Source organism: Equus asinus, chromosome 5, assembly GCF_041296235.1.
Source record: "Equus asinus isolate D_3611 breed Donkey chromosome 5, EquAss-T2T_v2, whole genome shotgun sequence".
Lineage (NCBI taxonomy): Eukaryota > Metazoa > Chordata > Mammalia > Perissodactyla > Equidae > Equus > Equus asinus.
In genome coordinates this window covers 15,909,719-16,159,510 of record NC_091794.1, presented here as the reverse complement: position 1 = coordinate 16,159,510, position 249,792 = coordinate 15,909,719, and the positions used below count along the sequence as shown (strand labels likewise).

The following is a 249,792-nucleotide window of genomic DNA, read 5'->3' as shown; positions in this document are numbered from 1 at the left end:
AATGTTTTTGTTGTAACTCGGTGTGAAAATTCTGTGTTCCCACTAGTTCTTGGACCTTATGCCATCTACCTCAGTAGGTTTGTGATGCAAGCAGAACTGGGGACTGAGACAATTAAATATTTGAGAATTCAAAGTACACAATTCCTAGGTTTTCCAAACAAACAGCAAACAGGAGTGACAATGGGGTAAAAGATCATAGAATTCCATATCAAAATCAGAGTTCTAAAGACAGAATGGTAAACAGCATCAGTATTAATATGTGTGTGAGAAATGTTAGCAAATAGTTTGTATCCTTTCTTTACATCAAGTCATTAAATCCTTATGATAACCTCAGGAAGATAAATTCCATTTTGTAGATAAGGAAACTAAGGCAGAGGGACATTAAGAAATTTGCCCCAGGTCACACCCTGTCAGAAAGTGGCAGAGCTGGGATTCAAATGTACCTCTATCTGATTCCCAAGCCCATGCAGTTAACCATGGCACTCTGCCTCCCACCAGAGAGGTAAAGGGGTAGGGAGAAAAAATGGGGAGAACAAGATGGAACAAAGATCCCTGGCAGGGCCTCACCCTACCCCACCCACCACCCCTAGACTTTCCTAAGAACCCAATCCAAGGCATTACTCACTCTCCTGCCACGTTCAGTTTCTGAAACAGTCGCATGAGAAATCCATAATCTATTTCTATAGAATCGTGGAACAGTCCTTAGAGAGTATTTGGTTCTACCCTCTCCTTTATTTATAGAAACTGAGGCCCAGAACTGTTGTCACATAGTTGGTCAATGACAGGCAAACACTCAAGTGTGCTGAATCCTAGTTCAGTGCTCTTTCTATTCTACTGCATACCCCAAGAGCCCTATAAAACTATAGACTCTACACAGACACAAGGAGAAAGCCCTATCGTCACCTCCACCATTAAACTGAGAGGTGCTTTTTTCCCTAGGCAATGCCTATTAGGGGACAATGTCTCCTTCCCAGAATTTTCTCATGATCCAGGAAGCGCCTCCTAGGGGAATCCCAATCACATCTCCCAAGGACTCGCTTTAGCTTCTTCATCCTGGGCTTCGTCATCCTAACTCCTCCACCTCGACACTGCCCACCATGAACCAGCACAGTTAACCTCAGGGCTCCCACTTTCAGAGCCAGCATGGCCGAAACTCCCAGGAGACATTTTGGCCTGAATGAAGCAGAGCAGAGTTCTTGCAGCAAACCAGTTATAGAGCCCAAAGAAGCCTCATAGCTGCCCATAGTAATTGGGTGGAATGCAAATAGTATGGAAATCCAAATAGACTACAACCAATGTTCAACTCTAGACTTTAAGTAAGTATTTCCTTCTTCCAGGACACCATCCTTCAAAAATCCACTGATTACTCACTTACTAAATCAACCACTTATTCAGTAAATGTTGATTGTTCACCTTGTATGAGCCAGGCACTGTGCTTGGTGCTGGGAAACATGATCAAAGAAGACTTGGTCCTTGCCCCCAGAAGCTTGTAGTCCAGTAGGGAGGTAGAATTTATGTGTATGGCGATGATCTGCTTGTTGTCTATAGTAAAGGGAATTCATGGTGTTTGGAAGTCCCATATTCAGCCTTTAGAAGGCTTCCCAGAAAGTATTGTCAGGGTGGAAACATAATTAAAAAGGAGGACGGATGTTCCAGGCAGAGAAAACTTCTGAAGAGCTAAAGATAAGAACAAGCAAGGAATCTCAAATAATTACATCTGGCTGTAGAGAAGAGACCCTAGGGATAGGACTGGAAAGGGAAGGGCCTCATTGCAGAGCTCCTCCAGCTCTGCTCAGGTGAGCTCTGCTCACCTTTCACAGAAGACCTCTAGATCTTGCCTCCGCTTCCCTCCATGTGGGCAACACACATCACAGAACATCCATCGCTGACTTACATAATTACTTCTCTCTGAGCTACAGTGAATTTCGACAAATGCAGAATTCTATTTGAATTCTTTGCTCTTTTCTTTACAAGAGGGGGAATGGCCAGTTGAATGGATGTAGAGTCAGAGATGGTTAAAATTAAGGCAGTTCAGAGGGTTTGGATCAGAAATTGAGGGAAGTTGGGCAAATAGATTTGTTTTCCTGAATGCTTGGGTCAGAGGTAAACAGAGAGGCAGAAAGGTTAAGGGATTTGCTCAGAACTGGCTGTTTCCTGGAGGTCCTGACTCCCAGGCCTGTGCTCCGATCATTTGGTATCTGCTAACATCAGAAAACTGAAAAAGCTTAATCTGAATCAACACACAGAGAGCCGAGAGGGGATGACAGGCAATTAACTTGATTCCACCTTTCTACCTAATTCTCTCACCAGCTCAGGAAGGGAGTGAGTTTCCATGACTACCTTCTGACACAGAGACTCCGCTGAGGGTGATGCAGTGACAGCTCGGCTCCATGGCACACACTGGCAGAGGCGGAGCCCGGGCGTTCGTGCCAAGCACAAGACCTGAAGCCTCTTGCTCCACACACTCTCTCCTCAATGAATCACCAGTCTCCATCATTGTACATTGAGTCTCTGCTTTCTGCAGTCTGCTGGGTACTGGGAGGAGAGGCAAGGTGGCCATAGGCCTTTGAGAATGGATGTGCCCCAGAGGGGGAGCTGGGCTGAACACAAGGTGGCTCTGACCACCTTATGGGAAAAACAATGCACAGAAATGAGTCACGGGAGTGCCAGCATGGACAAGTGTTTTACCTCTGTGAGCCTTGACTTCCTCATTAATAAAATGGGGGACCTGAAAGCCTGGCCTTCCTCACTAAACCATTGAAAGGTTAGATAACATCATGTGTTAAAAGTGCTTTGTCAACTATAAAGCTCTGACAAATGTAAGAGATGATGATTATCATTGATTTTATTATTATTTTCCCCGTAAACAGCTGTTTCTATCACACCTATCTGGTTCACAGCCCCCTTTTCTTTCTCTTTGCTGATTCTCTAATTGTCTGAAGTGTTTAGGCATAGACTGTCCGCCTCCCACGTGAAATCTGAGTTTTCTCCTGTCTTTTATTCCTTAAATGTGCCCAGGATACTTGACTGAATTTGTGGTCAAACTTTTAGGCAAATGGATAGCCTCTAACAGGATGCCTTTTCCCTGTTCACACAGCCAAGTGCCCCAGTATGGCTGACCTAACACCAGGCTAATGGCAGATACTTGCTTGCTAAAGATTATCTTGGGTCCTCTATTGCTCTCCTGGCCAGGGAAGGAGGAGCAGAACACATCTATTCCTCAAGGCTTTCCACCTTTGCTCTCATGATGTCTGAGCCTAACACTTTCCTCTCTTCCTTCCTGAGAGAAGAGTGTTGGATATAGTGCATTAGTTTCTGAGGATTGCTGTAACAAATTAGCACAAATTGGGTGGATTAAAACAGCAGAAGCTTATTCTTTCACAGTTCTGGAAGCTAGAAGTCCAAGATCAAGGTGTTAGCAGGGCCGCACTCTCTCTGACTGCTGTAGGGGAAGATTGTTCTTTGCCTTTCCCTAGTTTCTGGTGGTTGCCCGCAATCCTCAGCGTTTCTTAGCTTGTGGCAACATCATTCCAACTCCTGCCTCTATCTTCGTATGCTGTTCTCCCCTGTGTGTCTGTGTCCAAATTTCCCTCCTCTTATAAATCATTGGATTAGTTCCCACACTAATTAATATGACCCCATCTTAACTTGATACATCTACAAAGACTGTATTTCAAAATAAGGTCTCATTTACAGGTGCTGGGGGTTAGGACTTGAACAGATCTTTTGAGGGGACGTAAATCAATCCATAAAAATGGTGAAAGTGATCTGAAAGGCAAGAGGACTTGGAACTTGGATGACTTGGGGAAATGCACAAAATCTATGTCTTTCAGAATATAAGAGGTCAGATTCCAGCCTTGGCATGGAGTCCCTTTAGTGGCCTGAGGCAAGTCTGCAAACTTCCTGGAGCTCAACTTTCTTATCAGTGTAACTGATAAGTATGGATTCCTAAGCTATGATAAGACAAGCTAAAAATAATTCTAGAAAGATATAAATTATCTTCTAAGCCCTAAAAACCTACAAACATGCTGACTAATTAAAGTCAAAATTGCTCAAATATAATCCTTAGTTGCTTCTCTGCATTTAAAAAATAAAAATAAAAAAGGAATTCAACAGCAAAATCATTGGGCTGAGGAAAGCTTAGGGACTGTCATGGAGCTCTACCACTCCAGGCTGACTAAGGCGGAGGAGGGTGTTTGTGCCTTTGAGAAAAGCTGATATAATTGAGTCTTGCATTATGGTTTGAGCAGATCCCATAAGACTCCATATTAAAGACTCTTTAAAAGCTTGTAATTCATCACAACCTATAATTATGGGATTTGAGAGTTGGAGGGGACTTTAGCCCAGTTCCCTAGTTATTACAGAAATTTTCTCTAACGTCTCTGACCCACGATCAACCAGCTGTATTAAGGAGCTGGCTCACTTCTTCCCAAGACATGTGACAAGTTGTCCTTAAGAAAATTCTTCCTTCCTTTAAGGCAAAATCTGCCTTCTTATAAAATCCACCTTTTGGTCCTTATTCTCTCCTCTAGCACAGAAACCTCGATTCCATCTTCCCAATGACAGCCTTTGAGGGATTAAGACAGTTCTCCAAAGTTTCAATCCCTCTGTCTCTACATCTTCAAGTTACATTTTCTCACACTCTCCATCTTGGTTGCTTTCCTCTGGATGTAGTCATGTTTTTAGCATTTCTCTTAAAATACGAGGCCCCAAATAGAATACAACCTTCTAAATGTTTAACCAGTTCAGAGTGCCGTGGACTCATTATTCTACGTGACTGAATATTCAATTTTTAATGACCCAGCTCAAATTGCATAGACTTTTAAGGCTCATATTGAAACTCTAAGAAGGAATTTGCATCCCGATTGGATAAGTTTACTGGGATATGCCTTAGGGATCAACACTTATATGTGTAGGAAGTAGGATTCAGCAGAGGGAGTTGCTGAGCTGTACTGCAGTCACACGAAGAACTCAAAGACCCTACAGGGAGTTCTGGAGGGGGCTAGGCCTTTATGGCCCCAACCAGTAACTGGATGCTCTGGGAGGATGCATGACTTAGGCAAAGAAGCTTTGTTCAGCTGAAAACTTTCAACTCTCAACACTCCTGCCAACTGAGAGGTCAAATTCCTCAATCCTAAAGGGTGGATCTGGGTGGCACACCACAGTATCCACTATAGTCCACCCTTTATGCCATCTGGCTCCACTTTCTTCATATAGTAAATTCTAGAAGCAGCCTCATCAGGAATCTACTTGGTCCCTCTTCCTGTGGAAGGTTAGTGGGATGGACTATAATCTCTGCCACAGCAATCGGTCTCAAGGCCAAAGTAATTCTTATTGCCCTCTTCTATTTCTATTCTAGATTTCCCTCACTACTGATTAGGACTCTACTGATCTAAGTGGCTTACCTGGTTGACTGACCCTGAGGAACATGGTGACTTTCTCAGGCCGCAGCTGCTGCGCTTGTCCATGTATCACCAAAATTAAACAAGGGAATCATCCAGGCACCAAAGGTACTCTTCCCTGTCCCCATGTGTAACAAATTCCTAATTTCTCCTAGTGCAGGATTCAATTATCCTTGTCAGGATGCTCCATCCCTTGCCTGTTGATCTCCTAGCACAAAGAGCTCCAAATGACGAGGTGGAAGCCATAACTCAAAGCTTAATAGGAATCTTACCCTCTAGTGGACATATTCCTCCTTTAAGAACAAGGACCCTTACCTCAAAAAGTTAAACATAGCATTACTATACAATCCAGCAATTCCACTCCTAGGTATATACCCCAAAGAATTGAAAACACATAATCAAATCCTTGCACAGAAATGTTCACAGCAGCACTATTTATACTAGGAAAAAGTTTGAAAAGAATCCAAATGTCCATCAACAGATGAATGGATAGACAAATTGTGGTATATATATGCAATGTAATATTATTCAGCCATAAAAGGGAATGAAGTACTGATAGATGCTATAAAGTGGATGAATATCAAAAAACATTATGTTAAATGGAAAAAGCCAGACACAAAAGGTCACATATTGTATGATTTCATTTATATGAAATATCCAGAATAAGTAAAGCCATAGAATCAGGAAGAATCTTGGTGGTTTCCAAGAGTGAGAGGAAAGGGAATGAGAGTAACTGCTTAACGGGTACACGATTTTCTTTGGAGGTGATGAAAATGTTTTGGAATTAGACAGAGGTAGTGGTTGCAGAATATTGTGAATGTGCTAAATGCCACTGAATTGTTCACTTTAAAATGGTTAATTTTATACTATGTGAATCTCACCTCAATAAACTTTATTTTAATTTTAAAAAGAAATAAAAAAGAATGAGGACATGGAGGGTCCATGTTCTTGGATTGGAGGACTCAATATTGTTAAGATGGTAATCCTCCCAAAATTGATCTATATATTTAATATAATCCCTCTCAAAAGTCCAGCAGACCTTTTCTTTTTCCAGAAACTTACAAGCAGATTGTGAAATTAGTATGGAAATGCAAAAGATCCAGAATAGCCAAATTAATTTTTTAAAAGAAGAACAAAGTTGGAGAATGTTTACTTCCCAATTTCAAAACTTACAATAAAGCTATAGCTATCAAGACAGTGTGGTATTGGCATAAGGATAGATATTTAGAACAATGGAATGGAATTAAAAGTCTAGAAAAAAACTTTATAGTTATAGTCAATTGATTTTCAGCAAAGGTCATCTGTTAGGGGAAAGAAGAGCCTTTTAAATAAATGGTGTTAGGACAACTGGATATTCATATACAAAAACATGAATTTAAGCCCATACCTCATGCCATATGCTAAAATTAACTCAAAATGGGTCATAGAATTAAATTTAAGAGCCAAATAATAAAATTTTTAAAAGAAAATATAGATTAAAATCTTTGAGATCTTGGGATAGACAAAGATTTCTTACATATGACACTGCAAGCACTGTAAAAAAGAAAAAATATAAGTTGGGCCTTATGAAAATGCAAAACTTTGCATGTCAAAAGACACCGTTTAGAAACAGACTGGCTTGCAAAACATTTGCAAACACATATCTGACAAAGGACTTGTATCCACGATGTAAAAAAGAATGCTTACAACTCAGTAATAATAAGACCCAACAACCCAATCTAAAAAATGGCAAAATATTTTAATAGACATTTTACTAAAAATTACCTAGAAACAAATAAAAAGATGCTCAACATCATTAGTCATTAGAGAATGGTTTAAAAATTTTAAAAGACAGACATTAAGAAACATTAGAGAGGAGGAAGAGAAATAGGAATCTTCACACGTTGCTGATGGAAATGTAAGATGATGCAGTCTCTTTGGAAGACGGTTTGGCAGTCTCTTGAAAAGTAAAACAGAAATTTACCATATCATCCAGTGATTCTGCTCCTGGGCATCTGCTCAAGAGGAATGAAAACAAACATGCTAGCAAAGACTTGCACACTAATATTCTTTGCCGTGTTATTTACAATAGTCAAAAGTTGGAAACAATCTAAATTTCCATGAATTGGTGAATGGATAGATAAAAGGTGGTGTATCTACACAACAAAATACTATTCAACAATGAAAAGTCACAAACTACTGATGCATGGTATGACATGGACAAATCCCAGAAACATTGTACTGAGTGAAAGAAGCAAGCCACAAGAGACTATATATTGTATGATTCCATTTATGTGAAATGTCCAGAAAAGGCTAATTTATACAGACAGAGAATAGATTAGGGGTTGCCTGGGGCAGGGGATGTGAATGAAGATTAACAGTAAATGGACATGTGGATTTTATTGGGATGATAGAAATGTTTTAAAACTGACTTGTTGTGATGGTTGTACAACTAGGTAAGTTTACTAAAAATCATTAAATTATACACTTGAAGTAGGTGAATTATATGCTATGTAAAGTATGCTTTAGTAACGTTATTTAAAAAAAAAAAAAAAGAACAACGACCTCAAATCTGCAGAGTCCAGAATTCCAGGGACAAGAAGTACAAACCTCCTCAAACGGGTCAGGGAGAATAATGTTAAGCAGGAGCACTTCTACTTCCACTGTTTGTTTCCCAGATCCCTGTATTCTATGATTGGGTCAGCATCATATATTGGTCTTTGATTTAGAGTGTATACTGTGTCTGGAGGCTGGTGCCCCATCATCAGAAGGTATTATCTCTAAGCTGATGCCTCAATGGTGCATCCAATAAGCTGTTGCACATTCCATTATGCTGGCAGCTGCTGGGAGGAGTGATATGCCATAGAAGCAGTGGATCTCACGGTCATGTGCATGCAGCCATATCTCCATTGATATGAGCAATTACCTTGATCTGATGCAATGTTTGACGGGATACTATTCCAGTGGATCAAATGCTGCACTGTCTGGCTGAACTTGTATGAGTAGGAAAGATAACTCCACACTGGAATATGTGTCAATTCCAGTGAATCCCTATCACAATGAATCACAAGATGGAGGGGCCCGTTGAAATAAATTTGCCATTAGGAAGCTGGTTGGTCTCTTCAAGAGTTGGAGCCACATTGAGAGCTCAATGCTGGTATCTGTTGATGGCAGACCGGATATTCAACAGAGGCAGTAATTGGATCAGCCTTAGCAAGTGGTAGCCCATATTTTTGGACCATGCATACCCTCCATCCTTGCCACCATTTCTCAGGTCATGGTTTTTGTAAGGTCCATTACCATCCAAATTGGGCAAGGAAGTATTTTTTTCTGTCTCTATTATGTAAGAGCGGAACTACCTCCTCCTGATGATCAAGGTCAATTAGCCTTACTAGGATGGAGACTCCATTTCTTACCTGTGAGACTATTAATGTGCCTATTGTGTCAACACTGATAGAAGTTGGCTGACATCAACATACTAAGACACTCTGTTTCCTAAGTCATGTAGAGTCAATTGGCCAAGTCATTCACTACTGCCCACGAGTGATAGATGTTATTACCTCAAAGTACTTTTCTTGACAGGCATACTTCCTGAGGCTTTGTCCCTTAGGAACAATTCCCCTCATCCCTATCTTTCAGAGACACCCCTGAGTCAGGCTGCAGCCATGAAGTACAGCAATAGTTTATTTTTGGCTTGCAACCACATGCTGATCTTACCTATTCATAAACCAGACTCAGCTTTTTCCCTCACCTCATGCAGCCCTAAGTGTGAGCTAAGCGTGAGGCATCAGTGCAAGAGCGGTGAATGACATAGAAGTCCAGGCCACCCATTATGCAGCTTATTTGTGTTCTCTGGCTCTGCTCCTGCCTGATCCCAGATATACAACTTATTTCCTTACGATTGTTGTTGGGGGTCTGACAGGACTTATGATGGGAAGTTCTGGCTGCATGGACACCCGCAGCCCATGATCAGGTGCTCTGTTTCTACCAAGAGCCCCTAGCACACTGGGAGCTAGTTCTCAAAATGAATCTAATCATCTACTGCAGATAGCTTGTCTTGTTTCTGAATCCTAGGGGTCTATCTGAGTTTTCCTATTAAGGCTTGCCATAAAACCCACCCCACATTTTTCCTATCAATAATATTTCTTATTCCATAGGCTCCACCAGGTCATGTGACCAAAGTCACTCTGATTCAGTTGTAACAAGGGCTTCAATGAATCTCATAGGGTTCTCTGGGTCTGGGATAGCCTTTCAGACTTGTCTTGCCCTCAGGCCCATGAAGCAGGTCTTTATATACCCATATTTATCATTATTAAAAGCAGCTATATCCAAGGAAGAGACCCATCCTGGGGGACGGGAATGGCTCTCTTCAGCTAAGGACTATGCCTGCAGAGGGACTCAGCTTAGAGCCATTGGCCATTAGCCACCAATACACCCCACAGCTGGAGGAATTATTGCCTTAATTCTGAAGGGGGAATCTAGATAGCAGATAATAGCATCCACTACATGTGTTCAACTAAAATTTAAAAGTGTTTTCCATTAAAATTCTACTAAACCAAATCTGACTCATCTTGAACTTCTGAAGTAGATTTTTGGAGCCAGGACTAGATCTTGTATTTGTCATCTATTCAACTTGTTGGTTTCATCCCAGCATTGCAGCCTGAGAAGACACTTTGAATTTTAATTCTATTCTCTTCTCAGATTTCCTTTGAGATTTTAATTATCTTCAAATGGAAGAAGACATCAAAGGGAATGTTGTCATGTTATTGATAAAACATCAAGGTTTGAATCCTCAGAGTCAGACAATATCTGTAGGACTTGCACAGATTATCACCACTTTTTCAGCCATTGACAAATATAGTTATTAATTATCTGGCCAACAAGTTATTTTCATATCAAGAACACTATGGAAATATCTGTGAAAATGTTTTGTTGAATTCAATATATACCATTGTGTCAGTTAGCATGTCTTTGCCCCAAATATCAGAAAACTCTGACTTGAATTGCCTTAAATAATGAGAAAGTTTATCATCACTTATGAAGAAGTCTACAGGCAGTATGAACTTCACACTGCAGACTCAGTGGTTCAGCAATGTCATCATGGTTTCAGGCTCTTTCCAGCTCACCTCTCTGCTAACCTCAGAGTATTGGCTTTGTTCTCAAGTTGTTTCCTCAGCTCCATGAGTACAGGTAATGATGGAGTAGTTCCAGGAGTCCTAGCGCACACAATGTCCAGCAGCGGCAGCAGAACCACTCTTCTCCTCATGTCATTTCTTTGCCTGTTACACCCAGAAGACTTCCCCTTGTGTCTTATTAACCAGGATTAAGTCACTGTAGGGCTCTAAATTCCATCCTAGCAAGGAGAAAGGAATACCATGGTCGGCTTAGACTTCGACTAATCATTTACAGTGGAATGGATATCAGGGCTTACCGATCCACAGTTGGTAGAATCTAACCTGTTCCCCTTTGTGGAAGGCCATCAGCCTCAGGCACCTCTCTGATTTGCTGTAATCCCCAAAGGATTATTGATAGAGGCTCTGAGAACCCCTCTACACTGCACATTATTTCAATTTCCTGGCATTTAATTCCTCTAGCTCTAGAGACTTAAATCCACATAGAGAGGTTCCATGTTTTCTTACTTCCTCACATATGTAGTACTTCAATTCTCACTGCACCTTCTTTCCAAATTGAAGGTGGTATATGCTGGTGTCCCTTTCCTCTGGCTCCTGTATCTGAAAGTTCGTTTTCATTTTCCCCATGTCCCTAGGGAACTAAGCTGAGTTCCATCTCCTATTTCCATAAGAAATTCACTCACTCTAAGCAATTAATAAGTTTTCATGGAATTTATCCAAGATCTCAGCAGGATGGGGAAGGGAGGCGGGGCAGATCACCATCTTCCTGGCTTATTCTCCCTCTGATATCTTCTCCTACCCACCTTTCTCCCAAGTTTGGCCTGGGCGCTCCCAAGTCTTCTTCTGTCTTTGATGCCCAGGCCCTGCTTGCTCAAGTGGGCTAATACCAATATACACCTTCCACACCCTCTCTCTAAGAGAAATACAATTTTCCTGTCTTTTTACACCTTGGAGAAGAGAGAAGCAAAATAAATGATGGCAAAAAGTAAGAACTACCTACCTTCTGTTAACATTACACCACCTTACCTACTCACGGAGCAAGTTGCTCCATGTTTGTTCTTCTCCTTGCTCAAAGCAAAGCTTTTAGGCCCTTATAGCAGTCTTCAGCACATTTTGTAAAGCTAGATTTATTCCTGACATTAGCCTTCTTTATTCTGTTTTTGAAGGTTCATGACAGTCTTTTGTGTTCAAGCTTATCTATAATCCCTTCTCTGTCTTTTGTTCATGTCCTTTTAAAAACCTGAGCTCTGCAGAGAGCTCCCTGTACAACCACCTCCTTCTTTAGATTTCTCATTCCTATAAGCGGATTATTTCCTATTATATTATAATCAGGATTTTATTGTTTAAATCTCACACCTCCCCCAAGTCTTATTCCTTTCTAAAGTCTCACATCAGAGAATCACACCTGTGGCAAATACTCTTTTGAAGTGAATTGTTAATTTGTAATGCAAATAATTACCTCTTTATTTATTTCATCTTCAAGTAGGAATTTTCATATATCAGATTTTCATAAAGACAAATTAGGGGCTAATTATTTCACACCTTTTCCTTCTCTGTCACTTACTCTTCTTCCCCCTCCCGCTTTCCTCCTGTCCTTTTCCCCTCTGGTTGCTTTCCTGCCTCCTTCCAGGATCCACGTAAGCCCCCTGGGCTTCTCTCCCAGACTGCATTTGTTGAACTGAAATACTTTCTGTTCATGTATCAGAGCAAGCCTTTGTTGTACTCACCTACCAGGCAGACTCACCTACCACCTGCCTCCAAAGAAGTTCATGAGTGGAGCCAAATGAAGAAATTACTGCTACAGGGAACTGGCTGTGTCTGTCTGTAGCTCCTGACAGCTGGGGACTTCCATTTCCTAACAGTCCTGCTTCTATCAACCTCAATTAAAGCCCACCTTCTTCGGTTGACAAACTCTACGGAGTAAATCTCTCTATGCCTCAGCTTCCTCAGGAGTAAAATGTGGGCAATCACCTCTGTTATGCCTACTTTATAGTGACAAATTGAAATGGCAAGCAATAGGATATATTGGAGTATATGAGAAAGCCATTTGGTGTAAACCTAATTTGGCCTGACTTTGTTTTTCCAAAAGGGCTTGACTGTGGCTATTGAGCACATGTTGTATATCTGCTTTAAAACATTTCCTATGGCAAGAACAAAGGCCCTTGAGATAAAGGTGCAACTTCCCCCCCAATTGGCATTTCCTTAGGGATAAGCATCTTTCCTCAGGCTAGGAACTGATTGCTGTGCTCACCTTTGACCACCCAGCTCACCTGTGACCACCCAGCTCCAGACAACAGAACTGCCACCCTGCTGTGTTCACCAAGACAGCAGACCTACCTGCTGTTTCCATCAATCACTGTGTCAACAGAGCAGTCTCGTGACTATTGTAAAAGGGACATTTCAATGATATGTGAAACATCCTGTTTGGGGGTATATAACCACTCTGTGCACCCCACTTCTTTGGTGCCCTTTCTTCCTTTGGGAAGAAAGACCCTGGGCCATGGTCCTCAGATTTCAGCTCAGATAAACTCTCCCAAATTTTCATTTATAGATTGGTTATGGATTATTTTCATCGACAACAGAATTGTTGAAAAAAACATAAATTAAAAAGTATGATCTATCAATAAAAGAATGTCTATCGCTTGTGCTTAATCATAGGGATGTCGCCTGAAAATATCAAAGATGAGATTTTTAAATATGAAACTAGGTAGAAATGAACAATCTTTAGGGAGAATTTTGAGGCAGGAATATGGAGCACTTACTTTTTTTAATCAAGAATTGCCCTATCCCCACACACATGGAGAGAAAGGAAAGGCTGAAGAAGTAGGAGTGCTCCAAGAGATAAAAATGCTGCTGTCCCCTTAGATGATTTATTTAACTTTTGAAAATATTATAAAGACAAAGTCATCTAGAAGACCCAGATAAAGGGAGGAGAGTGGAGATAAGGGCAGGGCTTGTTCAGGATTTACAAAGGAAGGTAAAGTGAGGGAGCAAAGCTTCTGTGAGATAAGGGAAGTTGTTCTATGTAGAGTTGAAATAGAAAAGAAGTAAAACAACAGCTTTATCAAGTGAAAATAAATTAAATTATGGTTTATAAAAAAGAGAGGAAAGCTGTGAGATATGTTAGTTAGAAACAAAGAATTCAGTGAGAATCTGGAAGAAACTAGAAAGCTAGGAGGAGTAAATCCTTTCAATGAAGAAGAAAACAAAACCTGTCTGGTAACTGCATCCCATCCATCTTTCCACTTGCACCCACCACCATCATCTTCAAACCTTTATGAGGTTTTATTCTGAGGAAATGTAGGAGAAACTTCAATGTTCTTAAATTATTCATTTAATTATGTTGATCAATGAGCAACATCATGTGGGTGGAAATCAGAACGTGAGTTTTCATTCCCATCAGGAAAAAAATCATAGAGAGAACAAATAAATAGTTGGTTCTTATTGGGCTGCCCTTGTGGTTACACAAACATAACCTCATACTAATTCCTAAAGAGGAGACAGAGAACTAAGAGAGGGGAGTTGGAATATCCAACTGGGAGAAACACTAAATTCTGCAACCTTGGGAGTGGCCCATGAAATTAAAAATGTTGTTTCCTTAGACGATTTATTTCACTTTTGAAAATATTATAAAATGGATCTCTCAGAAAACTTTAGAGAATAATATTGCACTTAAGTGCTTTATTAGATGTTAACATTTTGTCATATTTATTTCAGATCTTTTAAAAGAAAGGATGCATTACAAATATAAGTAGTAATCATCCTTATATTATTTTCCTCCTCCATGCCCAGAAGGAATCACTATTTGGCATTAAATGTTTATCATTTTCATCATGTTTTATGCTTTGCTACATATGCATATATCCATATGGTATTGAATTTTGTGCTTTCAAAGTATACATAAGTACTTCTCTGAAAAACCCTTTTTTACATAAGTTGATACATGTAGGTTCAGCTCATTCACTCATTTTAACTGCTGTATAAACATACTATTCTCTTCTGATAATTATTTAATTTGCTCTCAAATCTTTATTGTTTTGCAAAGCTATAATGAATATTTTTACACATACATCCTTAAGCATATGAACTGACTTTTCTCTAGGATATAAACTCACAAAAGAAACTATTGGTATAAAGATTTGTACATCTTCTACTTTATTACATATTATAAACTTTTTCTCCAAAGTAGTTGTATTAATTTACTTCCCCATCCTTAGTGTATGAGAGTTCCCATTTATTCACATTCTTTCCAATCTTTTGAGTTCTTAACTATTTAATTTGCTAATCTAATGGGTATTATTTGTTCCTAGACACTTTATATCTTTATTGCTATTGTTGATGAGATCTCATTCACTATTGCAATTGCAATTTGCTTATTACTGGAATTTAAAAATATAATAGCTCTTTTTATATTAATCTTGTATCCAGCAACCTTCAATGATTCTCTGATTAACTCTTATGGTTTATAGATTTTCTTAGATTTCCTATGTTATCAAATGTGTTGACTAAAAATAAAATCTATTTTGGAACTTCTTTGTAATTTTTGTACCTCTTATTCTTTTTCTCATTTTATTGCATTGTCTACAATGTCCAGAAGAATGTGAAATAAAAGTGGCAGCATAGTTTACTAAATTTTCCTCATTAACTTTCTGCATGATTTTGAGAGAGATGTTTTGACCAATTAAGGGTATTTCCTTCCATCCACAGGTGCTAAGAGTTTAGTTGTTTGTGTCTTTATGACTTAAAAAGCACTACACATGTTTCCGTCTCAGTCTATATCCCTAACATTCTAACCCTAGATATCAACATGGCTCACTCCCTCACTTCCTTCAGGTCTCTACTCAAACATCGCCTATGAAAGGCACATTTTATATAAAATAGCAACTCTCCACTCCCCAACCTTATCCTGCTACCTTTTTTCCTTTAAATGTATGAATAAGAGAATGCATGAATGTTTACCATTACCAAATGTGCTCTCTTTTTTCTACATCTATTAATTTGATCTTATGGGTTTTTTCCTTTTTATTGTTTGTGTGATATATTATATTAATTGATTTTCTGATGTGAAATCATTTTCCATTCTTGAGGTCAATTCATCTTGGTCAGGTATATATATACATTTGGTTTATTTTTATTAGGATGTTTATATCTATTTTCATAAGTGAGATTGACTTTTTTTCTTAAATGTCTTTGTTCTCAAGGATATAATAACCCTATAAAATGAGGGAAGTAGCTTTCCCTTACCATTTTTCAAAATGTAGGGATAACCTGTTTGTTGAAAGTTTGTTAAAATTATTCTGTAAAAATCGACAGGGACTTTTGTCCATTGTTAAAGCATAGTGGGAGAAAGACGACAGGAGGAAGAGCTTTCTCCTAATGGAGCTTTGACTTAGTATTAAGGAAAGAATGGCTTACCTAGGGATTTCTGCTGATATCTCATGGTCCAGAACTGGTCACATGACTACCTTCAAGGGAGATCTGGAAATCAAGTATTTTTGGGTAGGCGCATTTCCTCCCTGAAAAACGTTAAGGTTTTCCTATTGAGGATGGAGAAACGGCAGTGGTGATTGTGTAGACTGCTACCAATGCCTTCTACAATAAAACTCCTATTAGATATACCAGAATGTTGGAACCTTTGAATCTATCCTTCATGTCTCTTAACTGAAATAAATAAATAAACACACGTATCACAAATATGTGTTCTGAATAAATACACACACACACACACACACACACACACATACACATTGTCTTGTTCAGGCTGCTGTAACAAAAATACCACAGATCGGCTGGCTAATGACCAGCAGAAATTTATTTCTAACAGTTCTGGAGGCTGGAAGCCCCAGATCAGGGTGCCAGCATGGTTGAGTTCTGGTGCGAACCCCCCTCTGGGTTGCAGATTGCTGAGTTCTCACTGTGTCCTCACACAGCAGAGAGCAGAGAAGAGAAGCAAGCTCCTTTGTGAATCTTAGAAGAGCACTAATCCTATTCATGAGGGCTCTACCCTTACCACTTCATCTAATCTTAATTACCTCCTAAAGGCCCCATCTCCTATTACCATCACATTGGGGTTAGGGTTCCAACATGAATTGGGGGAGGCACAAACTTTCAGTCCACAGCATCCCCTGATGAAGTAGTGGATCTGGGAAATGATCATTAATGGCTGCTAGAATCATTAGGTGAAAAGCTGATGATGTACTGGATATAGATGGATCAGGCTGCAACGCCGGGACCACTGATCAATCTTAACAGCAGGAAAAGTGTGCTAACCATTATGGGCCTCCACATGGAAGGACACACCACCACATATGAAATAGTCTTGTCAAAAAAATTAAACCCGAACCTGATCAAGCCTCTAGGTCGGCATTATTCAAAAGAAATATAATGTAAACCACACATATAATTTAAAATTTTCGACTAGCCACATTAAAAAAGTAAAAATAAATAGATGAAAATAATTTTTTTAAAGATTTTTTTTTCTATTTTTTATTTCTCCTTCTTCTCCCCAAAGCCCCCCAGTACATAACTGTGCATTTTAGTTGTGGGTCCTTCTAGCTGTGGCATGTGGGACACCGCCTCAGCATGGCCTGATGAGTGGTGCCATGTCCGTGCCCAGGATCCGAACTGGTGAAACCCTGGGCTGTCAAAGCAGAGCACGTGAACTTAACACTTGGCCACAGGCTGGGCCCCATGAAATTAATTTTAATAGTGTATTTTACTTATCCCAATATATAAAAAATATTATTATTGAAGCGTATTATCAATATAAAAATTATTGTTTTACATCTTTTTTATGTGCTAAGTTTCTGAGGTCTGTTGTATATTTTACATTTTAAGTATATCACAATTCAGACTGGCCATATGTCAAGTATTCAATAGCTACATGGATGCTGATTCAAACAAACCAACTGTAAAAACTTCGGAGGTGATGGAGGAAATTTGAATACTGCCTAGGTATTTGGTTATAGCGAGGTATTATTCATTTTTAAGTGGAATAATAGTACTGTGTTTAAGGTTTTTTCAAAAGTCCTTATCTTTTAAAGATACATATTGAAATATTTACAAATTAAATTATAAAATGTCTGGCATTTGCTTCAAAATAATCCAGGTGGGAGTAAGAGAAGTGGATAAGAACTTAGAAAAAACAAGATTGGCCGTGAGCCAATTGGTTGACACTAAGAAAATAGCACCAGCTTGCTGTTTCGTGTTACTGTCAAAGAATGGAGAGGGTCTTATTTCCTGAAGCCACTGCAAAGGAGAGAATGGATTTAGGATTAGCAGTTATCACATCAATCACTTCGAACTGCAGGAGAGGTTGTAACAGTGGTCAGAACACCTCCCCTGGCTTTGAAGCAGACACTCAACTGTGGGCAATATCTCCCCATGTTCCTTCTGCCATCCTACATTACCCCAATGCTGGAGAAGAAAAAAGATTGTGGGTCTAAATCTGCTCCACTACGTGAAAAAAAAACTAAGAAATTTCAGTTGCACTCCAAGACAGAAACTAGTTTCAAAAATACAGCTTGAGTCAGAGTGATCCTCCGGGAGACGCTCACATGATGGAGACAGCGCTAACCTGAATGTGAAGCTGCCAAAGAGAAGTTAAATCTCAGAGGGAGAACACTGGAGCCACTAGAGTCAGTTAAGCACCCCTTCCAGGAACATGTCCTTCCTTCCAGTGCTCAACTTTGGAGGATCTGGGTTTTGTTTGATCAAAGGAGGCAATGTTCCTTCCTTTTGTGTCACTTGCATTGCCTGCCTGGCCAGTCAGCAAATTGTGGTTGAGTGAGTGAGTGGTGGCTCATCAGAGGCAACATGGCATTGTGAAAAGGCAAATCTGGGAGGGATTCTCAGACCACTTCATTAGTGGCCTGGAATATTCTTCCCTTGGTAAGACTACATATACTTTTCAAAATTACCAAGTCAACTATTTCCCTTATTGCCCCCATAAGTAGATTCACATTCATTAAACCACGTTCTCATTTTGCTTCAGAAAACATGGTCAGAAAAACTTTCACACTTTCCTACCACAGCATTTTGTAGATCCCACTAGCAAAGAGATTACTGTGCTCTTTTGCAATCAAGTGTTTATTTTCTCCACTAAGCTGTGATTTCAAGAGCAAAAACTCTGATATCTTCGCCATTGAATCTTCACCATCCAGCAAAGGTGGGACACACAGGCAAGCGACAGACGGAATAGATCATCCATCGATAAATATGACTGAGCATCCGAACAGGTTAATAGTATGAAATGGCAATTTCTTTCATTTTTTAATCGCCAAATGAACACTCCAACTGTGGCTTTGTAGCTAGGATCTTGTTACTGACTTTAAAATCACACAAGAAAACCGGTAGTAGCCACTCTAACCCACAGACCCACACCCTTTTAAAAAATCATAACCGGAATTAGTGAGCTTGACCTTCTCATGAGACATAGATTTAAATGACCTTTTGTTATTTTCCAAAATTTGAAGCACATGTACAATGCTATCATGAATACTCAACCAGATGCGCTTTCCACTCTGAACTCCTTTCCCAAACTCTATTTCCAAATATGGTTCCAAAAAGGCTTTGAGTAATTGCAGAGTCATTAGAAAAGGTCTCTACAATTATCATCTTCTTAGACATCAAGATTAAATGACTTTTTTCAAAATTCTGTTTAAAAAAATCAGTGACACGGCTCTGTAGAAACATGTTTATCGAGAGTGGGCAGTTATATTGTCTTTACGCCCATTGCCGTGTCTTCCCCTGGGCCTCGGTGCCCATAAGTGAGAAGGGAGTGAGGACAGAAACAAGAACCAGATATTCCTGAAATCAAAGTAATCCTAAGCAGTTATTTGATTGCTCCAGCCCTGTTTCCTCAAATATAAAATGGGAATAATTATATTTTCTTCAAGGATTACAGATTCCTTGGGAGCCTTAAAATGAAGACCAGTCAAAGTGAACCAGTACGAGCTGCTCCAGGCTGCCAGCTAAGAGGCGAACTCAGCTCCTTGATCTGGCCTGCAGTTCTATTCCTTCGATAATGAATAGTAAAAACTCTAACAGTTTGGTTTTCCTTACCTATAGATATAGTCATCTAGGGATTTCCACATTCTTTCATCGCTTAGGACAGTTTAATAGTCTTCTTTTGTGGCTAGGATATGATTTAATTGATTATATGAGCAAAGCAAAGCTTTCTAACTCTGTGGAATGTATATGTAATTTTGGAGTTTGCTCCTGGTCTGTAAGTTCCAAGAAGGCAGGTGCTCTCTGTGGCCTGTTTGTCATTGAATCCCAAATGTCAAGAGCACCTGATACTTGGAAGTGGTTAAATTTTTCCTGACTGGATGAATGAATGAATACTAAGCATTGGAGAGAATTAGGATGAAGAGGATGTATGTGAGTGAGCGACATCTCTGGTGCCAAAATATGAGAAGTCCCTGCTCAAGATGTTGGTTTTTATGTACTGATTGGCTGGACTGAATTCCATAGACCATCAAGGACCCAAGAGCCAAAGACAGGATCACCCGATGGAGCCCTGGAAGATGAACACCCTCGCTCATTCTTTCCCCTCTCCTGACACAAACCAGCAACCCACAAAAAGCAGTGGGGCCCTTCATATTATGGGAGGGGCATAAGCCAGAGAAGGGATTATAAACGACATAATACGTTGGAAAGAGATTGGTCTATGTGATCTTTCTGAACTGGGCTTGAGACATCTTTGCCAACTCCTATGATGCCCACAGTCGTAACGAGGTCAATGAAGCCTTCTAAAAACGTGTCTGCAAACAGAATGACCTCTGTGGTCAAGAATAACTATTATCCCAGCAGCTGGGGAGGCTACAGCCACTGCCAGAGTGTAAAATAATGTCTGTCAGGATTCTCCAGAGAAACAGAACCAATAGGATATAGAGAGAGAGAGAGAGAGATGATGGATAGATAGATAGGAGAGATCCATTATAGGAATTGACTCACAGGATTATGGAGGCTGAGCAGTCCCACCATCTGATCTGCCATCTGCAAGCTGGAGGCCCAGAGAAACTGGTGGTGTGGTTCTAGTCCAAATCCAATGTCCTGAGAACCTGGGAGCCAGTGGTGTACATTCCAATCCAAGTCCGAAGGCCCAAGAACCAGGAGCATGGATGTCCAGGGGACAGGAGAAGATGGATGTCCCAGCTCAAGCAAGAGAGCAAATTCTTCCTTCCTCCATCTTTTTGTTCTATTCAGGCCCTGAAGGGATTGTATGATCCCACTTCATTGATGAGGGCATCTTCTTTATTCAGTCGGCTGATTCAAATGCTGATCTCTTTCCAAAACACCCTCACAGACATGCCCAGAAATAATGTTTTACCAGCTATCTGGGCATTGCTTACCCAGTCAAGTTGACAAATAAAATTAACCGTCACATGTACCTAGTATATAACATAGGAGCTGCTTTAGAATACTGAGGCTGCGTAGAGGCAGAACACGAGATGGGGACGCGGAGAAGGGCTGGGGCTGAGAAAGGAAACCTAGACTACTGTTCCAGCCTCGCGTCTCATTTCCTGTTGGACCTTGGGTTAGTCACACTCTCTGGGCCTTGGTTCCGTCTGTCTCTATAAAATGAGGGGGTTGGATAAATGATCTGTGACATTCCTTCTGGCTCTAAAATTATATTCTCTGTGTTACCAAAGAATCCTCTTCTGATGAAGAGAAAGGCTAAGCGAATTTCTTTTCCCCTTTCTACACTTTAAGTGTCCTTTTGCTTTCCATTTATATGTAAATGTATGAGCCTTTGACCAAAACAAAATCAGTATCTCTGGGTCACTCCTCAGCCCTCTCATCGTTAAAATGCAGCTGCAGATTTCTGGGACCAAAAAGGGAAAAGAAAACAGTTAATAAGTCATCCTGATTTACCAGTCCTAGAGTACCAGGGAGTAATTATAGGGGTGGTCAGAGGAGAGGTGCTCCCACAGGAAATTTTATTTGGCACAGGCCCCCACCTATCTCTAGCCTTTGTTCTTGAAGGAGAGCAGATGTTCTGTATAAGAGAAACACAATTTAGGGAGGTCAGGGATTGACATGGGAAAATCCTGGGCTTCAGAGTGGTAGTACCCAGTTCAACCCTGGATCTCCTACTTTGTATCCTTGAGCAAGTCACTTAACCTCTCTGAGCCTCAGTTTCTTTTCTATAAATGGGAGAATACCAACTTCAGAGGTTTGCCATGAGCAGTAAAAGGTAATGTGCTAAAGCATAGATAATGTTGAACAAATTATAATAAAAAGAGGTATGGGACAAGTGATATGTTAAAGATAGAGGAGCAGAGGGCATACTATAGGCCTGATGGGAAGAAAACTAGTCACATACTCCCCCTTTAATTATTTCAGTGGACACATATGTTGCAAGCTGGGGCTGGAGTTGGGGCACAGACAAAGAAAACACTGAGGAATCATCCTTCCTTCACAGAGCTGATAGTCTGGTTGGGAGATGAGGCTAACAGAATTGAAGGACTGACCAAACCAAATGCCTAGAGCACTGGTTGTTGGTGCCTTTATGAACAAGAGAAGTCAGAATGGAAACCCCGCTTCTTCCAACCGTGAGGGTCTAGGATTCTAGAAAAGCAAGTTTCGATGGAAGCTTTTGTTCTTGGGCTGAACCTTGAAGAATGGTAGAATTAGGATATGATCATTGGGAAAAAGTGGGAAAGCCCATGGTAATTGGAAGGGGTCAGATTATGACAGGCCTAGAAATTCATCAGCCAATTTAGCCTTGCTCTGGATGGCATTGGGGAGCCATTGAAGGGTTTTAGTTGGGAAGTATCCCAATGAAGATAATATTTATGATGGCTTAGCCTAATAGCAGTGAATGGGAAAACTAAAGAAGGAAGAGAGGAGTGGGAGAGGACAAGAAGGAGCTGAGGGCAGGACGGGTGGTAATGTTCCTTGAATCATGCCTCAACTGCATCCTTTGAGCCAGTCATCAAGTCTTGGTGATGTCTCCCTTGAAATATCTTATACCCATCTCTTCTAGGAATTACTTCATTCATCCAAGGAATAGGTTTTCCAGCTGGATTGACTGGAAGACAGGTGCCACTGACAAAGGCAGGGAAGTTGAAGTGGAGAACTAGTTTGATTGAAAAGAGATAATAAATCTGGTTTTTGTTATGTTGGATTTGTGGTAATAACTGAAGGTTCAAATGGAAAAGTACAGTTGAACTGACTTCTTCAACATGACTGGAAGTGACTTTTCTACTCAAACAACATGAAATTGGAGAGTCTAACCAAAATCAGATACAGGGTCAAAAAAGAAAAAAGTGGAACATACTCTGTCACTCTCTTCTCCTCTGACGTGTGATTACTATGTGGGGAATGAGTGCATTTGCATTGTTTGTATTTTCTTCAGCTGGCATTATGTGGAATGACAAATGTAATTGTGATGGAAATATTGCATAAGTTTATTAACCCAAAATAAATAAACGAGTAGGAAATGGAAAATGTGGGTCAATATTTTAGGTTTTTTGGAGGTATGATTTGAAGAACTCTTATACCTATTATGTAACTGGATTCTATGAAGGAATTTGTGACCAACATAAATGATACTAGGATGGTTCTAAGTAATATTTTAATTATTTAGAAGGAAAACAAATTCTCACAGGGGAGACCATCTTCCCATTCCATCCATAATAATTAGAGGAAAGCTTCACCAGACCCCTGGGCTTGTAACGTTCAGTCTTGAGGGCTAATCTTGCCTAATTTCTTAGTAAGAGTCCTGAAGATGCTCGCCCTGTTTCTTAATTATCAGAGCATCCCTCACCCCCTCACCTTTTGGTTTCTGTCTCCTGACTTTTATCTCCGTCCTCTTGTGCCTTATTGATAGCAACTACAGAGCAGTAGTTATGAAGTGGTTGTGACACTTGTATTTGAAGCAGAGATGATTATGTGGTTTGGAAAGGAAGGGGAAACAGACCAAATAAAAGGAAGTGACTCTAAGCTGTTAAGAAAGAGAAGACCATTAATAGCAACACCTTGATTTTGTTAAGAGGCAAGCTGAAGCCATCTGAACCAGGCAGGGAACAAGGTGCTAATAAGAGAAAATGTGTTTCTCAGACAAAGGAGCAGACTGCAGGGGACAGCAGTTCAGGGAAAGAGGCGGCCATTAGGGAGAGTGTGCAGAGAGGACGTGCTAATCCCTCTGAATCATACTGGCGGAAGCACGGGCGTTTGAACTCCTTGGCAACTTCAGCCTGGTCTAAAAGTGGATTGTGAAGAATGAGAAAAAAGAAAAGTTCACTCTGAGTTCCTCTCATCAGAGCAGGAGAAATTGCTTTGAGGCCAGCACTAGAAGATGCTAATGGTAGAAAGCAGAACCAAGTAAAAGAAGAAAAAAAGAATGTGTCAGGTCACTGGGAGTTTGCCCAGCATCAAGCAAGATAAAAACACCACTGACAAGACATTCAGCCGGGGTCCTACCACGGACTGCTGTGTGACTCACTTCTACCCAGAGCTCGGCTGGCTAAAATCTGGAGATAATGCCTCAACTGCTCTAACAATATTCGTTCACTTGACAAACAGTAATTGAGCCCTCACGGTGTCAGCCAGGACGATTGCTGTTAATGCTGGAAAGTGCAATAGGAGCCCTTACGTCCTTGTACCAACTGTTTTTGTGAGTCAGAAAGGCTCATTGGAAAGTAAGTAGTGGGAAATCACTGCTGACCCTGGAAGGGCACAGCCCAGCAGACAGTAGGGTAGGATGTAGGAGAGCCAAAGTGGTAACTGCAAAGACATGTATCTGTTTAAACTCCTTAAGAGGAAAGACACTGCTAGTCTTTGCTGGTCCTAGCAGCTCTCATCCATAAGAGAGCTTGAGTAAGATGAGTCACTTTCCCTTCGGGTAGATGAAGAATGGTTCTGGGCGTTATCTGGTCAAGCCATGGAGTTGGGATACCATGGGGATCTCTTAATGTGGGCACCTGGAATCAGCTGCAGGAGCTAGAAACTAGAGGGGCTTTTTCTGTATATTCTGATGAGTCATTGAGAAATTTTTAAATGCTGGAAATGCCAAAGCCTTCCCTCCAGATTCTAAACCAAAGGCTGCAAAAACAAGGCACACCTAGATTTGGTTTGGCTGGCAGAATATTTTAAAAATATTGGTCCAGCATTTAAAAATTGTGAGATTTCACCTGAAAATCCAGATTGTTGGCTTCTCTGAGAGACTGGAAGATTTGACAGCACTGGACCCACAGTGGAAATTAGCAAGAAGTGAGTAGCAGCTGTCCCATGTAGCTGGGGCACCTGCTCTCTAGGGTGCCCATCTCTACTGCTCACATTAGGGTGACCACATAACTTGTCATCCAAACTAGGGCACCTTTGAGAGTAAGAGGGGGTGCTGTTAGTAATTATGCCTGGACCACAGACATGAACCAGGTTCACTGTGGGCAACGAGGACGTATGGTTACCCTAATTCACATGGCTTACCCTGGGCTTGCTTTTTTCTTCTTTGCCCACTGTTATTTGGGTTACGGGTCATAAGTTAGGGACTCTCATGAGGAAAAAGGGAGAGAAAAGGTGTAAAATGAGGAAGAGACCTTAAAGTTAAAAAAAAGGAAAGAAATGAAAAAGAATATTCAAATGAATGCCAATTACACCAAACCTTCAGGTAAAGGCAGCCTTGCTGGTGGCTGGCTCAGCATGTAAGCTTGACCTTCCTGGCTCCCTGCCCTACACAGCACTGTCAGTTTTAATAAGCTGTAATCCCGTAGCTACCAGCGAGACTAATCAAACTGCAGAGAGCAGCCTGTTCCTAATCAGGAAGGCACAGAATAATCATTTAACTCTGTGATTTCTCAGAGAGCTCCAAGCTGCCTCAACAGAAAAAAACATCCTGGATGAGACAGTTGCTTAAACACTCTGGTCTTGACCTTTTGATGGTCTTTGTTTGAAATTTTTATTAAAATGCTTTAATTGCAGAAGGTATTTGGTTTAAAAATGTTTTAGATGAATCTTTTCCCTTATTCCCAGAGAACAATAAAGTATCCCCCCCCAAGGCATATAGGAAACCTTGGACTCCTATTGATTACCCCCGTCCACTCTAACTGATCACAGACCCACACCCTTTCAACACTATTCAGAGCGATTACAGTCCTCACACTGGGAGGGGAGGGATTCGGGGACATGGAATGGCAACTCACAGAGTACCTACAGACCTACAGGTGCCGGCAGGGTTCCATGGGCTGCACGTTCCAGTGCCACTATTCCCCATTGGAGGAGTGGGAGCCAGGACCCAGCTACAGCAAAACTCCAGGGGCACCCTATGCCTCAGGGCCACAAGGCCCCTCTGTTCAGTCCTTGCTTCCCTTACCCCCTTCAACCCAGGAGCAAGTCACAAGAGGATGTTTAGTGCAATGGTTAACTGCTGAGTTTCAGCCAGATGGAGCTAAGGTCTAACCTGGGAACTGACTAGCGGTAGGCCCTTGGGCAAACTACTCAACCTTCAGACATTCCAGGTAGGTCCTCAGGTGAGCCACTCAACCTTCCTGAAGCTCAGTTCTTAACATAGAGATAATAGTAACACCTCCCAGCCATGCTGGAAAGGTCAATGAGATATGTATGGAAAGCATTTACTGAGGTGCCTGGCACATTAAACATGCTCCATAGATTGTGGCTATTATTATTTTTATTGTGTGCTAACATGGGCTTCAGGCCCCTAATTATATGACGTAAAGAGACAGGTGCATCACTGAATCTCCTTCTTGGATGTCACATGTAGTGCGAGTGCACTTAAAACAATGACTACAGACGGAAGAAATCAAGAAAAATTTTTTTTCCAATGGAGAACATTCCTGGTACTATGGAAATTTAATATTTGTTTTAATAGACTCACTACTATTTATAGGAAACAAGACAGTCTTTCTTTAATTAAAACTGTTTATTGGCTATTGACTTTAATTGATTTACATTAAAGACACATTTTTTCAAATGTGCTAATAAGAAAAAGACCCAGAAAAATGGACAATGTTGGGCAGAATTTTCAGTGTTTTGAACATAAATAAAACTCACAAATTTTATATGGACTCTGGGCTACTTATTAACACTCCTCCAACAATGGATTTGGCATTGACTGGGAACATAAACCTATGAAAAAGACCAATCCAATAGATTTTATTTTAAAACAGTCAGATCCTTGAGAACAGAAACTCTGCATTTCATAAGTACCCTTGGCAGTCACGAAGGAGAGGTTATAAGAATGTCCATGAATTCCAGAATTCATGAATTTTGGAACTCATGGACATTCCTAAACCATTAATTTAAAAAAACCATGTAAATGGGCACCCAACACATAAAAATACAGTAACCACATAATTAAAAACAATGTTCAGTAATGCCCACTAAAATGAACAAACAGCAAAATACGGCACAAGAATGTAAAATAAATACATTTCATACACCTACAAACAAAACAAAGGCATCTTTTTGGTTCTGTTGCTTTCACAAAAACTATGTGTGTATGTGTGCATGTATGTGTATTCTCACAGAAAACTTCACAATTACAGAAAAGTACAAATAAAAATCACCTGTCACACCATCAAGAAAAATGTCACTGCTTTAGTGAGAGCAGAAAAATCTCAGAGAATCAGAGATGATCTGGAGGGTCTTCTCAGCCTTAAGATCTGCTGATGCCAATTCACCAACCACTTCAAAGTCCACAGGCCAACTCTCTTTTTAGACTCTCAAATATCTGTACTGTTGCCTGACTCCTGGCACCACTGCATTTTTTTATCTGGCCAAGAACGATTAATAAACAAGGACACAGGGAAGGCTATGATTCTAATCTAAAACTTTTTGTTCCCAATATTAGAGCCAGACGGAATCTTAGAAGTCCATTCAGTCCTGTCCACTGTGCCTGTCCCCACTTATTCAGGAGGAAACAGCTATGGAGAGGTTAAGTGAGTTGCCCAGGTGTCACAGCTGAGTAGAACTGAAACCTGATCCTCTAATTGCCAGGCCAGGGCTCTGGCCAAGAGAACACGTGGAATGTGTAGCCCCAGTGATGGGACTAGTTAGTATGTGGGTTCAACTATTAATGAGCCTGAAGGGCAGACCACAGTGGATCTGTACAACCAGAGGAAAGCAGCTCAGCAAACTTTCGGCTCCTAACAGGTAACTGCACTGGCTCTAGGGAGACAAGCCACAAATAGACCATGTGGTCAAATGAAGGAGTGTGCCCTGGGCCAAGTGATCACAGGAGCAATGTGAGAGCCCCACATTCCATGGAGATGCGAGCCTGGTTAAGTCACAAGAGCCATTTCTGATTGAATTGCACTGCCAGGGCAGCTTGGAAGGCAGAAATGTCCAAAAGAGGTCCCTGAGAATATAAGGATTAAAATAAAGAAAACTCTTGAATTAGCCAGATTCCTTCTCCAGTCAACAGGCACGTGTCCACAGAGGTCTTGCTGCTCATGGCCAATCCTCTCCCTTGAAGCTCCAATCCAACTCAGCAAACCCTCAGAATCTCATCACCCCCACTTCGAGGCTGTCCCTTCACATCTAAAGCTTTTGTCTTTGACTAAACAAAGCTCTATTAGAATTAGCATAGAAATATTAAAGGTTCAATTCTTTCTGATCAACCTAGGTCATTGAAGTCTTTAGAAGAAACCTCTAGAGCCTCACACGGGCAGAGTTTGGTACAGAAGTTCCTTATTTGAGCAGACCTTATTCTCAAACGTAAATGATTAAAGCTAAGATCATTTCATGTTTTCTGCTTCCCACATTACAACAGTGTACAGGGTCAAGGTGAAGAGTCAAACTGTGTATGCCAGGTCTCAAGATGCCTGCCTGCGGATGAGCTCTTTCAACTGTGCCAGTCTGTCATTTTTTAGCGCTTCCCGGATGGAATGGAAAAATCCAAAGTAGTGTTCAAAGTTGTGCATCATAAGCAGGACCCCAGCCAACAGCTCGTTGGTCACCAGCAGATGGTGGATGTACGCACGAGTATGATTCTGACAGCAGTAACAGGAACACCCTCTCACGAGCGGCTCAAAGTCCCCCTGGTACCTGAGAAAGGAAGTTACAACGATGTTTCAGAAAGTGAAGGCAAGGAATCCACAACCTAGGCCATCTATTCTGCTGCTGCATAACCAATAGTTAATAACATCGCTGGTAAACATAATGCCGGACACCTGCTTAAGATGGCAATGTGGTCCCAAGTCAACAGAGCACAATGAGTCAGGAGACTGAGGGGTCTTCCCCTGACGGACAGAACCTCCTGGACTGAGGCTTACAAAGGAGCATCGAGAGAGTCATGTGGTCCCTCCCTCATGCTGGGTCTTATGAGTCACACTGTCCGTCCGTAAAGGCACACAACGTTAGGAAACACCCTTCTGATGAATGACACTTTTCTCCCACTTGCCACCAGCACTAGTATCAAAAGACACGGTACGACCTTTTACTCGCACAGCTTTTTGCAGTTTACAAAGCACTTTCTTTTTTTTTTTTTTGAGGAAGATTAGCCCTGGGCTAACTGCTGCCAGTCCTCCTCTTTTTGCTGAGGAAGACTGGCCCTGAGCTAACACGCGTGCCTATCTTCCTCTACTTTATACGTGGGACGCCTACCACAGCACGGTGTGCCAAGTGGTACCCGGGATCTGAACCAGTGAATCCTGCACCACCGAGAAGCGGAACATGCGCACTTAACCGCTGCACCACCGGGCCAACCCCTACAAAGCACTTTTATATACACCATTTCATTTAATCTCTGCAAGCCCCTGGAGATGGGCATTTTTATTGTCATCTTACCAATGAAGACTACCAAGAGGGTTAAGAGGGAGGGCTCTGGAGCCCCAATGCCTGGCTTTGATTCCTGGCTCACAACTCACTGGGGCAGGTCACTTACCCTCCCTCTTTGTCTTCTCATCTGTAATGGGAATAAAGGTCATAACGTGCCTACCATATACAACTGTTGCAAGGAGCAAATGAGTGAATATAGTAAAGGGCTTGGACATGACTGGGCACATACTAAGCACTAATATATGTGTTACCTCTGATCAGCTATTAAACAGAAGTTAAATGACTTGACCAAGGTCACAAAGTCTTGAGCAGTGCCAGGATCCAAATTCCAAATCTCCAAGACCTCAAGTCTAGCACTGATAATAAGAATACTACAATTTCCAATTCAATCTATAATGTAAAGGGAACTACAGTAGGAACCATTTATTTACCCTAGAATTTTAAAAACAGAAATGAATCTCCCTGGCTATTTTTCAAGAAAGTAAATGTGGTAAACATCATGACTTCAAACCTTCAATCAAGAAGCCCCTAGAAAATATAGATGAGAACTAGGAATTTCATATCTTTCACAACTTTTCAAGTCTATCCTATTCCTAGATAGACATAAAAAAGTCTGAATCCCTAGAACATCCCTTTACATAAGAGCAAACACACCCCAGCACTAAAGTGAGTGCACCGCACTCAGAAAAACCGCTCTCTGGCTCACTGCTTATTACCACTTTTGGCCAAATACAGAGTTACAAGATATCTTACTTCATTCTTCATAGAGGCAAATATTTTATTAAAGATTTATAATCTGTATACAACCAAGATGACTTAAGTTCCTTAAAATTTAAAAATTTTGTTGTGTTTTATCTCGAAATCTTTATTTTGCTCTGTCATTATTTAAGTTAAGTAATTGGAAGGAGTAAATGACACCCAACGATGAATTTGGTCTAATCTTTCTGACAGCTCTTCTAAAACAATAGTTAGCCAGCCTCAGTTTTCTGATAAGACAAAGTACACAAATTTATTTGTAGAAAAAAAGGAGTTTTTCTAGAACTGAATTTGAGAAGGTCTAAATAATACCCAACTATAAATATGATATGAAGTCATAAACGGAAAAGAGAAGAGTTGCATAAACTTTTAAAAGAGACTGAAATTAAAAAGTCAGAAAATCAAAATCCAAACTTAAGAAAATTCCTTACTTCTTTTCCTTCAGATTAATTTCAAAAGATGTCATTTCCTGGTTGCAACCAGTTGTTTTAATTTTCTTTGTTTGATGCACATATTTTATTTCTTCCTGTGTCCCATTTTGTTGTAACACTGAAGGAGAAACCAATAAAAAGTCTTGAATGAAGATCAGATAAAGAGCGGCCTTTGGGAGAATTTTATTTTAGTTACTACTTCATGCCCTTTGACCTTGTAATTCCACTCCTGAGAATTTATCCTAAGGAAATGACACACGTAAAGAGAAATAGCAATATGTACCAAGAGCATCACTGACTTACTATCTATAATATCAAAACTTGGAGATTCAACATCTAAGCAAATTATGGTTACAAGTATCTAACATATAATCTTACTGTCAAGGGATGATTTTTAAAAAGCTGGTTGGGGGGTGTGTATGTTCTGAGAAAGAGGGAGAGAATAAATGTGTGTGTGTGTGTGTGTGTGTGTGTGTTGGAGTTATGTCTCATCATAATGTACACGCAAATTAATTGGGTTTTGTAACTGCCTATGTTCCAACTAGATTAAAAGTAGAATTGATGTATTCTGTACGGAGACTCTGGCCCTCCAGGGAACTCAGATTATCTAGAATTAAATGTTCCCTTGAACGCTTTGCTTTAAGAAAGAGCATTCCTGGAACTGCAAGAGAAACGCCAGTTACTACGCAAAGAACCAGCTGCCTTGAACAGGGCCAATAACAGAAGTATCGCCGGGAATGAGTACTGACAATCTCAGGGCTGGCCCAGGGAGAAAGGGCAGGCGGTCCTAGGAAGGTAATTTTGTCCAGGTCAAGGGAAAAAGAGAAGTGACCTGAGCATTGAGCACAGGGCTGTTATAATTTTGCTGCCATTATTTTGCATGCTGATGTGAGAAACCAGAACAAAGCCCTGGCTTTCTGGAAAGTCCTTGTCACTAGGGGAATTGCTGCCTGTATTAGGCAACTTATTCCTTTGGAATTTTCACTTTGTAATTGGCAAATTTACTATATACACACACACAGTTTTCCTAATCACGAAGAAACCTGGCTTTCTCTGGCCAAAAAAGGAACTTGTTTATTCCAGAGAACGCAATAGCAGGTTCTTTGTAGAGTTCTGTATCTTCATGGTATGAAATGACTAACAGTGACCTGTGCCTTGGTAGAAACAATTTAGCCTATAAATGAAGTCATGAACATTTATCAAGTGTTTATGGTACACCTATCGACACACATTATGTTCTGGTCTGTCTAAAGGACAGTAAAATGGACCTCCTATAAATAAGAATTTGATCCACCCGATTTGTTTTCAGAGGTAATTCGATTTAGATTAATGGTTAAGTTGCTTTATAAAAGTGTAACATCTTCTGAATGAAATTTTAATCACTTGTGGGGAATAAAATAAACCTTTAAAGAAGTCTCTGGCCCTACTCAAATTTAAGGTTGGCGGCGACAGAGGAAGCGTTCATAGGACAGCAGGACAAGGGAGGGAAAGCCCACGTCTGAAGGTTCCTTTTCTGCTGCCAGTTAAATGTCAGAATCTGAAACTGATTTTCTTGACTTCTGAATAACTAAACAATCAAAGAAAATGGCAGGGCTTCAAGGCAATACTAGCAGAGGAAAACAGGTCTCACATCTCAGTGTGTTAAAAAAAAACACCAAAAAAGTAAAAGTAACGCTGGGATCAGAGCAGGTGAGACTCCCTGTATTTTAATAGCATGGGGTTTGCAAAAAGCAGACAAGAACCCTTTGTGAAAAAACGAATTAACTTTTACCATGCAGTTCAAAAGTAGTCTTTTCTTAGATTTTCATCACTATTCACTCGGAATAGTTTTTTTCAGGTTGTTAATAGAAGAGGTTTTGTTTTTCTTGGTTCTGCTCATTACAAAATCACTTCCTAATATTGATGAGCTCCGTGTACAGTATTAGGTACCTGGTTTTGTGTGCCAACATGCCAGGGCGGACAGGTAAGAACAAAGATGTCGCTTTATAAAAGGCTGGCTTTATAGTCTGCACATATTTCTGGCTTGTGACTCAAGCCAAAAATTAATAGGAAATAGAAGAAATGAAAGGATAACACAGAGATTAACTTCAAAAGACCTACATGTCTCCTCAGGATTCGGCTGGTAATCAAAGCTGAAGGTCAGGGCACAGCCCCGCTCTGTGACTTGATAAGGGAAAAAACTCTCAAATAAGTCCACTCCTCTCTCAATACACTCGAGCACCTCATCTGGCCGGCTAACACTGCAGATGAGCCTGCAAAAATAACAGTAAGAACAGGGACATGAGGTCAACGCCAGGAATGAACTCAGAGTCTTTCCAGAGGGCAATAAAAGTACTAATAATGACAACCACCAATCATGTCAGCAGGTCAGGCAGCAGATAACAAGGTGTGGTGGAAAGAACACAGGGCTCTGGAGGCAGAGAGACCTGGGCTAGAATCCCAGCTCTGTCGTTTATTTACTTGCTGTGTTGCTTCGGGAAAGTTTCTTAACCTCTCTTGGGTTTTAGTTTTCTCATGTTAAAAACAAGAGCAATAAAACACACCTCACAGAATTGTTCTGAGGATTAATGAGATACTTGAAAAAGCACATAGTGTAGTTTCTGGCCCCAAAGAGAAGTTCAATAAAGGTTAGTTTCCTTTCCCCCCTCATGCCTTCTGACCAACTTCCCTGGTCTTAGATTGAACTTTATAGCCTATCTACCTAATACATAGATTTTTTAAGACTACAAAGCTGTGTGTTTTATTTCCCCCTCAAATACTTTCCATGTTTTAACTGTACTTTGCCCATAATTATTTTTTTATTTTTTATTTTTTATTTTTTTGGTGAGGAAGATTGGCCCTGAGCTAACATCTACTGCCAATCGTCCTCTTTTTGCTTGAGGAACACTGGCCTTGAGCTAACATCTGTGGCAATCTTCCTCTACTTTGTATGTGGGACACTGCCACAGCATGGCTTGATGAGCAGTGCATAGGTCCGTGCCTGGGATCTGAAGCTATGAACCCCAGGCCAGCCCCTATAACTCTTTTGTATAATTGGCTCAAGAAAGACATTTTTATCTACTGTATTCTTCATAGGTTCGTTTACAAAGTAACTCTTGCTCTCAGAATTTCAACTCTGCCCAGAGAATCTAAAGAATCTAGTTGGCTTTCTTTGTGCTTCTTTCAATTTTCTCCATTAATAAAAAGTCTGCATGGTGGAATGAGCTGGTATTTTCAGAGGTAACAGGTAAGGCATTCCGAGAGTGTTAATAATACTCAACCAGGTTCTGCCGCTAAAACGAGCTGGGGAGATGCACTAGATCAGGGCTGGCTGCTATTTTTCATGTTTGTTTTTCTACCCAGTCCTTTTTATGAACTAGCAGAGAAAAGGTTACCGACTCTCGATTTCTAAAAGAAGTCCAAAAACAGGCTTACGCAATATTAAACAACCAGAACCCTTAAATAATTACTGGTTTTTCTGACTACAGTTTCCTTCAAGTAACATAATGTTTTAGAGCTCCTCTTCCACTGAAGCTGGCATTTCTACACACTTACAGAAAGAAAAACAATCCCAGCTTTCAAATCCCGTAACAGACATCTGTGAGCACTTAACTCAGAGAAGTCCAGAAAACGACGAGAAATACGAGTGCGGAATTGTCATCTGCACCAGAGAAATAAGCATGGGAGGGGCAACAACGAACACAGAGAACTGGGTTAAAATTTAGGGGCAAATGATGGCTGGGGTGATGAAAATACCGTGTTCTGGCTGGTGTTTACACAAGCGTATACACTCACCGAGCTGTAGACTCACACACTTTAAGTTATACCTGGATTTTTTTTAAAGTGGTAAAATTACATATACTATATACTATCCAACAGCCCAAGGGGTATAAAGCAGCACCTTATAATCAAGCCTGATATCACATATCTGCAGGGAAAAAAGCATGAATAGTTACACCAAGTGGGATAAAAAAATAGTCTTTTCCTTAAATAAAGAAAAAAGAAAAAATGGGGTAGTCTAATAAGACACTAGCCGTACTCAGAAACGTGGGATTTTTAGTGTTGAATCTTACTGGTCATCTCTTCTCACTAGCACATAGTGAGAATCCTGTGATTTAGGGAAAGAACCAACCCCACTCTAGTGTTGCTAGTCCTGTCAATTTAAAAAAAAAAAAAAAAGTGACACCACTTGCTCCCCACCTCAAATCTAAGAACTTCTTAAAGGTCTTTATTAGTAGGGCCCATCTTCATTCCACTACGCAGCCCAGCTCTGTCCTCAACTCCCCTTGATTAAGGCCAGAGGCCAACCTGATTAAAATCAAATATACCTTTCCCCATGCACCACGTTCTAACGAATAAAGAACAAAGTTTGTATTTGACACAAGAATGAGGGGAAATAGTATAACACTTGTCCTCACTTATAATCAGAATCAAATAAACTAATTCACATGGCAACCGTCCTCTGGCCTACATTCTGAAATCAAGGGCAGGACAGCCTTGATGGAAACTCCCCCTACATCTGCCTCAGCAGACTCAGCCCAGAAAGGACATAATCGAAACGTCAAAAGACATGCACACGTGTAGACTGCATGACACACAATCCCCAGCACTCCTGCTCTGCCACCCACAAGGCTTGGCCTGCACCCAAGTGAACACTAGCCTCGGTTTGTCCTCCGGCAGCTCTGCAGTGACTGATGACAGCAAGTGCAGTCTAGTCTCCAGGGTCATGGGATCCCCTTGAAAGCCATCCAGAAGGAAGCCTCCTACGGGCCGCTTGGCTGTCTCTCGTGCTGACCGCAGCCTCTCCTCCATTACGTCTCCACCTTCAATCACTCCAATGATCGTACTTCTCTGAAGGGCCTAAGGCGAGAAAGGATCGAACGCTTTTAACTGTTTCCAGTAGCGGAGACCTATGTTTAAAGGAACCTTACACAGAAGCCCGACGGACGGACGAGACCTCAGCCGAGCTGCTGCCGCTGAAGCCTACCAGGAGGGTGGTGCCCCTCCTCCCTGAGAACCTTAGGGCTCCAAAGAACACAATCTGAAAGCCACCCAAACAGGCCAGAAAAGACTGAGGAGAAACTGAGGCAATCCCCACATGTGGTCATGCTTTAGGTTAGATTAAATTAAACCCACACTGAGCAGGTACAAGAGGGAAAGGACGAAAGGAACAGTTTTAATTTGTTTAAGTGACTACCTACGTCTCTTAGTTAGAGACAACTTTAGGAACTTTGAAACTGGTTGTTTGGGGCAACTGACTATCCATTTGGAAAAAAATAAAATAAAAACTACATTGCACACCATCCTCAAAAATACTTTCCACATGGCCCTAAGATCTAAACATAAAAAATACAGTTATGCTAGTATCAGAAGAATATATAGAATATTTTTATAATCTTGGGATAACGAAGGCATTTCTAAGCAACTGAGAGCTTACAGGAAAAGGCCGACATATCTGAGCACAAAAGTATTAAAACTTCTCCAGTGAAATATACCATCAACAAAGGCAAAGGAGAACTTAATCGTTGGAGGAATAGGTAAATATACCACAGAAAGAGCTCCAACATATCCTCTAAGGAAATGAAAACTCCATAAAAATCTAGGCAGATATGTGAATATGAACTTCAGAAAAACAAATGTGAATGTCCTCTGGACATATGGAGAGCTAACTAAACCTCACTAGTAAGGAAATGCAAATTGGAAACAATTAGATACCATTTTTGCCCATCACATCGACAAAAAAAGACAGCAACACAGTGGAGGTGAAAGTATCGGTGAAATGACAACTAGAGACTGAAAATTAGATCAGCCGCATGGCAGGGCAAGTAGAGAAGACTTAAAATGCCAATGCTTTTATCTTTATATCCTAAAATTCTACTTCTAAGAAATCTCCCGCAAATATATTCACTCATATGCACCAAGGTATGTTTACAAAGATGTTTAGATTACTGAAAAACTAGAAACAACCCAAATATCCATCAGGAGTAAAGGCTTAAACAAAATATGATATATTCATAGTATGGTTTCCTCTGCAGCTATTTTAAAAAGAATGCAGCAGATAAGAGTTATATATCATTGACAGGGAAAGAGTTTGAAGATACTGTTAAAAAAACCCAAGAAATTTCTCACCATATGATCACATTCATGTAATAAAAACCACATATAGAGATGCATATATATGTAATAATTATGTGTATGTGACTGTAAAAAACAAGGTTTGCAAGGAAATACACAAATCCACAGTGGCTCTCTAGTAGAAGAGAGGAATGGGGAGGGAGCCTGGCAGGCTGTGAAGAAGGAATTCCTCTTCTTAGGTAAAGCAGGAGGGACACAGACTATTCTCCAGAAAGAACACCTGGGATGCTGCGTGGAGAATGAATTAAGGGTGAAGATGTCTAAAGGATGGGGTAGGAGACAACTTTACCAACCCAGGGAAAAGATGAAGAGGATGTGGACTAAGGCACGGGCAGTGGGGTGGAGAGGAGGCATAGGATTGGAAAGCTCATCAGGAGGGACAAGCAACACACCTTGACTGATTAGTCATCCGAGGAGAGGATGCAGACAGTCTAGGATGCCTCCTGGCTCCTGTTTGGGAAGTCCAGGGAGAAGGTGAGAAAAGACAGAGAATCCTAGAAAAACAGTGGAGGTTGAGGCAAGATGATTATTCTGTTTTGTGTATTCTGTGTTTGAGGTATCAGAGGACGTAGAAATTCAGCCACTGAATCTATGGGCTTAAAATTGTGGACAAGTGTGATACAAATGCTGGTGCCCAGGCTAGAATGGCAGATGTCTGGCACAATGCTCCCCAATCCTCCTTCCAAGGCTGACATGGCTAATAGACTACTCTCTTCCTGCTGCACCCAGGCACTGCTCCACGCACCCTGGGATGAAACCCATTTGCCATCTCTGGCCTAGGGAATATACGGAAAAGCAAAGAAAGCCAACAACAGAACCTTGGGGAGCGTCAATATTTAAGGACATTCAGAATAAGAGGATTCAGTGAATAGGAGGGGAAGGAATCATAGGAAAAGGAAAAGATGGATACAGCCATACCAAGCAGACAGATGTACAGGCCTGCCCCTTTATATGACTGGCACAAACAGCCCTGTCTGGGAAACTCCTTTTCATGGGTGTAAGAAGTACAATCATATAATTGTCTAAAATGGAACACATTTAACACTAAAAGGGGGCACTGTTAGTAATCATATCATGACAATAGCATAAGCTTACAGATTACAGAGAGAGACCCCAGCATTTGACCAACAGATACAGTGTGAAATGGTGAGGCTGACTATAACACAGAAAAGGGACTTGAGGCTCATCTGGCCTTTCTAATAATCATGCTCTGTCATAGTCCTTGTCCTCCTTTCTACTCATCCAGACACTACTTGTCCTACAAGGATAATTACCAGCTCAAAACAATTGCTAGTGAGCAACGCTAACAATTCAGACCCACAGCAATGTCCCCCCCAGACACCCATTGCAGATACTGAGAGTTCTATTCAGAATGACAACTAAGTTTCCTCTATTTCATGTACATTAACTTTATTAGCCAAATTATATTTTTATTAGTAAATGCAAAATAACAATGTTCCTCAAACTGAATGCACTTTGCCATAGTGGGACCAGATCACTGCTTGGGATTACTCCATGGGAATTCTCCCAACATGGAAATTTTGCCCTTTGATCACTATCTTCTGTTCTCCTACCTCCTCCCTCTCTGTTAGCGAATGCATCCTTTTCCAACTTCATCAACTCTGCTATCAGGATCCCTTGTTTGCTGCTACAACTTCATCTTCCCCACCCTATCATCAAGATTCACCATCCGCAAGCATTTACTGAGGGCTTACTATGTGTCAGGCATTCTGCTACATGATGAAGATACAAAAAGGACACAGAAATTGAGCTTAAGGAGGTCACAATCTAATAAAGATGAACACCTAAGGAAATCATTGCAGTACCATATGATTGGGGCTATAATACAGCTACATACAAATTAAAGAGGTGGCAAAGGATGAACAGAACTTCCTGGAAGGGTCAGGGACAGTTTCCTAGAATGATGAATGGAATGAAATGAGCCAGATTTGGAAGCAAGAGAAGGAATATGGCTGGAGATAAGAAAAGAAAAACCAGGGTCCGGCCCCGTGGCTGAGTGGTTAAGTTCAGGCGCTCTACTTCGGCAGCCCAGGGCTTCACTGGTTCGGATCCTGGGTGCAGACATGGCACCGCTTGTCAGGCCACGCTAAGGCGGCATCCCACGTGCCACAACTAGAAGGACCCACAACTGAAATATACAACTATGTACTGGGGGGATTTGGGGAGAAAAAGCAGAAAGAAAAAAAAAGATTGGTAACAGTTGTTAGCTCAGGTGCCAATCTTAAAAAAATAAAAAAGAAAAATAGAAAACAAAAGAAAAACCAATCCAGGAGGAAGTCTGTGGACAGGAACAGCAGACTGAAACAGGATGACGCCTCAGGGAACTCAGATAACTCCAAAGAGCCAGAGTGCCAACCACAGGAGAAAGCAGCTGGCACTGGGCTGGGCGCAGAAGAGGCCGGGTCACGGCAGGCTGTCCATGCCACGTAAGAGCTGAAGTGGAGAGTCATGAAATTCTTTAAGGGAAGTGAGCAACAGGTTCATATGTGCACTTCACAAAGATCTCTCAGAGAACCGGCTGAAGATGGATTGGTTAGAAATGAGAACAGAGAAGGAGAGGATAATTAAAAGGTAATTGTCTGTATAAGAGGTGATGAGGTTATTATGCCTTAAGGGGGTGATAAGAAGGGGGGGCAGATTCTAGGGAGATGGAATCAAGGGGGAGTACACAAGAGTGAACAATGAGATATTAAACTGGATAGCAAAGGGAGTCTTGAAGGACTCGAATTTCTAGACTGAAGAACTTAGTGGCTGCCATGAACTGAGACAAGAATACTGAGGGAGAACAAAAGGAAGAACAGGTCTGAGGTAATAAGATACTGAGTTCAGTTACCTCTGAGTTTGAGTACACGGGAAGGATACTCTAGCGACAAAACCTAGCTAAAACCCTATAGTTATGTAATTCTGAAGTTAAGCAGGATGATCTTGATTATACATATAATTTTAGAATTATTCAGCAATTAAAACTAAGAGGAGGCTGCCCAGGGAGAACATATAGAGTGGGATGAAAAGAGAGACTAAGACAGAATCCCAGAGAGCAATAAGACTTAAGGCTCAGGAGAAAAAAAACCAGGAGAGTGTGAAAGAGCCCAAGAAGTGAGGAGCAAAGAAGTAGGAGGAGGACAGGAAAGGAGGTATCATGGAATGTAAATCAGCGAGAGCTTTAAAAAGAAAGGAGTGGTGAGCAAGTGAGCGGTACAGCCTTACCTCAGACTCTTCCTGTAGCCGCAGACAATTATCCAGGAAGAGAAGCGATCGGTCAACAGACTTCCTGGCTCTTTTTATGGAAGTTGCTTCCGCACAAGATGCCTCTCCATCTGAGAGGCACTGGAACCAGTCGGGCTGAAGGGCCTGCTGAATTGCCATGAACTTGGAAACAGTCATTTCTACTCGTCCTCCAACACCCCACACAGACACAGACTGCCATGGAACAAGACGATGAGGAATTAGTGAGAGCAAAGTGAAAATAAAAAGAAAACAAAATGATAAAGCAATTCTGAATTTAATTCTTCTCTACAACTGGAGAGAGAGTGGCAATTCAATATCCTAGACGTGGTGGACAAAAGAGGTGTCCTATAGTATATTCCAAATTCTCTAAGGACCTTATAGGTCATGGAGAATCCTTTGGGCCATACAAGCCAACTTCTGAGCTAGCCCCCAAGAATTCCTTGTTATATTTTTCCAGAAGCCCAGTCTTCCATTGTCCCCCATCCAAGCTGTTCCTGAATACATCACAGGCTGATTCTCCCGCCTTTGTCCGCATCGTTCTTTTTGACTGAAATGCTCTTCCCCTCCTTCTTTGCCTGGTAAAATACTATACATCCTCTAAGACAGAGAGTTCAAATATCATCTTCTCTATGTTCCCCAAACTTTCCTAGGCATAATCATTCACTCACTCTGCTAAGCTCTTTCAGCAATTTGTACTTTTTCTTTTATAGAAAAGACAGCCCTTATCACACCATTGTATATTTGTCTGACTAGGGTACTCCAGTTCATGTTTGTGTCCCAAAAGCAGTCTAGGGCCTCACACATTATTCCTGTTTAATAAGCATTTACTAGGTTGAGTTAGATACAGAATTATGTGCAAAGACATAAACTCCACAGTACACAAGAATCTCTATATGTTCCTTTGGTTACTCCTTCCCCAACAGCATCTCTCTTCTTAGAAGAGATTGACAAGGAGATAGACGGGGAGGCCACATGCAGTCCTTTTATTCTGGCATAAGAACACTGTTTAAATGAATCCTCTCTCCCTCATAAAAGGGGTAGATAACTGAGGTCAAATATTTCCTTTTGAATTCAAATTACAAAATAAAAAGAAACTTAAAGCAGAAGAATAATTTAGAACAGTTACCTTAAGTAAGATTAATAGATATTGTTGACAACAATAAAGTGAGCGCAGGAAAAATAATTGCATTTGTAAGGAGCGGTATACACTGAAGTCTTGCCAGAAAGCTGTCCTCAGGGACAATGCAATGGGCCACATCCCAGGTGACAATTTTAATGAAGTTCTTTTGCTACTGTTCTCCACTAGCTAAAATTTCTGGCTGTGAACCCAACCATTTCAAATTCTGTTCTAAAAGCAAGCAGTATGATCCCGAGGTTCTACTATATATAGTTATCCATGTGATAACTCTCATCAGCAACTTTCCCCCTCTTCCTGAGGTTGTTAAAACTGCAAATAAAGCACGGCATCAGAAGATGAGTGTTTTCTACCATCATAGCAACTTCTTTTTTGAGCATGTACTTGACCCTTCTCCACCCCCAAAATTTTTGCAACAATGAAAAAGCTGAGGACGTATTCCTTACCTTAACCCCATCCTCAGGCAGCCCTGCCCTAACTCCTGTAACCACCCCATCCCACCATATTCATGGAAATAAAGAGAAGCATAAAGGGGTCAGGAATGGGCCAGCATCCCAGGCAGTGGGATCCTAGCAGCTGAGGGATACAACAGGCTGACTCCCTGGGACAAAGCTGCGGCCTGGAGGCCCTTCTGAGAACACACCTTGTTTGTTACATAACCAGCTGGGCAGGGGCTGACTGGATCGTGCAGGGAGCAGTATAAAAGCGATTCCGGCATGCCTGTGTAAACATAAAAAAGAACCCCTGGAAACACTGACATCAACAATGACACTGTGTTGTAACAGAGAGCAGCTTCCTAATTGGTACTGCTGGATAAACCAACGCTGAAAACAATAAATTGCTCGTACCTGATCTTAGAATCACAGGACACCTGTCAACATGAATGAAAAGATTACTTTGAAGCTTACTAATCTAAAAGAAGAATTAAACGCAAAGGTTCATGTCTAACGACACAGAGGGTTGCTACAAAGGAAAGGTGTATCTTAAAGTATGAGATACAAGGAAAGTGTTTAATGACATGCTGGCTACTTGATCTGCTTTGAAGAAGAATTTAATATCAAGTAGGTTCGTTCTAGGTACCACTCAAGGAGAACTAGGTACTGGAAAGATGAAATGATGTGGTCAAAAGGTAATCTCATTAATAATAAAGCCATCCCACATCATGGTCCCCAGGGGCAGAATTTCGGGGAAGCTGTAGGATACTGCAAATGGACCACATCTTCAGTAATTTCACTGATTCAAGATGACAGTTTCTTAGGTTCTTTAGTCAAAAAGACAGTTATTTTAAAAGAAAAAAATCCAAAAAAAAAGCTTAGTAAACCATATGTGCTTAAATTTCATATGCTACCCTGCATTTTCATAAGAAAAAAAAATAGGATTTCACTGAAAAAAAGACCAAAAAAAAAGCAAATTAAAAAAAGACAAAGACCTCTGCAGTTCTCCACCTTACTTTCCACAATTTCAATTATTACAATTATCTCCAGAAAGCTTATATTACTTTCACTTAATTATATGCTTGTATACTTTAAAGCTGGTTATTAAAATTGGTCTCAGATCAAGGAAAAAGATATTACATAAATCCCTCTACTGAAACACAGGGCCTTGTGACAATAAAGTCATCATGCAATTTCCTTCAGAAGCAGAGCACTAAACAGCCAAGGGAAACAGAATTTCATTCACTTAAGTGAGTCCTGGATATGGGGAAAAGCTTCAGGAGAAAGTGGCTGACAGAAGAACAGGCTGTCGAGCTGTCGCTGCTCAGCTTTTCCTATAAGTAAACAGACATGTACATCTGCATTTAAAATCCTATTTCTGGAAAAAAGATAACATTAACATATCAGATTGTGGGTGTATATAAACTCTCATCCTCTGTCTTATGTTTTGGGCTCAAACATGACAAGACTGCCTTGGATCTTAGCTATGTCCCATGCAGTTGCTCACTGCTGGGTCTCTGCTCCAAGCCCAGAGTGTGTGCCCAGACCTGTCTACCACCACAGTGTGCCCACCTCCTGACCTGGCTAACTCCCATTCTTCCTTGAGCCAACTAAGGGGCCCCCTCATCTTCTCTCTCAAGCATCCTTTCTTGGGGGCCAGCCCAGTGGCATAATGGGTAAGTTCGTGTGCTGTGCTTCAGCAGCCTGGCGTTCACAGGTCTGGATCCCGGGTGCAGACCCAGCTCCACTCGTCAAGCCACACTGTGGTGGCACCCCACGTAAATAGAGGAAGACTGGCACAGATGTTTGCTCAGTGACAATCTTCCTCAGGAAAAAAAAAAAAAGAATCCTTTCTTGCTTCTGACCTCCTTCCACATGTGCCCTACAGCAGGGTGCATGCTCCTCCCTCTGGCTCTCATGATACAGGTACCTATCCCTAATCCTGCAAATGCAGTCACCACACTCCACTAGAATCACCTGTTTCTCTTTATCCCAACCAGGCTCTGAGTTCCATGAGGGCAGCAACTGTTTCTATTCATCTTAGATGCTCAGTAAATGCTTATTAAATTAATAAATAAGTAAACATATGAATGAAAGATCAAAGAATGAACAGAACCTCCAAACTCCAAATTAACACATCACAAGGCACACACAAATAACTTCATTTTTACCTATAAACTTTCCAACTCCTTCCTTATATTCTGCCAAGACTTCATGATGTTCTGCCCTGTAAGCAAAACAGAAAAATGCGTAACATAACAACGAATCATCCTACAGATACTCTATACAACAACTGAAGCCCTCTCCTCCCCCGCCAAACAAGCCACACGACAATGAACAGAGTCTTGAACACAAAGTACACCACTATTCAAGAGTCCCAACTCACTAGGCTGAGTTCATTAGCCAGAGGAGACCTCTTCAGTTTGCAAGTGGTTCTGTGAGAAGACAAACTGGCCAAGATCAACTGCTTCCGAATACTCGGATTTTCTTCTTTCCCCTGCCCCTTTAAAAACCACTGTTATTTACAAAACACTGCAGAATTATTTGATCATAGAGCACATTCTTGAATTAATGATAAAGCGGTATATACACTACACAAAATGATCTAACTCCATTAGCTGTTTCCATAAAGCCATACTAGCAAGTACATCTGCAGAGACAGAGAAAACTTTGAGGTTAGTGCATGAAGACAGCCCTGAGGCTCCAAGTTTAGCTCACACGGAGCACTCCCTACCCTGTCACCCTGGGAGCAGTGGAATGAGGGCAGTACGGAACTGTGGGTTCAGAGGAAAAGTGAAGCAGCTCTAACACCTAGGTCTGGCCAGCGGTTTACAGATTAGGCCCAGAGGATGTGTAATATGTGATCTCTCTCTTCTGATTTCATCCTAAAAATCTACAAATTTTGTACATATAAGCAAAAAAGTCTTTCTCTTTACTGCACCTTATTAAGGTAATTAAGCTGCTGCCAGAGTTGACACTTGAATGATCGGGTCTAATACTTACAGCGATGACAGTGTAAGCTGAGCCATGGCAGGAACCTTATGGATATTATGCAGTGTGTGAGGGGTCAGGTGGGGAGCAGAGCCAGTCTTGGTGTACAGAAGGCAGCCTGGAACATCCATGGTGCGGTCCCCCGTTTTGCCTAGGTTTTTTATTTTTCCTAGGCGACAGCCATTAACTACCTTGGTCAGACTCAGCTTCATCCTATGGGATTCCTCTAGGTCCTGATAAGAAAAGAGCATTAAATTCAGGAGTTCCATGACATCTAAAGGCTAAACATTTTGCAAAGAAAGCAACCTACCAAAAAATTAATGATAGCATGTTTATTACTACCTCCAGTCTAGGATTTTTTTAGAAATCAGGAATAGGAAATGGGAAAAGACACAGAGAGAATAAGACACCTTCGCCAAAGTCCCAGAGCAATAAGATGACATCAACCACATTTAAATTCAGGCATGGAAGTTTTGTGAGAGCTGATGAAAACCAAACCAACAGAAGGACGAAAGTAAAGACCTAGCATGCACAGAGTGCTATGGAGCCAAGGTTCGCTCTCAGCCTTGAAAACGTCTATAGAGAAAGGTGACACTGCTCAGGAAATATTGATTACTGATTTGATCCATTTTTTCTTTCTCTAATTCAAGAGATTACTAGACAACACAGCAATTTTTCCTAATATGTAGTTAAATGAAGAAAACAGGTTCCAAAACAGCATTCTGGTGTTTATTAATATACATGAAAGAATACACATCAAAAGATAAATAGGTTATTTCTGAGAGGTGGGATTATTTTCCAATTTTTCTTTTAGGGTGTCCAAATAAAGGTGAGAAACTGTGTGGAGCATACATTTAATTCATAAGCAATTTAGCATTATTTTTATAATAGGGAAGGAAAAATATTTGCTAAAAGAAAAAAATAAAGGTATCGTTTCTAACTTCCATAGACACCCAGGGGAAAAAATCAGAAAACATTATCAATTTCTTTGTTGGATGCTGTTAATTATTATTCAGTGAAGCAAATCCTGGGCTCCACTTCTTAAAATGCACTACAAACTTGGTAACCAGGCATGATAGATAATTTGCAAAATGTCCTGGCTTACCAGCATTTTACAGATACCAGTATCTCTACGGCGAGCATCACACCCTCTGGAATTCTTGCCAATGAGCTAGGCCCAGTTTTACTAGTAGACAAGTTATTACAGCTATGAGAGTCTCCAACCTCAGATCCTGTCCTCTTAAGCATTACACTCTACCACACTGAAAGTCAACCATTATTTAAGATAACAAATAAGCATTATCTATCATTAGCTTAAAAATATTTAGAAAGGCGAATGTTACTTTCTGGGGAGTCATAAATTCTTATACTGAAATAAAACTGTCAATACATCTGTAGAATTTTAGAATAAGAATAACTACTTTCTGTATAGTCAATAGGAGATTTCATGTTAAACGTGAATTATAAAAAATAGTATAAATATTTGAGGAAAGCCTCGTCAATTTTATCTGACTCTAACTTTGCTATTTCAAGTTATCACAAAGATCGACATAAGAATAAATATCACTGTAACTCACAGAAATGCAGATTATTAAGGGAAAAAAGTTACGTTTTAACAAAGAGTAATATAACAGCTATTTTTTTTAAAAGCTCTAGTACACATTAAAACTGTTAAAATAGGGGCCGGCCCCATGGCCAAGTGGCTAAAGTTCCATGTGCTCTGCTTTGGCAGCCCCTGGGTTTGCAGGTTTGGATCCTAGGCACAGACCTACTCCACTCATCAGCCATGCCATGGAGGCATCCCACATATGAAATAGAGGAAGACTGGCACAGATGTTAGCTCAGAGCCAATCTTCCTCACCAAAGAAAAACAAAAAAACCAAAAAACTGTTAAAAGAAAGTTTATACCAAAAAATTATACTAACATAGTTACAGGCTAATAAGGATGTACTTGAGAAAATATGAGTCATTACTTTACACAATCATATTCCTCATTGATTTATCAGATAATACACATAACTTTCTGATTTTTTTATTCCCCCATGTCCTGGCGCTTGAGGACAGAAGCGGCACACTGGAAGCCACCAGCACTGAAGACACAACGCCGAGACGGCTGGAGCCCTTTCCCTCTGCCTCCATACATTATGGGGACCGGGATGCATGCCTGATCCCCGCCAAGAAAAGGAGCATATAACCTTCTGATTTTAAGTGATAAAAATCTATTTTAAACTAACAGAGCTCTGAAGCCATTTGTAGGAAAGTTAAAGCCTGCATTTTGCCATGTAAGTTCCGGGTAACTGGAGCGGGGGAGGCACAAAGATGAGAAATGCTCTTTAAAGTTAACGAATCAACACCTGTTAGTCTGACTCAATACTGAAATCAAACAAATACAGAATAACAGGTTTTTGAAACATAAATAGGAACTAATGAAAACGTAACAGACCAGGACTATTACACACTGCAGTAACTTACGCAGTTCCTACCCTCACACACATCTGAGAATGGAAGGACCTGTATTGGCTGGAGCTTTCTCAGAAAGGGCTAGAGACAAGAATTTGCTGGTTCTTCCCTTTACTGAGGAAATACTGTCTCATCTGAGCTAGTTAAGTTTTGTAAAGAGCTTAAATGTACACACAAGTTGTACTTTTTAAATTAAATTCATATAAAGGTAGAAAGAGGCTTCATAGGATAAAACTAGTATGTTTGAAAAATGAAGTTTAGGATTCTAGGATGCTACCAATTTTTATTATTATCTCTCCCCATCAAACCTATGCTTTCATTTTTCCCGTTTATTAATAAATAACATAAAAGACTGACAATCAAAGCTTCTGATGAGCAGGTGATAACCTGCTTTTCCATGCCAACTTAACACAATTCCAAGTAAAAACAGCAAACCCCAATGCTGCAGTAAACCTCCGTTTAACTCCCAGGTAATGTATGATTGCCATGAGACCTCAGAAATGCTGAAAACCAGAGTCTGACCATGGCTACCAGAGATTTCAGCCTGAGAACTTTTCATGAACATCGTCGTCCCCTCTGCCATTTTACAATAATGAATCTGAGGCTAAGCAAGATTAATCATAGACAGTCTAGAACCCGGATCTCCTGCCAAGACGCCAGTGCTTTGAGTAACACAACGTTTGTATATGCATATGGCCCCTTCCCACTTTCTCCTTAATTGAAGAAATAGAATTCTTCATTTTTAACCCAAGGTCTGTCATCGTAGGTCCTTGGTAGCTCTAGAGGACATCAGCCACTATGTTCTTAGATGCAGAGGTGGGTTCTCTCATGACACAATGCACAAAAGTTTCATCTCCATACCTTTAAAGATGAAATTCAAAATCCTTAGCTTAGCATGGGTATACTGAAGCCACTAGATCAGCTGAAGAGAACGACCCAGCCAGCTCTGTCCACAGTGTAGGACTCTGATGCTATATACTCACATTCTGCTGTTGGGGCCTTGTTAAGAGTCCCACCCTAATCACAGTAAATCAACATGTCACCAAAGGAAAAAGTAAGCAAGGAAAAGTAGATGACTGTGTTTAAGAAAAAGTAATGTAACAGATAAACTGCTGCTATCAGTGATTCTCTGTATTGCAAGGATAAGTATATTAAGCAATCTAAAGAATGCATCAGAGAACGCACTTCAGCTGGAAACCAACATTTAAAAAAATAACATGCACAATCTTAATAAAGAGTTAAAAAAATAAAATAAAATAAAATAACATGCAGGGGGCCAGCCCTGTGGTGCAGTGGTTAAGCTGGCGTGCTCTGCTTCGGCAGCCCAGGGTTCGCAGGTTCGGATCCTGGACGTGACTCACCATCGCTTGTCAAGCCACGCTGGGAAGCATCCCACATAAAATAGACGAAGACTGCCACAGATGTTAGCTCAGTGACAATCTTCCTCAAACAAAAAGAGGAAGATTGGCAACAGATGTTAGCTCAGGGCCCATCTTCCTCACAAAAACAAAAAACAGGGGCCGGCCCAGTGGTGCAGCGGTTAAATGCGCACAAACCGGGGTTCACCGGTTTGGATCCCGGGTGAGGACATGGCACCCCTTGGCACACCATGCTGTGGTAGGCGTCCCACGTATAAAGTAGAGGAAGATAGGCACGCGTGTTAGCTCAGGGCCAGACTTCCTCAGGAAAAAAAGGAGGACTGGCAGTAGTTAGCTCAGGGCTGATCTTCCTCAAAAAGAAAAAAAGAAACAAAAAACAAACTACATGCAACTTTGTCCAGAGCTAAAGGAACCAAGTTTTCCTTCCCCATTCACTGTTCAGTTTATGGTTAATGTTTTTATAATTTCACCTTTTTTCTAGGGGCTTAAATACAAAAGTTTTTATTATGGAGTAATGTAAATATAATACACACATACACATATTCATGTACATATTTTTTAAAACATGCTTTGGGAGTGACATAATGTACTAATCCAAGCAAAGTTCTCAAGAAACAAACCAACAGTCTCTAAAATATCAACTGGCTTTTATCTGCCTTCATCACCACCTGCTCCCCTTTCACTCGCTGTGAGTTTCTTTTAAGGTTTCTAGTGTTGTGTTTTTCCAAATATACATTCACACTTCACTTCTACAAACAGGGTTCCTGGGAAAGACTTAAGGAAAAATCATTAGGAAAGCCATTTGGAAATGAATGGTTAATAGAAAAACCCTTATCACTTTAAGGACAAGTGACAGGCCACCAGTGGATCTGTGCCTTTACAAGGGCTAACAAAGATGCCGCGCACCTCTGGCAGCACTGTACCTGTCCTGACACCTCCAGTGCTACACACTTCTCCCCCCACTGCTCCCTCCAGAGAGAAGGGATTGTTAGATGCTTCTTTGATGTATTCTTTACAAACTGTCATGGAAAGATGACCACAGTATGCTAAGGGAAAAGAGCAAGCTTAGGTGAACATATTTTTTGTGAAAGAAAAACTGTATATGTATATTTATAAAGACACACACACACTCTCCAATGTTTGTATATGCATAGAAAAAAGTCCGAGGGACTTCTAAACAATATGGTGCACTGAGCTGACTCAGAAAGACACAGAGAAATGATGGACTCTAAAATTCTAGAAAACAGGGGCCAGCCCTGTGGCCGAGCAGTTAAGTTCACGAGCTCTGCTTCAGCGGCTCGGGGTTTCGCTGGTTTGGATCCTGGACATGGACACGGCACCGCTCATCAGGCCATGCTGAGGCGGCATCCCACATGCCACAACTAGAAGGACCCACAGCTAAAAATACACAACTATGTACTGGGGGGCTTTGGGGAGAAAAAGGAAAAATAAAAAATCTTTAAAAAACAATAAATAAAATTCTAGAAAACAGTAACAGAAGATGAGAAGGAGACTATTCGAAGGCAGAGTGCTCTAAAATGCTTACACTATTTGGCAGGAGGAGAGAGATAATAATGTTAAACTTTGTTAAGCATGTGTGCTAAAAATTTTAAAGTAACCATTAAAAGATTAATGACAGAATGCATAATTTCCAAACTTGTTGGCGAGCGGTGGGGAAGGATAAAGAAAAATTGTTTAATACAATAAAAGGCAAGAGAGAGGAAAAGAGACCAAAAACCACATCGAAAATAGAAAATACAAAATAAGATGGCAGAATTAAGTCCAAATATGTCAGTAATCACAATAAAAGTTAATTTCACCTATTTAAAGACATAACGACAACTGTAGGAACTAACATTCGTTGGGCATTTACTATGAATCAAGTACCGTTCTTTACATATTAACTCTGCTAATATGTATCATAATATCAACCCCATAAGACAGATGCTATGATTATGTGCATTTTACAGATGAGAAAACTGAGGCTAATAAAGTCACCAGTTGAGAAGTGGCAGAGCCAGGACTAAAATCATAGAAGTGGGGCTTTAGAGGCTGTATTCCAGTAGGCTGGTAGCCTATTAGAAGTCCCATCTTGTCCATAAGCATACTTAACGTTTACATATTAACTGTAATGTTAAGATATAATTTTATAGTCAGATTTTCCATTTTGTTATAGTGTTATTATTGTTCTTGTTTTCCCTTATCTCCCTCTCTGCCTCTATCCATCCTCCCAGCCTCTACAACAACCTTTCTCCATACTCATAGAAACATTTAAACACACCTGTACATGGGAAGGGATTTTTTTTTTTTAATGAAAAATGTAAATATACTATGCTGCATGCACATCTCTGCAATTTGCTTTTTTCCCAAGAATACACAAGAGATATCTTTCCTGAAGAGGAGACACAGAGCTAACTTACCCTTTTAAAATAAGTGCGTCACGATATTGCATAGTTTGGATGTAACCCAATTTACTCAACCATCACCCTTCTGATGGACATTCAGGTTATGGAGCGGGTCCCACGATCTCTAGAATAGTCTGAGGGTACGGCTTCCCTATCTCATTTTCACCAATCTCAAGTCCACTTTAATTTACGTTTCCGGGGAGAGCGCTATACATACACTGATTTTTCATCGTTACCACAACTCCAATGATTTAGGTACTATCATCCCAATTCTGCCGATGAGTAAATCAAGGGTCTGAGAATTACTTAAATGAGTTGCCTAAGGTCATACAAGCACAAAAGTAGCTGGGTCCGAAGCTCCTGCTCTAAATCTTCACTCTGACTTTTGAACGCATGTATTCAGAATGGACTGTCCTCGGGAATAACCAGCCTCAATCAATAAGGATGCATTTATCTTCACTCCATGACCACCTCCAGGGGCCCCAGACCTCGCGAAGCGCTTAGCTTAGTGATTGGAGATCGTTCCATCCCTCCCTAACATTCCGGGCAGTCTAAAAAAAACTTCCAGCTGAGAACTTCTTCCTTGAGCAGAGGCCAGTCGAAAGGAAGCCCTCTTCTCTCAGAGACGCAGAGCTCACACGATTTGGGAGAACCTGGACTTAGGGAAGCCAAGATCCACCACGACACCCAGAAAAGGGAAGGAGAGACACAGCAGGCGTACAATTAGTTACTGCAACACAATCAGGAAGCGTGTGGGCGCGACGCGATTCTTCCCCCTCAGCAGCCCCCACACCATCAGGGAAAGGGGGGACTTACCTGCAAACCTCTCAACCTTTTTGCCTTGAGACCCCTTAAACTCCTCGCCGTTCGCTACCACATGTCCGGCTAGCGGAAAATCTCGGCCCCTAAAACACCGCCTCGGATTCAGAGCCAATCAGGGAGCAGTACGTCATCACTGGGCGCCAGTAAAAAGCAAAGATAATGTCAAAGCGAGCGCCGGTGATTGCGAGGTCGAAGGACCACTGCCGTTGCCATGGGTAACTGAGCAACTCGTTCCGCATGCGCAAAGCCTCCTGGGAGTGGTGGTTCGGTCGCGCCCCACACCTGCCTTCCTTTCGGGCGGAGGAACTACAACTCCCAGGGAGACCCGGAAGCAACCTAGGCAAAGGAGCGGTTATTCCAGCTTTGGCAGAGGTCTGGGCCTGAACGTGGAAAATGCTGCTGGCGCCCCAGGAAAGGTCCTCCTCGAGGAAGAGGACTGGGCTGAACCGCTGGAAACGGTTTACAAGGAAGCCAAGTCCTAAGGTGATCCATCCCAATCGCGAGCTCCGGGGGACTGAGACCAGCCCCGAGGCCAGCCGCGGCGCCGCCTGCGCTTCCTGCCTCTTACCCCAGGGGCATCCGTACCTGGCCCGCCCCTACCTTGACCGCCCCAGAGCCAGCATCGCCCTGAGTGAAGGGAGGCCTAGGAACCTTAGAGTCTGGGTACCTTACGGCTTTGGTGGGCAGCATCGTGGAAGAACTGTTTCCACGTAACATTTTTCTCAAACCGGAGAGATCTAGTAGTTCCCATCCCGGTGAAGAAAATTCGCGAACTACCCTCCTTCCCCTCCCCAGCCCCTGTTTTAGGAAAGGTCCAGCACATTTCTTTTTTTTTTATGTTTTGCAAATCATAGGGAACTGACCTTCATTGGAGGAGGAAGATCTTCACGTTAAGCCCTTTGCCTCATATCCCTCCCCTTCTAGTTTTACATAAAGTATCTAAAATGAATTCAGGAATGCAAGTGGGTATCGACTCTATCAATATTTGATTCACTTGAAAAATTCCACCAACATTCCAAAAATAGATCCTCTTCGTATTGCTACTTCCTTTGATGCATTAGCATCCAAAGACATGGAAAACTGGTAACCCCAATTTAAACTTGAGACATGTGTAAATGACATGTGCAAAGTCACAGTCACACGGTGTGTGCTTTCCACAGACTACCTTTTTAACAGTCCCAAAAATAAATGCTTTAAATGTAAATGAGTACAAAAATGGAGCGGCTTCTCGGCTTTCAGCTCTGGAGCAGTTTCACCAGCTGTTTTTACCCTTAAGTTACAGTTTCTTAAAAAAATGTTCTACAGACATACGGCCTTTCTGAGGCCCCTAGGCGGTTGTGCTTGCAGTTTATTCTAAGTATACCATTTAGGTAATGCACTGCACATGTTCCACTTGGTGCATATCTTTCCCCAGGTACTGGAGGGTGCAGACTGGAGCATGAGACCTGGAAACAGAGTCTGATCCTATTGTAATGTACCAGTTCTATAATGGATTGGATCCAAAATAGGCTATGAGTATAGACTTGGCGATGAAAGGTAAAAATTTGGGACAATTTCTTAGGACTCCAAAAGGAACGATTTTTGCCGCTGGTGCTCACTGTTACTGCCTAGAGGATAAAAAGGTGAAAATACAAGAGCTCCTTGAAGCTCAGTTGCATTTAATGGGATCAGCTCTTTCTTTGTTACAGTGACAAAACTGTTGAGCAGTACAGCTGCATTAATTAGTTGTCTGTAAGGTGCTTTGAAGGGGAAGTGTTATGTAAGTGAAAGAGTACTATATCTTCCTCTCCTCCGTGAAAGTGTAGAAAGGAGCTGTCCTACTGGTCTGATTTCTAATTTCAGATTAATATCTGGCTGACCTGGGTGGAAATTTATGTGATTTCTACCTCATTTTCTGCTTTGTAAAACAGTGGAAGATTGATTATCCCTTGCACCACTCTCCAGTTCTTATTAGACCAAACAACATCCCTGCTCTGGGTGTGATAGGAAAGCCTCTTGCTACAGGTTACTACTGAAAAGAGGGCACACCCTTCTCCAAGCAGATTTGCTTCTGTGACACTTGAATGATCTGGCTAATTAATCAGTGCTTGTTTGGGTTTTTATAAGGAGTATCATATCTGGCATTCCTCTATCTTGGCTCTTAACCCTGGGGAGCTTTAAAAAAATACTGATGCCTAGGCCCTACCCCAGACCAATTAAATCACAATCTCCAGGTGGGCCTGGGTAAGAGAGAAAACCGGTCAGAGGATGTCCCAGAGGAGGCTTCGGGTTTCCTCTTACTACCATCATTCTTTGTTCTTTTCTTGCTGAACTTTCTAAGGAAATGCTTCAGGGAAAGAATAAAGGACACTTTTCCATATGCTTTAGTCAGAAGGACCGATTAAAATGGCAAAGTTGACAAAGACATTGCTGTGTATTAATATCTGTATATATTATTTACAGCCTTCTTTTGACCCTGACAATGTGGAGCACTGGATTAAGGTAAGGATACTTCACAATTAAGATGGAAAGAGAATTAAGAGTGAGACATATCGGATGGAAAAGGAACACTAACAGGTCTCCGTTTTGCATGTATTTTGCTATTTTTATTCCCATGTGACTATATATGTTGCCTTAGTTTTATACTCTATTATTTTTTTCATGATTCTGTTCTCATGAAAGTATGAATGACAAGAAAACAGGTATAGGCATGCCCTTTCGATTGATATGAGGATCACATGAAGAGGAGTAAAGGAGAAGAGAGGGAGAAGCCTTAGGAGAAGACCTTGTGGCCTTTCTCAGATTATTACTGGAAAGACAGTACTGTAGTTGCATTGACCTGTGGGACCAATACAATAGGTAAAAACTATGCATGCATCATGAGTAAGAACTTTCTGTTGACTACAGCAATCCAGAAATGGAGTGGGCATTCTCATAAAGAGGTGTGTTTTCTGTCACTAGAGGTATTGAAGTGAGTTCTAAATGGTCACTTAATGTTAGGGATAATGAGGAGTACATTTGAGCATTCAGTGAGGGTGGGATTGGGTTAGATAACCTCTGAGATCTCTTCCAGGCCTGAGATGTATATTTTTGAGTCCAAGTACCATTTAAGTTGAAAGTGCCATTAAACCACCTAAAGTGCATGCCTCTGAGTGTCAATTTGGCAACTTGCCATACACATTTCATTTGTGCACCACATGCTTCAAAATTATGCAGCATTTTCCTAGGAAAATATCCTTTTGCCCAGTAGTATTTTGAAGGGCTGTTACTTACCTAAATTGACAGCACCAGGCCAAGTGAAACCTAGGCCAGATGTAATAATTGTTAACCATTTATTTAGCCAGCTTGCATTTATTAAGTGCCTACTAAGTACTAGCCCACTCTGTTGGGCACTGGAGATAAAACAGTGTGTGGGGCAGGTGCAATCCATGCCTTCCCAGAGTTCATAGTCCAGTGGGAGACAAGGGACTCACTTAAAGCTGATGGGAGAAGTAAGGATGTAATGGAAGCATGTGCTGGAGACGTTGATATGGGTGGTACCAGGGAAGGCTTTCTGGCTTCTGCAGGAGGCCTGACTTAGAAGACAGCTAGAGTGGATCCACTGGCTTGGAGGCTAGCCTCTGGGAAGCCCACTCCTCAGCCTCTGGTAAGTCTAGCTCATCCGTGAGTTGAGAGTCTCTGTGCTGAGCCCTTGCAGGCCTTCGGTGCACATTTACTTACCATCTCCTCCAGAGGGGAAGATTGCAGTGAAGCAGAAGGATGAAATTCTGCTCTGACTTGTCTGCACCATTTTCCTCTTTCATGCAGTTGTCAATAGCTTGACTCGGTTAGATTTTTATCATTTCTCTAGAACTTCTATGGTAGCTCTTTCTCCATTATGCCTTCAAGCCTCCCCTGTTGTGAAAAAAATCAGTAAGTCCTCATTTGTCCCTGCAGTCCATTCTGATTGCCATACAGTTTCTTTTTCTTATCCAGCATCTTTGGGTGTTCAATCTTGACTCCTTGCCTTTATATTTTTATTATCCTCTTGTGTCCACACTTTCCTCCAGTTTCTATTTCTTACTACTCCACAGAAACCATTGTTATAAATGACTTCCTGACCAAATCCAGTGGTCTCTTCTTCATCTTCAAACTTTCTAAACTTGGTTTGATATAATTATCAGTTTTTTATTCTAGAAATCCTCTCCCCTATTATCTTTTTATGACTGCTTTTCCTTGCTTCTCCTACCACCTCTCTCTTCTCTTCCCTGTCTTCTTTTTTGATTCTTGCTCCCTAATATATCCCAACTCTGGGTACCCTAAATAGTTAAAACCTCTGGAGCTAAGACTTCCAAATCCACTTGCGTGGACCACCCTCTCACAATCAGCTAAGACCTTGTTAAGGTAGGAGGGGGAGCATATGGAAAGGGTGTGGAGCGTGGTGAAGGTGGAGAAAGGCCGTTCTTCAGAACAGAAAAGGAACATCATTCAGCAGCCCTCGGGACTTGGCTGGAGCTGGTAACCATAACTTCTTAAGGTACCAAAATTGCTAGATCAGATTGATCCAGGCTTGAAGGTTTTCATTGGAAAGGCAGAGGAACAAGAGGTTTGAGGCTTATGTAAGATAGTAGTTGAATATCCATGCAGAGTAGGAAAGGAAGGGGACCCTCTCAAGGACTGATAGGTTGGGAGAGGAGGAGGCACTTGGTGACTGGAGGGCTTGGTTAGGTGGAACACCAGTGTAGCGGAGTAGGGGGAGTTAAAGAGGGGGAGGAGTAGGAGGCTAATGTTGCAGAAGGGGCTGTCAGCATTTGGTTTGAACAATGGAAAATTCTGTGTGACGTGGTTTGGGATGACCATGTCATGGGTTGCTGAAGTGCAATCGAGGGAAAGGCTGTTGGCATACAGGAGATCAGGCAACTCTTGAGCTGAAATGTTAGTGAGTCACCCTCAGGGATGCTGAAGTCACTTAGAATCAAGCAGATTCTTAATAGAACTATGAGTCCTGGGGCAACTCACCCGAAATACAACAACAGTCCACAAGTTACAGTTCATCTTCATCTTGACTCGATAGACGGCCTTACCTTCTTACTCCAGTGGATTCTGCTACTTTGAGCTTTCTAAACATTTTTATCATGTCAGTTCTCTACTCTTGAACCTTCAGTGGTTCTGCGTGCCATCAGATGAAACTCTGTAAATTCCAGATGGGCATTTAAGGCCCTCTATTAATCTACGTGTAATATCAGTCCACCTGTAACAGCCCTTTACTGATGCTCTTTGTGACTCCTGTCAGGCCAGTGTCCTTCCCCTCTTCCAGATCAGTCTTCCTTTCGCTTTGGCTCATGTTGCTCCCCCAGCCTGGAATACCCTTCCTCTCTGAGTGGCCAATCCAGACCCTTCCCTTAAAGTTCAGGCTGCGATGCCCCTTGCAGTGAACAGCTCCCCCTCACCCACCTCAGCCGCTAACCCCATCTTCTAATACTCTTTTCCTTGGAATTATTCTGGCATTCATACACAAAAGATACAGCATCAAGCATTTGCTTATACACAGAGTGATTTAAAAAGAACACTTTCAAAAATATATTATTCACAAAACTGTTATATATGAGCATGCATTTTGCACCTGAGGGTATGTCCGTCAAGAAACTCATGTTTGTACCTCTCAACCTTGAGGAAATGCAGGAGTGCATTGTAGCTGCTGTTTCTGCCATCAAGTGGACAATGGGATTGGTGTGTGCCATGGGACGTGAGGAGCACGTAGTGAGCATTTATCAGATCATGGAGATAACAGATAGTTCCTTTACAAATTATATACTTGTATATAACATAGTTACTGAGTAATAAACTTTTGAAGGTATTCAGGTGTTTTTAACCACCCAGTGTTGCTTTAAGACTATTCTTGAGTTGTTTATTACACACATGGCATATCAAACAAAAAATATGTGAACTCTTTGAGAACAGAAGCTTTTATACTTTTGTTTTCTCCTTAATGTTCACTGCAGTGCTGGGAACAGGGCTAGCCTTCAATCAGTTTGCTTAAAGAATAAGTTGTTAAATCGACACAATGTTTCTTTTATTGAAATGTAATTTAAGGTAGCCCTCTCCTATCTCTTACGTATTTATTTTGGAAAAATATGGTAAGGATGTAATATTTTAAAACAAGGAAATACAGAGATTATTTCTAATCCTTAGTATCATCTAGTATTTTTTTTTCCAAAATCTTTATTTCCAGTGATATCCCAAACACTTGCTTTGCTAGAGGCACGCAGACATTTCTCTGTACTCCCTTGTCAGTACCAGACTGTCCTTCTGTTTTACCCAAATCAGTCTTCCTCCTGTAAAATACTGCAAATAATTGCATGTTGTATATGAAACCAAAAAGTTAATTGAAGTGGATGTTTAAATATCAGAATTCCTTCAAAAATGGAAAAATGAAAGTATCTTAGTAGTTGGTAGAAAATCAGATTCTTGAACTAGAGAGAAATTCTCTAACCCTGAACAAAGTTGTTGTCATCTTAATGGATTCTTTTTCTTCTGTTATATTGAAGAGAGTGGAGAAAGCCTCAGAATTTGCAGTTTCTGCTGGAAATTCACACTTATCCGGAAAGCTTTGGGACCAAATCATAGATTTGGAAGCATCTGAGCAAATAGAGGATCATGATGAAGTCTATGCGGAAGGTGAGAGAATACATTTTTTGCTGCAATGAACAATTCTTTGCAGTACAGCCTATTAAAGCATAACTCATAATGCATTTCAAAGTACAGAATCGAAGCTCTTCTTTCTCTAGTTCTTAATTTTCATTTCCTTCTACTGCCTGGAAGCTAATTTACTCTGGAGTTAACCGCAATATTACAAGTAAGGCTGTATTTAAGGCCCATTTTGTCTCCTGAAATAGAACCACATCCAGATGCAGTTTGACATGACACAGTTAACTGGGAGTATTGCAGGTGTTGGTCCTGTAGCGCCAAGGACAGCTTGCTAATTTGATCTAGTAATCATACAGGTAATTTGACCACTAGTTTCTAAATCAACTTTGTTCCTTATGAAGAGAGTCTAAAACTGATCTAACCTCCCCACCTCCCAAAAGCACTTCCTCCTCTGGAGCTTAGTATTTTAGTTACTGATGCCCTGAGGAACTCCGCTGTTAAGGGATGAAGCAATCAGGAGGGACTAGCAAAGAACACCGGGCAGGAGAGGCCACTGAGGTAGGAAGAAAGTCAGAGTTCCGTGTCCTGAAAGCCATTTGAGTTATTTGGGTCCATTTGGGTTATTTACGTCTCTAGTTATTCAGTTTATTTTTTCATCCATTCTATAAATATGATTATTACTCTGCGTGAGGTACTGTTTTAGGCACTGGAAGAACTGGTTATGAAAAAGAGAGGCAAAGCCCTTGCTTTCATGGAGTATACATTCTCGTGCGGGAATAAAGAACGTTAAAAACAAACGATCAGATAATGATAAGTCATTTGGGTTTGGATATGAGTAATAAGAAGGAGCCAGCTGAGCAGAGATAGAGGAAGAGCATTCCAGGCAGAGGGAAGGGTGGCACCGGAATTAAAGTACAGACAAGCTCGGTGTGCTTGTGGAACTGAAGGAAGCCCAGTATGGCTGGAGCTTTTTGAGGGGGATGAACTTGCAGGAGTGACAGAAGACGTCACCTAGGGCCATATAAGCCTGGGAAAAGAATTTAGATATTATTCTGTGTATGATGAGACATCATTGAAGGGTTTTAAGCAGAGTTGTAATAGGACAATTTTTTTAAATATATGAAGAATGGATTTTAGGGGAGGAAAAAAAGGGAAAAGGGAGATCGGTTGGAGAGCATTGCCATGATGTGGGTGAGCAGTAACGGCTCTTGGTCTGGGGTGGTTGGAGATGGCAAAAGGGGATTGATTCTGAATTGACAAGGCTTATGTCTTGCCCATCCCATCAATAGGAATTTATAGTATACTTTAGCCTTTTAAAGTTCCAAGAAGTCCTGCAATTAAACAAAACAAAGTTTACGTATCCCATTTCCCAAGTTTCTTAGACCATGAAACCCTTTTTATCCTGAAATACATGTTAATGTCTTAAGAAACTAGTGATCCACATTAGAAAGTACCAGTGTATGGTTAGAACATGATTTTCAAAGGTTTATTTCCTTTTTTTTCCTCTCATGAAGCATCTATTAATGTTCTGTAAGAACTAGTGTTCTGAAGAACATACTTTGAGAAATTCTACTTCAAGGTAGCTTCGTGTACCCCTCCTCTGATCCTGAGGTGCTCCTCCAGTTGAACGCTCCAGGGGAAGTTTCCTTTCTTTGTTCTTTTGGGGCACTTCATAGTAAACCTCTGTTTACCAGTGAGTGGCATTTAGTAGATCTGAATTATTCTCCATGTAAGTTATTACACACATAAATGTCTGAATTATCTTACACAGGGTTACTCAGTGAATATCTGCTCCCTTTCTCTACCTTCCTCTCAAAGCTGATAGTATCTCTTTCTGGTATGCTTTTTACACTTAGCATGTCAAACCTAACTTGTCTAAAACTGAACTCCTGGTCTTCCCTCCACACCTGCTGCTCCCTTGGCCTTCCCTGGCTCAGGAAATGGCATCTGCTTTCTTGCGGTTGCTTAGGCCAAAAACCTTGTAGGTTTCTTTCTCTCACATCCCATGTTCAGTTCATCAGCAAATCATGTCAACTCTACCTCAAAACATTATTTTCTAGAATCTGACCATTTTTAAGACCTGCACTCCAGGTCCAGGCAACTATCACTTCTCTCCTGATTGCATTTGTCTCCCAGATGGTGTCCCCTGCTTCAGAACTTGTCCCCCATAGTCTATTTAACATGGTAGTCAGAGTGATCCTCTTAAAGTATGTCCCTTCTTTGCCCACAACCCTCCTGTAGCTTCCCATTGCATTCAGAGTAAAAGCCAAAGTACCTAGAATGGTGTCAAGACTCTAAACAAGGATTTTTCAACCTCAGCACTACTGACTTTTGGGCCAGATAATTTTTTGCAGCGGGAAAGGGAGACTGTCCTGTGCATTGTAGGATGTTTAGCAGCATCCCTGGCCTGAAACCACTAGACGCTAGTATCATTTCCCCCAGTTGTGACAACCAAAAACGGCTCCAGACATTGCCAGATGTCCACTGGGGGACAAAATCACCCCCAATCTAGAACTACTGCTCTAAACCTGATCCCCACGTTACCTCTTCCACCTCATCTCCTCCTGTCCCCCCTTCACTCACTCCTCTCTAGCCACCCTGCCTCCTTGCTATTTCTCCAGCACACCAGACACTCTCCTGTCTTAGGGCCTTTGCACCTGCTTTCCCTCTGCATGGAATAATATTCCCTTACATAACCGTCCGTAGGGCTCACTCTCTCACTTCCTTCACTTTGCTTAAATATCGTCCTCTCAGTGAGGCCTCCTCTGACCACCCAGTTTAAAGCTGTCAACGCCTGTCTTCCATATCTTGTACACTGCTTCTCCTTCCCCTGCTCTGTTCTTCTGACTTGCTTGTTTATTGTCTCTCTTCCCCAGTTAGATTGTAAACTTCATAGTGTTAGGTTTAATTTTTCTTGTTTGTTCATTACTATCTTCCCAGCGTCTATAACAGTACTTGACACATGATAGGTGCTCAATTAATATTTAGTGAATGAGTGAAAAGAGTGAATGAAGAAATTCTCTGAAGTAATTGAAATGTTTAAAAAGATGTCTTTATTTTATTAATAGCTCAGGAGCTGGTCAATGACTGGCTAGACACCAAACTTAAGCAAGAACTAGCAAGTGATGGGGAAGGTGATGCTGAAGACACTGTGTCGAGAATCCCTCCTGTGCCAGCAGCCAGTGGTCATTTGAAATATGCCAAGTTTGATGGTGAGAACTTATCTGATTGTTCTGAGTTTTAACATCTGATGAATGTGTCTAAGAGGTCTTTTTAATTTATTTGAGTAATAAGTGATATATTATTTGACTTTTCTGTGTTTTGCTTAGTTTTATAATTGGCTTTAATTTTTGTTGATTCAATTTAAGTTACTTATCTGTATCCTCCGTAAATTCATGGTGTTTTTTAAATTAAAATATTGTAATATTTGTAAATCTTCTTGTGACTATAATAGCAATTAATGCTTTTGAATGCCTCTTCCCATATATATTGGCTATTTACTTTAGTGAAGACTACATTTAAACACTTATGTATCATTTTATATTTATAAAATGCTTCATATATCTTTATAAGGGAGGTTATTACTGTACACAGAGCTAGTGTCAGGCAAGTTAAATAGCTAACTTGTGAGGGTTCCTCAAATGTACTCAGACTCTGGGGTTTTTTCCCTGAGTATAGGGGTAGGTATGGTGATGGAGGTGGCAGCTCCTCCTGCATGACTCAGACACCCTCGGTGAACACACCTGGCGGCATTCCCCTTCTGTAGGGCTACGAAATCCCCAGCTCGGGAATCACAAGGTCATGAGCTCTTAAAGTTAGAGGGATACTTCAGGATCCCCTAGTCCAATCTATCCTCTTCTCCTTCTCAGATAGAGATCCTTCTGTGGTATCCCTAACATGGGGTGCCATAATCTCTGCCTGAACACCTCCTGGAGAGGAGCCTGCACTTTGGGAAAAGCCCATTGAGCTGTCATGAGGCTCACATCTTATGGCATTCTCTCTTAGGAGAATTAAGGTTTTATCCTCAGGAACTTTTACCCTTTAATGCAACAGAAAATAATATCATGTTGTCTCTGTCAAGAAGAGTCGTTTTATTTTTTGTGGAGTTGTTATTATACCTGATCCCGCAGTGTTCCTAGATTAAGTAGTACTAGTACTCTTAACAGTTCTTCATATTACATTGTTTTCAGATCTTATCATCCTGGTTCCCACCTTCTGGATATTTTCTAATTTACTACGTTATTATTAAAGTGAGGCATTTCAGTACTTCACATTTATTCTGAAGCATATATGGAATATAGTGAAACTGTTACTTCCTTTCATATGGTGCTAACAGGTCTAGTTATATCTCTTTAGTTTGATTGGGTATTACCATCTAGTATCATACCAGGCCTCATTTATTCATCTTATACTTGTAGAATTGGGTTTTTTTTTTTATCAAAACATTGAACAAAAATATTAAGTAGCCATTAAAAGCATGTTAACCAAAGATATTAATTAATGTGATTATCTCAATAGACATAGAAAAAGTACTTGAAAAAAAATCTAACATCTATTCTTGATAAAAACTCTCAGCAAACTAGTAATAGAAGTAAATTTCTCAACTTGACAAAGGGCATTTACATAAGACATATAGAAGACATATATGAAAATCATAAACGTAAATCCTGCCTCATCAGGAATTAAATGTAAATGGATTGAACACTCCAATCAAAAGACAGATTGGCAGAATGAATTTCAAAATATGACCTAGCTATATACTGTCTACAAGAGATGTGATTTAGATTCAAAGACACAAATAGGTTGAAAGTAAAAGGATGGAAAAAGATATACCATGCAAACAGTAACCAAAAGAGAGTGAAAGCATCTTACTAATATCAGAAAAAATAGACTTTAAGATAAAAAATTGTTACTAGAGACAAAGAAGGGCATTTTATATCATAAAAGTGTCAATCCATCAAGAAAACATAAGTATAAGCATATGTACACCTAACAGAAGAGCCCCAGGACACTTGCAAAACTGACAAAATTGACGGGAGAAATAGATATTTCAACAATAACAGAGACGTCAATACCCCATTATGGCGCTAAACAGAACATTAACAAGGAAGATGTTCAATGTCGCTAGTCATTAGGAAAATGCAAATTAAAACTACTCTGAGTAACCACTACATGCTATTAAAATGGTTTGTGTTAGAAGACTGACCATGCCAAGTGTTGGTGAGGATGTGGAGGCACTGGAATACTCCTGCACTGCTGGCAAGAGTGTGAAATCGTATAACCACTTTAGAAAACAGTTTGACAGTTTCTTAAAAAGTTAAACATGTACTTATCATATGATCCAACCACTCCACTCCTAGGCATTTGTCCAAGAGAAAGAAAGCATATGTTCATAACAAAGACTTGTACACATACGTTCATAACAACTTTATTTGTAATAGCCAAAATCTGGAAACAACCTAAATGTCTATCCACAGATGAATGAGCAAACAAATTGTGGTATACTCATACAGTGAAATGCTACTCAGCAATAGAAAGGGATAAACTATTCATAAAACAGCATGATGAATCTCAAAATATTATGCTGAGTAAAAGAAGCCTGACCAGAAAAAGAGCGCACAGCATATGACCTAATTGATATAAAATTCTAGAAAATGTCAACTCATCTGTAGTGACAGAAAGCAGGTCTCTGGTTGCCTGGGATAGGGCAGAGAGCATGGGAAGGAGTGGGAAGAAGAGATTGCACATCAGGGTAGGGACCCTTTTGGAACTGAAAGAGATGTTCATTATCTTGATTGTAGTGATGGTTTTACTGGTATATGTATATGTCAAAACTTATTGTAGTCTTCAAATATTTACAGTTTATTGTATGTCAGTTATACCACAATAAAGCCATGTTTTAAAAAAGGCGGTGGAGTCCTCAAGAATGTTTGGATTGAAGTAATATCTTTTCTAAATTTGGCATGGAGGGAGTCTTTAGTGACTTGGGCTAGGTCAATTCCTCAGGAGTGGAGGATTTTTCTTGTAAGTTGAAGGCAATTGCTGAGGGCTATACTCATCCAATTGGCATTATCAGTGACTATTTATTGAACATTCACAGCTTTGTATTTTGATTGTACTAGGATTATTTATGTAAATATGAAAATTACACTAAAATTAAAATGTTTCCTTTTTTGTTGTTGTTTTGTTTCCCCCAGATTTATGTGGCTATTTGGAGGAAGAAGAAGAAAGTACCACCGTTCAAAAATTTATAGACCATCTGCTCCGTAAAGATGTGGTGGATTCTGGGATGCTGGAAGATCTTGGAATGAATGGAAACCAAGACAAGACGCAGCAGAAGGATCCTCGTCTTACCATGGAGATGAGACATAAGCAGGTGGGAGGGCAAAACAAAATTAAAATGGATAACAGGAAGCAATCTTTGTGTAACACATTTAATAAGCTTAAATAAAGACTTAGGCTTTAGTATGAAAAAGAGTGCCATCTGCGGTTTGGTTAGAAAGAATAAAAATAAAATAGAACTTCAGAAGAAAGATAATGCTCATAAATTGAGGATAGGAAACTATTTATTTAAGAGAACCAAAAAAGGCATAATTGATTTGACCAATAGAGTGGTGAGCTAAACTTTATTAGTTTGGATGTGATACTTCCTTTTATAAATATGTAGATTGTGTCTTGTTTGAATTAGGTTTTTGAGTTGTGACATCATTATATTAATATCATGAATATTCTAGTGAATGTTATAATGATAATTCTTTTCTAGACAGCTGAAAAATTCACTCATTTTGTGATTATAATTTGAAGGGAGGACAGATCTGAATTAAACCTAGTTCAGCTGTTTTGAATTAGAAAGGCATATGGGAACTTTCTTTTCTCCAAGGGGAATGGTAGGTTATAGGAAGAAGATACATCTCAACACTTTGTAGAGGAGCTTCAGGAAATCAGAATGACCAAGGCCTTGCCGCATGTCGTCCAGAAGGCTGAACTAGAATTAAGGCTATACATGTGTGTACTGTCTTTTTATAACACTGAATTTCTTTTTGCTTTAAATCATTGAGATGAATCAGCACTTGGCATATTAGAGAAACTGGGGTACAATTGTGATCCTGGTTTGGATTATGATAAAAGGGAGGAGAGAAGGTTCAATAAGAGAGAGCCATCATCTAGAAGTCTTATCATAACTGGAGAGTAAGCTAAGGGTAAAGTTAAGTGAAGCAAGAGGGAAAGGACCTCTCCTTAATTCATAGCTGTTCAAGCCTCTAAAGAATTAATGGGTTTGAAAAAAATGTGCTTATTCAGAAATATCTGTGAAATTCATTGTTTTCATTTCCAAAAATGATCCAGAATCATCTATATATTTAACTAATGATAGAAATGAATAAAGGGTTGTGGTGTTCCTTAAGGCAAGAAATCACTGTTCTATTCACCATGTAGCCTCCCCAAAATACCCTTATTCTTTCTTAAAGTATAATTACCTTGCAGACAGGGCCTAAATAAATAGCAGTAACATACACCTTGGCAAATCTTATGGATGCGAGATCGTTACTAAGTAAGAATCCAGAACTTGGCCTCTGACCCATTAGATTTTCAGCTTCTCCATGGTGCAGATCACTCCTTGATCATTTGGGAGCCATCATACCTGACTTCATCTAAAACTTATCGGGCCTTACCCAGTAAACAAATGAATTCCCCCTATCCTTCTGATAAACGGTGAGGTTCTGGGCCACGATGTTTCAAACTGAGTGCAGTCTGAACTTCAGAATGTGTTCTAAGGTTTTGCATATCCCTTTCTACTTGAAAGGCTGCATTCACCCTTGTTGTATTCTCTTTAAGGTAAAAGAAAATCGCTTAAGACGTGAGAAAGAACTGGAGCGCCAGAGAATTGAAAAGACCCTGAAAAAATCAGTCTTCTTAGAGGCTCAGTATCTGGTGCAAGAAGAGAAGAAAAGGAAGGCTCTGGAGGCCAAGAAAGAGGAGGAGGAGATTCAAAGGGAGATGGTAAAGCTGCGGAGGGAGATCATCGAGAGGAGACGCACTGTGGAAGAAGCATGGAGAATGTAAGCCGGCCTGGTGAGCAGGGTGCGGTGCTTTTGTTAAAGCAGTCATTTTGGAAGTCCCCTAAAGTTTTTAAAATGCACAAACGTTGCAATAACAGAACACAAAAGAGAAATCACTCCCTATTCCACCATCTTAACAGATCAACTATTTTCCCCTTTCCATGTTTCCTCCTGGTCTCGATCCCTTTATATACTTAATTGCAACCATAAAGTACATTTAATTTGTTATTCTGCTTGTTGTAGTTAACGCATTGCCTGGAGTCCTGAGGTCTGTGTATCACTTGATTGAGTTCCTATACCATAATTTATGTAATGACCTCCCCTCCCTTGGTAAGCATTTCAGCTAGTTCAGATTTTTCACCAATAGCACAGGGAGCATCCTTAAGCACAGAGCTTTTTCATTCTTTTAAATTATATTCTTAGGAGTGTAATTACTGAGTTAAATGATATAGGCCTTTTTATGACTCTTGAAACATTGCCAAATTGCTTTCCAAATGGGCTGTACTTATTTACGCTATTGCTGGCAGTGGGCCAGTTTACCATACTCTTCTCAGTGTTGGGGAGTATCATCATTTTCAATATTTTTGCTCTTTTAATAGGTGTTATATTGATTAATTCACGTCTTTGGTTACCTGAACATTTTTAAGGTTGAACGTGTTTCCTTATGCGTGTTCACTAATTGTGCCTTGTCCTGTTGTGGATTGTGTCAGGGTCTCATCTTCTGATAATCATACAGAGTCACTGTTGCCTTACTGCCACTGATAAAGAAAAAGGATATCTGACATAAGTAGAAAATCAAAATAGTCCTCACAGGATGTAGTACTATTATGTATCCTCATGCAGAAAATGAGCTTCATAAATGAAATAACTAATGTATTTGTTCGGAGAAACAGCACTGTTGCGTGAACTGCAAAAGCCTTGGAACAACGTGCCTGAAGTGACTGAGTACTCAAACCGAGAGGCCAGGAAGACCTCTTAGATAATCCCCTCCACCCGCCTCGGCCCACACAGCTTTCCCCTGTGATCTTGATTGCTCTTATTGTGCCCGATTTAAAACAGCCCGGCAGTGGATGTGCGCTTCACTCTTTCAAGTGCCGGGCTCAGGCCTCCTCCAGACTCCACTCCTTTCAGAAAGCAATCACTGGTATTTCAGTGAGTTCTTGCTAAGGTCAACCTTGCTTTTCACATTGCTCTCAAGCCCTGAAAAATCGAGGCTGACCTAAAATAAATTGTGAAAACAAGTAACATTTGATGGTAGCGGGATGCTCTGCTCACAGTGGGGCACTCAACAAATGTTCACCGACCACTCATTTCTTTTAAAAGTTAAAATCTTATCCGTGGTTACAGTGAAACAGATAATGTGTGATACTTCTAGGTGGATGAACTGATTTAAACGTTCCAGAAAGCAAGTTGGCAATAAACAACAAGAGCCATAAAAATAGTATTATCACTTGATCTGGGAATTCCTGCCCTGAGAAAATTGCCCTAAAAAAGTGATCAGAAATCCAGATGAAGATTTGTACACACAGATAATTAAAATAATACTATTTATAATAATGGACAATAATAAATCTTGGATAAATTAATAAATAATGGTTGTACAATGAAAAGCATGGACATGTTATCAGTGTTTTTTTTCTGGGTAGAAATATGCATGGCTTTTATACCTCTCCAATTTTTTACAATAAGCAGATATTACTTTCGTAACAGATACATATTTTAATGTTATTTTTAAAAATCAGATCCAGGATATTAGAACTTTATTTCTTTAAATGCTCACTATGATCTGCTTATAACTGTCTAATATAACGTTGTTATGGCATCAGTAAGTTTGGAAAGAATCAGTAAAATTTTATTGTTCATAGGGCTTTTTGCTTTATTTGTAAGGTATCCTAAATCTGCTTCATATTGCATAGTTTCAAAATATGTCCTCCAAGAAATTTATTAATTACGAAGGGAAAAATAGCAACTTTACACTGGAGAAGCCACCTTAACCAAGTGATGGTTAACATCACCAGTAATAAGAGAGAACATCATGTGCCCCCTGGGTGATATATGAGAATTAATGAGAGGATTTTAACAGAGTATTCTGGCATCCCTCTCTTAATTTGAGTTTTCACAGCTGTAAAGTGAGATTCAGAAAGACTAGAGGACCTGCCTGAGTTTTCACAGCTGGTTTGTGGTCAGAACCCCTAGATCGTGATTCCTGACTAGGTGCCATCTTTACTACATTATTGATAGGATATATAACTTATACACATACGTGTACCTATGTAGTTTAGTCCACTCCAATAAGAAGGCAGTGGCTTTGAGCTTGCCTGGATTGGTGAGTGTAAGAAGGGTGACCTGGATGAGAAAGAACAGCCAGGTTGGTGAGAAAGAGGATAGCTAGAAAGATGAGCAACAGAGTTGCTAAGAGATTCTTGTTAGTTGCCTGAAGGCCTTTTCATTATTAAATTCTATTTTTTCTCTTTTCAGTTATTTTAGAATTAATATAAATTCCATTCTCTCCTTAATAATGCCTGATGGTTTTGATATTTTCCTCCCTAGAAACCTGGTAAAAGCTTTGTGGTAAAAATTCATTCCTTTTGGGGCTGGCCCGGTGGCATAGTGGTTAAGTTCAGCGCACTCTGCTTCAGTGGCCTGGTGGTTCCAGCTTCAGATCTTGGGCACAGGCCCCCACACAACTCATCAAGCCATACTGTGGAGGCATCCCACATACAAAATAGAGGAAGATGGGCACAGATGTTAGCTCAGCAACAATCTTCCTCAAGCAAAAAGAGGAAGATTGGCAACAGGTGTTAGCTCAGGGCCAAACTTCCTCACCAAAAAAAAAAAAAAAAAAACTCATTGCTTTCTTAGTTGAGGGTCCTTTTTGTACCCCCTTATATGAAGAGAGAGAACTTATATCTACGTTAGAGAATACCTGGTAGTTAACTCTCAAATTTTGATCAAAGTATCACTCAAATGTTAAACTCTAAAAATACTTTACTAAAATATCTATAGGGCTTTCTACTTTTCAGAGTATGTTATAACAATTTTATCTCATTTAATCCATGTTTTACAAAAGAATAAGGCTCAAAAAAAATCACCCTACTAGAGCAAGATCTGAAAATCTGTGTCTTCTGATGGAAAATTCACTGTTCATTCCACTATGGTAGGTTGCAGTTACTCATTGTTAAGGCTATTGTTCATACATGTATTTTGAAATTGTTATTAACAGAGAAAAGAAAAAGCAAGAAGAAAATTCTCCAAAAAATCAAGAAAAAGGCATGTTTCAAAGTGTTCATATTCTAGGTGAGGAAAAAATGGCAAAGGAAAGAAAGAAGAAGCTGAGAGAGTTATTAATCCAAACTTTCAAGGAAGATCACCAGGTAGGAATTGTAATGTCTCCTTATTCAGCCTTCTGTAGCATAAATGACAGAGGACTCCATGAGAGATGGGACTGTGTAACAGTAAGTCCAGCAAACCTCATCCCAGACACCACAGTTGCCCATGCCGTTCGTTCTGTTCCTTCTGCCCAGCTGGCCTGGTGCACGGGGTGGTGCTCCAGCACCCTGTTCAGGGGGCTATTCTTATATACTCTGTGTGATCCAGGGCAGTCGGGGTACGAATTTGAGATGTCTTCCTAACTTATCCTTTTCAGAATAGCGTTTAACTACTAATATAGATCTCCAGCAGTTTTTGAAAGCATGGCTTCTTTTTTGACAGTCTCGTGGACCATTGCATTCTGGATTATTCAGAAAGTCACTTGCCTTTCCTTGCCTCAGATCTTAAAGCAATGATACACTGACGTTTGTGCTTCTCTTTTTAACAGTCTGCATTTTATTTTACTCTTCTCTCCCTCTTTTTTACTTTCACTTTTTGTAAAATTAACTGGCTAATTTTTTTAATTGACAAATGAGCATCCTCCCCAGGCCACTTAAGCAGAAGTTTTTTCAATGAAGTGGGATTGATAACAGTTTGAATTTGGGGCTTAATAACATTTCAGATGTAAGGAGCTACTTGGAAGATTTGTAAATGAGAAGGTCAGAATGAGAAAAGATAAATAGGTATATTTTGTATTTCCTGCCTTACTCACCCCAGAGGCTTAGGCATTGCTGAAATTCAGTGAAAGTTAGTGGAATGAATGGATGTGAGAAGAGAAAAGAGAATGTCAGGAAAATATTGGGGGAGCTTGATAAATAGGATAGACCACAAAGACCCTGGAAATCAGTAACAGGAATTTGAATATGATATGGGTAACTAAGCTATGAGGAAAAAAGTAAAGTAGTCAAAGCAATTTTTTTAAAAAGCTAGACACATTTGATGGCAGCATTTTGGACTGATGGGCAAGAAGTCATAATTATTCAGATATAAAACAACAAGAGTTTGGTCAGAGTTTTGGCTTTAGAAATAGGGAAGTGTGGTAGGAGGAAATGTTAAGAGTTGGGCTTAACATTTTGAGAAAGATTGGCAAAGACTCTGAGATGCTGCATCCTTCGTAAGACAGATGGAGTTAGTGTGTCCTCCAGCAATAACAGTTCAGATTTCTAAAATAAAATAGAAGGGCAGTGAGTACTCAGGGGGCCATCTTGAGAAGGCATAAGGAAAAGGTGTCATGATGTGTTACCCAACCAATGAGAGATGAGTACGACGTGTGTTCTCAATGAGATTAACTTTTAAATTTTATTGAGATCTATTGTACAAGAAGAAATAGTATATATTTTAGATAAAAGTGCTAGGTATGAATTTTAGATACATATAAAGTGTTTTACAAAATTAGTGGCCTACTAAAACAGATTACTCAGTTTTAAAAGGACCAGCCATTGTATTAAAAAATGAGAGATTATGAGTAAATTATCTCCACTTTGCCACAAATTCTGCTTGGTTTAAATCTATACTTTATTATTTATAAGTTTTTATTATTTTTTTTTTTAAAGATTTTATTTTTTCCTTTTTCTCCCCAAAGCCCCCCGGTACATAGTTGTGTATTCTTCGTTGTGGGTTCTTCTAGTTGTGGCATGTGGGACGCTGCCTCAGCGTGGTCTGATGAGCAGTGCCATGTTCGCGCCCAGGATTCGAACTAACGAAACACTGGGCCGCCTGCTGCGTGCGGAGCGCGCGAACTTAACCACTCAGCCACGGGGCCAGCCCCTATAAGTTTTTATTTTGAAATAATTTTAGACAAACAGAAAAGCTGCAAAAATAGTACACAGAGTTCCTGAATACCCTTCACCCAGCTTTCCCCAATGTTAACATCTTACATAACCATAGTATAATTATCAAAACTAGGAAATTAATATTGGTACAATACCACTAACTAAACTGTAGACCTTAATAGAATGTCACCAGTTTTTCCATTGAAGTCCATTTTTCTGTTCCAGGACTCAATTCCATTTGGCATTTAGTTGTCATGTCTCCTTAAGTCTCCTCCAGTTTGTGACAGTTCCTCAGTCTTTCCTTGTTTTTTATCACCTAGACATTTTTGAAGAGTACTGGTCAGCTATTTTGTAGAGTGTCTCTCAATTTGGGTTTCTGATGTTTTCTTCTGCTTAGATTGAGATTATGCATTTTTGATAAGAATACAACAAGAAGCGATGCTCTGCCCGTCTCAATATGTCATATCAGGGAGTACATAATGTTAATTCATCTTATTACTGTTGATGTTATCCTCGACTTAAGATTGTGTGTGTTGGGTTTGTCCTTTGTAAAGTTACTATTTTTCCCTTTGTAATTCGTGAATGTCTTAGAGGAGATGTTGTGAAACCATGCAAATATCCTGTTTCTCCTTAAATTTTTACCTATTAATTTTAGCATCCATTGGTAGATTTTGCCTGCAACAGTTGTTAATGTGGTATTTTTCTAATGATGATTTTGTATTTCCCTCATTTCTTCTCCATTTATTAATTGAAATTCTTCTAGAAGGAAAAACTGTCCCTCCTCCCCCATTTTATTTATTCAATTATTTATTTGTATCAGTGTAAACTCATGGATATTTGTTTTATTCTATGGGTATAATCTAATATTATCATTGTTTACTTTGTTACTCAAACTGTTCTAACTTTGGCCACTGGGAAATCTTTCAGGCTGACTCCTTTGCTCTTTCAAAATGCTCCATCCTTTTTTGGGCACTTCCTTTCTTTCAGGCACCGCAAGATACTCCAGGCTCATCTTGTACCTTCCCTGCTGCCTTCATCCTGGAATCAGCCACTTCAGCCAGAACCTTGGTTCCCTTTCCCAGAGAATAGCATTTAGAAACCAAGGTCTGGATAGTAGGTGTTCTCACAGCTACTGGGGTGTCATTGCTTCTGGGCCCTCTGAGCAGATAGGGCTGGGAAACAGATGTATGTGTACTAACCCACACATACACACGCGTTATATTTATTTCTGTGTCTCTCTGTACACATATTAAAATCCATGAGTTCATACTGATACCTTCAGTTCCAGTGCGGCAACACTGAAGTCATACTGTCCTCCTGCTTCCTTAGTTGTACCTTAGTTCTGTGTCTGTGTGTATATTAAAATAATCATGAGTTCATAGTGATAACTTCAACACGGATCCAGCACCACAGGTTTTACTATTGCCTTTCCCCTTTCCTTGTTTATCACTTCCTTCTCTGGCAGTGAAAAAACCTGGAGCTCATTATCGAAAATATATTTACTTGTTTAATCCTAGTGTACTATAAAAGCAGTTTCATAATTGCTAACCCATACTGCTATGGAAACAAATTTACTGTACAATATTTGTACAGTTATTTTTGTTTTCAGCCTTATTCAGCCAAAATATTGTTACTTAGGTTGGCTCTGTTCTTCGCCTTCCCCTGATTATGTTATTCCTTTGTGATATTGTTAGTGAGGCTGATTGCCAGTTCCCCAGTGCACACAGGTGCGACTGAGCGATGGGGAAAATGCACCTGCCGGACCTCTCAGGCTTTTACACTTGACTCGAGACAGGGCTGTCCTCCAGTAACAACGCCTCTGCAGTAGCAGGCCTTCTGGGCTCGTTGTCTTGGTCCCAGTCCACATTCCCAGCCTGGTTCTGAAGGAGCCTGAAGCTGCCCCTGGGTCATGAAACTTGGATACTCAGCAACCTAAATGGACCCTAGGATAAAAAGGAGAAAATGCCTACCTGGCTTGCAGCGAGCGGCTAGACAACAGGACCCTCTTGTCAGCATCCTAAAAATGGTTCGCTGGCACAAACCCAACAGCAAGTAGATAGAGAATTTGCAGTAAGATCTTAAAGAATCTGTTCCTAGGAGTTGCTCCGGTTGAGCCTTCTTTAATTCCTGTATTCTTCATGCTTTGACTCTGGATTGTGTTTGTCACCCAGGCAGTCTCTTAACATCAGAGTTGGTCCGCGTTCTTTACTGGACTTTCTGAGAGGAACAGAGCAGGCTCTCTCAGCCGAACACAGGTTCGGGTGCAACACTATTCATGCGTCTTTCCCACACATTTCATTGCCAGGCCTCTGTTTTATCAGAAACATCTGTTTTTGTATAGAAACTTTCTGCTTTGAACCTGTCTTATTTCCTGTTTGATCTCACAGTGAGATCTCTTGAGGAGATTCAGCAATCCACATGTCCTTGCTAATTAACAGGAACAACAAGGGATTAACTGTGAAATTCTTAATACTATCTGGAAAATGGCCTAATTCTCACCCTATTCTGAAATACATTTTATGTTTTCTTAATATGATAGGAAAGTCTGAGACCTTTCCTGCTTGTGAAAGTTGAAGAGAACAATGAAAGATGGGTTGATACTAACCTAAATCTTAATTCTAGGGGGGAGAGATTTGGTTTGCATATTTGATTGGGTTTTTCTGTTAGAGAGTAAGATAATAAAGACCAAAGGAGTTGTTGTTAATGTTATGTTTGTGGCATAGCACCTTCCAAAAGGGAATGTGGAGAAATATGGAAGAGTAGCCTGGATTTTTTCTGACAAAATGATGAAACCTGTAGTTAAGTACCTCATTTATATAGTGTGATTCCTTCCCAAAGATCTTAGTTTTATCAGGACTGCCCACACACCACTGAAGTAAAACCATTTCTGAGCTGAAACATAGCAACCAGACTCTCAGCAATGTTGTCTTATGTTTGGAGAAGGAAATGAAGGAAAAGCCTCTCTGCAAATAAAACTGCAGGGAAAGAGAAATGTCAGGCACACGCATGAAGAATATCAGGCTTCACGTAACTCTCCCCTCTAAGCTTATTGCCAAGGACAACGTGTACTATACATTTTAGAAGGGTCTTGAAGCATTTTTATGTCTTACTTCATACAGCTAACTCTATGGAAAATTTCCAAGTAAAATTTTATCAGTGTTGGTAAGGAGGTGGTTTATTTGCTTCTATTCCTCCTTACCCTTATCCTGTGAGTAACCCAGGTTTCCCATTCTCACAGAAGGGACAGTGAGGGCCAGTTTACCAAAACATTGCACTGGTATTTTGCTTTTTGAAATGCCATGAAGCTTTTTTTGATCCCAGAGGTTCCAATTCATTTGCGTATGACTTTTTTTCTCTTTTAAAAAAGTATTCTGCTTTTAAAAAAATTAAGAAAAGAACCAAAATAAATGATACCCATTCTCTAAAATCGTACAGAATGCAATAGCTTGTCCCCTAAACACTGGACGTTTCAGGTGAATATTTATAAGGATCTTGAGAGCCATATGGGTGAGGAACAAATGACGTCACATCATCGTTTTACTGACAGACTACCCTCGGGATGAATCAAGCATTTGTCTAATATATTCTGAGATGAGCGGTATTTCCAGCATGGTGTGTGTGTGTGTGAGAGACTTGGGGTGAGGGAGAGTGGGCAGGGAGAGGGGATTGGTAGGGGGGAGTAAGGTCTGGAAGAAGAAATGAAAGGAAAGGTGTGATGGGAGCGATAGGTCCGCCTCTGCTCTTAAGAGACATGAGGCGATGCGTGCTGGTCCAGGCTGCCAAGTTATAGGCTGTCTTATGGTCATTCTTCTTCAGAAGATCCCGGAGAGTTTTGTTGGTTAAGAATTTAGTATAGTGAGGGGCTGGCCCCGTGGCTGAGTGGTTAAGTTCGCGCGCTCCACTGCAGGCGGCCCAGTGTTTCGTTGGTTCGAATCCTGGGCGCGGACATGGCACTGCTCATCAAACCACGCTGAGGCAGCATCCCACATGCCACAACTAGAAGGACCCACAACGAAGAATATACAACTATGTACCAGGGGGCTTTGTGGAGAAAAAGGAAAAAAATAAAATCTTAAAAAAAAAAAAAAAAAAGAATTTAGTATAGTGAGACTAAGCAATTGCTTTCTGAAATTGTACTATTTCTGGAGTGAAGCCGTATTAGGTAATTACAACAATATTACTGATTGACACTCCTTAGCAGAATTAAGAAGAATTTGCAATATGTCCTTATGTGAGCAATACCTATTGACGCATTTATGGGTGAAATGATATAATGTCTGATGTCTGGGATTTATTTTTAAATACTCCAGGAAGAAAAAAGTGGGTGGAGGAGAGCTGAAGCACGATTAGCAAAATGTTGATAGTTTTTGAAGCTGCATGAGGGGTTTATTCTTCTGTTCTACTTTTGTGTATGTTTGTTAAATTTTTGTAATAAGATGGGGGTTTTTTTAAGTTTAAAAAAGGAAAGAGAAAAAACTTAAATACAGAAGTAAAATGAGCATCACATCTTCCGGGATATAACAAAAGTAGCTTTTTGTCTGTAGCCAATGGTAGCATTTTGCACAGCAGTGGTTGTCAAAGTTTAGGCCTCTGGACTTTCCGTGGAACCCAGCAGCCCATCCAGGTCTTAGCACTGTGCACTGGAAACTGAATGGGTTTTCTCTAATATAATTATTTATAAGAGTGTATATCTTTGGGGTAGGGGACATAATGATTTCCTCTCTTTTCTTTGGGGCAGAATTATGAAAATCAGGAGAGGATGGGTCCCAGGGTACTGCTTTTCAGGGCTGCTCCTTCCCTGGGGCATTTATTTTGCCATGATAAAGATCCTCCTGTCCCTAATCTCCAGGCGCTTCATAGGGTTTCTGGGGTCTTTTCCTAGTTATGGTGGTCCCCAGAAGCAAAGAAAGTTGGGGATTGCTTTTTGTGTAGCAGTAAAGTGTCTGTACTTTTTGGCCTGGGAGCAGCAAGGAGTCAGTTGGGGTTCTGGGGAGAGTGCAGCTTTATTCCTAACGTTCCAGCCTCGGCCCACTCCCCTAGACCACTGGTTGCACCACCACGAAGTTCTGTTCAGCAGAAAGAAATTGTCAACTTGTTGACATTTTTGTCCTCTTTACAATTCATTGTTTATTTTTCCATGACTGAGAATTTTGATGCAATTATCACTGAGCTTTCTGACAAAAGGGAAATAGCTGAGGAATTTTGATGAGTTACCCACTTCATTAATCAGAACAAGCATCTCTAGTGACAGGGTTAGAATTACAATGAAGATTAGATAGCAAATTGCTGTTCCACCTAACGTCAATCATTCCCCGTGACAGCAGTGTGATTACACTTCAGGGAAGAGCTTTTCTTGCCAGCAAAACGAGGGCAACTCCAGTGCAGGTAATAAATTTAGCAGGGCAAGCTGTCAATTTCTTCTCTTGAGTAGAATCCTTAACAATCAAATGATGTCTTGTGAAAGATTTTGAGAGGAGAAAAGCATTTCCTTTAAAAACTTTCAAAATTTCACTTTGTAGTATTTTATTTTAAAAAATTATTATAGATATGTGCTTAGGAACAGTTTTTCCCTCAGTGATTTTTTTGTATTTTATTTACCTGTATCAAGCCTTAATTAACAGCATAACTATGGTAAAGAGATGGTGAAAGTTAGTAAAAGAATGCATGACTTGGGGCCGGCCCGGTGGCGCAGCGGTTAAGTTCGCACGTTCCGCTTCTCGGCGGCCGGGGGTTCGCTGGTTCGGATCCCGGGTGCGGACATGGCACTGCTTGGCAGCCATGCTATGGTAGGCGTCCCACGTATAAACTAGAGGAAGATGGGCACGGATGTTAGCTCAGAGCCAGGCTTCCTCAGCAAAAAGAGGAGGACTGGCAGTAGTTAGCTGAAGGCTAATCTTCCTCCAAAAAAAAAAAAAAAAAATGCATGACTAAATTTGAAAATCTATCAGAAATAAAAACGTGGTGCAGAAATGGAGGGAGGTCAGACTAGTTGCCTGGCTAGTTAAAACGTTAAGTTCTTCTGGCTTAAACAGAATGTATTCTTCTTCCAACCCAATTATGGTTCTAAGTAATAGTTCTTGTTTCAGTGAGCAAAGGGATAGAGCACTACTGTATTTCCAGAGTGTGGAACTGAAGAGGAGAAGCAGGCCTGGGAGCAGCAGGGACTCCGCTGTGGGCAGGGGTGATAGAAAGAATAGATAGATCGTGACTGCAAGTGTGCCACTTCTCGTCCCTTCTAAATCAAAGCAGAGTGCTGGCATCTTCTCCTCGAGAAGGTGGGACCTAGAGTACTTTCCTTTCCCAAATATTTTCCTCCAAGCACATTTATGGGACTCCTGTTTGCCTGAATAGTGTTTGCTATAAATCAAGAATAAGTAAGTGGCTAGTCTTGATTCACACTTTTATTTTTTTATTTCAATTTTAATGGAATCGCTTTTCTAAGCAGGCAGGAAAAAAACCAATGGCAGGTCGATTTCAAGAAAGCAGTTGCTCTGTGAGTCTGTCACCTTGCTCCTGTTAACTTCTGTTTAGTGAAACTGAATTATAGACCTTTAAAACTGATCATTTTGCTCTCAAAGTCTAAATGTAGGTATTTTAAAGACATATATTGACTATAGCATTTATAAACTCGGATTTTCCCCTCTTGAATTCAGGTGTTCTAGCAGTGCTTTTGTACTGTAGTAAGTTGTGTGAGTTCTTTCTCTTTCAGTATAAAAGAATCAAAGAATTTGCCCTTCCTTTTTAGAAGAGACTTTTGCCTAGTAGATTGGGTCATCAGGATGCCAGAATGTTTCCTTTTTAGCCTTAGGTACTACTAACTCTTCACTTTGTGAATTGAGTCATTGACCCTTCTCTACTTGAAGTTCCGCCTGGTAAGGTAAATCACAATAATATCTGCAGTCTCTCTTTTGTAACGATGGTCTACGAATTAATAAAATAGTACGTGCAAGGTGCCTTGAAATTCACAGAGAAGAAATGTGGAAATCCAAGAAGTACACTATTAACAGAGTATTAATGTGAAGATGGACTGTGTTTCTACTATTTCCACATTAGAAATATTCCAGGAGTTAAAATTAGAGATAGCTATACATAGACTATTTCATCAAGTCATTCAAGAGGAATCTCTTAAATGAATCTGGTAAATAGAGACAGGATATTTTCTTTTGACTATAGCACGCAAGTTAACGCTTTTTTTCCTGCTCTGTTTTGTGGAATAGATAAGCAAATAATAATGCAGAAAGCGCAGCCCCTCAACTGGCAGCTGTGCGTCTTTTCCTTGTTCTGACTGAGGGCATATCCTCTGTTCCCCAAATCTCCCTTCCTCCTCCCTGCTCCTCCTCCTTTCCTCCCCCCTCCGTCCCTTCCTTCCTGCTGTGGGATCTAAGGTGAAGGTCTGGAAATGTGCATTCATTTGACGTAATGGAAAGGAAATAAGGGCTTTTTAAAGTTTGTCATGATTTTTCCCGATGAGAAATTATAATAAAGATTTTATAGTTTGTCTAAATGGCAGTATAATGGTTTCCTATGTAGAAAACATTTCTGACCAAATGGGCTATTTCTAAGAATTCTAGCATATGCTCCCTTATGTTATTGGTCTTTTAATTTATATATTCTCTCTCCCTATAACCTCTTAAAAGTAGAAATTATGTCTTAAACAGCTTTGTTCACAGTTCCCAAATTCAAACACAGCGGTGGGTGCTTACTAAATGTTGAAATAGTAAAAGATAGGTATTTTTATAGAGAAAGAAGCAGTCAATAGGGCTGACCCTGGTAAGCCTACCAAGTTCTTGAAGCTGGTCAATCAGGCATCCCCCGTACCTCCCACAAGGTAACTTCCTAAGAGGTTACTTTCTGGTTTAGTGCTCCCCACGGTTAGCCCATTCCTAAATTTGGCATTCCCATTTATGGGATCCAGTCCTTTCCTTCTGGAGGCTCACGTCTAGTGGAAACCGGTAAACAGGTGATTATAACATAGCATGGCAAGTGTTTTGATTGATGAAAGCATAGTTTGCTCTGGGAACACAGTGGAAGGGCACTTTCATTTGGGGAGAGGAGTTGGTAATAGGAGGGCTTCCTGAGAGAGGTGACTCCTGAAGTAGGCAGAGAGAGGGCAGAAAAGGATGGGGAAATTAGTATGACCATAGATAGGAAAGTATGAAACAGTATGGTTGGTGTAAGGCAAGAGCTGAAAGTAATTTGATGTAGTAGGAACATAAAGTCAGCTGGGAAGATAGAAGATGTAGGCAAGGACTAGATCTAAGAGATTTTCTTGGACTAGGACAAAGAGTACTTCTCTGGGGACATCCTTAGGGTGAGTATACCTTGTCCGATTTGTTGTCAAAATGCGTGTAGAAGATTGTAAGCAGCCTGAGTACCTAGTCTCTCTAGGCCTGCTCACCAAAGCCCTAGCATGGTCAGTGGTGGTCCAGCTGAAGCTGTTGCTTTCAGCTGTCTTGTTCCCAGCGACTAGAGACCCCATTTCATCCTTGTGGGATCTCCCATGTTCATTTGTGCAGGACATCAGTGGTGTTAGGAACAGGAATGAATTAAATGGTTGGTATTTCAAACTCCAGGGCAGCCTGGGAGGGGAGATCCTGTAGGAAGCAGGTCTTTCAAGCTTTTCAAACAAGCCCCTTAAGTTAGATCTTAAGTGTGACTGTTACCCCATCTCCCCATAGGACTGGTGCTGTAACAGTGAGAATTAATATTTTAGTTTAAGTCATGAGGCTGAGTGTGCCTCAGTTGCATGGCTTGAGTATTTCTTGCCATTATTAGCATTAGGCAATTGTGTTTTGCGCCTCTTCCATCAAGACAGCAGTTCCTAGATTTGTTAGAAAAGGTGCGAGGGGGGGATCTGCAGAGAGGACTCTCACTATTAGATATTAGAAACACTAGCGCTGATCGGTGGTGATTTTCCAAATGTTCCCATTGCAGTGTCAAAAACGGTATTTCTCTGCCTGGCACAAGCTGATTCTTGATCATAGGATTAAGCTGGGGAAAGCTGGGACCCTGTCTGACTGGAAGTTTCAGCTAAAGGTCCTGCGGGCCTGGAGAGACTACACAAGATCCCAGAAGTTGGAGCGGGAGACACAAGCCATGGAAAATGACCTTAGGGAAGAAAACAGGTACTCTTATTTGTACCATGAGAATCCTTCTAGTATGTTTATCTAGGACGTCTTTCCTCCTGCAGACTCTAGAAATAAACTCTAAAAATGCTGTTCACTGAAATCATCTCATCCTCTTATAAAATATGGTGATCACTGTTTTTCTATGTTACATCCCAAACTAGAAAAATTTAACTGAAAATTAAGCAAAAAAAATGATGTGATTAAAATATACTAATGGACATGCTTTCCTTTTTTAAAGGAAGCAAGTGTTATGTTTTTTCCCTTGTCCTCTGCTATAGTAGCATCTTACCTTGGACGTTCTTACCATTCAGAAGACAGAGTTTGGTTTACATGCCAGTAATTCTCATTGATAGAAATCACTGTCTGCCCTAGAACGTTAACTAGGCAGGCAGGGAACATCCGTCTAGGAGGGCAGACCTGCCGAGAGAGTCCTCCCACTCCCCTGTCTTTTGTTCCACAGCTTACTTAGAGGTTTTTGACGCCTTTGTATCAGCTCTCTCTTAGGCTTGTGAATGATAAAGAATTTATCTTCAAATACACCTTTCTTTGTTCCATCATCTTAAAATTAAATACTTTTTTTTTTAAGATTTTATTTTTCCTTTTTCTCCCCAAAGTCCCCCGGTACATAGTTGTATATTTTTAGTTGTGGGTCATTCCAGTTGTGGCATGTGGGATGCCACCTCAGCATGACTTGATGAATGATGCCATGTCCGTGCCCAGGATTCGAACTGACAAAACCCTGGGCCGCCGCAGTGGAACGTGCGAACTTAACCACTTGGCCATGGGGCCGGCCCCTGCATTTTCTTCTTTTCATTTCCAAGTTCAACTTTGGATTCTTGAACCAAAATCATGGATGTCGAAGGAACGATTTGTTTATTTGGGGGCAAGGGGCAGTTCTTGTTCCTGTGTGTAATCACTTCTCTACCAGCAACTCTGTTATTAATTCAGGGTGAAAGTTTGAATGAACAGTATGTAAAAGCATTGTAATGTAGAAGGGAATGGCGCCGTCTGGAGTTGTGCAGCTGTATAACAGCATCAGGCCCCGGGGAGGATACACAGGAGCCTGACACATGACCTCTTGTCCTCAAAGAGCTCACAGTTTTGTGGGGAAAACAAGATTTACAAACAGTACAGGTGTGAGTAGCATTATAAACTTCCTAATGCATCCCTTTTTGCTGCTGAGAACTTAGCAGAAGCAAGTGTCACTGTGACTGAGGAGGCTTCTACAGAGTGCCAGGAAAGGCTTTGTCAAGAATATGGGGGGCTGGCCCCATGGCATAGTGGTTAGGTTTGCACGCTCCACTTCAGCGGCCCAGGTTCATGGGTTCGGATCCCAGGCAGGGACCTTTACCACTCGTTAGCCATGCTGTGGCAAAGACCCACATATAAAGTGAAGGAAGATTGGCCCAGATGTTAGCTCAGGGCTACTCTTCCTCTAGCAAAAAAAGATGATGATTGGCACAGATGTTGGCTCAAGGGTAATCTTCCTTAGTAAAAAAAAAAAAAGAAGAGGGGGCCAGCCTGGTGGCATAGTGGTTAAATTTGCACACTCTGCTTCGGCAGCCCAGGCTTTGTGGGTTCACATCCCAGGTGCTAACCTACATACCGCTCGTCAAGCCATGCTGTGGCAGCATCCCAATTACAAAAACTAGGGGAAGATTGGCAACAGATGTTAGCTAAGGGCCAGTCTTCCTCACCAAAAAAAAAAAGAAAGAAAAGGAAAAAGATGAAAGAAGATGAGTCTTGAGCTGGGCTCTGCACAGTAGGTAGGATGTTCCCAGGTGGAAATGGGGAAATGGGATGATGGCATGAAGTGTAGCCATCCAGATTGACTGAGGATCATCAAGCACATGGTTGCCAAGTTCATCCACTGGTGAAAAGCCTTGAATGCCAGGACAAGGAGTTTAAGTATTCTTTGGTAAAGGTAAATTCTTGAAGGTTTTTAAGTAGGAGGGTGACCTAGTCATCCCTACAGTATGCTGAGGGAAATCTTCAGTGAAAAAAAAGTCCACCTAGAAAACTCTTCCATAATTTGTTTTTAAATTCTCAGGACCTAGTGTTTGATCTCAGGAATTGGAATGATAGCTTAGTGAAGAAAGAATGGCTGGCAGGATTTGTTGGATAAAGAAGGGAAACTGGAGGTATTATAAAGGGGAAACAACGTGAGTGAGGGCATGAAGGGAGTGGAAATGAGATGCTGGAGTTAAAAGTGGTCTATGAAATGTACATGCCGGAGGAAACTTGTAGAAGAAGAATCTGAAGAACTTGAGATTCCATTCCAATTAAACTGTTTAAATATAAAAGCACTAAATGGGGATTTCGTAATAGCATTATGTGCCAATTTTTTTTAAAGATCTTCCCAGAACTTTATGTCTCATATCTGTGAATTATTTTCAGGTGTCTATTTTTAAATGTTCAGAATGGGTAGTTCATTTTTTTTAACTGCCAGAGTTGGAAAATATTTAACTTATAATAATTTTTTTGCTACAAAACTTTAGAGCAAAAGGAATCTTAGAGCAGGAAGGCACTCAGGGATCGTCTGTTCTAGCCCCTCATTTTACAGGTAATAAAAGTAAGGCCCAGAGAGGGTAAATGACTCTCTCAAGGTCATCGGGTTAAGAGCAGCTAGTCCCAGACTACAGCTTGATCCTTTGGATTCTGAGTCAGATGTGTTTTCCTGTACCTCACTCTTCCTATGTTGTATAGCATGTGGGTGATGGTTCCCTAAAACAACCGTGTTTTCCGATTATATTGCAATTTACTTTAGATGGTTGCAGATGAAAATAACGGTAATTAACAATGAGAAGAAACATGAGAAGAAAGGAGCTGTTAGACACAGCCCATCCACTGTGCAGCTTTCCTGCAAATCCCTGGCTCTCTGTCTGTTGTTCTTTGTTCTAGAGAGTGTTTTAGGAAATTAAGTTGGGTGATTTTGATCAAAGAAAGTTGGGATAGTAGAGGTGGAGAAAAAAAGCTCAAAGGTAGCTGCTGCAAGCAGGAACCAAGAAATGTCAGTGGGCTCGAGGGTGTCGGGAGACCGGGGCCTCTGACTGTGCTCATCAGGGTTTCTCCCCGGACCTCAGTAGACACCGAATACATATTTCTTGAATAAAAGTGACTCAGTGGATGCATGAAGAGCTCAGTCGCTTTCTCTCCTGCAATTTAACTTGATAGCATTTTTTCTAAATAGTGAGCCCAGGGGATAGAGAGCGTTTACTATAATGGGTCACTCACTCATTGCAGAAACTAAACTCTTACCAGAGTGACAAAACACAGGTGGTTCTGTGGCCCATCTGCCTGGATGTGGAAATCGTTTGCTGTGTCTGTTTCTCTGGTGTCAGCTGTGTCATCCTCCAGCTCTTGCATCCACATCTGGTTTTGCCATGTGGCCTTTTGCCTCACTGGCCTGTCCCCCATGCAGAGCCCAGCCTTTCAGGCTTCTTTCTTTCCCTTCTTTCATTTTTGTTCTTCCTAGTTTCTCTCTGGAGCAACAAGTCCCTCTCCTCTTCTTCTTCGTGACTGGCCACCATCTTCTCTGACTGAGCCTGTGCTCAGAGTCTCGCCGCCACTGTAAGGGCTCATCCGTGTATCTCTTCTACAGATGCACCATGCTTTCCCTAATAGGAATGCTGGTCACTCTGTGTTTGTCTCTCTCTTTTCTTTTAAAAGTAGTTGTGGTAGTAGTGTTAGAAAATTTCAATGCAATATTATAACACAATTTCAACATTAACAAATATTCTCAAATCCTAACTAAGGATTCACTCACTTAGGTAATACAACAAAATGCTGGTACACACACTAGGTTAGACCCTTTGACGTGGTGGTATTGGAATTTGAACTGTGTTTTTAAGTTCCTTAGCATATTCACTTTTTTGGCCCAAGATCTAACATTCCTCCCCTCTCCCTTCCTCACTAAATTTGCAGCCAGCCCTGGACAAATTGGGAAGAACTAGAATTTGTTTCTGACATGTCGACGTGCCCTTCCTGAGCCCGACTCCCCTGATTTCTCAGTTCTTTCCTGGGAAACTTCTTTGTCCTCCCTGTAGTAACCTCCACCTCACCTTCAGTGCTGGCCTCTCTTGCACCAGGGCTCTTGGCCGTTCCTGGAACATGCTTCTGTCTCTTGCCTTGGTCCTTCAAGCCCCTCACGCTTTATCACTGTAATCCTCCATTGACACCATCCCTCCCGGGAACCTTGGTACACTTTACCAGGCATTGTCTGGAAACAGAGCCCAAAAGGTAAGTGATGGGAATCTGAGAGTACAGTGGCAGGCCAGTGGAAAAACTGGCCCTTTGACATCCCTCAAACCATGGCATTCATTCATTCACTCATTCATTTATTCTGCTTGATAGCATATACTCATTCAGTCAACCAGCTTTACTGACCCTGACTATGTCTAGACTCTGTTGTAAGTACCAGGGGGCACTAAAAAAAGTGTTAAATATTCTTGCCTTCTAGGAGTTTTCAATCTAAGTGGAGAAGTTAAAAATTATTGTACCCAAATGCTAACAATAATTGCAACAGAAGCCACCATAAGATAAATACTTAGGAGTGACATAGACTTGGTTATCATGCATTACAGTCCCCTGAGGAGCTTTTTCAAAATAAGAATTCTTGAGCCCCATCTTCTGAGAGACGCAGATTGTGGCTAAGTAGAAAAGGGTATTTTTTTCAGTTTGGGCAAAAACTTGTACACCAGCATGTAGGTAGCTTCTGTGGGAACAGGCTAGGGTGAACCTGCCAGGCCCACCTAGAGCGGGGAAACTGAATGGAAAATAGCCCGTCAGGTATTCCCCATTCCTGGCACTCCTCTCAGCGTGCTTTCGGGCAGTCATTTATGGAGCACCTCTATTAATCATGTTCGATTCCCTTCCCTCCCTGCTCACCTGGGTATCCAGGTGAGAGACCAGAAACCGCATGGCATCTGAAGCTGGTAAAGCTCCTGATGTGTCTGTCAGAGAGGCGGGAGGACCAGACTTGCATTGCCTGGCTCACTTTAAAACTCCTTAAAACAGAATTGTGTTATCTTCCATTTTTTCCCTGGGGCTACCTGGTGCATTATTGAATGCATTAGCTTATTCGTTCCTATTCTTGCTGCACCTCTCATCTCGAATGCAGCTGTTTGCATCATTGCTATTTTTATGTTCTGCACCAGATTTTGGCACTTCATCAGATCACTACTATGTGGTTATTTATCATTTATCATTTCCTTTTAAAAAATTCAGGACACTTTGTAGATACCAAGTAGTCTTGTCCTAAGATGGTGTTATTACCTTACATGTGAATTTATCTTATATTTTCAGGTTCTTTTTTATTTAATTAGATCATAAAAAAAAAATTCCTTAGGATTGGCAGTGTAGAGGGTTTTTTTTGTGACACCATTTTTGAGGAGGAATCTGAGGCTTAGAAACTCCGAGTTGCTTGCCCAGTGTCCCCTATCTAGTTTTCTTCTGACTTCCAGGCTCTAGAGTATGCCCCAGTCACTAAGTATCCTTTGAGGTATTGGCTCTAAGCAGCATGGTTCATATTCAAATTCCTGTTTAAACCTTTTATACTTTATGTTCTTAGGTCTTTAGAGACAGCTTTTCTCTGCGTGCTGTTGTATGATTGCTATGATCGGTTTAAATACTCTTGCCAGAAATTTCCTGATTTCAGCTTGGAAGCATATTGGGACAGGATGTTTTCTATAAGGGAACTCTGTGCTTCATTTTATGGTTATCTGGGAACTGTTTCTGAAACCATTTCTTTAGGTTAGTACACCCAAGTAAATCATATCTGATTCAGCTTTGAAGACATTTAAGCGATTTTTCACTTTCAGAAATATTTATGTTTTTAGTGTCATCTTTTTAAAAGTATGGAAATTGGCCGATGTGGAATATTGTCACTCTGCTGAAGTGAATTGCAAGGGAGCAGGAGTGGAGCCAGCCTCCTCTCTGGATCCCTAGTTTCTGCGTTTCCACCCTTCCACCTCAACCCACAGACAGACAAATCGTAAATACGCTTCCAAGTCCCCACATAACCATTAGAAAGGGCTCCAAGCACTCCAATGAACATGAATTTTTTACTTATTTTCTTACTGTTTAGTCTTTTTCTTATATTTACAGAAATATTTTTCTCTTTGCCTTTTCATATTGTCCAAATAATCTCCTCCTTGACAGTCAAAACCCCTGTGCTGCTTTTGCCTGTTTATGCTGTAAAAACATGAAATTAAGAAATCAGGTAAATTTTGGGGCTGGCCCCGTGGCCAAGTGGTGAAGTTCGCGCGCTCCGCTGCAGGCGGCCCAGTGTTTCGTTGGTTCGAGTCTTGGGCGCGGACATGGCACTGCTTGTCAGGCCACGCTGAGGCGGCGTCCCACATGCCACAACTAGAAGGATCCACAACGAAGAATATACAACTATGTACCGGGGGGCTTTGGGGAGAAAAAGGAAAAAATAAAATATTGAAAAAAAAAAAAGAAATCAGGTAAATTTCACATTCCGCCTTCCTGAGCAGATTGATGTAAATCGAATTTCACCTTAATCAGACAGAGCAATGTACATCGTCTATCCTGGGGAAATTTATGATTTCACTTACTTGAGTAAATAAGGGTTTTTGCTATAAGGCTTTTTGTTTCACTATTTATACATTGATATTTTTGGAGCTTTGTTCTGAACCTGTGTTGCTACTGATTCATTATTAGTATTTTTTCTAAAATTTTTCTTTCAAAGTTATTCAGTCTGATGTTAGATACTTAATTTATTTCCATCAAAGTAAAGTACTATATGTAAATGTTTATTACTGTGTATATTGTACTTTTATTATAAACCATCAGTTAGTCACCAAGTATTTAACTATCATTAATGCGTTAGAAGGAAAGCAATTAAATATAGTGAAATATGCTGTTGGCAGAGTTACTGTTAGTGTTTATCCTGAATTCACTATTTCAGTCGACTCTGCTCTCATGAAGTGGTTGTTTCATCTGACTCCTCTGACATAGGTTAAATTCTCTGACTCTAGAGTAGTGTTTTTCAAACTAAGGGCTTATTCAAACTAAAAATTATTTGGTGAAACTTTTTTTCAGTTATGTATACTTTTGTTTCATACACACACACACACACAAACTAGTATCTTGTGATTCAAGATACTGTAGATGCAGTCAAAAAAGGTTTAAAAGTCACTTAAACATTTAAGAACTGTAGAAATGTTCTCCTGACTCACTGACTTAAGAACTTTATGATTTTTTTGATATGACCCCAGAAAAGTGCATGAGGAGACTTTGTAAACATTTTGTATGCTTAACAGAAATGGATGTGCAAATAATGCTTAGAGAACTTAAGTCACTTTTACAAGATAAAATCAAGTAAGTGTTTAAACAACATTAGATTTTAAATCTCAAAACTGACCCCCAATGCAGCATATTAAGTTCCAAGCTCTACTGCTCACTTCTTGAGGGACAGTGATCATCCGCCTAGAGATGGATCTCAGAGACCTCTGTGCTCTGAATGCTCCCCCGGCTGCCACCACCGTGTCTCTTAACGGAAAGTCCTTTTGGGGAGGGAACGTAGCTGGCCGTTCCCCATTCCACTCAATCATGTCCCCTAACGTTCATGAAGTTTCCAGGAACCCGAAGGAGCTCTTCCTTAGGGAGAGAATGAACTGGACCCCCTGCTGGACTACCAGTGAGGCATGAGAGCAAGTTTCGTGGGTTTCTGGTGTCTAGCCAGTATCGTCACAAGGTGGTTCCTCATTCATTCGGTTTAAGGGTTTGGTACATGAGTCCTTTTTTTAGAGATCCTTTCCCTGACCAAGTCCTTTTTTCACAAGATCCACCCTCAGTTTCATGTTGACTTTTATAAGTCTTAACTTAATTCTTGACAATTCGCTTGTTAAGTTTTGTGCATTTCCCTTTCTCCCCAACCTCTGTCTTCCTTAGATTTCCAAGCATAGCTGAATATGTTCCTCATGCATTCATCTTTTTTAAAGTAGTTATACTCCTTTTGCCCCTTCCCCTCCAAAAGCTCTCAGAAACTATTTTATGGTAATCAGAAAATATAATATGTCTTTATGATGTGATAGAACAGAACAGTTACTCTTTCTTCTGAGGTCACGTCTTGAAGTGCCAACGCCTTCTACGAGCAGACCCTTTGCGCCAAGGAATTTTATATAGTGATTCCATTTAGCTTAAATAAAAGCAGCAGGCAGAGCTAAGATGGAGCATGTCTCAGATTCCTTTGGACTTGTGTTTCATTTATATTATCAACTAACCAGCTGTTAACAGCTTCTTTTTTTAATGGAAGTGCTTTGTTGCTTAGAAAACAACAACTGGCCGCTGAATATAACCGGAAACAAGTTCTCCGACACCACTTTGCAGATTGGCGGCACTGGCATCGTATGGAGATCCTAAAGAGAGAGCTGGCTCTGTCAAAGGAGGAGATGAGGAAGAAAATGGATGAGCTGCTGGAGGCAGCATCGCTAGGGAAACTCAGTGCAAACAGGCCATCGGGCGTCGGTCTCCCTGAGGAGGCAACAGCCGTGGTGGTTCCACCTGTAGGAAATGGAGAGGTACTTTGTTCTTCCTTCCTTTGCTTGGTCTTCCTGCGTGTTAGACGCTTGCATTTGAGCTTTGCACCTGTATAGCCTGGGCTCTGCTGTTGTCAGATTGCCTCGCCTAGGCTGTGTGAAAGATGAGAGCTGCTACAATGCACAAAGGTTACCTTTCAGTCAGCGTTTATTTTCTTGAACTGAATCTTCTTTTTATAATAACATTTAAACTTTGGTATAGTTGAAATGTGTTACGGGCATAATATGAGAGGGAATTGAAAACAAGTAAGTGAAAGGCTCCTTCAGGAACAGATATAGACGGCATTGTTTACAACTCTTGAACTCCTCTTACTTGATCATCAGATATTTCCTTTCTAAATGAGCTTATGACTTATAAGAGGGGAATTTTGGAGTTTTTATTTTTCTAATGAGAAAAATCATATATATTGATTTTAGCAATTTGGTAAGAGAAAATGGCAGAGGAAAAAGGAAAATAGCCTATAATTGCATCATCTGGAGATAACCACCAATAACTTTTTGAAGGACAGCTATCCAGTCTTTATTCAGGCATATGCAAATTTTTCTCTTTAATATTTTACTTAGCTTTTAAATTTTCTTCAGTTAAGTCATTGAGGATATCTAGTCTGACATAATACAGGAAAAGGAAGGGTATATTTTTTTCTTCTTAATAATAGTGTAATTGTTCTGTTTTTCTAAATTTTTTTTGTATTTTGTCAATTTAATATGAGAATTTTCTGTGTCACTAAATCTACTTCTGCAACAATAGTTCTCAACTGAGAGTAGAAAGCAGAATCAGACCTACTAAGCAGGATTTCTGAGCATAAGGCATCTTTATTTTTTTCAAAGTTCCAGAGGCGAACCTGACACACACCCCTGGTTAAGGACTACCATCCTGTGCCAGCCTCTTGTAATGGCTTCGTGATATTCTGTCCTTCTCTAATGCTGGACATTTGTGTCAAGTTTGTAAACAATGCTTTTATAAACAATGCTTTGTTGAACATCCTGGCAGTGAAATCTTTGCATGCATCCACAATGCTTTAGTTAGGATAAATATGTAAACACAGAATGCACATTTTTAAAGACTACAACCAAATTGCCCTTCGAGAAAAGTTGTACCAAAGAAGTGCCTATTTTCCTGTCTGATAACATATTTTTTATTTTTGCCAAGTTGACAGGTAAAATATTTTTATCTTTTATTGCTTCAACGTTTGCATTTCTTTGATTGCTCGTGAGGTTAAACATTTTTTGTACTGACCGATTACATATATATGTGTATGAAAATGGATATAGAAAGATATGTAGTGACCTGTCTCTTCATACCTTCTGTTTTTCTACTTGATTATGTATCTTTTCCTTATTTATATTTTTAAGACTAATGATACTTTTATTATATGTTTTGCATATATTTTTTTCATTTTGTCATTTATCTTTTTGGTTTATTTATGGCATTTGGTACTGTACATTGATAAGTTTTTAGAGTCAATGCTATCAGTTTTTTCTTTCGTAAGTGCACTTGTCATGTTTGAAAGCCTTCTGGAGAAGGTTCTCTGCCCGCTCACCTGCGCCCCTGACCCCTTCACCCCTTCACATGAGGCTTAGTACTCAGACGTGTGAAGGGAAGTCGGGCACTGGAGGGCCCCGGTGCTGCCTTTTCTCTGATCACGGCCAGCAAGGAGGCTGAACTTAATTTCTCATTAGTCTCTCAGCAAAGGGGGATCATGAGCATGCTTCTCAGGACTAAGGTACCATTTTGGTCCCTTCCTCTAGGCAGTTTATCTACCTTTATGTCAGTTAGGTAATTTTGTTTCCCTTGAGACCCAAGAGAATCTTCTGTCTTGGGAAACAGCTGTGTGGAATTTTTTACCTTACAAAGTTCCACTGTTATTATCTTCAAACGCAAAGTCAAGAGAAAGTATTTTTTTACCTGCATAAAACAGAAAAATTACTAAATATATGTATATATTTAGATTCAAGAAAAAAAGCCTCTGAATCTCCAAAAGCAAGAACAAAAGGGTTTATCACAAAAGGATAATATTGTAAAAAATAGAGCAAATGAAAATGATGGGCTATAATGACTCTGTAGGTTATTAGATAAACTCAAATCTTTTCCAGAGGGTAGAGTATAACAGGAACAAATGAAAACACAAAATCTTTAGTTAGATGCTCATTAATTATACAATCATAGAAACTCATGTACCATGAACGCATATATTATACCTTGAAATTTTTCAAAATTATCAGTTAGCTAATAGGTGATTTTCTCTAATTAAACCAGACCGTTCAGTCCTGTTCTGTTCAGTACAATCTGTACCACTGAGCTTTTCTTTCATTCTCTTATTTTCACCTTAGAAAGTTACCATGATCCAAAAGAAATCTTGTTGCTGTACTCAAGGCCTTTCTAGTGTTGCTGGGTTAATAATGTGTCATTACCACAAAGTTTAAAAGGGCCTAAAACATATACTCTGCTTGATGCTAAATTACTTAAGCTGGTATTCTTATGAATAAATGTCCACTGACATTTCTGAAATAGAAAGTTATTTTTAAAAGTCTTTAACATGTCAGAGTTTCCACATATCACATCTTTCACTTCAGCTGGGTCTGTAGAAAATATTTCCATCATCATGAAAAATATTTCTGAGTACCTTATATGTCACTCTGTTAGAGTAGAAGCTTCTAAGATATAAAATAGTTCATAATATTTTTCTCTTTACACCACTGCAAATAGAGAATCAAAAATTGGTTAGACCTTCAACCATGGAATCTAACTATTCTGGAAGAGACATTTCAACTCTGTCATTATTTTGGCCAGGATAAGTTTTTCTGATTAAGAATTCTGTTTTCTTCCCCTCTATATAGAACTTACAGTTGAGTATGATACCTCAGTCTGTTAAATGAGATTTATATAATAAAGCTTTTAAAACTATTAAGCCATATGCTAATACAAAATGTTATTAGGTAACATTATTCTTATGTAATGCAGATATTTGCCCATGATCCTGGGCTTGCATATATTTCCCACAAACAGATAGTTTGGGAATAGCTGAAGACTGAGATTGTAAGTTTTAATCTAGGCCTTGATTCAGAAGTGAATAAATACTCTGTGATTAATTTACTGGTGGCAAGAAAGACATTGAAAGAACAGAGCTATTCTTGATTTGTAAAGGTGTTCTTTAGTTTTCAAATTTCTGCAAAATTCAGAGTAAATCCATGCAGATGAAAATTCCTATAATATATATCTGGAATAATCTTGCCGAATTCACAAATGAACTATGCAAATTAGAAATTTATGAAAGCACACTTTTCTTATTGCACATGTCCTGGCTTGTGCCAGTGGTTTGCACAGCTGTAGCCGCTCTCCTGCCCAGTTTCTGTGGTGAACAGCAGTGCACATTCAAAGAGTGGCTCCCAGAGCTAAGGCTGATGGCCCCCGAGACAGCCAGGCCAGGAGCACAGGGCAGCTCTGGCTGGGTGCTAGGCAGATGTGCCATCGAACAGAACAGGACTGATCTCGTCAGCACAGTCCCTTAAATAGCTGAGCTAAACCATGTTTCTTCTCTCCCAGGTGACTGCTGTGCCTGCTTTGTGGGAAAAGCTTCCCTCAGGGAGCCATGGTTTTATGCCCAGCCCCCACCTAGGAAAACCAACGAAGAGCAGCTTGCAGGTTCCCCTCCAGAATGTCCCTCTGAACACATCTGACAATAAGCAGCACAAGACCTCGGAGGGTGAACCCTCCCAACACCCTGACAGCAACAAGAAGCTCAGAACTACCAGCCAGAAAGCAGAACCCATTTGCATGGGTCATTTCCACAACCGTCATGTCTTCCAGCAGCAGCTGATTGAAAGGCAAAAGAGGAAACTTCAGGAACAGCAGAAAACAATTCGGGAGCTGAAGGAAAACCAGCGGCTGGCAGAGGCTCGGTGGACAGCAGAGCGTGCCACAGCAGTCAGAGACACCCGGAGCTGCCAGCTCTCAAACCCCAGAGAAGAAGAACCAAAAGGAAGCTGCCAGGTGCTTCCAAAGTACGTCCATTGTGTTGAACACTCTTTGGATTCATTATCTGGGGGTTTTCACTCTCTGGTAGAGAGGCTCCTGAACTTCTTTGCCCAGCTTCCAGACTCCATGTCTGTCCTTATTTTGTTGCGTACTCTCAAAGCAAAGAAGCCCTGTTCGTTGTGATTTGTACATGACAAGTACAAATAGGTATTAAAGGCAATCAGCTGCCTATAAGGATCCAGACAGTTGGCATTTGTATTGTGGCTACCTTTGTCTGAGGCACTCTGTTACTATACCGGTTCAAGAGAAAAATGCTTACTTGCTCTGACTTGATTTCTGTGTTTCTGGTTATGTCTAGTGCTGAGAACCCAGGTCAGACAATGTGAGGCCCAAATGGAGCAGCCCCCAGGGCTGGCTAATTACCTAGCCTAAATTTGTAGTTGTTTTAGATAAAAGTAAACATCTTTGAGCCTGGGATAAGAGTCCAAATTTCTCAAAATCAATTTGAGATGGTTTCAGACATGCTTGAGACATACTCGATACGTGTGATAAATGGTAGGATAAGAAGTGGGTGATACCTATTGATTTGAAGCACTGGGATGGGAGTCAGAGTGTCTGACTCACTTGGTAGACTCAGGCCAATCACTCAACCTTTCCATGCCTCAGTACATCCAATTTATTTTGTGGGTACCTCAGCAAGTAAGGATTAATTAAAGTTTAAAATGCTTTGAGTTCCTCAGGTGAAAGAGCTTTGAAGGAGGCTGGTTAATGGTCTGAATTCTTTTCCTTTTTCCCCCCCAGTTCACCTCTTGCTTCCCCTGGGACTCAAGGTAGTAGAAGTGACGCCCGAAAGTCTCTTTCTGGACCCAGAAGGAACCCAAGGCAGCTGATGGCACCTCATCCCATACTGAAAGGCAGGCCTGTCTTGGTGGGGCCTTGTGGTGATCTGCCCTCTTGGAGTAGAATGTGCTGGGACTGAATCCTGGCAACTGTTGGGTTTGGAGACTTGGCAGAACCTGGTCAGAGTCTAAGATGGGTAGCCACGTGAGGCGTGGAATGCACCAGATAGCTCCACAACTTTTTTCCTGCTTCTTCTGCCAAACTTTTTAGCCTTCCCAGACAACACAAAAAAACATTGCTGTAAGGTGTATCACTTTTCTGTAACTTGAAATTTGTATTGTGGAAAGAAAATGGGGCAATTATACAAATAAGGAAAGTCTGAGTAGTTGCTAAAGATGAACATTGATAAAGATCATGTATCATTGTACTTTGTTAATGTTAAAATATTGATCAGCTTACAGCAATCCATGTCAAGTTATTACATCATTTTAGAATAAGTTGTGCCTTGATCACAGGCTTTTAGTAATGAAATCTACAAATCAGACATTTTAATTTAATAACATTTTTGATGCACATAGAAATCCTTATGTAAACCAAACAATGAGAAGGCATGCGTTCCTTAGAACCCACCTAGTGAATCTGCTAAGTGTTTTTCCTGTATCCTTAGCCACGCACTGTGCATGTTTACATATGGAGGTAGGCACTTGGATGATTATTTTGTGATTTGTGAATCTGATTTTTCACCTGTGTCAATACTGCTGTCCTAACAAGAAGTGATGTCATCTGAAGGACACTGTGCCCGAAGTCAGTTTCTATTAATGAAGAAATTAGCAGTCTTTGCATTGAAGGGCAGTGGTTTGTGCCATCTTTATCCACAAATTATCCTGGATGGCCAGGAAATGCACAGATCTGTGTGATTATTTTTTAAAAGTTGTTTGCTCAAGGTGTCAGCGTATGTTAGAACCCCAGGCTGCTTGTCAAGTAGTCCTTAGTGATCAGCTCTAGAAAAGATGGAGAAAGGGCAAGGACCAGAGACTGCTTCCCAGGGCTCTATCCCTTAATCCGCTAGGCTCTGTCTGCCTCCTTAAAGACAGTCTCGCTCCCGCCATCTGTGCCAACCCCACTATTCTTTTTCCAGCAAAGCAGACACTTAAATATCTGTAAGAAATAGCCTGGCGAGTTTTTGTTTATTAATTCTTGAAACTTGGACTTAAATTTTCTCCTCTGTAACATGGCACAAGAAACTGAAAGTAATTATTGGCTGACTTAGGTGAACAGAACTTTATACTCCTCCCTGCAGGCCCCTCTCCCTATAAAAGCCCCGACTGGTGACAGAGTTGTATTATCAGACCATCTTGCACATTTGCTTCTTTTGGATCGATATTTAATAGATTGTCAAGAACAGGAGTCTGACACTTGAATTCGTTCAGATGCCAGTTCTCCAAATGCCTAGTACAATTCCATTTCCTGCCCATCTGGATATCCAGGCCTTAAAACTAGATTAAAATGTTATTCATCGTGACCCTAAACTTTAGTTAGTTTGTTGTGTCATGTACGGACATATGTATAATGACTTAGGAGAAATTAGCAGATTCAATGGGATTTGAGGAGTGATTCTATTCTCTAAGTATTTTTTAGGTGTAATTAAAGTTTTCTACATTCATTAAAGGACTTATCAAATTGAAATTCTGGTTTCTGGGTTTCACATACTAAAAGTATCATCACCGCACATTATCTTACTTAAACCAGTGAACAGTTATTCTAATAGAAATGTAAACAGAAACATAATCTCAAATCGTTCATAGGTGCTGAGGATGGGATTTTAGCTCTTTAACCTATAGGGGGTAAATATATATACACACACACTTACAGTTTACATATTTATATGTTTATATAAACTTTGTACGTACATATATATGTGTTTCTGAGATATGGACAATCACAAGAAGACCTTAACAATAACACTAAATTTTACTGTAAAATGGAAACGTTTCTTTTGCAGTTTCCTCATATTTTTGATATTAGAACTCTGTTACTATTTTCTAGCCATGGAAGAGAGAGCAGCTCTGCGAGCTGAACGTAGGCGGATCTTGACAGAGAGGAAGCAAAAACAAGAAGAGGAGAAATTGGTAATAAATCAAGAATGCAAACTGAGGCAAGAAAAAGGATTTGTATAGGTCTTTATTTAAAAATGATGCCTGTTGAGACAAGAAGTTACAACAACTTTGGAAATGGCTTTTTGCCTACTGGCATGAAATCTGTTACAATTTTAGCAACATAAAGGGACAAAATATCGACATTCTTACTCTCACAAGAAGGAAATGTTACAGAAGTTGATGGGAGCTAGCAAATTGGAAGATTTACACATAACCAAGACTGACATGTTATAGGTAGATGTCTGACTTGCTAAGTTTGCAAAGGTGGATAGTTTTTATCTTCCAAAGTTTTGACCTAGACTGACAGAAGTAAATTTTGTACCTACTAAGAAAAACAGTTCTAACAATTTGGAGGTTTTTTTGGTGAAACAAAAGAAAAAGTTTTCCCACACTGTATATAGTTTGGACTTAGTATTTCACAGATAAAAATAAGAACTAAAAAGTAATCATTTTATGATGAAAAGTTAATGGTCTTTTTCATGCTTAATCCCACGCTCCCGAGTAGCAGAGGATTCCTTTGGAGAAAGTTTTCAGTTACACACTGGCTGGCTACCTGCTGGTCAGGGTTTCTACTTCTCTCACAGAGCGCAGGCTGCTTTCAAAGATGGGGCAGGCACTTTGCTAGATACCTGACTTTCCTCAGCATAAAAGGTCTCGTTTCCATACAAATAGAGGGTTCTTATATTTATGTATTCTAATCTTGATCAGGCCCAGTTAAAGGCCCAAGAGGAGGAGCGTCAGAAGAGGGAGGCAGAAGAAAAGGAGGCTCAGCTTGAGAAAAGACGAGAAGAGAAGAGACTGCAGAAAATGGTGAGTAGTGTCATTCAGTCACTGTCTCCTGAAGTCTATTGTGTGCAATACTGTGGCCCTGTGCACCTTCCCCAGGGAAGAACTTCCATCTGGAATACTCTTCTCTCACCTCCACCCTTATTCTCTACCTTATTTAATGAAACCTACTCATTCTTCGGATCCTAGCTCAAATAGAACTTCCTCCAGATTAGCCTCCTCTCCACCCGGGCTTAGGTTAGGTCCCCCTTTTGTGGACTCTGAAGTATTCTTCCTTTAGAGTATCACAGGGCTTGTAATTATGCTTCTGTTTTGTGATTGCTTTATTCATTTCTGCATCCCCAACTAAACTGCCTTCTCCATAAGAGTACAGGGAACGGTCTGGTATTGCTCACTATCTTATTGGCTAGCAGGGTACTTGCAGTATAGTAGGAACCCAGCAAATGTGTTGAATGAGTTAATAAGTGAATTAAAAGACAATGAACAAATGGAAGAAAATGCACAAAGAAGAAATGAGACAAAACTCTTACTTTCAACACTTTTAAATTCTAGTTGTAAAGATAGGGCCTAAAAATATACACCTGTCAGAGACAGTAGAGTAGAGCATATGCTGTCTTGTGGCTCACAGATCAAAAGAGATCAAGAGAGTCATACAAGGTAAGATCCATGAAGATTTTGGAGAACTTAGAGGCATTTTTATGGAAAAGAGATTTGAATTGGAAATTGTCTTAGTCAGAGTTCTTCAGAGAAACAGAACCAATAAGATATATGTATGGGAAGAGATTTATTAGGAGGAATTGGCTCACATGCTTTTGGAGGCTCAGAAGCCCCACATCTTCCATCTGCAAGCCAGAGACCCAGGAAAGTGGGTGATGTAATTCCAGTCTGAGTCCAAAGGCCTGAAACCAGGGGAGCCAATGGCATAAATCCCAGTTCAAAGGCAGGAGAAGACCAATGTCCCAGCTCAAGCAGGCAGGCAGGAAGAAAAAAGGGGCAGATTCCTCCTTTTTGTTCTAATCTGGCCCTCAAAGGATTAGATGATGCCCACTCACATTTGGGAGGGCAATCTATTTTACTGAGTCCACTGATTCAAATACTAATCTTATCCAGAAACCCCCTCAGACATACCCAGACATAATGTTTAATCTGGGCACTCTGTGGCACAATCAAGTTGACCAATAAAATTAACCGTCACAAGTCTACCCCTTGTCAACGTGGCACCACTATGCATCTCCGTAAAGCGTACTTAGTCTCCAAATGAAGACAATAACAAGATCATAGTTCTTCCTAACATGATACAGCTACCCTGTGTACAATAAAAAATGCACTAACTTATTCCCCAGAAGAGGAGGTAAAGTCCTTGGTAATGTTTACTCTTCTCCTGATATCGCATAACCTAATACTGTGATGTAAAATTAACAGTACTTAAATATCATGATATAAAGTCAATACATCTTATGTTACATGATAAGGGAGTAAGAAGAAAGAAAACAAAGATATATACACACACACAAATATGTTCATAGCAAAATAAAAAGGGAATATTCATGACAATTATAGTCTTCATTTCTGTAACTGGTTATGTGGTTGTAGCTGGTATTTGTAACTACCTTCTTCCACTACCTACTTTTATTCCCTTTGCCTTCAGCAAGCACCTCTGCTGGTCATGGTTCTTTACCTGGTGGGATGATCCAAACCTTCATTTCTAAAGGGTCTGGGCCATTAGTAGTCTAGCCTGGATTGCGTTGTAATTTCTCTTTGACCTTAATCACAAGGGGTCTCCTGTATTCCAGACACACTCTTCCTTACCTCCATTGTGGAACAGGCATCCAATTTCCCCTTTGTAGTCAGCCATCACTCCCTTCTTTGCCTGTTGATTCAGAGGCATGAGAAGCCCAAAGTGGCTGAGTGGCATTCTTAACTTCCAGTTCAATGGAATCATTGTTGTGTCTTCTGGTAGAAGCATTCCCCTCTTTGGGACCTTATGTTCTCTAGGCCAGCAGAACATAAAGTTGTGGGAACAGGAAGCAAAGCTTTAGCTAGTGGGTCATTGGAGGTAATAATGAGTGATGCCACTCTCACTTCCACCTCTTGATTCCTGGCCCCCATGAATCCTGGCTATGGGAGAAATGGTACCGTATTATTGGATGCTGATTCAGAGCATATACAGCCTTCTAGAGAACCTTACCCTAGACCTGCAAGATATTGCCACCTAACTGGCACTGCAGCTGAGTCTTCACAAGGCTATGCCACCATTCTGTCAAGCCAGCTGCTTCAGGATGGTGGGGGACATGGTAAGAGCAGTAAATTCCATGAATATGGGCCCATTGCTGCACTTCTTTTGCTGTGAAGTGAGTTCCATGATCAGAAGCAGTGCTGTGTGGAATACCATGATGGTGGATAAGGTGTTCTGTAAGTCCAGGATGGTCTGTAAGTCCACAGATGGTAGTTTTAGCAGAAGCATTGCATTCAGGAAAGGCAAATCTGTATCCAGAGTTAGCATCTATCCCATAAAGAACAAAATGCTGCCCCTTCCATGATGGAAGCACTCCAGTATAATCAACCTGCCACCTGACAGCTGGCTGATCAGCCTGGAGAATGGTGCCCTATCAGGGACTCAGAGTTAGTCTCTGCCACTGGCACACTGGCCACTTAGCAGTGGCCATAGCCAGTCAGCCTTGGTGAGTGGAAGTCTGTGTTGCTGAGCCCATGCATAACCTCCATCCCTGCCACCATGGCCGCTTTGTTCATGAGCCCATTAGGCAATGACAGGAGTGGCTGGGGAAAGAGGCTGACTGGTATCCACAGAATGAGTCATCTTGTTCATGGAGCAAAAGCCATATATAATTCATCCTTTGCTAAGTCAGTCTAAGAAATCTCTAGAAACAGCTTAGTTACCTCCCTTAAAAACTACGTGAGGGCTCTAAAGTAGCATTTTCCTAACATGTGTTCCATATAATGCTAGTAGTTCCTGAAATATTAAATTGCTTTGAGAAAATATAAGTTCTGTGGTCAAAAAAGTTTGCTAAATGTTGGGGCTGGCCCGGTGGCCTAGTGGTTAAGTTTGCGTGCTCCACTTGGGCAGCCCAGGGATTGCAGGTTCGGATCCTGGGCGTAGACCTACAGATCACTCATCAAGCCATGCTGTGACAGACGTCCCACATACAAAATAGGGGAAGGTGGGCACAGATGTTAGCTCAGGGCCAATCTTCCTCACACACACACACACAAAAAAGTTTGGTAAATGCTGATTGATCCAAACAGGATGCCACATTGCATTTGGTTACTATGTCTCCTTAGTGTCCTCTGGTCTGTGACAGTTTCCTGGGGTCTTAGTCTGTTCAGGCTGCTATAAGAAAATACCACAGACTCAGTAGCTTATAAGCAGCAGAAATTTATTTCTCACATTTTTGGAGGGTGAACTGTGTAAACACTGTACTCTAGTTGGTAAATTTTCTCATGGGGGTATGGTTAACAGTTCTGAAACAGCTTTACATGTATACTGGAGATGAGCAAATTAAGTAAATAGATGGTGTATTGTAGGAGCAGGGTTTCACACTGTCAGAGAGGGAATTTACAGATAAGAAGAGAAGGGAAAAATAAATCCTCTGGTGCTGGATTAGAGTTGGAGACATCAGTATGAACTCATGTTTAGCTTAATATGTTTATCCAGATACAGAATACAATTATAGATGTTTATACATGGTTTACTACTCGTATGTGTACACTTAGCTCTGTTGGCCGAGGTGCTAGGCTCAATGACACCCCCGTAGCAATGAGCACCTTCACCGTCCAGATCTTGCTTTCCAAATACCACTTAGAACTAGGGCCCCTTGGAGAAGTGGCTAATTCTAGGGCGGGGGCAGTGAAAATACAAGATGAACAGTGTTGAGAAGTAAAATGCTCATAAAACAAACAAGGATGGGGGCATGTCAAAGGGACACAGGAGGCAACCTTACAGAGCTCCCAGTGGCCAAAGTGGGAACAATTAGAGCAGCAAAATAAATAACATAATATTTTTTATAACTCAAAGTATAAAACAAATATACATGAATCCACACTAATGTAAATGATTGACTAAGTAAATAAGTGGAGGAATAAAAATAAATCTTCTTCACAGAATTCTGGAGCTATAGGTAATTGCCAAATTCTCTTCCAAAATGACTGTACCATTTTGCATTCTCACCAGAAAGTCCCACTTGTCCCACGTCCTCATCAGCATTTCCTATTGTATGGTTTTTGGCTTTTAGCCATTCTAATAGGTGTGTAGTGAGTAGTATCTCATTGTGGTGTTTATTTGCATTTTACAAACAACAAATTACTTTGAGCATCTTTTCATTTGTTTACTTGCCATCTATATATCTTCTTTGGTATAGTGTCTGTTCAGATCTTTTGGTCATTTTTTTTTTTTTAAAGATTTTATTTTTTTTCCTTTTTCTCCCCAAAGCTCCCCCAGTACATAGTTGTATATTCTTCGTTGTGGGTCCTTCTAGTTGTGGCATGTGGGACGCTGCCTCAGCGTGGTTTGATGAGCAGTGCCATGTCCGCGCCCAGGATTCGAACCAACAAAACACTGGGCCGCCTGCAGCGGAGCGCGCGAACTTAACCACTCGGCCATGGGGCCAGCCCCTCTTTTGGTCATTTTTCAGTTGAGTTTTTTTTTTATTATTGGGTTTTAAGAGTTCTTATATAAAGAACTTGACCAAATCCTTGATTAGATATATGATTTACAATGATTTCTCCTAGTCTGTGGCTTGTATTTTAATTTTCGTAACAGTGTCTTTCACAGAGGAAAAGTTTTTAATTTTGATAAAGTCCAAGTTATCAATTTTTTCTTTCTTGGATGCCTTTTGATGTTGTATCCAAAAACTAAGCACCAAATCAAAGGTCACTCGGGTTTCTCTTATATTTTGTTTAACAAATCTCATATTTTATATTTAGGTCTGTTGTCCATTTGGAGCTAATTTTTACATAAAGTGTAAAGTATGTGCCAAGGTCTTTTTTTTGCCTATGGAAATCCAGTTCCAGTATCATTTGTTGAGAAGGCTATCTTTTCTCCATTGATACCTCCATTGATTATACTTTAAAAGTCAGTTGACTGTATTTGGGTGGGTCTATTTCTGTGTTCTCTATTCTGTTCTCTTGATCTTTGTGTATATTCCTTTGCCAATATCCTACTGTCTTTGATTGCTGTAGCTTTATAGTAAATCTTGAAATTGGGCAGTGTGAATTTTTCCACTTAATTCTTCTTTTTCAAACTGTCTTGGCTATGCTAATACCTTTGCCTTTCTATATAAATTTTAGACTAATCTTGTCAGTGTGTACAAAAAAGTCTTGCTAAGATTTTGATTGAGATCATATTGAAATCTATAGGTCAAATTGGAATAATTGACATCTTAACAACATTGAGTCTTTAATCTATGAGCAAAGTATATCTCTCCATTTATTTAGATCTTTGATTTGTTTCATGACTGTTTTGTAGCTTTCCACATATCTTGTATATGTTACGTTAGATTTATATCTAAGTACTTCTCTTTTTTTGGTGCCATTATAGTGTTTTTTTTAAATTTCAGATTCCATTTATTCATTGCTAGTATATAGGAACAGAATTCATTTTTGTATGTTGACCTTGTATCTTGCAACTTGCTAAACTCACTTACTAGTTCTAAGAGATTTTTTGTAGATTCTTTGGCATTTTCTACATAGACAACCATGTTTTCTGCCAATAACAGCAGTTTTATTTTTCTTTTCCTATATGTATGTCTTTTGTTTCTTTTTCTTGCCTTATTGCACTAGCTAGGACTTCCAGTGCGAGGTCTAATAGGAGTAGTGAGAGAAGACATGCTTGCCTTGTTCCACATCTCACAGGGAAGATTCAGTCTCTCACCATTATTATTGTATATTTTACTTTTATATATACTGTAAGTACCCAATACCTTGTTATTGGGTTACTTTGTTTTATTGCTTTAAACAGTTACTTTTTGGTGTAATTAAAAATAAGCTGAAGATTATATTTTACCTTCATTTCTTTCATTTCTGATGCTCTTTATTTCTTTGTGTAGATCTAAGTTTTTAACCTATGTCATATTTCTTCTGCCTGAAGAACTTCCTTTAACATTTCTTGTAGAGCAGGTCTGCTGGTATTGAATTCCCTTAGTTTTTGTTTGTCTGAGAAAGTCTTTATTTCTCCTCCACATTTGAAGGGTATTTTCACTAGATACAGAATTCTAGGTTGACAGTTTTTTCTTTTTTTTTTTTTTCTTTTTTAGATTTTTTAAAGATTGGCACCTGAGCTAACAACTGTTGCCAATCTTTTTTTTTTTTAGCTTTTTCTCCCCCAATCCCCCCAGAACATAGTTGTATATTTTAGTCATGGGTCCTTCTAGTTGTGGCACGTGGGACGCCACCTCAGCATGACCTGATGAACGGTGCCATGTCTGTGCCCAGGATCTGAACCAGTGAAACCCTGGGCTGCCGAAGCGGAGAGCGCGAACTTAACCACTTGGCCATGGGGCTGGCCCCAACAGTTTTTTCTTTCAACACTTTAAAGATGTCACTCAATTCTTTCTTTGTGTGCCTGATTTCTGACAAGAAAGTTGCTGTAATTTTTATCTTTGTTACTTTATAGGTGTCTTAGTCTGCTCAGGCTGTGATAACAAAGTACCACAGAGTAGATGTCTTAAACAACAGAAATTAATTTTCTCACAGATCTGGAAACTGGACATCCAGGATCAGGGAGCCAGCATGGTTGGTTTCTGGTGAGGGCTCTCTTCCTGGCTCATAGATGGCCACCTTCTCACCGTCCTCCATGGCCTTTCCTCAGTGCATGCATACACAGAGCCCGTGGGCATTCTGGTGTCTCTTCTTTTTTTTTTTTTAAAGATTTTATTTTTCATTTTTCTCCCCAAAGGCCCCCAGTACATAGTTGTATATTTTTAGTTGTAGGTCCTCCTAGTTGTGGCATGTGGGACACTGCCTCACCATAGCTTGATGAGTGGTGCCATGTCTGCACCCAGGGTCCAAACCAGTGAAACCCCAGCCTTAGAACCTCATTTTACCTTAGTTACTTCCTTAGAGGTCCCATCCAAATACAGTCAAACTGGGCTTAAGTCTTCAACACATGAATCTGAGGGGGGACACAAACATTCAGTCCATAACGGTACGTAAGGTCAGTTTTTTTCTCCTGCTGCCGCCAAAATTTTTTCTGTCTTTGGTTTTCAGCAGTTTGAATGATATGTCTAGGTGTGGTTTGTTTGTTTGTTTGTTTGTCTGTCTGTCTGTCTTCCCTGCTTGGTGGTCTCTAAGTTTCTTAGGTATGTAGTTTTGTGTCTGTCGGTAATTTTGGAATATGTTTACCCATTATTTCTTCAACTATTTCACCTTCTCCATTTGTTTTCTTATCCTGCTGGGACTCCAGTTATGTTTGTGTTACATAGTTTGATATTGTCCTATAGCTTTTGGGTGCTCTGTTGTGTTTTTCCCTCTTTTCTCTTTGCCTTTCCCTTTGGGTAATTTCTATTCTCCTAACTTCAAGTTATGTGATTCTTTCCTTGGATATGTCAAATCTAGCAACAAGCCCATTGAAGGCCCTCTTCATTTCTATTACCATGTGTTTTTGATTTCTAGCATTTTTATTTGACTCTTTAGTATAGTTTCTATATCTCTGCTAAAATTATCTATCTGATCTTGAATGATGAGTACCTTTTCCATTATAGCCTTTAGTATAATAAGTTATTTAAAATTCCCTGATAGTTCCAACATCTCTGTCATATGATTGCTTTATCTTTTCAGACTATGTTTATTACTTGTCTTTTGGTATGTCTTATACTTTTTTGTTGAAAGCCGGACATGTTGTCTAGAGAAATAGAAACTGAGATAAATGGACGTTTAAGGTGGAGATTTATGTTAATCTAGCCAGGAGTTGGGCTATGTTTGAAGTTTGTTGTTGCTATGGTTACAGTTGCTGAGGTTTGTTGCTGCTATGGGCACCATTGCCTTCAATTTCCTCTAGCAATTCTTTGTCTCCTCTTTTGGGTTCAGGTCTTCCCTTTTTGCTGTTCCTCAGAGAGAGTCTGTCTCTTGCAGCACTCCCAGCTGTACTCTTCTGTTATTACTGGAGGTTTGTTAGCATGCTGGTGGGGTGTAGACAACGGAGATCATTCTCTAACATTCTGATTAAATCTCAGTCTTTGGAGTGCACTATATTGGGACTCGGAAGAATTTCTGCTCCTACTCTAGGGGTAGAGCTTTTCCCTGCTCCTCTGTTCCCTTCTTTCCATGTTTACTGTCTCAGTCTGTGACCTTAATGCCCTGCCCTCTCTGGAGTTGCTCCTCCACTTAGGTGAAATAGAGGGCTGGTCTGGGCAGAGTCCCCTTCCCCCGCTGCAGTGGCATTCCACTAGTGCCCTCGGGTGGCGCTGCTTGCAGATGAAGCCTTTTGTTTCCTAAGGGAGGATGGTCTAGGGGGATTTGACAGTGGCTGCTCCTCCTCTCCGCCAGCCAGAATCACGGTGGGAACTTTATCTGGGTTCTCTCTGATCCTCTCTGGGAGAGCCTGGTGGAGTTCCTAGGGCAAAAGCCTGCAAAAAGGTGTGGGAACCTCCCTAGGACTGTGTCCCTCGGGAGCTTCACCCTTCTCATGCTATCCCACACTTGGCCTCCAGCAATTGGCCAAAATTTCTAGTTTAATCATCTTCCTGGCTCACGTGGTATGTGATGGCTTCTGCTGCAGGTAACAAATGCTTGTCCATGTCTCCCAGAAGGTTCCTGTCTCTCCAGATTCGGGAATGACTTCAGTTCTCTGATTGGTTCATAAAAAGTCATTAATTTGCCATCTGTCCAGCTTTTTTCTTGCTGGAAGCAAACTGCTTATGCAGAACCAGAAGGATGAGAAATACATTACTGGCCAATAGGTTGTTTTGTTTCTTTCACTATACCAAGCCTAAATCTTTCCTTTTTAGGAAAAGTAAAATGTAACTTCAATCCACAACAATAGACAAAAAGATTCTGTCACATAGACTAGTTTCCATTTAGTAAATCAGCTATTTGTAGTTGTCTCAGTTGAGATAGACGCCTTTACAGACTGACTGTTTGAGCTTGCTTTGTGAGCAGCTTTAGATCTAAAATGCACTTGGCAGTTGTCTCCTCCTGCTTCTGAGCAAAAATGCTCTGCACAATGTGCTTCTCCATCTAGTTTATCCTGTGGTCTTACTCCTTTTGATGCATCATATTCTGCACAGGCAAGTCTTTTTTTCTTCTTCTCCTCCTCAAAGCCCCCCAGGAGATAGTTGTATATTCTAATTGTGAGTGCCTCTGGTTGTGCTATGTGGGATGCCGCCTCAGCATAGCCTCATGAGCGGTGCCATGTCCATGCCCAGGATCTGAACTGGCGAAACCCCAGGCTGCAGAAGTGGAGCAGGCGAACTACACCACTCGGCCACAGGGCTGGCCCCCACACAGGCAATTCTTTACCTCCTTGTATCTTTATATAGCTCTTCCTACAAAGAAACCTCCAAGTAATGTTATTCCTCTGGACATCAAAAAGATAATGACACTTCCAAACTAATGTCTGCTCTGACTTCTCCAAATCAGCTGCCTCCTGGATATGTTTGATGGAAGACTGCTTCACCTCTTCTAGTGGGGAATTTTTTGCTCATTAAGTTTATCAGCAAATTGTGCAACAAAGGTACCATATTTTCTAATTACGTAGATGAGCAACCGTACTGTTAATGTGGTAAAGAAGATCTCTAGGGTAATCACCTATATTTCTTTGGATAGAAAATTCAAGATAAGTTCTGTGACAACAGTTTTAGCATAAAGGAACTGAAAGAATTCCTCAGGGATAAGCCCCTGAAAATTTGTCCTACATATTCAGGGAGAAGTGGTTCAGAGTTAAGACGTGGCTGCCCTTTGTGAAAGATTCTTGTTGCCTGCAATTCCCCAGGACTTAGAAGAGCTCCATTCTTCAGAGAGGGGGCCATGGTAGTGACGGAAGGAAGTACCACCTGGGACAGGATGGTCAGTGATGGTCCAAGTGGTGGCTTAGTGTCCCTGTGATCCTGAAGGGTAGCCTCTCAGGTATAGCACTAAGATGGCCACTCACAGGTCTCACACAATGACCTTTCGAAAATAAAAATCTGAGCTCCTCTTGACATCCCATTGCTCTGTTTTTATTAAAAGCTTACTTTCTAGTAATAATAAAGATAATTGTATCATTAATAATGATAATTGTATCAAGCAATAACTTTTATGGCTGTATAAATACGTTTCTGGTGCATAGACAGCTGATGAAGTTTGGTTGAAAGGATAAATTGATCAGAGAAGACCAGGCAAGATTTGAAGTCTTCCATGATTGCTTAACAAGCACATATGTTCATTTAACAAATATCTGTAGTGCATCTACCATGTACTAGGCATTGTTGTAAGTGTTAGAATAGAGCAGTGGAGAAGACAGACAACAGCCCTGCCCTCACAAAGCTTATATGCTAGTTGGGAAAACAGGCCATAAACAAGTTAACAACTACAGAGAAGGGAGTGAGAGGTGTAATGGGGACGCAAGATGGGAAAGGTCTCTCTGAGGAGGAAGTATTTGAGCTGCTGGATGCTGAGGAGGCCTCTGTAAGGGCCACTAGGGGCATGTTAAATGTGAGATGCCTATTAAACATCCAAATGAACATGTCTGTAGGCAGCTGAATATATAAACCTGACGTCAAGATTATAGTAAGGAATCTGGAGTCAAAAACGTTTCAATGTTTTTAATTGCTCTAGAAGTGAATAAAATCAACTTGGGAGATTGTCTGGATAGAGAAGAAATATGAGGGTCCAGGAACAAGTCCTCAGATATATGAATGATTACTCAGAGCATGAGGAGCTAGTGAAATAGGAAGAGAACCAGGAGAATGTTTTGTTGAGAAGTTAAGAGAAAAAACTGTTTCTGGAAGTGAGTAGGGTGGTTAACTGGGCTCACTGCTGCTGAGGTCAGTTAAAAGGAGGGCAGACAGGTGACTCTGATTTGGCAACATGGAGATCATTCGTGATCAAGAGAGTTTGCAGTGGGTGCTGGGAAGGGGCCCCATTCCAGTGAGTTGACGAGGGAATAAGCGGTGAGGAAATAGAGACCGGGAGTGTAATAGGGGTCACATGGGATCCGAAAAGGATTTTTTTTCCGTTGGTGATTGGTTTTTTTTGGTTTTATTTTGTTTTTTAAAGATGGGAGATCCCAGCATATATTTGCATATTGATGAGAATTATCCAGTAGTGAGGGAGAAATTCATGATCTAAGAGAGCAGAGGCTATAAATTACAGAAGTGCGTAAGTGGGACTACATTCCAGCACAGTGAAAGGGTGGCTTATAATGGACGGAAGGCAGAGAGTTTGGGCATGGGGTCGACTGCCCTGTTCTCTTCCTAACTCTTGCTGTGATTCCTGGTCTTTCTCTCAAAGCAGTAGTTGTGGCTATAGATACACGTTCAGATGAGTCTTCATTTTTGCACGTCATTTGTTGAATAATTTAAATGAGAAAGATATCCTGATTTATCCCTTTTTAGCCTGAGTGGCCTGTGCTCTGTGACACCTTAGCTGCCTAGATCCCCACTATAAGTGCCAACCCAAAGCAGACAGCAGCATTTCATGTAATCCTCCCAGCAAATCTTGGATGCAGGTGTTATTATAGACATTTTATATACCAGGAAATGGAAAATATGGTAATATTAATGAAACACAACCAACTCTATTGCAGAATCCTTCATCACAGGAGGAGATACACATTTAAATTAAGTTGCTGTGTTAAAATACAAAATTTTGGCTCAGGCAGATCTCTATTAAATGTTTTTCTTTCTATTTTTCCATGGAAAAGTAGAATTTAAAAAAGGCTCTTTTCCCCCACAATCCATCCAAATATAGTTTTCCTTTGGAGCCTACACCACCAGCTGTAGAGTTGTGATTCTGGGAAGATCGTTGCCCCGTAACTTAGGTGTGTGAGCAGGGTTGGCTGTGCTGCGGGCTTCTCCAGAGGCTCACGTCTGTGTCAGATTCCTGTCTGCAAGGTGCAATTGCTGCCTCGATGTGACAGGGACGTTTCGGTGGATGTGACAGTGGCCAGTTTCTTTTTTCCTTCCCACGTAACCCTCGGCTTGTTACTCATAAGAAAATTCTCGTAAATAATTTTTCTTTCTGGCCATTCACTTCAGCATGTCAGTGTCAGGAATAAAGAGTGTAATTTTGATTTAACACTTCAGAGAATATGGACATTTCATTTTGAGGAGTTTGTACAGAAACAGGTAGCCTGGGTTGGAAGATCAGAGCAGAGCTCCCTTCCATGTTAGAATGTTCTGGCGCTCGCTTTCTTATTTTTTTCTCACAGAAGGCTCCGGTGATTAAGTAGCTTGTGAGAATCAGCCGATTCACCATAACCCTTTTCCTGAAGTGAAATTGTGGGAAATAAAGAAAAAGGAGCTTAAATTAAATGTGTTTGTGTTTATGCTACATGGATGACAACTGCTGTGACGGCAGGCTGAAGTCTTGGCTTTTGCTCTGCTGACTTTCCTAACAGGTGTCACTTGCTACCACTCATCATTTTTAGTTAGTTTTTTCCTCTCACTTTTATTATAGCCGATTTTCACTAAAAAGAGAAAAAGAAATAGGAGAAATCCCGACATGTGTGTAGTAAAGCATTAAATTTCTGTCGTCTTTCTCGGGCAGCCCTCAGGGCTGCAGTTCTTTGAGCGGCTTGGGGCTGGATCTTCTCCATGTGGCACAGGGAGCATTAATGTTTCTCCCCCGCGAAGAGGGAGGACCATTTAATGATGATCAAGTGCTTCTAACTTTTGTCTGGACATATTGTTCATTACTTTAAAAAACAGCTCGGTGTAAGAATATTCTTCTAGACTTTTAATGGACTATGGAGTACCTTTAAATAGGGTTAGTTATATATAGATCTCTATCCATAATCTAAATGAAGGGGCAGTATTACTAGGTTTTCCATAATAATGAGGGAAGGATACTGATTGCTCTCCTAACTGGATGTTTTACTTTTTAGTAACTTGATGAGATGTAAAATCATTGCCGTGAACAATACTGAATAAATCTAGGAATGTGCATAGCCGTGATTGCGGTAGGACTCATGACCAACTTTCCCTGACCCTCTTGGCAGAATTGTCTGCTTTTTTTTAATGCTCCAGAGTTCTGTATAGTGGTTAGATGTTCAAACTAAATTAATTAGCCAATTGTTGAAATGAAATTCATAGTTTTTTGGTCATGGCATTTTTACTTTACTTTTTTTTCAGCCTTATTGAAGTATAATTGACAAAATTGTAAGATACTTAAAATGTACAACATGATAATTTGATATACGTATGCATTATAAAAGGATTCCCACCATCGAGTTAATTAACACATCCATCACCTCACATATGTGAGAGCATACTTAAGTTCTCCTCTCTTAGGAAATTTCAATTTCAATTATGCAATATAGTTTTATCAACTATAGTCACCATGTTATACATTAGGTCCTCAGACCTTACGCATCTTATAACTGAAAGTTTGTACCCTTTTTCCAGGCTCTCCCTATTTCCCCAACCCCTCAGCCACTGGCAACCACCATTCTATTCTGTTTCCGTGATTTCAAACTTTTTTCTTTTTAAGATTCCACATATAAGTGATACCACCAGTATTTGTTTTTGTCTCTGCTTATTTTACTTAGCATAATGTCCTCAGGGTTCATCTATGTTGTGAAAAATGACAGGATTTCCTTCTTTTTTAAGGCTGAATAATATTCCATTGTATATTTAAACCACATTTTCTTTATCCATCATCCATCAGTGGACACTTGGGTTGTTTCCATACCTTGGCAATTGTGAACAATGCTGCAATAAACGTGGGAGTACAGGTATCTCTTTGAGAGAGTAATTTTGTTTCCTATGGATATATACTCAGAAATGAAATAGCTGCATCATCCAGTAGTTCCATTTTTAATTTCTTGAGGAACCTCTGTACTGTTTCCAAAGCAGCTGTACCAGTTTACATTCCCACCAGCAGTGCACAAGGGTTCCCTTTTCTCGACATCCTCGCCAGCATTTGTTATCTCTTATCTTTTTGATAATACACATCCTAACAGGTGTGAGGTGATAGCTCATTGTGCTTCCTGTGTAGCTGTATATTCAGGGCATCCATGGGAGGAGGGACGTTCAAGAGCCTCCTGTGTCACCATCTTGGTCCCTCTTCAGCATTTTTACTTCTTTATTTTTTCCAGAAGGAACTAGAGAAGCAGAAGAGAATTAAGAGGAACCAGCAGCTGGAAGCAATAGCCAAAAAACATTATGAAAGAGTCTTACTAAGGAAAAAAGGTCTGGAGCCTTGGAAAAGGTTGAGAATGCAAAGCAAACAAAACATCCAGGTATAGTGTCACACTGTTACCCCCCACAATTAGAAAATGGACTTTTCAAATTGGATAAATACCCAACTGGGCTTTGAGGGTTGTTTGGTGACATAAAAGCCAGGAAGATAAGTGAATTGAGTGTTTGCATTTATTTGTTTTGGATAAGAGTTTAGATGAGGTCTTCTAAGGTAGAGAAAGACTTCTGTAATTGAATAGGTTGGAAAAAGCTAGAGTAAATTTTTGGTTCTGGACCTCCAAGGCAAGATGAATAGAGGCCTCTCTGAATTTTAGCAGTGTTTAATAAAGAGCAAAATAATTACCATAAGGTGTATTAGACAGGTTTCTGCTGCAATAAAGCTGCGTAACAAACAGCCTCCAAACGTCAGCGGCTTACAACTCAAGCATTCATTTCTCACGCACATGTCTGTGAGCCAGTTGTGGACTGGGTTCAGGTCTCTCCACAGCCTCTCTTTCTGGCTCCAGAAGTTATTCAGGGCATGCTTTTCACCTGGCAAATGTCTGAGGTACAAAGGCCAAACCCAGTTACGTAAATCCATATGAAACCTCTGCTTGTATCATGTCCACTAACGTTCCATTGGCTAAAGCAAGTCATTGGGCCAAACCCAAGGTCGTTGAGGGGAGAAGGAGGCTCCACAGGGAGGCATATGAAATCACATGCAAAGAGTATGGGTGTATAATCCTATTACTGGGAAGATAATCCACTCTACCACATAGAGATATATGAAATCAAAGACCATGGAAATTCACATTTATCCAGTGCGTAGAACAGGGCATTCAGCTAAATGATCAAGAAGCTCAAAATAGGTAAGATGTTATCTTAGAATTCTATTTAATAATAAATTCAGTAATGTGTACCAGTTATGACCACTCTTATTTACACATTTGGCCAGGTTAATACTGAAAAGTGAGACTAATATTTTTGGTTATGAAAACCAGGATTAAAGATGAACAGTAGTGCTTCATACCGTAAGAGTCCTGCTATTGAGTAATGCTACAGGTTATTCCTCTGTGAATGTGACTTAGGCTGCTTTTTTCCTCCCTAGCCAGTCTGTTCACCCTTCATTATCTTTGTTCTCTTCCTATTTTCACAGTTTCTTTTTTAAAGATTGGCACCTGAGCTAACAACTGTTGCTAATCTTTTTTTTTTTTTTAGCTTTTTCTCCCCAATCCCCCCAAAACATAGTTGTATATTTTAGTTGTGGGTCCTTCTAGTTGTGGGATGTGGGACACCGCCTCAACATGGCCTAACGAGCGGTGCCATGTCCGGGCCCAGGATGCGAACTCTGGGCCGCCAAAGCGGAGTGCGCAGACTTAGCCACTCAGCCACAGGGCCAGCCCCTATTTTCAGTTTCTTTCCTTCTTTTTATCTTCCCTGAATGCCCTTCTCTCTGTTTTTTCTCTTTCTCTGATTTTTTTGTCCTCAGTCTCCTTACCAGTGGTTCTGAAACTATTGAGTATTCCAGACCAGCTGAAGGGGTTGATTTGTGGTGGTCAGGCCTGAGGGCAGGAAGATCCATCCTGTTTGGAGGCCTGGACCCTCTGTGGCCCAAGCCATTTGCTTTGGCTTTTTCCTAGTAATGAGATGGGAGGGCTGCCTCCTTAGTCCCCTGCGTAAATGAATCTGGAAATGAAATTTGAAATTTGCTTCTTATAGTATATTACCACTAAGACTGGTCATATCAGATATTTTGCTGTCCAAATGAGTGCTCCTAGTTTTATCTGGCTATTGTGCATTTTTTGTTTGTTTTTAATTATTAATACACAAAGGAAAGGCAGACAGGGAGTGGAAAGACTCACTCTTATATTCTTTATCAGCTCTTCTTTTTTAGTCCTTGTTTTTAACTGAGTAAAATCAAGAAAGGTATAAAATTTAGAAACAAAATAGAATCTATGGGTGAATGACCAAAGTAAATTTTTAAAAATGTATTCATAACAATGCAAAAGTAGAAACAAGAATTTGAGCCCCAAATGACAATTATAGGCTTTAGATATAGAAAATCCCAGATAAAATAAAAACTGGAAGACACAGATCTGAAACCAGCATTTTTAAACTTTGCTACTCATAAAACCATCTGGAGATCTTATAAAAATGCACATTCCTGGGCCCACCTCCAGGTATTCTCAGTAGGTCTGGGTTGGGCTGGGGTGGGGGGAATGGATTGCAGGGAATCTGCATTTTTTAAAAGTAGCCCAGGGGATTCTGGCACAACTAGTCAGAGCACCACATTTTGAGAATCACCTCTCTAGTTCATAACAAGTGTATTAGTTTCCTATTGCTGTTATAATACCATATAATATAAAATTACCACAAACTTAGTGGCTTAAAACAACTTAAATTTATTGTCTTAAAATTCTGGAGGTCAGAAGTCCAAGAACAGACTTGCTGGGCTAGGGTCAGAGTGTCAGCAGGGCAAGTTCCTGCTGGTGGTTCCAAGGGGAGACTCTGTTTCCTTGCCTTTTTCAGCTTCTAGTGGCTGCCTGCATTCTGTCGCTCACAGCCCCTTCCTCGAATCACTGCCCATCTCTTGCTTTCATCATCACATATCATACTGATGCTGATCCTCCTGCATCCCTCTGAGAAGGACCCTCGTGATTACATTTAGTGCTCTCCCATATGATCCAGACAATCTCCCCCCATTTTAGGATTCTTCACTTAGTCACATTTACAGAAACCCTTTTACCATGTAAGGTAACATATTTACAGGTTCCGGGGATTAAGACGTGACCATCCCGGAGGGGCAACCATTCAGCCAGCACAACAAGATAATAGAATTTTTAGGGGCCAGCCTTGGTGACCTAGGGGTTAAGTTCAGTGCGCTCCACTTCGGCCGCCTGGGTTCGGTTCCCAGGCGTGCGTGGACCTACACTGCTCTGTTAGCAGGCTGCTGTGCTGGCAACCCACATACTGAAAAACAGAGGAAGATTTGCAGGGATGTTGGCTTAGGGCAAATCTTTCTCAGTAAAAAGAAGATAATAGAATTTTAGAACATTAGCACTCCTCTCCATCTCTTTCAATTTGTAGATAAGGGAACTGAGCCCTAGAGAGGAGAAGTGACTTACTTAAGGTCACACAGCACATTGGTTACAAAGCTGGAATGGAGCTCAACACTCCCTTCCTCCAAGAATCCTGCCCAGTTCTGGCATGCCCTTTGAGCTGTGTAGGAATCAGAGGTGCATGTAGATGCCAACCACCAGTTGAAAGTAAAAAATAAAAAGTAAAAGGAAGAATTCTGGAGAAGATAGTGTCTTCACCCATCAGAGTTGGCTTCCAGGAAGGGATTAAAAAAATTAAGAAAGAAGAAGAGTCCAGTTAAACAATTCCTGGCTTGTTTATAACTTTTTTTTCAGAAGAGTTACTTAGCATTTTCCCTTAAATTCATTCCCTTAAACTCACATGTGCTGTATGCCCTTTATTCCAACAACCATTTTTAGAACCTCTACGGGACCTTCTGAGAATCTTTCTTTTTCTTCCTGGTTCTGTTTTCCTGGAGGATGGAGAGCAGGAGGGCAGGAGGCCAGGAGGCTGCGTGCTTCTGGCTCCCTTTGCCTTTCGGCTCCCAGGCTGGGGTGGGGTGAGTCAGGACAGGCAGCAGTCTAGGTGCCACAGAGATGTCTTGTGATGGTCATTTTGGCCAATAAATATGACTGCCAAGAGATTCTCTTGGATCATTCATATTCACAGTGCTGGGTGGCTAGACAAGGCTTAGAAAAATGTGTAATTGTCTGGAGAAGACTAAGAGAGAAGAGTTTTTCCTTCCTACCTCTTAAAAGAATATAATAGTTATTTTTTTTAATCTGTAAACTCTGAGTTGTGTGTTTATTTTGATAGAGTGATGCTCTGAGCCTTTTAAATTGGTAAGACATTAAATTATTCATTGTGCTGTTTTCAAATGGTTTTGTGGTTTATTGATAATTTCTAAATTTCGGTGCTGGTGACAGCTCATTCTACAAAGCTAATTGAACGTATTGGCATTTCCTCAATTAGAAAGTGTTTAAGGACATGATAGAGCTTTGTTATGGAATTGCTGTCCAAGCTCTACGAGAACAAACCGAGAGTGTTGCCAGCCACCCACTTCAAAACTTGGTGCAAGTGAAGTAATGGCTTTGGAGGCTGTTTATTCCATTTCCCTAATAACCAGCCAGTCACTGTGGTCTTCAGGGAGTCAGCATTGAAAGGCTGTGCGTGTGAATCTAAAACCCCCATATAACAGGGTCAATAGTCAAAGCTTTTAGGACATGGGCTGAGTGTCCTTAAGATCATTCTCTCTAGTAACTGCCTGCATGTGGTTTACAGCATTGTTTGCCAAAGTGATGTGCGTTTCCTTAAATGATTTAAGATATAAGGAGTAACTTCCTTTTCTCATTTGAAAAACTGTGCAGATGGCTGAAGAACATCACTCTTTGGCCCTGCAGAGGAAATGCCTGCTCACCTGGCTCCAGTGTAGTCGGGAAAGCCTGGCTAGGAAGACGGCCCAGGCGGATCAATTTTATTCCCAGACATTGCTCAGGAGAGTCATCCGGAGCTGGCTACAGGTGAGGCCACAGGGAAGGGAGCCTTAAATACACGTCTCTGCTCAATCCTCCGTAAGAAAATTAGATGCACTCTAGAATGTCCATAGCCATTATGTTTTTCCAAGAACAATATAGAATAGTCAATCCAATTCATTGCTTCAAAATGAATGTGAAAATGTCAAATCAATTTTTTGTTAGTATAAAATCTTAAGCACGTTTCTTTTCACACAGAAAGTGTTCATCTCTATAAACTGTAATGTATCATCACATCAGCTTTTGTTTGTTTGTTTTGAGGAAAATTCGCCCTGAGCTAACATCTGCCACCAATCCTCTGGACTTACAGAGGGTTGTTCTTCCTCTGTAGTGTAAAAAAGCGGCCACGTTACCTTTTTCTCTTTATGCCTCCAGGTACCTTGCTTCCTCTGTTTTGTGTTTGAGTCGATTCTCTCTCTTTTGTATGGTTTATCTGCTCTAATTCTTTGTCTGTCATATTATTTGTCTCACTTATTTTCCTGTCCTCACCCCCAGTACGTGACTGATCTGGAGGAAGAAGTACGAAAACTGTGTGTACGTTTTCTTCAGAAGAAGATTTTCGGGGCCTGGTGTCAGCTGGTCAGGGAGGCCGGGCTGGAAGCAGAGAGCAAGCACCAAGTGGCGGTGCAGCACAGTGACAGGTGAGGTTTTGATCTCTAAGGAGACGCGCTCACCAACTGCACAACTGCTCTGCAGTGTATTCTGTGCCTGGAATGTGTCTGGGAAGAGACGCAGTGGAGGCTGGAAGAGCCGGCACTCGGGGACACCAGGCAGGGCTGAGGGTCTCAGCTCGCCCACTGACCGAGGGGTGAAGGCGAGCTGGTAAACCCCCTGGAATCCAGCGTGGCCATCCGTCAAATGAGGAGGAGGAGGAGGCTCCCTCTCTGCCTCACAGGGACTGGCAAGGGAATAAAGCGATGCGAAATAGATGACTCACACCTAAGCAAAGTACTGTATTCTTTGTCATATAGGTTTATCTTTTAAGTTCAGCTTTTTTAACATTTATTGTGAAATACAACACAAATTTAGACAAGTCCTTAAATCATACAAATACAGCTTAATGAATTACTCTACAGTGGACACCTATGTCACCACCACTGAGGTCAAGAAGTGGGACATGGCTGGCCCCCAGAAGTCCCCATGGGCTCCTTCCCAATCACAAGCCCTGCCCTCGCCCCCAGGGTCAGGGCTCGCCTGGCTTCTATGATGAACATTCTAGCGTTTCTTTTTACTTTCACCTCCTAAGCCTGTGGCCTTCAAGGCTATGGTTTAGTTTTGCCTGGTTTGGAACTTTATGTAGTGGAATCATACTGTATGCCGTATTAATATTTGCAATACAGTGATGTCTTATTTAATCCAGCGTCCTTGGGGAATAAGGTATTCCATAGAAGTTTTTTTTACTGTTTTCTAATTTTAAGCATTTTGGATAGAAATGTTCTAAGTTCATCATGCACTTCCCTTTGAGAGTAAACGCATGATCTGTCCTTTTTGGTGATGGGGTGTCATCCCTTATGAGCACAATGTAGTGAGCATAGACCTCCACGTTCTGAGCTTGAAGACTGTTGTGCAGGTGGAGAAGTGTCCCTTTTCTCACCACACGCAGATTCATTTGTGGTTGCTTTCACTTGTGTGTATCTGCATGTGTGTGTCTTTGTTTTTTATAAAAAGTGTTCCTATTTTGTTGCCAGTAGGGTGCCCACCTCCAGCAAAATCTGCTCATCCTTATTTAATTTACAGGTAATGAAATCTGTGGGCCAGGAAAACATAAGCAAGTTGATTGTAATTTTGTATAAAATAAAATAAGTAGGCCATGAGTGAGGGTCTTGAGAGGAGTTGCCTTTGAATAAATGCTTGTGCTTTGAAGTTAGGACTCAGTATCTGTGTGACCTGGACACAGAACTTAACCTTTCGAAGCTTCCCCCTCCCTCTTTTGTAAAATGAGGATAACAGAACCTGTCTTAGGGGCTTGTCAGGAAGACTAACAAGGTAAAATAGTACCTCACTTAATGCACTGCCTGGCCCAAAACAATAGCTATTTTTGGTTTACTAAATGTATTATTAAACATCTGTTTTGTCTGCCTTGGTTTTTGTTTCTCAGCTGCCACACACAGCCTGAGAGATTGATGGGCCAGCTGCCTGATGTGGCAGAGGGCAGTCAGAAAGGGCTTTCACACCACCATCTCCTCTGAGTGTAGCGTAAGCCAGAGGGGAGGGGGCACAGGTCAGGATCTCCATTTTCAGGCAAGGAAACTGAAGCTGCAAGCGGGTGGGTGAATTGCTCAAGGTAGACAAATAACCTTTGGTGGAGCCTGGACTCCCAATCAGATTTTCTGACTCCAAACCATTCTCTTCTTGCTTCATCAGTCATCTTCTCCATTTTTCTAATTCAGTCTCATTTGTAAACTACAAAATACAACGCAGTTACGAGCCACGTAACATTTCAGGCAACAACGCACCGCATATATACGATGGTGGTCCCATAAGATTTGTACCATATAGCCTAGGTGTGTAGTAGTCTGTACCATCTAGGTTTGTGTAAGTAGACTCTATGATATTTGCACAACAATGAAACTGCCTAACGACACATTTCTCAGAACGTATCCCGGTCGTTAAGTGAAGCATTACTATAGTAAGACAGTGGTCCTATTCAGGGTTTGAAGTTAAAAAATCAGTACAGGAATCCATGCATTCAACAAGAAATACATTCTCAGCTAATGTCTACTGGATGTAAAAGCATCACCGTGACTTCATCCCTTCCCACTCTGCTCCTTGTTCACAGGTTCCAGCCCCACCACCTCCCCCAGTGCTCCTGAAACAAAGCTCACGTCTGCTTCAGAGCTTTCCCATGACGTAGGTCTTCTCATCATTGAGGTCTCTGCTCAGATGCACCTCCCTGACCACCCCACCTCCATCCCTGTCCATCCATTCCCCTGCCCAGTGTTCTCCTAGCACTGAGGACTCTGAAATTACCTAATTTATTGTTTACATGTTCGTCGTCTGTACCTCCCAACAGAGTGGAAGCGCCACATCTTGCTCATCAGTACCGTGTTCTCAGTGCGTGACAGTGCCTCGTATATGGGTGCACAGTAGATATTTTGGTCAAGAATGCATGGAGGGATTCTATTGCAGGAGTGACACTATTATTTGAAGTCATGGGTCTTTTAAAAGGAACTATAACATTTAAAACTTGACATTCAAATTTCTTATTCAATGTTATATGAATGAAAGAACATCGTGTAGAAAAGCTGTGGATGAAAGAGAAGGAAGGAAAGACATCTATTAGGTCTTGCACCTGATCTTTAAATTGCAATCACACTGAGAAGGATGATTCCTAATAACAACATGAGGTTTAATTTTATATATCTGTATCACTTGTAGATACAATTTATAATTTTATAAATCTGATATTTTATACATGGTGAGACTAAGAGATGTCAACCAGACCTGAGTCTCTCATTATCAGTAGTTATTTTGTTATTCTGCAGATAGAGCTCAGCTGTGCTCTTGTCCAGTTCTCAGCTGACCCAGTACTACTTGCATGAGAGTCTGCCTCAGTCCAGTAGTTCTTCACCATTGTGGAGTCACAGACTTCTCTGAGGCAGTAATGAAAGTCACCGAGTTGCACCCCAGAAAATGCACATATGCATATCACACACAACTTTATGCAAAATGTCAAGGAGTTTGTGGACCTCAGGCAAAGAAGGCTCACCTTGGTGACTTAAATTACACGTAGGACACAATACATCTACATATAATTTGTCAAGAAATACTTGCCAAGCATAAAAAATACCTAATAACATAGTATTGGCTCTCATAATTCAGTAGAAAACATAACAAAGTAGATACATACACACATACATACAATAAATAAGCGCCAAACCAGTAATTGTGACCATGTGCTTCAAGAGTTCAGAGGCAGGAAAGACAAAGATGCTGTAGGAAGATTTCCCCCCAGGGGACAGAGCATTTCAGTTCGGGGGAACAGCAGGAGCTGAAATGTGGAAGTCAGGAACTGTAGCAGTGTAGCCAGGAGGAAGATGGGAACGGCAGGTCAGGGGGGAGCTAGGGTCCCGGCCTGGGAGTGCACCATAGAGCCCAGGACAGGAAGCTGTAAAGGGTGGGCCGGATGGATGAAAGAAAGCAAAGGAAGAAGCTCCACTCCTTGAAGCCTTTCTGTTTGTTTTTAACTTAACCTCCACCAACAAAAATCATTATCGGAAATATCCAACAGCCATCAGCCATAAAGTTAATGGGGACTCGGATGCATTCTAGGGCTTCATTAGAAGGTCAAGATGCCACAATAAATCTGATCTGTGCCTCTAGTTGTGAAAATATAAACTTAGCTATTCTGCACTTTCAACATAACTCTGCTTATAATTCCTTACACATGCCATGCGATTTGTCTCTTTGCCTTTACTCAAGATGTGCCCTCTTCTAGGAAAGACTTTTATTTGCCTGACAACCATTCATTTCAGACCTCATCTCTTTCAAAAACTTCTGATGCTTCTCATCACCAGATGGGGCCATAGCCTGTGCTCATCACTGCTGCTGTAGCCCCCACTGTATCGAAGTGATTGCTCACCAGGTTAACTCCCTCCGTGGGAGGCTGCCTGGCTTACCTTTACATCCCTAGTGCTTAGCTGTGGTTGTGCTACCTCGGAGGCCACTGCATGCCTCCCCATGACAACAGACACCTCAGATTCCGCCTGTGACCCTCCAGAACCATGATTCCAAACTCGACGTTCGGGTATTTTTTTCTCAACTAAAATTCAAGACCATTGTTGTTTGTTGCTGGAGGTGAGGTCACCAGTGGGCTTTTGAAACAACATACATCTAAGCGCCAGGTCCTCAATGCCTGTAACTGGCGCGTGCTGCACCTGCTGTTCTGGAATCTTTGCCCTGAAGGCTTTGCTGCTGGAGCCGTTGCTCCGTAGGTCCCATGTTGGGCACAAGGTGCAGGCTGTGATCAGGTCACCTGAGGAGTGTGTCACGGCCTGCTTCTCAGAGGCCATGGTACCCTGCTCAAATGTCCCCTTCTCGCGGGGGCGGGGGGGGGGGGGTTGGTGTATTCCCTGACCCCAAGGGAAAATGAAGGTAACCTATTAGTCACTCCATCCTCTTGTTGCTTTATTTTCTTCACGGCATTTCTCACCGTCTGAATCCTTATTGTGATTTCCATACCTTTTATATGACATTTTATTCACACAAGGATTATTCTTGTAAAGTTTCTAATATACTTCAGACGGAAAGTCAACTTCTTAGTATTTCACTTTTTTCATTTTTATTCTTAAAGGAGGATTCTCTGGCTCACATTTCAGACGTGGAAGAAGTTTGCAAAATTTATGAAGGAGGAAAGAGTAAAAGAAGAAAGACGTGAGCAACTCCGGAGGAAGGTCGCTGAAATCCTTCCAGACTTCCAGGTGCTCGCCCCACCGTGACTCAGTCGTACGAGCAGACACTAGCCTTTGTGAAAGAGGAGTCCTGGGTGCAGTCAGCATGGCCCAGTGCAGTGTCTACAGTGGGGCTCTCGATTGGTCCATCCTATGTGTGTCACCTCCACCCACCTTAGGTGCACATCCCTGGTTCATGTTCTGTCAGATACTTCTCAGATCAAAGGAATTATTCAGGGAATTTGTACTTCCTTCTTTGATTTCTCTTGGATTGCTAATCAGTTCACTCAATCATTTATCACAGCAGGATCATCAGGAGGAACAGTCTAGAGCTCTGCTGTTCCAATGTATCTTAGGTATTTTTAGCCTTGTAAACTTTAAGAAAGACAAGTGTTTGCTTGCCTGAGCCTGTAAAGGAAAATGTGTCCTTGCAGCTTAATGTACATTGTTGACAAATGTAACTTTAATAGAAATCAAAAGTAGTCACTACTTAGAAAAGGAGTCCTAAGTGGTCAGTCTTCTAGAACCTTAGCATCAGCAACAGGCATTCTGCCAGACCCCGCCCTGTGCCCGCTCCCAACGGAAGGCCGTGTATCAAAAGCTACAGTACGCAGCTGCTGGAGGGCGGCATGGCCTGAGTGCAGAGACACTGGGGCAGCAGACAGTCCTCCCCAGTGCACCTCGACAGGCGTGAGGGGATTCCAGAAGCTAAGGACCCTGCCAAAAGCAGTCCAGCAGTTCGTTAGAATGTCTGCACATGCTCCCAATCGCAGCTTCCAAATGACAGACTCGACCTGTCTTCTGGTCCTCGGCTCAGTTTGATCTACACATTGAGATACCATCCAGAATTCAAAGAATGCTTGAATCTTTAAGGTGTTAAAGACTGACAGAATGCTCCCTTCTGTGAATTGGCTCAGAGAATTAGCTGCTAGGAAAAAAAAATTTCAGTACAAAATACATGTTTATTACAAATTCAGGCAGTCGATGAGTGTGCGCCCAGTAAAACGAGGAAGGCCCTTGGGGCCCTGAGGTAACTGCTATTATCTGGTAAGTTGAACATTTGAGTTGGTAAAATAAAATTCTGTGTGGTGTTCAGTAAAGCCTGTTATTGTCTCTTACTTCCAAGAAGGGATATCCAGCTACAGCGCCTGCAAAACGACTTACATCCTTCTTCTACGGAAGATGTGTGATGATTTACTCAGCTGACAACACACCCTGAATTGAACTTCACTTCTTCTACAATGTTCCTATCCCCACACATCTTCTCCTTTAATATGATTATACAGTTGTCATCTAAAAACTCTTTTCAAGATTAACGGCCACTGAAGAAAATAGGACTAAAAAGAATTCATACTTCATCTTCTTCCATTTAATCACTCTCTACTTATACTTAACTGTAATACAGTTGCAGAATATTGGCTGATATTAGCACCCAGGACTCAAATACCAATTTTATTTCAACGCCAAGCCTGTAGGTGAGGAAGGGTGAATCCCTCTGGTACACATGCCAGGGGCCTAAATCAATCCCATAAAGCTCAAGTCTTCTCTCTTAAGCTTTCTTTTATTTTTCTTTCACCTCAAGCAACAATTAGAAATTGAGCCTAGCAGCCCAAATTCTGATTGTGCCAGCAAGAACTTTTTACCTACTTACAGAACCTTCTGGAGACAGGAAAATTACTTAGTAAATGACCTATGTTTCTTGCTGGACTATCTTAAAGGTATGATTTGAAATGTTACTGCTAACATAATGCCCAAATAAGCAGTAGCGCTGGCCTACAAAACTGGGAAATCACCACCAGGAAAAGGACAGTGTAGGGCCAGGGATAGGACAGGTCCGCAGGATGGGGACATCGAGGCAGCCTAGCTAAAAGGCAGGGTTTTCTTAAAGCAAGAGTGTGTGGGAAATATGCCAAGAAACACCAACTATTTTCCTTAAAGAAAGCACTTTATTTTTCATTTAAACAACTTGGTCACAGTACATTATTTTACATAAATGGCAGTAATTTTTTAAAATCTCCATTTAAAAGGCCTTGTGTCTGAGTCTGAGGTGGTGAGAGGATATGAATACAAGTATAAAAAGAGTGCAAAATTTTTAGCCCGCAGCCTTCAGAGTTGGCTTCAGAAATCCCCTTTAACATTGCTGGGCCGGTTACATTAAATATTAAATTTACTATTAAATAAATACTCCTGGGTTTCCCTTTAGTCTAACATCAGACCCAGAAATGTAATCAAAAGCAAGGCTCAAAAGCCCTAACAAGTCAAACCATCAGATCACCAGACCAGAGGATCACGAGCTGAGCAAGTTCTAAATATGGCATCTTGTCAGGGGCTCCATCTGAAGAAATACAGAATTTTAGCTGCATCAATAACTAGAATAGACTAGCTCTGGTTTTAAAGCTTTGCCTTTAAAGTAGCAATTTGCTAGAAGTGAAAGGTGCAATCAGGAAGGCTATACCAGTCATAAGTCACAAGCCCACCACGGAACAGCCACAAGCTCTGACAAATTTGTCTCCATTCACCATGCAGTCTTGGGCCTGCTGCTGATGCTCCGGGGGAACAGTCAGTGCCAGCTGAAGTGGGGATAATTGTCCATTAGCAACAGGATTAAATTTAGCCGATTTTGCAAAAAGTCTGTATCAATCACAGCAAACATCCACAAGAACACACTGAATTCTACTCAGCATTAAGCACAGCTCTCCTCCCCTGCGTCACCTTTGCAACGTTTAATGTAAAATGGCACACTTGTCACGCTGCTGAGGAGAAAACCAGATTCCAAACAAGCGCCTCAAGCAAAACTCTCTATTAGCCATTGCTTGTTTGAGGAAATTCTCCTTTTTAAAATGCAGGGTACCAAAATATGGCTAAAAGGAAGTCAGGTCATATAAACCCACTTACCTAGTTTAAAGAGACCCTTAAACCTCACAAAACGTTAATTTTTAAACATCCTGGTTAAAACTGTGCTTCTAGACATCACATTTTTGCTTACATTAGTTGAGTTCTGTAATAAAAAGCTAATGTCCTACCCAAAGGAAAGAGAGCCTATTAAGCGGATGGTCAGTATCAAGGAGAGCCTTACTGGCATTGTGCTTTCTGGCAGTGGAAGATTCTGGTATAGAAAATTTACTCCTGCTAAAAATATTAGAAGTACCAAGGACTACTGCATAAGAGAACGTTTGTAGCAGTGTTTCTGTGAGGGAGATGGTACAGTGGAGGACAACGATTACTTCATTCACCAAAGAAAACACTACCTGGAGAGCAAAGATTTACAGTATCCTCAACAGACACTCAGGCGGCCGACATGAGAGAGCAGCACAGTGTCCCTAAAGCACAATTAAGGCCTGACTTCAGCAGCATCAGAGAGACCGCCCAAAGAGGCACCGATAGTGGTCAGTTCACTTCGGATGGACCCAGCTACCACCACGGACTCTTGGGGTATCAAAAGAAACATTTTAAATATTGAAGGATTTTTCTCCTTTCATGAAATCCTCATCCTTAACTATTTCTCCCTTGAATCTTTCAAACGGACCCGTTTCTACAGGAATAGTACACACTGGCAGGACAGTAATGTCAGTGGTCAGAATACAGTAGCTCATTTATTACGCTCCACATCCAGTATGCGTTTAACAGAGGCTGAGGACGCTGGGGAGAGATAGGAACCCACTTGTCCGGTACTATGTTGGGAGGAGGGTGGGTTGTTCCTATGCCCAAGAGACTGCAGGTTTATAGGCTTGCAGGGCAATTGCCCATGGCTGCCACAGCCACATGTTTCTCTGGGACTCATTTGTTCACAGAGGCCCTGTCCTTTCAAAGGACAAACTCCTTCAAATAGCTACAGATCATAAATAGGCTTCAGAGTCTAGGAGTCTAGGCCAAGGATGTCCCAGAGCCGACAGACACACTGCTCACAGAGCGCCCCTTGTTTGCTACTCCTTTTGGTTCAAGTATTTCAGGAGGTGTTGACCCCCATGAAACTACTGAGCTTTTCAAAAGGTTTGAGCTTTCTTCTGTAAACTGCCAGTCGTGAAGTTCTCAAGGAACTTAAAACAAGCCTCTCAATTCCAGTAAGCCAGACTAATATACAAGGAGTCCTTATCCCAGTGAGGGAAAAACGGAGCTGTCCCATCCAGGCAACCCTGTGAGGGGTGTGCTGTATAAAGATGGTGAGCATTCCTATTCTCCCAAATGACTTTGGTCTTTTGGGTACTATTCATCTTCGTTGCATGACATTTTGATTGTAAAGATTTGGCAAGAAGCTAAAATTACTGACTATACTGATATTTCTATGGACTTTATTATCAATTGTTAGAAAGGGTTGGCTATACATCTGGCATTCAAGAGAATATAACTAGAGATTTCTGGCCACATGTGCTATCCTTGGCATTATTACTCTCTCTTATCTCAAACCTATACAGAAAGGAATTTGTTATATCAGATCCAATGTTAATTCCAAATGACTGCTCAACTCTTGCCCAGGGCGAGGGTTTTCCTGTAGAAACCACAGCCTCTGCTCACATCCCCAGACTGGCTCTTTGGCTCATCCCAGTGGAAGACGGAGACTGCTCATTCAACAGTCCATCTCTGGGGAGAACAACGATAAGCCTGCATAAAAATGTGGCGTCCGTCTCAAGGATAGCCTCGATCAATAGCAGGACTAGGGACGGTGCCCGCTACAGAGGGTAGAGTTGCAGGAAGTAGCAATATTTCCTCTCAACACTTATAAACCTCTTGCTACAGAAGCATGCACAGACAGTCTGAAAAAGCTGGCAATATTTTCCCTATATTAAGCTATAAGCCAAGGCAAATTTAAGGACTCATGAATTATCTTTGGGATTGCAAAAAAAGTACATGTACATAACCATATTTTTCAAGAGGGTATTTTACCCATCTGAAATTGCCTCATCTTAATTCTATGGCAGAACAGACCATTCTATATAATAACTTACTCCTTTATACATTTTCAGTTTTGAGATATGATTAAAGAAACAACTTGATATTTTAGGAAGAGCTGGGGAAGAACAGCAATCCATTAATGAGTGGAAACCACAGGTACTCTGCTTTTTCTCTCCTAGAGAGACTTTTATCTAGGGAAAGGTGAATGGGAAGTAATGTGCAAGTTAAGTGGAAAGATGTCAGTCAACTCCTCAAAGAGTTCATGCCAGAATAACGTGAATGCCAGAACACTGGTTTTTGCAACTTAGTGCCATAACTGACGGAGTCTGAATTACTTACATGAACAAAAAAAATCAAGCCCTTGATATTAATCAGCCACCATACCCAGGAAAGAGAGTAAAGTTCAGCATAAGGGTGTCTGTTCTCCTCTTCCAGCCATTGTCACAAGTGTGCTAGCACCTTACCAGGTGAGTCATGGAAAGAGAGAAAAACATTAATGCCTACTGGAGTTATTTATAGGAAATCCAAACAGAATAAATACATAAGAAAATATAAGAACTCATCACCTAAACTCATGACCACTATCCTTCATACTAGCAATAATTATTTCATGATTGTTATCAACTGTCCTTTCAAGGTCAGATGACAGCAGAAATCCATCTGGTCGTCTTCTACCCTGTTTGAGTAGTTAATGTCTCAAACTTGAGAGAGAGACATTCCCCTAACTGTATGACACGGTACTTGGGGACCTTTTTTTCGCTCTGAAGTGCTCAGAATGGATTACTCTAATAATATTCCCTTCGATGTTCTGACCTCCAATCATTTTTTTCAGTCTTAGGATTTTCCTAACAATACTTCACACCTCTCGGGTGCTTCAGTTGTTTTTCAGTGCTTTCCACATCCCTCACCCCCGACGTGATCCTCACGGCCACTCTGTGCGGTGGCCAGGGCAGCATGAGTACCCCTCTCTACAGATGAACCTGAGACTCGGGGAAGGGACACGACTGAGGGTCACATGGCCATTAGGAATTGAAAGAGGGACTAGAACCTGTCCTAATCCAGACCCTTCCTCCTGTGCTAATGGACACGAACTGCTTCTATCCATGTGCGTGTTAGCAATCCACCTCCTTTTCAACTTCTGGTGACTGAGTGAGTAACGAGGTGACTGGAAAGGAATGGCTCTACTTTCACTGCTTCAATATAAAAATCTCTTAAGTTGTGAAATCAGAAATACTAACTTCTTCCCAGTCCAGTCTCTAACCCTGAGCATGGCCCTGTAATGCCTTTAAGAACCTGGGGATAAAAACGAACATCCAGCATGGACAGTGAAGTGTACAATGGAAGGGAGCGGAGGGAGGCGCTGTCCCTCAGAGAGAGCTGTTTAGAAGGCACTTCAGACAATGTCCTCAGCAGGGTGATGGAACGGGTGAGCGCCCAGGGTGGAGAACTGGTGCCAGTTCCGCAGGAAGCCCCTATTGTACTGGCCTGTGTCCACGATGAGCCCACAGAGGAGCCGGCGCCCCGTCTTCTGTCGAAGCGCCTGCTGGACTTCCCTCTCCGTCACGTTGTAACTGATGTTGATCAGCTGGATCAGGAAGATGTAGGCCATGCCTGCTGTGATGATCACAGAGTACCACACGCAGGTGAAGGACAGAGCCGAGCTGGGAGGGGAGAAAGGGCCAGTCAGGGCTGCTGGTTTTCTCACATTCAGAAAGCTGTCACCATTCTACATTTTACACACATAGTACTTATTACTAAGGCCTTTGGCACCTTCCCCATCCGAACTGGAAGATGCTTTTCCATCCTCGGAACACCAATAACTTCTGCTAACATGTTCTGTTACATCTTACAATTATTGGTACCTCTTTTCCTAGTATGTTATACTAGAACAGCAATGACTGTTTTTTGCATTTTGTATCCCCCACACAACCAACACAGCACCTGACATAACAGTGTTCAAAATCTGTTTGCTGAGTGAAGGAATAATTCCTAAATTCTTCTTAACAGGAGAAAACTCAGGTGCCATGAGCTTGCTATAACCATCCTCAAGGCAGCCGCGGGTGAGAACCCAGGAAGCATGCTAGCTATTCATCTCCGTTCTCTTCAGCCCAGTGCTGATAAACACACGACAGCCCCCAATCCTGGAGGCCCCCTCCTTACGAGCTATGTAGGAGCACCATCCCATTTCAAATTCAGCTTCCCAAAGCCAAATGGAATCACACAGGACAAGAAAGCTTTCAGCTCACTGATAAGACTGTGACGAGAGGCTGTGATTAGCGTCTGCCAATTGGTCGTTTTCATTCAAACCTTGGCAAATGAGTTAGCTGGGAATAAATTCATTTAGAATCATTTGTTCAGTCGGAAGGGACCTCAGATGATTAAGTCACCATAAAGATGAGGAAAACCAAGGCCCAGCGAGGAGATGTGAATGGCCTGTATGGGGCAGAGCCACCGGTGAGAAGTAATGGCAGGACTGGGTTCCTCATTTGGTTTAAGGGGCCCACAGAAAGTTCACAACACTCCTGAGTAACGTACAGACAGGCTCTGCTTTAAGACGTTCATCACCCAGAGTGCTACTGAAAGATCTTACAACTACTAAGACTCTCAACAGAGAGAGAAAAGAAATTTATCCTGAGGAGGACGACCAACCTATTCTAATAATGCCCATCAATGTCTAGATCTATGACGGCAATGAGGAGATCTGCCCAGGGACTCGCAGAAACAATTACCTGCATGAGGTACTCTGCAGATTAGGTAAGGAGGGCTCTGGCAATTAAGAGAGAGAAGAGGACCGTATGAGCAGAGCTGCCCCAGCTCACACTGGGGACCACAGACACCACAGGGCACCCACATCAGAGGCAAACTGTAGAGAAGGAACAACGAACACGCAGGGGGAGCTCGTGGCATCCTGGGAGGGGATGGCTGAGGCCAAAGCTGAAAAGTCCCAGCTTCTGCCCAAACCTGGAGATCTTCGCAATCTATCAATGTGCCCCAGCCTAACGATGCTGAAGGAAATTTTGACCTAGATACCACAGTAATCATGAGTGGTGATTAAAAAAAAGTAGAACAGGAAAAACCCATGGAGGTTAAAAAGAAAGGAAAGGTCATAGAGATTGTGAGCACTTCACAAAAAAGTCAGAAACAGTACATTAAGATTGGGCTAAAAAGCATCAGAAAGCAGCCATAAAGTGAGGAGTTCCCTGATATTTATGACAAAATAAACCACATACACACCCAGGGACTGCTAGTTTATTGTTTTCGTCTCATTGTTGCTACCTGGGGCACGCGGCAGTCATTTGACCCTGGAAGTCCCTGATTAAGCCTGGTCCAACTTGTAGAGTATTAGTGCCTCACTTTCTAAGGGTCAGTGATCCTTTGGACGTCACCCTAGAAAAATACACCTATCCACTACACGATTTTTGTTGGCAGCCCCATAGCCTGTCCTGTGTTTTGGTTGAGAACTCATAACCTAGCAGCAAATCATAGCCCCTTGCATTAAAAGCAACACCCATTCCCTCTTCTGCGGGCCCCTGTGCTGTGGTACCCCCATCTCACCTGTAAGTTGCATAAACTCCAGGACAATAGAAGAGGGCTGTGAAGACACTTCTGTCTCTACAAATGGTGTCCAAGGTCAGCGCTATCCCGTACACCGACGTGAGCAAGAAGATCGAAAGAGCAAGTATAAATGCTTGATGATTTGATTCTCCGACACAGCTATTTATCCTCAAAACGGCATGGGGGGGAGAAAAAGCAAACACATTTTAAAAAGGTCTCTATGAAACTCACATCATCAACAAGAGAGCTCTTCAAACAGGGATGGTGTGAATTTCAGTTACTACAACATTCTCTTATTTTTCAAGTTTAGGGAATTAAAAAGTTGTCCGCTGGGAGATGTAGTCTTGCATTCTCTGCTCTTTCCAAAGCGAAATCATATCATTAGTTTAAGGACAAGACTAAGTAAAAAGCAGAATCCTAGGGGCCGGCCCAGTGGCGGAGTGGTTAAGTTCACACACTCTGCTTTGGTGGCCCAGGATTCGCAGGCCTGGATCTCGGGCACGGACCTAGCACCGCTTGTCAAGCCACGCTGTGGCAGCATCCACATAAAATAGGCGAAGATTGGCACAGATGTTAGCTCAGTGACGATCTTCCTCAAGCAAAAAGGAGATTGGCAGCGGATGCTAGCTCAAGGCCAATCTTCCTCACAAAAAAAAGCAGAACCTGGCTAACAAATCTTTCTAAATAGAAATAAATGAAGTCTTTTATCCAACTATGAAGAGAATTAATATTGTAATCACCACACAAAGAAAGGGTGATGTCAGAGTTACGAAAACTTAAAAATGATGTGGACGATAAACAAACACATAGATAAAGAGAACAGATTAGTGGTTACCAGAGGAGAAAGAGGTGGGGGAGAGGGCAAAGGGATAAAGAGGCACATGTGTACGGTGACAGATAAAAACTAGCCTACTGGTGGTGAGCACGACACAGGCTACACAGAAACTGAAATATAACAATGTACGTCTAAAATTTACACAACGTTATAAGCCAAGATGACCTCGATTAAAAAACAATGCTAAATCAGAAGTATTACACAGTATGGGAAAATCTGTTAAAATATATGTATTAAGAAGAAGATCCACAGAGGTTAGAAACATGGCGTGTGTGGAACTCGATAATATGCTGACTACCTGTCAGGTACAAAGAGTCGCGTGTCACAGCCATTTGTAGGGCATGATGTACAGGCGGCCCTTCTGCCCACTGTGCACACGGATGCCCCAGTGGGCAAAGATCTTCTTCTAAGCAAGGCTGTCAGGCCGTCTGCAAACCAGCACTTGTAAATGGGCTGCCACACCCCCCCACACACACACAGGAAGAAATGACAAAGATACAGAAGTGGAAAATCTAGAAATAAAAATACCTGTTTACTCCTAAAGACCAAGCCCTAGCAAGGAGCCGTCCCTCTACCTGAGCCCTGCACTTGAGGTCCACCCCGGTGCCCTCCTGGCCTTCCTGCACCCACACCTTCGTCCCCTTCTGAGGGGGAGGTACGCTCCATGACCAGAATCCCGGCTGTAAAAAGCATAATTCATTGACCTGACTGCCTTCAGAGGAATACACTTGTAAACAGGCCACTTACAGCATTCACCCCCGAATTAACTACACCTCCCTTAGCTTAGAGATTTACTCAGTAAAGTAGCAACATTATCTCTAAAAGTTGCACTTCCTATTTTATGGACCTTAACGTGTCTTCATTCGTCAGTGGCCAGCCAAGAGGTACAAAAAAAAGCCCATCTCTCCACAAATAACCAAATAGGGAGTTATCTGGTAGGCCTTTAACTCAGTAACGCAGAAGTCATTGGTAGCATCAAAATGATCAAGGATGTACAGTGAGAGGACAAGAGTCACCCAAAAATACAGGAACACCTTCTTGAGCTCTGTGTTCAAAAGGAATAGCACAGGAAAATAAGCCTATACTGATTCTAAGAAATTCTTAAAAAAAAAAATCATTCAACTGTAGATCTCTTTTAGAAAGGAGAGGATAAATGAGGAGCAACTCAAAAGAGAATAGCAAAATTGCCAAAAAAAAAAAAAAACCCTTCAGGAAATGACTGAAGAACTAAATTTGTGAAACTCAAAAAACTGATGACTAAGTGGGAACATCAGAGCAGCCCACAAATATCTACAAGGTGTAAAGCTGGGAAGGAGACATTTTAGGATGGCACAAGGATCAACCACGGCAAGAGGCTCACGGGAATCTACACTTTGGGAGCCTTCCAATTTTTCCAACTTACCAGACGCAATGATGATCCATTCTCCTCACACAGATGCCACAGATCCGGCAATGCCACGCCCGGGCTGGCCGCACCAGCTGGCACTTGGCACACCAGTCCTCCTTCACCTTGGCGGGGCTTCCAGCCAACATCCTGGAAGAGCCCTTCAGATCATCCTTGGGCGTGCGGTTGTTGAGACCGCCTGATGACTCTGCGCCAAGGAACCCTTTGGTCTTCTCCTGCCCTTTCGGGTTCAGGCATTCCATTTGGCTGCTGCTTACAGATCTGTCACCGCTTGCTGGATTTCTGAGGTAGCCTGGATTTTTCTTGGCTCTGTACAAAGCTAAGAGGATCAGAAGTAACCCGCAAGTAAGAAGAGCCAGCTGAGTGGGCCTCACATGCCCTTTGGGGACCACTTCTTGCAGGAAGACGTAGTACATGTAGCCCAGAGAGAAGAGCCCGAGGCTCAGGAAAAACAGGGTCTGCTCCTTCCTCCTGTGAGTGAGGTAGTAGTACCACAGAGCCAGCACGGGGAGGGAGGTCAGCACCACCGCTCCCAGGAGGAAATGCCAGGAGGCCACGCGGAGGAAGACGGGCAGCAGGACGAGCGGGGGAATGATGCTAATGTTAACTTTTTTGGCTCCCCTAAGCCAAGGAACTCGGAGGCGATCAGAGATGGTATCCATGATTCTTTCACAAGTCTCTGGTTGCACAGATTTACACGTAATCCATCTATCCAAAAAGAGCACAAAGAGAAGGCACTTCATATGGGTTTGTTGAATCAAAAACCACTGAACACTGTACGCCAAACAGCAGGATAAATGATAAAAGAGGCCAAGGGCCAAGTAGTCTACTTTCTTACTACTAAACATGAGTTTTTCAGGCTCATGGATCATTTTGTAATGCAAACAAGAAGATAACGTTTAGAAATTCAACAACTAAAACTATTTCTCCACAAAACAAACCCACAGGAATACACACATATTCCACACAACTACTGTTTACACTTGGGTGGGTGTACAGACCTAAGATTCTCAAAAAAATTCACCATCTAGTTTGAAGACAACACGAGAATTCAAGAAATATTAGATAAGTGACAAAGCAGCAAAATCACCCAACAAACTATTATGGTGAAACATCATGAGGAGCACTCAGAGGAGACTGAACACTTCTGGGTGGAGTCATTCGAGGGGTCTTTGCAGAAAAGCTGGGCTCTGTGCTCGCCCTTGCTGGCTGGCTAGTATTTGTATGGCTGGAGAGGAAGGGAGGGAGGTGTCCCAGTAGAGTCGGGCGTGTGGCACAAACCTGTCCTGGGCCTGCGGAGTAAACCAGGTCAGTGGGGGCAGGGATCTGCATAAGGAAGAGCGGAGATCAAACCAGTGGGAGTCAAACAGCTGAGACTGGTGAACACGTGGCATTGCTGACTTTTTTGCACACTTGGGCTAGTAAGGAAAGGAACAGTTTAAGGAATGAGAACATTGGTTTAAGGCAATTAAAAAAAGTAGGGCTAGAACCTGGAAGTGAGTGGGAGATAACTATAGGGGAGTCCCACGGACCAGTGGGACAGTGGAATGCTGGGAGTATCTCCAGAGAAGGGCATGGAGAGAGCAGAGACTCAGGGACAGCCCAGGTCTCGAGGGCTGGGAGGGAGGATGCATTAGAAGGTTAATGAAGAGCTGTGGGCGTGAGTTAGAGGTTATGGAAACAGCATTACTTCTCCACTCAGTGCAAAGGGCTCCATTTTCTCAGTATGGATTTTAGATGAAGTCTAAAGAACCTCTATTTAATGACACTTGTAAAAAAGACTATAGACACTGTCAAGGAAGGATTACAAGGGGGTTGTAGGGTCTTCAGGAGTCAAGGTTGGTTACCAGACTACAGTGGTCCCCAAGAATGCTCTTCATGGCTAGATTAACGCACCAAGCACTAAGGTTGCAATTTACCATTGCAGTGATTTTTTTTAACTAGAAATTATTATTAATGGGAAAAGCAAGTTTCCAACCTCCTTATTCTTCTCACATAATGCTTTTCCTATGACAATAGTTTTTAAATAGAAAATTATTTAGAAAATGGATATAAACCAGGTTATTACTGTTTGGTACAAAATTCTTTCAGTGATGTTAAAAGTTATCTTTTAGGATAGTAATTTCCATCACTTGGGATCATGGTGAAAACAAAAGCCACATACAATAGCATCACTCAAGACAGTGTTGCTGCTTATGCTGAAAACAGCCAGTCCAAAGGAGGGACATGCCTTCTTCCTGGATCTCCTCCCCAGAAACAAGGGGGGAGACCAATTCCAACAGCAGGAAACCATCTTTCATCCCTCAAGGCCCTTTGTGGGCAGGTGCAGTCCAGTCCCAAGAGGTCATTCTCTAAATGCTGAGACCACTGGGAATGTAGGAACCTTTTAGTACTACTGCGTTCATTTTAAACTTACAGATTCTGCTGGCGTGCATTGTATTTTTTATACATTTACCTTGCCTACTATGCCTTTATCTGCCTATTATCTCCATCATCTTCTCCTTTTAAATGAAAAATAATTTCCTAGTAAACTGAGCTGAAGAGACAGCTGTGCACTACTCAGTAATTCATCTTTATAAAATTCTTACACATGATGGAGAAGAAAACTCTCAATTTTAGCTCCTTGGAAATAGAATCAAGAGCCAGTTCTGGTGTTCTAGATGGCCAAGCTGAACGTGGACACGGTGGTTCTCAAAAGGGCCAGTGGCGTCAGCGTTAAGACACGCAGCTCTTACCTATCACACCCTTCGTCCAGATCTTGGCAATCACACAAACAGGCGGCCACGTGGTTCTTCTCCCCATTTCGATCGATGTACTCGCAGCAGCACAGGGGTTCCAATTCAGGGTCTTCTGCTTTGTTTTTCTTCACTGGCTTCATGCTGCTCTTCCGTGTCACGATTCCCACCTGTCACCATCAGGCGTAAGAAGCCCTCAGAAGGTAACGGTGGAAAGAACACAACTCACATCTTGTAAACACATCCACGCCTCTCTGATCAACCGCCAACGCCTGAGAAATCAAAAATGAGACGAAAGAGGGGGAGGGAGCCCCGTTTGCATCGGGCTTGTGTGGCTCGGCTCGGCCAGACCCGGAGCTCTGGGGCTCCGAGCCGCCTTCACCGCCCCTTCCCATCCAGGGCAGGCGCCGTCTGGGCACCAGCCGTTCCCACGGCGACCGCCGACCACGCGGCCCGGGACGGTCGGGCGCAGGCGGCCGGCTCACCTGCGGGCGCGGGCTGGGGCGGGCCGGGCGGTCCCCGCCCGAAGCCTGGGCGCGGGGGGAACCTCACCCTCGGGGCTGCAGGCAGGGCAAAGCGTGTGCCCGCGGGGGCCGGCGGACACGCCCGGCTGCTGGGGCCGGCCGCCCGCGCTGGGGAAGCCACCCGGCGCCCGGGCTGCGCTCGGGGTCGCCGTCCAGCTCGGCTCCTCCGGCCTCGCGCAGGGTCCCGCCCCCGCCAATCGCACGGCCGTGGGCGGGCCGCGAGCGCCGCCCCGCCCGAAGAATGACCTTGGGAGGGAAGTTACCTGCGCTCCGGGGCCGAGGTGCGGCGGCAGCCGGGGCGGCTGAGGCGGAGGGGACAGGGGTCGGCCCCTCCAGACGCGCGCACGCGTCTCCAGATCTCTGCTCCGCGGGGCTGCCGGCGTGACGGCTGGAGTCGCGGGGCCCCTGTCTCCGCGCGCCCACCTGTGACCACAGCCAGCCGCGGCCGGGCCGGTGCGCCCGCCTCCCCGCGCCGTCCCCGCCGCCCCGCGGCCGGCCGGCTCGGCTCCCCAAGTCCGCGCGCGCTTCCGGGTGCCCCGCCCCCGGCGCCGGGGATGCCCGCCCGCCGGCACGTGCGCCGCCCACCGCCCGGCGGAGCCCCGCGAGGCCCCTCCCCTGCCCGCGGCCCCGGCGCCCGAGGACGCGAGGATCTCAGGACGCGCTCCCGGGCGCGGGGCCGCCCCCGCCCCTCCCGGGTCCGCGGGTGCCTGCGGGCGGCGCGTGGGCGGGGCAGCTCCGAGGCCCTCGGGCCGGGGGAGGGGCTGAGACGGAACTGCGGGAAGCCGGGGCACCCGGAGGCCGCCTAGAGGACGTGAGCCCCGGGGGCCGGGCAGCCCGCACCGCCCGCAAAAGGCGACAGGGAGCCCTCCACCGCGAAGGCTCCCGAGGTCCCGCCCCCAAATTGGCTAACCTGCCCTTAAAGGCCCATTCCTGCCCTCATCTGTTCATTTATCCAGCTGGTTCATTTTCACGATTTCTGGCGAGCACTCTCTACATTAGACCAGCAGGCCTATCTAGTACTTTAGTTCCAGCAGTTTGCATATTTGAAATGAAATTGTCCTAAGATGAGAGTCTTCTTTGGGTTTTATTTTTGTATTTTATTTTAAAATTTAAAAAGAGTATAGGCCCATGTACATGTTTTTACTACAGAAGGCTTTCTAGTACTTTTGGCTTTTTAAACTGAAGAAAAACTACAACTCAGAAGTTTGGGGGTTTTATTGATATTCAATTTACATAACAGGCTTAAATACAATTAATTGAATTCTGCATACATACATATTTAGTTGTAATTTATAATGCAACTTTGGTAATTTTCTTTGAGGTATGTTATGAAGTACAAGTTTTAAAGAAACATCACAAAAATATTCAGCTTGTCACTGATCATTTTTGTGAATTTAACAGAAAACAAGGTTTCAAGTTTATAATCCAGTCACTCTTGCTCAGAGCCAGACACTTCATAAATCCTTATCAAAAAACCCCCAGGTCGGTACAGTGGTACCCCGAGGTAGGTTAGCTGGGATTCACCCAGAGAAACTTATTTTCCCTCTAATGGAGTCAGTACTTTCATTCGCTATAGACATCTCAAAAATAACTACCAAACCCATGTGGCGGTGGTGACTATGGGGAAAAAAAGAAATATTTAAATAAAGGCAATAGTTGTTCAAATAAGAATACAGACAAATTATTCTGCACTGTCCTTATTGTTCCAGAGGTCACTTGTATTGAGATATATCCACCTAAAAACTTTTTATGAAAGAGCCAAAGCTTGTGTGAGCCATACAACTTCAGTCAGTGCACTTGTAACTGGGAGATAGGGCCCCAAAAGTTTTTTATTCAAGAGCTAAAGTTGGTGTCTGCCTTATAACTTACTGACTAAAACAAGCTGCACACACGCATTAACAAAGGAAGCCATACGTGGCTACTGAAAACTAATCCACAAGTTATTTTCAACCAGATGGCTCACTTGCACCATGAAAGAATGCTAAGCTGAAGCCAAGCTCAGTTCAAGTATTCATTTGATCTGTCACTAAATGCCCAAGTTTTAACGGCTTCTGATTTTTAAAACTCAGAGCATGGTTCTTCATTTTGAGTACCAGTATCCTACATGTATCCTTTTCCGAAATTGACTCTTCTGACATTTGACATATGAAGAGGCAAGATGATCTCACCTCTGACAGGTACCTGAAGAAACCGCTATTTCCTTCAGAGATACAACATGGCTGAAGAAACTTTCAGATCATTATCAACAACATACAGATTCAAAAGGTTTGTCTATTGAATTTACATGCTAAATAAATGAAGACATTGTAATATTTACAGTACAAAAACCTAGAAATGTTATAATATATGCCTGAAAACTGATCCTTCAAAATTAGTAGTGCTTTAGAGGTTTCCCCTTATATCGTCTTCTTTAGCCTCTAGAATGTGTCTCAACCGTGAGAGCAGCCTATTGGACACACCCTGTTCTCTGCTAACAGATAAACTTAAAGCATCATACTTCTAACCTCACTGAAAAATGAAGTCATACTACTCAGAGTGTCTCGTTTTCTTTTTTTATTACAGAAATTCAAGTCCACAATATATTTCATGCTTCACTGGAGAAATTCACAGCTTAGAATTATGTATAGAAGTATACATATATACATGTATAAGGCCATCAGAGACTAATTATCAAATAAATGTTATTAAAGGGAATATTCATAATATAAGTACCAATAATGAGAAAATATGGAAGTGTTCCTATGAGAATTAAAATCCTTCATCCTCTGGTTTTCTTCACAATGTTTTCTTTTAGTTCCACGCATCTCTCAATTTCAGTCCTTAACATCGCTAGCTTCCGACAGCCAGGCCCGTCTTGTTCTTATTTAGTAGATCAAAGGTTCTCTGAAGCATAATGAGTGAGCTCTTCAACTGCAAACAAAATTAATTTTCAAAATCAGACTGTTTAAATCTTTCTGATTATTTTTTATGCCAAAAGGTTACATTCACGTTTAATGTAATTTTGTTTATATTAATGTCCAAATAAAAGACTGAATATAAAACACCTGGGGGCCAGCCCCGTGGCCGAGAGGTTAAGTTCGCGCCCTCTGATTCAGTGGCCCAGGGTTTCGTCAGTTCAGATCTTGGGCACGGACATGGCACCACTCATGAGCCCATGTTGAGGCGGCATCCCACATGCCACAACTAGGACACACAACTAAAATATACAACTATGTGCTGGGGGTATTTGGGGAGAAAAAACAGTTTAAAAAAAGTCTTTAACAATATATATAATAAAATAAATAAATAAAACACCTGATTCCTTAGGGTCTGTCGGCGTGACTGCTCACAGTTCTTGCCAGTTACCGTAGTGTTGCACTTCTGCCTACAGCATACTGCTGCGGATGTTACCTCCATTAATCAGATTATCCAGTGTGAAAGGCGTGTTTCTTAAACCCTTTCTAAAGTTGCAGTGGTCTCCTCCTGAACTACTCAAGTTCCACTTCCAGCTGCTGCTTGCTATTACGCTCACGTTTGTCTGCACGGTCTGACACCCATCCCCACTGTCTCCAGGCACTTTTCCCTAATCATCCTGCCTCTCAACTCCCAAAGCTTCACTACTTACTTGACACTTAAGTGTTATACATGGACATCTGATTTCTCTAATAAATTGTAAGCAACTTGAGAGCAAGAATTATGTCTTATTCTTTTTTGTATTCATTCATTCAACAAATATTTACTGCTTATCCGTTCCATGCTGGGCAGTGTGCTAAGCACTAGGTATCCAATGGTGAACCCAACAGGCACTGTCCCTGCCTCCGTGGAGCTTACAGAGCAGTGAGGGATACAGAACTCAGACGGATGCCCACGTGCATAAACGTACACTTACACACTGTATTGTTTTTGACCTGAGCAACTGGACAATGGTAGTATCATTTTCTGAAATAAGGTCAACTAGGGGAGCATTAGGTTTGGCTTGGGGCGAAAACTGAATTCTGTTTTGGACATGATCAGTTGGGATGGCTACTGGCATCCAGGTGAGAGAGATGGACTGGGGAGTCCTTGGCACATGTGGTATTCCAAGTGAGGGAGGGGATGAGCTCGCCTAAAGAGGAAGTAGAGACTGGAAGAGAATCTAACAGGGAGCCCAGAGCACTGGCAGAAGAGGTCAGGTAGAGGGGATGATTTTAACGAGCAGAAAGTAGTTTTACATTTATGCTAAATGAAAGAAGCCAGTCACAAAAGACCATAGTATGAGTCCATTTATGGGAAATGTCCAGAACAGGGCAAACCCATAGAAATAGAAAGTAGATCAGTGATTGCCAAGAGCTGAGAGACTGAGGGGTGGGGAGTGACTGCTAATGGGTATGGGGTATCTTATGGGGATGATAAAAATACTCTTGAATTAGATAGTGGTGATGCTTGCACAACCTTGTGAATAGACTAAAAATTATTTAAAAGGGTGAATTTGATAGTATGTTCACAATTATATCACAATAAAGCTGGGGTTTTTTTCATGGTTTTAAAGAAGGCAAGATCAGATACATTTCAAGAAAGGAGTGGTCAGCTCTGTCAAATGCTGACGCTGTAAGATAAAGAAAGGTACATTAATTTTAAAAGCCAGAGGTCACTGGGGACCTTAGCTCGAGCAATATCAATGGAAATATGGGGGAAGGAAACAACGCAGGAGTGAGCTGAAGAGTGAGTGAGTGGATTGAATACAGGCATCCAATTTTTCTCCCTCCTGAAACCCCACTAAAAGCACAGTTAAAGGTTTTTTGTTTCTTTTTTTTTTTTGCTGAGGGAGATTTGCCCTGAGCTAACATATGTTGCCAATCTTCCTGTTTTCGCTTGAGGAAGATTTGCCCTGAGCTAACATCTGCCCCAATCTTCCTCTACTTTGGATGTGGGTCACCACTGCAGCAGGGCCAACTAGTGGTATAGGGCCACGCCCAGGAATGAAACACGGGCCACCGAAGTGGAGCACGCTGAACTTAACCACTGGGCCACAGGGCCGGCCTCAGGGGATTTTTTAAGGCATACATCCACAAGGGTGGTGAGAACAGAAAAGGTAACAACAGCAACACAACTTTGGAAACTCAAAAGCAGATGGATGACTTAACAGGCCTGAAAAAGCTGAATCCTGAGCTTACAATAAAGAAAGCTGAGAACCAACCAAATTTACCCTGAGGAATCCCCAAGAGCCGCAGGAATTGATGGGCAGGAATCTCTGGAAGTGGGACTGAAAAGGAAGGGGCTAAAATATAAGGATAGGCTGAAACTTTGGGCATCTACCCTCTCCTACTACCTGGGCAGAAGTCTAGAATTTTACTTTCTGGAGAGGACATAACAGAGGGTCTCTGGCTATCTGGCTAGGGGGACACCAAGATATCGCTAAAGACAGTGGGACTATACCAAAAACAGGGACTGTACGAAAAAGCATATACTAAATATTGAGACCATCCCCTCTTGCCCTTCCCTCGGCTCCATCCTGCCTCTTTCACTCAGCTCCTAAAATGATGGCACCCAGCCCTTAATCCTTCAGGTAGAAGACTGGGAGAGTCTTCTCTGTGGAAACTGACCAATCCAGAGCAAAGACCTAAAGATACTGACAGCAAGATTTCTCAACCAACAGCCCAGTCAGATCGACAGAGAAGTTCAGGGTAGACCAGCCCGACCCACATATTAAGAGCTTCTGAGCCAAACAGCAGACAACCAAGGACTTCAGATATCTAAAGAAATCCTCTAACCTTAAGGATAGAAATCAAGACAGGGAGAAAAGGATCTTGATGGAAAATGAGTATGCAAGAAGAAGGAAAAAAAATTTTTTTAATTATCAGTAATATGGTCAGAGAGATAAAGATATTATAGTCATTTAAGAAGATCATATTGTTATAAAAAATTTCAGAGAAATAATAGCTGTTTGAAATTAAAAACTTGTTAGCAAAAATTGAAAAGCTCAATAGAAGAATTTGAAGATTAAGTTGAAGAAATCTCTGAGGCAGCAGAACAGAAAGGCAAAGAAAGGGAAACTGGAAAGAAAATGTAAGAAGATTAGACAACCTGTCAACAGAAGACTGAGATGTGAACCACAGGAGCTGCAGGAGGCCAGGAGAGAGAGCAGAGGGGAGAAAACCGTCAGCCATGTAACTCACGACTTCCAGAACTAACAGGCGTGAGTTTCCAGATTAAAGGGTTAGGAATGGTAACAGCCTCAGAATTCTCAGGACTAACACTGGAAGGCGAAAGACAATGGAGCAATGCCTTAAGTGTTCGGAAGGAACGCTATTTCCAAGCTGGAATTCTATCCCCAGCCAAACTACTAATCAAGGGGAAGGATAGAATAAAACATTTTCAGGCAGATGAAGTCCTAAAATATTTAGCTCCATACTGTCTTTCTCAGGAAGCTACTAGAAGATATGCTCCATTAAAAGGAGGGAATAAACCAAGAAAGCAGAAAACATGGGCTAAAGGAAACCGAGGAGATGGGCACAGGAATCCCCAGGACCACAGCTGTGCACCCGCACAGAGGGCCACCCGACCTGACAGGAGCCCGTCCGAGGCTCCGCTGAGAGAATTCCTGAGGAGAATGAGGATTGTGAGAGGAGATTTATGCAGCAGACAGAGCTTTGAGGATGAAACACTTACAAACAATACGACAATCTAATCAACTGTAATAAGAGGACAATTTCAGGGATAAGGAAAAGCACAGAAAAGAGAAAACAGTCACGGTTTATTCTATGTGTCAGCTCAGAAGGGCAAACTCAGTCAAAGCAAAGCAAACACCGAATACTGATCTAACCAAAATTATAACCTTCTTGGGAGAATGGAGGAATTCGAAATGGACGCAAGAAGAGGCGAAAGAAAGGAAAACCAAAGGCTTGTCTTCTCTAGTAGGAAGTCAAAAGAAAATGTCTAAAACTGAAAAATCAAGAAGTGGAAATACATGCTTGTTGTTTATAAATATGGAGGTAAATACCAGAAGAATAAAGTAAAAGAGTTAAAGATTGTCGTCTTTGGGGAAAAAATGGAGAAGAGGGTGCTGAGATTGCTACTTTTCTGAACAAACCTTGTAGAACAAGTTAACTCTTTATGTGAACGAGTGATTTTGGTGAAAATAAAACCTTAAAAAAGTGAATGGGCTATGAAGGATAAAGTAGTGTGACAGCCAGAGAAGGCAATTCTGAAAGAGGCTGACTGTGGAAGGGAGTGGAGAGAGAGGAATGGATAGAGAAGGATGTGGATGATGTGGGCTTTGCAATGTCGGAGAGAGCAGAGCAGAGTGAGGCGCTGATGGTAGACATCCAGTTCAGTGAGGGAGACTGAAAATGGGGCACCTCGAGGGGTGATGGATGGAATCTCCGCTAACATGTGCAGGGGCCGCTTCCCACAGGCAGAGGGATGCTCTTACGGGCGTGGAGAAGAGGACGGTGAGGAGCGATAGGAAGGCTTGGAGATCTGGTTATAGAAGGAGAGAGAAAGTCTCTTTTCTTCTTGAAGCACAGTCATCCGTCGAGAGTGAGGGGGAAATGGGAGGAGAGGACAAGGAGAAACCTGAGAATATGATAGACTCCTTGCTGAGAGTCTGAGAAGAAAGCTACTAAGAAACTGTAGAAACTGTGCATCTGACGACAGCTGAGTTGAAGCTGTAACTTTCAGTGCCTCACATGATATCCTAAGAAATGCTCAACAATTGAATCTTCTAAAAAACAAACCAATGCATAGAAGAAAAGGATGGAAGGAAATAAAATATTAACAGTAATTATGTCTGAACGCTACAACTATAGATTTTCTTCTCTTCTACTATTCTCTATTTTTCAATTTTGAAAAGTAAGCTTGTATTATAATGGAAATACTACTCTTTATTTTTCAAAAAGAGTCTTAAGTTTTGGCTCATGGAACTGAGCAGCACATACTGATGATGCTATGTCCAAGAGATGTTTATAGCAAAACTTCAGAATAACCTAAAAGTTCATTCTTCACTGGAGAACTGGTAGAATAATTATGGCACATTTATACAGCTGAATTCTTTGCAGCTGTTAAAAGAAAAGGAAGTGCTTTATATGCTGATATGGAAGTATCTCCAAGATACATGGTTAATAGATACAAACAAAATAACTGTGTACACAGTGTCTACCATTTCTATAAAAAGTTAATATCAAGCATAAAATTTTATATAGAAAGATCAATAAAAAGAATGAGGTAGATATATACATGCTGATATGGAAGCATCTTCAAAATATATTACTAATTAAAAAAAGAGAGTATACAATGGTGTGTATAGTATGCTCCCATTTTGTAAAAAACAAAAAAAAAATACGAGTGACTATATACATAATATGCATAATGCAGAAACTGGCAGACAGTTGCCTCTAGGAGGGGGATTTCTTCAAATAAAGGTATAGGAAATATTCTCTTACACCCAGAGGAGCACCTGATCCGCACTGGTCTGAGAGTTCTCCATACTGTGGTGCAGACAGCTGCCTACCTGTTCGAGCATCAGGATGGAGTCTCGGAGCACTCCTTTTAAACGGTGTGTCTGATCTTTGTTCTTCTGAATATTTTCTGCCCTTGACGTCATATCAGAGGCTAAACTGAAAGAAAAACGCCATCTTAAAAATGAGGGGAATAGCTTCCAATCTTTAATTTATAGAAATCATCAGAACCCCATAAATTTGCAAACAAAACAAAAAATTAGATAAACAAAAAAAAGTTTATGACTAAAGAATAGTTAGCAGACCCAAGTCTCTAAAACTGGAATTAAATTTTCTGCAACTAAAGAATTACTGAAATAATAACAGATTCGGGGGCAGGGGGGACTTACTTTAAAGATTTCTCTTCTTGCAGGTGGAGACGGTAAAAGGACTGAGCAGCATATTCGATCTTTGACAGCTTCAGAAGCAGAGTCACATTCAACAAAACTAGCAAGAGCAAACTAGGCAGAGCAAATCAGACCTGGTTAGTCCCCTCTGATCCAGACCCGGAGCACTGCTAGTGCAGAATACACACGCAAAGCTGCAAAAATGTGTATTATCTAGACTAGTTTCCAATCATTGCTAATATTTAAATCAATTATCCCTACTTTTTTTGTATGAAATAATTACTTTAAGTATTAAGTGAATGTTTAAGAAAAAGTTGGAAGGTAACTAGAGTGACAATAAACAGGTTGGGATTGTCCCTGACATCTCTCCTTTCCGCTAGGAATCCCAGTCAGTGTTGATGTGCGACGACTAGCTTACAAATCTACCAGGTAAGCTTTCAAGATCTATTTTTGGGCGCTTTTGGCTTAAGCAGTTATACACTCATACTGCTGCACTTCAAACAGGAAATTAAGATCAATGTGGACGTGATCTTAGGTAGATCACGATGTACCTCTTCTTCCCAGTGGAAGCCAAAACAAATTTAAAAAATTACCATTCAGTGAAAATTTCTAGTTCAGCTTAGATAAAAGAAGTATCAAATCCCAAATGTACATTAATGGTGTCATATATATACTGTTACCTGCTAAATGAACTTACGCTATTAGTTCTCACAGCAGCCTTTCAACTGACTGGATATATTTCTTTTACACGTATATGGAAATATATAGGTGGCATCTTAGCTCTCATTTTTTCCATTAAAATATTGACTTGCCCTTAAAAATATATAGTATTCACTTTTACCCGTCCAGAAGAGGATTTTTTAAAAAATAAAAAATAAAAGTAGTAGCAAGAAAATCAAATCTATGAAATTATTGTGGCACTGAAATAGTATATAGATCAACAATTCAATATCTGACCATAAATATTCTACAAAATAATGCAGAAGATCACTGATAATATTTACTACTCAAAATCGTCATAGCAAACTGACTTAAGCAGAATATGAAAATCTTCTACAAAAGGCGCAACAAACATTTTCTATGTTCTGAAATGTATAATTAGAAAAAACAGGTGATGGAAGAACTTCATTCCAAAAAATATTCACCCGGAGTATCTCACCCAGTTAGAACCAATTCATTTAAATCTAATGGACTACCGAAGATTCGAAATGAGCCCTGTAGACAAAGGTCAAAATGTGACTAGCTCAGTAGATTCCTATAGATCATTCTGAGATTCAGACTAATTGCCCCAGTATTTCTCACCATGTGAGTGAGTGTTTTAAAATACTGATTCCCCAGCCCTACTCAAGACCTATTGACTCAGTCTCCGGGTCTGGGGCTGAGAAAGCTGCATTTTAGCAAGTGAGTCTTAGAAACAATAAAGGGTAAGGACCACTGTTCTCATCAAATAGCACTACCGGGATTTCATCAGCCTGCATATATAAATATTCCCTTTAAGTTTATGGAACTTCCCATAAAAACCTATGATGGTAGAAATAAAACAGATTAGTTTAAAAAATAAAAACATTTATGAATGTGTACTTGGTATTCCCTTAAATTTAATAATTCTTCCGAAAATCATACATCAAAACTATGAGACTGCAGGATATAAAATTACTGTTTTTGTAGGCCAAACTTGGTCAAATAGTGGCAATTTCCAATGATAATGTACAAATGCATTCAAATCCTTTTGGAAACTCTTAGAAGATGAGACACAAGCACAATAAGCATTCAAAACAACTACTTACAAAATACTCATCACCACAATAAGGGCCGTGTTACAGCTTTCCATGACCTTCTTCTTTCCTGCAGATCACACACACACACACACACACACACACAAGGCTGCATTAGAATCAGGATTGTGATTACAACTGGTAAAAGTTAATTTCATTTGAAAGAAGTGGAAAAAGAAATTTTAAAAATTATTTGTAAAGATAAAGTGATTTAGGGTGAATTCCCCACATCCCTGTTTTCATGTCTGATGTCCTGAGTAATATAAAACAAATCTTCAAAATGAAAACCTACATCAGTCCTGCAAATTTGGGGGATATTACAAATTAATTTACTCTAAAATTAAATAAGCAATTCAATACATCATGTACAATCTCTAAGTAAGTTCCATCTCAGCAATAATATTTGAGCTAGGTTCAGGTACAATGCTTCCCTCCTTAAAAAAAAGTTTTCTTAATCATTCTCACCTGTTCTCTGTTGCCCAAACGCTTATATTCCAAAATTAAAGAGCCATTAAGTGATAGATATCTAACACTTATTTCACACTTATTCACACTAAGATATAAGACTAAGAAGAGGATTTGATAGTGTAGAAGGATGAGAAGGAATGACAGCTTTATAGCTCTGAGAGGGAGGCAGTAACAGTTAGTAGAGGCAAGATGTCTTCAAAATTGAGAGTGGGGATAATGAAAGTCAAATTCCACCTCAGCAGTTTTGCTGGGCTGGCCCTGACAGTACATAAAGATTAAAAGCATATAATTATTGTAGTACATTCAAGGGTACAAATCAAATATCTGTAAATGCTGGGCGGGAAATGAGTGAGCGAAGCATCCAGCAGCTGGGATCAGTGGTGGGGACTGGTGACCAGGGAAGCACAAACGCCGTCTAATGGGACAGCTACCACTAAGCTCCAACCAACTGTTGCTATGAAGGGATTTGGGTCCAGGGCTATCAGATTTGATTTTTATATAAAAATGTCCAATTTTTAAAATACCATGTGGGCCCAATAAAATACTTCTATTGGCCATATGCCCACCATTTTGCAACTGCTCCTTTTTACTTATATATTAGTTATCTTTATAGAATTCAGTGTTTGATAAACCTTATCAGAAAAGGCAAGGAGAAAGGGAGACCTCTTAACTGAAGTGTCTTATAAACAAGAGGCATATTCTGCTTCACATAAATAAACTAACATCTTTCATCCCCGTGTACCAGCAGGTAACAGCTACCTGTAACGTGCCCTTTGGCATCTAGGCCCACGTCTCCAGAAGAACGCTGAGAGGAAAGCTTAGGCACCGTTTCTGCTGTTCGGTTGAAGGTTCGCCTTCTCCTTCGTACCCCACTAAGTTTTCCAGGGTCTTCAATGGACTGATTTAACACAGATTCTTCCATTAACAAATCTGATTCTAAGAAGAAAAAAGAACTCTTTAGATAGTGGAGAAAGCTTCTCAACTATAAGATACACAAGGTGTGGTTGCTGTTTTGTTCTCAGTTTAGTTTTTTAAGCCTTGGTAAGTTTCTTTAACTATTACTTAGGTTCTTATGGCCTAGATTCAAACCTTACTCTTAATGAAAAGTTTTGGAGAGTACAGTGATCCCATAATGAGACTTCGTTATTCTAGGAGAAATGAACTGTATTAATAAATGATGGGATCATCAGAGCAAATTTGCCATGTGCTCTATTAAATATTAATGTAACGAGTTCAGTTATGGAAACAACAGGCTATCCACTTACATTGAATCATTAGAAAGATTTCCAAGATAGATAATGGTACGTGATTGTCAATCTCAAAGAAAGGCATAGCATATAATAGTTCTAATTTACAATGAGGGTTTGCAAAAAAGGAAGCACTAGAAAAGAAAATTTGCAAACAACCTAAAAACCTCATTTTTGTCATTTGTTTCAACCTTTTCCTTCACCATATTTTTTTATTAGAAGTCCTTTATCCAGTGGCCAAACTAATTTTTGAGTTTCATTTTCTTTGCTCCTGATAAAGAGCTTAATAATAAAAGTCAGACAGAAAAGCAAGGAAAATAAATAACCAAAAAACTAGACAATGAAGCCTTAAATTACCTGAGCTGACTACCAGATTTTCTTTAACTAAAATTAATTGTGCTCATGTATGTGTATTTTTTCCCTCATGTGTATTTTAAGGAATATCCAAATAGAACAACTGTATCACTTCCCTCAGTCTAAATCCATACATGCGCATGATCCATTGCTAAGTGGGCCTGCACAGACCCAGGGAAGCTGTGCTGGTGAGGGAGGGATGGACTCCGCAGACCTTAGAGAGCACAAGGGCATATTTATGATCAAGTTATGCAGCCTCTCAGTACAGCCAGCCTCTTTGGCTCCTCAAAGAGGCAGGGAGTGTGACAGCTCCTAACAGTGTGATCTCGGACAAGTCACTTAACCTCTCTCTCTGTTTCAATATTTCTTTTTTAGTAAAACGGCTAAAAATAATAGTACCTACCTCACAGGGTTATAATGAGTTGATATTTACAAAGCACATAGAACAATGTCTGGCATGTAATAAGCATTAGATAAGTGTTTGTTGAACCAATGAAAATTTAAAGTTTTGAAATTCCAAGTGGGGTAGTTGGAACCACTTCAGTGGGAGTCATTCCAACATCATCTACCGGTTCCTGCTATGAATCCAAATGAAGAATCAATCCATTTCGTTAATAAATGCTGTCTTTACAAAAATAGATAAACAAAGAAATTTACAAACCAAGCTGTTTGAAATAGTCTTCCAATGAACTCCAGGAATTCTTCTCAATTAAAGATTTGACAATGGCCCATGGTTGTTTCCTGTATTTTAAATCTGTGGAAACTCTAATAAGATAAGGAGGAAAAGAAGAATATCTATTTAAAGGGCAGAATTTAGTTTTTTTAACATTATAATTACACGTAAGATTGAATTCCGTGAAAAGCCAAAAGGATTCAAAGTCATTAAGATTATAAAAGAAAACTTGTTCGCTGATAAAGACTGATAAAGACACGACTGTGTGCTGTTAATAATTCCATCAAATTTCCCTTCTAAGTACTCGGCATTTTATTTCTTTCCTTTCTCTGGCCCTGAATTTTCTTTACATAAATAGCAATAAAGGTTCAAATTAAATTCTAAATGTTCTAAATGCCTTCTATAAAAAATCTCAAGTGGTCATTAGTTGAAAGTAACTACATTAGCTAAGACTAGGCCAAGCATATAATGGCCCCTCAGTATCTTTAATGCACTCACACTTCTTATTTCTCACTGCAGCAGAGTCCTTTACTGCCCGCCACGTGCTCCTCAAGAACTCCCAGCCCCCTTGCCATTAAACTAGGTCGTGTGCCCAGTTCTGGCCACTGGACTGTGAGCACAGTTCTACAGCTCTCTTTCTGTACAAACTGAAACGACACGTATTCTGGATTGTGCAGCTCCAGGATGACAAAGCTGCCATCACTTTGGGATGGCACTTTGGGATGGCATCACTTGAGTGATGGGCCCCACCTCCCTGCTGACCGCTGGTGGACATGTAATTTGCGCAAGAAATAAAGCTTTGTTGTGTAAAGCTACTGCTAAGATTTTAGGATTAACATGTTACCAGGGCATAATCTAGCCTATCCTGACTACAACGCGCCTTAACGACAGCTCACCTCAGCCGGCATTTCTGTTTTGAGGATCGGATGATATGGTATCTATTCAGTGTATAGAAGTAATCATGGTAGGGCACGTGGTGTGTCAGTACTTCTGCATCTACCAAATAAAACCGTGCTTCCCGACTTTCTTTATACAGTGTCTGCCAAAATAAGATGAAAAAAGTTTTTGCAGATACATGTTGAATATATCAAATTCCTTGCCAATTTAGAACATATATACTAGAATTCCTCTTCACAAATTACAAAAGACATGAGAAGCCCATATACAAAGCCAGAAGGGCTTCCATATTTGCTGTGTTGTCTTTAAATTGAGGAGACGGGAGCTGGATAAATAGTATTTGCTGTCAATTCATTGTATAATTATATATTTTTTTCTTTAAGGCATGAAGAGGAGAAAGGAATCATATAATCTCTTGTGTGTATTACTAGTTTACAAAGAATGTCAAATGTTCCTGGTAGGGGGAAAAACTCAAAATTCAATGGAACCAAGCAAGGACCCCACCCCAAAATTCATCAAAGTTTAACAAATCCACCCTTCACCAAAAAAGAGAAGGAAGAGGACAACCAGACAGAAACAGCACTTTCCCTCAACAGGATTTGAAGTGGCCGAACCGTTCTCATGTGAACCACACCTTTCCTACCTGTCCTCTGAGGTTATGAGACTCTCCTACACCAGAATGCCAAGCTTTTCTTAAATGTTTGAAAATCTTTTGAAAAAAACTGTCTTTTTTAATACCGATGGACAAAAACTACACTAGCATAACTAGCTCAGATGTTGCTAGATATTTTCAAACTATTTGCAGAAAAGATACACTGAACTTCAACACAAACGGGCCTAACACAACTCCCACTATAAGACAACGCCACACGGGTCACAGAGTACAGCATTAGATATCTTGTAATCTCTTCTCCATATGTCACAGCAGCCATCTAGTTATTTGGCCCTAACTTTTCACACGATCCCATAAATCAGATTCCAGTAGTGTTCTTTTTTAAACCATTTATTGTGAAAAAGTTCAAATGTACAAGAAGAGTGAAAACGAAGTCGAACGAACACTTATAACTCATCAACCAGCTTCAACAACATTAACTCCTGCCCAGGCCTGTTTCATCTGTACCTTTCCCCACGTTCCCTCCCCCACCACCAGCCTCTGCCTGGCCAGACTACTCTCAAAGGATATCCCAGACATCAATACAATTTCATCCATAAACACATCAGTGTATCTCTTTGTAAATTCTTCAGTACGTCTCTTTAAAAGATAAAATTATTCTCTTTAAAATACAGCTACAATATCATTATTACATATAAAAAATTAACATTTCCTTAAATCTCATAACTACCTCTTTACAGTTGGTTTACAGCTGGTTTGTTTGAATTAGGAGTGGGTTGATATGGTTGATTTGCCTCTTAAATCTCTTTTTAACCTGTAACAGTTTCTCCTCCCTTTTTTACTTGCCATGTGTTTGTTGACATTGTTTTGTAAATTGGTGACTGTAACAGGCATCTTCTCTCTTCCCACACGCATGATACTAACAGAGCAGACATACCTGCTTTTCGGTGGCAGTGGTGCATTTTCCAGTAAGTGGATTATTAAGGACTATTGTGTAAGTCATGGTTCTCAGCTGATCACCTCCAGGTTCTACATTCCAAGGGGTCGATACGACATCTAATCACAGCAAACATAAAATGAGTTAGTTGTAGAAATCTGAAGGGTATGACTTAAAATAGAGTCAAAGAGGTAGTTTTTTAATTATTTAAATTTTTATCTTTGACCTGTCCCAACTTCCTTGACATTGTGTGTTAGTTAACATTAAAGAAAAGGAAAATTAAATGTTAGGCACTCTTCTTATACGTGACAGATTCCCCAACTCTGACCCACTGACTTCTAAATTGTTGTCCATTAATACTTTTTCTTCTCTTTAGAACATAAAATTAAAAGTTGGTTCATCTGTAGGCTTCTTTTTAAAGTCCCCAGTACCTATGAAGAGAAGTAATGGTGCCAGCCTTATCAAACAGAGACAGAACAACACTTCAACACTCTCATCACTGAGGACAAAGCCTTGAAAGCCATTTGTCCTTACGCAACAACATGACCTTGACCCCAACTTGAGAAATCATGTCAATGAGAAATCATGTAATGTTAATGGCTTATCTGCCAAAATCTTTAATCACGGAAGGGGCAATACAATATAAATAACCATACAACCTTTTCTATATTAAGAAAGCTATATAGGGTAATCTCTCTGTATTTATAGCAAGTTCTTGGTCAGAATTCTCTTTCATTTGCTTAGCAATAACACAGTGAGTAGAAGCACACTTTGAACAGAAATATATCTTTAGAACACAGCACTATACAGTGAAGGTCATTTTACAAGCTAAAGACTAGGAAAGTATAGGTAACAGCATCATGAACTCTACTCAAAGATCTGACTAAATCACCTAATGCTCTTAGCACAAAGGGACTTAGGCAAGTGGTATGTTTGCCTGCTATTCATCAACATCCTAAAATGTAGAAGCCTTTACCTCACCCATTACCCAACATCAAAGGAATGCAGCAAGGCTTTATGCTATATCCAGTTTTACTCTCCTCCTTTCACACAGCCAGGCCCAGGGATTTAATGAGGGATCCTTAAGCTGCCTTTTGAGCATATGGGAAAATCTTACAGCTAAATTAAAAAGGCAACATCGCAAACTATGGAATCTATCCTGCCGAATTTGCTGTAAAATGATTTATTTAGGTGTACATCAAAGAAGATATAAAATTAATTCTAAAATACTTTTTAAAAGATTACTTTGGTCATACATCAGCCTGTTTCAGAAAAGTTATACAGATTTTCCTCGACAGCTGGATAAACCCATGATAAGTTGAAAATGTAAGTCAAAAATGCATTTATCACATCTAACATCACAGCGTAACCCAGCTCACCTTAAACATGCTCAGAACACTTACATTAGCCTACAGTTGGGCAAAATCATCTGACACACAGCCTATTTTATAATAAGGTGTTGACTATCTCATGTAATTGACTGAATACTATCTTGAAAGTGGAAAACAAAATGGTTAGATGGGTAGAGAATGGTTGTAAGTGCATCGGTTGTTTACCCTCGTGACCACGCGGCTGACTGGGAGCCAGGGCTCGCTGCCACTGCGCAGCACCACGAGAGAGCACCATATTGCATATCGTTAGCCCAGGAAAAGAGCAAAATTCAAAGTTTGAAGTACGGTTTCTACTGAATGCGTTTCTTTTTCGCACCATTGTAAAGTCGAAAAATCCTAAGTTAAACCATCATAAGTTGAGGGAGGACTGTCTGTACAAATAATTCATTGTTAATCAGCAACAAAATTGAAAGGTATCATTGAAGTCTGTTGTTAAAACTGCATACCATTCAACAAAGTAACTATCAACAAGGATAGAATGATCCATCTTCCACTTGTATTTTCACCAATCTTACCAAAAGGTTTACTGAATGTCATGTGCTACAACATCATGTAATTAACAATAGCTTGGAATAGTCAAGCCCCCAATACCTAAGTAAAGTTCATCATGATTCAAAGAACTGAGGATGAAATTATAGAAAAATGACAACAATATACAAAAAGACACATGAGCCATTCTAATATACTGAGTTGAAGTAATCAAAAGCAGGAACTGTAGAACCAATACTTTAAGAATCCTTTGCTGTAATAAAGTTTTAAAAGTGATGAATCTTCACACCCATTAGGATGGCTATTATCACAAAAAACTGAAGATAACAAGTGTTGGCAAGGATGTGGAGAAACTGGAACCTTTGTGCATTGCCGGTGGGAATGTAAAAGGTATGACAGTATGGCAGTTCCTCAAAAAATTAAACACAGAATCACCTTGTGATCCAGCAATTCCACTTCTAGGTACACACCCGAAGGAACTGAAAGCAGGGATATCATCAGATGTTTGCAAGTCAGTGTTCACATCAGTGCATCGTTCACAATGACCAAAAAGTGGAAACAACTCAAAACTCCATCAATTATGAATAGATAAACAAAATGTGGTACCTACATACAACAGAATATTATTTAGCCTTAATAAGGCATGAAATTCTGATGCATGCTACGACATGCATAAACCTTGAAGACATTATGCTAAGTTAAACAACCCAGTCACAAAGGGACAAATATTCCATGATTCCACTTATATGAGGTACCTAGAGTAGCCAAATTCATAGAGACAGACAGTAGAATGGTGGTCGTCAGGAGCTGCAAGGAGCAGGAAATAGAGAGCTACTGTTTAATAGGTACAGAGTTTCGGTTTGGGAAGACAAAAAAATTCCAGAGATGGATGGTGGTGATAGTTGCATAACAATGTAAATGTACTTAATGCCACTGAATTCTATACTTAAAAATGGTTAAAATGGTAAATTTTTGTTATGTACATTTTACCAAAATAAAAAAATTTCGTGAATCCTAGGTGATGGGTATATGGGTTTTATTATACTACTCAGGCAAATTTTCTGAAGGTTTACATATTTTCAAAGTTAAAAATTTGAATAAAATGACTTAAAACTGGGCTTTGAATTACAAAAGTGGTGTCATAAAGATGTAAACAAAGACTTAAAAGAATATCTATTTAAAAGCTCCCTAATTTAAAAGAAAATTAGAGGCCAGCCTGGTGGTACGTTGGTTAAGTGCATGCACTCTGCTTTGGTGACCCAGGGTTCATGGGTTTGGATCCCAGCTGCAGACTTATATACCGCTCATCAAGCCATGCTGTGGCAGTGTCCCACATACAAAAGAGAGGAAGATTGGCACAGAAGTTAGCTCAGCGACAATCTTCCTCACCAGGAAAAAAAAAAAAAAGATCCAGTAGTAACCATTTTAGAACTGAAATTAGATTAAATCCACAAATAATTGACTACACAAAAATTTTTCATTAAATTCTTTTTTTTTAAGATTTTTTTTATTTTTTCCTTTTTCTCCCCAAAGCTCCCCCCGGTACATAGTTGTATATTCTTCGTTGTGGGTCCTTCTACTTGTGGCATGTGGGACACTGCCTCAGCGTGGTTTGATGAGCAGTGCCATGTCCACGCCCAGGATTCGAACCAATGAAACACTGGGCCGCCTGCAGCGGAGCGCACGAACTTAATCACTGGGCCACGAGGCCAGCCCCTTTCATTAAATTCTTAATATTTTTAAAAAGAAGCCTTTGAAACCCATTCTCAAGAAATACAACTTTGATTACCAGGTAACAAATTCAGAAGATAGCAGAATGGTGTGTAATCATAGCAAATTATCTCTTTTGGGGAAAACCTTTTCCCTAATTCTAGGTCTAAACAGCAATATAACTATTTAGATTTAGCCAGAAGTCTTTGCGTCTCAAAGCCATTTAAAACAGAGAGCAAATGTATTCATCCATATTGAAGCCAGATATGATATCAGACACCAAATGCACTTGTGATTCAAAAAACAAACTTCTTTAGTACCAGCGTGGAATAACATGCTAGTTCCTTGTAGGTCTCTTCATCCATAAAAATGGCAGTGCGTAAAAATCAACAGGCATCATCTTAGAAAATTAAGAGAAATAATGTATCCTATTCTTGTGAAAGATCAAGTTAAGTTCTCCAGGTTGACGTGAATAGTAGAAAAAAACAGATTCGGAAGAGATAAGTTAAATATAAGCCACTGAGTGAAAAGGAAGATTTATATCCCTCAGATATCCCACATTTTTAAAACTAGGAGGGCAGAAAAAATAAATGATTTTTTAAAACTATGAAATTCTTTTTCTTTTTTTTTTGAGGAAGATTAGCCCTGAGCTAACTGCTGCCAATCCTTCTCTTTTTGCTGAGGAAGCCTGGCCCTGAACTAACATCTGTGCCCATCTTCCTCTACTTTCTATGTGGGACACCTACCACAGCATGGCGTGCCAAGTGGTGCCATGTCCGCACCCGGGATCCAAACCGGCAAACCCGGGGCCGCTGAAGCGGAACGTGCAAACTTAACAGCTGTGCCACCAGGCTGGCCCCTGAAATTCTTAACGTAATCAAAGACTCAATTAATAGATATTAATTAGAAATCACTCTTCTACTCTAATATGATAGTAAGAAAAAAATTATTTTTTGTATCTAGAATCCACATCAATGATATAACCTATGAATATGTAATTATGTTTACATAACACTTTTTAATAAAAGAATAACATCTAATGGTCAATATAATGGCTAGATTATAAACTGTATTTAAACTGTAGAATAATTTCTCTTTGACTACGTCCAATGACTCACCTCATGTGAATCTCTGCTGCTGCTGTTTTCTAACCTTATACAGAAAGCTAAACCATGTGCTCCCAAAGTTTATAAAGTATCTTGAAATATTTAGGATAAATTCCATTTCAAACTAACTATAAGCTTATTTGAGATGTTTACCAAAATAGAACTTTTAACACATAATCAGTGAAATCCTTTTTATGAGTCTAACTCATTTCCTAAATGGAACTTTTTGGTGTTTTCTCTGAGGGACACCACAGACACTGCAATCTCAAGCATATAGCTCCACAAATTTTCACAAAGAAAACACCCGTGTGCACGACTCCCCAGACCAAGACAGAGAACTTCGCCAGCATCCCAGAAGCCCCCCAGCCATGAGCCACCCAACTCTCCACAGTGGGAACCACTATGCTGATTTTATGTCCATAAGTTAGTTGTGCCTGTTTTTTATTTAAATAAAGAAATCATAGTACATACTCTTCTGCATCAGGCTTCTTTTGCTTAACGTTATATTTGTGAGATTTACTCAATGGCTTGCAAAAAAAAAAAAAGAAAAAAAGCAGCAGTTTGCTTTTTCCTTGCTGTATAGTATTCTTTGGTGTGCCCACACACAGTTTGTTCATCCATTCTACTACTGGTGGATGTTTGGGCTGTTCTGAGTTGGGGGCCATCATAAACAATGCTGCTATGAACACTGCAGTACGTGTCATTCAGAGTAAAAACATCCCCATTTCTGAAGGATACAAGCCTAGTAGTAGAACTGATGAGTCACAGAGAATGCTTACGTTCAGCTTTAGTAGATTCTGGCAAACCATTTTGTAAAGTGATTGTACCAATTCACACTCTACGAGCATCCAGTTTTTCCACACTGGAACCCTTTTAAACGGGTTCCACCTAACTGAACTGCTACATTTATAAGTAAACAGAGTTCTAGTTTTCAAATGGTCTGAACTTAATCATAGGTAGGATCTGACTAATTCAACAGTTGTACTCTTTACATGTGAATTTAACCTAGACACTTAAATACTAGTTTATATACCAGCGAGTAAAATCAAAGCCTGCCTAATTTTTCCCCCCAACAACAAAAATCAATTTATATAGGTTCAATCCTCTAAGGATAATAAAATTCTCCCAAACTTATCATTAGATAGGAACAAAGACCAACCTATTATATTTCTAGAATTGGCAAATCTCTGCATAAAGCGTGAACTGGTGAAGAGCAATTCAAACATTTTCTCAGCGCTGATATGAAACACACGGTTGATAAAAAGTCTTCCATGAAGATCTTTCTCAGTAATATTTTCTGGGGAAACAAAAAAAACACAGAACCAAAAGGGAAGAAACTAAGGGAAGGTCATTTCAAGGTTTTGTTCTCTTTACTTGTACTTGGCACGAAATGGTTTTTAAAGGTGATTACAATGATCAGCACATTCCAGGACACTATTAAAACTCTAAATTGGAATTATATACTTAAATACTATTATAATATACTTAAATACTATATGTATCCATATATATATCCAGAATATATAGTTAATCCATATATTTTAACTATATATTAACATATATAGTTAATCCAATATATACCCATAATATATAGTTAATTAAACTACATATGATCAATATTTCACTTATAATCCAAAAGATATAGAAATATTTAACTTGAATGACATCAGACTGCCATAATATATCACCCAAAAGAATATTTCAAAAGTGACAAGGGCAATACTGAGATGCATAGAGGGGTATCTACCACAGCAATTAGCAGGTCCTATTTCCAAACGCTCCGACATTCAGTAAGGAAGTCATCAATGGCCCCACTCATGGCTGTACTCACTCCCTTGCGCCTGAACAACGTTTCAAACTTGACTTAAAGCTGACTCCTCCAAGACAAGTATCACTGTATTCACAACCTGTTCTCAAACTACACGTTTAAGAAATCCTTCTGAAAAGTATTCTTGAAAGCTAAATAATGCCCAATGGTATATTTCATTTTTCTGGGAACCTGATAATGACGATAACATTGAAAACTACTGGTAGCAAATGAAACAGCAATACCTGCTCACCTCTGCTCACACTGCCTGGAAACATTACACAAAGTAGCCCATGCCTACACGGTGCTTACTCTAGGTGAGGCACTGTGCTTGTGCACCTTGCCAGTATTAACTCATAGTATCGTCACAGCAATCCCAGGAAGTAAGTGGTATTGTCATCAACATCTCCACTGTCTAGATGAGGAAACTGAGGCACGAGAGGATTGCCAAAGCTCCAGGCTTAGTGAGTGACTGAATCGGACTCTGAAATCACCGCAGCTCCAGAGCACACAGATTTTATCTCTGTTTTATGCTGCCAGGAGTTTAACTTAGAAGAATCAAAAAGAAAGTAGGGAAAAACAGCCAGGTAGGAATAGGAGCCTGGGAAAGTAAAGGAAATAGCATAAAGCAATCCAATATGAAATTTTAATGATTCTAGGACTGGGAGTATTTCAAGGATTATGCCCCATCAATTCAGAAGGAAACTGTAACAGAAGCTCCCACATCTCGGGACTCAAGCTCTCAGCGTCATCTGTGTGGCGCGTCTGTCAACAGCAAGCCAGGGGAGGCGGTCTGGTAGAGCACGAGGCGGGGCCCAGAATGAGAGCCCTCTCCCAGCTCCGCCCTCGCCCACCTGTGGCGTTCTCCTCATTCAATGACTTGTGTCTCTCTGTCGTCACAGGTGCAGAGAACTCAGGGATGTCAGGGAGATCCGGATTTACCTTCTCCCTGCCACAACACTCGACGCAGGCAAAGGCTACTAGCTGCAATTTCAAGTAATGGCTCCCTCAGCACAGAAATGAATCACTGAAACGAGGCAGTTTGCTAAGGTTTTGTGAGGGAACTTCCCAGTTAGCCTGAAGAAATAGCTTTTTTCTGACATAGAAGTAATATACGTTCGTTGTAAAAATAATTCATATATTCACAAAGAAAGCAAATGAGTACAGGTGATTCTACTGATCCTGTTCTCTTCCTTCACAGAACTTCTCTCGATTTGTAATTCTATCCGTATTGGCTTACTGACTGAGTTATTGTCTCTCTCCTGCACGTGAGTAGGGACCATGTTGATTTTAAACACCTGTGCACATTATGTGCTTGACACATAAAAAGCGTTAAATAACTACTTTTGAGTGAATAAGTGACTATTGAAAATGCTAAAAATATTTAGGGTCTATTTCTATATATGGACTTTGAATTTGCAACCATGATTTTTTTATATTTTGGAATAATTTTAGATGTACAATTAACTAAACTAGGCTTTATTCCTATTTTTTCCAGTAATGACCTTTTCTGTACAAGGATCCAACCCAAAATACCATGTTGCATTTAGTTGTTATACCTCCTGCAATCTAGGACAGTTCTCATTCTTTCCTTGTTCTTTAACGGTCTTACACACTTGAAAAGTACTGGTCAGGTATTTTATAGAATGTCCCTCAATTTGGGTTCATCTGAGGTTTTTTCATGATCAGACTAAGGTTATGGATATTGGGGAGACCACTACAAAGGTGAAGCGGTGTTCACACTCAGGGGCTACACATATCAGCATGATTTAAGACGACGCTCACCTTGATCACTGGCTTAAGATGGTGTGTGGCAGGTTTCTTCACTGCAAAGTTTCTATTTTCCCCTTTCCATATTCTGTTTGTTAGAAATAAGCCACTAAGTTCATCCCATCCTTAAGGGGAGGAGAATTAAGCTCCACCTCCTGGAAGGGGGCGAATCTATACAGATTATTTGGAACTCTAAGGAAGACTTGTCCTTTCTCCCCCATTTATATGTTTACTTAATCATTTACATCAATGTGGACCCATGAATAGTTATTTTACACTTTAGGTTATAATCCAACACTATCCTTATTTATTTTGTTGCTCAAATTTTTTCATTTGGCCATTAGGAGCTCTTCTAGGTTGATCCTATGTCCTTCTGAATGCCTCTTTTTTTGGGGGGAACTTCTTTATTTTCTGGTACCGCAAGATGCTCCAGGCTCATTTTGTATACTCCCCACCGCAGCCCTTTCTCTAAGGAGCCCTGGAACTACAATTTTTCAAAAGTAAGTTTCTTGTTCACATTTAAGAAGGAAATAAGTTACACTCATATAGGTATTTCAATACAATATTTTCATATTTCATTTAAACTATTATTAGATAAATTGTTCTCTATTATGACTGATAAAAATAGAATTTGTCGGGGCTGGCCCCGTGGCCGAGTGGTTAAGTTTGCGTGCTCCGCTGCAGGCAGCCCAGTGTTTCGTTAGTTCGAATCCTGGGCGCGGACATGGCACTGCTCATCAGACCACGCTGAGGCAGCGTCCCACATGCCACAACTAGAAGAACCCACAACGAAGAATACACAACTATGTACCGGGGGGCTTTGGGGAGAAAAAGGAAAAAATAAAAAAATTCTTAAAAAAAAAAAAAAAATAGAATTTGTCATATCACTACTGGAAATTAACAGTAACACCTTTTGTATGTAAATTTGTTCAAGAAAGTAAGGACATAAAAGAAACTATTTCCACCTGGGCTTATTTATTTATGAAACTCATGGTACTTTAAAACCCTCCTATCCAAGCAACGTCACCAACAGTATTGCTGTAACATATCGAGCTGGCAGGTGTATTTTAAATGGGGAAAGGAACACTGCTCAACCTAGGGGCAGGTTACTAAGTATTTTCAATAAAGAAGAAATACAATTTGAAACATATCAGCTTGAAAGTGTCTAGTGGAAATGGTGGGAAAAGTGAAACAAATAAGTATGAGAGGGACATGGACATGAATAAAACTGAAACCACATGTTGACAGTGTTTGAGGGTATATGAAAAATGACTAGGTAGGTATGCAAGAAAAGCAGGTGATTTGCAGTTTAATTGAGTAACTAAGGATACACTAAAAACTGGTGACTTGCTGTCACCTTGACTCAGATTGAGGGCTTTCTTTGCACCTGAAAACCTAAGTTCAACTTAAGAGCTGTTCAAACACCTGACTCAGGTTACTGTGTCAGGGTTACCTGGTTTAGTCTCGTGGCTGCTTCCCTGACATGCTAGACTATCTCCCAGCTTTTTCTCTGGCCTTCCCCAGAGGTCTGCTTGTCTTCACCTTTATTAATTAATAAGCATCACTGGAATTCTGACTCTAGTTTCTCTTTGCACGGCTCTGCCTCTAATTCATCATGTTCTCTGAGCCCTAGGCCACAGACTCCAATTTTGCCATTCTTTTGTGCCCCTCCTCCAGCCTAGTCTTGACTTGGCTTCCATTCTCAGCATAGTGACCGTGGTGAGGGCACCCTGTCACATCAAGTTCCAACCCCAGCTATACAAAACTAAATTTAACCTCTGTCATCATGACACAGCCCAGGTGTCTCATGCCATCAGCCAGTTTGTCAGCTTCCAGTCAAGGCTCTACTTCCTGGGGCAGATGTTTTACAGACTATCTACTACATGAGAGCAGGGCAGGTGGAAGAAGTAAATCCTGACAGCAACAGAAACATTCTCTCTTTGAAAATACGGCCATAATTTCCTTGTACTTATGGATGTGGCTACATTGGGTCAACTCATCTTCATTTGCCAGGAAACTCCCAGCATCTTTTCAGATGCTCTGAACTCCTCCCCAAACCAGGAATGTTGTTAATAAGCTGAGAAAGTCTACCAGCTACAACCCTCTAGATAAACAAAGTTCTGTAGCTTATTCTGTGAATTATTCTATACCAAAGTTTTAAGTTAAGAATGTGGTTTAACAGATTAAAACACAACGCTTAGCATTTTGTTCAGCAGTTGGAAGCCCAGAGCCCATTTCTGGAAGTACAGAAATATCCCTAAAAAGGGCATCCTTCAATCTTGGTGGGTTCTAACATGCCTAGTGTAGAGTTAGAACATTAAAAAAGAAGCCAGTCAAAGCAGATTCTAGGCTAACTTTCCCTCTCCGGGCTCCAGTTAAACTCCACATCAAAGGGACTGCCCTACAAGTGATTTCGGGTCCCTCCGTGAGAATTTCGTGACGCTCCGCTTTGTGGACTCCTCTCAGGGATATGTGGGTCTAGAGGGAGTCTCTACAACAAAAGACTGCACAGCTCCCTCCCAAAGGTCACAGTCTGCAGGAGGCAGAAAAGAGAAAAGAAATCCTCTCATTTTCTCACTCAGCCTGCTCACAGTGGTAGATCAAAATACTATCACTTTAAATAAAATGTTTGATTTAAAATAATCTGCCATGTGCCTAGCTCCATCTAAATCTACACACACGTTTCCAAATTTCCAGGAGGGTTTACTTCTTTTGAGTTTTCCCATTGTCTGCCCAGTCCACTGACTTCAAGCGTCTTTATAACCTCACAACTTTCAGAAAATAAAAAACAGACTCACTATAATACCAATTTAATGCAGATGATAAACCCCAGATTTTGGAACCTGCTTAGGGGAAAGTGATAGGAGTACTTGATTTGTTATCTAACAATAATCTAATAAGAAAAAAGCATCATCCCAAACACCTTAAAGAAAACCTCCGGAAACAGAAGCCTGAATGTTATATGTAAGGTCTCACTGCTGTAAAGCCGAATGGTCTTCCAAGGGGCGCCAGCAAGGAGTAAAAGGTGATCAGGACTCACATGCAACACAGAAACCACACCCACAGCTTGTCTGAGTTTTAATGTTATCCTTTATGCATCTTATCATTAATGTTAATTTTATAGGACTCAATACAGAAACTACTTTTTAAGGACCATTCTTATAAAAGAGCACATGAAAAAGAGGGGAAAAAAATCCTTGTTTTGGCATCACTTACCTATCTGGGCACTGGCTGCCAGAGCAGATCTTCCTAAAGTCAGAGGTTCAGCCCGGCGGGGGTAACTAATTCACGCTGGCCACATGCCCAAGCAGGAAAGGGAAGGACACTAAAGAGTCCAGTCATTCATGGGGCTCGACCCCTTTAAAAAGCTTCTTCTCAACCATCTTTTCAGAAGAACTCAACAACTGTCTTCTTAATGCATTCCATGATTTTTAGCAACCAGTGGATTTTTATGTATTTATGTTTTTAAGAGCGTGGATTTAGTTTTCATTAAAGATACTTCAATGCTCCCAAACCAAAGTCTAATCTGCTTTGGATTTGTTTTGGGTTTGACTTGCATTTAGTTCTGGTTTTCATGGATTTGGTTTTCACTATAGTAAAAGACTTCAGGGGTTCCCAAACCAGGCCTAATCTGAACAGTAACCGGACTAGCAAACACAATCATGTGCTACAGATCCAAACCACCGTCCCTATCACTAATATTCTGAGCACTGCTGGGAGGAAGGCCGGTATAGCAAAAATCCACTGGCATTGTTCCCTTTCCTGAAATGTGAAAGTAGTTACTACCCTGGATCTTTCCCAATGTCTCCCCACTTCAGTGACCCCAATGTCAATCATCTTACAGGTAAAAAAAGATTCCTTAAAATGCCCACTTAATGAGTATGACAAGCCCCAGGTTATTGGCACTAATTTAGGGAAATTAGAGAGAACGTGATTTGCTATAAAGTTTCCTTTAAGCAACTGCATTTTATTTTTATTATATTCTCTACTTTTGCATCTCTCTCTCTCTCTCTGTTTTTCCTTTGTTGGTTAAAAGAAAGTAGTACAATTATAGTGTATATAACATTATGCAGATTTTCATTAAGATTTGCTTTTGCATTGCTACTGCTGCATCTCCACTGACTTAAGGCTTTGAATTTTAAAAGCTAAATGTCATCGAAATTTTCAAATCCCAGGCTTCTGAAGAGTGGAGACGGGTTAGATCTAACAGCCTCTTTCCTCTATTTTCTATTAACTTCCATCCTTTTTTTTTGGTTCTTTATAGAGTGAGATTGTATCTAACGCAACTAAATTCTCAATCTGCACACATTTAATACGAAGATAAACATTAAAAAACATAACCGAAATTTTATTAAAATTTATAACAAATTCTTTACCTTCATCAACAGAATCTGAAGTGCTGCTTTTGTCCAGAGAAAGATACTCATTTTTATTCAGGTCCAGTGACTTCGATGCCACTCTGCTTAACCTCTTCTCGGAAGTTAGTGAGGGACTCTTTTTGATCTGCTTCTCACTTTGGAGTTCCTCTCTCCCTAACCCCTAAAAGGCAAACAATCCAGTTTAAAAAACCGAGTATAGGCTAAGATTTTATAGTGAGATCTTTAATAATAAAGACGCTTTGAAATACTGCTCTTTGAAAAATTTGTTATGTTTGCATCACCTTTCCAATTCAGTCCATAAAATATTGGTAAATAATATATACCATTCTATACAGTAGTGAATAATAAATTTATGAAGAACATCATATAAAAAGAACTCACAGACAGTTAAGACCATGTGAATCACTTAAGCAGAAGGGAAAGGGGGCGGAGGACAAAAGTAATGGGACAGTGGGTTCTTCAGGGTGGGCAAGGGAGAGGAGTCAGACCCGAGCAGTTTCTCCAGACAGTACCTGCCCCATCCTCTCAAGGAAGAGAACTCACCCGTCTCTCAAGACCTGGAACTAAAGAGGAAAGGGAAAGAAAACAGAGAGATAAGAGTCACTAAGAGTACAGTGGGAGAGAGAGGATTAAAAGGGAAAATTAATTTCACAGCAAACTTGTAAGAACACAGTTGGCTTTGCTGCTAAAGAACCAAGGGATTGGACATTAAAACATAGTCACTACGGGCCAGCCTAGTGGCCGAGTGTTAAGTTTGCGTGCTGTGCTGCGGCGGCCCAGGGTTTTGCCAGTTTGGATGCTGGGTGCGGACATGGCACCGATCATCAAGCCATGCTGAGGTGGTGTCCCACATGCCACAACTAGAAGGACTCACAACTAAAAATATACAACTATGTACCAGGGGGTTTTGGGGAGAAAAAGGAAAAATAAAATCTTTACAATATAGTCACTATATGATGCTTTACATGATACTTTCTGGGAATGATTTAATAAAGACATGTCATTTCTATGATAAATTTAATGTTAGGCATTAAAGTATGAATGCTATTGCTATGTTAGTATTCAAGTAGAACAGAATTATAATTAGGCTTAATAGAACATCGTGAAAAATATAAACTATACAGCAAAGTACTTTCTTGCATAGTCTGCGTGTGAGCAGATCAAAGAACAAAAAGCAAACATGCAATCCTTACACTTCCTGCCCCATGAGATCTTTGGGCAGCACTCAATAGCAGAAAAAGCTCCAGGGGAGATACCGGTTTCCATTAGCCACTCAGAAAGCAGAATAACAACTGGGATCCAGGACATAATTCACTAAAGAATTGTACTATCCTCGTCAGAGGACTGATTCTTCAAGCAGAGATTACCGGAAAAATCAAGACTTGACTTATTGGGAATTCCACACTACAAAGCAACAAGCTTATTTAGCTGACCTAGTGCCTCTTTAACAGAAGCTAAGTACAGTAATTTCCACACAAATTTCTCCTGTTGTTTCTAATTAAGATAGAGTCCCTATTATAAAAAATATAGCTACGTATAAGAAAAGTAACAGTCACTATCCTTGAGTGGTTGACATCTGGACAATTTTTACTTATTTGCATACTTTTCCATATTTCCCGAATTTTTACAAAGAGTATTAATTTTATAACTTAAGAAAAACCTATTTCATCTTGGAAAAATGTTATTTTGGACTTTTTGTCATTTCCAACTATGTTGGAAGTAAAAATGAAACAAAGTGACATGATATTTGCTGACATCTGAGAATCTCACCATGCTGCTCTTGAATGCAAAAGGAGAAAGAGGAGTGAACTTCTCTATCACTTGTCCTCTGCAGCATCTATACCACACATCAGTGAATGTACGATCAAGCTTAAAACATTCAATTATTCCTCTGCATTCCATTCCCTTTCCTTAGAGAAAACATGACTTCCTTTAAGGATTACACTAGGAGCAAGACCCAACGGGTTAACTATTCCAAGAGCAGAGGCAGGAGGCATTGTTAAGGAGGCTGTCGGAAGGACTCAAGTAACAGAGCAGTTCTGAGAACCCAGTCCTCAAAGTCAGACTTTTGTAAAAGGATAAAGACTCCAAGAGATTCCTTGTCCTGTTACCTCCCCAAAATTGAGTGGCTTGGTCTTCTTAGTGAAAACATACAAACACATTAGCTTCCAGAATTGCCTCACTTGCACCAGTGGTAAATTCCTAAGGGTCTCTAAGATGAATAAGTTTTGCAAGAAATCCACAACACAAAATCAGACTGACATAGATCCATGGCGGCTGCCTGAAATAAGCTGATAACTTGGTGGCCTTTCACATAAATATATCTGTTTCCATGTTTTCCAACGTTTATTCACAGGAGATGCTGGGAGCTCCATGGGAGAGGGTAGAAAGGTCCATTGCTGGCCACACACAGATTCACCTTCAATGGTAATAGCTTATGGTTATCGAATACTTAACATGTACTAGGGATTGTTCAAAGCACTTTGACCTATGTTAATCCATTTAATCCTTATAAAAAACCCTAAGGGATATTACTGTCCTTAACATATAGCTGAGAAAACAAAGGCATAGAAAGGTCAAGTAATTAAGTAATTTAAGGTCACAGAGTTAGCAAGCAGCAGAAGGGGGAGTGGAAGCCAACGCTCTGCTCTAAAGCAAGAAATTCAGCTTTGGCCCCAGACTCGCATCCCCAGTCAGCAGAACAAAAGCTCTACAGTAGCAACAGTCACCACTCAGAATGTGGTCTCTCAATTCCATCCTTCACTAAGAACTATACGGCTCATCAGGAAAACGGCTGGTACTAAGTCTGGGACAGAAAGTGGATGAAATGTTTCTGGGACACGTTGTATCAGAAAGAAAGGATGCCATCAAAGATTATTGATCATTTCAAAAGGACAAAGAAGCCAACCTGAAGGGGCTCCTGTTGGCAGAGGGGACAAACTGAACATTAAAAAAATAATGACTCCAAGTGAGAGAAACTCATTGAAATAAAAAAATTGATGGGCGTATCCTTGAAAAAATAAAGGAAGACGCTAACTATGAAGCCCCATAATTAACTGGACAGGCCTGCGTTAGTAGTCAGCTTAAGAAGTGTCTACTGTTCCTCAAGCATGCTGCTGAGGGTTCTCAGCTCGAAACAGATTCTTTCCACCACACACACTACCTACTTTGGGAAAATTCTGCTAACTGTGAATTTCTCCATCTTATTATGTTTCTAACGATGTCTATCCCCCTCATACACTGATGCTCAGGGAACTGCCTGGTAGCTCTGCACCGTATCCAGCTCTGAAGAGGACCACATATTATCCTATATAACCTCTGCTACTTATAGACTTAAAACTCTTCTCCTAAAGGAGCAGCCTGACATCTGCAGTTTTTAAACATTTTGTATCCTGTTTTTCATTTGATCTCACATTATGAGTAACACACGGCAGCACCAAATATATTTTAAAAGGGATATCATACACTAACCCCTTTTGGTGAATTTCCATCGACTGACTCTGTTTCTGAAAGCCGAGTAATCGATTCACGGGTGAAACTGACTGACTTGGATAATTTTTCGTCTCTCTCCCCACAGTCATCCAAGCTGCTTCTTCCTGGACTTCTGTAACATACACAACATTATAGAAACATAAAGAAGGTCATTTCCACACAAATAAGTGATTTAGTCTCCTCACTAAGGTCCTTTTCCATTATAAAGTGTTTTGACAACAAATGGTTTTCTGTAATGTAACAAATATGCTTCTACTTATCACAAGGCTATCTTCTTAAATTACATACAAATTGACTTTATTTCTGAAAATAAGATATGCTCATAGGACATTTTATAATTTTAGAAACCATTAAGAAATTAACCAAATACTAGTGGCTGTAACAGCAACTGATAAAATGAATATTGCTTCTTTAAATTTCAGTTGTGGACACCCACAAAGATTGGAAAGGGACAGGGTGGATGTCTGAGGTGGATGCCAGTCAGCACCAGAAGGCAGTTTTAAATCTCCTTGCTTCTGATTTGGTCCCAGCTGAAATGGCGAGCCCCTCCCGGAAGTGGAAGCATCTGATGTCTGAGCACAGCGCCCATGGATCAGTCCGTGGCCACCTTCCTGCTCTTCTCATTCCTCACAAGGTTTATGGAACAGCTTTCAAATGGTCATAGGCACAAGACTACAGTAAATGTCTGGGACCTGCTTTTCCTCTCTCAGGGATCAAAAAGAAAGGAAAGTCTTACAAAAGGAGCACAACTGATCTAATTTCCAGTGCTCGACCTGATAGAGCAATTATTCTTCTCATGTAATCATTGCTACATATAGACCTAAACCTCTTCTAAAATGAAGTAGCAGCCTGACACCTTAAGCCACATTATCCTGAGGAAGGAACAGAAAACCTACAGAACTTTTCGTCCCTATTCTACTCCCCCCAGATAGCACTTGGGTCCACAACCAAGTCACTCCAGGCCAGGCAGAATGGCAGGGCTCTGAGGAAACCAAGCAAGAAAAACGGCTCCTGGAGACTAGCCTACCTGCTTGCTGACTGTCTGCACTTGAGGATCCTAAGGATGGAGGTGAACTGTGGAGAAATAAAGATGGGAGCGTGAGGCAGAGATTGAAAATGAAGAGAAAGGAGATGGAAGAGCTGAGGAAATAAAGGTTTCAGAGGGATATGCTTCTTTCAGAGACTGGAAGAACGGGAAAAGGAGCAGAAGAGGGAATGGGGATCCGGCCACACCTTTTCTGAGACAGCACTCAATCACCAGAAGAAAACAGCAGCTTTCCTGTGACCTCAAAAAGCTGGACCTTAAAGTGTATAAAGCAGGTCGTCAAAAATATTTATTCTTTCCTTCTTCAAAGACTAGAAACTTTCTGAGTTGGCAGGGACCTTAGAGATCATCTAGTTTAACTGCCCCATTTCACAGATGAGTAAACTGAGGATCAGAAAGGCTAGGAGATTTGCTTGAGGTTGCTCAGCTACTTGGTGGCAAAGTCCAGACTAGAATCCAGATCTTCTTCACCACAATCCAAGGCTCTTAGCATTGTATCAATTGCTTTTCTACTCAGCTCCAGCACCTGAGAGAGGCTAGCAAACTTTACCAGAAGAGCAGTACAATGAACATTTTTAACTTTATAGAAAACTAATAAAATATGAGTGCACACCCCTGTAAAAAAGACTGCATAATACTGACGCTGAACTGAAACAATACAAATAGAAACAGCATAACTAGAAGACTTAGACAGAGTAAAACTTTTGTACACACATTGAGACTTTCGAAAGACTGTCATTTCAAGATGTATTTGCTATAGAATATTTTAATAAGTCTTATTAAGATATAATTCACATACCATAAAATTCATCGCATTCAAAGTGCATGACACAGTGCTTTAAGGGGTTGTGCAGCCATCACCACTATCTAATTTTACAACATTTTCATCACGCCAAAAGGAAACCCCATAGCCATCAGCAATCACCCCACAGTCTCCCTTCCCCCAAATCCTGGGCAACTACTGATCTACTTTCTGCCTCTAGATTTACTGATTCTGGACTCCATTTCATGTAAGTGCAATCGTACAATGTGTGGTCTTTTGTGACTGGCTTCTTTCACTTAGTATAATGTTTGCTATAGAATTTTAATGTGTTAATCCTCAGTCGTTCTTACTGCTACGACCTCAGTTACCATTGGGCAAAATGCACTTTTATTTGTGCAGGTTAATAAAAACGTCCACTCTTCCAAATGAATTCCCATCATTCAAAAACTCTCTCTCTCTTCTCTGAATGTCTTTAACACATTATCTACTGCTCCTTTTGGCCCTTATCATTTTCAATCTTGTATTAAAATTATTTGCATTCCCCACAGTACTATAAGCTCCTTTCATTAATGTATTCAATATTTATGGAGTGTCAAGCACTACACTGGGGTATCTTGAGGAAAAGTCATATTATCTTTATATCCGTCAAAATATCTACCAGCTAATTTACCTTATTCTTATCTATAAACAGAGATATTTCACTAGGTACTTCTCCAGAACCTTAATAAAAAGGCTTACTAAAACCACGCTTTAAGCAAATCCTAGGGGACAGAGTTACAAAGTTATCACTTGCTTCTATGTCCCATATTTGCTTACCAATTTAGCAAACTATTCACCGTCCTCACCTTCCACTCCATTCCACTACAGAGAACGAAGAGGCAAATTTCACCCAAGGGTGAATTAACATAAATTCTGAATTAGTAAAGTCTAAAATAATTCCACTTTGATTAATGATTAATAAATCTTGACATTTCAAAACATTTTGCCATACCTTGGCGGCACACTACCCTCAATTGACAGGGACAAGTTTTCCATTTCCTCAGCGTTTAAGCCCAGCTCAGTTCCATAGTTCTGCTGGAGCAGCTGCCAGAATTCCTGCCTGGTCAAGCTCTAAAATGACAGAAAAACTACACTGAGTATTTGGAAATACAACATAGGATAATATAGTGATGCAAACATGAAATTTGAAGCCAAAATGACCTATTGGGAAGCTACTAGGTGAGTGACTTTGGTAGTTATTTGACTTGGCTAGACATCAGTTTTCTGCATCTGTAAAAATGGGTTAACAAAACTTATCTGACAGAGTGGATACTAGGAAGAGATAAAATGATGACTTTAAAGTGCATTAATAACTACTATAAACGGAAGGTAAAACATTTAAAATTTTTTTTTATAAAATAATTCGTTCATAGTTTCTGGCAATTACTAACTGCAATTTAAGTTCTGCAACCCAATCAGTCTACCACGACCAAGGATCACCATTCAGAGAACTAATCACCAATTCAGAACCAGCCTCTTAATCCATAATGTATCTGAATATTTTAACAATTTTTAAAAACTTATATATCAGGAAACTTTAAATTATAAATATAAAAGGCAAGACGGTGGAATAGAATACTTCCTTTGATTTATTTTCAATAAAGTCCAGCTTGTTCTTTCTTTGTATGCATCATATCACTGTTAAAATCATCTAATACGAAAAACTCATGCATTACATAGCAAAACAAATACAATAATAGTATGATAACTAATGGTCTGATTTCTAGAAACATTATAGATGGTTAACTACATGATTAAGCAAGATAGAAGGAAGCAGCATAACATCTGAAGCAATTGTTGGCAAGATTCTTTATTTCTCTCATTCATTCAACAGATATTTACTTAGAACCTACCAAGTGTGCACCACTGCACCAGACGCTAAGGAGGATAAAAATGACGCATAACGATGCTCTCAAACAACTTACAGCTGAAGAAACATGGGAGACTTTTAAGTAAAGTTCAATATGACAAGCTATAATATTAATATTACTATGTACTAAAGTGCCGGTGGAATCAATATGATACAAAAGTCTAGAGGAAAGAAATATTACTATGGATTGGGGTGTTCAGATAAGGCTTCACACTGGAGAAGGGTCTTCAGCTGAGCTGAAGGAAGGACATGAATGGGGGAAATGGAGAAAGGAGAAAGTTTTGGGAGAGGGAAACCAACATACAAATACAGAATAAATACATGAAGAACATAAGTTATATTTGTTTTGAAGTCAGTTAGGAGTTTATCAGCCCAAGTGGAGTAAAAAATTTAAGTTGGGAAACAGTAGGGATAAATATAGAGATTTTATGCGGCAAAATCCTATGGCTGCCTTGAATTCCTCCCTGATAGTCCCCACGACAAACACCGCTTCCTTTTTTCTTTCTCCTTGTTTCTTCTGTCTAGTAGCTGTGACATCTTTGTTTGTTACATTACTCTAGATGACCCTCATTATATTTCATGGGACCTCAAAGAGATTAACAACAAAATTTCTGCACTTTAGAACGCTAGTTCCCAATTTGCTGTGTCCAGACTACTAAGATTTCACAAGAGTAGTTGAGGAAAATTCGGATATTATGATCAGTACTTCAGTCAAAACTACCCAAACAGTTCTCTACAATAAAGTTATTGAAGCTAGGTAAAACATCAGGCCTCTTTATTTGGGGCTGAATTATATTAACCTAGAGTGGTTCTCTCATGCTGATAAGAAACTCTCAAGGGAAATAATGTATGTCCAATAAACAATAATGTTCTAACATTTTATTATTTAATATGTACCATTATTTGGTGGACAAAAAAGACTTTTGAAGCATAGTGTCCAGAGAAGAAAAATAAAAAGGATCACTAGAGGGAGTGAAAGTTAAGGAACCACTGTCCTTGATGCTAAAGGCCTCCTTTTCTGACTCCCACTCCAGAAGAGCCATTTGCGAACTTTTTCCACAATAGCAGTTAGCTCATATGAATAATTAACTCAATCTTCCAAATACATTATCTTTGAAATACTTTCAGTGTCATAAATGGATGGTTAACTTTATAGAGAGAAACAAGCACTATTTCAATAAATACATGGAAGATTAACCTTTTATAATAACTTATCTGAAATAATAGATATCAAACTACTCCAAAAACAGACTAAAGCAAGTAGATAAACCAATGAAAAATATTCACACAGCTTCCTAAGAGTGAAAGAAGTGAAACCTAATAAGTAAAATATTAACAAAAATACAATTTTATTTGACTACATAAATAAATGTTTTTAAACATATTCTCATATATTATCAAGGAGTTAATAGGGTAATTTCAGTATGCTTTTCAATCAAGTAGTTAAAAATATATAGATATATAAAAAAGGTTAACGGTAAACAAAATAGAACTCACTTAATTCACCATCTTACAGATTTGCTAATTTGTTAAAAATGACTTTTTCCACAAAGTTGACCAGAAGTCACAAAAATGTGGTTATTTACAGCCATGCTGAACACTCAAACACTAAAACATATATCCAGACTGATATTCATAACTCTTTCAAATAATCAGCAGCAGAACCAGGGCTAAGTAACCTTAAAAAATAACCTCGATTTTAAGCAAAGGCTGAGCACCTACCTGCGGATGACGGAGAGTCTCCCCATCTCAGCCGGCAGAGGGCTTTAACAAAACAAAGACGAACCGAGCAGGAGTCAGATCAGACTCTAAAGTCAGATCAATTTCTGCCCCGAAAGCTTTGTATTCTAAGCATGCTGCAGTCTTTAACTGCAGCAGTTCCAAATATGTAACGACACCTACGTAAAATCACTGCTTCAATATTCGAGTTTTATGAGACGATTTCCTCATAAAAGACAAGTTCTGTTGCAGTTTAAAGCACATTATTTGTCACTTCCTGGTTGATAGTATCACACTCTTTCCAAGGTTGAAGGTTAGAATGCAGAACTGGAAGTTATACCTCACTCCACAGGTTCCTAAGCCACTCCTACTAGGAGAGGACAGGTAAACAGCGTTTCATTAAAGAGACAGTTCCCAATTTCTTCTTTTGTACACACAGATTAGAAAAAATAAAATGCAAACGAAAATATCTTGCTCATGCTCATGTCTACTGCATGTTTATATAAAATGTCTATTGCAATATTATTTTAATGTCATTGTAAAAATTAAATATATTAAGAGTTAAATTTTCTTATCCACGCTAATATTGTCTATTCGGTTCTGGCGGTGTCATCATTACTTCTTCATATACCACTTCCTTAGTACTGATGCAGTAGGCCCAACAGACTCCTGCATTAACCCTTTACAACTAACAAAGATTGTAGCTCTTGAGCATTGTAAACAGAACGTGAGGAAATAGCAGGCAGAGTGAGATTTTCAGGTGTCCAACAAGCCCTCAGCAGATCTTTCACCACTGAAAAGTTTACATCTTGATTTCTTAATAATTCTTTCCTTTAAAAATATTTTTGACTTTATTCAGAATAGTTCCCCAGCAGGGACCTGGACTATAATACACACTATAGAACATCTCATCGACCAATTCCAATTTACTCCCCAGAAGAAAAGTTTTCTCATAAATGAAAAATCAAAGCTTGCCCTAATTTCTACCTAGCCGTTCCATTTAATTTAGTAAGGTGTGCAGACATGTCAAATGCTACGTGATGAACTGCAAGGATCAATATTTTTGAGGGTTGCTAAAATCTACTCATTTTATAGAAGAGCAGAATGAGGGACTAGCGTGGGCCTGCAGAAAACCCCTCACTCAAACTGAAGAAAGCACACTATGGGGGCTAGCTTCCACCGTCTAAAGACTAGTGCTTTTGACATATTATGGTAGTTCTCATTGACCGAAACTGTAGACAGACATCCTTACCCTACTACAGCCACCAAACAGCTATGAGAAAAGTATACATTAACTCTACTGTAAATGATTTGTATACACTTTCGCTAAATAGAAAAATCCTTCTAGTAAACCACTGGTATGCAGAGCAGCGCTCAATTTAGCAGGCTCGAGAGGGAAAAGAGAACCTAAGACTGGGCCGCAAGAACGCCTGGCATGCAAACACTGAGTAGAAGAGTGACCAGCAAAAAAGAACGAGGAAAATACCAGAGAGGTAAGAGGGAAGTGCGGAAAGAAGGATGTCATGGAAACCAAGGGATGGTGTTTCAAAATGGGGGGAGTGCCCAATGGTATGAAATGCTGCTGAAAGATCAAATAAGGTAAGCACCTGGATGGCATGCAGGCGTGCCGAGCAGGGAAGCCGCCTGGCGAGCCAGTTCCCCCTGACTGGCATGGTGGTCGGGGAAGGAGGCGGGGGAAGGAAAGGCTTAGTGGGGGAAGGGGAGGCAGCCAGCTCAGGAGGAGCCTTGTATGCCATGCTGAAGAATATGGGGCTTACATCGCCAAAATATAAAAAGCCACCTAGTAATTTTAGATAGAAAACTAGAAAAGTAAAAAGTTCAGAACTGTGTTTTGAAAAGACAGACTTTTGAAAGTACTACTACTTTGGTAACAACCTAAAGGACAGATTAGAATATCAAAAAGAGATAGGAGACTCTTGTAGTGGTTCAAGCTGGAGATGACGAGGGCCTTGGTGACCAACATGACATGGTTGGCAAAGCAGAGGTAAGAAACAAGGACACAGCCGGGTTCCTGGCTTGGTGACCCGGCAGGAGGAGACACACTTCTCAGACCAAAGGGAAACAGGTGGAGTTCTGCCACCAAAAAGATAAAAAAAAGAGTGAACAAGAGAAGAGCATTTTGAAAAACTTCTACATCGCCGGGCTATTCTATAGAAAATGTGACTAAAATAGTTAGCAAATTCACATTTATTTTTTCCAGACAGGTTTGAAAGTTGCACTTATTAGATTGATAGCACTACTGGAAAACTTCTGGATTTCAAAGTAACTCCAAAAGGAGTCATCACTGGAGAGGAGCCTAAGGAAGGATAAGAGGGTCTGATAAGGCTGAGGACTCTGTAGCAGAAGGCTGGATGACACTCTTCAAAAAGGTCTCAGAAGGTGACATTAACTTCAGAGACTGACCACTATTTGGAGAAGGGCCTCAGCACTGCCAGCGTCCTAGAGTTGCACTCAGAGTGGCTGATTTAAACAAGCCACGCTCAAAAACGGCATACACTCGCTCAGTGGTCAGTACGCTAATACACAGTAGGGGAACAGCCCTTTCTGGTTTTCAGAAGTTTCTCATTCTACCATCTGCAATACCTGAATACCTTGGAAGTCACGTACTAGTAATCAGAAATTTTCATGATAAGCACAGAATCAGAGCAAGGGTAGGCAGTTTTAAGGGACAATTTACTGTGACGTTGGTGGGGCCTGATGACTCATCTCTGTACATTTCTCTAGTAATCAAAATCTGCCTCTGTGACTCTACTTTTCAGTCTTAAGTCCTAAATTCTTGGCCTAAGTCTGGCAAAGCCCCCTTCAGACTGACATATTCTTTCTTTATAGACACTAATACAATCAACTGACTGTTTTTTGGTTTGTTTTTGTGTTTTGGGGTGAGGAAGATCATCCCTGAGCTAACACCTGTGCCAATCTTCCTCTATTTTGTATGTGGGATGCCGCCACAGCATGGCTTGGTGAGCGGTGTGTAAGTCTGCCCCCAGGATCCGAACCTGTGAAACCAGGGCCACTGAAGCAGAGCACGCGAACTAAACCACTACACCACTGGGCCAGCCCCACAACCCACTGTCTTAAACCCTTTTTTTCACCAACACAACTGAGGCATAGGACATCCTCTGTCATCCTTCCATTAGCAGTTCCCAAAATAGAAACTGGAGTGACTTGTACCAGAATTTGAAGAAGGTGGGTCCGTATACACTGAAAAAGCTCCCCTCATCAACTCACCCCTAACTGTGACACACGCCTTTTCTTCCGCCCTGAGGGAATAAGTCTGAAGGCCATTTTGTCTCTTCAAGCCTTAGAATTTAAAATAAGTGCAGATTTCTGTTCTATTAGGCCCCAGATTTAAGTATTCACTCTCAAAATGTACTCTCAAATTTCCCCAGAGAGCTAGCTTCCCAGTAGCCCCCGTGTGCTGGCAAGAGAGACCACTACTATCTCTCTGAGAGAAAAATAGTGGGAAAAGAACATTTTGATTCTATATGCATCCTGCTACATTATTAGCATCTTTGGCAACTGAGGATACTTGAGTGTTTCAAGGTAATCATTTGTTCTCACAGCACATACACGTTTAAGAAATTGAGTTAAATGAACACCGAACAGAAGCATATCCTGAAAGTTGTTTCTGCAACGAAATCTCTGCCTATGTTTTCTCCCTAGTGTTTGCCTTTTCCTTGAGCAAGGAAGTGAAAATATCTCATTAATTAATTGTAATGATTAGGTGATGTCTAAATCATTGAGATTCTACTAAAGCGAGTCACTCAAAGTATTTATAGAGCATTGGCTATGTGTAACATAACCCTATAACTTATCATCCAAACTGGCAAACTTTTGAGAGTAAAGGGGACACTATTAATATTTACATTGACAGAGGCTTAAACCCAGACAGTCCCAGAGTGCACTGGGTAAACCAAGGTATATGCCGAACGAGACACACGGCTGGTTACGGGACATAAACCAATGAGTAAGACAGACAGGGTCTTCGGCCTAAGGGTGTTTACAGTCAAACAAGGAGAATAAGCATAGAACAAAATTATAACTGTAAGGAATGCTATAAAAGAGAAATGCAAGATGTTACAAGAAGGTGAAAGAATGGACCTGACTTCAGTTTTATTAATAAGTTGCAGTTAGAATTAGGAGTGGAAAAGAACCAGGCAGAAAGATGCTGTTTGAAGACCTAGTGCAGAAAAAGAAAATGCAGAACATTTAAGAAGATAAGAACAGGGAGGGTGTGTTGAGATGGGGCTGGAGTGGTGGCCTGGGACCAGATCATGCAGTCCCTACATAAAATTTTAGATTTTCATTCCAAAGGAAATGCGTATTAGCAAGAAGTTAATATTAGCAGGTATACATTGAAAAATAAATAAATAAATAAATTTGGCTGTAGTATTGTTCAGAGGCGAAAAACTGTTTCTGCAAAAGGCCACATAGTAAATATTTTAGGCTTTGTGGCCATTCGATCTCTGTTGCAGCTGCTAAGCTCTGCCGTAGTGTGAAATCAGCCCCAGACAACGCAGAACAGACACACGCGGCTGTGTTTCCATAAAACTTCATCAACGGACACTGAAATCTGAATTTCATGCCACTATGTCATAAAATATTATTCTTCTTTTGATTTTTTAAAAACCATTTAAAAATGTAAAACCATTCCCACTTTGCAGACCATATAAAAACAGGTGACAAGACTGTCTGTCTGGCTCTTCCATAGAACGTGGAAGGGAGGAGGGGCCTAAACTAAACCAAGGAGCAGAGGGGCCGGGTGGGGAAGCGCCTGGGGATTTATCTTAAACCATGAATTTATTTTGTTGGAGAAATGAACAAAAATCCACACATGACTTTAAAATCACTTTGTTGTATTTACCTTAATTGAATAATACTTTCTCAATTAATTTGTTTTTAAGACCTCTTCATGCAAGAAATAAGCAAAGTAAGACATATTTACTTTTTACTGTCACATTCCCTAATGACAAGTAAACATAATATTCTGAACTTAAATTCTCTAAAAGTATTTTGCATATATATAAAATGTATTATTCAAATTACTCATGTTGTTTTATAGAATTTTGTAGTTATGTTGTATATTTTAGGATTTTGTTTTTTCTTCTTCTTTTTTAAACAGTGTTACAAAGGACCAAGAAATCTAACCAAGGTAGCTTTATCACTTTAAAAAACTGGAGGGCAACTGAGGCGTTAAAGTCACAGCCAACAGTGAAACTGCACCAAGTACTGAGCACTGCGCCGCCGGCACCTCCCACCTCCTCAGGCACCTCCCACCTCCTCAGCGGGAGTTGCTATTATTGTAACAGACATTAGTACGTTAAAAAAAACTGTTCTTCAAAGATCACTAGGAGATTACAGGAAGTGCAGTTTTGTTTTTGTTTCTGTTTTCTAGTTCTTTCTCTGCGTCAATTCTACAATGTTTAAAATTCCAGTTAGGACAGTTTTAAAACAGATTTCAACTTTCATTAAGTTCTGTACAGCACCTTATACATAATTTACACTTAAAGAGTGATTTTTGTTTTAGTAGACAGCAGAAATGGTCACCGTTCTGTTTATTAAAATGAGAATCTAGTGTCCACTTGAAATAAAGAGGTGCATGTTCAGCGTTAAAGATACCAATTCAGCAGCCAAAGAGCTGCAAGGTGTAAGCACGGTACAGATGGTGACACTCCTGGTGTACACATCAAGAACCCAGGTGACATCAGGATCTTTTCCAAGAGGGTTAGATTCATTCCCGGTCGGCAGATGCAGCATTTCTCGGCTTTGGTGCCCTCAGAAGTATCATCGAATTCCCTTTCTTCCACCCACTTCAAAGAGCTTTTCTCTCTTTTCATTAAAGTTCAGATCTCAGTTTCCCCCTTGGCTCATCTGTAAACCTGAACTTTATCACTTCCCTGCAGGTATTTGTTTTCATAAGGATGTAGCACCAATCCAATTTTGGGAGGACACTCAGATCCAGTGTATAACCAAATGTGGGCGGGAGTAGCAGTCTGGCTCCCTGTTAGAACGAGGGAATGCACCTCGGGGAGTCCCAGAGCACTCGAAAGACTCGGCATTTGGGGGTGCGGTTAGCCAGGTCCCTAGGGGAACCCTGGAGTTTTCAGGCCGTGCCAGTAAGAGCAGCCCACTGTAATTATGACAGTGCATCTGAAGGTAGCAGGAAAGGAAGGAGGCCTCCCGCAGCACGACCCAGAAGGGCGGCGTGGAGCTGTGGAGCTGCGGGGCTGCAGGCCTTTGCGCAGCCCCTCCATACTCTCGCAGAAGGCTTCCGCGCGCCGCTGGACCCGGCACCCGCGGGCCCGCCGCCTGAGCATCGCCCAGGACAGGAGCACCTGCATCGGGCTCTGGGGAGGCAGGGCGCCGAAACGCCAAGAAAGACTCATGGGGGCAGGTGGAGCTTGGACTTGGCTTCCCCCAAAGTCTTGTCTATTCCCTTAGGGAGGGAGGAGGGGCTGGGCTTGGCAAGCTTCTCCACGCCCACCCGCTTCTCCTCTCTCCCCTCCATCTCGGGACTTCCAGGCCACTTCTTTACGTCCCTCCTACTCCAGGAAAGTGATGGTATCCGAGTAGGGCACTGTTTGGAAGACCCTGTCCTCAGCAGCGTTCAACCCTGAGAGCCCCGAAGGCCAAAATGTGTGCCCTCCAGAGGTGAAGTTCCATCCTTCAAGCTTTCTTATCAGCTGGAAATCTCTACTCTTCCCCCCAAGCCACTTTTTTAAATCACAGCTTTATTGAGTTATAATTCACCTACCACAAAATTCACTTTTTTAAAGTGTACGATTTGGAAGCTTTTAGCAAATCCGGAGTTGTACAACTATCACCACTAATTTTAGAACATTTTCATCAATCCAAGAGATACCCAAATCCATTAGCAGTCATTCGGCATTCCTCCCTCCCCCTGGCAACAAATTTATTTCTATTTCTAAGATTCTTCCTATTCTGGACATTTCATAAAAATAGAATCATACTATATGTGCTCTTTTGGGACTGGCTTTTTTTCCCATAGCATCATGTTGCCAGCTCACCTATGTTGTAACATGTATCAGCACTTCAGTCCTTTTGATTGCTAATACTCCATTGTATGAATATACATTCTGTTTATCCATTCGTTAGTTGATGGACACTTGGGATGTCGCCACTCTTCAGCTATTATGAATAATGCTATGAACATTCAAGTGCAAGTTTCCGTGTGAACATATGCTTTCAATCCTCTTGCCTATAAACCTAGGAGTGGAATTGCTGGGTCATATGGTGACTCTATGTTTGACATTTTGAGAAACTGTCAAACTATTTTTCAAAGTTTTACAATCCTATCAGCAATTATGAGGGTTTCAGTTGCTCTACATCCTCAACAATATTCATTAATGTCTGCTTTTTATTTTAGCCATCCCAGTGGGTGTCAAGTGGCATCTCACTGTGGTTGATTTATATTTCCCTAATTGCTAATGATGTAAACATCTCTGCATGCACATATTGGCCATTTGTATATCTTCTTTGGAGAAATGACTATTCAAACCCTTTGCCCATTTTTTAACGGGCTATCTTTTTCTTGTTGAGTTGTAAGAATTCTTTACATATTCTGGATAAAAATACCTTATCAGATATTAACTTGCAAATATTTTCTCCTAATCCGTGAGCTGTCTTTTCACTTTCTTGATTGGACTCCTTCAAGCACAAAAGTTTTTAATTTTGATGACGTCAAACTTATCTATTTTTTTCTTTTGTCTCTTCAGCTTTTGGTGTCATATCCAAGAAACCATTGTCTAATCCAAAGATCATCAGGATTTACACCTACAATTTCCTGAGAGTTTTATACTTTCAGATCTTACATTTAGGTCTATGATCCATTTGAGTTAATTTTTGTATATGGTATGAAGTAAGGGCAAAATTCATTCTTTTGCACGTGGATATCTAGTTGTTCCAGCACCATCTGATGAAAAGACTATTCTTTCCCCATCAAATGTTTTGGCACCCTTATCAAAAATCAATTTACGGTCAATAAGTGTAAGATTTTATTTCGGGACTCTTTTAATTCTATTCCATTAATCTATATGTCCAGACTTACGCCAGTAAGTCTACTGCCTTGATTACTGTAGCTTTGTAGTAAACACTCAAATCAGGAAGTACAAGTCCTCCAATGTTATGGACTGAACTGTATCCCCTCAAAATTCATATGTTGAAGCCCTAACTCCCAATGTGATGGTATCTGGAGATGGGGTCTTTGCGAGATAATTAGGTTTAGATGAGGTGATGAGGGTGGGGCCCTCATGATGAGAGTTTGCTCTCTCGCTCTCTACCACGTCAGGACACAGCAAGAAAGCAGCTATATGCAAGCTAGGAAGCGTTCTCAACAAAACCCAACCATGTTGGCTTCTGATCTGAGACTGCCAGCCTCCAGAGCTATGAGAAAACAAACTTCTGTCGTTTAAGCCACCCACTCTATGGCATTTTGTTATGGCAGCCTGAGCTGACTAAGACAGAGGTCATAAGGGTGTGGCATTAATCCAGTAAGACTGGTGTTCATATAAGAAGATGAAGAGATACCAGGAGTGTGCACAAAGGAAAAGCCACGTGAGGACACAGAGAAGGCTGCAAGCCAACAAGAGGGGGGTCTCACCAGAAACTCACCCTGCCAGCATCATGATCTCAGACTTCAGCCTCCAGAACTGTGAGAAAATAAACTTCCGCTGTTTCAAGCCACCTAGTCTGTAGTACTTTGTTATGGCAGCCCTAACAGACTGATTCATCCAACTTTGTTCTTCTTTTTGAAGATTGTTTTGGCTATTCTGGGTACTTGGAATTTCCATATGAATTTTAGGATCTGCTTGTCAATTTCCAAAAAAAAAATGCCAGTTGGGATTCCGATAGGCATTGCATTAAATGTGCAGATCAATTTGGGGAGTATTGCCATCTTAATATTAAGTCTCCTGATCTGCGAGTATGAGATTCTTTTTATTTACTTAAGTCTTTAATTTCGTTCAACAATGTTTCGTAGCTTTCAGTGTGTCTTACAGTTTTTCTTGGTGTTTTTGTTTTTTTAAGATTTTGATTTTTCCTTCTTCTCCCCAAAGCCCCTCAGTACATAGTTGTATATATCTTCAGTTGGTCCTTCTAGCTGTGGCGTGCAGGACGCCACCTCAGCATGGCCTGATAAGTGGTGCTAGGTCCGCACCCAGGATCCAAACCTGCAAAAACCCTGGGCTGCCAAAGCAGAGTGTGAGAACTCAACCACTCCACCACAGGGCCAGCCCCATCTTACAGTTCTTTTGTTAAATTTATTCCCAAATATTTTACTCTTTTTGATGTTATTGTAAATAAACTTTTTTTTTAATTTTATTTTCAGATTGTTCATTGTAAGTGTATAGAAATATAACTGATTTCTGTATTTTAATTATGTATTCTGCAACCTTCCTGAACTTAGTTCTAATAGGTTTTTACTGGCTTCCTTAGGATTTTATATATACAAAAACATATCATCCACCAATGGAGATAGTTTTATGTCTTCATTTTTTTTTTTTAAGATTGGCACCTGAGCTAACAACTGTCGCCCAGGATCCGAACCGACAACACCCTGGGCCGCTGAAACGGAGCACGCAAACTTAACCACTCGGGCATGCGGCCAGCCCCATCTTATCCCTTTTTATCTTGGTCAATATAGATAAAGGTTTGGCAATTTTGTTGAGCTTTTCCCAAAGAAAGAACTTGATTCATTTGATTGTTTCTATTTTTCTATTCTCTATTTCATTCATTTCTGTTCTAATCTTTATGATTTCCTTGCTTCTCTTTGCTTTGAGTTCAGTTCACTCTCCTTTTTCTAATTTCTTAAAGTAGAAAGTGAGGGTATTGGTTTGAGATCCTTCTTCCTTTTTAAAATAGGTATTTATAGTTATAGATTCCCTTCTAAGCACTGCTTTAGCTGTATCTCATAAGCTTTGCTATGTTGTGGTTTTGTTTTCATTTAACTCAAACTATTTTCTAATTTCCCTTGAAAGATTTCTTCTTTCACTCGTTAGTTAATTAGGAGAATTCTGTTAATATCCACTTTTTGTGAATTTCCCAAATTTCCTTCTGTTATTTATTTCTAACTTCATTCCACTGTGGTCAGAGAACATGTTTCATATTATTTCAATCCTTTTGAATTTATTAAGGCTTGTGTTATGACCTAGCATGTGATCTGTGCTGGAGAATGTTCCATGTATACTTGAGGAGACATGTATTCTGTTTTGAGTAGAGTGTCCCATAGATGTCTTCTACTTCTAGTTAGTTTATAGTTTTGTTCAAGTCTTCTGTTTCCTTGTTTATCTTCTGTCTGGTTGTTCTATCCATCATTGAAAGTGGGGTATTGAAATCTCAAACTATTATTGTCGAATTGTCTATTTCTCCCTTCAATTCTACCAGTTTTTGTGTCATGTATTTTAGGGCTCTGTTATTAGGTGCATGTAAGTTTATAATTGTTATGAATTCCAGAAAGATTACCCTTTTATTATAAAATATTCCTCCTTATCTCTATTAATTTTTGTCTAAAGTTTATTTTGTCTGATGTTACTGTGGTCCCTTCAGTTCCCTTTGGTTATGGTTTGCATGGTATATCTTTTTCCATCCTTTTACTTTCCATCTTTTTGTGTCTTTAAATCTAATGTGTCTCTTACAGACAGCATGTAGTTGGATCATGTTTTTTTCATTCATTTCTGTCTACCTCTGCCTTCTGATTAAAGTGTTTAATCCATTTATGCTTAATGATTTAACGTAATGTCTGTCACTTTACCATTTGTTTTTTATGTGTCTTATGTCTCTTCTCTCCCTCTTTTCTTCCGTTATTGCCTTCTTATGTGTTAAACAGATAGTTCTGGTGTACCATTTTAATCCCCTGATGTTTCTCTTAGTATATTTTTTAAGTTATTTTCTTGGTGGTTAACCCAGGAATTATAATTAACATCTTAACTTGTAACTGAGGATTTTGTTTTGCTTCAAGTTTCTTCTTGGAATGTGAATAGTCTAATCAAAATTAACTCCAGAAAAATAAAAAGCTTTTCAACTCACAAAACTGTTCAGGTACAAACTAGGAGGATGCTATTATAACAAACACCTGCCCCCAGTATGAGCACTTACCTTGTCTAATAGTACATTCTGCCACAACCTAAAGATACTGAGGTAACTTCTATCCCTGGCACCAAAAGATGTAAAGAAAAACTGCAAAGAAAGATAATAGGACAATTTTAGTGTCATGGAAAAAAAGGGGAAAGAATCTATCACAAAGGTCTGCTGGAACTTGCTATGGTCAAAGCAAACTAGTAGGTCACCACTGCCTACTTTATAAACTATTTTTGTTTAACAATAGAAAAAAAACAGGTAACAAGCGCATGAACAAGATGTCTTTAAAAATCATATCTTACAGCAAATATAATTTTATCAGTATTTACCAGGGAAAGGAGCTTGAAATAGGTGGCTATTCATCTTCACTGTAGTTTAACTATTAAAATCAATTTAAATAAGCTTACTATAAAATTTTATTTATTCTGCACTTTACAAAGAGATGATCTGGTGGCCATTTGAGCCAAGTATACACAAAGAATAAGAAAAAAAATACAACTGGATTTCAAAGATAGATTTATTTTAAGGATCTTAGTTTAAAATTACATCATCTTTCATAGTCTTCTAAAAAACCCAGAAATACCTATTCTCTACCAATTATAGATATAAAACACCCATGTTAATATGAAACTTTGCTTTGAATGTTGTAGAAGAAAAATAGCATGTTTCAATCTATAATTCTATGTTTGCCTTTAGTTCTCTCTTCCTCTGCATTTAACTAATTTTTGCAAAGTCATATTTTAAAACAGGCTTTTATGAGAAAATCTGATGAGTGGCAGCACTAAAAACATTTTCTCAGAGTATCATCTCTTCTGATCCCCTAGGTAGTGAATTTTCATGATTGAGTGGTTATTTTTAGGAATGAGAAAGCTCGGATCTATGTTTGATTTATTAAATAAAATGCCAAAAAATAATATCTTGGGTGTTTACACTTTTCATAGAAAGATTTTTAAAGTGCTACTTTCCAATTAATAAATTGAAACCTTGCTATATAATAGTCGTCATAAAGCCAAACTTCCATGACAACGGTATATCTAGGAGCTCTTCCAAATAGAATCACATACATAATATGTGACCTAATAATCACTACTTACTACCCCATTTCCTTTTCTTAGACCAAATTCTTCTGTTTTTTTATATAGCAATCATCTTACAACCCTGTGTTCAGATTATAGTAAGAAAAATCCCCTAGTCCATCTCTTTTTCACCACTGATGCTTACTAATTACCTCTTCTTTTTTTTAAAAAAAAAATTTTATTTTTCCTTTTTCTCCCAAAGCCCCCCAGTACATAGTTGTGTATTTTTAGTTGTGGGTCCTTCTAGTTGTGGCATATGGGACACCGCCTCAGCATGGCTTGATGAGCAGTGCCATGTCTGTGCCCAGGATTCGAACCAGCAAAAGCCTAGGCCGCCAAAGTGGAGCGCGTGAACCCAACCCCTCAGCCACAGGGCCGGCCCCTAATTCCCACTTCTTAAACTAACACTCTGCTATCAGCTTTATCCACTCTTGTATACAACCACCACATTCTCCATTCTCAACCCCTTAACACTCCCATCTTTCTGGATAATCTAGGTAAATTACCATCTTATTTTATTCCTTGCTCAATATCCAACTTCAAAAATTTAATAATAAATCTTGATTCATTAATAACCTTAATTTGGGAGATGTTCTGGATAATGATATCTCTAAGCTGCTGGGGCACAGAACACATGCTAGAACATAACACAACTAAAAGTACCATGATTAACCTTCCTTTAGTCATGGATCACACGGGAGGGGTGGACATTTAGTAGTGTAGATTCCTTCCCCAGGACGATGGAAAAAGAGATCATTCAGTCAATGTGGTCAGGCTAGGACCAGGGCTTCTGCAGTTAACCTGCCTGCGTTCACGTCCTGGCTCTACCACTTGTTCTAGGACTTTGGGTCACTTTTCTTTAGTTTCCTTATCTGCAAGATGAGAATAATTATAGGAGCAAATTTTTGTGAGAATTATATGAGAAAATATATGTAAAGAACTTAAAACAGCGTCTGAACAAATATGTCTGGCAAATGCTAGTTGTTGTTATCATTATTAAAATTAAAATGCTTGACCCTGAAATTCCATTGCATCTGTGAGAAACAGCCACACGTGAGCTTCAGAAGGCATGGGCAGGCTGCTCACCGCAGGAGTGTCTGCAACAGCGAAACGCTGGAAACGAACTAACGCTCAAGGAAACCATGGGAAATCCATCTATGAAACACTATCCAGCACTTCAATAAACAGAGATAGGTCTACCACATGTACTAGCCTGTGACTCCAGGGCATAATGTTCCTTTTTAAGAAAGGAAGACTGTAATCTTTAAAAGTGTCAAGGGCACAAAATTCAAGGAAAGACTAAGGCACTATTCCTGAACAAGGAAATTACAGCATGACAACTAAAGGTAATATGTATTTCTGAACTGGGTCTATTTGCTATAAAGGGTATTATGGGGATAATTGGGGAAGCTGATGAGGATATGAGGATTGAACAGTGGTAATGATCAATGTTAATTTCTTGATTTTGATGGTAATGTGGTTACGCAGGAGAATGTCTTTGTTGGAAATACACACTAGAATATGTGGGGTGATATCTGGGGTGATGAGGCTTCAGTGACAACTTACTCTTGGATAGTTCAGAGGGGAAAAGTTCTTTGTATTATACTTGGAAATGTTCTGTAAGGATGAGACTATTTAAAAATAAAAATAAAACTTAAGGTGCATTTGAAAGGAACTACAAGATTAAAAGGTATTAAAAGGTACAATAATTCAATGTCATGATAGTGTTTCTTTCCTCCCTTCTCTCTCTTTCCTCTTTTTTCCTTTTTTCTTTCATTTATTTCCTTCCTTCCTTCCTCCTTCTCCTTCATTCCCTCCCATACTTTCCTTCTTTTCCTTCCTTATTTCTTTTTCTTTCTCAGAATTATGCTTCTAGTATCACACACAGAGCCGTAATCAATTTTCCAGGTGGGTATAGAAAGGTTCTTGACATATCCCTGTTAAGAAATGGCAGGTATTATAGGTAGATAATAAAAATGATGACAGTTAAAGATAACTGCTATCCTAAAAAAATATCATACTGATTATGTGTTTATTCATATACTACCCAAATCTCTGCTCTCCAGAACCCTTTTTTTTTATTAGTTGCTATTGTGCAGATATTACTGACTAAAGAACAATCATGGAATTATCAAGGTTTTTAGAAATAATAAGAATGTTTTGCTAATGCTACCCTACCTACCTCTTATAATGAAGAAAAGAAAAATATGGGAGAAAGTTCTCTGTAAACTATAAAGTACAAAAAAATGTTAACAGTTATTGAAAGTTAATTATCAGTATTTAAGTACCGTACAGAAATCTAGTATTAAATATAACATGTCCCTATTAGATATTCTTAACTCCAAGAAGAACTGCCTGTATTCTCAACACTGATGACCAGTACACGGAAGATTTTCTCCACATTATGTAATAAAGCAAAGGTAAAAAAGTCTTTCACCTTTTCTCCCTCTGTAACGATCTGGATGGCATTGGGGATGAGTCGAGCAGTTTTCTCCTTGGTCATGAAGGTTATATTCTTTAAAGCAATAGAAATCTAAACACACAAAAGAAGGAAAAGTTGCAAAGTGGATTTTTCAGGAACACATATAATATAAAATACCAGGTATTACATTAATCTAATCCTGAATAATCAGTTGACAAACCTGAAACAGTTAATAGTAATAAGCACATGCTTGCATTCTCTAAGAAAAACATGATAAGTAGTCAGCCATTCTCCCCTTCAGCAACGTCCCCCATCAGCTTCCATCTCTAACATTAGGATACAGTGTGAAAAGACACGTGGGCATTCATTTCCACATTAACACACACATACACAAACAACATGGAGACCGTCTGTCACAGAGGACATGATTTTGGCAGTCAAAATGAAGTATGTTCAAGCTTTTTTCAACCTGAAATCTTTCTCCAACTGTATTAAATATGTACCAATGGAGCTCAATGTATTAAGAAAAATATACACTTCTACAACGTATAAATAGATTTGCATGTATCCAAGTAAAGATATACAAATATATATAAATTCATTTCGGAATCTAAATACATTGTTTTTAGGAGGACTGTATACAGTTCTATCTATGCAATTATTTGTGTCAACAAATCAAATCAAAATAGGTCTTACTGTAGTCTCCCATCTGAAGATGTTGCTATAGAAACACAGCCAGTTTTCTGAAAGGTATAGTCGTCCCTGGAGCAAAATGTCCCTCTGAAGAGCACAGGCATAATCTACACACACAAAAATACAGAGCAGCTTGTTCACAAAAACCTAGCAACTTAATAAATCTCATACTACTTTAACACATGGAAAGCTGTCACTCGATTCATTAGTTCATTCGTTCATTCATTCATTCATTCACTCACATACTTTGGGCACCATATACCAGATATTTTGCTAGGCACTACAGTTATCAGAAATGGGCCTTGCCCTCATGGAAGACAGTCTAGAGGGGAAGGCATACAGTAAACAAACAAATAAAAAAGATGTATAATGACCAAAGTGTAGAGAAAGCTATGAGAAAATATGAAAAGGGATATAAAGGTATGGGGGAATGGGGCAAGGAGAGAATGTATCAGGAAAAGTTTCCCAGAAAAAGTGATCTTTAAACTGAGATCTAAACATCAATGAAGGGCCAGCTGGACCATGAGGGAACAGCATTTGCAAAGGCCCCATAACAGAAAGAAACATAGCACATTTGAGCAACTATACCAGCATAGATCTCTGTGTGAGAGAAGCTGGAGAAGTTACATCACATAAAGTCTCACAGCCCATGGTAGACTGTGGACTTTATGAGAAGCCGTTGGTGAGTTTTAAGTGGAAGGGATATAATCAGCTGTGTATTGTTAAAGACCACTTTATTCACACGAGACTGGATTCAGATAAATCGGTTGGAAGTCTAGGGGAAAAATGATGGTGACACAGACCAGGAGATGATAGAATTAAGAGAAAGAAGTAGTTAGATTCAGAGATATTGAAGAGGCAGTACTGATGGGGAATTGGGGATAATTAGATGCTGGACAAGGGTGACAGAGGAGACAAGGATGACTCCAAAAATTATATATATTTTTAGTTAGTTTCAAAGTTGATCCTCTCCACCTCAGCACTAAAATCCAGTAAAATCAAGAGTGTTCTGATAAATGCCACTGCCTACCTACAAGTTAACACCATGCCTCTAAGAATAAGACCTGGTTCTGGCTAATGTAAACTGTATGGCTTAATTATTGACAATACAAGAAATAAAGGGCTGCTCTGAGGAGATTCAGTTTGATAAATTCAAAAACTATAAAGTGATCAGCAATTTTAGGAAGAAGTTATTGAGTTTTTAAACCTCAAAATATTTAAATTCAGTCATGTGCAATTTCTAAGCAACTACTAAAAACTGAGCAAAGTAATTCAGTCTTTCGAAATGCTTCCTTCTGCACAACAAAACTGAGATGCCCCCAAATATAGTCTCTGAGTAAATAATTAAGCAGATTGATTACTCATTTACTAGTACGCATCTCTAAAACAGGGACGGGGCTAAAGATCACCTTGAGATGTCCTGAAATGTTTATCTAAACCACTTTATTAATTTAATGCTTCTCAAATTGCAGATCAGAAACACTTGGCAGACTTTTTAAACCACAGATTGCTAGGCCCCTCCCGGTGAGTTTCCGATTGAACATTTCTGGGGGTGGGAAGAGCGTTCACGCCTAACAAGCTCCCAGGTGATGCCAACTGTGAGAACCACTGCATTTTATGTTAACGACATTCAAAGCTGTAGCAACCAACTGGATTGTTTGAACTGAAGACCATTTGATACAGATTGACAGATTTTTTTCAGTGGTTTTAAAAAAAATGGTTTTCCTAAAACAGGTATATTTTATTGTAATAAACTTACAACTCAATAAAATTTATTTTTTATAGAATGGCTTCCTAGCAATATGTCCTATGCAAGCAATGGAAAATTTTTTTTAAAAAGCAAAGAGATTTCACTTTTTTTTTTTGGCTCCCAGTTTCCCTACTGATAAGCAAACACGTAATTATCAGCATTTCGGAAGGCAATATTCTCCCTGATGAGTCATATTAACAATCTAATTCATCTAGAATGAAATAAGAAAATAATGTTTATCAAAAATTGTTTTATGATTTTATAACTTTATAACTGGGTACTAGAAAGTCAGAATAACTAAGTAAATGAACCCAGCAACAGAGGTCACTGTGATGCGTGTGTTAACATCGACTTACTAGCTATTACATGATCAGTTTTGGCACAACTGAAGGCTCCACCTCTTTAAGCTTTATTTTAATAACTATAATATAACAAAGGATACAGGGGACACGTGTACAAAGTGTTATGAGAATAGAGATGGCGTGAATCAGCACCATGGACTTCTGGAGTAAGCTTGCACAGTAAGTGGTATACACATATTTAAATAAACAAGATGTATTATTTAGCTTTACCGAAGAATTTAGGCATAGCTATCCAGAAGGGAAATGACAGTGAATTAAAAGAATGTGTTTTTAAACAATCGTGTCAGGAAATACACATCCCAAAGCATTCTCTTCCAGCAGTAATCATCTTTGGGAGCCCAACAATGTTAACATTGCTTTAAGAAGATTCTTGGAACAACATTTTTAGGACTGCTTTCAGATTTAGTATTACAAAAGATAACCATTCTCATTTTTCACACTTTACATTCTTTGTGTGTTATTTTGTTTGCTTTTCACCTGAGACAACTGTGAGGGTAAATACAAACTGAAAAAGAAGAAAATTTTCCCTAGTGCAAAAAGGGAAAAAGACACCCCCACCCCCACCCCCCACCCCACCCCTGCCTTCCTTTAGGGAATTTTCTTTAGAAAACATAAATTCTTTCCCAGTCTCTTTGAGAGGTATGTGAATCTTTTTAAAAGCAAAATAAGGTTTTTGCCAGTTTTACAACCCAGGAATGTTTTCTCAAGGACCTGGGAGCTCTGAAATGTAAACATCAAGGGAGGTAACTCTCTTTCGGTGAGGGTGCAGGAGCCTCATTTTGGTGGTGTCTTACTCCAAGTTGCAAAACTAACTGCCGTCATAAAGAGGAGTTATTTTTTCTTTCCATAAAGCCAATTAGCCACCACAGATAGTCGCCCCAATGACAGATGAATTTAGGATGAACTATGTTTGACAAATGGTGCTGTTGAGTCCTCCTCCTTGAGGACTAGTTTTCCCTTATCTTTAGGACGTGCGTAAAGGGTGGTATCTGCCTGGCTACATGAAAGGGTGAGATTTCTTTCTGTCTTTACAATCTCTTCTACAGATTACCTGGGATGCACATCACATTCCAGTTTAATGCTTATTCAATAATAAAACTGTTTTCTTTCTCTTCTACTTTTGTGGAGACGTTTTTTTCTGGGTTGGTAAGATATTTTGCTTTTAATTCTATTTCCCCAATGCAACATTTTCTTTGGCCAAGATTAAGCAAGCTAAAAGAGACGGCACAAATGAATATTAGGAGTAAAAAAGTGGGGATATATACGCCAGCTGAAGTAGATGTTTAGAAGTATTGTAGGGATAGGTAGTTGCCCTACTCGGGGATTCACACTTGGGATGGGTCAGCTAACAATTTAATTAGGACTACATTTCATCAGGGGGTACTATAAGCCTTTCAGCTACCTATCGCTGTTCAACAATAAATGTTTGGCTAATTAGTATATATGTATTAGAAGTGGGTTTTCATTCATGAAATAGTGGCTTATCAGCATGTTGGATGCTAGACATGGGGTCACACTGGTGAAATCAGCTGTATCGATATACTTGGATTGGTTAAAATATTTTAGAGACCCTTCATCATTATATGCACAGAGTTAAGAACCAACTAAGGCTTCCAGCCGGAGGTATAGCACTTAAGTGTTATTTCCTAGATCAGAGCTTCTCAAACTTTAATGCGTATATAAATTACTGGGGATACTATTGGAGGAAGATTTGTGTCTTCTTTCCCATTTATTTAATTATTCAAGCATTTTTATTTATATCAGTATGGACTCATGGATATTTATTTTATTCTTCAGGTTATAATCCAATATTATCATTATTTATTTCAGTGCCGAAATTATTCTATCTTTGACCTCTGGGAGTTCTTTCAAGTTAGCTCCTGTCTTTTTTTTTTTTTTTTTTGTAGCACTTCCTTGCTTTTAAGCATTATAAGATACTCCAAAGTCACTCATCTTGTATTTTCACTGCTCCACCCCTAGAACGGAGCATTTCTTCAAGGAGTTCTCATTCCTTTCATTGGAGAACGGTACCTAGAGACCAAAATCTGGGTCATGGACATGCTCACTGCTACTGGAGCATCACTGTTTCTAGGCCCTCTCAGCAGACAGAGCTGGGAAATGGATGTACTAACCCATCCTTGAGCGCAGTTATGTCATTCATCTGTGATACAGTTCAGAGTCTTTTCTCAGTCAGCATTCCATCCTGGGATCTCCCAATATGCTGGTTGATTTTTCAATTTTTATCCAATCAAGTTCTCTCTATAAAGGTTTAACAAATGCACAGAGTTATGTAACTACCATTCCAGTAACATATAGAACCATTCCATCACCCTAAAAATTCCCTTATGAAGCCATTCTCCCCTCCTAGTGATCACAGATCTCTTTTCCATCCCTACATGTTTGCATTTTCTGAAATGTCATGTAAATGGAATCATAAAATATGTAGCCTTTTGAGTTTTGCTTTTTTCACTTAGAAAAACGCATTGAAGATTCATCCATGTTGCTGTATCAATAGCTTGCTCCTTTTTATTGCTGAATAGTATTCCACTGTATAGATATAACACAGTTTAGTTGTTCATTCACCAGTTGAATGACATCTTGGTTATTTCCAATTGTTAATAAAGACTCCATAAACATTCATGTACAGGACTTTTATGAACATAAGTCTACAATTCACTTGGGTAAATAACTAGGATTCCTGGGTCATATGGTTAAGAGTATGTTTAACTTTATGAGAAACTGCCAACTTGTCATCCAAAGCAGCTGTACCATTTTGCATTCCCACCACTAATGGATGAGAGTTCCTTGTAGCTTTGTATTCTCATCATCATTTGGTGGTGTCAGTTGTTTTGTTGTTGTTTTTAATTTTAGCAACTGTCATAGGTATATAGTTTAATTGTGCTTTTAATTTGCATTTCCCTAAGACAACTGATGTTGAGCTTTTTTTCATATGCTTATTTGCCATCCATTTATCTCTTTGATAAATTGTCTATTTGCCCATTTTTTTAACTGGGTTGTTTGTGTTCTTATTGCTGACTTTTAAGAATAGCTTATTTTTATAGATATATATAAAAATATATTAAATAAAAATATATTAATCAGATATGTGATTATCAACTATTTTCTCCCAGTCTGTGGCTTGTATTTTCACACTCTAAACAGTATCTTTGCATAGCAAAGATTTTAATTTTGATAAAGTCCACTTAATCAGTTTTTTCTTGTATGAATCAGGCTTTTGGTGTTGCATCTAAAAATTCATCATCAAATCTAAGGTCACATAGATTTTCCCTAGAAAAACACACGTTTTCTTCTAGAAGTTTTACAGTTTTACAGTTAGGCTTACAATCCATTTTGAGCTAATTCCAGTATAAAGTGTGTGGTATGCATCAAGATTCACGTTTTTGTATATGGACATCTAATTGTTCCAGCCCCATTTGTTGAAAAAACTAACTTTTCTCCATTGAATTTGCACCTTTGTCAAAAATCAGTTCACAATATTTGTGTGAATTTATACACAGGCTTTTTTTTCTGTTCCACCAACATAACTGTCTGTCCTTTGGCAAGTCTCACACTGTCTTGAGTACTCGAGCTTCAGAAGTCTTGTCGAGTAGTATGTGTCCTCCAGCCTTGCTCTTTTTCAGAATTGTTTTGGATATTCTAATGCCTTTGCTGCTCCATATAAATTTTAGAATCAGCTTGTTAATATCTATGAAAAAGCTTGCTGGGATTTTCATTTGAGGGAATTGAGATCTTAACAATATTGAGTTTTCTGATCCATAAACACTTATTTAGATCTTCTTTTATCAATGCTTGGCAGTTGTCAGCATATAGAACCTGCATATTTGTTACGATTTATACCTAAGTACTTCATTATTGGGAGGTTCTGATACAAATGGTATTTTTAGAAGTCAAATTTTAGTTGTTCATTGATAGTATACAGGAATATGATTCTTTCTTTTACCTTCAATAAACTTGCATTCCTGTGACCTTACTAAACTCACTCATTAAATCTAGGAGCTTTCTTGTCTATTATCTGAGATTTTCTACGTGAATAATGTTTTCTGCCAATAAATTAAGGTTTTTTTTTTCCTAACCTGGATGCCTTTTATTTCCTTTTCAAGTATATCACATTCACAACTTCAAGCACAATGCTGAGTAGGAGTGATTAGAGAGGACATATTTACCTTGTTCCTAATTCTAGGTGGAATGTGATTTCTCATCATTAAGCATGATGCTAGCTATAGGTTTTCCTGGTTGCTTCTACGGAGGTTGAAGAAGTTCCCTTCTATCCCAAGCTTGCTGAGAGGTTTTTTTTTTTTTTTTTTTTTATTAATGTTATGATAGATTACAACCTTGTGAGATTTCAGTTGTACATTTTTGTTAGTCATGTTGTGGGTACACCACTTCCCCCTCCGTACCCTCCCCCCACCCCCCCTTTTCCCTGGTAACCACCGATCAGATCTCCTTCTCAATATACTAATTTCCACCTATGAGTGGAGTCATATAGAGTTCGTCTTTCTCTGACTGACTTATTTCGCTTAACATAATGCCCTCGAGGTCCATCCACGTTGTTGTGAATGGGCCAATTTCGTCTTTTTTTATGGCTGAGTAGTATTCCATTGTGTATATATACCACATCTTCTTTATCCAATCATCAGTTTCTGGGCATGTAGGCTGGTTCCACATCTTGGCTATTGTAAATAATGCTGCGATGAACATAGGGGTGCAACGGACTCTTGAGATATCTGATATCAGGTTCTTAGGATAGATACCCAGTAATGGGATGGCTGGGTCATAGGGTATTTCTATTTTTAACTTTTTGAGAAATCTCCATACTGTTTTCCATAGTGGCTGTACCAGTTTGCATTCCCACCAACAGTGTATGAGGGTTCCTCTTTCTCCACAACCTCTCCAACATTTGTCATTCTTGGTTTTGGATGTTTTTGCCAATCTAACGGGGGTAAGGTGATATCTTAGTGTAGTTTTGATTTGCATTTCCCTGATGATCAGCGATGATGAGCATCTTTTCATGTATCTATTGGCCATATTCATATCTTCTTTTGAGAAATGTCTGTTCATGTCCTCTGCCCATTTTTTGATCGGGTTGTTTGTTTTTTTGTTGTTAAGCAGTGTGAGTTCTTTGTATATTATGGAGATTAACCCTTTGCTGAGAGTTTTTATTATGAATGAATGTCAAATTTTGTCAAATGTTTTTTTCTGCATCTATTGAGACGACTACATGGTTTTTCACATTTAGTCTGCTCATATGGTGAATTACATTGACTGCTTCTGAGTGTTGAACTAGCCTTGCATTCCTGGAATGACCTTCACTTGGTTATGATCCATTATCCTTTTTATAAATTGCTCAATTTGATTTGCTAATATTTTGTTTCAGCTTTTCACATCTATGTTCATGAGAGATATTGGTCTTTAGTTTTATTTTCTTGCAATGTTTTTGTCTTGTTTTGGTATTTTGGTAATACTAGTCTCATAAAATGAGTTGAGAGGTGATCTTTCTTATCTTCCATAAGAGCTACTATTTCTTCCATAAAAGGTAATAAACTTCACCACTGAAATCATCTAGTTCCAGAGTTTTCTCTTTTTGGAAGGTTTTCAACCACAAATTCAATTTCTTTAATAGGTGTAAGGGCTATTCAGGCTATATGTTTCTTCTTGTGTGCGGTTTGGTAGTTTGTATCTTTCAAGGAATTAGTCCACTTTATCTGTTATTACATTTATGGGCATAGAGTCGTTCACAGTATTCCTTATTATCCTTTTAATATCCATGGGATCAGTGGTGATGGTCCCTCTTCCATTCCTCATACTGATAATTTGTGTCTTCTATGTTTTTTCTTGGTCAACCAGGCTCTTGGTTTATCAATTTTATTGATGTCTTCAAAGATCCAGCTTTGGTTTCATTGATTTTCTCATTTTTTTCTCTATTTTCAATTTCATTGACTTATGCGCTAGTCTTTATCATTTCTTTCCATCTGATTGCTTTAGGTTTAATTTCCTCTTTTTTATACTTCTATGAGGTATAAGCTTAGGTTACTGATTTTACTTCCTTTTTGTTTCCTAACAAATGCATTTAACGCTATAAACCTTCCTCTATGTACGTACTTTAGCTGCATCTCACGAATTATTTTCATTTAGTTCAACTGTATTTCACACTGTTGACCTATCCTGACTCTTACAACTCTTTGCACCCTGGAATACTGTGATACTCCTTTCTTCCGGATCTTCACACACTCTGTGACCTTTCCTTCTGAATCTTTTACTGGATTCTCCTCTTCTATTGATGCCATAATTCTTTTTTTAGTGTTCTTTTAACTCTACATGTTATCCACAGTTGAGCTCATCTATTCTTCTGATTTTAAATGACATCGATATTCATTTGCTTACTCATTCATTCATTATCCATCAACCATCCATTCAATCAGTGAGTACCCATTATTATAAGTCCAATACTGGCCTAGGTGTCAGTGTTACAATAGCAAATAATATAGATAATGGTCCTGTAAATATATGATAGAGGAAAGTGCAAGGAACTTATGGGAGCACATAGCAGGGACATCTATCCAGAGATGATATTTAAAATAACAAAATTAGTCACCCATCATAGTGCTGGATCAGAGTTCTACAGGGACCTGTGTCAGACACAAGCCATTTAGCTGCTGGATCATGAAAACATCCTAAGAATCCTAGAAGAGAGGCCAGGAAATCCAAGGTATGAGGAGTCACTTGTGGGACTCAAGGCAGTAGCTATTTATCAGCCACTGTTTCAGTATTTTAATTACTACTACTGCTGCTCTGGTGAGCAGTAGCTGAATATCACACCTGCACCCAACCTAGTCAAATAGACAGCAAAGGCATCCCTAAATGAGTAATATGTAAGTAAGTCTAAAATATAAATAAAAGATAGCCAGGTACAGAGGAGGGAAAACAGTTCTAGACAAAATGAAATAAAAAGGTTTGGAAGTAAAAGGAAATGCCATATATAAAGAAGTTTGACTTCAGAAAGGGTAGAGATTGAAGGGAACTTGATGAAAGATGAAGGGTAGAGGATATTTAACATACATCTAAGGCCATTTAAGTCAGGAATTCAAACTTTATTCTAAGGTCACTGGAATGCCATCCATGAAGGGTTTTAATCTGATCAGATCCACATTTTAGAAAAGCCATTATAGCTACATTACTGAACAGATTGAAGGCATGCAAGATGGGAGAAGAGGTCAGCTAGAAGACTTCTGTGATATACACTAAATCTTTATTTCCAGATAATATATCTACATAGTGGATATCTTGTCTTGGCAACTCAAACTCAACATGCCCCAAATTAAAATACTTGTCTTCCTCCAAGATGGTAAGTTGTGTCTTCCTTTGTACTACTTCCATACCTTGTTAAAACTGCTCATGCCACCCTGAGTCATAATGATTTGTATATATATCTACTTTCCTACCAGACTCTGAGTTCTTCAAAAACAGCACAGTGTCTGGCATACAATGAGGGCTAATAAATATTTATTGAACTAACCTATGAAGTACAATATTGTGGGTTTGTGATGACACTGAGTTGTTTTTAAAACTGAAAAGTTAAATTAAATTTAGGACACTGTATCAGAAGACAGTGATGCAACATATGGTTAAATCTAAGAACTCAAAGCCATTTATAGAGAATGATCCCAATTACATACTTTAATTTGTATAGGTATGTCTATCATTCATATTATTTCTGGATGGTACAATTATATGTGGTTTTAGTTTTCTACTTTGTAAATGTCTGTATTTTCCAAATTTTATAGAATGAACAGGTTTGTTGTAGCAGAAGAAAAAATATAAAAATGTAGATTTTTGAAAGCAAATTTACACAGTGAAAAATATCTAGAAAGCTATCCACAAATTTAACCAAAATTATATATAGGTGGTAGGATCACCAACGATTTTCAATTTTCTCTTTCTATTTTTCTGCATAGCTTCAATGTCTCATAATGAGTTTATATCACTGCATCAGTTTCTTTCAGGAAGGCAGTGATGACTATGACACATTTTATAAGGGTTTCCATGAAAAGCATGTGATTTCAAGTGACAACCTTACAAGAAACATTCACAACACACATGAAAAATGTCTAATTTTTTAAACATTTAATAAGCTACTACAAATTAATAAAAAGACAAATAACCACTAGAAAAAAATGGGCAAAGTTTATGAAGAGACAGGTTCACAGAAAAAAAAATACAAACAGTTTATAGACATATAAATAGATGTTCAACCTCCCTCATAATTAAAGAAATGTATATTTACATAACGATCAAGTACCATTTCTACCTACCAAATTTTGCTAAAGCAAAGTTCCTAAGGTGTGGCAAACCAGGTACTTAATATGCTGCTGCTGAGAATGAACACTCATTCAGCCCTTTTAGGGGTAACTTGCCAACACTAAACTTTTAAAATCTCATTACCTTTTTGGCACAATTTCACTTGACGGAATTTATCCTACCATACGTGGGCACACGTGTGCCAAAAGAAATGTACAAGAAGGTTCGGTGTAACGTTGTTAGTAATAGTAAAAGACAGGAAGCAATCATAATGTCCCTCAATAGGGGATTTGTTACATAAATTATGGTACAACATTCATTCAGTTGAATACTAGGCAGCCATTAAAGAATGAAGTGGATCCAGGGTAGTGCTAACAGAAGGAGCTCTAAACAAGATTCAGACAGTAAGCACAGTGTCCTCCCACTTAAGTTTTGTTAGGAATATATGTATATTCCCCTTGAAATACAACAGGAAACTTCTGGAAATATAAGAAACTACTAAAAATGGTCATCACCTAAGACAAAGGTCACAGTGGTCTCGGTCAGAAGGACCACTCTCTTTTCACTACATGCCCTTACGCAGTATTTGAACATTTATCATGAGAATGTATTACTTTCAAATGTTCTTAACAGTTGTTTTAATTCATTATTATGATATTTAAAATACTGAGCTCAACTATCTAGAAATTCAGTTACGCTGTACTGCACACTGCCCATCAATACCAGAAACCTGACAAATTTCTAGGAATAAATGGTTTGAATGAAATATATATTAAAACTAAAACCTAGTTCTTTATTTTGATTGTAAAGAATCTATGTCAATCTTATATCAAAAATAAAGCACTTTTATGTACAGCACAGGGAATACAGTCAATAACACCGTAATAGCTTTGTATGGTGACAGATGGTAACTTGACTTCCCATGGAGATCATTTCATAATGTATACAAGTGGAAAACCAGTATGTTGTAAACTTGAAACTAATACAATATTGTATGTCAACTATACTTCAATAAAAAAAAGCACTTTTGTAAAAAAATGACTAAATTTTTCCTCTTAAAATCTATTTCAAAAATAATCTACATCAAAGATTACATGAATAATGATATAGCCCTAGAAAATTTTATGAAATTGCTCTATAATCCATTAAGGAGTAAATTTTCTGGAGAGAGTAATAACTATTGAGCATCTAATTTAAATTTTCCCTACAAAATCATATGAAACAAGCACCAGAAGAAATTGTGACAAATCATTTCCTTTTGGTTCTATTTTCTTAGCTAGCACTCAATATTTTTATAAGTCGGAAATCACTCCTCCCTCAATTACAACTTAGTTTTACATTGCCTAATCACAAACGATAACATGCTGCTTATGGTAGCAAATATTGTCTGTCTGGCACAAAGGCCTAAATCTACAAATATTGTCACTCATCAGTTCTATTTTGATAATGAGGGAGAAAAATGGGTTTTTGGCAACTTCCTGTCTTGTTTACCTGCTATCAACTTCTCTGTATCAGGTAGATGTGTGAACTGTCTTTTGTATTCCTCATTCCTGTCTTTATAGGTGGAACTTGAAATCTGCAACAACAAAAAGATTTAATTTCTGTTTAATTATAATCTTCATTAGATAAACTGAAATGCAGTGTCTTAGAAAATAAATTTAAACCGAACTTTAAAATAATATGCTATTGTGCAATATTTTGTGTGTCTTTGTATGAAAAATGACATAAACATTTCAAAAATCACCCAAAGGAAGCAACGTAAACTTTCAGCACAATGGAGTGAGGAGTTTGGCAAACCCTCTCTGCAAAAGCAAACAGATAGCTGGGAAAAAAAACTATCAAAAACAATAATCTCAAATTATTAGAAACTGACCAAAAGCATACAATAAACTGAGAAGTATTTGTTCATGAAAATCTACTGAACTTGGGAACAGCAGTCTGTGGCACTGTTTCCTTGGCCCGCTCCTGTACTCTTCCTCCCCCATCAGTTAAGTCAGTGTGCTGTTTCTACGAGGACAGAACAGGCCATGAAAACTAGCAGCTATGCTGAGAGAGGGGGCTGAGTTGATTCAGAGTGGAGAGCAGAAAACCAATGTCCAGAAGTGAAACGGAAAATTCTGAAGCTACCCAAGTGAGTGTGAGGTTGCAGTCCTAACTGGAGCAAGAAACAAGCAAACTGGCAGGTTACTGGGGACTTAAAGAGATCTTGGAGGAGAGACAGCCATGGACAGGCTTGATAAACTCTCCATGCATTCCTGGCTGAAGAGAGCCTGCATGTGTGTGTAGCAGAGACTAGAGAGATCCCAGACTATCCACGAAGTCCTTGCTGGAGACACAAGAAATCTCAGAGGAACGTAAAAACTGAGACAAACTTGAAAATGCATTGAATCTGAGCGTGTTAACCAACCTACACACAGATCTGTCTGCAGAAGGGAAAAGTCTTACTGGCTCTATGTTTTTGAGCACAATTTCTGACCAATCATTGGCTGACATAAGGGGTAACCACTGAGAAGACAGCCATAAAAATAAAGACAACAACAACAAACTGAGCAGAAACATTCATTTATACATGCCACAGGACAAACAGATTTCACAGATTTACCCTAGGCAAGGTATTAAACAAACAAAAATCAGCAATGACAGGCTTTAGGGGCAGGGAGGATGCAATCAGAATCCAGAGTTGCTACAATATATTATGTAAACTGTACAATTTTCAACAAAAATTGTGAAACATTCAAAGAAACAGAGGAATGTGACTCATACTAATAATGAAAAAAGCAGGCAATGTAGTCTTTCAGGGTCCCTAGATACTGAATTTAGCACAGACATCAAAGCAGTTCTTATGTTCAAAGAACTAAAGGGAACCATGTTTAAAGAATTAAAGGAAAGTATGACAACAATGATTCAACAAGTAGAGAATCTTGACAAATAGATTTTTTTTTAAATTTTAAGAAAAAAAAGGACATTCTGAAGTTGAAAACTACAGTCACTGAAATAAAAAATTCACTAGAAGGACTCAACCAAAGATTCAAAATGGCAGAGAAATAACCAGTGAACTTAAAGACAGATTAATAAAAATTATCCAATTTGAAGAATAGAGATGAAAAAGATTATAGAAAATGAACAGACTCAGAGACCTGTGGGATAACATTAAGTTATTCAAAATACATGTAATGGGAGTATTAGAAGGGAAAGGGGAGGCAGAAAAACATTTTAAGAAATGATAGTCACAATTTTCAAATATGAGAATCATTAATCTACAGATCAAAGAGGCTCAACGAACCCCAAGTAGGATAAAGAAAAGAGTTTCAGACTTTGACATACCATAGTTAAATTGCTGAAAGACAAAGAATTTGAAAGCAGCAAAAGAAAAATGACTCACAAACAGGTAAAAAACAGTATTACTAATGGTTGACCTCATCATAATCAATGGAGATGGCAGATCTGCCTTAAAGAATTACTAAAGAAAGTTCTTCAGCTACAAAAAAATGACACACTATAGTAACTCAAATTCACAAGAAGAAATGAAGAGCACCAGAAGTGGAAATATGTAGGTAGCTACAAAAGAGCATACAAATCTATTCTCCAATTTCTCTCTTAACATCTTTAAAAGACCTAGGAGTCTATACAGCAACAATTATAATATTGTATTGTAAGGTTTGTGAGATACACAGGCGTAACATATATGACAATAATAGCACAAAGGAGGGTAGAGGTAATGGATCCAGGTTGCAGCAAGAGTTCAATATTTTAGCAGAATTAGGTTAGTAATCCAAAGTATATTGTGAGAAGTTAAGACGTATACTGTAATCCTTCAAACAATTACTAAAAAAACCTCTCAAATACATTTTTTTAAATTAAGAGGAATTAAATTGGTATCCTAAAAAATATTTGACACATAAAGAAAGAAGTAAAGGGGGAGTAGAGGAACAAAAAAGATATGTAACATAGAGAAAACAAATAGTAAAATGGTTATTTGTAAATACAATCATAAAATTGCTTCATTAAATAAAAATGGACTAAACTCAGAGACTGTCAAACTGGATAAAAATAGACCCAACTATATGCTGTCTAGAAGAGACACATACCTTAGATGCAAAAACACAAAGAGGCTGAAAGTGAAGCGATGGGAAAAGATATACCAATAAACAGTAACCACGGAGAACCGGAGTGGTTATATTACTATCAGCTGAAATAGACTTTAAACAAAAAATATTACTAGGCACTAAGAGATACTTTCATAATGATAAAAAGGTCAATATATGAGGAAGACACAACAATTATAAATGTATACACAACTAACAACAGAGCTGCAAAATACACGAAGGAAAAACTGACATGACACAATTGAAAAAACAGATCGTTCAACATAAGTTAGAGATATCAATAACCCCTTCTCAACAACTGATCGAATGACTAGACAGAAAATCAGCAAAGATAACAGACTTTAACCTTATTCAGTCATTTGTGACAACATGGATGGACCTTGAGGGCATTATGCTAAGTGAAATAAGCCAGACAGAGATAGACGAATACTGGGGGGTATCACTTTTATGTGGAATCTAAATGAAAAGTCAAACTTATAGGAACAGAGAGCAGAAAAGGGGTTGCCAGGGGCTGAGGGGTTGGGGAAACAAGGAGAGGTTGGTAAAAGGGTACAACTTTCAGCAATAAGATGAATAAGGTCTGAGGATCTAATGTAAGACATGATGAGTATAGTTGATAACACTGGATTGTATAATTAAAACTGAAATTTGCTAAGAGAGTAGAGCTTAATGTTCTCACCAAAAAAAAGACGACTAATATGTGAGATGATGGATGTATTAATTAACTTGATGGGAGTTGTCCTTGCACAATGTATATGTACATCAAATCATCACAATGAACACTTTATTAGCTTACTATTTTGTCAATTACACCTCAATAAAACTGGGGGGAAAATACATTTCCACCAATAATACCTGACTGGCACTTATAAAACACTTCATTCAACGACTGCAAAATACACAATTTTTCAAGCACACATGGAACATTCTCCAGGATAGACAATATGCTAGGCCACAAAACAAGTTTCAATAAATTTAAAAGTACTGAGGGGCTGGCCCCGCAGCCGAGTGGTTAAGTTCGCGCGCTCCGCTTTGGCGGCCCTGGGTTTGGCGGGTTCCGATCCTGGGCGCGGACGTGGCACTGCTCATTAGGCCATGCTGAGGCGGCATCCCACATGACACAACTAGAAGGACCCACAACTACAAAATACAACTATGTACTGGGGGGATTTGGGAAGAAAGAAAAATTTTAAGTATTGAAACCATACCCGGTATATTCTCTGTCAAGAATAGAATAAAATTACAGATCAACAACACAAGGACTACAGCCCAGCTTCAAGGCAACTTAGTCCTTAAAAGTGGAATAAGGCGATCTCAGACTGCTTGCCAGGGTATATGAAAATCCTCTCTTGAGGAAGACAACAATGCCCTAGGACTCAAAATGTTTCCACAAAAATGGTGGGAAGAAGGGGCCGGCCGGTGGCGCAGCAGTTGAGTTTGCATGTTCCGCTTCGGCAGCCCGGGGTTTGCTGGTTTGGATCCCGGCTGCAGACACGGCACCGCTTGGCAAGCCATGCTGAGGTAGGCATCCCACATATAAAGTGGAGGAAGATGGGCACGAATGTTAGCTCAGGGCCAACCTTCCCCAGCAAAAAGAGGAGGATTGGCGGCAGTTAGCTCAGGGCTAATCTTCCTCAAAAAAAAAAAAAAAAAAAAATGGTGGGAAGTAGAGAAGAAAGGATAAGAGTCTGAGGATACGGTGAGATGTTCTAACACACAGTATCTGGAGTCCTAGGAAGGGAGAGAGAATGAGGTAGATGTGATATTTGAAGAGATAATGGCTAAAAACTTTGCAAATCTGGTGAAAGACAGCATATGTTCAAGAAGCCCTACAAACCCAAAGCAAGATAAACCAACAGAGAGCAATACTAGGTTAAAGGACAGGAGTTACATTCATTGGCCAGAATGGCTTAAGAAATGCCATAAAGAATCCTGAGAGTCAAAGATTAGTGTACATATGACCTTGCTGAATACTTCAAGAAAACTGACTCAGAGGATATGTACACGGAAAACTGCCTGAGCAAAAATCCTAGAGACAGGATCTAACAGCATTATCTGAGAAACATCTTGCTAAAGAATACCATTAGCGCTGCCGTGAATGTGTCAAGAATTCCCTGCCTAAACTAGAGACAGTGAGATACTGCCCTAGACCAAGGGGTACCTCAGTGAGACTGCGCAAACGGGGTTGTAGGCAACAAAGCAATCGATCCTCTTCACCATTCATTAAAAACCTGAATGAATTCTATTTTATAAACCAACCTGTGCTCTGAGAAGCCCTTATATACAACAATTGAATAACAACACTAATAATTAGTGTTCCTAAAGATGACATGCTTCATCAAGGATAATCTCATTTTAGAAAGATTTTCACTAAAATGAAGATTTCAAATTTATTTTAAAATCACATAATGAGGATAAAGTGTAATGAGATTAGTATATCCTCTCAGACACTACAGCTAGGTGTATAAATTGATACTTTTTTCCCTTAAAAACAAGTTTGCAACACATTATCAAAAGACAACACACAGATTTTAGTCAAGTAATTCCATTACGGTAATCTATTCTAAAGAAATAAACATTTGGACAGAAATTCAAAAATGCTCATTGTAATGCTATGATGATAAAAATTTGGAAACACTCTAAATGTCTAGAAAAATGAGACTAGTTAAATAAATTTGGAAACATTAATATGATGGTGCACAACTCAACATCATGAAGAATTTTTAAAGGCTTGAGGAAAAGCTCAAAAGGTTAAACTAAAGAAAAAGGAAATTAAATGTATATAGACATACTGATTCCAAGTATGCCAGAGAAAAAAATCCACACACAACATGAAAAAAACGAAGAGGAAATATCAACATCTCAAAATAGTTTTCTCTGTTTGGTGGGAACACAAGTAATTTTACTTTTCTTGTTTATATATTTTTCCAATTTCCAAATTTAAAAGAATTCATAAAATTTATAAAAATTGATATCATACAAAAAATTAAATTACAATTTGAAGTTCTGCAGTTTGGAAACATAATTTATTCAAAATTATTTCATTCTATTTTTATAAAGACAACATTTTTTTTTCTGATCTTAGGGAGAAAGTATTAGTCTATTTTAAAAAAATTTTAGGGGCCAGGCCCATGGCTGAGTGGTTAAGTTCGCACGCTCTGCTTCAGTGGCCCAGGGTTTTGCCGGTTTGGATCCTGGACGCAGACATGGAACCGATCATCAGGCCATGCTGAGGTGACATCCCACATGCCACAACTAGAAGGACCCACAACGAGAATACACAGCTATGTACTGGAGGGCTTTGGGAGGGAAAAAAAAAAAAGAAGAAGAAGAAGATTGGCAACAGTTGTTAGCTCAGGTGCCAATCGTAAAAAAAAAAAAATTTTATTGAGACACAATTGACATCTAACATAGTGCAAGTTTAAGATCTACAACCTGTTGATTTGATACATTTATATCCTGCAATACAATCACTACCATGGTATTAGCTACTACCTCCATCATGTCCCATAACTATCATTTCTTTTTCATGGTAAGAACATTTAAGATCTAGTTTCTTAGCAACTTTGAAGTATGTAATACGGACAGTATTGTTGACTATAATCACTAGGCTGTGGATCAGATCTCCAGAATATATTGATCTTCTAAGTACAAGTTTGTCCCCTTTGACCAACATCTCCCCAGCTCCCACTCCCAACCCCTGGTAACCACATTCTACTCAGTTTCTGAGTTCATTTTTTTAGATCCCACAGATAAGTGATATCATACAGTATGTATTTGTCTTTCTCTGCCTGATTTATCTCACTTAGTATAATGCTCTCAAGAAGACAAAATTATTTAAACATTTTAAGTTTCTGTCCTTAAAGCCTCGATTTCTTCTTTCCCTGCAGTTCTCTAAAATCATTTTCAAAAATAACAGTCTTCTTGCTCTAAATGATTCCAACTCTCTTTGGTGCACATCTATACATGTAAACACAGTAAAATTCAATAAACTAGCATATTGCAGCCCAAAATTCCTAACGGTTGGCAACTAGCTAATCAAAAATGATCTAGAGAGGTTCACTGCCTCTGTATCTGTGGCACACTCCGTAACTTAGCAAGCAGATTTTTTATGAGTTTTCGTAGCAGATTGGAATAAAGGAAAGTAAAAAAACTGAGTAAATTAACTTGGTGCACCAATCATAAAAGGCTAGATTATGTCATGGTAACAAGCAATCCCCAAATTTCAATGCTTATTAAGAACAATGGCTCACTTCTCACTCATACTACACAGACACTGTGGCTGGCAAGAGGCTTAGCTCCACACTGTCCTAACACAGGGACATATGCTAATAAAGGCTCCACCATCTGGGGACACGAACATGGCAAATAGTGTATCAATTTTCAGGTTTCCATCTAGAAATGACACACATCATTTTATTGACATTTCACTGACAAAAAACTGTCACATGGCCACAGTTACTTCAGGAACATGAGGAAGCACACATCTACCATGGGCCAGAAGGAAAAGAAACAAAAATATTGATGAATAGAACTAATGGTTACTTACATTTACTTAACTGGCTAAGTCAAGAGTCATTATATTACTGAAGAGGTAATATCTGTCCAGAGAGACCCTTTGTCCCAAAGCAATCCCCATTAGATGCCGAAGAAAATATTCACTTAGAGTTCCATGCCAACAAGGCAATCTTGAAAATGGAGGTATCATTCACATACCATAAAACTCACCCTTTTATAATGCACAATTCAGTTGTTTGGTATACTCACAAAGCTGTGCAACTATCAGCATTATCTAATTCCACAGAGCTTTTATCACCCCAAAAAGAAACCCCACATCTACTAGCAGTCACTCTGCATTTCCCCCTCCACCCAATCCCTAGCAACCACTAATCTACTTTGTCTCTATAGCTTTGCTTATTCTGAAAATTTCAGATAAATGGAACCATGCAATATTTTAGGTTTTGTATCTGTCTTCTATCATTTAGCATAATGTATTTAAGATTCATCCATGTTGTAGCATGAAACTTTACTTCATTCCTGGTTATGCCAATGAATAATATTGTGCTTTATGAATATGCTGTATTTTACCTATGTATTCACCAGCTGATGGACATTTGGGTTGTCCCCATTTTTTGGCTATTATGAATACTGCCAAAATGAACATTCATGTACAAGTTTTTGTGTGAACACGTTTCAATTTTCTCGTGGATATATCTAAGAGTGGAACTGCTGGGTCATATGGTGGTCCTATGTTTAACATTTTGAGGAACTGCCAAACTATCTTCCACATTGCCTGCACCATTTTACATCCCCACCAGCAAGGTATGAGGGATCCTATTTTACAACATCTTCACCAAGACTTAATGTCTGTCCTTTTTATTATGGTCACCCTAGAGGATGTGAAATGGTATCCCATTCTGAAAACGATCTGATTTGCATTTACCTAATGACGATTGATGTTGAACATCTTTTCATGTGCTTATTGGCCATTTGTATATCTTTGGAGAAATATCTATTCAAGTTTTGCCCATTTTAATTGTGCTATTTGTCTTTTTATTGTTGTGCTATGAGAGGTCTTTATATATTCTAGCACAAATCCTTCATCAGATATGTGATTTGCAAATATATTCTCATATTCTGTAAGCCGCCTTTTTACTTTCTTAATGGACTCCTTGAATCACAAAAATTAATTCTGATGATGTACCATTTAACTACTTTTTCTTTTGCTACTTGAGCTTTTGCTGTTATATCTTAGAAACTATTGCCTAATCCAAACGTCATGAAAATTTATACCTGTTTTCCTGTAACAGTTTTATAATTTTAGCTCTTACCTTTACGTCTATGATCCATTTTCAGTTAATTTTTGTGTAAAGTATGGAGTAGAGGTCCAAATTCATTCCTTCACATGTATCCCACTACCGTTTGTTGAAAAGACTATTCTTTCCCCCATTAAATTGCTTTGGTATGCTTGTCAAAAGTCAATTGACCATTAAGTTAAGAGTTTATTTCTGGACTCTCAATTCTATTCCATTAATCTACATGTCTAGTCATATGTTAGGGCCACAGTGTCTTGATTAATTTAGTTGGTAGTTAAGTTTTGAAATAGGGAAATGTGCATCTTCCAACTTTGCTTCTTTTCAAGACTGGCTTGGATATTCTACGCCACTTGCATTTCCATATTAACTTAGATTCAGCTTGTAAATTTCCACCAAAAAAAGCCAGTTGGGATTTTGATAGAGATGGTGTTGAATTTGTAGATCAATTTGCCATCTTAACAATATTAAATCTTCCCATCCATGAACATGGGATATCTTTCCATTTACTTATATCTTTTCAATCTTCTTTCATTGAGGTTTTGTAGTTTTCAGTACACAAGTCTTACACTTCTTTTGTTAAATTTGTTCCTAAGTATTTTATTCTCTTGATGCTATTGCAAACAAAAATTCTTAAAATTTCATTTTCAGTTTGTTCACTGCTAGTGTATAAATTTTTTATTAATTTTGGTTTTAGAATCAGGTAATAGTAGCCTCATGGAATGACTTAGGAGGTGTCCCTTTTTCTTTCTTTTTTTTTAAAAGATTTGTGCTAATTCTTCTGTAAACATTTGGTAGAATTGGCTAGTGAAGCCACCTGGTACTGGGCTTTTCTTTGTGAAGTTTTCTTGTTTTGGTTAGGCTGGTTTTTGTTGTTTAACTAATTCAATCCCTTTCCTTGTTATAGTTCTATTCAGATTTTCTATTTCTTGTTGACTCAGTCTCAGTAGTTTCTAATTTCCTAGGAATCTGTCTAGTTCATCTAGGCTCTCTAAGGTACTATTTCAAATGTATGAGGTTAGCAAAAAACTTAGACTGATAATACCAAGTGTATTGGAACACACACCAAGATAGACTAATTCAGCCATACCTCAACAAATTTAAGAGAAATGAAATACAAAGTGTGTTTTATGACCACAATGGAATCAATCTTGAAATCAAAAGATAGCACAAAAATCTCCAAATACTTGGACATTAAACAACATACTTTTAAATAATACATGAGAGGAACAGAAAGTCTCAAGGGAAGTCAAAAATTACATTGAACTGAATGAAAATAAAAATACAACACATCAAAACTGTAAGACAGGGGTGGGCCCTGAGACTGAGTGGTTAAGTCCACACGCTCTGCTTCAGCAGCCCAGGGTTTCACCAGTTCAGATCCTGGGCATCCATGTACTGCTCCTAGTACATCCCAGTACTGCTCATCAAGCCATGCTGAGGCAGCATCCCACATAGCAGAACCAGAAGGACCTACAATTAGAATATACAACTATGTACTGGGGGGCTTTGGGGAAAAGAAGAAGAAAAAAAAAAGACTAGCAACAGATGTTAGCTCAAGTGCCAATCTTTAAAAAAGAAAAACAGAAAGAAACAGATGGCTTCTAATTTAAAGGCCTTTCTCATTTAAAGAAAAAAAACTGTAAGACACAGCTAAAACAGAGAGAAATTTATAGCTCTAAATGCACACATTAGAAATGACACAAAGTCTGAAATAAATAATCTAGATGTCCACCTGAAGAACGTAAAAGAGGAAGAGCAAAACAAACCCAACATGAACCAAGAGAAGTAAATAATAAAGATAAGAGCAGAAATAAATGAAATTGAAACACAAAAACCATAGAGAATATCAATAAAAAAAAGAGCTGATTCTTTAAAAATAATCAACTAAATTGACAAACCTCTAGCAAGACTGACAAAGAAAAAAGAGAGAAGGAACAAATTACCAATATCAGGAATAAAACAGGGTGTAGCACCACAGACCCTACAGACTTCAAAAGGAAACAAGAGAATATTACGAACAACCTACACATATAAATACGACCACACAGATGAAATGGACTGACTTCTTGAAAAACAAACTACCACAACTCATTCAGCATGAAACAGATAATCTGAATAGACCTACAGCCATTAAAGAAATTGAATTCATAACTTAAAATCTCTCAAGAAAGAAATCTCCAGGCCCAGATGGTTTCACTGGAGAATTCGATAAAACATTTAAAAATTAACTCTAATTCTACACAATCTCTCCTAAAAAACAGAAGAGGAGGGAGCTCTTCCCCATTCATTTTATGAAGCTAGTATTGCTCTGATGACAAAACAAGATAAAGACAGTACCAAAAAAAGAAAATTACATAACAAGATTGCTCACAAATGTAGATGCAAAATCCTCAACAAAATATTAGCAAATATAATTCAGCAATATCTAAAAAATATACAACACGACCAAGTGGAGTTTATTCTAGGAATCCAAGTCTGGTTCAATATTTAAAAATCAATCAATGTGATCCACCATATCAACTTGTTAAAAAAAGAAAAATCACATTACCATATCACTTGATACAGAAACAATATTTTACAAAACTCAATGTTCAATTGTGATAAAAATACTCTCAAAAGATAGGAATACAGGGTAACTTCCTCAACTTTATGAAGAGCAACTACAAAATACCTATAGTTAATAAAATACCTTAATGGTAAAAGACATAATGTTGTCTCCCTAAGATCAGGAAAAAAGCAAGAATGTTCACTCTCACCACTGTTATTCAACATAGCGCTGGAAGTTCTAGCCAGCGCAATAAGGTAAGAAAAGGAAATAAAACATATACAGATCAGAAAAGGAGAAGTAAAACCATCCCTGTTTACACATGACATAATTGTCTAAATAGAAAATCCTAAGGAATCTACAAAAAAAAACTCCTAGAACCAATAAGTGAGTTCAGAAAGGATGCAGGATCAAGATAAACATAGAAAAATCAACCGTATTTCTATACACTAGCAATGAATACGTTGACTCTGAAAAACAAAAATACAATATCATTTACAATAGCTCAAAAACTCTGGAAAATACTTTGGTAGTTTCTTTAAAAATTAACATGCAACTATCGAATGACCCAGCAATTGCACTCCTAGGCATTTATCCCAGAGAGGAAAACTTATGTTCATACAAGAAGCTGTACATGACTATTTATAGCAGTTTTATTCATCACTGCCCAAAACTGGAAACAGCCCAGATGTTCTTCAATGGGTAAATGTTTAAACTGTGGTACATCTGCATCACGGAATACTACTCAGCATTAAAAAGTAATGGACTATTGATTCATACACAAAACAAAATAGATGGATCTCCAGGGAATTATGATGAGTGAAAACAGCCAACATAAAAAGTTACATACTGGGACTGGCCCAGTGGTGTAGTGGTTAACTTCGCACACTCCACTTCAGCAGACCAGGGTTTGCAGGTTCGGATCCCAGGCATGGATCTACACACCACTCATCAAGCCATGCTGTGGCGGCATCCCACATACAAAACAGAGGGAGATTGGCACAGACGTGAGCTCAGGGACAATCTTCCTCAAGCAAAAAGAGGAAGATTAGCAACAGATGTTAGTTCAGGGTCAATCTTCCTCACCAAAAATAGAGGAAAAAAAGTTACATACTGCATGATTCCATTTATATAATATTCTTGAAATGACATAATTACAGAAATGGAGAACAGATTAGCGGTTGCCAAGGGTTAAGTAGGGGGAGTGGGCAGGAGGAAAGTGGCTGTGTCTATAAAAGGGCTATGTCTATTATAAAAAGGATTCTTGTGATGGAAATGTTCTGTATCTCAGCTTTATCAATGTCAATATGCTAGGTGCCATATTGTAGTACAGTTTTGCAAAATGTTAACCACTGGTGAAACTATTTGAAAGGGTACAGGATATCTCTATTATTTCTTACAACTGCATGTGAATCTAAAATTATCTCAAACTAAAAGAAAAGAGTAAAAGAAGGAGGAAGTTGGTAGAGTTAGAATAAAAGTGTTAATTGTATGTAAGCGGCAGAAATGTTTAAAATGCTTTTAAAGCTGACTCAGAGGTCAGTACTCCATACCCTTTTTTGTCCTCCCTCCAACTGCTTACCTTTAGGCCATTTTACTACTTATTACATCTTCCCCAGAGAAATAACACAATTAAAATAATTTAATTATTGAGCAAAATGTGCCTAGAGTAACAGAAATTCTCACATGTGGCTCATGGGCTCCACATCATTGCTTTTAAGTTATATCTCATATCTAATAAAAGGTTTTTCGGAAAGACAGAGTGCTAAGCTAGAATTTTTGTATTATCTTAGATTTGTTTTTTATGTGCTATTTAAAATTTCTCATTGCCCTAGATAATCAAAAGGATATACTTAGGATAAAAGTCACTCTGTCCTTAAAAAACTTCTATCACTTGCATTTGAGGATATCACACTTTCTAAGATTTCCTTTTATCTCATTAGCCAAATCTATTCCTTTTGCTAGTTCCCACTCTACCACCTGAGGTTCTAAACATTGCAGAGTCCACGCCTCTTCTCTGTCCATACTTTTCCCTTAAGTGATCTCATTCAGTCTTTACAAATCTGTCTTTAAATACCATCCATTTTCAAAGTTTCCCAAATGTACTTCCAGCTTCAATCTCTTGCCTGTGATTCAAGTCATATATCCAACAGCCTACTATACCCTTCTACTTGTATATCAATATGCATCTCCAACTTTACAAAAAAACCCTATGTCCCCAACTCCTGAAATCTACTTCTCTCCCAGTCTTTCTCTTCTCCTGAATAGTGCTTCCGTGTACCCAGCTGCACTGATCAGAAACCTAGGAATCATTGTCCTTGATCTTTCTCTTTCCCTCACTCACAACTGATTCCATCAGAAGCTGTGTGTCAAACAAGCCAATCTCATTCCTCCCTCGGGCCTTTCCCCAAAACACCTTTCCCCTCCCTTGCATGATTCATTTGTGTTCTTTCTTTGCCCTCCACCCCACATACGGCCCTCTTAAATGGCACGTTCTTGGAGAAGCTTTTCCTGACCAGCCTAACTAAAACTGCTATTCCCTCCATGTGATTCTCTACACCTTTACGTTCTCTTACTGTCTTCAGAGCTTCTATCACTATCGGACACAACAGCACACATTGGCTTATTTGTATACTATCCGGCTCCTAATCTGGACTGTCAGCGCATAGAAGACACTCAAATGAATAAATAAGAATACTCCTATTTAATTCATGTATATCTACTTCTGCCACTTCTATGATGATGATGTCTCTTCTCACTACTCTTTTAATGTATCCTGTGAGACACTCACTGTACTTCCTGGTTCCGAAGTCTTTCACCAAGAGTGGAAAATCTTCACGCATACTCTCTTCGAATATTGCCTCTTGCTCATTCTCTATCTTCATTTTGTGAAACTCCCATTAGATTCATAATGGACTTCTCTACTTTGCCCCTAATATCTTAAACCACTCTCTTTCAAATTTTCTGTCTTTGTCTCTCAGTGGTACAGCTGAATAATTTCCTCCTGTTTATCTTTCAGCTTACCGATTTTTTCTTTAGCTGCTATTTCCCATGCCCACTGAATTTTTAGATTATTATTTCACTGACCGTATTTTTCATTTCTATAAGCTGTATTTGTTTTTTTTCAAGTCTGCCAGGTGTTTTTGAGAATGTCTTATCCATTTATCATATTTTTAATTCCTTCTCTTAAATCTTTAATAATATTGAGTGACTGTTTTATAGTGTTTATCTTGTAGTTTTTTCTGAAGGTTTGGAGGGTCTAATATGCTATTTTTTGAATCTCCTGCTCCCTCATAAAGTATTAAATTCAAGTCTAAACTTTCATGACAGATGGACTACAGTTACAAACTCTCAGGAAGACCCCCCTCTCCCCAGCATGCCAAGTCCAGTTTAGACAGATAAGCTTCCTTGTCTTCAACCCACAGATGTATATGGATTTTTTTCCTGGTCTACCTTTCACAGAGGGTATAACTCTTCAAAAGTCGTGGCTTTATAAAGAGTTCTCAGGGGGCCAGCCCGGTGGTGCAGCCGTTAAGTTCACATGTTCCGATTCTTGGAGGCCTGGGGTTCGCCGGTTCAGATCCCGGGTGTGGACATGGCACCACTTGTCAAGCCATTCTGTGGTAGGCGTCCCACGTATAAAGTAGAGGAAGATGGGCACGGATGTTAGCTCAGGGCCAGTCTTCCTTAGCAAAAAGAGGAGGATTGGCAGCAGTTAGCTCAGGGCTAATCTTCCTCAAAAAAGCAAAAAGAGTTCTCAGTTCCAATTCATACAAGTCCAAAGCCTCATCTCCTATCCCAGTGTGGCCATTAGAGCTTTAGTTACTGAGACTAATAAAGTCCTCAGGGCTGCCTCAGTGTTAGCTCCCGTGCTTACAACCCTGGTTACCAGTTCCTGCTTCTTTTTCAGCCATCAAGTATTTATTTCCCTTGCTATTTTGTGAGCCCAGATATGAATTTTAAAAAGATGTTTTTAACATTTCATCCAGCATTTCTAGGTATTTTGTAGCAGAAAAGCTTTTAAGTTAAATAGTCCTTTCTCCATATTGCCAGAAATGTTAGTTCCCATTCCTTTATAATTAAATATAAAAGTATTAAAAGATAGGTAGGTTTCCAAACAATGTCTATCTATAATTGAAAATTTTTTAATTGGAGAAAATGTTTTTTAATCCAACAGAAATTGGAAAATGAATTCATTCTTTTTCATCAGTTACCAACGTGAAAATCTGAAATATCCCTTTTAGCTTGAATAAATCCAAGATATGTTGTGGAGGACAACATATGATTACAGAAAAACGTCTTCTCCAAAGTTGTCAAAGTATGTTACAAACATACTAACTAATCCTCTTGAGCTTTTTATAAATTTAACAGTACAACATTAATTAATCCTCATTATGAACCTCTAAATCAGGTTTGCGGCAAATTTTATCCCTCACTTAGAAGGAAAGCAGCTTACCTGTGAATAACATGACTATGATCATGCTATAAGTCAGTGACAAAGTCCACAGTCAAGACTTCTGATCTCTTGTACAATTAGAAAAACTTGACTATGATCCAGAAAAAATCAAATCTAAATATTTTCTAGGAAAACATAAGTATACTAGTTATTATATGTACATATATAGATAATGTTTCATAATCTAGATTTGCTTTATTCTTAAAATGTTTTAGAACAAAAATATAAAAGAAATGACAAATGTGAACTCCAGCTTCTTTTAAATTTCTCCTACTCCATCTTTCTTTTTTCTATTTCTCTTCCTAAATCAAAGATCTGAGGGATCTGAAAGTTCATGTTTTCTTATTCTGTGTAATATTCGTCAAGATTTTCAAATACACAACTATCCAAAGGAAAACACATGCTAAACAAATTTAATTTTTAGTTCACAATTCAGAAAACTATAAATCCCTCCACTTTTAAAAGGCAATTATCAACTAAATCAGCTATTAAGAAAATAAGTATATATGAACAACAAATATTTTTAAAGGGGAACTTAATATTAACAAAATACCAAGGCACATAAGAATGCTTAGTATTAAGTACCTTACCCAAAGCAAAAAGATCCAGGTCAGTACATCATCTTCTAAACATACTCAACCGAAAATCTCAAAGGCTTTTGTCTACTTCCAATGGTTGCTAGCTCTACATCACCAAGAGAAGTTACATTCAGGAAATGCATCAGCTGCAAATCTCTGTATGCTTTTCCTCTGGGACCTTAACCCACCAGGAATCTACCATTATTTTAATCAGGAAAAAAAAAAGTTTTTTGTTTTGAGGTTTTTTCCTTTTGCTGTGTATTATTACTAACAGTTAAAGAGCAAAAGATACTGATTTGCCATTAGCTTTATTTTAAACTTCATTGCTTCATTTCACAAAATTTTTATTGTTACATTTGGATTTAAAAGTTAATAATAAAACTCAGTTCCCACGGGCTGGCCCGGTGGCACAGCGGTTAAGTGTGCACGTTCCACTTCGGCGGCCTGGAGTTCGCCGGTTCGGGTCCTGGGGGTGGACATGGCATCACTTGGCACGCCATGCTGTGGCAGGCGTCCCACATATAAAGTAGAGGAAGATGGGCACGGATGTTAGCTCAGGGCCAGTGTTCCTCAGCAAAAAGAGGAGGATTGGTAGCAGATGTTAGCTCAGGGTTAATCTTCCTCAAAGGAAAAAAACAAAACTCATTTCCCACATATTAGGATTAAATATTTTCTGTTTTAAATAAAAAATAAAACAAATATAACAATTAATATTCCTATCTTTATATTACAGGATTGAAATGGAAAACTGCAGCTGTTGGTCTCACTATCAATTGCTATGGCAATTTAATCATACTCCTCTAAATTAAAGTCCTACTGTCAGAAAGACACTTACGAGCCAATTTGTTAAGCAGCACAAGATTAAGTGGATAGGGTCTGAAGGATATCAACTTTAGCAAAAAAACAAAACCAAGCAACAAAAAACTTTAATAAACTTTGGTTCACTTTCTGGTACCCTTTTGTTAAGCTTTCAAAATTTTTTTAATTTATAGGGAATCATCAAAATACTTTTTCCAATATTACAAATAGTAGGCCCTCTTATCCAGCACTTTTCCACCTTTTTACCACTGGGACAATCTCAAGGAAAGGTGTTCCCCACATAACACTCTCACTGAGTATGCCCAGAGTTTTTTATGACTGATACGTAACTACCAGGACTGTAAGTTTTGAGCACTTGCTAGCCATAAACACCCCCCTTTTTTCCTCCTATTGACTCAAGACCAATGTTGCAATACTGTGACCCAATCTCTACTTTTACAAGTGGGGCACCTGAGGCCAGACAGGTTGAACAACATACACAAGAGCACCACACGGTGACGTCACCAGGGACAGGAGTACACTCTACCCCAGATGTTTTATTCCCAATCTCCAATCCTTCAGTTATATCATGCTGCCCTCTAAATTCACATCTGTGGGACAACTGAGTTCACCAGGCCGGAATACATGAGTTATCCTACACTAGTGAACTTTCTAGATCCCTAAAGCTTAACTCTTTAGATACCAAAACTTTAAAAAGTTATCAATCCCTTTTAGTAGAAACCTTCCAAAGTGAAGAGGGGCCAATCCAGATTTCTTGGATGTTCCAGCGAAATGGCTGTGACACTCTTTTAATTCTTTGCTTAACGACCAGGCCACGTGCCTTATGAAATATTTTCCTGTTGTGTTACTGGCCTTCCTTGTGTTGATTTTGGATCCCTCAGTGAACTCTGCCATCTTACTGTACTCATTCAATTCCTACTTTATTGCCAGGAGAATGTGAAAATGGAGTCACGCAGTAGAAGCCGATGGATTTAAAATGACAGAGAAAAAGTGTGTATTTCCCAGACCTCTTAACCATCATTCCTACCAGTTATGGTACTAGGTCGGAGCCAGCTTATCTACACAGACCTTTGGCCTCCACATTAAGAGGCCCAGGTTGCTATACTTTTTGAGCTTCTGCTGTCATTTCTTGCTACTGTTCATGTGTTATCACCAAGTAATTCCCCTATCTCCAATATCCTCTTCAACTACAAAATGGGAACCAATTTATTCAGCCTTAAAAAAAAATGTCAAAAAGATATTAAAGAAATCCCAAATGAAGACTTGAGGAATTCTCTTCTTAGAGGATATATCAGTATGATCTTTGAGTTAGCTATTCAGGCTCTTTTTTGGGGTTTTTTTTTGCTTTGACTTCTGATAGTTCTGGTTTCTGCCTCAGTGACCTCTGGAAAAGTCAGCAAAACTTCTGAGATGTTGTATTTGTCTTTAAGTCTATTCCATGTGAATTCATGTAAAAAGTCCTCAAAATAAAGTGTTTGCAATCAGCACAGAGACCTAAGCTGAGCCAAAGCAGGACTTTAACACTCTAAACCAGTGCTTCTCAAACTTGAATGCGCACACAAATCATCCAGAAATCTTGTGAAAACGAAGATTCTGGTCCAGGAGGTCAGAGGTTGGGCCCAAGATTCTGCATTTCTAATGAGCTGACAGGTGATGCCAAGTGCCACGTAATACACTTGAACAGCAAAGCTCTAGAACACACACCTCTTTTTTTCTCTCTCTTATTTCTAAATCCTCATTCCCTTATTTTTTCCTTTTCTTGTTTTATCCTTTTCCCTGCTTTAAGTTTGCCAAGAGTACCCACAGTAACTGTTTAGCCCTGCAGATAGCCCTTGAAACTATAAAGATTTTCTAATCTATAACACAAGCTATAAAAAACACAGTGCAGAAGGTTCAAAACACTACAAGAGTCATAAACTTTCTCTAACAGCGACCAAAAAGAACATAATCAACATAGACAACATGATTTTTAGGATGCGTAGTTATTTTGGTATAGTTCTTAGCAATTAAATATTTTCCTTAGGATATAGTTTTAAAAAATTCATCATGTTGTTTCTTAATAGGAAGTAAGAATCTGTTATTCATGTTAAGATTCAATAACATTGAATAAATCAGCTGCTAATTATGAAGAGAATGATGGTACTTGTACTAATTTTTATAACCTGTTAATATTATGTCTTCTTTAGTCTACTTTAAAATTGTAAGAAATTCTGCTACCAAGTATACCTAATCTTCAAGACATCAGCTTTCTAATGAATATTGGAACTATATAAGCCTTATAATCTCTTATAAATTTCACTTAAAGTTGCATTATATCATATTCTATCTCACAGAATCACAGGCTCATAACTCGTGTAGGAATTGCTAGATTTAGAATGAGTCCTTTAATATAATAAATGCTAGCAGTCGTATGATAACAGAAACATTGTTCTTACCAAAAGACTCTATGCAGCTAATCAACAGGTGGCAGTCTCATTTTACAGCGGGGAAACCTGAAGCACAGCCACATTATGCGACCAAGTGAGCACAGTGCAAACAGAATAGGAAACTCCTAACTATAAAACCTTTCTTACAATCATCTTATGCTACAGGTCAAACACCGTTAAACCTCCTTCGAGGTACAGAAACTAATCCTTTAAATCAAAATTATGTAAAATAGCTGGCTTCTCAGTAGCATTTAGAAATATGGTTTCTGTATAATGCTAGTCTCTTGCCAATACAGAACAACAGTGTAAGCAGAACCCAACTCTGGTGTGGTTTTCTCCCAGGGAAACTGAAGCAGACAATCCCACTCCACCCAGCCAGACAACAGTGCATTCTAGTGGCCAAAGGAGAGTATAACCAGAAATGTCTTTGAGGCTCTGGACTAAAACTTAAAACATCTAAAATCTACAAGCTAGTAAGAAAATATTATAAAAATTATATGAATTGCTGTAGACTTTTAAAAATTTTGCATTTAAGATAAAAATGAAGATATAAGAAAGGAAAAATATTACCCAAAAGCTCCAGTCACCACTCCAGTTATGTAAATTTGGCCCCTGTTTTTTAGCTGACACTATATTATTCTCATCCACAACCGGAGTAGGACTTTCCTCCAACTCCTCCTGTGACTCGGTGTCCCCTTCATTTACTACCTGGAAACAGGTATCAAACAATATAAATTATTTATGGAGAAATGCCCATTTAAAAAAAAAAGAGTAAATGTTCAAAATATATAAATTAACTTGAAAAGGACAATATTTAAGCTTTTAGAAAACAGTAATTAATATGTTTTTGCTTCTATAGTTCATATATGTACACATGCAACAAATATTTTCTGACTACTATTCTTTCTTAGTTTAGTTGGCATTAGAGATTCAGAAATGAATAAAATAAAGTCCTTAATCTTCACAAGTTCACAGTCAGCCAGAAGCACAACTAAACAGCAAAAAATACAATGTAATGGGAGTGACAGCCTCTTTGGAGCATAATGAGCAATGCCTAGTAGGGTCTAAGATGGGTATATACTACAACCCAGCAATTTAATGTGCACACGGAGTCAAGAACGTTCGTAATACTAAGAAAGTTGAAATAACCTTCCTGTTGTTTGGTAAAGAAATTGGTAAATTAACTCTGATTTACACAAACAATGGAGTTAAAATAAATAAATCAGATGTCTCAAGCAGGCATCGCCACCAATCTATAGAGCGCTGAGGGGAAAGATTATATATACCCTGTGTAAGATATGGGCCTGGTGTGTGGGGGGGGGTCACTCACAAAGGGGAGTCATGGAGTTTAAAAAGAAGAGAGAAAAGGCGGGGTGTGTAAGAGCACACAGCCTACCAGGACCCTTAAATACCACTGATGCGTTGATGCTGTTGCCACCACCACCCGTGCCTGCATTGTAACAAAAATCCTGATCCTCAGGGTTACACAGAAAAGCACCTGTGGCACCCATGTGGCACAGCAAAGAGGTAATTCTAACTCAACATAAGCTTGGGGTTCATAAACTCTACAAAGTAACCATTGCCACCAGGGAAGCCCCTAACCCTGGTGATACTGATTTGAGGCTCTCTGGAGGAAGAAATTTACAAATATGGAAGAGTAGAGAGGACCCCCTCCAATGGATGTATTTTCACTAACCACCAAAAATAGAGAGCAGAAAAAAAGAAACAAACAAAGCTGAATATGGGGGAAAGAAACAAACAGATAAATAGACAAAAACTGAAACAGAAGTCCAATTTGACCCAAATGGAAGTCCAAAACTTATTAAAATAATTTATACGACAAAAGATAAAGACTGGCTTGTTGCACCTCTACAGCATAGGTTTTGAATGAACTTCAACATCTTCTGAAATGCATCAGTTGGCAGATGTTCATGGCTGTAATTAATACTGGCCTCAAACTATACTTATACTGGAGATTCCAGTAAATTTAAGCAAGGTAGCCCCTATAATCTTAGGGGAATTACTCAACATAAAATAGACAACAAACAGGTTTGCCTCACCTTAACCACCAGAACTGCCGCCTTGCCTAAACGCTCATGGTCACAATACACATCGCCCTGAAATATCCAAGGTGGCGAGGGCTGCTCCCACCAAATGAGTAATCAACTTCAATCAAGTCTTTGGAGCCTACAACTTGGCTTTAAAAAATTGGGACCCCATGGACCAACTCCTCAACCCCTAGTTAAAATAGTTAATACAGCTTAATGTGAAATAAAACAGGGCCTTCAAAGAATGAACTGTATTATCTAAGACCTAATTAGTAAAAGAATGGATTATCCTACCGCTTCTCCACTGAACCACCCAACGTGGCCTGTTCAAGTTGGAAAAATGAATAGTGCCTCACAGTTGACTATCGTATCCTTGATGCTGTGGGCCTAATGATGAAGACCCCCCTACCCAGTATTATTTAAATTACTGACTCTATCCAATCAGACACTGGTAAATATCTTGATATTATAAATTTGGCTAACATGTTCTGTCCAGTGCCTCCTTCAATGACCTCTCAGTCACAGTTTGCTTTCACCTCCAGAGAGACATGACGTACCCTTTCCTGGCTACCCATAGTGTACTTCAAAAGCCTTGCCATCGCATGTAACTGTTACAAGCAAAAGCTTAACTGTATCCAAGTTTCTCCAGGAGCACAGGTATGACATTACATTGATTACATCCTCCTCTGAGGACATTCTTTCGACACACCCACCCAGGACATACCACTCAAGACACACTCACTCAGGACATACCAATAATTCACAAAGGAGTTCACGAAAAGAGGATGGGCCATGGACCCACACATATTGTAAGGCCTGCCACCTTGGTTAAATTCCTGAAAATTATTTGGTTAACCAAGGGCCACTCCATCCCTGACGATGTCAAGAAACAGCGATTGACACTCTCAGCACCCACCACATTAAAACAAGCCCAACATCGTTTAGGCCTTTTTGGGTTCTAGAGGCAATATATTCCTCATTTACAAATTTCACTTGAGCCTGTTTACGTTATTACTTGCAAATCAGACCACCCTGAATGGGGCCCCTTCTCAAAAAAGATTCTACAATGTGTAATATAACAGACACTCCCATTAGTGCTACTCCCCTGCTGCCAAAACACACCACATATACACACACAAAGAATCCTTCACTGGAGAGACTTCACAGCCTCTTTTCACGACTCCTGGAGTCTCTGGACCACTCATAATGTCCGTAAGTTGTCCATAGGCTTCTGATGCAAAAGAACTCTCTCTTCAGCCCCACACTATCCGCCATTAGAGCGGCAATCACCGACAGTACACCGGACTTTCCTGAAAACAGAGGATCTCACAAGCCCTGACCCTGCAACCCTCCACACCCAGCAGCCCATTATGCCCTGGGTCCTGGAAGCACACCTTGCAAGCTCAGCCCCGCCATCAAGGCCTCCTTGCTACAGAACAGAACCAAATCTGGGCCCTCCAGCACACCCACCTGCAGGAGGGCATGGCGTCCCCTGTCCTCACTGCTTTGTCAGAGGTCAGGGTGCTAGAAGAGATCACCCTCCTCCTGAACCCCCTGAATACCTGGGGAGAGACTTGGGCTCAACTGAGTGAACAGCAATAGGTGTTTGTACACTTCAAACTCCCATTTGAAGTTTGATGGACAAACCTGCTGTTCAGTGGACAGCATCACCACCATTACACATGAAGGAACTCACTGGAGACCTTTTCCTCCCTTAACCAGGATGTCCCTGATAAACGAAAGGACCCAAGGGTTAGCACGACTGGCTGAACTTCCCACAATCATCTTAACACTGAATGCTCTGGCCAAGAACTGGCTCCACCTGCACATTTTTACAGACTCTTGGGCAATGGCCTAAGAGTTGTGCCCTTTGGGGTAAAGAACTCTGGAACCATCTTGCCTCACAGATACTCAAAATATAAATCAAGGTCACACATGTCTCTACATATACTAAAGCCACAATAAAAAACCTCACCAAGACACTCCTTATCCCCATCAGAGTTCCAGACATTACTGATAGTGACCAAGGCACTCATTTTATTTCTCAGTATACACACACCCCCTTGGCTCTTGAATATGGCATTCAATGGGACCTCAATCTTCCTTACTGGCGTCAGGCTGCAGGCCTCATAGGACCATGATGGCTTACTCAAACAAGTTCAAATTCGACTAAACGAAAAATGGTACATTTCAGTCAGCAAACATCAGGGGTGAATTGTAATAAAGAGGTCTCATTCAATTTTTTTTATGTTTGCCTACTGACTGTTTTTAAGCCTCATCCCTCCTTCTTCCTCTTTCATCCCTCAAATGGGCAAGCTGGTAAGAAGGCTTGGGTGCTCTTTCCTTTAGCGTGGGTGGAAGAGTCAAATCAAGCAAGCCCCTGTCCACACACACAAACCCTCCCCCTGCCCCCTCCACCACAATAAAAGTGCAGAGACAGCCTGCTTTCCTTGCCCTTTCCAGTCATTTCAGGTCTGCTTGAGAAGCCTGCCCTGCTCGCCCCATTTCATTACGTAAGTATATAAGTAATATTGCCTTTATATATAGGTAATAAAACTTTTCACACCTTTATGGTGTGTGTGTGGCATCAACAGTTTCTATACCCAAATCAAACTCTGGGTGGGGTCCATTCTGGCTTTGCAGAGTGGCTACAGAACAATCCTCTCTAACTTAGGAGCTGTGCGGTCATTGGCAGTCACTTGATCTCTCTAAATCTGTTTTCTTGACTCTACAGTAGGGGTAATAATTCTCTCCAGTTTAGGCAATAAGCTTGTTGAGAGCAGGGATCATGTCTGTGTCGCTCACCATCTTATCCCAAACACCCAGTGCCAGGGACATTGTTGAAAGATGACTGACTGGGTTCAGGAATAGCTATCTTGCCTATTTCACCGTAATGTTCCGAGAATCAACGGAAACAGTACATTCACTTGTTCACTCAACAGTTATTTGAGTGCCTCTATCGTTTCGTAAACTGTAAAATGCTACTCAAATAAACGGTATTGCACTGATTGCAATTCTCTAAAAGTAAAATATATACACACAGCCATGTAAAACTAATGAGGACAGTGTCCAGAGATACAGGTACTCTTGCAACAAAAGTAGGTTTTCGCCCTGAAGAGTAATCAACAAGTTCTTCCGTTTATCAAATAAGATCGTAAACGAGTAACAAAACTAGTTGAAACCAGAAGCCTGGTGGACAACACACTGATTTAAACTATCTAGAGTTCTGAGCCCTTTAATCAAGAGCTGATAGTTAAGGGCAGGGGGTGAGACTGGATCAACGTGAAATCGGGGCAGAATCCTGACAATGGGGCCTGAGCTGAGACAGCTGGACTAGGACATTTCGGGACCCAATTCCAGCGCCCACAGAGAAACAGCCGTTCCCCCATCGCCCAGAGGGGAAGGCTCGCAGGAAGCACAGGAAACCGTTTCCTCGGTAACAACTTTCCAAATTACTCCAAAGAGCACCGACACAAGGGAATGGAGGAATTCACTATCATAACCAGAGAGGGTTCAAACAGCCGTCGTCAAGAAAACTGCCGGGGGGAGCCACCGCTTGGGAACCCGCCCCAACGAGAGCCCCTTACCTGGCGGACAGTCAGAGGACCCTCCATCGCGCCTCCCTCCGCCGCCGCGCTACTGCGCACGCGCGCCCCGCCGCGGGGAGGGGGCGGCCAGGCGCGCGCTCCGCGCCCACCCCCGGCGCGCGCTCCCGGCTCCGGGTCCCGCGCGTCCCGCCCGCCCGCCGGCCGAGGGCCCCCGCGGGTCCTGCCTGCGCGCCTTGCGCCCTCTGGCGGCAGGTGAGGACCCCTGCCTTTGGCTGACTCTTAAGAAGGTACGGTATCGAGTGTGATAGCCTGGAGGCCAGTCCTTACCAGGGATCGGGATGAGCCCCTCTCCCTACCTACCTCCCAGCCTCAGACTCCTGCGCCTACCGTGAAAAGGCTTCCTGCATGTCACCCCTCGCAAAGTGCCGCCTCTGCTTCTCACAATATATACCCTGCTCCAATGTGCGAGAAAGTGAACTGCATAGCAAATCGTCTTCCTTCAAATAAGGGGTTGAAGTTCCTGACAAAAAGCTATTGAGGGTTGCAGATCCTGGTTCGCAAAAAAACAGCTATAAAACACATTCTGGAACAATTGGGGAAGATTTTATATGAAATGTATATTATAGAATAATCGTGACTTATGGATAAATTTATTGATAGTTATTTATGGATAATTAATACTTTGTGGTTATGTTAGCGAATGTCTTTATTATTAGAAAATTCGTGCTCAGGCATTTCAGAGGGAAGTGTGGTGATGTCTGCAACTTGATTTCAAATGCTTCAACAAAGATACGTGCCGTAGACTGAACGTGCCCCTCCCCCCCAAAAAATTCTTCTGTTGATACATAATCGCCTTCTGCCATATGAGGACACAGTGAGAAGTCTCAGGTCTGTGAATAGGATGCGGGCTCTCACTGGATATGGAATCTGCCTGTGTCTTAATCTTCGACTTTCCAGACTCCAGAACGCTGAGAAATAAATGTTTGTTGCTTAAGCCACCCAGTCTAAGATATTTCTGTCATAGCCGACTGAATAGACTGACAATAGATAAACAGAGAGAGAGCAAAACAGCAAAATGTTAACAATCATTGCATCTGTGTGGAGGGTATATCATTGTTCAGTGATCCTTTTTTTATTTCTGTACGTCTGTAAATAATCATAACGTAAAGTTGGGGAGGGGAAAAAAGTCAAATCCAGTTCCACAAAAAGTCAGATATTGAGTGTATTTTTAAAATATATATTACATGCTACAGGACAAATTGCCTAATAAGATAATCAAGAAAGGATAGGTTCTTGTCCTTGTCCTGCAAAACTTAGCTTAAGCTGCGTTTTCCTTCAATGTGTGTACAAGAATAAACTGAAGAAAAAATCACTACCTTTTCTTTGAACCAGAAGCCACACCAAGAATTCTACTTTGGATTGAAAGAGTTTAATATTGCCAGTATTTCTTTAATGGTACAAGATGAATGTAGCCATTATGTAAAGTATTTAATTATTTTTTAATTTTGAAATGATTTCAAACTTACAGAAAATTTGCAAATATGTAACAATTACCTTTGCCCTGAACCATTTGAGAGTAAACTACGAACATTGTCCCCTATCAACTCCAAATACTTTAGTGAATATTTCCTACAGACAAGGACATTCTCCTAAACAATCATGATATGACCAACGAAATTGGGAAATTAACATTATATTATTACCTTCTAGTTCTCACACCCCATTAAAGTTCCACCAATTGTCCCAATAATGTCCTTTATAGCAGAAGAATCTAGCCCCAAGTCATGTGTTACAATTAGTTGCCACATCTCCTCCAATGTGCAGAGTTAAACCCGCCCCCTGCACGCTCTCCCTCCCCCTCCATCGCACCCGAGCACCCCTTGTCCAGCTGTCACGGTCCAGCATCCTCCACCCTCCTCCCTCTGCTCAGGTTCTAAAACCCTTCGCAGTGCCACCCCCACTAAGGGGTTTAAACTATTTGTAAAGGCTGAAAAGATGAAGGTAACCTGATAAAGGAAGATCCTGAGGCTGGGCTGAATGGATCACTATTCAGGGTTTAGACCCAATTTAAAATGAATGACACAGCTTTTTAAAATCTAATTTTCAAGAAAAAGAAAAGGAAAATAAAAGTGAATATCAAATCTCTGAAAGGGTAAGGATTGTTTATGTTAACAACAATAGAGGATATCATAAGAGAAAAGTTAGTAATTTCCACTAAACTGTAAAAATCCAAAGATAAAAAAATACATATTTTTCAAAAGACAAAGAATTGATATCTTTAAGAACCGAGAAATTTATTAACAACATTAAGACACACAATAACATGGACAAATCTCAAAACATCATGTTGAGCAAGAGAAATGAGTTACAGAAAAATACAGTAAGGTTCAGTTTGTAGAATTCCAAAACCTGTAAAACCAAACATTATACAGTTAAAGGACACAAATATCATAAAACACTAAAGAGAAGCAGGAAGATGATAAACACAACTTTCAGTTTAAGAGGGAAGGAGAGGGGACAGAATCAGGGAGGTACACAGGGCACTGCAAACTGGACTGTGGATATAAAATGGTTGTGTAGTCATTCTGGACGCCTTACATGTTTTATGTGTGTTCTGTTATACAATTATTCTACCTACTCGATATTCAATAACAGTATTTTTTTTAAATAAGAACTTTCATAGACAAAATGAACAAAAGACATGAGTAGACAGTCCCGTTGGCTAGACAGAAAAAATGACTGGCCCTGAAGTAAAAGTTGCTGGGTTCAAATTTTGACTCCACCACGGATTAGCAGCTCCCCTAATCTCTTGTCGCCTCTGCCCTGGTTTGTTATATAGAGATAGCGGCAGTACTACGTTAGAGTGCTTGGCTGCCCTAACGAAATACCACAGACCGGGTGTCTTAAACAACAGAAATTTATTTTCTCACATTTCTGAGGCTAGAAGTCCAAGACCAAGGTTCTAGTCAATTCAGTCTCCGGTGAAAATTCTCTTGCTGGCTTGTAAATGGCGCCTTCTTGCTAAGTCCCCATGTGGCATGCTCTCTGGTGTCTCTCATTCTAAGGACACTAATCCTATTGGATCAGGGCCCCACCCTTCTGACCTCATTTAGCATTAATTAATTCCTGACACCAAATACAGTCACGGGGGCGGGGGGGGGGGGTTACAGCATCAACATGTTCATTTTAGGGGGACACAGACATGCAGTCCATGGCAAGTACTAAGTCATAATGGGCTCAAACGTGATAATCTGTATAAAAGAACACAGCCTCTAGCACAGAGCAAATTGTCAATTAATATTTGCTCTTTTTAGTGTATGGTAATCAAAGAAATGCATATTTAAAGTGAGAAACCACTTTTATATCTCAATCGTGCGATAGTATAAATTGGTACTTAATAAGTGCTTTTCCGAGAATCTACACTCAAGAAATAATCCTTCCTTCACCGAGGTGTTCTCTGCCGCATTTCTTATGCTTGTGAAATATTAGAAAGTAAACATCTAAAGAGTAATAATAAAATGGGAATGGTATTAAGTAAATGATTGTATATATACTCAATAGAAACCTATGAAGCCATTGTATATTTCAGATAGACTTCTGAAGAGCCTACTATCTGAAAGGCGCTATATTTGGTTTTGGCAGTATTAAGAACTTAAATTTCCTAAACTTAAAATACAGAAACGGTGGGGCTGGCCCAGTGGTGCAGCAGTTAAGTTCGCGCATTGGGCTTTGGCGGCCCGGGGTTTGCCGGTTTGCATCCCGGGTGTGGACATGGCACTACTTGGCAAGCCATGCTGTGGTAGGCATCCCACATATAAAGTAGAGGAAGATAGGCACGGACGTTAGCTCAGGGCCAGTCTTCCTCAGCTTAAAAAAAAAAAAAAAAGAGGATTGGCGGCAGATGTTAGCTCAGGACTAATCTTCCTCAAAAAAAAAAAAAAAAATACAGAAATGGAGGTTGGCCTCCATTCTACACCTCCTCTAGCTACATTCCTCCCTTTCTAGACCACACTCCAAATAGCCAGAACCCTGGGATTCTTTGCCCAAACTGCCCCGAGTCCACTTCCAGGAACTGCAAATGCCTCCTCTGTGGGTCTGTTCCTCCGGGAGTGGATGACATCACTGGTGTGCACACCCTAGGCCTGTGGAGTCACCAGGGGTGGCTGTTTGTAATGGATGTGGACGGAGCTCAGACCTGTAGACTGGGGTGTCCATATGCATGAACACAATGCTCCCTGCCGTAGGGACTGGAGCCAGAGCTGGGAGGAGACGAAGGGCAAGTTGCAGACTAGCGGCCAGGAAATGGTTATCTCCAGATCGCTTACTTCCTGGCGTAGAATTCCGAGGAGTCCAAGAATTCCAAATGCAAACTGGTCTTTCAGGTCTTTGTAGAGGAATATTTCTCGAAATAGGAAAGTAGAAGATGTTTAAGTTATTGATTTATAATTCTTTTAAATTTATGCAAATATGGGCATCCATTTGTATTCTTACCCCGAGCTCCACAAGTATTAGGGTCAGGGCTAATGAAGGGATGATGACAGAATCAAAGAGACCAATTGGAAGGCTACTGCCATAACTGAGATGAGAGGTGATGACTTGAACCAGTGTGGTGGGGATAGTAATGGTGAGAAATGGTCAGATTCTGCATACGAGGTATTTTGAAGGAAGAATTAAAATGATTTTCTGGTGGACTGGTTGTGTAGTATGAGAGAGAGAAGTTAAGGGTAACTCTAAAGCTATTGGCCTGAACAACTGAAAGGAGGGAGTTATTTACTGAGGTAAGAAAGCCTAAGAGAAGCAGAATTGGGGGAACTATGAGTTTACTTCTTAAAATGTTAAGTTTGAGATGCCAGTTAGACATGCAAGTGCAAATGTGGAGTAAGAAGTTGTATATGTAAGCCTCAAGTTCAGAGGATATAATTCTGAGAATTATCAGAATACCAACGGGTTTTTTTTTTTTCCCTAAAGATTGGCACCTGAGCTAACAACTGTTGCCAATCTTCTTTTTTTTCTTTCTGCTTTTTCTCCCCAGATCCCCCCAGTACATAGTTGTGTATTTTTAGTTGTGGGTCCTTCTAGTTGTGGCACGTGGGATGCTGCCTCAGCATGGCCTGACAAGTGGTGCCGTGTCAGCGCCCAGGATTCAAACCGGCGAAACCCTGGGCCACTGAAGCGGAGCGAGCGAACTTAACCGCTCGGCCACTGGGCCGGCCAGCACCAATGGTTTTAAAGCTATGAAATTGGGTGAGATCACCAAGTGAGTGACTATAGATAGTAAAAACGTCCAATGATTTGTTCCTGGAAAACTCTGAGATTTAGAAGTTGCCAAGATGAAGAGGAAACAGCAAAGACTCTGAGAAGGAATGGTCCATGAGGTAGAAGAATTCACCCTGAAGCCAGATAAAGAAAGTATTTCAAGGAGGATGGGAAAATCAAAGATGTCAAATATTGCTAATAGATCACGTAGGATGAGAACTGAGAATAGTTCTGTATTGTTCTGTATTTAGCAATCTGGAGATTGTTAGTGACCTTGACAAGAACAATTTCAGAAAAGAGCTGATTCAAGAGAAAAAGAAAGGAGTAGAAGGCATGTATAAACAACTAATTGGAAGAGTTTTGCTCTAAATGAGGCAGTGAAATAGGATGGTAGCCAGAGGTGGTATTTAGGCTCAATCAGGGTTTGTTGTTTTGCTTTGTTGTTGTTGTTTCTGTGTGTTTTTCAAGATGGGAACAATAACACCATTTTTGAATGACATGGGAATGATGCAACAGAGAGTAAAATTGCTGTGCAGGAGAGAGAGGAAGAACTGCTGAGTGAAGACCTTGAACAGACGAAGAGGAGCATCTAGTGCCCAAGTGGGTGAGCTGGCTGAGACAGGAACATGGACTCTTCCTCCTTCATATCAAGAAAGACTATATGGGCACAGGTGCAGGTAAGTGAACAGATGTGGATAGGCAAGTTTGTGGAAGTTCTCTGCTGATGCTTCAAAGCAGCCCCTGGCAGCCAGGAGCTGGCCCAGCACCTACAGCCAGGCCACGGTATTCTGTTGAACATAAAATTTCACAATGATAATCAGAGCTGTTCTGTGACCATCATGGAGCAGGAAACAAGTCCACTCCGTAATCATGCATAAACTCAGACAAAAACATGGACATGGTTCAAACCACAAAAATAACCAAATATCCCCAATGCTGGCTAATATGAGTGACTGCTGCTTCTTTCCCAATCAGAGCTGTAGCTTCACTTTGTTCCTCCTACCTTCTAGATAAGATTTATTAAGATACCCAATCATAGAAATACCACAGCTTTTGACAATATCTAATCCAAGGAAAAGCCCCACTTCTTGAATGCTCCCCAAAAATGACATAACACAAACCCAAATCCTATAGTAAATGCTTTCTAACACCCTTTTACTGAGATGTCCTCATGGTTCTCCATGGTCTGTTTTCACCCTCATTGCAAGGAGTCAGCAAACCCAACGTTGTGCAACTACAGGTGTGTTGCTGGTGGTCTTTGGCTGAAAGGTATTGATACTTCTCAGTGAAATAAAACACAAGGCTGAAAATGAACATGGAGACAAGTTGTGGAAGTTTGAGGAGAAAGGAGAAATTATGAAATACTTACTTGGGAGCATAGGAAAACGAATGACTACTGTATTAGGAAACAGTAGGATTGCTGGGCTATGCAAATGCCTAACTGAGACTCAAGGTCGTGTATTTAAAGTGAGATCATGCTAATATATAAAGAGCTCCTAGAAACTGATATGGAAAAACCATGATCAAGTAAAAAATTGACAAAGTTTATGTCAGAAAGTTCACAGAAAATGAAACACAAGTGTCTGTTTAAAAGTATAAAAAGGTACTCAGGGGGCCTGCCCTGTGGCCAAGTTGTTAAGTTCATGCTCTCCGCTTCGGCAGCCCAGGGTTTCGCTAGTTTGGATCCTGGGTGGGGATGTGGCACCGCTCATCAAGCCATGCTGAGGCAGCGGCCCACATGCCATAACTAGAAGGACCCACATCTAAAATATACGACTACATACTGGGGGGCTTTGGGGAGAAGAAGAAAAAAAAAATGCTCAATTTCACTCAGAATAAAAGAAATAGAAATTAAAACCACACTGAAATACCATTTTTCACCTATTAGTTTGGCAGAAGTATGGAAGTTTGATGACAATCTGTTGACAAGACTGTAGGGATTCAGGAATTTTTGCGATGGGAATGTAAAGTGATATAGCACTTTGGCAGTATCTATAAAAATGGCAAAATGTGTATACTCTTGCAACAATTCCACTTCTGGGGGTTGATAAATAAACAAAAAGCAATAGGATGTATTGGAGTATATGAGGAAGCCATTTGGTTTGAAACTAATTCAACCTGACGTGGCCTGTTGAGCATGCATTGTACATTTGCTTTAACCATTCACTATGCCCCAAAGACAAGAATGATGTCCTGAAAGATAGGGATGGAGTTCCCCCCATATCAGCATTTCTTTAAGGATAAGCATCTATTCCTGGAAACTAAGGATTAATTACCACCTGCTGTGCTTACCTTGTGACCACTGAGCTACTGCCCACCGACCTGCTATGCCAGCTAAGCATCTCGTGACAGTAGTAAAACAGATGTTCCTGTCATATGTGATGCATGGTCTTTGTTCCAAGATGGCGTATAACCACTCTGTACACCCCACTTCTTTTGTGCTCTTCCTTCCTTGGGGAAGGAAGGCCCCCGGCTATAGTCATAAAACCTGGCTCATAATAAACTCATGTCAATTTAAAGTTATAAATTGACTATGGATTATTTTTGTCCACAGGTTTTTCCTATAGATTTAATTGCATACCTCCAAAATAATGGGTAAATTTATTCATTGGAGAATTGTTAGCATTAGCAAAAATTGGAAACAAATGTTCATCAATGAAATCCTGGCTAAATAAACCATGTACATACACACATCCACTGGAATTCCATGCTGAATTTTTTTTTAAAAAAGAGCGAGAGGGAATGACATCAACAAGAATGGCAGAATAGGGGCTGGCCCCATGTCCAAGTGGTTAAGATTGCACACTCCACTTCCACGGCCCAGGATTTCCCAGTTCGGATCCTGGACACGGACATGGCATCACTCATCAGGCCATACTGAGACTGCATCCCACATAGCACAACCAGAGGCACTCACAACTGTAATATACAACTGTGCACTGGGGGGCTTTGGGGAGAAGAAGAAGCAGAAAGAAAGAAAAAGATTGGCAACAGTTGTTAGCTCAGGTGCCAATCTTTGAAAAAAAAAAAAAAAGAATGGCAGAGTAGAGAACTCTGAAAGTCTGTACCTCTACAAAAGCAACAAATAAACTGGCAAAAACTGTCAGGAACAACTTATTTGGAACTCTGAAATCTAATCAAAAGCTTGAAATAATCAGGCAAATGCTTAATTAAGCAAAAACAGTTGAGTCTCAGAAAGCTTTGTGACATTTTAATTTACCGTGGTACCATCCCTCAGTCCACGATAGCCCACGTTCCTGGTATTGGTTTCTAGTATTGGAAGGAGTAGCACAGAACTTATTAAAGGATTGTAGTTGTTTGCTTTGACCTGTCTGGTGGCTCCCTGACGGACCAGCTCAAGGATTTGCCTATATTTCACCTAACTCCGAACTCTCCCAGGGATGGCAGCTACCTAAAGCAGGGGAGGAGGGCTGCATTTGTTAAACAAATTGGAAGGCAAATATATTAGCCACTACTACTTGGGGTAAGGGATAACAGTGGAGGCAAACAATAGACAATCTGAAAAGCTTGGGAGGAAAGGTTGGGGAATGAGATGCTTTGGGGGGATAAGGGCTTTGAAAATGTCCCACAAATTCCTGAGAATCTAGAAAAACCACCCAGAGCTGGGAGCATACACAGCAAAGACATGAGAAGGCCCTAAGCTCTCTCCTCTGGCTGACCTTTGGGTTCTATGCCAACAGGAAGGGAAAGCTAAGGCAGAGTTGTAAACTGCCTGGCTGAGTGCTGAAAACACGCCCAGCACACACACACACACGCAGCCCATCTGCAAAGACTCGGAGATCCTTTTTTCTTTGTTTATTTCTTTTTTTTTGTTCCAAGAGTTTAAGGAAATCTCTGTCAAATCACAAGCTGATCACTAAGCTAACAGAACAGAGATTTCCGTGGCCATACATGAAACTTTTACCAAATTAGATCAACTTACGAGGCACCTACCATAATCAAATTCATAGAGACAGAAGGTAGAATGGTGGTTTCAAGGGCTGGGGGAGGGCAGAATGGGAGCTATTGTTTAAATGCTCCCAAAGTGAAACTTTCGGATGGTGAAAATATTCTGAAGATGGAGGGTGGTGACGGTTGCACAGCAATATGAATGCACTTAATGCCACTAAACTGCACACTTAAAATGAATCAAATGGTAAATTTCACATTATGTATATTTTACCACAATAAAAATAATAGTTCATAAAAGTCACTAGACAAAGGACTACAAGTCACTAAACAAACAAAGAACACAAAAGTCACTAAACAAACCAACGAGTACTAGAACAAGCAGCAAGAACAAACCCCGGGGAGGGGAACAATCTGATTTCCAGAGTGGCTACAATATAATATTCAAAATGTCCAGTTTTCAACAGAAATTACAAGTCTTGAAAGAAACAAGAAAGTATGACCTATATATAGGGGAAAATTAATAGAAATTGCCCCTGATGAAGCCCAGACATTGGACAGACAAGACTTTAAATCAACTATTTTATATGTGCTCAAAGAGCTAAGGAAACCATGTACAAAAATGGAAACGAGGAGAAGGATGTCTCACCAAATAGAGAATATCATTAGAGAAATTATAAAAGAACCACACATAAAAGAATCCTGGAGTTGGAAAATACAATAACTGAAATGAAAAATTCACCAGAAGGTTCGATAGCAGATTTGTGCTGGGCAGTTCTGGCTCAGGGTCTCGCAAGAGGTTGCTCTCAATAGTCATGTGGGGCTCCAGTCATCAAAAGGCCTGAGTGCGGCTGGAGGATCTACTTTCAAGGTCACACTTAAATGGCTGGCAACCTGGTGCTGGCTGTTGGTTTGGGGCCTCAATTCCTCTCCACATGGGCCTTTCCAAGAGGCTGCTTGAGTCCTCATGGCTTGGCAGTGCTTTTCTTCAGAGCATGTTGCTCCAAGAGACCAAGGTAAAAGTTGCAGTGCCTTTTATAACCCAGCCTTGGAAGTTACACACTGTCACTTACACCACATTCTATTGAGTTGAAGGGTCAGCTCTGATTCAGCGTGGGAGGAACTACACAAGGCCTGAATCCCAGAAGGCCAGGATCATTGGGGACCTTCTGGGAGGAAAGCTACCACAAGTGGTACAACAGTGTGGGAGAGCATACAGCCATTGCTTGAGAGGGCTGCGGGGAAACCAGTGTCCTTAGGGGAAAACTAGGTTTCAGTTAGAGCAAAGTGAAGAGAAATTTCAGAGAATTTTCAGAGAGAACTCCAAGAATTTAGGATATAGGGGATTTTGTTAATGTGTGATCTTGAATTCCACAGCACACCAAGAAGGAGTTTGAGAGTTGGGGATGGGGGAGATGGAATTTGATAAGAGGATGGAGAGAGCTGATTGGTGATGAGAGTTTGAGGGAGCTGGAATGAAGGACCACCAGGAAGCCTCGGGTGTCTTATATCGACTGATATAAATAGAACTATAGGGCATAACAAGATTAGTCTTGAGGACTGTATTAGTCAGGCTTCTCCAGAGAAACAGAACCAATTACATATATATATACACACACGTGTAGAAAGAGATTTATTATAAGGAATTGGCTCATGTCACTATAGAAGCTGAGAAGTCCCACAATCTGTCTTCTGCAAACTGGAAACCCAGGAAAGCCAGTGATCAGTTCTTAGAATCGGAGGGCTGATGGCGCAAGACCCAGTCCAAGGGCAGGAGAAGACTGATGTCCTAGCTCAAGCCTTCAGGCAGAGAGAGCAAATTCTCCCTCCCTCTGCCTTTTGTTCTGTTTAGGCCCTCAGCAGACTGAATGATGCCCACCTATACTGAGGAAGGTAATCTGCTTTACTCAGTCTACAGATTCGAAGGCCGATCTCGTCTGAAGACACCCTCACAGGCACACCCAGAAATAATGTTTGGCCAAATATCTGGGCACCTCATGATCCAGTCAAGTTGACACATAAAATTACCCATCACAATGGCTTTGAGGCAGATAGTAGTGGCGACCATACGAGTGTTAAGGAAATAGATATGAGTACTGCCTGGAGTACACACAGTCCTGGGGCCACCTCTCCATTCCTTCCCACTGAGCCCCATAGGAAGGCCAGAAAAAATGAAAAAGAGTATGCCACTTTTTACCCCTTCACTAAGTGAAATTTTCTTGAAGTGTAACTCTTACTTACATTTTATTATTAGAAAGAGATTTAAGGACTTTACAAATTTCACTCTTTCAAATTTTTTTAATGTTCAGTATGACTGGTTTTAGCACAGATCCTTGGAAAATACCACTCCTAATTTTTATCACTTTTTCTAGTGCTGCTAACCCATAAACAGTGAGTTAATATATCTGTACATATGTACCTAATTTTGTTCCTTCCTGAAACCCACCAAAATGACAAGAAGAGGAGTTATAGACAGAGAAGAACAGATGAGGAAATAAGAGCAAGGAAATTTCCTAAGCTAGAAAGCAGCGGAGCAAGTGGGAACTGATTTATAGAACTGAGAAAGCCAAGTCCTAAACTGATAGTGGGGGAAACTGAGGACTGACCTAATGGATCCCACAGAGTCCTGAAAAGGCATGAGAATTGCAACACCAAATATCCTTGGAACTGATGATAAATAAGAAGGAGAGGGGAGCAGACGAGTAGCTAAAATAAGGATGAAGGTCAAAGTTGCTTGAGAAGCGTTCATATCCCCAGACCACCTCTGCACCCCGGGCTGCTAGGCAACTGTGTGATTTTAGGATGTGCAATGTTTCAAAAAGTTTACCACCCTACCTTGGAAAAAACCTGCTGGAGAAACTGCTCATGGAGAAATGAGGGAAGACAAAATGTAGGATATGAAAAACAGGAAGTAGAACCAGGAGAGAGATGAGGGGAATCCCCAGATGATGCAAAAGAGAGATCCCAGAATGACAACTGGGATGGGAAACAGAAGGCCACCAGTTTAGATTGGGGCAGTGCAACTCAGACAAACCGAGTGAGCACGGTCTGTCCTTAGCTGAGGATAGAATCCCCCCATGGCCTTGCTCAGATTCTTCTCTGTTCTCATCTTGTGAAATTCCTAGTCTCCCTCCATGCTCTGTGGCTCTGCTCCACAGCTTTGTACTTTGACTTCCTCCTGAGAGCTGGAAGTAGCCAGAGGAGGTTTAGAAGCAGAAAACACAGAGCAGTCCACTCTCTGACCATAGTTTTGCTAAATGTCTGATATCTGGTCCAGGAGCCCCAACTAAGGTGAGTCCTATGCTTGCCAGGGCTCCGTAAGGCCTTCCCCACTGACTTCCCTAGGAGAGATTCTTGCGAATGCTCAGGGAACCTGGTGCCAAATCATGACCTGTTCTCTGTTCTGTTTATTTACTCCTAGAAGCCATTATCTGATAATAGCAACATCGCCCTTTTCTTACCCAGGAAGATTGGTGCTTGCTACTCAGCTTTTCCTTTTGAACTAAGGAATATATTCTTTAGGAATACATATATGGGTGGTAAATCTACAAATTGAAACAAGAGACTGATTAACACAGAAGTCAGAGTAATGTTTAACTTTGGGGAGAGGAAGATGGATGCAATTGAGGAGGGACACAGAGGGTTTCCATGTTACTTGAATGTTCTAGTTCTCAATCTGAGTAATGCGTATATGCATATTTATGTTATTTTTAAAATTGTTCATGTAAATATAACATATCCTTCTGTATGCATGATATATTTCACAGTATTTTTAAGTAAATAAAAAACAAACAATTAACAAAAGTAATTATCTTTTTATTTAAATGTTGCTTATTGAATGTTGGATTGACAAAAAAAATCTAGTTTTGATTTGAATAGTTTTTATAAGCTGCAAGTAACTGGAATATATTTTTAACCTAATAGGAAAGAACCAATAGAGAAAAAGGGGTTGAAGTTAGAGAAAAAGATAACATTTCCTGGGAGAGTAGGGTGAAATCCATTGGACAGAACAACTTCAGAGACTGGTAAAAGTTAAGGATACATGTGAAGTGGAAGCTAGCACTGGGGTGTTGCAAGCTGAGACGGTTCCTGCGTCATTTTCTAAAGGTATTGGGTTTCTAGGCTTCATTTCATTGAATTGCGAATTATTTAAATCCACCTTGAGCCAATTTCTGAAAGGGGATGCCTTATATTATCTAATGCAGCATTATAACCTATGGAGTGAAGTAAATAAAAATACCTAAATTTGACCTGCCATTTCACAGCCCTCTCCTATCCCTTTGTCTTAATGATATTTACTTAACCTCACAATTTTGGCATTGCTATTTTAAGTAGAAATGCTTTGCTTTTACAAAGATATACAGAAATGTTTTCTGATAGACTATTGATAGTGTAATTAAATTCAGATTATCATCAAACATGTTGAGACAATGTTTTCCTTTATATAATACTCTTCCTGGAAATTAGACATATTTAGAAACTACATTATCTCTAATATTGAATCTAACGGGCCACTGGAGTATTATTTTTTCAAAATCTCTAGTGGGATCATTAGCAATGTAGCAGTTATAATTCATGGATAAGTGTTCATTCTGCCTACTAAAGATAAGAATAGAAATTGTGCTTATTGTGGTTAGAACGCAACGCTAAATATATATAAATTATAAAATATGCGGTATTTTAGTGTAGCTATGTTTGTTGGAAACAGAGAAGAGAATACTTGTGTCAGTGAGTATCTTACCTCGACCACACAATGGTGCATTTGAAAGTAAGTACAACCCCTGGAAAACACCATCTGTATGCGATTCAGATCCTGGAGCAGAAGAAAGACATAGCAGAAAAAGATGTAGACTTGTATTCTCAATTGTCTCAAAATGAAGGCTACTATTTGAAGGGCTTCTTTGAGTAAAACTTCTCAGAACAAGAAGCTGACCATATTCAACATGGCTGGAAGAATCATAGTAGTTATTTCTATTCAGTGACGATTTCTGTGGAAGGGAAAATGGTACCGGGGGAATAAATGAAAGGGTAATGTATTCAGTTCAGTTCCGTAGAAGCTGAGGCTGAGAAAGAGATTCCTGTGAAAGTGACTTATTGAGGCAGTGCTGGCAGGTGAAACTTGTTAAGGGAGTGAGGGCGGCAGGGAAGGAGAGAAGAAGCAGATGCTGCTGTGGGGGCAGGTGAAGTTTATCCTCAGCCTGATCCCAGCGGGAGCTCTACAGCATGAATGTCCTCCCACATTGGTCTTTGATACCCTCATATTGGCTTGGGACCACTGGCAGGGTGGGATGTGGGGGCAGACACACAGTTCTTAACCTTCTAGATGTGGCACCTCCTATTTCTAGAGGGCAGCGTTTCAGTACAAATGTGCTGCTGTGAGTTCTTCACAGTCAACACTCGATCAAAGGATGTGAACTGGCCTAGTAGAGCGGCAAAGGGCAGTTCACCAACAGGGTCAAGTACAGGTGATAGTTTTATTTGTGGTTTTTTTTTTCTTCTATCCTAACACCTCACCATTTACTTCAGTAGCATATTTTCACTCTAGAACATTTTTTATAGTAACCATTAATATATTAAAAATAAAACGATTCTAGTATTTAAACACCTTTTTATTTAACATTTGGGTTCATTGTTATCTAATACTTTAAAAAATAAAAAAAAAGGTTAAATTACTTTTCATAAAAGTCACTGAAAGTCTTCAGTCTAAATAAGGCTTATAGTTGAGTGGTTAAGGGAAGAGGCTTCGAGTAAAATAGAAGTGGATTTAAATCCTGGCTCCAGTGTTCACCAGCTGTGTGATTGTGTGCTAGTTTCTTCTATGTTTCTCACCTGCTTCTTTAGCTGGAAAAAAAGAGGAGTAATAATAGTAACCCCTTCTTAAAGTTGTTGTAAGGTCTAAAGAATACATGATAGTGTTCGATTTCCATGGAAATGGGACATCCATCCATCCATGCATCCATCTATCCATGGGCCACATAATTGGACCAACCTTTCCACTAAAAATAACTAAAAATGTTTTATAAAATATTTTTCAAAAATCTTTGGTAAATCATCAGAAAGCTAACAAGATACCAAGAATTATCAGGCCGATGTCCAAGAAACCCAGAAAAATGAGCGAAGCAATAAAGCTGCTTTTGCCCTAAATCCGGCCAAACCCTAAGGTTTAGTTTTCAAGGCCTGGTTGTGAGAATGACAGAAGACAAAGCCCCAGTGTGGAGAGTCTAACAGGCAACCACCTCCCCATAAAGCCAGGAGGGAACTTGAAGAAAACCCATCCCAAGCTGTTGCCTCCAAGAGATTAGAAGGTGGGTTGGGGAGCGCATATCTGAAAATTTGCAGTTATAAACCAAAGATTTTGCTGCTTTGCAAACCATACGCACACTACCTAGGTGGTCCAAAGAAGCTTCAAGCTGTGACTTTAGTTCAAAACCATCCTGGAAGTCCTTTTTCATAGAAGAACCCCAGCTATAGAAGGCATGCTAAAATTGGATATCGAAAGTATGAAATAATGGATCTAGACTTGTGCTCTCCAGTACAGCAACCATTAACCACAATTTGCTATTTAAATTTAAATTGATTAAAATTCAAATTCAGTTCCTTAGTCACACTACCGCATTTCAAATGCTCAATTGATTAGTGGCTACTCTATTGAGAGCACAGATTTAGAACATTTCCATCAGCTGAAAGTTCTACTGCACAGCCCTGATCAAGACGGTGGTCATCAATGGCTGCTAAAACCATTAGAAGAAATATGAGGACGTTAAAGTGGATGGGTTGGCTGAAAACATTTAAACCTCTGAGCAGTTTTAACACACACACACATACACACGTGCATGGGTTTTTTTAAACACATGTAACCGTCATAGGACTTGCATCCATAATCTAAAACAACTGTAAGTCCACCAGAAAAAGCAAGACAACTCAATTTTAAAATGGGACTAATACTTGAACAGGTGTTTCATATATCCAATAAACATGAATTGTGCTAAATTTCATTAACCAGCAGAAAAATGCATATTAAAACAATGACATGTCACCACTCACCACAGATGGGCTAGATTAAAAAGATTGACAATACCAAGTGTTGATGGGGATGCAGGGAACTGGAACTCTCATTTGCTGTTGTTGGGAGGGTATATTGCCACAACCACTTGGAAAATTGTCAGTATCTACTAAAGTGGAACATAAGCATTAGTATGACATAGCATTTTCACTCCTTGGGCTATGCCCAAAATATGCATTCATATGTGCACCAAAGACACATGAAAGAATATTCACAGCAATAGTATCTGCAATAGCCCCAAAATTGAACCAACTCAAATATTTATCATCAGTAAAACTGATAACTAATGATATAGCCACACAATTGAATCTATAGATTGATGAAAATGAAATAACTACTGCTATATGCAAAAGCGTGGGTGGTTCTCACAAATATAGTTCAGAATGAAAGAAACCAGGTAAAAGAGAAACATTCTTATAATCCCATTCATAAAACATTCAAATATAGATGCCACGTCATTAGATCTTTGGGGTGGGTTAGTGGCTACGAGGGCCTTGTGGATGACCCTATGATCTAATTGTAAATCTGGCTGTTATTTACTCATGGTATTCATTTGTGAAAATTCAAGCTGCATACAAAAGATTTGTGCACTTTCTGTTTGTAAGTTATATTTCAATAAAAGATTATTTAAAGAGATACCATGTATATTAACATGCGTAATACGAAGAGGATGAAGTAAGAAAATAAATAAGACCATGAGGAAGCAATTAGCTCCAGAATATGGGGTTTGCTTCAGGACAAAGGACCAGTTTCTTTAACAAATCAATGACATGAACAAAGGGAGGTCTACTCCGGATTCACAAAAACTTAAGACACATAACAACCAAATGCGATGTGTGGGTCTCATTCAGGTTCTGATCTGAAAAAAAAACTAAGAATTTGTTTAAAAACCACTGGGGAAATTTGAACACCATCTGCATATTAAATAATATTTATTATTAAAATTAAATAATATTAAGGAATTACTTTTGTTATGTAGGATAATTGTGGTTATGTAATTGTTAGGTATTGTGGTTATATAAAAAAAGCCCTTAGTTTTTGCTGATGGGTTTTGAAATATTTGGTGGAGAAATGTCATGATGTGTATGGTTTACTTTAAAATAGTTCAGAAAAATAATACAATGTGGCAAAATATTAATAATTGTTCAATGTAGCTAATTGGTATATTTGGGTTCATTATACTATTATCTCTACTTTTCTGGATATTTGAAATTTTTCATGATAAATGTTTTGTAAAAATTAAGTGATGTAGTTACAAGGGGTTAGGGATGGGTTGGGAGGTAAGAGAATGGTAGGAGGGAGGGAGGCGTGGTTACGAAGGGTCAATAGCAAGGATCTTTGTGGTGATGGGGCTATTCTGTATTTTGACTGGTGGTAGATACCTGAACCTACATATGTGATCAAATTGCATAGAACTAAATCCACACACCCCAGTAGAAGTAAACCTGGTGAAATCTGAATGAGACTGGTGAGGTGTATCAGTAACATTGTCCTGGTTGTGATATTATACTACACTTTTGCAAGATGTTACCATTGGGGGAAACTGAATAAAGGATACATGTTATCTCTGTATTATTTCTTACAAGTGCCTGTAAATCTATAATTGTCTCAAAGTTTAATTAAAAATTTAAAAATAAATAAAAATAAACAATGACATAGCCATACAATGTATCATTACTTGGCCTTTATAAGGAATGATATAAAAATTTATGCAGCCAAATGGTTAGCTTTCCAACATATATTATTAAGTAAAAAAAGAAACCAGATACGGAATAACATGTATGTTATATTTCTGAGTGCTTTTAAGTATGTATTTGTGTGTATGGGGAATTTCCAGAAGTATGAACAAACAAAAATAAATAGTCACCTCTGAGGAATATACCTTATACCAGTTTTTTTTTTCATTTTTGAATTTTATTATCATAAGATATACATTACATAAAGTTCATCATTTTTACGGTTTTAGGTACACAATTCAATGGCATTAAGTACATTCACATTATTGTGCAACCAATACCACCACCATCTCCAGGACTTTTTTCATCTTCCCAAACTGAAACGCCATACTCATTAAACAAGAATTCCCCATATCTCTTTCCCCCAGCTCCTGGCAGCCATCATTATACTTTCCGTCTATGAATTTGACAGCTATAGGAACCTCACGTAAGTGGAGTCATACAGTTTATTTGTCCTTTTGTGACTGGCTTATTTCATTTAGCATAATGTATTCAAGGTTCATCTGCATTGTAACATGTGTCAGAATTTCCTTTGTTTTTAAGGCTGAATACTATTCCATTGTGTATATATACTACATTTTATTTATCTATTCATCCATCAATGAACACTTGAGTTGCTTCCATATTTTGGTGATTGTGAATAATGCTGCTATGAATGTGGGTGTACAAATATCTGTTCAAGTCCCCGTTCCTTATGCCTGTTTTAAAAAATATACTTTTAGGGGCTGGCCCCAAGGCCTGGTGGTTAAGTTCGACGTGTTGCACTTCGGCAGCCCAGGTTTGGTTCCTGGGCCCAGACCTACACCACTCGTCAGCAGCCACACTGTGGTGGTGACCCACACACAGCATAGAGGAAGATTGGCACAGATATTAGCTCAGGGTGAATCTTCCTCAGCAAAGAAATATATATATACTATTTAATAATAACATATTTATTTATATATATTTATATATAATATAATATATTATATTAAATATATTATTTTTATAAATATATATGTTTAAATAGCTAAATAAATATATGCATTGCTTATAAAAAAATTAAGTGCTTAAGAATAAATCTAACAAGAGTTGTACCAGGCTTCTTTTTAAAAAAATTTTTATAAATAATTATTAAGAAACTTTAAAGAAGATAAAAATAAATGGATTGATGTACCATGTTCATGGATTGAAATACTCAATATTTTTAAATGTCAAATATCTCTCAAATTTACATTAAATCTATTCTAATTAAAATTACAATCTTGTTCTAAAATTTATACAGAATTGCAAAGAATAACCAAGATAAATTCAAAGAAGAACAAAGAGGTAAGATTTGTCCTACTATACATCCAAACTTATTATAAAACTACAGTAACAAACACAGAGTAGTAATAGTACAAGGATAGACAAATATGACCAATGACAAAGAATAGAGAAATTCCCCACTTCTAAGGACATGACTTCTGGTAGAAGTGGTGTTATGTAGCCATGGGGAAAGGATGGACTTAGAGTCACTGATTCTGAGAAGACAGGGCACTCACGTGGAACAGGCATTCACTTTCTATCATACCTAAATGTGAAAGACAAATAATATAAATTTTAGAAGATAATATTAGAGAATATCTTCATGAATTTCAGGATTTTCAAACACAAGACACAAGAAAAGTACCAATCACAAGGGAGGGATAAATTTAACGATATTAAAATTTAGAACTTCTATTCATGTAGGCACAGATAATTATCAGCAAATGTTAAGCTTATGAAAATGTCTAGTGGAATATGTGAGATCTGTGCAGGATACAGGGTGATTCTTCATTCCTTCACATTTCAAAATATCTAGTGTCTTTGGCCCCACCCACTAAATATCACTGGCAAAGAACTCTCCACTCAACACACACACACACACACACACACACACACACTCACACACATTCATTGTGACACATTTTAAAGACCTTCATAAATTTCCAAGACCCCGAGGGATGATGCCACCATCATTGAGAAATCCTAATCTTTGCATTGGTTCATGGCTGCCTGGAATAAAGGCTACATCTCCCAATTTCCTTTTCTGATAGGCATGGGCTTGTAACTAAGTACTGGTCAATCATACCTTAGTAGAAATGCCCTTAAAGGGAAAGGACCTGTTCTTCGTATTCCTGATGTTTGGAATATGCTATGTAGGCTTGAAGGCAGGAGCTGGAGCAGCCACCTTGGGCTATAACATGGAAGACATGTATTGAGGATGGAGAAGAACAAACTCAGGTACCTGAAGATCATTATCTGCCTTACCTGGAATGCTTACTTACGTGAAAGAAAGAAACTTCAATCGTATTTTAACCACTTTATTTTGGATTTCTGTCACTCAAGCTGAAGCTAATCATAACTAAAACAAGCAGATATTTTGATCATCCCTATTTTACAGACGAGAAAGCTGAGAGGCTAAGTTGATTGCTCAAGGTTGTTAAGCTAGTAAGTAGCAGAGTTGGGATTTGAAAATAGACAGTCCAACTTAAGACCTTATGCTCTTACTGACCATGATATTTTTTCTCTATTAGACAAAGGGGTAAGAAACTACTGGAACAAGAGCAATTGATGATATTTTAAGTATGAGCTAATTGTTGCAGCGAAGTTCTCAGGAGATGATGGGTATGGTAATGAGACCAGCTATGTTTTAAAGCTCTGGAAAGAAATACACATTTGCGTCATTTAGTTAAACATATCACGTAGCTGTAATTCAGGAATTCTTTTCTCAGAAAGCAGGCTCATCTTTTTCGCTTGCTCCTGTTGTGTTTATGGAGTAAGTTATTTTAATGAAGTGTAATTTTAAAAGCTTCAGTGCATAATATTTAAATTTCTGTTGTTTATATTTCATCCCAACTTACTGTAAAACCAAGGTACATATTTCCCATTCTGCTCAATCTGTAGATTCAATAGTCTGTGTTTCTCTTTACAAAGTTTCTAGGCGTTAATTTTCTCATGAAAATATATTTTGAGGACATAGTACAGGTGACTCTTGCTATGACATAGGCCATTTGGGGGGGGGGCAAGAATTCTAAGTAAAGTTATAATCTAATGAATGGATGTCTTAAATAAGTTGGTCACTGAATTTGGGATAGATCACAGGCAATGTGGCAAAACTCCCTTTGGGAATCCCTAAAGACGCCTCAAAGAAACAGACCAGCTGCAGAGGTATGTTGTGTTCTTTCTTTCCTGAGCAACTCTATGAATAACAGGCATTTATTTAATTATGGTTATTACGAAAGAGCACAGTAAGAGTGAATTCTCAAGCTGAACTGGCACTGGTTTAATCAAAGTAATCCACTTCGTGCTGCTACAGGAAAGAAATATATGTGAAATGGTGTCTTGTCAGTTTATTCTATTTTATTTAATTTTTAACTTTAACTTTTTGACTAAGTAACAGTCAAATGTCAAGAAATATGTTTTATTATTTTTGAATTAGTCACCTCCTGAACGGTTTTGCATTTGATGATGAGTTTCTCTATGGAATCAGGCCAACGTTGGGGCCTTTTAAAAGTGTTCAGTAAGCACTTACATTTTAACAGGCACTAAAACAATCAGTCCAACTTTTAACTTACAAGCAGGTTTGCTAAAATTTCTGGTTTCAAGGTTGCTTCATGATTTTTGCCATATCTTCTTATTGTCTGTAATTTTCTATACTTAGCATTTTTCTTTAGAAATGACTCACTTAAAAAAATATTTACTAGTTTGGCCTCCTCCTCAAGCAAATCCTTGAAATCTTGGATATGAAGTACTAAATGTTTGCTTTTATACATTAAGATGTATACTCATCGATCCCCCTCTGAAAACCATCTCACGCCCACACAGCTGTGCTGCGCTGGTCTCCCTTCAGGAAAAGGATGTTGCCCAGATGACAGGAGGGTGGTCAGCTGACAGCCTCCACCTGTCAACTCCTTCCAGGTCAGGTCTCGCCGATGATCCCACCTCACCTGAGGTCACATCCTCACAGGGTGGCCTGAACCTGGACCCTGAGAGAGGCAGGAGTAACAAGGCCCGGCCATTTCAGCCTAATGCATGTCAACTCTGATGGGCAACATTTGCTCCAGAGCTTCCCACAGCAGTGGCCAAGGCTTTGTCAGGCCTGCTTTGTATTTTGACTTCCTCTACGCCCATCCCTGCTTTGCCCCGCTCCTTTCTCAAGTGTTGATTCCAGATAAACAACTTGTACCGCCATCTCCATCTCAGCATCTGTTTCTAAAGATCCCAAACTGTACCACCACACTTGAGGAAATACTGTCCTAAAGCATTTTAGGACAGGTGTCAAAAGGTCTCTATGAAGACTATAAATTAAAGCATACAATTTAAAAATAAAGGCAATGAATATGATTTTGTGTGATGGAAGGCAATTTGGTTGTTATACAAGGTGTCTGACATTCCTAGTGCAATTTTAAGTCATCAGGGAAATGCTAGATGTACCGGCTATTTGGAAGCTACAATACAAGAGCTATTCAGATGATGCTTGAAAATCACACTGAAACATCATCTTAGTGGATTAAAGAAAAAGGAGTCTTAAATTTCAGGATAAATGCTGTTTTTTAAAAATGGAACTCGATACTCTTTTATAATTACATTCACAAATTAAGCCTGTGTGTTGACAAAATTCAAATACGTCACAGAATTTTGATTCCTTTTTGAAATCTCCTGCGCGTAATGAAATGGGCAGAAGAGAAGCGGCTGGTCCGTTCGGTAAATACCTGAAACTACCGTAACAGACTCCTGTCTGAAATGCACAAATATAACAATGATTACTGCTCAAATTTCAGGGTTTACAAAAACGTTGCCCTCCTGCCAGGCTACCGTGAATCTGTCAGAATGTGCGACTCAGCTGAGCACTGTTTAAAGTCGGTGACAAGGGATGTCCTAAAGGACACATGGCTCAGCAAAGTCTCCTAAGACTGAGATTGCGGTAAAAACAGTTAACATTCCTCTGAATGCTTATTTAAATTTAAGTCTCCTGTGTTACCTTTCACATCTAAGCGCTGAAAAAGACACCTGCTTCCTAAAACTTGCCCCATGGTAAGAATTCCCTGAGATGTTCGTTAAGTTGATTTCTATATCCTTCCCTTAGAATAGAGGTTCCAAGTGAGTTGGTGTGGTGCCGGCCGCGGAATCCATATCATTAATGCAGTCCCATGTCTCTTATATTCAGACAAGTTTAGGAAACAGCTAATTAAGATATATATGATTGTTCAAAACATCAAACCTTCTTTTAACAGCTATCCATTGCTGCTTTGAGGACTGTGATGTGTAGTCACGGACACCTGAAGACACATATCTAAGCACCTGGCTACGGCACCGTTAATGAGGGCAGCAGCATCCTGACGGTGTGCTGTGCTTAGCTTCACTCTGTTCCAAGGACAGACTACACCCCAAATCCTGGTCAGCTGTCTGGCAAAGTTACTGGTTGCAAAGGGAACTGAGAGTTCCTGAACTGAAAAATTCAAATCCATCACCACTGCTAGAAAAGTACAGGTTTAAAAATCAAACAAACAAAAACGTGATCATTTTATTATTCAGCAACATTTAAAAGCATTTTCAAACCACCACTGTACATTTCTTAGTGCAAAACTACTTTCAATAAATAGAAATCTCTTCAGTGTAATCATTATTATTATTTTTTTTTTGGTAAACTTATTAAGTATGACACACATACAGGAAAGTGCTTGAATCATGTGTGTGATGTTTTCAAAATGAACACACTCATGTAAACAGGACCCACATCAACTTAGAACATTCCCGACACCCCAGAAGTCCCCCCATCTGCCACCCTCCTTTTGTTAACCCCCCCTTCCTCACCAGGTCTAACTCAGATCCTGACTTCAAACACCATATATTACTTTTATGTTTTTGAATTCTATATAAACGGAATCATGCAGTATATATTCTTTTGTTTCGCTTCTTTAACTAAATATTATGTTTGTGAGATTCATGCATGTTGCTGCATTAACTCTCATTTCTGTATAGTATTTTACAATTTACTTATCGGTTCTTCTAAACTGCCATCTAGGTAGTGTCCAGTTTGGAACTATTACAAATAGTACTGCTATGAACGTTTTGGTATGTTTCTTTTAGTGACACATATACGTACGCATTTCTCTTGTGCATAGACCTAGGAATGGGATTCACACATCACTAGGTATTCCTAATTCAACTTTGTAGATACGATCAGAATGTTCTCCAATGTGGTTGTACAAATTTACACTCCCACCAAAAATGTATGACAGTTCCAGTTGCTCCACATCCTCACCAACACTAGGTATTCTCTCTCCTTTCCATTTCAGACCTTCTGGTGAGTATGTAATGGTATCATATTGTAATTTTAATTTGTATTTCCCTGATGACTAGAAGCTGAGTATCTCATATATCAACTGGCCATTTTGTGAAGTGCCTGTCCAAGCCTTTCACCCACTTATCTATTAAGATCCTTCCTTTTTTTTCACTTGTAGGAGTTCTTTACATATTCTGCATATAGTCCTTTGTAAGATTTTATTATTGTTTATATTTTTGTTCCTACCCACTTTGAAGACGTCTAGGTAATTTTAGTAAAAATGGTTGAACTTCTAGATTCATCTTCCTAAACTCTGGCTCAAACTCTAAGTTTCTCAGTCACGTTTTCCTTCTTAAAATAAATGAGTCATCACGCTGTCCACGACCACCTTGCCTAGCCAGTCATTCCTCCCTACTTTTCCTCTGGTTATTTTATCTATCTGACATTTATTCAACCCGACTTCTTGGCTCTAGATGAGAAGTGCCTACCTAAGGAAAAGATATAAAGTATGATTTACTGCAAGGAGACACCAGAAATCAGGAGGACTGAATTCTGATATTAAGTAGCTGTGTGACACTGGGCAACTTTTCTGGACTTCAATTTCCTCTTCTGTATTAATGAGGGGGTTGGAATAAATGATCAAAATCTCCATTAATCTAAGAAGCTGCTTTACTTTCAGGAGCATTAAACCCCACATCTCCCTATTTATAACCATGACCGGTGTGTGTACTATCTGCTCTTTAAAAAAGTCTTCTCTTTTAAAAAAACTCTTTTCGAAGAGTGTCCTGACCCTTTTACAGGGTGCCTCCTTATTTTGCATAACAATGGCTTTCCAGTTCTGATTGAATGATCGTTTTGCCCCTGGGTTCTTAAGAGACCCAAAGCAGCTGCTAGTAGTGCCCACCTAAATCTCCCTGGCCGTGACCCCCATCTCAGTGCACACCAGTCTGACCGCCCAACTGCCCACACCTAGATCTCTTTGCAGAGGGTTTTCTGCGGCCACCAGTGCCTGCTCTACCTACATGCATGTGCTGGGCGTTGACTTTCCCTGTCTTTGTGGGAACAGCCTTCAAGGGATGATTGACAGGAGCTGGTTGTCAATCAGTGACGGATGAATGCGCTCTAGTTCCCTTGCACCCTGGGATAACTGAGGAGCATATT

The 249,792-nt window shown here is 40.0% G+C and overlaps 4 protein-coding genes, 1 non-coding gene and 1 pseudogene across 18 annotated transcripts; 1 reads left to right on the top strand and 5 right to left on the bottom strand.

Moving 5' to 3' along the window:
• Positions 1 to 26,962: 26,962 nt before the first annotated feature.
• On the bottom strand, positions 26,963 to 51,562 carry QTRT2 (queuine tRNA-ribosyltransferase accessory subunit 2). Its single transcript, XM_014838610.3, has 9 exons — positions 51,428 to 51,562; positions 44,380 to 44,600; positions 43,548 to 43,603; positions 41,586 to 41,662; positions 39,787 to 39,999; positions 35,084 to 35,283; positions 32,545 to 32,696; positions 30,445 to 30,562; positions 26,963 to 28,525 (listed from the first exon to the last, which is right to left on the bottom strand). The coding sequence occupies exons 2-9, from the start codon at positions 44,577 to 44,579 to the stop codon at positions 28,294 to 28,296; spliced, it is 1,248 nt and encodes a 415-aa protein (XP_014694096.1). The 5' UTR covers positions 44,580 to 44,600; positions 51,428 to 51,562; the 3' UTR covers positions 26,963 to 28,293.
• Positions 46,408 to 46,555, bottom strand: LOC123286196 (small nucleolar RNA SNORA57). Its single transcript, XR_006528465.2, has one exon. It is a non-coding gene; the product is annotated as a small nucleolar RNA SNORA57 (small nucleolar RNA).
• A 169-nt stretch (positions 51,563 to 51,731) lies between the features above and the next one.
• Positions 51,732 to 122,112, top strand: CCDC191 (coiled-coil domain containing 191). Of its 2 annotated transcripts, XM_044771564.2 has the most exons (17): positions 51,732 to 51,916; positions 53,876 to 53,914; positions 57,940 to 58,069; positions 61,108 to 61,251; positions 64,237 to 64,415; positions 65,873 to 66,096; positions 69,320 to 69,470; positions 80,172 to 80,362; positions 88,659 to 88,908; positions 92,471 to 92,928; positions 93,704 to 93,816; positions 95,789 to 95,871; positions 96,607 to 96,708; positions 110,933 to 111,076; positions 115,460 to 115,612; positions 116,120 to 116,265; positions 120,918 to 122,112. In XM_044771564.2, exons 1-17 carry the CDS (start codon positions 51,827 to 51,829, stop codon positions 121,060 to 121,062), a joined length of 2,742 nt encoding a protein of 913 aa, XP_044627499.2. In that variant the 5' UTR covers positions 51,732 to 51,826; the 3' UTR covers positions 121,063 to 122,112. The 2 variants fall into 2 exon arrangements, with proteins under 2 accessions (XP_044627499.2, XP_070364966.1); XM_070508865.1 differs by lacking the exons at positions 69,320 to 69,470; positions 80,172 to 80,362.
• Positions 104,623 to 110,208, bottom strand: LOC106829472 (ATP synthase F(0) complex subunit B1, mitochondrial pseudogene; annotated as a pseudogene).
• An 815-nt stretch (positions 122,113 to 122,927) lies between the features above and the next one.
• ZDHHC23 (zinc finger DHHC-type palmitoyltransferase 23) lies at positions 122,928 to 135,790 on the bottom strand. 5 transcript variants are annotated; one of them, XR_011503162.1, is made up of 6 exons: positions 135,222 to 135,785; positions 134,435 to 134,706; positions 131,697 to 132,407; positions 129,460 to 129,627; positions 126,244 to 127,565; positions 122,928 to 123,584 (listed from the first exon to the last, which is right to left on the bottom strand). XR_011503162.1 is itself a non-coding variant. In XM_070508864.1 (5 exons), exons 2-5 carry the CDS (start codon positions 134,575 to 134,577, stop codon positions 127,298 to 127,300), a joined length of 1,281 nt encoding a protein of 426 aa, XP_070364965.1. In that variant the 5' UTR covers positions 134,578 to 134,706; positions 135,222 to 135,790; the 3' UTR covers positions 122,928 to 127,297. The 5 variants fall into 5 exon arrangements, 4 of the variants coding, with proteins under 4 accessions (XP_070364965.1, XP_070364962.1, XP_070364964.1 ...); XM_070508864.1 differs by having other exon boundaries at positions 122,928 to 127,565; positions 129,460 to 129,618; positions 135,222 to 135,790; XM_070508861.1 differs by having other exon boundaries at positions 122,928 to 127,565.
• Positions 135,791 to 137,496: 1,706 nt separating this feature from the next.
• GRAMD1C (GRAM domain containing 1C) lies at positions 137,497 to 224,567 on the bottom strand. 9 transcript variants are annotated; one of them, XM_014838618.3, is made up of 18 exons: positions 224,418 to 224,549; positions 219,353 to 219,490; positions 199,528 to 199,612; positions 187,612 to 187,715; positions 186,931 to 187,026; positions 183,436 to 183,516; positions 169,666 to 169,784; positions 166,846 to 166,978; positions 163,372 to 163,534; positions 156,578 to 156,715; positions 150,723 to 150,841; positions 149,172 to 149,314; positions 148,264 to 148,367; positions 146,761 to 146,937; positions 145,546 to 145,603; positions 143,762 to 143,872; positions 143,426 to 143,531; positions 137,497 to 137,868 (listed from the first exon to the last, which is right to left on the bottom strand). In XM_014838618.3, exons 1-18 carry the CDS (start codon positions 224,442 to 224,444, stop codon positions 137,788 to 137,790), a joined length of 1,983 nt encoding a protein of 660 aa, XP_014694104.1. In that variant the 5' UTR covers positions 224,445 to 224,549; the 3' UTR covers positions 137,497 to 137,787. The 9 variants fall into 9 exon arrangements, with proteins under 9 accessions (XP_014694104.1, XP_070364957.1, XP_044627507.1 ...); XM_070508856.1 differs by lacking the exon at positions 219,353 to 219,490 and adding an exon at positions 191,853 to 191,979 and having other exon boundaries at positions 224,418 to 224,491; XM_044771572.2 differs by lacking the exons at positions 219,353 to 219,490; positions 224,418 to 224,549 and adding exons at positions 191,853 to 191,979; positions 213,957 to 214,095.
• Positions 224,568 to 249,792: the final 25,225 nt, after the last annotated feature.

Excerpts from the sequence above, each read along its gene's own strand:
- ZDHHC23 (XM_070508861.1), bottom strand. The coding sequence starts at position 134,577 with ATGAAGCCAGTGAAGAAAAACAAAGCAGAAGACCCTGAATTGGAACCC. Across the intron at positions 132,408-134,434 it reads CTGGACGAAGGGTGTGATAG|ATGGATTACGTGTAAATCTG; the intron begins GTAAGAGCTGCG and ends CTTTTTGGATAG. Across the intron at positions 129,628-131,696 it reads ATGGATCATCATTGCGTCTG|GATAAATAGCTGTGTCGGAG; the intron begins GTAAGTTGGAAA and ends TGCCGTTTTGAG.
- CCDC191 (XM_044771564.2), top strand. The coding sequence starts at position 51,827 with ATGCTGCTGGCGCCCCAGGAAAGGTCCTCCTCGAGGAAGAGGACTGGG. Across the intron at positions 95,872-96,606 it reads AACAAGAAGAGGAGAAATTG|GCCCAGTTAAAGGCCCAAGA; the intron begins GTAATAAATCAA and ends AATCTTGATCAG. Across the intron at positions 116,266-120,917 it reads GCGGTGCAGCACAGTGACAG|GAGGATTCTCTGGCTCACAT; the intron begins GTGAGGTTTTGA and ends TTATTCTTAAAG.
- QTRT2 (XM_014838610.3), bottom strand. The coding sequence starts at position 44,579 with ATGAAGCTGAGTCTGACCAAGGTAGTTAATGGCTGTCGCCTAGGAAAA. Across the intron at positions 43,604-44,379 it reads CAGCTTACACTGTCATCGCT|GGCAGAACATCATGAAGTCT; the intron begins GTAAGTATTAGA and ends TTTTGCTTACAG. Across the intron at positions 30,563-32,544 it reads GCCGAATCCTGAGGAGACAT|TGTTACAACAAAATGGGACA; the intron begins GTAGGTCTTTTG and ends TTTCTCCTTCAG.
- GRAMD1C (XM_014838618.3), bottom strand. The coding sequence starts at position 224,444 with ATGGAGGGTCCTCTGACTGTCCGCCAG. Across the intron at positions 156,716-163,371 it reads TTCAGATTCTGTTGATGAAG|AAAATATTACTGAGAAAGAT; the intron begins GTAAAGAATTTG and ends TTGTTTCCCCAG. Across the intron at positions 143,532-143,761 it reads CAAGAAGAGAAATCTTTAAA|TTTAGCCTCTGATATGACGT; the intron begins GTAAGTCCCCCC and ends TTTTTCTTTCAG.